The following is a 238887-nucleotide window of genomic DNA, read 5'->3' on the forward strand; positions in this document are numbered from 1 at the left end:
TCCATAAAACCTTACTGCACATCTCAGATTTTGGTCCTTTTCTCAGCAATCGTTTCTTAACAGCAACTTGTACTTCCAAGATGTCATCTTATAGTGGAAGGAGGACAGAAACACTTGTGGATTTTTTTCAGATCTTAAGAAAGAGTGGAGGTTTTCAGGTTAAGTACTGAAAAATTAATAATGTGTACTTAATGGCTGGAAATTAAATAATTAAAAGGGTGATCTCTTCTTTTACCTGACTTTTAAAAAGAAATATCTCCACGTACTGTATTTCAAGCCAGACTTGTCACTCTATCTATGTTTTTCCTTAAATCCTAAGGCGTGAATAGGATATGCCATGCTTACTGATTCCTTTGTGCGTCCTCACTATTGTATTTTAAGTAAGTGCCTATTCTTAAACTATATCATTATGTTTTACTGTCTGTGCTTTTGTTTCTGAATAAAGATTTGGCTTTGATACCTTTATACCCACCTAAGATATTAAAATAGGCTTGTGTCTTGGCATCCCTCATGTCCTGATTTCCCTCTGTTTCCTCAAATGTGCTATCCCCAATTCATCTGCAGAAAGCCTGTAATGAAAATTGAATCACAGACCTCAAGCCGAAAGGGTTAGAGGTTAACCTGAGCATGGGGTCAGTTGTATAACCTGCCCAGCCCGGAATTAAAAGGGAAAGCCCACTTTTTGTCATACTAACCCCATAAGGTCAAGGGGGTCATGAGGTCAGTGTCGCTGGGACAGCCCCAGACCCTTCTGGTGTAATAAATTATGTACCAAACCAAAGGCGGAGAAAAATGACTGCTTCCTCTGGAGCCAGGGCGCCCGAGAGGCCATGGCGACATTATTCCGCGACCTTAATCGAGAGAAAAGGAAGTAGTCGGTTGTCCTTGCGCACCTCCAGGGTCAGGGGGTACAATGGACACCTGTCAGATGTCTATCCAGGTTTAGACATGCCTGACAAGGCTTCAAGGGCAACACGGATTTATTTGTCCATCTCTGCATATTCACAAAGGCACCAGGAGTAAGCAGACGAGGTATAAGTAGATTTGACCGATAACAGACTTAAGTGCTGCTCGCTCACAATGCTAATAGGTTAAATGGCTGATTAAGTGGCCGCTGCAGAGGTTGAGGTCACGCATGTCAGGAAAATGCTTTCTGAGTTTGGAACACGGAAAGCTGAGGGACACTGATGCGATTGCATGTAAAGATGGTTGCTGGGGGCTGCTAGCACTTGTATATTTAATGTTCATTGGACCTTAAGGTCATGCCTGGGTTATTTCCAGGCACATTACTGCACTCCGAAGTAAACATTATCATGAAATCTCATTGAATGAAATGCTTCACTGACGTCTTCAGATCTAAATGTTCTTTCATACTGCGCAGACAAATTATCCTTCAAAATACATAACGGGTTCAATGTTACAAAGCAACAACTTTGTAAAAATAAACAGTAACATGCTTTTTAACTTTATAGTAACAAATAACCAATGAAAAAAATTGGTAAAAATGATCCATATATTTTTTGTGATCAACTTTCTATTGCTTTTCACATCAAGGGGAAAAGACGTAGGGGGGACAAGGCCGTAAAAAGCAATGTTAAGGTGACATGCAGAGCAAAGCTAAAAATAGCAGCATAAACATTAATAATACAAGGTAGAGGCAAAAAGTACACAGGACAAAAACTTACAATTGAAAATCAGTGTTCTCTTTAAAAAAGGCTTGATCTGGATTCTCCCATTTACCAATATTTGACTCAATGGGGAACCCTCAGGGCCTCCTAAGCCTTCATGACTTCCATGAAATAATAATTCTAAAAAAATCTGTAATTTTTAGCTTGTTTTTATTTAGTAGAATCATCACGATTTTTTGTATTTCACTCTGCAAGTATTGTAGTCAGACTTTTATTTTATGGTTACTTGAAATTTGAAATATCCAACAGAAAATGATCCATTTAGGTTTTTTTTCCTGTATATAGGTAGATACAGCCAAGTGAGCTGTAGTTAAGACATCAGGCATTAAATTGAAATTTGTGAGATTAACAACTAACATAACTAGAAACTGACAGTGCAATCAACCAATCGTGCTTTGATTTACAGTGGGTGGGGCCACTTTTGCAAGAAGAAAATGTTACTCTAGGGTTTTTGGAAGTCCTAGATACGTCAGCCTGCAAATACGGGTGGAAGTCTGACCAATGAGCAGTCTGTCAGAATAAAATACATATAATAAAAAAAAAAAGCATCTCTTAAACAGCAATTGTACAGGAGAGGTGAAAGAATTACAAATGTTCTTTACTTTAGATGTAGGTTAATGTTAAGAAATGTTATTCTCAGCAGTTTTGGAGTATTTCTATTGGTCCATTTATCATGAAATATTCATACAATGCAAAGGGCAGCAACTGTGTACAAGTGAAGTGGAAAAAAAATGGAAAACTTTTTTTTGATATGGATGATATCTTATTTTGACAATTACAATCTAATGTACAACAATAACAATTACAATGTCTTTTATGAATTTCAAATGTCTGTGTTTAATCTAGAATGGCAAGAAATGTCCGTATCACCATTAGCTTAGCATTAATCCCATAGGCACGCTAGCAGAAATTAGCTTTACTGTAGAGGTGGTTTTTGACCAACCTTAGACATTGACCACTGAAAGGCTAGCTATAATAGCCATGGTTCACCACTGAGTTGACTGCTTTGCTTTGATAAGCCTGGCTGTGAGATATTTAATGCCATATTTATGTGGCTTATAAATATCTATCTATATTTAAGCTATATTTTGAATGCTAGATATTCAAAACTTTGTAAGCCAAAGTTGTGTAGTACATATAAATAAAAGATATTTTGAAATTTTCAAAGTATCACAACTTGCTTCCTTAATTGTGGCCTGCTGTTTTCAATTGTAAAGTGAGGCTTGCAAGGAAGTCTGTCCAGCAGACTGAAAGAATGGTTGTAGGCCAGGAGAGAACCACCCTGTTTTATCTTCAGCATCACCACTTACCAGCATGGCCTGACATGTTGAACTTGGTTGAAAACAGTTCCGAATAGGTGTCACCATGTCCAGGGAGGTGCTATAAGTCTCTAGCTGTCTTGGAATCAGTGAGAGCCATATTCGGAGTCAAAGCAAAGTTAATGACACCCATAAAGCTTTACGGTTCTTTGCTTCCCAGGAATTGGTGCCTATCAATGGTCATTATCAATCATATTACTGTGGAGCACCGAGAGAAGTCCAGAGAAGTCACTTTTTATGTTAAATCAGCTGGTATAGGGAGTGACAATGTTTGATAAAGCTGTAAAGAATGAAGTGTATTGCTATAAATATCCATCAGTCAGGGAGACTGGAAATCTCTTTTCATATTGTTCAAAATGATTCTGAAACTGGCCTGTAAAGCATTGTAAGCTGTGACAGAACAAAGAGTAGGTGTTCCTGGATTGGTGTTCCTCTGAGACGAACCGTGGTTTGTGTGTGTGTTTGCGCGTTATATGGAACTGCGTGGGGGCTAATTACCTCGTCGACACATTGTTGCTCGGGCGGGGTGTGATAAGGAGCAGACAGTTGACAGGAGGTGTGCGTGGTCGGCTGGAGACAGCCTTATCTCTGGCCGGAGGAGAAGAGCAGACGCCCCACTCTTCCTCACGCAAGCACTCTCTCTCTCTGGTGAGGGAGGGAGGGAGGACGGAGAACGAGTGAGAGGGAGGTGGAGGCTGATCACCTGTGACTCATTCTTTCTGTCCTCCAATGCATGTCCCCACACCACCAGCGTGTCAAAGAGTCCAACAGAGTTGGATGTTGAAAGTACCCTTTTTTTTGCACATTGTGCACTTTGACAGTAGAATTTACAGTAACAGAGCACAAATACTCAATTTTTTCGCTATGCTCAGTATAGTGAATTAGCTAGGAAATGTTCGATATATGAAGTTTGCTTCTTTACTTTTAAATCTCAACAAAAGCAGAGTGGTTTCTTTACAATGGTGGTGATAGAAACCAGGGGCCGTGGTGTCAAGTTACAGACACATGTAATAGACTCACATGTAAATACAGCCATTTTATTGACTGATACAAAAACACCAGTCAACCTACATATCTTCTGAGTTTTTCTATGTAGTGTTGATCATGGTAAATCTGAAGAAATAAAAACAATCTTGCCTTCCAAGTATGTATTCCATGAATACATTTAAAAAATAATGTTTTAGGCCAGGTATCTCAAAACTATGTGTCAAACATTAGGTGGCCTATTTGTAACTATTTCATGTAATTAAATAGCTTGAACACGGTTTAAAACAAATGTGCAATGCTTTAGACATTAAAGGGGAATTCCCCTTTTTTCATAATGTATGAATAATTCAGTCATTAACTATAAATAGATAAAGTCATTCAGAGTGGTTTGATGACAAATGCTTCATTTTAGAGAAATTTACCAACTCACATTTCCTTACAGTGGTGGTGATAGGAAGCAGGAGTCAACATATACAAGCAAATATAGCCATTTTATTTACAAAAAGCACCAGTTTTCTTTGTGTGTAAAGAAATTACTGACATGCATTATCTTGTATCTTATCACACTGCCTGTATTACACTGGCCAAAATGGGGAAATTCTCCTTATCTCAGCATCCTGCTCGTATATTCCTGAGTTACACACCAGAAGAAAGAGAAAGAGACGGAGTGAATCCAGGGGCACTCTATCTGTTTTTATTTCCTCTCAGAGAGGGCGGATGGGCCTCGGGTAAACCGATGACGATCTATTTCTGTTTGTGTACAGGACGTTTATGGGCATATTAGGGGCCTCGGCCAGCGAGACGTTCATAAAAGAGAAAAAATCCATATGCGGCAGAGGAGGCGTGTGTATATCAGCACACTGGGCTCTTCCTGAGGCCTGTCTGTGTGCGTGTGTGTGTGTATGAGAGGACCTCTGGCTCCGGGCTGTCTGCCTCTCTCTCTCTCTCTCTCTCTCTCTCTCTCTCTCTCTCTCTCTCTCTCTCTCTGCTTCTGCAGAGAGCAGTACATTATTTTTAACCCACTGCCTCTGAGAGGAAGGGGGGGGGGGCGCTAGCCTCTGAAGTCCAACACAATGAATACACGTCCCAGCCCACAATGCTAAATTTCATATGTGTTCTTTTCTAATCTATCCATTGTGTGGTGTCTGTGTACCTCTTTGCAGGGGTGACACCACACATTAGATGGCACTATTTACTAATAACAGTGTGACGTCATGCTGGTATTGTTAGGTTAATTCACGGAAAAGGGCGGACCACATCTATTCTGCACTGAAATGCAATCAAGGGGTTTGTTTCTGTTTAGTGTGGTGCTTAATAATAAGACCGAAGTGGTTTATGTTTCATCAGAGGGTTCATATTCATTTTCCTACTTCCTTCAGGAGAAGACCTCAGTGGAACACTTACAGTAATTGCCTCTTATTTGTTTATTCTATGCAATTTGGCCCTCTCGCCAGGGGTCAAGGAAAGAGAGGCCACATAATACTGCCTTTACACGCAAATGCATCACTTACCTGTTCCTTGTATCCTTTGCTTTATGGGTTGTTTGCTTGTGAATGCAGTGTATTGACTGTAATGTTTATTTTCTAGGGGTGTAAAAACACCACTATCTGTACACTATCTGTGGCCATAGCTGCATTCAGCTTTGAAGCCAAAGTGGGTGTGGTGTGAACCAAAAGGGGGTGTGGTCAGTATTAGACATGTTTTCATACATTGTTTGTTACATTACTTTTAATGTAAGTCAATGGAACCAGACTTTTTTCCCCAGTAATTTTGGGACATTTACACACACTGAAAAGAACAATACATACTTTCAAATGTCAAATGTGTGTGTAAATTCTGTGTAATTCAGTAACTCTGCTGCATCCCTTCTTATCTTCTATTACTACTTTATCACAATGTAGTGTCTGGCTGATAAAATACATCAGTCATGGATCCATCCCACAATCACACTCTCTCTTTGCTCCACAGTGTCCAAGTGCCTTGTCTGCATCAGGGGTGTGCAGAAGGGAGGAGTACAGAGGAGGACTGTTGAGGGGTCTTTCACCTGCCCCCCCACAACCCCGCCAAACCTGCCCAGTCCAGGAGACCTAATCACTCTGCGCAAGGGGAGAAAATCAAATTGACTCGACCCCTAAGACGCCGCGATTGAAATCAGATTACCGATGGCGGAGTGCTGGTTTTCCCCGCGCCACAGCTACCACAAACGCATTGGCCTTGAAAGCATACACCTCTTGGGGTGGAGGAAAGGGGAGAGAGAGAGCAAGAGAGAGAGAGAGAGAGAGAAAGAGAGAGAGATGCTCAGCTCAGAGTGAGTGATTGCTGGGGGAGAGAGTTGAGGGTAATTAACTCCAGTCCTGCCTGTCTGAATCGATGAGGTGAGGGCTCACAGGCACTGGCTCTTGTTGCACGGCACCTCTTACTCACGATGCAACGCAACAGTTAGCGGCCAACGAGTGAACGGTGGGGTCGTTACATTAATGATGTGGCCCTCATGAAACAGCATAGTCTGACCAAAGTATTATGAATTGTGCTTTTATGTAATGGAACATTGCTACAAAGAGGAAAAAAATAAACAACACCCAATATGTAGCTGATCATTCAAGACAGGCTTGGTATCTAAAGTTTGCTTCTTTCTTTGCATGAAACTTATGAGGCTAATGTTGCTAACAAGCAAATAAACTTTATACTCTACCAATTTCATGTCTAAATCATTACATGCCTGTCTCAAACCACGTAGAGTTGTTAAGTAATCACAAATAGACTTGTGTAGGAGGTTTATGATATGGTATAACATACTGTCAGTGGCAAACCGTGACTATTAGAGCTAGGCCTTCAAATCAGGCCATAAATGTAAAAACTCAATCAAAACACGACGAAAGAATCCACCTCTAAGGTAATGCTAACTTCTGCTAGTGTCCTGTGGGATTCTGGTCCTGTTAGTGCTGAGGTAACATGATTTGCATGAACATGAACAACAGCTGCTCTAGATTAAACACAGACATTTGAAGCTTCTAAAAGACATTCCACATTGTGACAGACTTATTAGCACCTATTTGATTTTGTAGCAGTTCCAGTGACTTTTTAGTAGAGAAGCCTGATTTAGAGCTGCCAGACAATTTTCCATTTCTAACATCCCAGTGATTGGGCTGCCACTCGTACATACAGTCAGAGATGTATCTGGGCCTTCCAGAAGGCCTAGAGTGATGTTTTTTCTCATTTCAAATTGGTCCTGCCTATTGGAATTTCAAACATGTGTGGTTGATTCCACTTTTGCTTGATAATTATGCTGATGGTTAATCTAATGTGTTAGGGATTCTCTTCATCTCTTGGAGACCTAAAGAATAGCTTGTGTAGCTATGTTTACCTAGACACCACTGAGAAGAACAATCCCTGGTTGGCCAGTTTTCCACTGGGCATTTCAAGAATTTAACCATTTTGTTTCCATCTTATTTCCAAAATGTAACAATGAAAGAAAAATAGTAATGTAATACTTGCAGAGTTTAGAAACAAACTTGATTCTATTGAATAAAAAATAACTAAAGTGTTCTCAGACATCATTAGACCATCTCTGAAGGCCTAGAAGGACCTGTGGGTTCCTCTCTACAAAAGCATGTTGCAAAGAAAAGTAGTTGTTGCAGCCATCCTGAAGCAGGAATTTTGTCTGTACCGTAGAATTTTGCCCACACCACGCCAAGTTGCTCACATTGACATTTTCTCAGTAAAGTGGGCGAGTTGTTCTAACGGGAACCTTGGTCTATTGTGTGCGCTGACAATAGCACTTACTGTGAAGCCAAATGACTTTTTTAGCACTTGAAAGTCAGCAGCACTTTGTCATGCTCAGGGGCCTTATCTTCTTCACACGCTGGGTGAAAAGAAAAGTATTTTTAGTACAGCCACAGTTGTCTGTTCCGGCGATTCTTGTCCGAGCTCTCTATCTGAGGGCCTTTCTATTGTATTATCAGACAAAAGGTGAAAATGAAGTGATCCCATCCGGTGCTAGCGAGGACTCTCCCAGTAGCGAGCACACGAGGCCTCAGGCAGCGACAGCGTGTGTGGCACTGGTTGGGTTCTTTGGGTCGGGTGGTTCCGGCATGGCTGCAGGTCAGGCTCGGTGCGGCTACATGTCTGGCTGCTCTAGGCTGAGATAAACAATGAATTAGCACCATGGAGCAAGGATCCAGCTCTATTTATAGTGACCCAAGGTCCACATCCCGCCACAGTGGGCCATGTCTGTTCAAAAGAGGGAAGAATTCCAGGAAGCAGCCAGAGAGGAGACTCTCTCCTTCACACAGGCGGCAGGGAGTGTGCATATGTGTCTGTGCGTGTACGCATACAAGTGGTAGAGGGTGCAAGCGTGTCCGTGTCTACGTGATCCCTCAATGAGTGCGTGCATGGGGGCGTGTGCACCTGCACAAGTGCGTATGTCTGCACGCAAATGCAAGAAAGAGACACAGAGGGGGACCGATGATGCAGGTTTCACTTGTAAATCAATCCATGATCTAGACATTGTAATGAGTTTTCAGTAAGAGGACATTCACCCAAAAATTAATCTGGGAGGAAGGTAGTGAGAAGTGCAGTTCACATTGAGAGGACCTGAACCAGCATTCATGAATACCTCCTACAGTGGAGAGCGAGGCTGAAAACATGATTATAAATATCCGCAGCTGTGCCATGCGCTGGCCCACGCTAATCAACAATCAGCATATCAAATGTGAAGTGGAAATCATCTGGCTCAGATGGATCTTAATTTATCTGCCAACAATGAGGAGATGATTCAATAGGCTAGCACACCCTTCTCTTTCTCTCTCAAACTGGGCGGCTCGGCTTGCCCCTCATGACCTGCTCCAGGTGGTAAGCCATGCAACCTGTGCCAGGTCTGGAAAGGACACTTCTGTTTAGCCTGCCTCAGACCAGACAGCGCAATCGAGCATTCCAAAGAGCATTCCATTTCCAACTATGACTAGCCTTTTTGTCCCGTCCCGGTTCCAGACAGCTGAGTGAGGGTGGCGCATTGAGGTAGAGTGGCATTTCAGAGGAAAAAAATGCTGTCCAATCCGCTCCTGACTCAGCGTGCTCCTGACTCATGCGTGTTTCATTTCCTGCAGCCTCTAAAGGTTCCCCTTCTTAATAGCATTACCTGTAGAAGGCAGTTAAATAACAAACCACCGGGTTTTTAAAGAGACAAGCGATGCGAGTGGCTAGCTTGAATGCGCCTTTGCCCCAATCTAATTTATCTCTATAAACATATACATCTGCGTTTCATTTGCCACAAATTTCAGACATATCTTTCACTGAGCTGCCTGTCGCTTCGGGTATGATTTCCGGCCTCAAAAGCTTTTACTTTTCAAAATTGCGCCTATCAGGAAATTGACCCATTGCCTTTCAGTTGAATACATATCTGACTTTCAAAGTCGAAATGTGATTTATGATGCATTAGGAATAGAATTACACTGAAAAAGATCAGAACCATTTAACCACATGAAGCGCCCAGCTATTTTCAGAGTTGCTCCTTTTTTAAGATGGCCTATTACTTCTTTCACTTTTAGGCTGAGGAAAAATCAAGCCAAAATGGTCCGCAGCTTCAAACATGGCTTTGGTCAGAAGGGAAAGAATGACAGAAATTAACATTGAAAAAAAGAAAATATAAATGTGAGTTATTCATAGGAGAGAATGGGCAGGGCCCAACCACTCTATGTTCGAAATGAAGAAACCACAGCCATCGATTTCACTCAGTTCTGTCATGCTTACATCAGTTTTAATTTAAGCTAATGGAAGAAATCACTCCAGCATAGAGAGCATGGGCACGGAAGGAAGGAAGTCAACACATCAAGTGTAACCACTGCAGTATTTGGCACTTGCTGAGCTACTTTCCGTAGCACCGCTTTTTGTAGCTCTAGCCCAGGACCCGATGGCTGCCTGGGCAAGAACTTAGAAGCAGATGGGCTTCTGAGGAGATGCTCATCAGCTGTTGCCTAGGCATAGGTCATCACAGTGGACATACACACAAACAACCTACCAACCATACAGGTCATGTCCTTAAATTAGGGGACAGGGTCGTGTGTTTCAGAGCCACTGACAATGTAATGAGGCCTGTGCAGTACAACAAGGCTCCCCAGCCCTTGCCAGACTCCGCTATAATGGGGGCAGACTCCCACTTTGTTGTCGCTTGACCCCTGGGACAATAGAGGGATCATCAGATACAACATACAGAGGAGGAGACATTAGCAGGGGCAGCAAACACGGAAAACATGAGCGAGAACATTTAGATTGGTGGTTTATCTGGCCGATGCCCTTTTCCGGGTGAGAAACCAGAGAAAGAGGACGTGCGATAGCATCAGTTATCACCCAGAGTGCTTGGCCATTAACAATCATGATACATTAGTTTTATCAGCAAGCATGAATATGAGGAGGGGATGTTTGTTAAAAGCATCATTAACCCTTTACACTTGTACAAGCGACTTAATACGCAGAGGCGCAGGATAACCCTTCTGCAGTACTGTCAAATCCAAACTGCTAAATTTACGAGCCAAAGGAAGTCATTATTACTTATGCTTAGTGTGACTTGGATGAAAGGAATCCATCTGTTGTTTTCATGACTCTTAGCCATTCCTCTTTGGCTGTGTTCCATGTCCATCTCCTGTGTGTCATCATCTCTATCCTTCCATCGTTCCAGACGTCTAAAGCCAGCTGCGAACTGTACAGTGGTATAAGAGAGGATGGCAATAAAATCAAGAACAATTTCAAACTGTGCAGTATCATTTATGTTCATTCCAGATGAACATACCAGTTTATACAATCAAGATTTTATACACCTACAGTACAGGAAAATGATGATATTCTGCATTCTGCTTGTGGGCATCACCCCAAGTTCTCCAACTGGAGTTTTTTTAGATGTGCATGCATTGTAGCAGCAGTCGTATTCTGAGATTTTAGTCCATACTTTCTGACACAAAGAACTATTTTTATCATAAAGGCACTAAACTGCCTGTGAGCATTAAGAGTTCTAGGACCACTCACGATCAAAAATTTATTTCACAATTTGCAATTTTTGTCTGTGGAATCTTGGAAAGTATCATAGAGGGTATGCCTGCATTAAGCCATCAACAACTCACTGTGTCTTGGGTCAGGAGTTCTGGCTGGGCACACTGGGTTTCTTTTGAAGCTGGAACAGATTAGGCTACGAGTGGAGGAAGGTGAATCCAGCTGTAATTACTGCCTGAACCTTACTCCCCAAAATGCTTCCCGGGCTGGAGTACAAGTAGGACCAGGGGCCCTAATGAGAGGGGAGGCAGTGGAGGCAGGGTGCGGAGTAGTTGTGCTAGGGGGTTGAGGGGGGGATGGTTGCTTGACAGGGGCAGCAACAATAGGCTCTCTGAGGAGCAGCCCCAGAGTCTCGAGGGCAAGGGGAACTCGCGGCTAAGGAGATCACGATAGGCGCCCGGACACTGGGCCGTATTGTTTCCCCAACCCTCCTCTATGCTCCACCATTATCGTAGCAGTTCTCCAGCTGCATAGTCTACACAACCCCCTACATACACACATACACAAATCCACACGCACAGTTCTCGTCCTGATCGGGTGACATCATTAACAATCATTACTCGGACACCGGGAAGTGGAGAGATCTCCGGCTCAAGGCAGGCGGGATCAGGTTTGCTTGTCGTGGATGAAAGATCTGGAAACCGAAAGCGGGGCCATCGCTTGCATGGCCTCACAGCGCAAACGCTAGCAGAACTAGGCTGAAAATAAACAAGATCAGTTTGTGCGCTGACCATGTCGCAACAAGAGTTTCAATCCAGTGGGGGCACCATGAGGAGAAAAAACAACTCTGTAAAGAAGCACCAAACTTAAGAAGAACAACATTCAATACTCTAAGTCCATTGGCAGCCCAGATTTACATCTAGAAACTCAAGCTGTGCTTGAATTTGCACACTTACTGTAGATAGTGTGCCACAATAGCAATCCATAGAGATTAGTGCTATCACAAACATAGTATTCATTTCATACACAACAAGTACCCAAAAGTAGCCTAACACTAGACACTATTCAGTCCAATATTTCCACTGGCACAGAGTGCTGTGGCTTCTGAAGAGGTTGGTCAACTTTCAGAAGACTCTCAGTGATTGTGATTATCCACTTTCCATTCAAAGCAAACAACAGGTACTAGTTATTCATTTTTCTGCATCTGAAAAAGCAGAAAATATAGATTTAACAATTAGTATTACAGACACATTAACAACTAAATATAATTCAGTATGTAGTGTTTTCACTTTTTCAGGGCAGTGTTTTTCCAAGAAATCAGCAGAAATTCTATATTTTTCCACAGTTCAGTCTTAGAAGTTGGTTACATTTTCTGTTTCTCACAATCTAAGTAATCCCAAACACCTTCAATGTTGTTGAGGTCTGGGCTCTGGGGTGGCCAGTCCATTGACCCATAGCACTGAGTCTTCTCACAGTGGAAAGATTGACAGAAACACCTGTGGATTGCCTAAGATCTGAAGCAAAAGTGAAGCTTGTTTGTTTCCTATCTCTTTATCAGATGGTGACAGTTTTGGTGGTTTACCAGGTGTTACATTGTTGTTAGGAGTCACATTTTCTCTGTAACTTAATTTTGGAAAATGTTATATTTTTCTTATTTTCATTTGACTTTTTCCTTCCTCATGTAACCTCATCTCTTGGAAAAGGACTAACTTATTCCTTATGGTCGTTCTGACTGGTAATGAAATGAATGAAGGGTAGTCTTTGACTTTTTCACAGTACTGTGCGTGACAAAATTCAAAATGCTCACAAGATGTTTGTCATCCAGAAATGGAAGTTTTGGAGTGTGTAGGGGCCAAAAGCTGTGGCTGTTGGAAATGTTCCACACTGAATATCATCTTCTACCAGGTAAACCAGTTGAACAGTGTGATCGAATGCGTAGTATGTGTTGTCCAATAGTAGTAAATCAAGGTGGTACAATCTTGAACATCACTCATTTAAGTGGCATTATCATGAAAAAACTGTGATAAGATTGAGTGCCAAAAGAGCTTTAAATTTATACCACTCACCTAGACCTGGACAATTCAATGGTCTGGACGACTGAAGACCTTTACAGGCAGGTGAAGTCAGTACCCCAATTCGGATGCAAGTTCTGGCTTTTCCTTGTTTTTTCCTGATGCAGTGCTGTATGGATGATAACATAAGCGCTAATCAAATATTTAGGTCCACCTCCTTATATTAAGCCAGGGAGCTGATGGCATGAATATTTGATGAGCGGCGTTATTTACAGTTTTGCAGAGGGCGATCCTTGTTGTTCTGCTGTTCGACTTTGAACTGGATACATGGCCTGTGGCTTTTGCGGCCCAGCGCGCTGAAGCAAGGCCTTGGGGGGGTGAGTGCTGCTGCACTCAAGGTGAAAAGCTTTCACTTTCAGGCCCCAGTAAGCCGACACCATTGGGGTTCTATTGCCAGCTCTGCTCCGGGAGCTGTCACTCTGCTGTGACATGAGCCACAGCCACCGCAACAGCACGTTAGAGAGAGAGTGCTTTTGGTTCTTGCTTTACACCCATACACTGAGAAACCGGTAGTCGTAGCGCTTTTCAAGCTCCATTCGCAAAATGATGGATGTGGTGTACAGGGCATTGTGTATGTTCCTTTACCGCATTTGATAGGATGCTGATTGCACAGACAAACTCAGTTGGGAAGGATATAGTATGTGTGGTGTGAAAGCGTTTCTGAAGCAGCTAGGGAAGAAAAAAAAACAGAAGCCAAGCAATCTTGCTGACGATTAGAGTGTTGCTCTTGAGGGGAAGGAAGAGTGACACCTACTGCTGAAGCTGAGGCACTTCCAGCTCTCCACTTAAATGCTTTTACATTGTGGTTCACATGCATCAGAGGTTTTGGTACACAATTCCATGAGCTATGGTTCCAGTATCATTGTTGGTGATGGCAGATCAGCCTTGCAAGCACTTAGCAAATAAGTACTTACATTTTATGTGTATAAAAATCCTGCCAGAGAATCTGAATTTGCAAATACACTTTGAAAGGTACATTAAATGAGAAAAAACTGACACATTCAGTTCAAATACACAGTCCCTGAACTCATATGCAACCAATATTTGTTGGGCAAAGAAAGCAAATGTAATCTTTGAGTTTCCTTCATCTTTAAGACTTCTTATCCTTTACATGGTTACAATACTATTTATTTTCCCGGGGGAATTAAATGTGTCCACACTGTTTATTAGTGCCAAACATTCAAATGGGATTTATTTCATTTTAACACTTAATAACATTTTATTTCTTAAGATTCGTGTTTATTCAAAGGCATACTACTATACTGGTACTGTACAGGTACATTTTGTTCATCAAAGTACAAACAAAGGACATGTCCACCTATGTACCTTTCAAACGTCTCTTTTGTCCCCAGAGGAAAGGTACATATTTATACACTTTCTTAACCTAATGTTTTAAAACAGAAAGATAAAATATAAAGCCTGGAGTCGAATGGGCTATGGAGTCAATACAAAAAATATAATTACAATGGACAAGAGTGCAGTTATGTTCTTGTGGGTACCGGCAAAATGACACAAGGGGTACCACCCCTGTGACAGTTTAGTACCTTTTTTTCTGAGAGAGCATTTTTTCTAAATGAGCAAAAGTTCATACTGTCCTACACTGTCAGAAAAGACGGTACAGGTAAATATTTGTCTCCCAACGTACAAACGATGTAAATGAATCCTCAAAGGTGCAACACATTCATTAAGGTTTAACTGTGTACCTTAATCTTTGGGGAACGGGGCATGTGCACCTTTTTATAATTTTACTTTTTATGTAGAAAAAATAAAATAAAAACCCTGGAGTCAATACATGATTACAGTGCAACATAAAAAATAAAATAACATCGAAACATGGACTAATTATCTTCTCTAAATAACAATTGTGAACATACAATAATGTGCAAATGTCATAGGCTATCATTAATTTAGTCCATATATATATATATATATATATATATATATATATATATATATATATATATATATATATTTCATAGTGTGTATGTCCCATAATGGCATAATCCACTCCACATAGCATATAACAAAGGACTAGTAAAATTCCAAAATGGCCGGTTAATGATAGAAGAACCTACCAATGTGCTGCAAGGTTCTCAGGAGACTAGTCTGGCCAGAATCCGGAATAAGCACAGGCTCAAATTAGCAGTACTTTTACTCACCTTATTTAGCATCAGTCGTGAAAGCAGTGTCAAGCCACACTCAGGTGTTGGCTGAACTACTGCTCTGCTAGCAAGAATAACATGATTAGCTCACATTTCCTCTTCCTAGGTTATTCTGTGCAAGCATGCTTTGTTTTGCCAGCTCGGGCTGACGTTTCTCTGGCGTCCGCCCTAATTGAGAGAGTGCCTTTGGACGGCGTTCAGCGGTAGTTTCTGTTGCTGGATTTTGGTGTGTCGTGGCTTGCCTTTGAATGGAGGGAGTCGGTCTGTGAGGCTTTACTCCCCCCAGAGCAGTTGAGTGTGTGGAAGGTGTTGAGTCACATGGTTTAGCTAGCAAACCTGTATTTAAATTCAGTGACTTACTGAAATAGATTGATAACAAGAACAAAATGGAAAGTGGTGTGCAAAAGTTTTGGTGCCCCAGTTGAATGATGTTATATTTGTATCTGTTCTCATATGTTCACTGTAGAGGATGTGCTAATTCATTTTCACGTAGAAAATCAATAAAATATGTAATTTTACCGGTACGTTTTCAGACTTTTGCAAACGGCTGTATGCTACAAAGTACATTTTCGTGACATCAGAATTCATTTTGACACTGTAAAGTGATGAAATCCGGTATCATCCAGATATTGAAAGCTGCTCTAATCATTTTGCTCACTCAAGAAATAATGGATACAGGCCTTACCTTCTTAATGCTACAAACTGGCAATCCTCCAGGGGTAAACATTCATTCTTTGAATGACAATAAGTACCTTGCATTTTTGTATTCTTATCACCCTCACTAATCCACTAAGACAAGACTTGTAATCCACTGCATCAAAACCGCAAAATCCCCATTTTTAATATCAGATCTCTTAACACAGGATAAATGCAACTTGCTGTCACTATCCAGGTCGCTCTGCCGCTGTATCTGAGATTTAAGACAATGGAGAAAATCTGTCATACATTTTATGCGAATAGTGTGTTACTAGGTTCTTTCCACTGCCTAGATTTGACCAGACAAGCTTATTTTGTTATTTTAATTTATCTCTTATTTATTTTTTTCCCCAGGGGAAGCGTACATACCTGTACCTTTTCATAATCCAATGCTTTAAAACAAAATAATAAAATAAAAAAAGCTGTTGGCAGGACAGCATGTGTGGAGTCAATACAACTTGAAAAATATATTTGCAAAGCAATGTGATACAAATATGTTCCTTAACTAAAGGTACTAAGAGGACCACCCCAGGGAAAGCTTAGTACCTTTTTTCTGAGAGTGTATTCCTGCCACTGTAAAAAACCCCATTCAGTAAGTTTCTCTGCAATGAACGATTTCGTATCAAACCATTCTGAATGGCTTTGTTTCCATTGTTTATTTCTCGCTGCTAAATTGTTGATAAATCAGGGGAATTCCCCTTTAAATATGTTCCCTGTAGAGGAGGTGTTAACTTATTTTCACCCAAATCAACACATGTCACAATCCAACATGTAATTTGACTGGGAGTATTCAAGCTTTTGCATCCAACGCTGTATGCAGTAAATTGACATACTTTTCAAAGCACCGATAAGCCATCAGCCTCATCGCATGGCCTCCACTATCTTTAGCAAGAACAGGTGTTTGGTGCCATACAGATCAGTGTCAGCTCCGGATTATACATGTGTCTGAAGGATTGTGAACGGGCCCAAGAATCAGCGTGATGCCACCCAGATTATGTTTATGGATTAAGATGCAAACAGACCATGCTAAATTTGTGAGATAATCCCTCCTCTTATTTGATGCCGTGACTCTTCACACTGTAATCATCATACAAGAAAGGAAGAAAGACAGAAATAAAGCAAATCCCATGTATAAGTGTCTAAAACAAAAAGAAAATGTGGTTTCTCTGACAGGGAGTTAGAGGAGCTCATTCCCTTGAACATTGAAGAAGTTTAATTAAAAATACATTATTCAAAAGTTTGCATGCCCCTGGTCAAATGATGTTTTATTGATTTTCTTAGTGAAATTCTGTTAACATGTCCTCTACAGAATACACATACTTCTGCACATTTTAATACACAACTACTGTTTATTGCTGAATACAACATAATAGATAAAACACAACATAAAATGTAGCCTGTGCAAAAGTTATGGCATATTTGACATTTTATGTATTTTTTTTTCCAGTATGTTCCACTGAGCAAGTAAAGAGAAACAGTAGATACAGCTTCTGAAACCACATAAGCAAGTCTGTTTAGATAACTTGATGTGATTTTAGGCAAATGTGAGATGATTAGACAGTTTGAGTAATGCTTTTCTTTAGGTGTTTTTTAGGTTTTTAGGTGTGCTTCCCATATGGAAAAGAAATATATGTAAAATGTATTTATCAAGTAGATTTGAAAATAGCCATTTTTTTGGCTTCATATACTTTGTTTGGAATACATTTTGGAATGGAATAATGTATTCGAAATATATCTTACATGTAAAACAATATGTGCCCATGTATTTCTTCTCTTTATGAGTTGTCAACCTCATAGCTCAGTCTTCGGGCAACAAACATTTCTTGGCTGTAAACTGGAAAACACTGAAAATTGGGCTTGTTTGTGCCAAACTATTGCTTTGACAAAATATAAATAAATAAACAAATAAACAAATAAAGAAAGAAAGAAAAACTGCAAGCCTATTTTGGACCTTTGGGGCTTAAGTGTACACTTCATCAAATAGTCATGGACTTGTCAGTCTCGGATAGCGAGCTGCCATCCCCATTTCCAGTGTCCGGAAACGGCAGGCAGCCAGAGTGGCGGGCGCGCAGACATGCTGCAGTGATTGGAGCCCTAATGAACTTGGACGTTCGCTCGGTGTACAGCTGCTGTCCCTGCATGTCTCTGTGTGTCTGCAAGTCGATGCGAAACCTTCTCCAGCTAATGAGATCAATCCAGGCTGCTGCTGTAGTAGCAGAAGCAGAAGCAGCAGCAGCAGCAGAGGCGGTTCACCCCGGCCGCAGAGGTGAACGGTTGGGAGAGAATTCATTAGTGCTGTAGACCGGTGGCTAGTGTTACAGCTTTCGATGCGAAAAGTCTGCAGCCTTCAGCCATGTTCAGGACCATGGCCTGTAAGCAATACTGTGGTATGACATTTCCTCCGAGCCAAGAGGGAGCTGATTAGAAAATGGGCTGTGATTAAACATCAGGGCCAAGATCCTTATCGAAGTTTAACATCCTCCTCTCTCTCTCTCACTCTTTCTCTCTCATTCTATCTCTCCCTCTTTCTCATTTCTCCCCCCTCCTCATCTAGCTGCCTCTCCTGGGAGCTGCCTATAAGTACTCCATCAAGCCAACTGCATTATTGTAATTTCGTCCCAGGAAATTAGCAGAGCCGAGCGGCGCCAATTAGAAGTCAATAGCTGGCTTTATTAATCGAGCTAGCCATCGCACTTGATTAGATTATGCAAGGGGCCTGCTCGTGTGTGTGTGTGTGTATGTGGGTGGGGGTGCTGCTGACTTGCTGATCCTGTCTCATTGCTACTGTCTGCAGGTCACTCAAAGCTCACTAATATGTTGATATTGACCCCTTTGACTACAGCAGCGCATCAAGATGGCAGATGATGGCGAGAAGGCTCTTGTCTCAGCTGGCAGATTTATTTCAGATACATTTTGTCACTGTCATATCATACTTGGCTTTATGCCAGCTGCCCTTTACATTATGTAGACACTTCACAATGACCACCCTTCATTTATTTTATTTCCAGTAAAAAGGTGATTAGGTTATTTATTTTTATTGTCAGAAAGCCATATATTTAACAGCAAATTACACACAAGCTTCAACAACTAAATTTAATATAATGTTTTTCAGTATTTAGTGTGTCCACACTTTGCCTTTATCACAGTTTCTATTCTTTTCAGAAGTCTTGCTTTCAGTTTTTCAAAGAAATCTGCAGGGATATTTTTCCACACCCCAAAGTTCAATCTTAAAAGTTGGTTGTATTTTCTGCTTCTCACAAGCCACATAATCTCAATCACATTCAGTGATGTTGAGGTCGGGATCTGGGTCAGTCCATTGTTCTGAGAACACCAGCAGCTTCTGTGTCTATTTGCAAATGTTCTTCTTGTTTCTTCTCTAATTCCTTTTCTCAGCAGTGCTTCTTGACAGCTACACATCCTTTCAGACTCATAGTTTTGAGTTGTCTTCTCACAGTGGAAGGATGGACAGAAACGTGTGAGGATTTCTCCATATCTGTAGCAAAAGTAGAGTTTGATTTTCTTCTGTCTCTCAAAGATGAAAGCTTTAAGCATTGTTTATTAGGACAGTTTTGGTGGTCTACTAGATCTTGCATGGTTGTTAGGTGATATAAACAATACATTATGATTTCATTTCTGTCAGTTTGTTTGCATAACCATTTCTAAACCTCTCCTTGCGGACGTCCAGTATTTACAGTTACCATCCAATACCAACTTCAGCTAATCATTACCTTAAATGCTACTGATGGAATTGAAAAAAATCTGGCAGTGACATTCTTGTTATGCTTTACTATATTTGTTTATTTGTATTTATTCTAATGTTTTATTGTGCTTTTGCTAAAAAAACACAATTGCTGCCGAGATAAATAGTTTCCTTGCTACCCAAAAGTTTTGCACAATACTGTATACATACAAAGAGACTTTTTATGTACTTAAACAAAATGAAGTAAAATTAGTTTTTGGCCACTCTGATATAATAATGTTGAACAAGAAGGCCTGGGTCGCAATCAACATTCTAATTCATCACAGAGATGTTCTGACAGACAGAGGACACTGTTTTTGTATCACGGAAGTAACTCTCGTTATTTTCATTACCCTTTTGGTGTCTGTAACATGGCAGAGTTTTGAACAAGACAACAACTTGTAGTGAAAGCAAGTCTGGTTAAAGTACAGCCTCCACATGGTTAGTTTTAACTTTGTTAAATGCCTTTGCTTTTTTTACAATGATTTTCTTCCAAGCTCAAAGTCAACAATGAAAGCAGCTCATAAATCATTATTTTTAATAGTTTTATGGAGCCTACAAGGATAATATATCACTTTACTGCCTAACTAAGCCTAGTCTAGGAGCAGCATAGAATCGCCAGCAGAGCAGTGCCACCTGGGGCAGTGGGGGGTTTAAGTGCCTCGCCCTAAGGGCCAACAAAGTGTACCCAGTCACTCCTGGGATTTGAACCCAGAACCTTACAGTTGCTACTGGTCACTCTGTTTAATTTTTTTATTTATTTATTTATTTATTTATTTATTTCATTTTATCTTTCTGGAACTTTTTCATCAAAAACATACTATAGAGGGGTAAAAAGCCCCCTAGCATTGGGCTGTTGAGCAGTGGAACTGCAAACTCTGGAGTGATGGAGTACCACATTTCAATTTCTTCATTTGCTGTAGTCAAAAATAAAAGTACAATCTCATTTAGTTTAAAATATACAGGCTGGTATTGAATTAATTGTGTTTGCATCATTGTGTTACCAGACTTTTCTAGCCAATATTACAACTGTCCCCTCAGTCTTACCTGTGTAACATTTACACTCACAATGCTTTCAGCTGAATTCTTCACAAACAGTAGGTGTTTGAAAGTTTATGTTGTCATTTGTAGTGGAGATGAGTAGATTGCTTGGAGTAAAAAATATTTATATTTCTTGAAATGTTTAAAGATTTTTTGCAAATAACAAAATGTCTTTGATGGTTTACTGCTCTCCCCTACAAATATATGAATGACTTGCATGGTTTAATTGCATGAGTGCAGATTCTTTACCCCCTGCACTTGATCCTGAGTGTAATCCTGAAGATACTGTGTGATTTCTCTGACCTGTTTATGATCCGCTCTAACACATTTCTAATCCCTACTTGACACTGATCTTCTTTTCACAGCACCTGTTCTTGTTGTACTGCTGCTGTGACAAACCAGACGCTTGTGAATGTAAAAAAATAGAAAGGGCTTTAATACTTGAAGGACAGTTCAGAATCAAACAACCAAAGTCAGGCCAAGTCAAAACCGTCAGAAGATTAAGCCAATACATGGATAAGGCAAAAATCAAACTCAAAATCCTAACTAAGGTCTAAAAACAGGAAAAACAGGCAAAAAGCATAAGTGAGAAATTACAAAAAATAGGTCAAAGCACAAAAAAGACAAATATTTATACAGACAAGCACAGGTCAATCAAATTAGAACCCAAGTGAGGTACTTCTTAGAAACTGTCTGTGATTGAGTGATGTGGGATGCTGGTCTGTGGGATTATGGGAAATGGAGTTCCAAGAGTCATTGGGAATGGAGGACGAATCTGGAAGCGTGACACTTACCAGGCACAGGGACACCAGAGAACAATAAAATGTCAGAAACAAAGAAGCAGCCTTTTGCTTAACTTCTCCACTATGCCTGTCCCTCACTTTAGTTCATGTAAAGTTATAAAAGAGCTCATGTTTATAGTAGAAGTTCAGCAAAAAATCAAACTCTTACCCTCTTATTCCAAATGCAGTGGATCAGCTAAGCCATATTTTCTGTCTGAAGTTTGCATCTTTAGTTTTGCACTATGAGGCTAATGTAGCTGACAAGTAATAGTAGCTTATACACTACCAATTGGCATCATGCCAAATGCATGCCTAAATCTTCACATGCTTTAGTTCTTAAGCAATGAAATGGAAGACAGTTCACACTGGAGTCGTTTTTGTGAGCCGAAGCAAATTTTCGGTTGTTCTCAATGGGAGAGATGTGTTTTGTGCACTGTTTCTGAGAGCCTTTGCGCAGAGCCCCCCGGGTGCCCTGAATTGAAGAAAAATTTAACTTGAAGTGGTCAAATATTGCTTTTTTCTGAGCTGATCAATTAGGTCAAAAGGCAAGGGGGCCTTCAGTGACAGTAGTAGTTGCAGAGTACCCTGAACTGTATTAAGATGAACTCACAAATCAAAATTAGCATAGCATGAATAAAAAGTAGCTAAGTTTGTTTTTACTAGCAGCATCACACTTGCTATTTGATAAGAGCTCACTTTGTAATAACGTAACTAAGCTTTCTGCCTCTACATATGAAAGTGCTAGCACAGCTCATTGACAATCAAAATGTTATTGTCGCTTAGCTACTGGCACACAGCTGTTGTTGCTTAGGGTGGCTGGTAGTCTAGTGGTAGAAGTAGTGAGTCAACAACTGGAACATTGCGGGTTCCGGTCCCAGGACTGATTAAGTATACCGGCTTATGCCATTGGGCAAGGCACTTAATCCCCACTGCCACAGGTGCTGCTCTCATGCTGGCAGCAAAATGACAAAATTCTCTTGCAGGTTCAATAAAGTACATAATATAAAAGGAAGACATGGAGCCAGCAGCAACTTTCATGCAGTGTGAGACTCCCGGTGAAAGAAGGACAGTGGAGTGCACCTGCATTTACTCGAAGGTCTTTAAACTAATGTAAAATTTGCTAAAGTGTGTAAAAGATGAAGAGTCTCAGCATCTAATATTGCTCTCACTAGCTTCAGCATTAGCACTAGTGTTGCCACAACTGAAGAGTTATCTTCCAACATTAGCTTAATTTTCTTCCTCATTAGACATGACAACCAGCCACGTTAACATTGCTGAACAATTTCCTTGGTTCAATTAATGTAAACATGGTTTCCAGAATCCATTTGCTTGCATCACATTGGCCTACATGCATATTTAGTCTTTCTTAAACACTTAACATCTCTGTTACTCTGTTAGTACAAATGTTAAAGATGTTACCTGGTACTCTGAACTGAAAGGTTAAGAGACATGGCAACAATAAATAAGAGATGCAGAGCTTTCTCTGAATTTTGCAAATGGTTAATTGGTGTGGTGCAAGCTTCCATTGTTTGTTAGCTACATTAGCCTCATAGCTCAAGTCTAAAGAAGCAAACTTTGTACACCAAGCTACATGTTAAATTGTGTATATTTTCGCCAAACCACTGCATTAAAACTTTGCAACCTTATTTACCACATAAAACCAAACATAAATGAGCCGTTTTGAGTTTTTGGGAAAACTTGGCTGCTTCCACCATCAAGAGTTACATTTTCATTTGAGCAGCACCAATTTCAACAGCCAAATAGATGAAACCCAAGATCCACCATGTCCCTTACAGCCTTCTACAACTAAAGCAAGGTTACAGGTGGGCAATGACAGCAAGCCGCAGTAAACTCAAAACAATCTCAGAGGGCAAAGTTTTTTCATCCCACTCACCCCCATTCCTTCAGCCATGAGGATCGAAACAGTGGGATTTCACAACTCTTCCGAAAGCAAACTGTTTAAGGACATGCTGCTGCAGCTCTTTTAACACCAAGTCGTGCGACAGGGAGCTTGGAGCGAAGGCCCCAGACGGCACCAGCATCTTTTATTTGGATCCACTGGCCCAGAAAGGACAGCTCCCTGCAGGCCTCGTCTTTGGTCTGCTAGCTAAGTTGCTGTGACAGCTACACAGTTTAACAGTTGCATAGCTCATCTCTGCCGCCCATTCAATGAGAATGACTTGAGAGGGACAAGGGTCTGGAGCCGCCGCCGAGGCTGAGCGTAACACACTGGCTGATGGGCAAACATTGTCATCTGTGATGGCACTCAAACCTGGCATTATAGCATGTTAATGACGAGGGGCTATCGAAAGGATAACATTTAGGGGGGTGGGATACATTTCGGGAACAGTTTCAGATTCTGACGAGCGTCAAATATACAAATGCAGCAAGGCTTAAGCAATCTGCAGTGTTCTGTGCCAAGAGTGAAATTTCCTTAATAGTTTCCAATGTGGTATTACGGGTACATACAGCTGCATAAAAGTCATGCTACTGTAAATTCTTTAATTGATTTTCTACCACTCAGTTGTATGAGACGAAATGGAATGGCTAACCCTATGGCTGTCTATTTTCCCGATTTTAATATTGCGAACAAAGAAACTAATGGAATGAAAAACTACTTTGCTCGCCTGAGTCACTATATTGTTTATCAATTATGTGCATTGTGTCCAAGCGTAATTTTGAGAAGTGTAGGCATACCAGCTCACTCTAATCAAAAGCTGAGTTCACGTTGGCTTTCTTTTCCATCAGCAGTGAGCACTTGACAAAACCACGTACTCGAAAGCACTAAAAAGTTGACCTGCACTATATTTCCCTATGCCCTCACTTTCATCACAGTATTTGAGCCAACTGGCTTGAAACTGTAGCTGTAGATGTGGAAATGTATTTGTAATTCACTGTGCAATTTACCATGTAATAACATAAGTAATTACATAATTACATTACATCTACATACAGTCTTGTTTTGTGGAACATTGTTGTGAAACAATATCTTTTACATTTTAGCCACAATTTTGTGAACATAGAATGTAAATGTAAATGTAACTCAATGCATTACTTCCTATGTAATACGCCTCTACATAATGACATTTTAATAGAATAGCAAATGTTAAGCAGTAACTATTGACTTACTATTGACTGAGTTCACACTGACTTACTTCCATCAACAGTGAGGCTTTGACAAAATCATGTGCTCGAATGCACTAAAAAGTTGACCTGCACTTTATTCCCCTATGTACTCACTTTCATTGCGGTATTTCAGCCAACTGGTTTGAAACTGCAGTGGTTAGTGGTAAGGAAGAGGGAACCATAAAAGCATTCTAGATTCCCAGACTTACACACCTAAATCACATGTTCACAGCATTGATGGATACTTCTCACATTTATTAGCTCTACTGCTGACAACAACCATAACAACATTCCATTTACTCCCTCACCTGAGTGCAAGCATGTGACCTTTAGATGATCTTCTAGCACATAATTCATCTCTTTTTGGCAGCTGTGGCTCAAACAGAGGTCTATATTCAGCACATTTAATGCTGAAGTTACTCTTGGCACAGTATGTCATCACTACACCTCACAACTATAATTAACTCTTAGAAGCTCCAGTTATCGCCAGTGATCACAAAAACAAGGTGTAATTTGATAACAAACTCACTGAAACAAGCAGAGAAATTCTGATTTTCAATCAATACCAATTTTTTTGTTTTCAAAAGTAGAAGATGAAATATTGTGATTTGAATTTGATGAAAACTTATCTGTATCTGGTCTTCTTCTGTAGAAAGAACATCCTTTACATTTCTGCCTCATTTTTGTTATTTTGTGACACCAAAACAAACAAAAAAGGGCACTAAATCAGACTGTAGGTGTAAGTTATTGTACAATTTGCTATGTAATAACATGAAATTTTCTAATTACATTACATCTACTTACAGTCTTGTGAAGGGAAAAAACAGCCTTTATGTTTAGCCACATTTTGGCACCAAATTGTGGAAAAAAGTCACAAGTACAAATGCAAAAAGAAAGAAAACTGAATGTAGATACAAATCATTATGTAATTTATTTTGTAGTACATTGCACCTACATTCACTTTTGTTTTGTGGGAGGAAAAGCATGCTTTATATTTCTGTCACATTGTTAGCATCTAAACAATGGAAGTCACAAATATGAACTCAAACTGAATGGAAATTGAATCATCATTTGGTGTAGCCAAGTCAGTGTGTAACTATGTAAAAATGTAATTTACATTAATGTATTACATCTACACACTGCCTTTTTTGTGAGGGAAAACACCTTTTATATTTTCCCCACATTTTAGTTATTTCTCAACATTAAAAAAAGCCAGAATAATTTATACCTACATTCAATTTCCATTCTGTATGAGTTCAGATTTTGTGGAATTAAAGTTACATTACATCTATTTTCTATTTTTTTCATTTTCCCACATTTTGTTATGTCTTAACATTGAAACAAACAGAAAAAGTCAAAACTGCAGATCCAAATGTAATGTCTGGATATGTATGCAACACATTGTGTAACTTATGTATATATAATTACATAATCACATTATATATGCTAACAGTCTTCTTTTGTGGAAAGAAAAAACATCCTTTATGTTTTCCCCACATTTTTGTCTCAACATTGAAACAACAGAAAAAGTTACAAATATGCTAAATAACTTAAATAGAATGAAACTGACTCGAATTAAATGCTGAAATACAAACATATAAAGATATAAATCATTAGGTCACTGCATAATAACATATAAAAGTACATAATTACATTAAATCTTCATATAATCTTGCTTTGTGGAAAGGACAATTTAGTTGTGTTTTGACATGGAAACAAATGGAAAACTTAAGTCTTAAATGTAAATACAAATCATTGTGTAACTTATTACATACTAACATATGTAATTGCATGGTTATATTACTAGTCTTGTTGGAGGGGACATTTTGGTCACATTTTTGGCATCAAAACAGTCACAAATATAAACCTAAATAGAATGTAAGCTCAAAGTAGATGTAATTCACTGAGTATCTTACCACATAATAACATAAGTAACATAATTACATCATGATTATATGTATATACACTTCTGTTTTGTGGAAAGAAAACATATCTTTATAACTTACTACATAATTAAATATGCCTCTATATATTGATATTTAAATAGTACAACAAAACTTAAGCAGTAACTATTAACTTTTAAGAGGTAAACTAATGAATACTGTCTCTTTATCAGAACTGTGATGATAAATTTGCACCACTATATCCTATGTGTGATCTGCATATTGTGCAGATATGTTTTCAATTGATGTTGTGTCCTTTTTCATTCTGTGCATAAATTCAAATTGTTGCCATAATAAATTCCGCAATACAATATCTTTTCACATCTCTGACACACGTTTGGTTGCATTCCAGTAAGACTTTGGCACCTAGGTTATGAAAGAAAGTGTGTTGCAGCTTGCCAAGACCCTTCCAGTGCCACAGCACTTAATCAGAGTATCCGCTTACTGATATGTCTATTCAAAATTCAATACATGCATTATTTAAGGACATGATTCAGCGAGAACCTTGATTTGCCCGCTTTTGTTCGGTTTAATGGCAATTTGGAATGAAAGTAGAGCACAGGAATATAGATTGAATGTGTCTCATACATTAGCTCGATGAATACTCCCATACAGGCTGAGCCAAGACTGAGCCAAACACCAGCTCTGGAAGAAAAGGAGGCACATTACCCCTTGAACATGATAGCATTAAAATGCATTTATTGCACAAGTTGACTTCCCTGTAACACCTTAAAATCTGAGCTTAAATCAAACCACATGTTGCGGTCCTTGAGTTCAAAATCTATTGTGCCAGTATGCAATCAGTCAGACAAATCCTGAACTCTTCATGAGCATGCTGGGTAATGAATAGAGATGTTAACACTCCAATATGATGTCCTCACTTCTCATGAAACTCATATGTGCTGGGCGCTCTTTCCCCGGCCTATCAGAACAATGACCGCCATTCAGTTCGGCCAGTCATGTGAGAACAACTTGTCCTGCAAGTGAAAACAAGGACGCAACAAGCTCCGAACTGCGCTGCCCTCAAAAAAGCTGCCCGAGGACACGTGAAATGTGAATCGACGGGGTTCAGTGTAAACAAATAAATTCATAACCCTTGCACTTAAGAAAACACTGTGCTAGCTGGTGTTCATGCTGCTTGTGCTGTGTATATATCAGTCTTTTCACAAGCACAGCTAACTCAAACAAGCACACCACGCATGCAGTTCACTGGAGGGATTAAGTCAAAAGGGAACAGCCCTGTGGTTGGCTAAATGCTAGAACTTCAACAAACTTTTGGCTGAAATAAAACCCAGTGACCGCAACCACAGCAAAAGAAAATGCCAGAAAGCCACAGGAAAGTGACTGTTGAGGATCATTTTTCTTCTTGTTTAGCAGGGTCAATATTTGTTGCTGGCATTCTTCGGAACCCATAATGCATGTTTACCAAGCTCATTGTGTGGGTGGTGCTCTGTCAAGTGTTCTTTCAGCCACTGGCCTGCTAATGCTAGGACCTATTTACCTGTCACCCGGTGTCTGCGTGACGTCTGGAGGCTCCAAAATCAACTGAAGCTCAACACACGTCTTCACTGTTAAAGTACCTGAAAAACATGAAGGATCACTGATTAGATGACCCCTGCCATGAAAGTCATAACAAAGACGTGCAGATGGGAACTTTTGCTACTTTATGCAATTATAGTTAGTTACTGATTAGATTGGGGAGAATCAGACAACTCATGTTTATCTTTGTAAGAATTAAAGGTGCTCCATGTCACACGGCTGGGGTATCATTGTCACTGCTTATCATTCATCTCACTGGGATTACACAATAGTAGTTGCTCCTTTGGCACCAGGAATGTCAAAGTCACCCTAGGTAACCATAAATCTTAGCGCCAGGTTAGTACGTGGTTGAATGCAGCCCATGACAGTGATGGAAACGAGCTGTTGGACTGGCGGCAGTTGCTCGACAGGCAGTGCTATGCTTGCTAACATGAAAAGTAGAGAGTCAAACATGTCACAGCAACGAACAAGACAGCACCAAGTTGACATGAACCAGGAGCTGTCTTGAGATACAGAACTCTACAATGATATTTTCTTAGAACACATGGTGGGCTACATATTTAAGAGTGCATTCAAAGTAGCCATATAATGAAAAAACAAGTTTTCCGTCTTGTTTTAAATGAGTTTGTGATGTCAGCAGTTTAGCCCCACCCATTCAGATTGAAGTTATAAATCCATACTGTTTTTTGAATGAGGCACAATACAGCACAAGTCACTTCCTTATATCAGTCTTAGACCTTCAGAAACAAAAAAAGGTTAATTCTAAGTGATAGAGGTTAAATTATGACTGATTTGGTACATGAACTAACATAAATAAGCAGGCATAAGTGGTCCTCAGGGGAAAAAAGAAAAATTGAAGACAACCGTTCATATTTTACATAAAAGAATACCACCAATGAAGGCCCATACCCAAAATGCCATTCTCAATAAAAAATCAATTTTAAGTAGCAAAATACCAAAAGTATTAGTAACAGCTGCTTCATGTTAACAAAAAAATTTTGCAGGTATTTTTTTACTTAACTGAAAAACAACAGTGAATTTTTTTATTTTACAGGGCCCATGTTCTACATTTTTTTCTTCTGTGGTCATCTTATAAAGTTGTTGTGGGTTTATGTACCAAAAACAGTTGTAATTCATTTTGTATGACCATTTTTTCCAACCTCTCTTAATCCCTCAGAAAAAAAAACAGTTAACACGTTTGTCTTTATATGTTGACTGACTGGGCAAATATATGTATAATGTACATAAAATATGTTTTCAAGACATCATAGAAACAATGAATTAAAAAAATAAATGGAACGTATTTGAAGTAAACTGAATGTTTTGAAACTTTAGGCATATTTACATACTACATCAAAATGGTTCATTTCAAAAAAGTGAGGAAAACTCATCATAAAAAAACATCATATGTGCCTTTTAACACTTTAATTTAAGGGACATATATTGGGGTTTTATTAAAGTCTTCGCCTTGGTTCAGTAAAGCCCAAATCAGACACTTTTAAATAGTTTATTAATTCATGTACGATCAGTTTGACCTGTATTAGTATATAACTGGAGGTCTGTTATGTGAAAATAACTAATAATTGTATTATTAGTTGTAGTAGTGCATGATAAACTGTTAAGATTTTGCAAATTATTGAGCACAAATTGTAATCTAACTTGAAGGTCTTTAGTGTATAATTGGCGGTATTTCGTTCCTACAAGTTCTGCGCAGCATCAAGTGTCTTCTGGAGTTCATTTGCTATGAAATCACTAATAATTCAAGATGTGTTGAATATTCTAAAGTGCAGTTTCAGTCATCAGTTATTAGAGGCTAAAAAAGGGCTACACGAGATTCAAAACCTATTTAAGGTATTTTGGTTGCCGCAAAGACTGAATACTTTCCTTATGTACCAGTATGTGTCCCATACAACAGTTCAGTGGCTAAAACTGCATGTTAGAATGAGGAACACATCTTAAGTATTAGTGATGGATTTCATTTCTTAACCCCTTAACAGGCCATAACCTAAGAATAGCTCAACCAGTTTGCACTGAAGTTCCTGTAGTTCCTGATTTATAAGTCTTAGTATGTAATAAGCCTCTGATGTTAAGGGGTTAAGCAATAAAATAATATTTGCTTTTTTTTCGGCAAGATTAGTATTTTTTACACAACATACATATTTCTACTACAAATAAACAGTTTATCATGGGTAAACATTTATGACCAATTCAGCAAAAAAGTGGCACGAATGGTAATGTTACAACTTACCCCATAGCCTATGAGCCATAGACAGGGTCAGCTGTAACATTTACTGGAAAAGTACATTTATTTTTGACTACAAATTAGACCAGCAAATAAAAACCTGATAAAATACTTTTTATTAGGAACTCCATGTTAAAACTTATGTTTTATTTGTAACTCCATGTTTTATTTGTAACTCCATGTTAAAACTAACCCCACTATGTGGAGGCCACACTTTAGCCTGGCTAGCTTTCTCTGTGAGTTGCTTATAAGATTCAGGATAGTGCCATATTACACCCAACAAGAGTTAGATTAAAACATAAAGTCATATACAAAAATGATAACATCTGCCTGCCAAATTACATTTTGTTGATTTTCCAAGTGAAAATAAGTTAGCACACCCTCTACAGGGAACAAGCATGGCATTTTTCTGCAGATTTAAGAGCACTCTTTTGGTTTTCTGGCATCAATTTATGCTCAATACATCAAAGAAACAGTAATCGCACATTGACGTGCAGAAGTGTGTTCTCCATAGAGAATGGTGTACTTATATTTAATTAGGAAATCAACAAAATATGTCATTTGACCAGGAGCGCCAGAACTTTTGTATACAACTGAAGTTCAGTCATTGCTGTAAATCTTCACTTTTTGGGTTAAGGATTAATTTGATAAATTAAAACAAATAGTTCTTTGGTTAATCTTTTCAATCCAGTTGGTAAAAAAGGCTCTGTAGATGATTTCTATGTGCTACAAAATAAGACCAACCTATCTATCTGAAGAGAGCCTAGGCTGAAAGATTTGCTGTCTGTTTCCCTGACAGGACTTGGCCATGCCTGGGGTACTGCAAGACCCTTGATAGATTGATCGGTGGTTCACCATAAACTCGCATTAATTAAGAGATTGTTTCAGTGGCCCAGCAGAACAGGCGAGCGATTGTACATGGTGTGCTCACTTTGCCCTGCAAAAATGTGTTTCTTATAAGAGGTTCTCATGACAGCAGGCAATTGCAAAAGATGCCTTTGTTATGTGTCTTCTCATTTCAAAGAGAGCATTCAAATCCTTTTGTTTAGAAACTCAGAGGGAACTGGCTTACCGAAACTCTGTCATGGTTCAAATCATTTTTTGTCTTTCATTGGACATGACGGGACAACAAATTGTTGTCTTTAACTCTTTTGCCCTGAGATAGCCTCATAGTTTCATAATGTACGGGACATCAGGACCCTTCAGTTTCTCTACTGAGCCAAATGCCTGCAAGTGAGATGCATATATCACTTATCAGCCTGAAATTCATACCTTTCTTCTGACTAGCCAGAGTGCAGGTTGTTGTGTTTTGTCTTGGGGAAGCTGATTATTTAACCGCCTGGGGTCCACAAACTCACACATGCATCAAATTCAGTGTTTCTTTATATGATCCCGTATCTGTGTAATAATATGGTTCAAACATTTCCTGAATCTGTAGACGTCCATGAGATTGAATATGACTCACATTCAGAGTTATGAGGCTATGAAGAGGGGTTGAGAATCAAGTCATCTGCTTCTCACCATGTATAACTGTTCGATTTGTGTGTAAAACTGACCAATGGACACTCCGAAAATCACTAAGAACTCACCCATAATGTTGGAAACACTTCATTCTTTATTCAGTCGACATCCCATTTAGCAAGCGAGTGCCCATACAGGAGAATTTAAGAAGATATGCAAAAATCTTCTTGAGACATTCAAGAACCTACAAAGCTTTATTCCTAATATCTCCCAGGAGCTCCTTTGCTCTGTTTCGATGTAGTGTGGGTGGGGCTATGTCTGCGCTGCATTGCTCCGTCAGTAGGGAGGTAAATTAACAAACGACTTTACTCAACATCTATACGCCAACTGTGCTGTTGTGGAGGAAGTGAAAGATGTAAAAAAGGTTATTGCCTGATATCAATACCCTGAACTTCAAGGGCAATTACTTAAACTGAAAAACATTCACGTGTTCAAAACACTTAAAACCTGAAGATTTGAAAAAAAGGATTTTGGACTTCTTGAACCAGCATCACAGGAAATTGGAACTAAAATATTGGAACTTGTTCTCTCCATGGTCGGCAGCTGGTCAGATGATGTCACTGAGCCAGTTTTAATTAACTTTTTTCTCTGAATTCCTCTGATTTTTCAAAGCATGACGCAGCATCTTAGGGTACTAAAAAATATCCAGATATGACATTCCTCTTTAAGCCATGTGATGATTTTTTGGCCAAAATAAAATTCTTGGCCTAGTTTCAAATGTAAAAAAAAAATACTTGATGCATTGTTTTTGTTGTGCATATTTAGACAAGGGTTAGAGAAGGGTTTAGTTGAGAATGAAGGTGTGCTCAAAATAATTAATTCATCAAGGAACAACAGATCATTTAGAAAAAAAAATATATATATGTATATTAGGTACTTTCCTTCACATCAGCACTGTTTCCCTCAGTCAGAGGTATCAAATTAATCCAGCTATCGACATGATCTCCGTTCTAGATTTTCAGATGATGTCATTAAGTTTAGCACATTTGGCACTTACAAAATAGCCATGGCTCTGCATTGCCTTGACCCGAACAGGACCCAGCACTGGGTTTCTGTCCCCAGCCTGAAAATTAGTCCCAGTCTTGCCCTGGCCATGGTTGAATTGCAATAACAATTAAAAAGTAAAAGAGAAGAGTTAAAACACTTCTGAAGGGCTGCATAGTGGAGGGCAATATGAGAAAAATTTAACATCACAATACTTGAAGAAATTTTCTCAATTCACAATTTGTATCATCATATTTAGCTGTTTGAGATTTGATGAGTTAGTCCAAAAAGCATTTTTCTGTTGTTACAAGCTTGACGTCGTAACAATAGCAGAGTCATATTTGGTGCTGAATAGAACTATTTCCAAAAACAGTTCTATATAGAATCATATACAACATATTGTTCTTCCATCTGAAGAATGATTTCACCACGCAAAGAACCGTTTAAGCATGAAACGGTTCCATATAGAGCTCCATTTTCTAAATAGAACTCACTCATCTTTGGAATAAAGGAGAAGACCTACCCAAAATTTAAGGCAGATATTACCTCAAACAGGGTAGCTTAGGCAATAGTAGAGGCAACACAGCCTGCTACACCTGGAACACAGGTAACTGTTCCAATTTTATTGAGAGAGATACCCTAATCCACAGATGCAATTTTGGTCTGACAAGTGGAGGAATCAACGATAGGAGGCAAAAGTTTACATAGAGAAATTCAATTTCAGTTTGTTCTCTATTATTATAAAAAGATGAGAACTGTCAGTCCGGTCAATCACTGCCAGGCCACCCCAGCAAATTTAGCATGAAAGCAGACCATAAAATGCTAAGCCAAAATTTCATCACAGATGCAGATCGCAGGTTTCTCTTGCGACTGTTGATGTCAAAGTACTTGCATCTACCACTAGAAAAATAAAGCACAAATTTGACCTACATGGGTGGTGCACCAGGCCTTTTCTGTCAGCATTTGATCAGAAGAACCTCATATCAACTGTAAAGCATGATGGTGGAAATGTTATGGTTTGGGCCTGCTTTTTGCATTGATGGCGCTAATGATTTTGAACTCAAGAGAGACAGCTAGCATGTTGAAGAACATCTGTTGGAGCCCCTGCAGGCTCGTGGGCCAACAACAGTTCCCCGATTGATGAGCTCTTGTGCTGAGGCGATCTGAGGCTGAGCATGGCGTGAGTTCACAGAGGCACTGGGTTTTGCCAGCGCTGCCGGTCATGTCCTCCTGCCGCCCTTGTGCTTTTCTCACCACTTTCTCTGAGCAGCATTTATCTATGTCTCCGTCGTGGGTTTTTAAGCACTGTCTTTGTTGGTGACCGAAAAGTTTAATGATAGCCATGGGGCAGGAACATTCGTATTTGTCACTGGAAGACATTTTTCACACAGTGCAGACTGGAGGCTCAAATCACTGCTTGCAAGTATGGGTTGAAGATGCGGTCGGCCTTGTGCTTAGCTGCCACTTGAAAAGACCTGGACCAATTAGGAATGAGCTTCTCTAATAAAGCTCCACCTCAGTTGTACCGCATGATTACAAAGGATTGCAAATGTCTCACTATCATTACATCTAGTACATTTTGGGTAGGAAAGGTATTACATCACTTTCACAAGGAACTACATACTATGATGAATGCCATCCCTGAGAGAAAGAAAATATTCACTACATACACATACATGCATACAGACAGAAGAATAGCAGGGTTAATACCAGAAAAAATCTGTAAGACTAGCAAATTAAAATTCTTTAGGATGCAACGGCTCTTGTTCATCAAAGCTCTTATGGTCAAATCTGACTGTTATTCATCTTTGCAGTATTTGTACAATTAAACTCATGTCTAGTTGGAGTGTACATGAACTTCAGTGTAATGTTGTAAGAACCTAAAAAAGCTTGTCTTATTTTCACTGACTTTTATAATAATAACAATAAAAATAGTTAATTTCAATGATAATAGTATTCACAAACACTGGAATCCTCATGCCAAGTTTTTTGAAAAGTTTGAATAATGGAAACATTTAATTTGTAAATGTGAATTTGCTAAATCAGATCTATCCATCCATCCATACATCCATCATCTAAACCGCTTATCCTTCTGGGTCACGGTGGGGTGCTGGAGCCTATCCCAGCTGTCATTGGGCGGAAGGCAGGATACACCCTGGACAGGTCGCCAGTCCATCGCAGGGATCAAATCAGATCTAGAAGACTTCAATACTGCAATTGCATGGGAAAGAGTTTTCCATGACCATGTGGATTTTTCTTGTGGTGGACAGTTTTTGGCATACAAGCTTCTAAAAGCACATGAAGTAGGTCACATGTCATTCCAGGCACTTGAATCGCCACTCATTTCTATGCAACTTTGATGAATGAGGGTAAATGTCAAAAGAGGGTAAAATATTTACTCAACACACACATAAATGTAGGGCTGTCAGTGTTAAAGACACGTTAATAAGCTAAATTAACACCACCAATTTTTAACGTCTCAAGGCATTTTCCTAGCTTAACCCTTCTAACCATCTGTTTCCCTAGGCTGAAGCCTAGCTGCTTGTGTACTGTTATGTTGTGATGACAGAATCCAGTCTTGTTCAAATAGAGCTATTTAATGGCTTTTGAAGCAATAACTTTGGCAGACTACACTTGACAGTCGTCATGGGAAACCTATGGGTAAATCAACAAGCATCAAACTAACAAAAGTATTAGCAAGGTGGGAAGTTACAGTTCTCCCCAAGAGTTATTGTGACAAGAATTTGTGATTTGTGTGAATGAGAGTGAAAGGGAGAGGGCTTCTATTGCGTTGGCTTTATATATGATATGTATGAAATGTACGATCACTCATTGTTTAAAACATCAAGCTACTATTGCTATCACTGGACGATGGTGATGAAAACTGGAAACTGTGTTCACCCTATAGCAATCACATGACTGCCATGTTTGGGTTTGTGTGAACCCTGCGCGCATATTACTTTGTTCAGTTTAGATTTACAGGGGCAATGCAAACTTATAAACATTTCTGCAAATATAAATTTGAGTAAGTTATCACAGGTTAATAAATTGTGATTTTTTTATACAATAGCAATGATGGTAACCACCTGCTTTCAAGCATTTTAATAGCCAGATGATAAACGGACTGTATATATGTTGTGCTATTAGCTTTGAGCCTAAGTAATCAAACAGTAACTTAAATATGGAATTGTTGTTACTGACACTTAAAATGACCAACAAAAGATTGACTGTTGTTTTTGTGCGACATATAACAGCAGGGGATTGTCAAAATGGTGTTACAACAAAACACACCCACATAAAACAAAGTAGTAAACAACAGCTGATTTTTTTCAATGTTTATTTATAATTATATTTATTTGCACCACATTAATATCAATAGCCAATGGCCAGAATTTTATCTACTTGTATGACAAACTCAATCATTGTGACACTATGACCTAACGGAAAATCTTATAGATATATACCAATGAATCAAACATTATGACCACTTGCCCAATATGCATTTTGTCCTCCAAGTGGGGCCAAAACAGCTCTGACTCACTGAGGCATGGACTATATAAGACCTCAGAAGTTACCTTGTGGTATCTGGCACCAAAGCATTAGCAGTAGATCCTTTAGGTCCTATAAGTTCCTAGCTGGAGCCACCGCAGATCGGACTTATTGTTCCAGCAAACCCCACATATGCACGTTTGCGATTGAGATCTGGGGAATATGGAGGCCAGGGAATCACTTTGAACCACTTTGAATGTTCCTTAAACCATTCCTGAACAATGTATGCTGTGTGGATGGGCACATTATCCAGCTGAAAGAGACCTCTGCCATACTACTAGCAAGAGGTGTATCAGGTCTGCAACAGTGTTTAGGTAAGTGGCATGTGTCAAATTGACAATTACATGATTGCCCAGACCTAGGGTTTCCCAGCAGAACATTGCCTAGAGCATCGCACTCCCACCACTGGCTTGTCTTCTTCCCACAGTGCATCCTGGTGCCATCACTTCACCAGGTAAATGGTACACATATAGTTGGCTGTCCACATGATGTAAAAAAAAATGAGACTGATCTGATCAGGCAACCTCATTTCAGTGCTCCTAGATCCAGTTCTGAGACACACATGCCCATTGTAGGAGTTTTTGACAGTGGACAGGAGTTAGCGTGGGCACTCTGACTGGTCTGCAGCTTTGCAGCCTCATACATAGCAGGGTGTGATGCATTGTGTTGTGACACATTCCTCTTGTAGCTATCATTAAAAATTACTGTACCACAGTAGACCTTCTGATGGTTCAGACCAGATGGAACAGCCTTTGATGCCCTTGTGCATCCATGAGCCTTTGGTGCCCAACACCCTGTCACCAGTCTGTGGTTTGTACCTCCTCTGTCCACCGACAGGTACACACCACTGCTGACTGGGAGCACCCATAAGCCTTGTGTTTATTCAGTTTATTTAGTAAGTGTTTATTTGTTCAGAAAACTTTTAATTTAAAAATTAATTTAAATAATAATCCATGTGATGGCTGGAGGCATTAAGGAGAAATTTGGAACCGAACTGTTTTTCAAACTAGCTCACAAGATGTCAACGGCTTTTTTCAAGATGTGAAATTCTTGTTACTTTTTACTATATTTGCACAAACACAGTTACTGCCAAGATAAATGGCTTTAAACAATGCGCTTAGGTGCCTAAGACTAAAATACCCTGTATAACAATATGTTTTACAATGTCAATATTTACACTATTTATCACCAAAGGCTATGGTGTTCTAGTGGGAACTGAAGCATATTATTTATACTATGCATCTTTTAAAAGGTATTTCTGGGAACAAATGAGCAAAAATAAAAAGTCATACATGCACTCTCAGACCGTCGTAGAGCATATGAGCATAGAGCATAAGAGGTTGCACCATAACAACCTTGAACAGCAAAGAATAAACATTGGTGCGCTGCTGTGTCAGAGACAACTTTTCCATCAGGTAATGCATCTCACAAAGACACATTTTCAAAAGGCCAATGTCAACACACACACACTTGCTCATTCGTGGGGAGAAAGACAAAAGGTAGAGCTTGACAAAGCCAGAAGCAGGAGCTATTGCCTTCACTCGTCCAGCAATTATCTCTTTATAGATCGGAACTCTAAAGTTAAGTGCCCTGCTGAAAGCTTGTGTACATAAACATCTCTGAGTGGGAGGTGGTGCGACGCTTCTCGCCGACGCTTGAATCACTCGCTGAGATTTAAGACTTTGGCAAACTTTCGGCAGGCGCCACAGATGCTCACAAACCTGACCTGTCGATGACAAAAGTCAACAGTTGTAAAATTCATAAGTGTGCTTTATGAATTACTTGCACGAAAGCACCTAAGCAAGCCCTACATTTGGTCTACTGTAGAATGCTTCAAAGTAGAAACTCGCTTCTTACCATTCGGAGTTCATTAGCTACATTTGTTAAATTCTTTTTTTTATTGTTATTGAAAACTACATGTGGTATGGTACAAGTGGGCCGGTCACAATCATGAAAGTTTATCTGACAATGAAATGCCATATAAATGAATGTGATTACCAATTTGTCCTTTTTTGTTGTTCATTGTACAAATTGGCTGATTAGCTATCTTGCTTTACTTTGTAGCTCCCAACTGACAACAGAACCTGCTCCAGATAAATATACAAAGCTCTAATAAACAAACATTACTCATCTAAACATGATATACCAGTTAAAACCTCTACTGTTTTCATGAAACTCATGACGTTTCAATAAATGCTTTTCTGCTTTCTTTTAAATATATTTATTTATTTCAACTCCACTGATGAAAATGTATCCAATTCACATTCTGTTTGTTGTGATACACTAAACACTAAACATGCACTAAATGACCAAAAGTATGTGGACACCTGACTCACACCTGTATGAGTTCGTTGGACATCCTATTTCAAAATTATGGGCATTAATATGGAGTTTGTCCTCCCTTTGCAGCTACACTTTACACAAGATTTACGGAGAGTGTCTGTTGGAATTTGTACCCATTTAATAAAAAGACTTTTGAGGCCAGTCACCGATGTTGGCCTGGTTCACAATCGACGTTCCAATTCATCCCAAGGCATTAAATGTGGTTGAGGTCAGGTCTCTGTGCGGGCCACTGGAGTTCCTCCACATGAAAACCTGTCAAACCATGTCTTCATAGATCTCGCTTTGTGCACAGGGACTGGAAAAGGTAAGGACCTTTCCCAAACTGTTCCCTAAAGATGAGTTAAAAGCATATAATTGTCAAAAATGTCTTTGTATAGTGTGGCTATAGCATTAACATTAACCTTCGCTGGAACTAAGGGCCTTCTCCTGGCATCCACCAAACCTAGCTTCATACATTAGACTGCTGGATTAGCATTATTCATCACTCCAGAGAACACATTTCCACTGCTCCAGAGTTGAACACCACTCACCACTCCAGCAGATGCTTGGCATTGTGCATAGTGATCTTAGGCTTGTGTGCAGCTGCTTGGCCATTAAAACCCATTTAATGAAGCTCCTAGCGCACAGTTCTTAAACTGATGTTGCTTCCAGAGGCAGTTTGAAATTCAGTAGTGAATGATGCAACAGAGGATAGGTGGCTTTTACATTCTGCACACCGCTTCAGCACTCAGCAGTCCCACACTGTGAGTTTGCATTGTCTGCTGCTTGTGGCTGAACTGTTGTTGCTCCTAGATGCTTCAATTTCACAATAATGGCACTTACACTTGACTGGAGCAGATCTAGCAGGGCAGAAATTTTACAAACTGACTTGTGGCAAAGGTGGCCTCCAATGTCAGTGCCACTTTCAAAGTCACAAAGCTCTTCAGTATGACCCATTCTACTGACAATATTTGTCTATGGATATGGCATGGCTATGTGCTTGATTTTATACACTGATTAGCAATGAGTATGACTGAAACACCTGAACTCAATAATTAGGAGGGGTATCTACATATTTTTGCCACATACGGTAAAATGATAAAAGATAAAAACTGAAAAATAATTCATTATTTGATTAGCTGAACTAATTGCGATTAGGCTTTTATGCTATTATTGTTACAAGCCTAGGGTACCAGTAGGATCTTGCCTGATGTTAAAAAAAACTAGCCAGTCTACTCTGTAAATCAAAAAGGTTATAGAATTGTGCACTGTTGCAAACAGCTGATCTATAGTACTTGAATGCCAACACAAGATACATATTTCACACAGCTGTACCAGACTCCAGACGCAAGCCTCTCTGTGTGGATCACTCAGTGGGTGAAAAGAATGGAAAAGAGTAATAGAGAAGTGAGTGAGAGTGAGAGAGCAAGAGAGCAAGAGAAAGAGAGAATGGTAACCTGAGCCAGTGTGAATGGAGTCATTGTTTTGTTGGCTGTAATTAGGCATGACAGCTGAGGCGTGAACAGATTCCCATCATTACAGGCCTAAAAAGCCCATTAGAATCGATGCCACGCTTCGGTCAGACTCCCTGTCTGCCCGAACCCAGGCCAGGCAGGCAGGCCCCTGGATAGCATTACATTAGCGCCACTGCTAACGATAAGGCAACTCTATAGCCGCCGCTAACACCCGGCGTAATGGACTTGACGCCACGTTCAGGAGCTAAGGGGTGAGGGTCGGACTGTGTCGGGGGAGCGCGCTTTGGTGTGTGAGAAGAGCGTTTGTTGAGATCGCTCAGATAAAGTGGCTGGAAATGCTAGGCACTCGAGGAGCCTGCAAGCTTGCGTCATTGCAGGGCTGAGGCAGCCTACCGAGGGCCATTGATTTGCTGTTTATCCGGGAGGGTCTATGAGAACTGGTCCCTGGGAAGAAGTAGATTAAGGGAACTAGTTAATAAACTGGAGTCTGAAGTGTTTGGCAGCAGTTTTACTACAGTTTGAATTAATCTAGTGGCCATACGGCCAGATATTTTGAATTAACATGATCAAATAAAATAATTTTCATCGTGACTCTGTTATCAGTAATGTTATGACTCTGTGCTGAGCAGCTAGTGAGCAATGATGACTGAAAGGGGAGGGGTGAGAACCCCCCACTGTGAAAACTATTCACACAAACACAGCCATGCTGAGATAATACAGACAGCTCTCTTCAAATGAAACAATTGTGTACAACTGCCACACTAAAAAAAGCATAAAAAACACTTCTACAAAAGTTGACGTGCTTGCTTACCTATGAAGATGAAAACCCAGTTTGCATTTGGTTTTGTAAATCATACACATTTCTACACATTTCTATAAAAACATATTCCATTAACATCATTAAAAAATGCATAGCACAAAAACTGAGGAATCTATAAAACAGGTTGCAATTGAATTTTGCAGTTCCTGTTAAAAAGGATTAAACAAATTTGCCCTTATCCCGAATGTAATTGTAAAACTATTTTCTGCAATAAAATTTGATAAAATTTGACAAATTAAATAATCAAAATATTTGAAAACAGAAAAGTAATTCAAATGACTATGCATTTCTCAAGCTTTCCTCACAGCTATAGAGTACAACTCTTGAAAGAAAATATTTTATGGTTGCAAACTTGGCAAGTGTGTGATGCTTTGAGCGGCAGGGAAGGGGGGGGCCTTTACATTATACATGTTTTTTTGAGGACTGAAACATTTTTTTAGCTACTGTTTTCAGTGAGAGGGGCATGTTTTGCGCACTGCTGTTGTTTATCTCCAGGCACCCCAAAATGAAAACAAAAATTAATTCAAAGTAGGTAAGTAGTTAATGTCATGAGTCTGTGCTGACCAATCAGATCAAAAGCAGGTGGCCCTTCATTGATGATTGCAGTCGCTTGAACTGCCTTAAACTGTATGGTTTCATTGAACAAAATTAGCATGTTTAGGTTTAGCTAGCTTTTACTAGCAGCACAACATTACAAGTTAATAGTAGATTACTTTGTACAGCTTATGCATTTTACAATGATAGCTAGCTAGCACAGCTTTTCAACAGTTTCAGTGTTATTCTTGAGATAGGCAGCCATAAACAGCCTTCATAACACACAATGTAAAACAAAAGATAGTGCAGCATGCCCTGCATTTTTCCACTTTCAAAAAAAAATGCAGTGTAAGCCCCCTTTAGGCATGCAGGCATTAGCCTTGTAGCTTCAAAACTAGTTAAAGACACAAACTTTGAACAGCAAATGTTTTGTTTGATCGACTACATTTGGGAAAGGTTGTGTCCATATGATTTTATCTTTAAATATGTACTCTGAACAGTGGCATTAGGGTGTTGATTGGAGTTAGCCCTTCCATTTTTCAAGTGATTGTTAGGGTGAGCTGATCCTAGGTCAGTGCACAATGATGACCTCTACCTGCGATTCCTTTTTGTGACACACCAAGCTTCACAGCAGATAATGTCAAGCACCACTTTGGTTTGACAGCAGATAAGAGCCATTAAGACCAAACAATATGCCCAAAGAACTTACTGGACCATGAATTACAATATATCAAGCTGAAGTCTGTGCAGTCATATAGCACAGACTCCAACCACCTGAAATCTCTGTCTCCACTCAGCAGCAGTAGCAGCTCTGCGGGCCAGGTAAAAGCTCTCTGTTGACACAGCCATAAAGGCTAGAAATCCTATTGTTTAAGGTCTGTGGTGCATACCTCACTCAGGGCTGCCTCTCCTCTGGTGCAAAGATAGGCATCAGAACAGGGCAAGATAAGAGGGATTGCAGAGCACACACTAAAACACATAGTTGGTTTCAGGGCATATACGTAACGTGCAGCACATTCTCTTTAACTCTGCACCTCAGGGCTGTTGTTTGTGTTCAGCAATGATGGTATGTGACATGTCATAAAAATGCACATCACATAGAAAAAACAGTACTAGCAGCTATCCTGAAGCCTGAAGTTTATCTGTACTTATGTCTATTATTATAGCTATTATAGCTGCAACAGTTAGCTGCAGGTTTTCTGTTCAAACATTGCACAAATAGTAAAGAAATGTCTGAAAAGTTGGTAAAAGAAAATACAAATGAATCAGTATTTCTGTCAACTACTGTTAGGACACACATTTGCGCTGTACTGTGCAAGACCAGACTTTCACTTATTGTGTGCGCTGTATACTAGGAATATGTACAGGTACTCAAGTTCTCCAGTAACCATTCAAGGTGCCAGTATTCGAATACCGAAATCACTATTTGGGTACTTTTTATGTTGCATTGTGGGAAAGCAGAGAAAAACTTCAGCCTAGTTCACTGAAACCGGTTTTGAATAATAAAACTTTGTCTGCTTTATTTTTGTGTAACATTAGTGTTTGTCACCTATTTTTGGCCAGTCTTTTTTATGGGGGTTGTTTTTTTTTTTTTACAGATACTTGAATATCTACATTAGTAATTGATGGGATTGGAAACTTTTTATCTCTCAGTACAGCAGTTTTGAAAGCCCTCTGAATGCCCAGATAGACCTCAGGGGGCTGGAGTCTATTCCCCTTTGTCCTCAGACTGTACATGTGTCCTCTTTTTGGTGTGTATCATAAGTATATTTTACATAATATTATTTTATCTTTTTCAGTGCAAGACTCAGCCCAGTCTTGCCTGAAGAATAGAGCTTGTGGATCGGCTTGGGTTCTACAAGCTTCATCACTCTTGAGAGCCCCCTCTGGTGCAGTACAGATGCTGATTTCCCTGCAAAAACTCCAACCTGCATGCATCACCATAGTGTTGGAAATCCCACCAATAAAACACCGAAAATCTCTAGAAAAAATATCACTTTTCTTAGTAATGGTTATTTCAGACAACTAAGCATAATGTCAGCAGTAAGGGGTGTTCATAACTTGACACATTAAGTTTTTCTCACTGTAAATACAGGAGAAATATATCAGACTGTGAAGCTAAATGCTAAACAGTGCTAAACCATTCTCTAAGATCTGTTTCAGTGTTAGACTCAGCCTACTGCACCACAGAAAATGGTGCAGTGATTAAACGCTACCAATTAGGGTTCAAATCCCTGCCTAAGAAGTAATGTTAATGTGTACTTCTAGAAAAGTAGCGAGCAAGGAAGCTATCGGTTCCCAGAGATGCTTCATTGGAGGGCACTACCAGAAATAATGAATAAATGTTTTGAGAGCATCTGAAGAGCATTTACAGCAAAGTTTGTCAATAGAAAGTTTCATTTGGAACGTGTGCAAATTTATAGTGTACCAGCTGATGAGCAGAATTTTTAGATGAAAAGAATATTTTCTTCCAAATCGGATCTGAGTCATCTATGGCTGGGTCACAGGTCCTTATGTTTTGTACTCCAAGCACTTGAGGAGTGTTAGAAATAAGTTTGCTATAAATAGTAGATACCATACCCCAGGTTATGGGTGTGACTTGGAAGAAGCTAAGCAAAGGATGTGTTTCTAGAGAAGTATCCCATAGGACCCTGTGTGCTCGTAGCGATGCCTGAAGCCTAAGATATCTGAAAAGGGAGAAGCCTGGAATGGAATGGGATTCTTTTATATCATCAAAAATATCTCCAAAATTAAATATATTGGCCTTAGACCACGGTGTAAAGGTGAAATGTTTGCCCCCGGTAATAGATAATTATTATGCCATATTGGTGAGTTTTTTGAGTGTAATACTGAATTATTTATTAGCCTGCATCAAGGTATCCAAAGAATTACTGATGATTTGACCCATATTTAGCTTCACCATTTTCTGCTTAATGCCAGCAAATGGTAGATACTGAAGCCATAGTGCTTTGACAATTCTACTTTCCAGTTCACACCATGGTGTTTTAAAAGTAGACATGAACGATGTTCTCAGTGGTGCCAACTCAAAAAAGAGATTATAAATAAAATTAGGAAAGGCAAACCCCCCTTATGTTTTAGGCTATATGTCTACATGCCTTTTCCAGGTCATCAAAAAATCCAGGTGGAGGAGAAAGTGGGATCAGTGAAAATAAAAATGAAATGCGGGGAAGGATATTCTTTTCCCCAAAGAAATTCTACCATGTAGGCAGCAATGTAGCCCTTTCCATCTTTAAAGGTGCTAATTTTTTGACCACCAATCACTTTTAAATGGAACTCATAGAAGGGCAAGTAAGTAAAATGAGCAAAGGAGTTATGTACAAAAGAGAGAGAGGCAGGGAGAGAGAAAGTGAGAAAAGAGCTACAAGGAAGGTAGAAAGACCTGTTCGGCGCCATCACTCTGGCTAGCGCCCCTGGTGAGGGAGATAAGGGCTTTCTGAATATTTCATGCCTTTGACTGACAGCTCCTTAGGGTCCAGAAAGAGCCATGGCGCCCACTTTACCGCCTGAAGGAAGCACTGAGACAGCCTCAATGCAACTCACATGACCACGCCTCCTCCCACACACACCCAAACAAAGCTATTACAACACACACACACACACAAGTGTAATTTAGAGGTAGTATGGCTCCTCCTTATACAGTACTTTCCTCGTCTAGTGCTTTATGATATTGATCTCTAAAAGCCACCACAAGATATACATCTGATCCATAATATTGTTTCGGCGGCGAGTTCTCCCAATTTCCTCTTTGTACCAGACCCACCCGCAAGCCTCGAAACCATGCCAGCCGCTAAGCTGCCCAAGCCACGGGTTGGATAAAATGCTCCGCATAATCTTCTACATTGTAATCAAGTGTAACATAAGCGGTAAAATAACTGATGCTCCTGGTTCATAAGGAGATTCAACTAAATCTGATTCCGAAGTAAAAAAAACCTCCTCTTTCCTGTCAGAGTTAACGCCAAAAATAGTATGTTTTCCTAGACTTCCAATTGCACTTGGCAAGTGAGTTCCATTTTCCAAAAAAGACATTCTCCCAATGGTGCTTGTCAGTAGGAAGCATGTCCTCCTGACATATCCGATCCTTTTCCTCGCCGAATTTAAAAAGCCGATGATTGGTGTGCGGCAGCTGGTCAAGGATGTTCCTGACATGGTTGGCATAGCTTCACCTTTGAAGAACCTGCTACGAATCAGTGCAAAGGCTCTAGCGCCAGCTTCCCTTTTCCCTGTTTGGGGCCAGGGCCAGCAGCATTAAGATTCAGGAAGAACTTCCTTACTGCTGGAAGAAGAGGGGAAAAAAATCTGGCATATCATGTCACTAGTGAATGAGTGGACTCCTTGATGAGCTCACGCTCCTGGCAAACAGGCAGCACAAGGACAGGCCATAATGAAGGCTGACGTGAGGTCCACGGCCCCCTTCAAGCCAAAAGGTCGGCTGCAACCGCTCCCACTTGTGGTGTCACATGTGCCAGAGTCCCCCCAATCATCAGGTATGAGGGAGAAAATGGCTTCCAGAGCACCGCCAGAACAAGAAGAATCCTCCACATCTTGAGCACATCCAAAGGGTCAGGAGCAATTGGAAGGATCGGAAAGGGCTTGAGTCAGTCGCTCCTCCTCCAGCAGGAGCAGTGAGGATGAGGGGAAGCTGAAGTTGGGCCTAAACAAACAGAGGCCCTCTGGGAGGGTGCTTTTTTTCAGACTTTGGACCCAATGGCTTGCATGCAGGCTGCAAGTAGGTTGATGCCATATGGTGTTGGGTCAAAATGAGTCTCATAAAATTAAAAACCATAAACTCCTTTATCATCATCATTTAACACGACCTAGCACATCAGCATGCTTTTGTATTGAATCTCCCAAATCCTGACTGCGCATTTTAGTAACAGAATTAAAACTTCTCAAATTCTTTTTACACATAAGATCTAATCATTATTTCTTATAACATTTACTAAATGTCATGTGGGAAGCTGTTTTAGCTGCTGAAACTGACTTGCACCATGCCTTCTGCTCTGTGTTAGGAAGCTGTCATAATGCAAAGATTGAGTGCTGCCGCTAAAAAGTCACTGAACTTGGTTTTTCAGGTGTAAATCAGCATCTAATTGAATGTCAAGAACCTGGAGGCGTCCAAGGCAGGGCAGCGGGAAGGGACCAATCATGAACCTCCTCAGCCTGGCCCCCCTGCCTTTTGAAAGTCATGTAGATGGAGACATATGTGTTGTTTGTTTTAGTTTGGGGCAAGAGCATATTTCACACTGAGGAGATGACAGGGCCGTGTGAGTTATGCCTTGCAAGGGGAGGAAAGCAAAACCTTCTGAAGTGATTCCCTCTCTGTCCTCCCTCTGAAGCAGGATCAGGCTTGCTCAAACAGACACGGTTCAGGCCAAAGGAGTCTAATGGGCAAGTTGCCGTTTGTAGGGTTGCACACTTTTTCCTTGTATGAGTTTTTAACGCTTGATACGTTTGAGCTATTTTATTGCAACTGCATGATGATTTGTTAATTGAGACTTGAATGTAAGACAATCCATGATGCGATTTTGAGGACACAACCTCAATCATACATTGCGTGAACTCCCTCACACAAAGGCATCGACCCTGATGAGGACAAGAGATCATATGTTCTTCCTCTTTAGGAAGCGGCTATGTCTGAAAGCGAAAGCTCATTGCTCTTACTATAGTATGCATTATACATGTTGGGCAAAAACAAAAGGGCATTTAATGGGGCAAGACTAAAAAGCTTATGTCATTGATGAGAACGGTCCAATTGTCCCACCCCACCCCCCTCCCCAATTCCCCGCCATGGAACTGAGGATTTTTTGTGTACTTGATTTCACAGTTTAACAGCTGGCCTTGTGTCTCGTGGGAGAGGCTTGCGAATCTTGTGCCTATTCTGGCTGGCGTCCATCGAGCTATCAGCTGAGCGAGGGGTGATAAGTGGCTCTGCAGAAAAGCCTGAGTTGTTCCAGCAAAGCCAGAGTGCTCCCCTTTTCCCTAAACCCCATGAACAGGAACTGTACATCACCCATCCGCTCTCTCTCAATCGCCAATTCTGTTGGCCGTGGTCAAGAAGCATAATTAAGAAGGATGGCTTGTCGAGTAGGTGCACGGGGGCCACTGAGCTGATTCGTCTCTTCCTCTGGTCTCTGTCTGGATCACCTCATCACCTTTTCCTGTGCGGTTCCTCCTGGAGAGAGGAGGGCTTGGATATTGAGCCCTGGTTTGTTTAACAGCTCGCGTCCTGGAGTTGAAAGGAGAGCAGAGGTCCGGACTTGGGATATATTGAGGGGCAGTTGGGTAAAGCCACATATCTTTAATAGCACGTTGTGTCTGACATGGATGAGCAGGGGAGCCAGGGTGAGGATGAGATGGAGGAGGTAGTAGGGGCAGCATGCCAGGCCACCCCTTACCCCACCCCCTTTGTTAAAGTGTGCACTCTCTCTTGTCAGTGGGTGAGTGTTGTTGTGCTTTGATCTCCCTGCTTGCAGAGCAGGCATGGAACTGACGAAAAATGTAGACCCCTTTCTCTCTCTCTCTCTTACTCTCTCACTCTCTACCCCCACCGCCCCCACCCAACGGCTGTGTGCCTGGCAGGGCTCAGCCACGGTGGCTTGCTTCAGGGTGTTTGGCTTTTGGAGGGATCCCAATTTCCTCCTCTAATCATGACATCATCCTGCCTGAATAGGTTAAAGATGTAGCCAGGATATTCCCCACTTCCTTAGCCGTCAAGGCCCTCCCAAATTAGACACAATACTCCCAAGCCCCTGCTTAGCTGCAGCCTGCCCGGATCGTCCATGCTGCACATCCGCCCTGCTTTGCTGAGATTGTCTTTAACATCTTCCTTGTTTGTGCTGTATGTGTGATAAAAATAATAATTAAAAAATGAACATGAATTAATATATTCACATTAATCACAGAACTGGCAGTTCAGACATCCATTCCTCACATATAGAACTTAATAGGAGGTTCTGGTTTGAGGGAAATAACCAAATTGTGCTGGATTCCAGCCATCTAAGCCCCTTTAGAAAGCTCTCCATAAATGACCATAAAATATTATTACATAAAAAGATAAAATATTTGTTTATATAGTACTGTGCAAAAGCCAGAGACCACACATTTACCTAATTTCCAGTCATTAAGTTCACGTTATTTATTTTCTGGGATGTTTCTAAAAAAATCCTAAAAATTCTAAAACGGTACAGAGAAAATGGGACTCACAACACAACCAAGCAAGATCTGGTAGACCACAAAATCATCACATAAGCTGTGTAAGCTTTCATCTTTGAGAGACGCTTGCTTACAAAATCCACAGGTGTTTCTGTCCATGCTTTTATTGTAAGAAGACACCTCAACACTATGGGTCTGAAAGGATGTGTAGCTGTCAAGAGGACTTTACTGAGAAAAGAAAATGACAGAAAAGAAAAAACTTGGCAAAGCAAACAAAGAAGCTGCTGGTGTTCTTAGAACAATAAAACCAGACCTCAGCATCACTGAATGTGTTTAGGGTTACTTTGATCCTGAGAAGCAGAAAATGCGACCAACACTGACTGAAATTTAGAGGTGCAGAAAAAAATTGCTGATCTCTTTGAAAACTGAAAGCGAGTATCCTGAAAAGAATGGAAGCTGTAATAGCGTTAGAGTGGACACCCTAAACGCTGAAAAAAGTGTGGTTTAATTTTCTTTTAAATATGTGTTTTCACCTTTTGCTTCCTGATGTTGAAAAATGAGTAATTGATGGCGGTTTTGTCTGGAAATTAGGTAAATCATGGGTGGTCTATGATTTTTGCACTGTATTAAATATTACATGAACAAATATATTTTCCTTTTGTCTGGTACAGAACTTTTCAGCAAAGGTGTTCTGAAACTTTTCAATCATGTTTTGAAGCAATTGGCATTAAATTAGGGAAAGTCATGAACTACCAAGCTCATAAAACAATGTTAAGTGTGGGTTTTTTTGAGCTGTTAAATGAGGCCTGTGGTCTCCAGAACTCAGTCATAATACCAAAATTAATAACAGTGGCAATAATAGTGCTTGCATTTAAACACCAGCCTGCATACCATATTGCACATTCATTTATCAAACGTGCTCCTATGTCTCATATGTAGACACATAGGCAGTTGCATGCAGGTAAGTGTCCACACATTTATTGCCGCTTGGCTCTTCCCCGGTGCCCATATGTTCCGGCTTGGATGTGGAGGTAATTCAATAGTGCAGGGACGGGTTGGCTGGAAAGCCTCTTTCCTTACTGACATGATTAAAGGCTTGTTCTGATTAGAGCTGAAGTCTCAATGTGGTCCCGGGCTCCTGTCAATAGCAGTTAGGTTCATGTACCTCAGGCCCTAACCCCTAATGCTTTACTAAAAACCCCTCCACTGCAAGACAAGGCAAGGCTCAGTGAAATCGTCTCGTTCTGTAGTTGTTAAAACTCCAGCTTAATATTCTACACCGTGCATGACGGCTTGGACTTTTGTTATAGGGCTTTACTGTTCATTTGAGCGGTAAAGAGGGAATTTAAGAGACATTTGTGGAGACAAACACAGCAGAGCCTTTAGACAGGGCCTGCAGCTGATACTGGAAGTTGTTTTAGAGGCAGAATAGTACTTTTTCACAGTGAAGTACCCTTAAGTTAAGGAAATGGTTATACATAGAACCATGACAACTCAAAGAACCTTTGCAATCATGCTAATTATGTAACAGTTACCTCCACAAGGTAATTATGGTAAGGTATTATTTTGTCTATTGCATATTATAATTAGTATTATTACTACTATTCCACAAAAAGTGATAACAATAAGGAGTATTATTATTATTATTATTATTATTATTATTATTATTATTATAGTTTTTCAAAGATGACAACAAATATGATAAAAACATGTAATATCTGATACTTACTAGACAAAGAATCTATCACAATTAATACAAAATGAAATGACACTATTTAAGCACGGGGTTATGAATCATTGGACCATGGAGAACCTACACTGTCCACAACTAAAAGAATCCTGAATAACAGAATAATATCACCCTCTCCTCAGTGCTGAGTGCTCTGTGGTGACAAATGGCACGAGAGAAAGATGAGCATATGCAGGGGAGCTGAGGGATGACCACGGCGAGAGCATTCATAAAACAGGAAAAGCTGAGTTAAGCGTACATGTGTTTCCCATCAGACAATTCTTCCCAGGATTTTATATGTCACTGTGTAAGATCCTCTTACAGCATTCCTATTGCATTCCCATCTATCTATCTATCTATCTATCTATCTATCTATCTATCTATCTATCTATCCATCCATCCATCCATTTATTTATTCACTGATTTGTTTGTTTGTCTGTTTCTTGATGTCCTTATTTGGGGCAACCTCTACATGTGTGTGTTTGTTTGTTTACTTTATGACAGTGTGACTTGCACAGTGTGTACTTACTATAATGCATAATGCACCTTCTAATTAAGCAAAGACTTTGATAATCATTCTTTCACTGGCTTTCTTCGTCTTGTACATTTTTCCAACTTCTCTCTTTTTGCCTTTCAACATTACATAACCACTGCATAAAGCAATACCTAAGGGAAAGCTTCAGGCTCAAAATGACTTCCTTTGAGCTGTCAAAGCCAGCAAATGAACACTTCATACTGTGCCACTTTTAAACAAGGAAGGTAATATAACATAAAGCAAAGCAATTATGAAGCAAGCTCTGCATGTATATATGTCCATTTCAGCATCTCAAGTCATTTCACGCATGTCAATGCATATGCAAAATGTAAAATGTAATGCGCACTGTAGTTCAAAAACAACCCCTCCATCTGTTTGCGCGTTTGTGCAGCGGTGCAGTATCTGGTGCCTGGTTCTCGGTGGAGGGAAAGGTAAACTAGTCAGGCGGAATTTAATTCTTTACAGCCTGCTGTTCACAGTTTGTATGGCGTAGACAGCTGGGCGCCCCGGTACAGTTTAGATCAGAGGCCTTGATAACCTGGCCCTTGATTTATGGACACCGTGGCTCTCTGCAATCACCTAATGAGGTGAACTGGATTGTTTACATGTTTATTAAAAACCCAGAACCAGCTGCGACTGGCTCAGGCATTTGTCATCAGGCCTATCTGTCAAAGTTCACCTAGACCTCTGAAGAATTTCTTTGTGAGCTCCAATATCCGCTTTAATTTTTGGTTCATTTCGTTTATGGCCGTGCGACTGGTGCTGACTCACTGCTTTTGGAGGTTTCTTTAAATAATTCGCAGACAAGAGGGAATGTGTTTCCATGCGAGGGAAGGTTACACTACTTTTTACTTTTAACTGATCCCCTTGTCATTGCCATGAGGTAGCCGTCGCTAATTACTGCATTACTATGGAATTTTTTACTTCACCCAGCTATGCTAGCACGCTATGTTTGTATTTAAGTCATTTCCGCGCCATGATATAAAGTGGTTAAAGGTTTTATGGACAAGCTAGTGGAAGTTTTAATCAGTCTTATTTGTCTATTCTACTTCTAATAACCCTGTCTATGGCATCTAGGGGTGTCTAGACTCTGCGCTTAAAAGGGAAATTTAAAATATCTGCAAAATCTGATGGTTGAGATGTCAGCAAAGGCACTCAGAATGGTTTGATGTGAATTGCTCTGTTCTAGAGAAACTTGCCAACTCAGATTTCTTTACAGTGGTGATGATAGGAAACAGGAGTCATCTACAATAGAAATATAGTCATTTAGTTTGCTATTCAGTTAAATGAATCTACACCATTCTTCTGACTTTTTATATTAATGTTCATAATGATAGTGGTACATCTGGAAAAAAACTGTTTTCTTTGGAGACTGATTTGATTTACAACACCTTGCATGTATGTCTCAGGTTTAAAAAACATATATGTCAGGCCAAAATCTTTTTTAGGCCCAAAACTGCTTTTTTCAGCCCTAAAAACTACCTTAAAACAATGTCCCAAACATTCATAAACATTTCATGTAACAACTTTCTGTAAGGGAGCTTTTGGAGGCATTAAAATCTTCATCTGCCTGGTTCCTATCACCACCACTGTGAACATTTCTGATTCAGTCATTTTCTCTAGAAGGGAGTTTTTCACATCAAACCACTCTAAATGACTTTTTACATCTCAAAATGTTATTATGCAGAAATTGTGTTAAAATTGTTGGAATTCTTATTTAAGGTAAGATGGATGCTAACAGGTCTATATGGATCTGGATCTACCAAATGGGTTCAAAACCAGAATTAAACTTTCAACTAAAAGCCTTTTGCTTTAAGTGACCCTATACTTTAATTATGTTTCTTTTATTAAAACAAACGATTGAACATTCCTATTTGTCACAATCAAAACAATCATAACACCATTGGAACTTCACCAGCTGTTTTAGTGGTGATTGTTTTTGGTGACAATTTTAGCAAATTTTTTGCATAATTCAAAAAACGCTAGCCAGTACTTGATCAGCAAACACAGTTTGAACAGCTATACACACATAAAATCATAACATTTTCATTAAAACACAAAAACGTTTACTTAATTGTAGAAAATATGTAATGATATATATGTAATATATATAACACAGGGAGATTCACATGAAAGAGGCCCCAAATATTTTGTAATAACTCTCGCTAGGACGAAGCAATCTGAACAAAGGCACCGGAGAGCCACCGCAATGTTTAACCTCTCTAATGCTTGCCGATACATTCAGGAACATGGAGCGCCGCATCGAAATGTGTCTGGCAGAAAACAGAGATCACTTTCAGCATTGCATGTAATGCAATCGATTACACATATGTCAAGGTATGTAGCACATTTTTTTGGTTCAGATTGTTTCGTCCTAACGGGAATTACAACAGAATATTCGGGGCCTCTTTTGAGTGAATCTCCCTGTATATGTAAAATATAATGTTACATGCTAATTTTCAGACTTTGGGACACGTGTCCATGAGGGACATGGATTCAGTCTCACTCTTGCTCTAAAATCCAGGGGTGTGGCTAAAATAACGCTCCACCTATGGACTAAAACTCCTTGTGTTTCGGTAGTGACAAAAACATGGGACAGCATTTTTTTTTTTTCATTTAAAAATTAAACGCATGACAAATCTTTTAACTTCACTTTGAAAGAAATTAAAAAGATCTTTAATAAAACGACATTCAAAAAATACAAAAACATTGTATCATTTTCACAAGTTGAAATATAGGGGTTAGGTTTTGGAAAAGCCATCTCTCAATAGAAAGTACCCTACGCTCTTAAAAAAGATGGTTCTTCAAGGGTTCAGTGAAAAAAAAGGTTCTATAAAGAACCAAGAACACTCAAAAAACCCTTCGCATGATTAAAGTTATTTGCATTATGGAAGTGTTCATCAGAGTGTGTTATAGATAGTTGCATATAGAACCATTTTGAAAAGGGTTCTATGTAGCACCCAAATGGGTTCTTCTGTTGTTACAATGTCAAGCTTGTAACAATAAATGAACCCTTTTTGGTGCTATATAGAACCATTCTCAAAAAGGTTCTATATAGAACCATCTACAGCACATTCTCCATCAACATGAAGAACAATTTCATTATGCAAATAACCCTTTAATCATGCAAAGGGTTCTTTAAGTGTTCATGGTTCTTTTTCTTTACAAAAGAACCCTTGAAGAACCATCTATTGTAAGAGTGTATAAATGATGATTTTGCATACAGTTAGTTTATTACCATTTCAACTAGTGCTTCGGATTTAAAAGATCATAATATAATACTTATAAATATGTAAGGTCTGAATACTTCATTGTTTTATTTATTTATTTATTGATTGATTGATTGGGGGTTTTTTTGTCTTACTGTGGGGCTGCAGTTTGAACTAATTCAGTAGAATAGTCCACATATCCTGCCAAACCCATTAAGCATAAGCACGAAGCAACCAGACTGTACTGATAATTGATCAGATGAAAAGAGATGCAGATTCCTCTTTTTTCAGCTTTAGCCTGTATGCTTTAAAATCTCCTGCTGCCTTGTTGTCTGTTTTCTCCCCGTTGAATGAAATCCTTTGCCTTACTCATTACACGAGGTCATGCAAAGTTTCCTCAGTAGGGGCTTGTCTGCCTGCAGGCTTTTTCTCAACCACTGCAGCCTGGATCTCACATGGCACTGTACTTACAGCCAGGCCCTTTGGCTTCAGTTACCGGGACTTAAACATTTAACAGCTCTCAGTCGACCAACATAAACAAGCTACTTGCAAGTTCCCCCCTCCCCATCCCAACCCTCCACTTTTTTTGTGTGTGTGAGTAAAGACACTTTCAGGAGGCAAAAGCACTTGGTGGAAATTAGATCTTGTAATCCCTGCCATTCGTGCTCTCTTAAAAGTGCGAGGAGGGACAAGTGGGGGTAATGCCTTTTACTGCTGTGGCGACAGGGGGGCTTTAACGTGCCTCGCTCCTGACCATCCAAGCTCTTACCTGACCAAAAAAAAGAAACACAGCACACGACTCACTATTCCCAAACCCCTTCCCACTTGACTTTCTGGAACACTCCAGCACCTGGGAAAGATATGGCACAACCTCAAAAAAAGAAAGAAGGAGTTTAATGTGCAGCAGAGCTCAGATCCCCCCCTCTTTTTTTGCAAAGCTTGGCCTTGTAAAACCTTTGCACACCAACTCCTCTTTTCCATCAGAACTGTGTAATTGTCAGTTTGCTTTAAAGGAACAGAAAGCAGCAAACTTCCAGATCTTGTTTTGCAACAAGCCAGAACTGTTGGCCATGCCAGTGCAGGAGTGGTAATGTTGGCACGGCAGCAGCTCTGGGTTCTTTTTTTATCTTAATAAAACACTATTTGTATCCAAATAAGGTCCCATGATAGACATAGTCATAAGGTATTAACCCAATGAAGGGAAATGCGCGTCTGTGCCAGGATTAATTGGTGTATTGTCTGTTTGTGAAAAGTGAAAATGCATCAGTTGGAGCTTTCAGAGTTTTGGAAAGTTTTATGGGGTCAGCTTTTGTTCAACAAATGACTAATAGCGGCACTTTGACAATGCACTCTGTCAACACGTATGTAAAAAGCAAGTTTTTTTATCCGTCTTCCCCAGCAACCAGCAGCAACACTCCATCACCCAAATGCTGTCTATGAAAAAGACCAGAATGTTCTGACCACCATGGAATGTGGAATTAATCTTTTTTTTTTACATGGGTAAAACACATCCACAAGCCTATCATGTTATGTCCATCTATCAGATATAGTACAGTGTAAAAAACGAGACCACCCTTCATTTAATTCATTTATTTAAACATTAATAAAGTAATTCATTCACAAGAAAAAAAAACATATATTTCATAGAAATCCCCTGCAGGGATATTTTTCCATGTTTCTTGTAAACACCCCCCAAGTTCAGTCTTAGAAGTTGGTTGCATTTTCTGCGCCTCACTGTCAACACATTCAGTGATGTTGAGGTCTGGGTGGGTGGTATATTGTTCTGAGAATACCAGCAGCTTCTTTGTTTGTTTTAGTGAATGTTCTATTTTCTTTTCTAGTTTCCTTTTCTCAGAGAGGGCTTTTTGACAGCTGCACATCCTTTCAGACTCATAGCATTGAGTTGTCTTCTCAAAGAGGAAAAATGGACAGAAACACCTGTGGTATTTTATCAGCATGATCTCTCAAAGATGAAAACTTTAATTATTGTTTATCTGATTGTGAAATTTTTTGGTATTTTTTTTCTTTTAAATCCTGTTTTTTCACTTATTTTCTTTAGACTTTCCTGACTTAATGGTTGTTTTGACAGAAAATTCTATAAATAAAGGTGGTCTCTGACTTTTGCACAGTACTTACATGTTGCATATACATACAGATGCTTAAAGCTGCACTATGTTGATTTGTTATTGTTAAAATCGAAAGTAGCATTACTATGTCAGGGGAAAAAACATGATTAAATATCACATACATGCGGTGCAAAGCCTGTAAAGCCTGAAATAATAGTCAGAGCTGTTGAGCCGGTTTTCGTGGGAGATTTTCAGACCATGCCATTTGTCTTTACATATTCAATGTCACACTCACAGCCTCAAAAAGAAGCTTCAATGTAGGTTCAAATGCAAGGTTCGAATGCAAAATCAACATTTTACTGATAAAGACATGACGATAAAAGTTTATTATTATATTATTGTATATTATTATAGCTTAATAGATTAATTATTAATAGATTATTCCCTTACATCCTCAAAGACTTCACCACGTTTTGACTGAGTTCCCTTTCAACATTCTTTCCATGTACTCATCAGTCATCAGAAAATGTTCCTTAGCACATTGCATGCAATTACACATTTCCACCAGAGAGGTCTCCAAACCCCCAAATCTTACATATTGTTGCTTTAATGTAGCATGTTATATTCTGACATTATGCCAAAAAGGGTTTGAATCTTTTGATTGGAAGTTTCTTGAAAGGCACATTTTTGTGTGAGTAATGTAATGTCATGTAAAAGGTTCTAGGTGAAGGCTAAGTAATCCCAATAAAGAACCATGCAGGTCTACCTGCATCACAATTAATGCAACAAAATCTTGACTTTACTTGACCTTTGATTATTTATGATTCAATTCTGTGTTGACTTGAATTGAACTAATCTGGACACTCTCTACTGTGGTAGGATTCTGGGAATTCTGGGAATCCTACCACAGTAAAGAGTGTCCAGATTAGTTCGCTGTGGGTGCTTTGTCATCATGATAGTGTAGGCTAGAGTCAGTGAGTCAGCGATTGGCATGAAACAAAAGAATGAAGCAATGAGAAACGTTAATTGATTCCTTCAAATCAAGGGAAGTTGAGAAGGTGATTGTGACAACACTTATAAAAGTATGTTCATACATTAAAACATACTGACCCACACCCACCATCTCAGTACAGATTCTTAAGCCAGGTCGTCTCTCCACACAATGGGTCCTGTCTAAAAGTGACCTTTGGGACAAGTCTCAGGCCTGGCTCCGTCCAGCATGGCGTGGAAGGCCAGCCGCCGCTTCTGACAAGTCTCTGCGCCGGCAAATCACTCATTTTCATACAATCACCTCCCGCTCCCCTTCCTGCGCAAGGCTGGGCGCGAGGGTCGCCCGTCTGCCCGCTATTGTGTGCTAAATTTAGGCCCCATTATTCGGCTGTAACAAATGTCCGCCGGGGTAGTCACTTTCACATTAATACTTTGCGCCCCGAGGGGAAGTCTTCCCTTTGCAATGGATCAAAGGTCCCCTCTATTGTAAGGCACTTCCTCTTTTTCCTTTTTTAGCTCCTGGGGTTTGTTGTTTTTTCTCGCCCTGAGCGCTCTCCTCCTCCCTCCCTCTGCATGTTGGGTTGTAGCTGACTCTCCTCTGGACAGGGTGACAGGCAGGCGTGAGAAGATGACCTTTCACCTCATCTGAATTAGATGCAGGTATGATTTTATATTTTGATTCTTAAATTTTGAATCTAGAGGATGAAAGGAAATGCCCTTTGGGTTGGGTGTGCACTGTATTAACTGGTGTACTGTCTTTCAGTGAAAAAGTGAAAAAGCATCAGATGGAGCTTTTAGAAGTTATGGAAAGTTGTATGGGGTCCATTGGAGGGTTGGAAATGTTCATGAAAGTCCAGAGTTTCTTTGTCTCCTCATCAAATTCAAGCATCTAAATGTGCCCCTCTCAGGTAGAAATGTGGGGTGCAAATGTGATCTAAGCTTCAGTCTTTAGTTAGTTTTCAGTTAGTAGAATTTAAGTTTAGTCTCATTATTACCTGCAAGCACTGCACAGTACAAAAGTAAATTCCTTCTAAAAACCTGTCAGTTTCAACATGGCTTAAAATAACAAACTACATTATTGAAAAAGCTTTATTAAAATTTAGCTATTATGCTAGCTAGCTAACATGTTTGCTACACGAACCACATGCTAGCTTTTCAAGCTGTCACACCCCAGAAGCTCAAGACTTGACTTGGACTTGTGCTCCAGACACTCACGGCTTGATTCCTACTAAAGACTAAAGACTACTAAAGTCAAGACTGGACTCACATTTTCAACCCAGAAACCTGAGGCTCAACTCAAGACTCTAGAAACTCAGCACTCTAGAAACTCAAGGCATGCCCCAGACTTGCATCCCAGGAATTCGAAGCTTGCCTCGGATTCGCATCCCAGAAACTCGAGGCTCACCTCAGACTTGCACCCCAGAAACTTGAGGCTCAACTCAGGCTTGCACCCCAGAAACTCGAGGCTTAACTCAGACATGCTCCCCAGAAACTCAAGTCTTGACCCAGACTCGCACTCCAGAAATGCAAAGCGTGACTCAAACTCAAACCCCACAGGTTTGACATGGGCTGAGGCTTGACTTGGACTCACACCCCAGAAACCTGAGGCTTAATTTGGACTCGCACCCCTAGACTAACTAAAGACTCATGACTCAATTCACATTTGCAGCCCAGAAACTCACGTGAAGTGACTTGTGAATATTTCTGGTGCTGAGTCATTGGTTTATAATAAAGGAATAATAAAGGAATTTTAAACAACATTTCCATAACGCAAGAGCATACAACACTAATATCGGAACTTGAACTCAGCAACAAAAGACATACAGAATGCCCCTTTACACAGCAGACTATTTCTATGTTATTATTCTGGCACATGTTGGTTAAGTGTTGTCTGTGTGCTTCCTCTGGCTACGCTGCCGAAGGATGTTTAATGCTATCATGGGATGACATGAGTGATGAAGGATTTCCTCGCATGCTGCGAACTTATCACTGGCTTTGTGCTCAGACAGAGCTGTCACAATGACAGGGCCTGCATCCAAGCCCTGACAAGGTGGAGAGATTGCGTGCCGGCAGGTCCTAAATCCTTTACCTAAAACTATTTTTGCAACAAAAATGCATGACAAGGCTGTTTTTTTCATTCATCTTCACTTTTGTCCTAACCTCTTCACTTTTTGTCCCAAACTGTGGGTAACGTTTTATTAATGAACTATGAATGCTAAAACATTAGTATTATGTTAGCATCACTTTCTTTTTTCAAAACCAAAAAAAAGAAAAAACATTTGCCTGCTTCGGGTATTTTAACAGGCCTGCTCAATTTCTTAAACCTTTAATGCTGCCCACATTTGTTCATTCCTTTCTTTCATATAACCATCATTTGTCAATGTCATTTCCTGTCGTGGGCAGGGAATACTAGCTGAGCAGTTCATGGCTTAGCTGTGGCTAGCGAATGTGAATGACCATGCAACCCTAATGAAACACCCTTCATGCCTGCAAATGCCTCGCTCATGGTCAATGACATCAGTCCCCTGAGTCTCTAGACTGTAGCGTGTTTATAGACTCAAGCAGAAAGGGATTAGTTCCTTGAATTTAGACTTGCCTGTTAGGATATGTGCTGTCATGGTAGGCCTACTTCTTGGTATAACTCTGTCTCAGTTTTCTGTGGATGAGCTTTCTTTTTAGAGGGTGCTCATTTTGAACAGGAATACTTGTTTTCTTCCTCTAGAACGGGCTCGTATCTTGTCCCTGAACCTGAGCTTTTCTGCGCATTTAATAAGGCTAAACTAGACTGTTATGCCTCAAATGTATTGGTCTAACGAGCAAAGAAGCTTAATAGCGGGACGAACATCATGATCTGTTTAGGGCAGCCCTTTCAAGTGGTCGCCTCACCCTCATTTAGGCTTTTGTTCTTCAACGACAGAACATAAACATGAGAATATAAACCTGCTTAATGAGTGATGTCACGAAAGGCTAACGCTCCACACTAGTTTTACCAGGCCTATACAAAGTCAGGCCTTCAGTCAACCCTCGCATACAAAAAGCAGCCATGCACACATATTGTATACACATTCACAGACGCCAACACAGGCATACTGTCTCACTTAGCATTTAGATAAGGGGAAGAAAAGGAAAGTGTGTGTGTACAGCCACATTTTCCCATAATCATATGCATCTTTCTATAATTGTAGATTGCTTTCATGTCTGTGGGACATTGTAATATATTTGTTTAATTGTTATTATTGTAATGCATGTTAATGTTTTATCAAATAACAGGATTACATCTTAAATAGCACATGGAGCAGATGGGTAACAGATAATGATTAACATAAAAATAAATAAAATAAAATGGGATGGTAACACTATAATATGGTTCAATAGCAACCCACTATGCAGGAACAAATCATAAATAAATATAGTAATTAACTGCAATTAATGCTGTGTTTTATGTTTTGTTCATAGTGAAGAAACATGAGAAGAAACAGCTTGTTCCTCTAGCAGTTAACACTGGATTAAATACATATACAGAATGAACAGAAACTCAGATTTTTGTCAACGAATGCTTAAATTTTGTATCGTATTACTACTGCTTTTACTTGTATTGTATTAGTACTACTACTAATGATAAAAGAATATTACTATTGTTAGCAGTAGTAGTCATAGTAGTATTATAAATAGATAATAAATGGGTGGAAAGTTTAGTACACATCTGTTTTTAAACAGTACAATTATTCACAGCTTTTACTTTGATAGAACATTAGTAAATTTGCATCTGAATGGCTCATCTCACATGCAGTGCTTTATCAGGATTTGCATTATCATTATTTGTTCATTTGTTATTTATTTATTTATTTATTAGTCATTTGTGCACAGCAGCTGCCCTTTACACTGTGCAAAAATTTCATGATGAACAGACCAAAACAATTGCTCCGGAATAGCTTGGAATGAAATCTCTTTACCTTGACTTGTATTCATAATTAAGGTTTTTGCTTTCTCCTGTAAAGCTACCAATTTGGAGATTTGATTTCTTTGTTTTTGTTTTTGTTTTTTTTTTATAATATTTATTAACAGATTTTCAGCAGTGTTCTTAGTTCTTAGTAGCTAATCTACCATTTTCCTTTTAACTTATTTAATAGTAAATACTGCACAAATGTATTTTCTTTATTCGTTCATAAAGCAGCATAACATTTTGTTTCTAATATTGAATTTTAATTACTATATTAATTTATGACTCATTAATGTTCTTGCTTATTTAACGTTTAATGACCGTAAATAACTATATTATAAAGTGTTACCAATGGGACTTCTGACAACTGTGAAAGACCTGGTAGACCACCGACACTGTCACCATCAGATAAACAGTACTTAAAGCTTACATGTTTGAGAAAGGAGAAAATCAAGCTCCACTCATTTGCATTATCATTATTAATCTACCATTAATAATGATTTGGACAAATTCTGTCCATCCTTCCACTGTGAGAATGCAATGCTTTAAGTCTGAAAGAATGTGCAGCTGTGAAGACATTGTTACTGAGAAAAGAAAATAGACAGTAAAAGGAACATTTTTAAATCAAACAAAGAAGCTGCTGGTGTTTCAGAACAATGGACTCTACACCCCAGAGTCCAGACCTCAACATCACTGAATGTGTTTGGGATTACTTGGATTGTCAGAAGCAGAAAGTGCAACCAACTTCTAAGACTGAACTTTGGAGGAAAAATATCTCTGCAGATTTGTTTGAAAAACTGAAAGCAAATCTTCTAGTAAATACTGAAAAAATGACACTATATTTAGTTGTTGAGGCTTTCTGTTGAATATAGGTTTTTATATATGTTTTCTGTTTTCTTTTATATCTTCATTTTCTGTAAATACAATAAAATACAGAAAGATTTTGTTTTTAAAAAGTTACTAATATCTTTGTAAGAAGAACAGATGTTTCTAAGTATTGTGATGGCCTTTTGGCTAACATCAAGTGTAGTATCTGTTCTTATCAATTGAATATCTGTAAATACCGGGCTTCCTCAAAAAGAAATTTGGAAATGCTTAAGCCAGCACAGTGACAGATATCACAATGTATTGTTTATCTGTTTATATGTATATATTCTAATGGCATGATGAAAATTCATTGAGGATGTATCCCACAGACAAAAAATGCACCTAGAGCTATAGAATGACCCATATGTCTATGCCCTCACATGTGTGTGTGTGTGTGTTAGTGTGTGAAGTGAATAAGACCACAGTTTTAGGGGGAAATAGTGTATCTGCAGGCAGTGATTCAGTAATTAGAGAACACTGAAGGTGAAAGGGACTCCACAGCCCAAGTTCTCATTAGAGTCTGGACATACCCAGCGGTAGAGAGGTTGGTTGAGGAGAGTTTGGGGTGGAGTGATGCAGCAGTGCCATTACACTTGCGTGTCATCCGCCTCCAGGCTGAAGCTACATAAAAATGTGCAACCATTCCTGCGGCCATTTACTTCTCTCAGGACTGATGATATGCAAGTGGCTTGGTTTTCTCAAAGTTCACCATAGTAAACTAATTCCATATTAGCTCACATGAAGAGTAGCAGTCAGCACAGTAGCCTGGGATCTTTAGGATAGATACTTTGAAAAATGAATAGAAAATGAATATAAAGTGATGATGGGAAAAGGAATGGTTCAATTACAATGTGGGATTTTGCTCAGTAGGTCTAGAAACAGGCTTTTAGAATGGATATTAATTATTGAATGGATAGTTTTGATCCTAAAATCTAAAATCACTTTCAAGCCTGTTGTTAAATTCTTGATGTACACTTAATAGGCCACACACATTACTGCGCCAAGTTATTAAAAATCTTGTGCTGTTCATGGAATCTTTGACCATTATGTTGCTTGGCAACCAGCCTACTGATGAACTACACTGGGGAAAGAACTGTTTGTTGTAATTAATAATAATAGGTGAAAAATGAACTAAAATTATTTTTTGTACACTGGTCTATTTTGTCATATTGTACTTGTTGCTGCTTAATCATGGTTAAATGACTGTAATGCTTCTTCTTTCATAGCATAGTATGCGCTCTGGTAAGACAAGCTCTAAACATGTTTAGTGCTATTGTTTTTATTTTGGGAAGAATATGGATTATGTATACATATCATTTTTTGTTAGTGTTCTAATACCTAAAGCTGGAAGAAGTCTCCAGCGTTGTCCAATGTTCCCGCTTCTGTTGTCCAACAGCCTTCAGCTTGCTAACATCCTTCTTCATTACGGATATTTCTGCTTGTCGTGGAACATTCTGTCTGAGGTAAAGCACAAAATTGACTGTATTCTTTTACCGTAAAGTTCGGAGGCCTGACATAGACTGCGGAGACAGTGTCCCTGATCTGGTGCATGCAATGAGAAGGGGGTTGTGGGGCATGGAGGGAGGTGTGTGTGGTATAATGGTAGTGGGGGGCGGTGGTGGTTGTGGGTCACTGTACCCCTGGGCTGTACAGGCCGTCGGGCCAGTACAGGGTCTGCATTGGGGGAAGTGGGACTTGGAGAGTTAATTGCTAGTTTGGGGAGCACTGATGGTAAACCGGACTGACAGGCTGTGTGGAGGGAGCCAGTGAGCTCCTACTGCATATTCACTCTGTCTAAGGATATTGCTGCATCTGTCATCGCTACCTAGCTCCAGAGAGGCAAAGCCCATTGCTGTCGGGATGCAGGGCAGGCGACAGTGGACTTCTGATGTGGACTCAATGAGGAGAAAAGAGGCAAAAATGAGATGTTGCATTTGCAAGCCAATTATGATCACCGCACTCACTGAAACCGACCAGAGGAGCAGGAGATGATGCATCATGTTATGTGGAGTTCTGCAGTTATTACCATCATTTGCTATACTTTTCCAATATAACTGCGTAATTACTTAATTACATAGTTGCTTATTTAGTGAACATGTAATACATTGTTGTTTATGTAGCAACTATGCAATTACATAGCCGCTTACTCACAATTTACATTCGAGAAATCGTCTAGAGGTATTACCATCATTTTGCTAAACTCTTTGAATGTAATTCCATAATAACTTGATTAATTACATAGTTGCTGATGTAGCATCAAGTTCAAATGATAATAAAATATTTCATCTTTTACTTTCAAACAATGCATTGAAAGTTTAAAATTTGCAGGTCTGATAAAATGTCTTCACTTGTTTGAATGAGCAATAATTGAGAAGGAATTTATGTCAAATTACAACATAACTGCATAACTGCAACTTCAATAGGATGAATGTTATGGCTCTTCCACTGGGACTGAAATTTAAGATCACAGTGGTGTTCTTCAGACAGAGAATGCAAATTGCATGCATGGTGCATGTGCCATGTAGTGCTCATCTTGTCCATAGACTTAGTAATATAAGGCACTAGATATTCCTCACCTGCCTATAAGGGATGGCCAAACCTGGACATTCTACAAGCAGACTTGAGGCATGCCATCAGGCCCACTGATGCAGGGGTGACTCACTGTAGGCTTTCCTGCTAATTAAAGCCCAGAGATATTATTCTCCCCTTCTCAAACCAGGTCAGGCCAAGTCACAGCAAGGTTAGAGTTGCCCTCTTAAACCTGTTGTTACTCACATTTCCATAAAAATGACACCTCATAAATATTCCCTCTACTTAGGGGAGGTTGCACTGTAGAGCAGGGGGATTGAACTCTGACCCATTCTCTCTCACCTCTATATGTCGGACAATGGCAAAAAGATGGCATCAGAGAGTTAGGTGTTCGTGCCTTTTCAGTGTGACTTTCCAAACAGAAACAAAACAAAAACTGCTGTATTTTATCTTAACTATGAGATTAGAGGACATAAATTAGAGATTTAGTTAGGGAACATGAATCCTACCTGATGCAACCCACAGTGTTTTGAAAACGAACTTGAACAGTTCAACCATCATGGAGACGCCTACATGTCCAATCCTTTTTCTGCTGCGCAGTCTCACCTGCATGCACCACTGACCTTCCTGATGATGCTGGGACCTGCACAGACTTAAACTAGAACTATTTAATCATAGACACTGTTTCACCAGCCTCACAATGTACTGAGTTCTTCACATATTCATACTAACATAATGTCATGATAGGCTTCTGAGAGTAGTCATGAATTTAACTCTCGTTTTCCCTGTGATACACTTCTAACAGTAGCCAGGAACTGTACCTGTAACACTGTTACACTGTTACTTGGCAGTTGACAGTGATTGTTTTTTTCATAGAGCTATTTCTCATTTGTTACTCGTATAGGCCTCTAACAGTAGTCATCTGCCATTGTTGGTTAATCTAAACAATTTCACTGTCCAATGACAAGCTGATTTCTTTTCTTTTTTTGTATTCAACATTTTGAATTGTAAAATCCTGTACTTTATTTCCATTGCTTTTGGTGTTTTATTGTTTTGCTATCCAGTGTCGACCAGAGATGGATGTGTTCCCATTTTGAGTCTTGGTTCCACTCCAGGTTTTTCCTTTTGCTCTTTTTCTTGATTTTCTTGGCTTGTTCATCTGGCTCTAGGACCCAGATTTTTTGTAAAACTGCTTTCTGACAGCACTCTTTGTAAAAAGTGCTATACAAATAAATCCGGATTTGTCTTTGTAGTTCAAAACAATTCAGTAGTGACTATGTTAAATTACCTAGCAACAGTAACAGCTAGCCATCATCAGATCATCAAAATTAAACTAATTCTTTTCAAAAGTTTTCTGAAATTATTAATAATTTAAAATGTATTTAGCATTCAGTGCCTTTGCACAACATCCCATAACTTTTTCAGTGTGGACAAACTTTACATGTTTATGGTAGGCCTAATAAAAGTAGGAAGGAAGAATAAAGCAGGAAGAAAAACTAAAGTAGGAGTAAATGCAGAAAATCTGGTAAGGCTGAGAGATTGTCTATGAGAAACAGCCAAGAAATTAATTCAGGCCTAATCAACAGGTGAAAAGTAACAGCAAAACAGATCTGGATAGTCACGATACCTCATCAACAATGCAAAAACTGCTTTCTTACAAAGGTCTCAGCATGAAAATCGCAAAATTGCTAAAACCCCACACAGTAGTTGCTAAATTACAAAAATATGATTGTACACAACCTCATAGCTCATTTTCAATAAGTAGTGGTCTGAGACCTAAGCCATTTGCTGGCCTTTGTGTTTCCCCAAACTACCTTCAGAGTACCTCTTCCACTTGCTCCCCAAATTGTTAGCTTGTATTTCCTCAAACTTCCACATTTCCCCTATAACAACCCTGCAGGGTCTTATTTATCATCAAGGTGAGGCCGTAATAAGCCTGGCAGCGTGCGCGAGCCAAGGGGAGGCATCAAAACAGTTCATATTGTTTTAGAGTATATTTACTCAGCTGCAGTGGCCTCATTATGGAGGCCTATTTCCCCCTCTCCCCGCCTCCATTTTCTCCTTCTTTGCTGCTCGGGCGCTACATGGGAACAATAGGTATACAATTAACAGGGAGCGAGGCCAGGACGCTGAGCGTTTGATGTAGCACTTGGAGTGCCTGTAGCACTGCGAGGGCAGGGGAGAGAGCCTGAGCCGAGGAGGGCTCCCACTCTGCTGGTTTTTTTGAAGCGTTATTAGCTCCCCCGGCACAAAAGGCAGGCCATAAATAAGCTGCTGGCGGCCACAATATGCCAGAAATAATGTTTATCTTGCTCGCAGAGACACAGGCGCTCATTATCTCAGGGAGATTGCGGCATTCGTCCGCCATCATGCAACCACTCTGCGTCCCTCTGCCCCCTCTTCCTCTTGTGCTCTCTTCCTCTTCAGGACTTGTCTTCATTGTTCTGCCGTCAAATCAGGTGGGGGCCAAGTGAGGCGTTTGCAGGAATGGACTCCTCCATCTCGGTGTATATTTTGAGAATTATGGTTCTCAGTGAGTCCTGATAATGGTGGTGGGTGTATCATGTCCAGCAATGCTGTGGCAATAGCGGTGGGTGCAGAAGTGTCTCATTGCTGTCTCCATTACTGCTTCAAAGACTCATTTTGAAGAACAGTAAGGTAATACAAAGAAATGGGGCAAATTTCTGGTCATTCTTGTTAAGAGTTCTTTTGCATGTTTTCTGTTGGTATAAAAACATACATTATTAGAAAATGGTCTTTGTGCTTCTTTTTGAATGTCCAAATGTCCTGCATCGCTAAAGATATGTCCTCAGTGAAATCCTTTAGTCCAGTCATACCTATATTAACTGATTTCAAGAGCACACTGCCTTATCTTCCGAGCACATTATGGGAAACAGAGCCTAATTGCTTTCCCTAAATTCATCTTGATGTTAGCTATTGGTGTTCTTACTATGTTCTCCCAGGAACAGACAGTGCTTGGTCCTATATCTCACAATTAAGGGTGCTGTTTTTATGGAGATTGACTTTTTTCTGTGTGTTCAAAAAAATCTGAGATCCTTTCAGTCCCACCAGGATCTTGGTGCCTTTTTGTGGACAAAAATGCTTGGTTTGATGATTGTGAGCCTTATATCTTTCATCTAACGTGTTTCATTATACAATGGTATGCAAACATTTGAACATCAAATGAGTCAAATGACCTCTACAGTGAACAAATTTAAATATAGCATTTTTTCTGCAAAATGTTAGTGCACAATTTCTAATAATGTATGAAAAAACTAAAACATAAAATACAAAAAAGGTGCCATAACGTTTGCGCAGGCCAAACATATAAACATATTCCCTAATAAGTTAAATTCAGCAAATAAATAGTGAATGTGCATTAAAATCTGTAGAATATGTGTTAACTTGTTTTCACTAAGAAAATTAATGAAACATGTCATTTGACCAAATGACCCCAAACTTTTGCATACGACTGTAAGTTCCTGATAAAATCAAGAGAAAAACAAGTTGGAAATTAAGTGTACCTCTGAGAAATGTTACTTGGGACAGCACAGACGTACAGACTTGTGATTTACAAATTTAATACTGCTTGAAATTCTCAAAGTAAAGAGTTTTCTAATGAAATTAGAATTATGAAACTACAATATTGACTAAAAAAAATCAGGACTATAGATTATACCTCTGGCAAATGTGGTCACCTCTGCATTACCCATGGCTTCCTGGAAGGTAGCACAAAAGATGCATGTTTACAGTAATTGTAAGCCCTTGCAAATATTGAAATGATTGGTTGAATTTGCACAATTCTGAAGCCTAGCAGAGTGGTTTCCAGTCTTGATCCTGGAGAACAGCTGCTGTGTAGATTTTACTGCTGTCCTTGTTTTAACACACCCACTTCAACTCAGGAAGCACTTATTAATTGGCAGATTAGTTGGATCAAGGATGTTAGAGCAAGGAATACAACAAAATGAGCAGGGCAGAGCTACTCCAGGATCAAGGCTGAGAACTGGACCAGGACCAGAGCTGAGAACTGGACCAGGACCAAGGCTGAGAAGCAGATGTGGTCGCACTCATGTGCAGGGCATATGATGCTGTGCAAACATCTTAGGCCACCTGAGAAAATTATATTATAAGCTATCATCTACCTTTATTTGACATCAGAATAAATACAAATAAACATTAATACAGTAAATGTATCATTTAATGTCAGAACCTCTTTTCAAGACAACCCAGATTTTGTAGTTAGCACCTGATACCTGCTTTGGCTAATCAATACTTGATTAAGTTGTACTTTATTAAGTTAAATGAGGAGTGCTATTGATGAACAATCAGTGATGAGAGGAACCAAACCTATGTTATTCTAACCTATTCAGAAGATATCAATTAAATAAACAAATACAATAAATAATTTTACTGCATTTATGTTCATTTTTATGTGGACTACTGGATATACAAGTAAAACCACACTTACCCTCATAAATAGTTTTGGAAACACTTTATTTTGAGAGTTTATCTATTTGAGGATTATCTATGGATGTTTTCACTGATTACGTACTATCTGGTAATTATTAATAGTCTTAGGTTTAAGGTAGGGTTAAGTTGAATGTCTATTAAGCTGGATTGCATAAATCAATCATTTAAAGTAATTCAGAGTGGTTTGGATTTCTTGACAGTGGTGGTGATAGGAACTAGGGTTCACAAAGTTTACAACATTTTATTTACTATCCAAAATGACCAGTGAGCCAACTACTGAGTATGTAATGTTGATAACAGTAAAATAGTGATGAATCCAAAAAACAATGTAATGTCTTTGGGAACTATTTTGCCCTGCATGTACTTCACCACCATGGATGAATTTAAAAACTACATGTTTTAGGTCAAGACTGTGTCTCAAAATTATTGTAAAACAATGTCTCAGGCATCAGGCAACATATTCATAACCATTTCATGTAATAACCTACTGTGAGGTAGCCTTAGAAGTGGTAAATGCTCCCAGTGTCTTGTTCCTATCACCACCACTGTGAAAAATTCTGACTAAATTCTGAGTAAATGTGTTTAGAATTGAGCATTTTACATCAAACAACTCTGAATGACTTTCGTTTACATCTTGGCTACTAAATTATACCAAACTTCTTAAAAATGGTGGAATATCCACTTAAAGACAGGGTGCGCTGCAAAAAAGCATACCTTCATTTTAAAAAAAATGCTTAGGTGGCTTATGGCTGTGTCTTGATTCGCTCATAAGTTTCCTATGTAGTGAATCAGTACATAGTAAATATGAATGCGGGCACTGGCTAGGTACCTGGAGGTAAGAACATTGGGACACTGACAACTCAATTATGTATGCAGTACAGCAAACAGTATACAGGAACACGCTACCAAAAACATTGACTAAGAAGCTCATCCACTGTGCTGTACTTAGCCATGCTGTCATTTTTAGGATGGAATATTCATTTTATGAACACTCTCATTTTCTTCACACTGAGACCCTGACACAGCTGTGTGTGTCAGTCACACATAGCAATGCTTAACGCAATTAAGCCTTTCTTCAGCTGTTCAATTCCACTAGCATAAATGTTAATTTCCGTTAGTGACGTTTGCACCAAGCTAACCATGGTTCACCTAAGTGACTGTACTTTAAGCGACTATACTTTAAATCTGATTCTTTCAGTAAAGATTTCAACTTAAAGTCCGTAACTGAATATTTTCAAAGGGGCCCAGTTAGCCTGTTAGCTATAGCCCGTTAGCAGGTCAGGTTAATTTAATGTCATTGTTTGTTGATAAAATGAATAAAGTAAGTGCAATACTTGTGAAATATAGCAGGTGATATTATTTTGTTGGTAGCACAGGTAGTTACCGTGGCAAACACTAACATCAAAGTATATAAGTTAAATCAAGGACAACTGCATCTAGTTAGCTAAGTAGCTATCAAGTCGCTTTGAATATTTCAGTCGGTAAAAACTAATAATGAATGATAAACTATGACAGTGTCTTGCTAGACCAAAACTATTGTCAGTAAGCTTTGTTTATTCACAAGTGTGAAAAATAAAGTTTTTAGTACTTTTTTCCAGGTGAAGAGGCCAATGAGATAACATTCAGCATTCGTCCTCCATTTTAAAACCTTCCGAAAGTCGAGCTGGAGGCATGATGCTATTTCCAGTCAGGGAGTGTAGTTAACAGTCCATGCTCACTGGATTTTACGGTGCATTATAGGAACTTTCAGGGAACAAATGTTCCAGAGCACTGGAAAGATTCTGACAATGAGACACCCTAGAAAAATGGCTGATTCCCTGGGCAGTACCCTGACTTACTGAACTAGGGAGCTCTTTGAGACACACTCTAAGACAGGGGCATCCAATCTTATCTACAAAGACCCAGTATGGCTGCAAGATTTCATTCCAAACAAACTGAAGCACACCTGATTCCACTAGTTTAATCAGTTCCACTCAGGCTTCAAACATTTGATCATGTAAGCTCCTGCTTTGTTGGAATGAAAACCTGCAGCCACACCGGCCTTTTGTGGATAAGATTGGACACCCCTGCCTTAAGACTTTTGTACAGTTCTGTACATCATGTGAGACATAAACAGTTGCCTTTTTAGTTCCATGTGGCTGTTACTTTCCTTATTACTTTTGTTATAAAGATCAGAGATGGATACAGACTCTTTAGGAATGGACCACCTTACAGACTCCACTACCAGTGTATTTAACTTGTCATAGCCTCAAATACCATTCATTGATCCTTCAAAAAAAAAATGGCAACAATTCAGCTTAAAAGGGCAGCTAGAAACCCAGGCATAGAGAGGCTGGAGCGGATTTCACAGATGGAAAAAGCGCGTGGCGGCCAAACTCGTGTATAAATGTAAGCATGACAGGCGGAAATCTAATTGCATGCATGCTTTGTGAGAACACAATGGTGGTCTATAACATTTTAGGAGGCAGCGAGCGGATGTCCAGTTAGGCCACGCGAGCATGCGGCTTGTGAATTGCTCTCTTCGTTTCCTCCATTACGTCTGCGTTTTAATAAAGCCTGCGTTGCATGGCTGAGGTTGTGCTAGGTTGAGTTCTTTTTTTCTTTCCAAGCTTGTTTGTGTGCGCATGGGCCAAGCCATTTATCATTATCAGAAGTACACTGGGCAACGCTAACTGGCAGTTTTATTGTGCAAGAAACCACATTATCATGAAATCATTGGAACACATGCTGCTCACGTCACTTTGGTGGCAAACAGATAGCAAACATTATGATATATTTTGTGTTGACTGAATAAAAGAGAGTTAATGGTTGAGTTGAAGCTGCAATCCTTCTTTGGCCAATGACTCTTGACTTGAATTGACTACAGTTTGCCCTAAGTTATGGTATGATGCTGATGCAGAAAGCGGAGGATGCTACTCCAGAGGGGTTGTAAAGAAGGCCTAATGATTTTTGTGAAAAAAAATCTGTAAGTTTATTTTTATTTAACAAAATTATCAAGTTTGTTGTACTTATGCTCTGTAAGTATTTTAATTCTCATGTTTCATTGTTAAAATTTGGCTGGATTTTTTTTCTTTGTGGTTTCTAGGTAGATACAGTCAAGCTAGTTCTCCCCTTGGTAGCTAGATGAATCAACAACATTAGGAACCAACATTGGAATCAATCGCATTTTGATTTCCAATGGGACCAAATGGGGCCAATATTGTGAGAAGAAACGTCACTCTGTGTCTTCTGGACGTTTAGTCATCTACACTCAATACAACTGGTAGCCTTCTGTTCATTTCAATCAGAAGTGGAAAACGGAAAACAGTGGCAGCTCTATGCCCAGGCTCTTTACTGAAGAGAGGAACCTTAGAGCCTTACAGACCAGACGTTTTTTCAGAAACTAAAAGATGTCTTTAATTTTAGTATATTTTTATTCAATAGATTCATACTTGTTTTTAAACTCTGCATGTGTTATGGTATTACTCTTGTTTTATTGCTAAATTCTAGATGTAAACAAAAGGATTAAATTCTTCAAACGCAGAGTGGAAAACTGGCCAATCCAGAATTCTTCTCCATGGTATCTAGGTAGACATAGCTAGGAGAGCTCTCCTATAGGTTAGGACTCCAAGACCTGACTCTAAGACCTACTTATGAAGTGACAGAGGAATCAACCAATCATGTTTTCATTTCCAACAGACAAGGTCAATTTTGTGTGAAAATCATCACTTTACACCTTCTGGAAGTTCTAGATATATCAATGACTGTGAATAGGAGATGGCAGCCTAATCAATGGGATGTTAGAAATGGAAAACAGCAGCAGCAGTTTTATACCAGGACTCATCAAGGAAGTCACTGTGAAGCTATATAAAATATATCTGTCATAAACATCAAGTAAAAGATGGAAAATGTTCTGGAAGCTTCTAAAGAAGCTTCAAATGTCCGTGCTTAATCTAGAATGGTCAAAGAAATGTTTATGAGAATTGCATTAGCTTACTGCTAACAAACTAGTACAATCCTATTGGGGTGATAGCAGAAATTGGCATTATTGTGAAGGTGAGGTTTTGACATTTTTTGGTCTACCTCTAACAGTCACGGTTCATCATTGCTATATTGACTCACTGTAAAACTGCAACAAGGTATAATTTATGTTATGTCTGTTACAAGCTTCACATAAAACATGGAATGTCTTTTAGCAGCTTTTAATGTCTTTTTTTGATCTACAAAAGGCAAAAATATTTGCTTGGTGCGGTTAGCTTAATGCTAACACACTACTAAAAATTAGCATTTTCATAGAGGTGGTCTTTTACATTTGGTCCAAACTGGAAGCCTAGCTCTAATAGTCACGGTTCGCCACTGGTATATAGTGGTGTTTTGTGTGCGTTCATATAGGCTCAGGTATAAGTGGAGCAGCATTGTTGCATTTATGCCACGACAGAGCTTCTTTCACTGATCCTTTGTCCGCTAATTGATTCCAATCATCTGCCCTGAAAAATGCAGCCGTTCACCTCAGGCTCTCTTTGTGAGCTAGTCTTACCGAGCCCTAGCTTTCCGTGTAGTGGAGTCTTCATTCTTTAGCTGGAATAAAAGCCGTCAGCGGCAGACACACTTTGGCCTTTAGTGGTGCCTGGGTGTTTGTTATAAATTTCCCTGTAACTTCATTCAGCCTTTGATCTCAGCAAAAGCTGAAGGGAGAGAAAGAGAGACATAGAGAGCGAGAGAGAGAGGAAAAGTGTTTGATTTTGCAGAGGGTGAGGGATGATATAGATTATGGCACATAAAAGGTTATTTCAGGTTGTGAAAAGAAGAGGGCATTATTGAAGTGTAGGATGATCTACAAGGTGCTGTGTGTCTTCTACAGGAAGAAGAGCTTCACAAACTGATAGAAAAGCAGCAGCAAGTGGCAGGACTATCTATCTAGCCCCATTCACCCCATGAAGGCTTCAGGGACAATAACATTCCCCACAAAGCTTTGCTCATCCTTCAGCACTGCATTTTAGCTAGCCTGACAAAAAGCAAAGCACAATGTAGATGCCCGTATCTAGCACTATGTCTGAAATCCTGGGCGGCTACGGTGTGAACCAGTAAGTGCAATTTTTCTTTTGTGCACTTTTTCTTTCCTTCAGCCAACATATCTTAAGTGACCATAAGAGCGTGCTCTCTCACTTCTTGTCTCCATCAGTCCTATTTCCATTTTTCTTATCCCATCTTTTCTCTATCTACTTGCAATATGAATGGCACCTTTTGGAGGGCTTTGATGGACTGGATAGAAGTGATTTCTTAAAAGCTGCTGATGCTTTCTTAAGGCATTCGTGTTAAGCACATCGGTGAAGGTTCCCTTTTGCTAACCAAGTTGTATTCGTAACTAGGAAGAGTGTTCATAGAGTGTTCTAAGGTTTCACAACCCCCAAATGCAGCACTGAACCATGAATATTAAGGCTAGGGCTTCAGTTCGGGCCATGAATGTCAAAACGTGGTGAAAAAGAAGAAAAAACATGGCTATGCTCATTTCTGCCAGCACCCCTATGGGACTCTGGTAGTATGTTAGCACTATGCTAACAGCAGTTAACACCATGTTTTACCTTTCTAGAGTAAAAGTAGACATTTGAAGCTTGTAAAATACATTTCTTATGTTTCATTTAAAGCTTGCAACAGATTTCAACACATATTTTACTTTGTAATACTTATTACTTATTGACTTATTAGACTTTCATTCTAACTTTTGAATCCTTAACCAGTGGAAGAGTTAGTTCGGCTTGATACCACAGAGATAAAAATTTCTGATTGGGTAACTTTCTTTCTTGTTTCCAACCAAAACGTAAAACAAAATAAGAATATTACTACAATATTTGCAGAGTTTAAACACAACAAGTGTAACTATTCCACAAACTAAATCAAACTAAAAAATACAGACATGTATTTCTTTTTTATTTCAGAGAAATCATTAGGCCTTTCATTCTCTGAAGGCCAGGAAGGCTCTGAGGGATCCCCCCTCTGAATGGGAGCAAACAATGTTTCTTTTTGCATCCAACTCTAGACTCTTACCACTGTTTTCAGTGTTTGGCATTGATGTACTGCATTACTGGATAAGTCGTGCCATCGTGCATGCAGCACTGATAAATTCAATAATAATGACAGTGCCATGGCAGAGGCTCACTGCTGGGTCAAGACAAAATATGAAACTAGCAAAGACTACAGTGTGCATTCAATGAGCCAGAGGTTGCTGGAAATATTGGTGTTGTGAGACTGTTGTGTGAAGGAGGGATAAATCAATGGCAGAGCCTACTCTCTCTCTCTCTGAAACAGAAACTAAAGAGGAAGTGCTTGAAGATAAAGAATGTGACTCAGCTTCAGTTTAGGCTATGGCAGTTAAATGAGGAATAATTCATCTGCAGACTCAGGCTCACCTTAGCTGTTTATTTTGTTACCCAAAAAAATTCCCAAAAATGAACCACCGTCAAACATTATTTAAGAGCAGTGTGATTGCTAATACACAGCAAATGATGTCATTTTGTAATGTGTAAATACAACAGCTCTCTGGACAAAGCCTATTATTTTGTTGATGTTTGAAGCAGTTCACAAGAAGCAATGAATAGCCCATAGATCCTAGTCCTGTGCACAGCTGAAGCCTGGTCACTGTCACTCAACACTCACACACTACACACACCATGTGATGAGGTTCAGACTCCAGCCAAGCCACTGCATGGATGCGTACAGGTAAGGACAACAGACCTGAACAAGTTCAACAGCACAGCAATGACTGGCTCTCTGTTTATTTCACTATGTAAATAATGAGAGCCTTTGTGATATTCCTTTTTGGTAAAGCAATGTTTGGTAATTTTCCTGCCACAAACCTACAGTAGTCTTCATACTTGGAATAGGCCTATTCTATGAAAACCTTACAACTTCAGATGCACAGACTAGCCTATACATAAATACTATAGTCTGTGTTTGGCAGTAATGGACTACATGTAGCCTAATTTGGATTATGTAATGTGATTATTAAAAATGTGGTACTTTTAATCAGATACTGTAGAAAATAAGTGTGATCAGATTGCAATGACTTTTTGCAAGGTAACACTTTTCATTAGACAATGTCAATAAACCAGTCTGTTGATTCTTAATTTATAAAGCATAGGCATAACTACATAATAGCTGTGTCGCTATGACAAATAAAAATAGTTACATAGGGGGAGTGAGTATTACTGCATCTTTGGATGGTTTGACCTTCATGAAACCAAGTTACCAATTATTAAACCAAATAAAGCCATTTAGAAAGTTTATAAATCCAACAGCAATCAGATTAAATTACACCTTTTAAGTAAAATAAAATATATTACTGAGTATATTTTAGTCCTTTCATTTGTAATCAGTACCAGATTATCTTGATATACATTCTTAGTAAAAAGGGTATATAGTACTAAAAAGGTTCTGTAACTTCTAATGACAGCAACACCTTTTTCTAAAGGTTCTTTAAAGGGGTGAAGAGTGGGAAAATGCTTATGTTTCTCATTTCAAATGGAAAAAAGAGAAAATCAACAGGTTTTTCATCATAGAAAAGCATTTTAAGAAAAGAATTTTAAGCAGTGTAGTTTGTTTAAAACTATATAGCCTACTACCTTAAAAAATAGTTCATCAGAGGTTGACCATAACACTCAAAGAACCATGCTTGGCTCTTCGCATGGTTAAATGGTTCTCTATGATGGTAAATCTGCTGTATATGGATCTTCTGTTATCGCTACATGTCAAAGGGCCAATATTTGATAGTGTATTGAACCATATTGCTAAGAGTGTATTTAAAATCTAACAGGCCAAATCAAATGTCATGTGCTGTTTTTCACACTTACCATTATCAGCACTGTATTGATTAGCCTCAGCTCCAAAACCATTTACTTTTAGTTTTTGACCTGCTAGTTGCAAGAGAGATCTATAGCGAGTAAATATAGTAAGTACTTTTACTTTCTTTTATTGTTTTGCCAAGCGACAGGGTTTTTGTAGCAGAAGTCTAATCTCAGGAGTAATTTAACTGTGGTACAAAGTTAGCATATTTACCCGTTTTTAGCAGCCCAGCGTAGCAACAGCAGAACAACACAAGGCTAAGAAGACGGAGGAATGTGTGCGTTATTGACAACAGGGAGCATTTATGTTTAAGCTGGTTCTCCAGAGAAGACAGTGCTGTTTTCAGTGTGAGGTACTGTAAATCGATCTTCACGAGAGAGAGAGAGAGAGAGAGAGAGAGAGAGAGAGAGAGAGAGAGAGAGAGAGAGTCAGTTCATTTGACGGCAGGTTGAGAATATTCAAACGAGCTTTCAGAATGATTCCAAAACTGCACCTAAAACAGGTTTTTTTTGTTTGTTTATTTTTAAATTTTCATCAAAAATGACAAATGGTTCTGTATTTTCCATAATTATCAGTGTATCATAAGTTGGCGACAAAATCTACTATACTGCTATTCATGTGTGTTTACATGACGCCGGGCTAAATCTTTGGGTCCTGAGACTTTATTCTGTAAAGGCGAAATGGCTACCACACACAGCATTTGAACACTTGAACATATTTTTGTAACGAATTTCTTTTTGCTTGATGTATTTTAGCGTTTTATAAATTCTGTGGTTTTTTTTTCATTTCTCCAAGAAAACTTAAAAAGTACTTTTATTTATAAGGCTTGTGCGCACATTTTGACCGTCATAGGGAAATGCTACTGAGCTACGAGAACCGTTATACTGTAATGAAACTGATACACATACTACATTAGAGCTGTAGAAAGCACCACTGTACATTTCTATCATATTATTTTAACATTAGCCAGAAATCCCTTACAGAAAAGTCACGTGCATTTTATATGTCATCATATGTGAGGCGTATAAAAACGCACGTTCACAAACAAACACGTGTGAGTAAAATGTGATCACATTTGACGTGTTACCGCATATATTTTAATGTGAAAAGTATAAATGAGTGAAATCATGTTGTAAGAAAGTAACAAAAGAAAAATAACGAGTATCACATGTGAAGTCCACATGTGGAAAAACCATTGAAAACTAAAAAACTGTCTAAAAACAAGAGATTATTCTGTGCATTTTATGTGATTTTTCTATAAGCTACTTATCATCGTAATGATATATAAGAATAAAAAACAACAACAAAATTTATAATAATAATAATAATAATAATAATAATAATAATAATAATAATATAGCGATTGCTTTTTGCCCTTATCGGTGAACTCGACGCCTGTCAAATTCATAAAAAAAATCATACGAATATGGATATTTAGCGCCATGCAGCGGCTGAAAAAGTGTATCGCGCGAATTTGCCTTTATGAAATATTTGCAGGCTGAATGTGTCTGAGACAGTTTGGTCTCAGTTGTACACCGAGGCTGAGATGTTACGCTTGTAAATTTGTGTCTTTGTGTGTGAAAGAACACTTCAGTGCGCGTTAATGAACAGGAGTAAAGAGGAACAGTTCACTGTCACCAATACTCCTCAAGTTCAAAGCCTTTTTCCATCAGTCTGGTCCAGTCATTTCTGGCTAAAATGAGCGAGAGCAGAAGTGCATGGTGGGAAAGCGGTCCAATACGTGCCCGTTAAAGCAAAGTGCAGCTTCTCCTGTATGACCCGAGCCGTTCTGGAGCAGCTGAACCGCTCCGAGTGTCATTCTCCGGCAGAGAGAGGAAATGTCTAAGCGGAGAGATTGAGGGAGATGAAGAATAAAACCTCAGAATATCCTGCCTGTCGAGATCGTTATTCGTTAGAAAAGTTGTCATTTACAATTATCCAAGACACAGCCGTCTGTTCTGTCCCTCTGTAACTCCGTGGATGACATTCTCATTTGCAATTCACACAGTAGCCTAATGTTTTAATGAGGAGACTTATATGCTCCTGGTGTGTATTATATATATATATATATATATATATATATATATATATATATATATATATATATATATATATATATATATATATTAAGCGAGATATGAGGCTATATATGATATACATGTAAATATTTCCATGCATGACTTCATTTATACATGTATAATTTATGTTGACACATTCATGTTGGATACCATCATGCTGGATAGACCTAAGTACAGTACAGACAGTTATTTAATTGAGCAGTAAGCACTCATTTGCTCAGAAGAACAATTGAGGAACACATACTACCATGTGTATTTAACATCCAACAAATATATATACATACACTCACACACATACATACATACATATATAGTTGTTAGTTCTGTTAGTTCAAAGTTCTTGAAACTGAAAGGAAATATAGAAATAAATAACATCTAATATACATATAGTGTTGCACAACGTTTCACAAAATAATCTTTTTCTAATGAGCTGACAAATAATTACAAATAATATAATGACTAAAAGGTTTTGTCGATTAATGACAGTGGAAAATACTACATCTCACTCAGCACACAGTTTGTCTCATCACACGCACACACACACACATGCACACACACACACAAATAGAGAAAGAGAGAGAGAGAGAGAGAGAGAGAGAGAGAGAGAGAGAATGAAATATAAATGAGAATATATCTTTAAAAAAAAAGAAGATTAAGATCATTAAGATGGGAAAGTTAGCTGACAGAAATTGGATTACAGCTCCTTTGGGAAAGCAAAAGCTCCCATGGCCCTTCTAAAGAGAAAATAACACTTACTACAGCTGTAGTTGTACAAAACAAAGTGCTCAGTGAAGACCCAAAATAAATGAACAGCCTAAACACTCAGTGCTGAGGAGCTTACTGTGCTAGAAAATCAATTACATCTTTGAATGTACAAACCACGATCAGCAGACGTCTGCACTGAATCCAGCAAGTCAGCCTTTACCTGCATCTCCACAAATCTGGCCTTCACTCAGAGCCTACGTGAGTGTGAATGCTGCCATCTTGGATTTGAGAGAGGCTCCAGCGTCCCTCCAGTGAGCTGTTGAGCTCAGCATGCTGTATATTTCCACTGTAATAAATGCAGTAAGGACGAGAGACTTCCATATGCGACTGTTTAAGGGCTCTGAGTCCATCTTTTTTTTCTTTCTTTTTTTTTAAGCAGACTACTGACAGTGGGAAACATCTGTTGGTCGAAAAATGGTGACTGATGACCGAAATTATAGGCACTGTTGAAGGGGGTGGCGGCCTTTGAAGACCACGATAATGTGCGGGTAAAAACGCTCAGCGTCTGCACTCGGCTGCTTGAGAGGTCGGGGGGCAAGCTGCGTCCAAATCCACCAAGCCAGAGAGCCTCTTTCTTTTTCTTTCTTTCTTTCTTTCTTTTTTTTTTTTACTTTCTTTCTTTTGCTACGTCCACTGGAGTATGCTGCCCAGTGACAGCTGAGGCCACTACAATTTGTGTGTGTGTGTGTGTGTGTGTGTGTGTATGTGTCTGTGTGTGTGTGTGTGTGTGTGTGTGAGCATATGTGTAGTCTGAGGGTGTGTGTGTGTGTGTGTGTGTGTGTGTGTGTTGTTTGATATACATTTCAGGAAAAAATTGTCCTGAATTTGAAGGAAAATAGGGCTATTGTACAATATCAGGATCAACTGAATGTTCCTGACACCAATATAACAATAAATACAAATAACATTAATACAGTAAGTAGTGATTTTATGTATGTTAATGTGTTTGTTTAAACCTTTCCAAACCTCTTCTTGAGGAAGCCAGGTATTATTTGGGTGATTTGCTTGTCATTGACTTAAACAAATAAATGTGATGGCTGGAGACTTCCAGGAAAAAGTAGGAACTATGTACTCAAAATTAGCTCACAAAATATCTTTAGATAACTGCTTTTCTGAAAATAAGAATTTCATGTTACTTTTTACTGTATTTATGTTTATTTGCATCTATTCTTATGTTGTATGGAGTTTTAACAAGCAAAAACAAGTATAAATAGTTGTAAACAATGTATATATATATATATATATATATACGGTAATACAGTACTATTGTTTAATACAATGTATATTGGCAATAGGTGTGTTTATGCCAGTAAAAAAAACCATACATTATTAGAATAGATGCAAATAAACATAAATATGGTAACAAGCAAACAACAAATAACCAGTAACAAAAAAGTAATTACAATTTCATAAGCAGAATATCTCCTTGATCCATCACTTAGATTTGTTCCATCACTTAGTTGATCCATCACTTAGATTTGTTAAATTTCATCAGCAGCATACCAAATTTCACATAATAAAGAGGTGATTAGCCAAACCAGGTATTGGGTGATGAGGACAATAACAATGAGGCTGCCATGAGAAGAGGTTTGGAAATAAGTAAACAAATACATTGACATATGTAAAATGATAACTTATTGCATTAATGTTATTTGTGTTTATTGTAAGATTAATGTTTGAGCAAATAAATGCTTACAGCCCAGATTAATGGCCTTTTAATTCTAATGTTCTCACAGTATTGTATATGGGACATTATTAATAACATCACGTCCTTTGTGTGTTATTAATATCATCACTGTCATGACAAAGCCTCATATATCCGAAAAGGTAACTTTACACGACAGTATAAAACCTTCATTTTGAATGGAAATTAAAGGGGTCTTTACCCAAGTAATTTTGTTCTCACAGGCAGTAATGAAAAATAAATGAATAAGCAAAATAGATAGTAAGACAAAAATAGAGATACAGGGTTTTGCTCCAAAAGTAATATGTAAGTATGTATATGTAATACAAAAGGGACATGTTATTACATAGGTTCTTACACACACACCCACACACACACACATATATATATATATATATATATATATATATATATATATATATATATATATATATATATATACATACTATTACATATCATCACTTACATATGTGTACATGTGTAATGCATGTGCGGATACATGTATGTATATATGTATGTATGTATGGCCTCATGTCATGACATCGTATAAAATCAGACGTGTATGTGTCTGCGTGTGGGAGTCTTATCTCTAGCGTTGATATGGCAGGTCTGTCAGGCTGTCCTGAGGATTCGTTTGACTAGTACGTGTCCTCCCCACTGTGATCCACATTTTCTGTTAGTCCCGGAGGAAGGAGCATGAATATGACTTTTCCTTGCTGTTTGTTTTGTGTGGAACTCCTGTCCCGTCCATCTAGAACAGTGAGTTTTTGTATGTGTTCACTTTTTTCGTCCGTGCCATAGCCAGGAACATTTTTTGGAGGAAATCATTGGTGAAGCTTTTACAATGAGATTAAATTGGAACCAGAGCCGTTGTTTAAAAAAGCAGTGTTAAAAATGCCTAATGATTATTGTAGCTGGTATGTGGGTTCATGTCGAGTTAGTGTGGTGCTCAGAGGCCCAGTTGTTTCCAATAATGAAACATACAAAATGTTTACTTTGGAAAGCTGCAGAAAGCCAGAGGAAACCCATTACTGGGAATGATGGTACCTAATTCATACCTAGCTCTGTGTAATCATCAGGCAGCAATCATTGTCTAAATACATGTGTTTAGTTTGAGGAAATATGAAATGATAGTATGAAATGCTTTATGAGGGCAATTGTAACTGGGGAGAGTTACGCAAATGTCAGTTGTATTACTATAAGGTGACAATACTTGTAATGAACATAACACACAGTATTCAATATCAGACATTTTTACACAGATGAAATATATTTTTGGCTAACTGCTTTGGCAGTTAGAAATGTATATGGAGACACTGGAATGTAAAGAAAAGGCTTCATTCTAATGTTTCTGTGTTTCTATGCTGACTGCAGGGGCTAAACTGGCTTTGATTTAAAGGTGACGGCAAGGCTGACTTGAATGTTGATTTCTGTGTGTGTGTGTGTGTGTGTGTGTGTGTGTGTGTGTGTGTTGCATGACAAGTGCCTACAGCATGCATATGTAACCGTGTGCATAACTTTGCAATGGTTTAACTCTTACAGCGTGAAGAGTACTGTGCAGAAGTCAGAGACCACCCTTGATTTATTTTATATTAATCTTTCCCACCAAACAGCCATTGAATACATTTTTTTTCATATATTTAACAGAAAATCACACAGAAGTCTAATATCACATTTTTCAGTATTTAGTGTTCCTACTCTCTGCCTTTACAGCTTACTTATTCAAAGAAATCTACAGGGACATTATTACACACATATAAAGTTCAGTCTTAGAAGTTGGTTGCATTTTCTGCTTCTAAATCCCATTTAATCCTAATTCTAAATTCAGACTAATCAGTAGGTTAATCCTTACTCCACGTCTAAGATGTGCAGTGCGGGTGTTCTATTGCAAATCTTCTTTTTTGTCTATTCCCTTTTCTCAGTAACACCTTCTTGGCAGCTACACATCCTGTCAGCCTTGTAGCTTTGTCTTCGTACAGAAGCATCTGTGGATTTGTCAAGATCTGAAACAAGAATGGAGCTTGATTTTCTCTTATTTTTCAACGATGAAAACTTAAAGTACTGTTTGTCTGATAGTGACAGTGTCGGTGGTCTACCAGATCTTGCACCCCTGTTTTTTCAGTGATTTTCCTTTGACTTTTGACTTTCTCCTTCTCTATGCAAGTAGATTATCTTATATCTGAGATAATCCTCAGAAATATTTCCTTTAGCGATTTTAGATGCACATGAGAAAGAAATTTGCGAGGTAGCTGAAGTGTGTTTGGGTAGTTGCTTATCTGAATGTTGATAGGAGGGATGGAAGTGCCAGTAGAGGGCACATAAATAAAGAGTGGACAAATTAAATACTGACAGATTTGATAATATAGTGAATATAGAGTGGTTCTTTTATGCTATAATTCTAAAAAGCTTTTTACACCATTGTTTTTAAGAATATATTTGTTAGTTCCAGTGTTTAACCCGGAGTGAAGCTTCTCTCCACATTCTGATATTTGGAACAATGACTCACCCTTGTGGAGAGCTGCAGGAATACCTGGCAGAAAAAACAGCAACAGCCATCCAGCTCAGCCTGATTTATGGACTAATTTCAAGGTAAACAAACACTTGTGCCATCCAGATCCATCATCTTCAGTCTATCAATCATCTGAAAAACAGTAGAGTATAGGTTACTTCATCAAATAATAAAAGAATGTTTTTTACTCTTCTTTAGCATTGACCAAGCAACCAGAAATACACCCAACTTTAATTTAACTTTATCAGGCTTGTGAGAGTTTATCAAGTTTGTGGATCCACCACATGCTCATGGAATCAGCACATTGGAAAAGAGATGCATTGAATTGGCCTCATTCAAACAAAATATTTTACATCAAAATAGTTAATGCCAAAAATTAGTAGACAAATTTGGATTGATGTGATATATTTCATGATGTACACATTTGAATCAAATAAGTTCAATATCATACGCATTTTAATGTTTCTAAATTATGAACATATACTGCTTGTAAAGATGTTAAGGTGGGGTTGTATATGGAAGCCTACATCTGCCTTTCTCCAAGTAGAGAAGAAAAAATATATATATTTATTTTTTTCCCTTTCTTTGTTTCTGGCAGCAACATGTAGACATTTTGAATTTATTTAAATCAAAATAAAGACTTTTTTGACATAGTATCTTGAAATAATGACGTGTTATGTTGAAATGATGACAATAAATTTCAATAAAATGTTATTATTTCAGAATAATATGATATTAATTTTGACAGTCAAATATTTGAGAAAATAAGTAATTATTTTGACTTGTTTTGATTATACTGAGTTGTAATTTAGAGAAAATAAGTTATTTTCACATAGTATGCCATTATTTTGAGATATTACATGACAATTTTGAGAACAATATATATATGTGTGTGTGTGTGTGTGTGTGTGTGTGTGTGTGTGTGTGTGTGTGTGTGTATTTTCTCTGTTTCTGGTAGCTATAAGTAAAAAAATGAGTATCTTAAAATAATGACTTGTTTTCAAAATTGTCATGTAATATCTCAAAATATTTATATGTAATATATATATATATATATATATATATATATATATATATATATATATATATATATATATATATATGAATATATGATTTTTCCCTTGTACCCAGCAGAAATGGGCTATGTAAATATAAGTACCCTACCTTACGTTGACTAAAAATAAGCTCTTATTATTAAGCCTAGCAGTTATTTTTAAAACATTTGTTTATGCTTTCAACAACTTTTCTTTATACCATCAACAACACAAGTCATTCAGCAATTAATTCATTGCACCAGAATCTTGCTGGCATATTTGTCAATAGGAGTTCTATATATGTGTTGATGTCATTCCTATTTCTCCACACAAGCCATTCTCACACTATAAGCAGCAATATTTTGATTTTTTACATTTTGTTCCTAATGTCACATGGTGTGATAAAGCACTGGAGTGGCCAGCATGGCTGTCTTTGAAGTCCGCTTTCATCTCAGTGTATTTACCTTGGCTCAAGTGTTAGGTGGAGTTTTCATTTGGCCTGAAGGATGTTCTCCCTCTTAGACGCAAGCACCACAGGAAGTGAAGCCTTGGCTTTTCGTGCTCTATTCAAGCCCCGCAACGAAAACTATTTATGCAAATGGCAGCAGAAACAGAATCACTTGTCATGTTTTGAACCTGACCTGCCAACTACTGGGTAAACACAGGCTGACCACTTTGTTCTGTTCTATGTTTGACCTTTGCTAGCAACCAGGTGTGATTAAAAAACAAGGTGGGTTTGTCTTCACCGGTAAAAAAAACAAAAAAAACAAAACAAAGCTATACATTTTACAGTATGTTACTGACAGCTTAGTTGCTAGTAAAGTACTGTAAATATACAGTATTATACAAAATACAGCCATAGTAAAATAGAATTAATTATTTAATGTCTTAGGCTACATCCAAGGTCCCATACTACCTTAAAAAATAATATATCAAAATAGTAAACCACCTGTAGTAGCACATACAGCAATGTAGTGTGTATTGTACTATGCAGTTTTGCACTATAAAAATAAATTTGTGTTTGAACGACCTTAAAATCTTAAGGTCATCAGTTAACAGAATGCAAGGTAGGTTTTGCTGAAATAACTTACAGTTCAGTTAGCTCAAAATTTTAGGGCAGCCAGGGTACTTTCTATTTTAAGTTAAAACACCAAGTTTAAGTTACTGCAGTCTTACAAACCTGATATAGCTCATTTCCACTAATTAACATCACAAGTCACTAATTGGCTGGATCAGATACTCTAGTATCAGGTAAAGGGGAGGTGCCTCCTGCAGGAAGGCAGGGCTGCGTCAAATACTGCATACTACCATACTAAATAGTACGTCAAAACATAGTACGCCACCAATATAAGTCCATTCAATAGTGTAGTATGTGTAGTGTAGTAGTAAGTGGTTTTGGACACTGCTTAGATCTCCAGGAGAAGGGTTGCTGATCACTGGTCTACAGAATTTCTCCACTTGAGCAATGAGTCAGAAATAATTAACATTGTATTTGACCACGCTTTTGCTATTGTCGACACCAGCTGAGTGTTGATGCTTGGGGGGGTCAACTAAAATGATTCTTGAAAACAGGCAAAATTCTCTTGTGTTGACTCAGATCCTCTTGCTTGTGTCTGTAGATCTATAAAGTTTTACTGAGTGCCCAAATAAAGTATTCAAGCTTATTGAGGAGCCCATGGTGAGCACCCAGCACCTTATAAACGTGCTTCTAAATTGGCCCTTATCTATCTTCCAGGCCACAAAACTTATACTGTACTTTTTTTTTTTTACTTTTTGTACTGTGTTTTGCCTCTAGTGCGTGACAGAGCCACCAGAATTGCTTTCTGTAGTGTTTGCATGTGTGTATGTGTGCAAAGCCTGTGAGCCTGTGTTTGCACTTCTCACCTAATAAACCCACAACAGGCCGGCTAGAAATAAGGCTGACCTACCGCACAGCCTGACCCCTGTATGACTGTAGGGTCTCCCTCCCTCTCATTTTCTTCTCTCACTCTAATACACGCACACCACCCACCATGCTGTTTGTCTGGCGTAGAGGCTGAAGGCAGCCGTGACAGATGCCACACAGACATCCAGCCCAGAGGAGACCGAATGGACAGGCCAGGGCCTGCAGTCCAGTTCAACCAGTGTTCATCATATAGTCCTAAAATTAAAGCTGCCAAAAAAGGGTTGTTTGGAATGGTGCTGTACTAAACACTTTTGGTTCCCTAAAGAACCTTTCATTTGAGTAGTTTGGACTGTTTTGTTTGAAGAACCATCTCATAAAATATTCTTTAAGGATCCAAAAGTTGTTCTTCTATTGCTCCAAGAACATTTTTGACACCCAGTTTGGGTATCTTTCCACAAGCTCTGGAATATCAACATCCATTCAAAGACTGTTCATTAGGTTCCTGGCTACTGTGTGGCTATCTGTAATTAGCTACGAGTCACATGTATTATGCTGCTGCTACTATAGTTTACACATCATTTTCATGAAAGTGAAAAAACGTTTAACTTGTTCTGAAAAGGAAAGAACATGGGAATGCGGAAAAGGAATTCGCTTCCTGTAGATCCAAGAGATCACAGTGTTGTGTATGTACTCTCCAAATGCACACTGGAGGCCTTTTTGACTATTCCCTTCTAAAAAGGATGTGGACTAGACGGTATTGATTAAAATATCACTGAAAATCCACAGGTTAAATCTGTCATAGTTGCCGAGGCACATTTGATAGCTTGTCAGATACAGCAACAGTAACCAAGGGGGTGGGGTGTGTCACTCGAAATGAGACTCCAGTTCATCTTGGAGGTAGAGGAAGGAGCGATTTCAATCATTCCATAGACTGCTTTGCACTGTTCCACCAGCCAGTGCTGGGGGGCTTTATATACCTCTAGCCAGCGCTTGGAATTGGTCATGGTATCCTTTCGTTTCATGTGGAGTTACTCCAAAATGTCCTATTCTACTGAAATTGCTTTTCTATGGAGATTCTACAAGCTGTGCAAGTGCAATTCATCAATTAGAAGCGGTATCTGGACACCTTTGGACATATAGTGTATCTTTAGCCATATCTTTGTGTATGTTGCAGTGAGGCCAAGCAGGAACATTGTTTCATCCCATTGTATACTTGTATTAGCTGGGAAGTTCTTCTTGATCTTCTTTATCTTGAAATACCCTTCATTAGTTTATTCATGTGTCATAAATTAATGAAAAATCATAAGCTAGAGGGCATGAATGCTAATGTCTGTCACATGTTTGGTGGATGGGAATTTATTTTCTGATTTTGGAAATCTTCATGATGGAAAAAGAAAAGTAATGTAAAAGTGTAAACAGACACTATAGCATCTACTTACCTCGCATCATCACTGCAAGCAGTATTTTCATTATTATATTTAATGGATGACTAGTATCCAGTGAAAAGAGCCAGCATAAAAAACATAAAATGAGTTTTCAGCTGAAACTTCGCAGCAAATATTAATGTTGCTGTAAAAACTGGACTTTACCTACAAGCTCATATGCATTTGAAATGGCATTTGAAGGGCTGTATAGATTCATTGGTAAGATGCACTTTGAATTCCTTTGTCCAATTTAGAGGCCATTTGGTGGCTAAAGAGGAATACTGAGGTAGGTAACAAGTGAATGGCCATGGCTTAATAGGCCATCTGTGTGTAATGTGCAACACAATTAGCCCTGACAACCCCTCCATGGGTTGCCATTAGACTGGTGCCCAAGCCTGAGAGTGACTCTTCAGAGTCCTCCGTACAATGACCACTGCAGCCAGCACTCTGTGAGCCTTTCTCATTGTTATGTTTGTTTGGCTGATTTCTTCTTCTTCTTCTTTTTTTTTCAGCGCTAGCACCAAGGCCCCATGTTATTGAATTGCCAGGGTTGAGTGGGCCCCCTTTTCACTCGACCCTGGTCTTCGAAATGGACATTCTCTGCCCATTTTGGCCCTCAATATGAGTCATCTGGTTAGGCTCCCTGCAGTTTAAATAAAAACAGCACTTGTCAGCCAGGCCGACAAAATCAAGCCGTTGTTTTTAAAAGAGCTGCAGGGTTGATGAGGACACGCTTCGTGAAAGGTTGATCTGATGAGTCTGAGACACGTGCTGCCATTTTCCCATGTGTCTAATGGTCCAACAACAAGCAAACACATTAGCCATGTTGCATGCTGGTAGTGTTAAAAAATATATAAAATGCTAAGGCTTCTAATAATGACTGAAAACTAGTAAAAATCATGCTAACAGTAATATCATGTCCATGTTGACTTTAAAGAGATAGCACACATTCAAATGCTAAGGCTTCTCCTAATGAATGTTAGCCAGCCTAAGATCATGCTAACTCTTCACCTCCAGCAATAAGTTACTGTTAGCCACACTGACATTTTTAGATGAGCTAATCCTTTATACATGCAACTGCTGATCATGCTGTTGTTGTTCTTTCAGGCATGAAATTTACAGTTGTGTGCAAAAGTTTGGGTGCCCCAGTCAAATAACATATTTTGTTGACTGTCAAAGTGAAAGTTAACACATCCTATGCAGAGAACATGTCTCTGTACATTTTAATACACAATTGTTGTTTATTTGTTTATTTATTTAGGGGAAATAAAACATGAAATTATAACATAAAACAAAAACAAAAAGTATTGGGAACACCTCCTGTGTCTACACTCATTATCCATTTTATCAACTCCACTTACCATAGAAGTGCACTTTATATTTCTACAGACTGTAGTCCATCTGTTTCTCTGCATATTTTTTTACCTGCATTCTCTTTTACCTTGTTTTTTAATGGTTAGGACGCCCACAGAGCAGGTATTATTTGGGTGGTGTATCATTCTCAGCACTGCAGTGACACTGATGTGGTGGTGGTGTGTCAGTGTGTGTTGTGCTGGTACAAGTGGATCAGATACAGCAGGCCTGCTGGAGTTTTTGAATGGTGTCCACTCACTGTCCACTTTATTAGACACTCCTACCTTGTTGGTGCACTTTGTAGATGTGAAGTCAGAGACGGTAGCTCATCTGTTGCTACACAGTTTGTGTTAATCATCTTTTAGTCCTTCATCAGTGGCCACAGGATGCTGTTCATAGGACACTGTTGGCTGGATATATATATATATATTATACTGTTCTCATTCCAGCAGTGATGCTGTGGTGTTTAAATTTAATTAGGATCAGACAGATGAAAAAATCTAGCAAGAGTCATGGAGATATTTAGAGGGTTAGATTAATAAGGATGATATCTATCTATCTATCTATCTATCTATATATATATATATATATATATATATATATATATATATATATGGGATGGTATATATACCTGCTGTTGAAAAGGAAAACTGATTAACAATCAGATATTGTAATTAGTGCCGCTAATTATAACCGATAATGTAGTGCACTGACTTTACCAAGTGTTTTCACTACTGCTGGGCATTTCTATTCATTTCAACTTATTCAAATCCATGATCTTTTGTACAATGCACTTGGATTATGGTACCGCAGTGATTGGGCCCCTGATCCATGGTACTTGTTTTCGAACAGATCCTTCATAACCTGCCACACGAATTCCAGAGTCTTTACAGAAGTTGGTTTTTAATGCAGTGCACGGGCATTCAATATTGTTTTTTTTTCCCTTGCCCTTTCCAAACACAGATTTCTTGTTCTTGATAGACTATTCGCTCAAGAGTTTACGACCAAACTAACTCTTTGTCACTAGAATCCAATCACTGGCATTTTTACATAAGCTAGTCCTTTAAATGTCAGTATGACTGCATAATTGGGAACTTATCCTTAAGCTGTATTTACAAGCAGTATTAACACTTTAATACATCATCCTCTGCTTTGCATAGAGCGTTCTTCACTTCAGTAAAGGTCTTCACACAGCCTGTGGCACATGGAGAGCTGCCAGACTACTGATAACAAAACTGCATCGGTCAAAGGAAGTGGCTGGGTTTGGTTTCCCTGGATTGATTGATTGATAGCAGCATATACTCAAGGCAGCTGTTGCAACAAAAAAGTAAACATCAAAGAAAGCAATGGAGCAAACTCCCCCATTCAGCTCAGTCAACTGTTGAGGATAAGTTGAATAACAGCACCATACTGTCTGAATTCACCTAAAGACTTGTTTACCTTCAAGGAAGATATGATGGATTGGCCGTAAATGTAGATAGACCTGAATGTGTTGACTGATTTAAGATGAAAGAGCAGTATTACACAGAAACGTGGCCATGTTCATAGAAAAAAACAGGACTTGAGCCATTCAGTTTTCAGATTTGAATAATTTACTTAAAAAAAGTGTAAAAGACACAGATCTCTTCCCAGAGACAGATCTGTTTGATATTCAAAATGATGGTAGGTGTAACAAACCTGCCCCAAAGTATTTGTCCTTAGTATACATATGTCTTGGCAATTCACCCTTGGCTGTATTTGAATGAGGTGGGTATACTGTATATTAATATTTCCAAAAAAAAAGGAAAGAAAAAAAACATCATAGGAGTCATGTTGAATAGAAGAAATCAAACTGGCATGAAATGTACAGCTTTCAGAAATCTGAAAAAACACTGCTGAAAAGTGTATATACAAACATGCAAGGGAGTATACAAATTACAGGGCAAATTTTAGTGACCATGAATGAGCAACAGGCCTTTCAGATGGTTTAAACTTTTGACATCTTTTAAAAAAACTGGCTTGCAAATAATGCATATTAGTTAAATATACAATATGCTTTACGCTCAAATACACTGAATTAAATCTATTGCCTATTTCAAGTTTATTTTGCAGTAAAAGAGAACACTTCATAAATATATCTTTTCTGCATTGTTTAGTTATTAACTTAGCTCATTAAATTAAAAGGCAAGAAGACCAAAATGTAAATTAAAAAAAGGAAATATGCAACTTAATGCATTCATAAACTTTTATACTGTACTCTTAAAAGATTTTTTTGTTTGTTTGTGTAAACCCCTACCACAATATTCCCCATCTGTGGTGGCTAGAAAGAGATATGATATATATGTAATTATACAATGGGATATATATAATATATAAATATGGCATTTCAACATTTTCTGTTACAATTATTATCTTTAAAATTAGAGTTAACATTTCTGATCTCAAGGCTTTCAATTTGAATTTGGAAAAAAAGGCCTTGATGCATATTTTTGCAATTTTTTGCTTTCATTAATAAAAATAGCTCTCTGCAAAGTCAGCTTTACACTATGAACAAATACACTTTTCATTGTTTCGATTTCATTGTCAAATATTAGTTGGCAAGTTTATCTACAACCATAAAATTGACCCCTCAAAAAAAACAAAACAAAAAAAAGAAAGCTGAGGGAGTTGAAAGTGCCATTATTGACTGAGTCGCCGTCAGTGGAAGAAGTTCTTCGCCTTCTTTCTTCTACAAGCTGAGAGCGACACTCAGAGGAGTTCTGTACAATACATTACAAACATGTAAAAAAATGACGTTGTGGAGTAAAATCAGCCCACGCATGTGTTGTTTACACTTTCGGGGCTCAAATGCATCGTGGGCAGTTTGGAGTCTCTGAACTGCTCGGCTTCAGGCTTTGCATATCGGATTAGGCCATAGTGTAAGTGACTGTGTGACGTTTGGCGAGTCTTCAGAACAACTGCTGTGGCCGTATTAGAAGCATCTCAACTGACTCAATGGTACACCAGTTTATCAATGAATCAATGTACGCCACACTTGTGTAGGGACGTGCACAGAACAGCAAGACTGCTGATAGCAACCAGAGGCGTTCTGAGGTCATGGCTAAAGTTCTTTCATCATAGTGTTATTACATGTTGCACAGCTGTTACCCTCCTTTGAGGGGAATCCATTCAAATCTTGGAGCAGGTCAGCTAAAAAGAGAATTCAAAACTATGGCTGCCATTTGAAATGCAAATGTTGATCCAAAAGTGCAGGACTCCACGTTTCCATCCATTTCTCCAGGTTGGACCACATGGCATATGAACCTACCATATGGCTGAGAGTTAAAGGGTAGTGATTGTACTAGGCTTGTTTCAGAGATGGTCGAATGCAAACACAAGTTCCAACAAAACGATCACCGTCTTCCATGGAGAGTACAAGCTGTTTTTGTTTAACCATCACTTGAGCCAAAAGCCATGGATGGACATCCAAAAGGTCAGTCCAAAAAGGCAGTGCTGGAGACATTTCCCCCTTCGACCCTAGTGGCTGTGGCTGACGGAAAGCTACATTTGAGAAGGCGAGAGTACAGAGCACCTGTTTCAGCTGACAGGCCTCTCTCCACTAGTCCTATAAGATATTCAGGATGGCGTTGTACATCTGGATGAGGATGACCAAGTGCACAGGAAGGCAGGAGCGGCGGTCTTGGGTGGCAGGGTTGCATGTTAGCCAGGAGAGTGCATTGTATTGCTCCAGCACAAACCTGCACAGAAAAACCCCACTGTTAGTGTTAAACAGCCAAACACTTCCACAAAGAGATCCTCTTAGAAACTGTATTTCACTTTTGCCTGCCAATTCTGTATATATATATATATATATATATATATATATATATATATATATATATGTTCTATTGAGCTCTGATTATATACTGGTATACATAGATTATAGATTGGTTTGGCTCAGATAAATAAAAGTAATGACAACAGCACAGAAATGTAAAGCGTCTCCAGCTATAGGGATCAGTAATAGACCGATTTGTATCGTGGAGGCTGGAGCACATGGCGGATGCTGCTAACCTGAGCACATCTGAAGTGGTTTTGGAGTCCAGTGGATGTGGGCTCCTCTGAGAAGTCTTGCTGGAGACCAACTCATCTGTCTGAGCAATGGAGATATGGTGGTGTAGAGAGGCCTGGAAGAACAAAACACACAGAAAATCTTCAGTCACATTCTACAGCAATAAAACACCACACTGCAGTTCACTCACAAAAGCGGTTCTTTAAAGCTCCATCGATTGGAAGGTTCTCTGGGGAAACAAAAGCAGTTTTTCTACATTATCTCTCCAAAGAACCCTTTGTAGCACCTTCATTTTTAACAGTACATATATTTCACAACACACCACAGGCGAAATACATAGTAAACGCAGATTTATACCTCTGTATCTGTAAAACATGCACAGGTGAGCATACATGGGGAAGTGTCGAATGTACACAAAACAAAGACGAAACCTAGAAACAGCAATCTGTCTTGCATTGCAATTGAGAAACAACAGACAGAAGATGTAAAATACTGAATATGTGCTTAAAGAAGAGTTTTTTTATCACATTGTACTTTTATCGCATTGTACATTGTACTTGTAACCATTGTTTGATTCTATTTTCACATCCCAAGCCCAATGCTCCTGTATACAGCCCTACCTCCCCCAACAAACAAGTGCTGTATGTACACTGCCTCCTCTTTGAGCCTACAAAAGTACTTCTTTACTGAAAATGTCAGCCTTTAATTATAGAAAAAAATCTTCAGTTTGAAGGACAGAACTGAAATGGGTGCAGTGTTTAAAGGAAAACAACTTGAAATGGTTGTTTACCCTGCTGAAAAAAAACAGCTTAGACCAGCATAGAATTCATAAACTGGTTTACGCTGGTTTGGTGCTGGTTTGCTGGTCACCCTGCATGATTTGCTGCAGACCAGCATCCAAAACACAATGTATGCTATTTGCGCTGGTGATCAGTGTAACAGCTTCCATTGCTGCTGATCAGCACATCAGCATTTAAAACACAACATATGCTGGCTGGTCTTTCAAGCATTGTAGTGTTTAGTTTAAAGAGCATGTAAGCTAGCTAGCAAAATAACGAACCCAGCAAAACTTTGGTTAGTTTTGAAACTTCAACCAGATTAGCTGACAACTTCAGCTACCACTAGCATAGCATACTTGCTATCCAAACTATATCCTGACTAACAGTTTTAAGTTGTTTTGCCTCATTTGCTGCAGGTGGAACTTTGTTCTGTCCATCAGACTAAAGAGTTTTCTGTAATAAAAGCAATTGAAGCAATACCAACCATGACAATGCTAAAAGCTGCAAAAGAGTGGAACTGCAGTAAGGTTTTATAAAGGTTGGCTGTCCTAATTTAATTAGTTTTGTTGATTTTGTTGACGCGAGTCAATTGAGTCATTTAAGGGTTGAGTCACGAGTCAGCCAGCATACACAAGAGTGTGACTTAAGTCTGAACAAGCAACTTGAGTCCCCATCTCTGGTCATGACCATCAAGTTAAAGACGGTGCCATCTTTTCAACCATGTTATCTTAAAAACAAACAAAAACGCCAAAGGGTTCTTTGAGTGATACCATAGAAGAACCAATTTTTTGTTCCCCAAAACAGGAATGTCCAATCTTACCCACAAAAGGGCTGGTGTGGCTGCAGGCTTTCATTCCCAACAAGCAGGAGAACACCTGATTCTCTTGGTGTTGGTGTTAGTCTCCAAACAACTGATCATGTGTGATCCTGATTGGTTGGAATGAAAACCTTTAGCCACGCCAGCCTTTTGCGGGTAAAATTGGAAACCCCTGCCCTATAGAGAATTATGTAAACTTTTAAAGGTTTAAAGAAAACTTCACACATTGTAAAGTTTCTAGAGCAATTTAAGGGTTCTTCCAAGAACCTGGAGTTTCTTTGAACTTTTAAATTTCTTTGAAGGTTTTGTTTGAAAAAATGTTCAGTCTTCACACATCTCTCATTTACAAAAATGGTTATCCAAATAGCCATCCACAGAAAGTTTCCTTAAAGATCCAAAGTGGTTCTTCTTTGACATCACACAAAGAACCCTGGTTAGTCACATGAAATTTATGACTTATCATTGGCAATTTTTTCTCATGAACCAAAGATCCAGGGGCCAGGAAACAGGACTTCTGCGTCAACAAACCCAAAGTAAATCCCACTGAAATGAATAGGTGCTAATGTTAATGTTAACGCTAACTCTCTACAGATCCTGTAATACTTCCATGGTCTCTATGCAAACATGTCCATATGCATTTTTAAAGAAATATGGCATCTTCAAAGCTTTAAGGAGGGAAAAGGCCGTATTCGCAGAAGGTAAAGTTCAGTATAGTTTCTGATTCCTACTTTGTGGAACAGTGGGAACTGATTCAGTGCAAACCCCATCTCTGCATGTAAAAACAAATGTTTGTGTGGATGTTTGCGTAAGTATACATCAGCTTTAAGGAGTGGGAAAAAGTGCAGAGCAGTTGAAGATGGTTCTCAGTTCCTACCTTGAGGAACAGTGGGCACTGATTCTGCGCTTGAGGACAGGAGGCCCAAAACCAGTGAGGAAGCCCTTCAGCCTGGGCAGTGGAGACGTAGTAGCCTAGAGCTAGAGGCTGCTGCTTCAGCTCCTCAGGAGCCTCACGGGATAGCAACCGCTCTCCTTGACTCTGCAAACAGGGCATTACACACACCCACAGTTTACCCACATGACCACAGTATAGTAGCCACTAGGGACATAAAACTGTTTTGGTAACACTTCAGTTGAAGGTCCCTGCTTCTTTTAAGAGCTTCATAAAACATTTATAGCATACACATAGCTCAATTAAAAGTCACAGCTAGACAAAGAAAGTTTATCATCGCTGTCACATCAAAAACCTTGTAATTCATTTTTGTTTCAGTTGTGTTTTTGCGTCACCTGAAAAAGGCAGTTGCTCTTTACATCGTGTGAACATTCCACAAATAGAAGGCCAATAGAAATAGTCCAAAATTACTGGGAATAAAATCTTTATACATGAACATACACTGAATTTGAAAGGCCCATATCATGGAAAACCAAGCTTTTTTCTTAAAGACAGAGTTTGTAACATGTAAACATTGTTGAAGCAGCTGCTTTGAATTAATAGTTTTTGTGATGCCACATTTACATTTCTTGAATTACATTCACAGTCCACTCCATAATGTTTAGGACAAAGGCATAATTCTGTTTTTATTTATAAAGGATATGGAACAAATTACTAAACATGACTAATTACCATACATACCACTGCTACATCCCAAACATTATGGTGCCTTAAAATGGGGGAGGCAGAGTACTGAAGTACTGTAATTTCTACATGGTAAAAATAGAATGTATAAAAATACCACCTTCATTAAAATCTGAGAATGTGCCGTTTAACCACATGTTAATTGTTGGCATACAAATTTAAAACTGTGGTGATGCAAACAAAAACTATGCCTTTGTCCCAGACATCATGAAGGGAACTGTACATATTCAGCCTACATCTGTTTAGCTCCACCCTTTCACAATGAAACTGTGGGGAGTTTCAGCCTGGACTACTTTTTGAATGAGGCACAATACAGGGCAGCTAATCAGTGCAAATTTACATATCTCAGCCTTAAAGGTGCAACCTGTTTAATTATAAGGGGTAAATAGAGATTGGGAAATGGTCATGTAAAAATGAATTACAATGTTTTTTTGCTACATAAAACTACACAAATGTCATTACTGTTTTTTACAGAAATAATAAAAAAAAACACACTAGAAAAAAAATGTGCGATATGAGCCCTTTAAGAAGGTTAACATTCTCGAAACCCAAGGTTTCGTTACAACAGCGATGTTATGCAGACAACTATAAGCAATCATAAACGCCTATGCAGTACTTAGGAGTAAGTTATGAATGTTTTATAAAGTCCCTTAATGCTAACCCGTGTGTGCTGGAAGTGGGAGCCCACCCCCATCACAGAGGGGGACCCAGGGGACGGCACAGGCGAAGTGTTGGGGGAAGGGTGCAGTGTCCCCGTAAAAAACATCATATCATGCCCAATGTCATTCTCCAACTCATCCGGGAACGGCAGGCCAAACATGTCATCTGGAGGGGTGAGGAGAAGAGAGTGAGGCTTCCTAACAGCCAACGAGTCGATCTTGTTGAGGGTGCATAGCAACCTCTAGTGGTAGCATTATAGCATGTAAGTTGAACAGTAAGCAAAACAAAACATGTAGGCAGACCAGTGTACACTGAGCGATTTATAATATGGCTAATTAGACATGACTGTAGTAAGATTAGCATGATAATTAGATAATGTTAACATGGGCTATTAGAAAGCAAATGAACTTCTCCTCTAAAGGCCTAATCAGAATCATGTAGCTACAGGAATTCCAATACATCAACAGTATTCATCAATACTAACCAAAGAAATAAAATGTTATAGTGCTGCAGTCATATCAAAACTTCGGAACTCCAAAATCTCATTTGTAGTCATTTTTATACACTATTGAAAGCCTGTGAGATACACTATATGAGCATCTCATGACAAACAGACCAATAAAAATGATCCAAAATTGCTCAAAATAAAATTGTGTTAAATTAACACAAAAGCATTTGAGCTATGAAAAGCTTTTTCTTCTCCTGTTTCAAAAATACAAGCTTTTGTTATGAGAGCAACAATATACAGTACTGAGTAAAAGTCAGAGACCACTGTTTCATTTCATTTGAATTTCAGACAAAATGGCTATTAACTACAAGCTATACATTTTTTAGCTCAGAAAAAAAGCAGAAAACATATGTAACAGAAAATTACACAGATGCCTCAATGGTAAAAAATATCCATCTGTTTAGTATTTATCATGTTCACTCTTTGCCTTTACTACAACTTTCATTCTTTTCAGGAGACTTGATTCCAGTTTTTCAAAGAAATCTACAGGGATATTTTTCCAATGTTCAGTCTTAGAAGTTGGTTGTACTTTCTGCTTTTTATGATTCAAGTAATCCCAAACACACTCAGTGATGTTGAGGTCTGGACTCTGGGGTGGTCAGCCCATTGTTCTGAGACTTTGCTTGATTTGCAAATATTCTACTTTTGTGTCTATTCCCTTTTCTCAGTAACCCAAACCTATAGTGCTGAGATGTCATCTTACAATGGAAGGTTGGATAGAATAGTCTGTGGATTTTTTCACATCTTAAAGAATTGAGCTTGTTTTTCTGATTTTCTGATTATCTGATGGTGAAAAGTTTTGGTGGTCTTGCACAGTTGTTAGGGGTCCCATTTCCTCCGTCCCTAGTTTCGGAAACTCCTGTTTTTCACTTATTTTTTTACTTTGACTTCCCCTTTTCTCTATGCCAGGGGACTATCTTACATACCTGGAAAAATATCAAGAAATCCTGAAAAAATAAATAACTTGTACTTAATGTCTGTTTTGACTGGAAATGAAATAAATGGTCTCTGACATTTGTACAGTGCTGCATATGCTTCTGTTCGACTCTGTTTGTAAATCCAAAGTTAGAACTTTGAATTATCACACATTCAAATTTAATGTTCCGATGTTTTTCAGCCTAATCTCTATCTGCTACATCTGTTTTGTATGGCCGATTACCGAGGACGATAATTTTGACGCGTTTCCTTGACTCAAAACAAGCCTACAATAGAAGCCAATGAGAAACACTCAATTGGTGTCTATTATAAGTGTGTTTTGAGTAAATGGGTTTTCTGTTCTTTTCCAAGTAAAGGGAAATTATTGTCTGTGCTAATGGACCATGGCGAAAATACAGATTAGGCTGAAAAACACCAGAATATTCCTTAAAGGTCAGCAGTATTTAAAATTATAGGAAACTGCATGAGGGTCTTTCAGTACCAGGGTTGTCCTCGGTGGGGTAGGAACTGGGGGCCACCTGGGTGGTGGAAGAAGTGGGGAAGACGAGGATGTGGGTGCAGGAGGCGTCCTGTGGAGTGTTTAGCTGAGACGTCTGCAGGTTGAGCGCTGTGCTGCGGCCGAACACTGAGCCCATAGTCACAGCATCTGCAAACATACACACACAGAGTGTCATTCTCTGTGATTTCATAGTGAGAGATGACGAAAGACCTCATCCTTATCATTCACTCAACTGCTGCAGCTCTTACCTGGCATGACCACAAAGGACCCCTGTGGCTCCATGGAGACGAGGCAGGCACTGAGGATGGACGGCGAGTCAGCAGCTGAGATGCCGCACATGCGACACGCCTCGCGCAGCTGCCTACTGATCGAGTGCAGAGAGTGTTCACCCAGCAGGAGACTCCAGTCTGAGTCAGAGAGAGACAGTCAACTGTTATTTATATGCTTTCAATATATGGGGTTTGCCTGCTTTTTAGAAGGAAGAGCAAAAACAACTAATTTTCACAAATTTCCCTACATTTTTTTGCATAGATTTCATGGAATACAGTGTCAGAAACTTAATACAGGCATACACCAATTTTTCTTTACGTGTTATTTTGATATTTTAAATGAAATTAACACTTAAATCAGTCATTTCTCTGCAAATTTTAGTGCAGGATTTCTATTTATTTCCCAAGTTTAACATGTTGGGAAAATAGGCAAGATAAAATATAATATATGCTATATTTTTTGCACAGGCTATGGTTCAGGTTTTATTTTTTTTTTCACAATATGTCAAATTCAGCAAATAAACAGTAATTGTACATTAGAATGTGCAAAATTGAAAAGTTCAGATCAATGACATTCAGGCTAAGAGGAAAATTAACATTAGATTTTTCACCAAACTGTTCCTTAAAGTAGCCTGCATCTGTTGAACAGTAATGTGGTTAGACAGAAAGCACAAATAGCACAAATGACTCGCACCTTTCAGCTCCCCGTGACCTAATCGACCCAGACGGCCAATTACAATCCTCCAGGGCACTGCTGTCATTTGGATGATGCCAATGCACCACTCCCACAGCTTCTGCAGGCCTATTTTGCGTGGGGAGAACTTGGGACGCCGAGACCTGCAAAAAATAAATAAATAAAAAAAATAAAGATATAGTGTGTAACTCACTGACTATAATATAGTATAATATAATATAATATAATACAATACAATATAATATAATGAATATTAATAGAATAATTAATTTGAAATATTAAACTTTATATTTTTTTTTACACTTAAAACAGGGGCATTACCAGGCTTTCACATTTTTTTTTAACTCAAATGTTTTCGTTTTAAAAAGAAATCAAACGCACAAGTTTGGCTGCCCCTGGTCAAATGATGTGTTTTGTTGATTTTCTAAGTGAAAATAAGTTAAGAGGAAACTTTCCCAGTAATGTATCTGCTTCTGTTCACACAATAATTTCTTGGAAAAAACTGTATTATGTGTTGTGCTATCAATCGTCCCAGGATTTTGTTTCCAGCTCTTGTTCAAATGTAGCCACTTCTCAATTAATTACACCCTTAAAAAGGTTCATTAGTAGAGACAATGGTAATATATAGAACTCAAAGAACCATTTGAATGCATAAACGGATCTTTGCATGTTTAAATGATGGAAAACATATTGTTTAAAGAACCGTGTTTTAAAAATGGGTCTGTATAGCATCAAAAAAGATTCTGCTATTGTTACAAGTCTTTTTTTGGTACTATAGAACCCACAGTTGAATTCTTGTGTAAAGCAAGTAATCTCTGACCAGACGTGGTCAGTGCTAGCTCCCACCTGTTGGGGACGTCTATGTTGATAATGCAGGTCTCCAGGAGCTCCCCCTGCTGGTCAGTGCAGGACACCAGGATCCAGCGCTGGTCGTGGGACAGGCAGTAGCCAACAAAGAGTATGTTGTACCGGGCAGGAGCCTCCGAGCACACTTCTCCTGCCTCCTGCAGCTTACTACGCGTAGGGCCCAGGATGAAGGGGGGAGAATACACTTGCATAGAGCTGGGGTTCTGCCAAAGACACAGACAATAAAGTTCAGTCACACTGACAGTGATGTGAACAGAATACACTCAGTGCTCACACTTCTTTAATATTGCATGTAACAGCACAGTGCACACTTTAAATACATTAAAGGAATGCCCTTGCATTTTCCGAATCCCAGGGGGCACAACCATCTAAACTGCAACACAAAATAACTTAGCCAGTGAAATCATCTTAAATTTAGTCAGTATACCTAAGTATTACTCATTTTAAGATAAGAATATTCTAAGACTATTTAACTTATTTCTAGACATTTATTTACTTAATTACATTTTATTATGTGACATTATCTCACTATACTGGCAGACAATTTTGTTTGCTTCAAGAAATAACATAGAAGTAATGAGTAATGAATAAACTTGGAATGCATTAATTTTTATTCATTATTCCAACACTGAATCTATGGCGTAAACAGAGCACAATGGGGTAAAATAGACAAATTCTTAACAAAGAATCACAGCTTAACTGGGCTTACCACAGGATATACTGATCGGGTAAGATGCGCTTTAAATGGCATTTGTTATGAGGCAATTTTTTTTTCATAGAAATGCATTTTTTTCCTCAAATGGCAATTTAAAGCACATCTTTAAAGGCAAACTGGACCTGTGAGAAAATCGCTACTTTTAAACGGAACACATTAGCCTGACGAAGTCCTTAGTTAATGTAAGAAACTGGACCGAACCAAGACGTTTACACGTGATATATATAAAGGACTAATCCTTTTATGGTCTCTTTTGCATGACCACCAGCAAAGTCTTAACTACTATGTGAAACATTTCCTTCATTACGTATTTAACTGAACCATGTTCATTACACAGTTATATCTTAGACTAGTAGTCTTTGTCAGACTAATATCGAACCATATGTGTGCACGCAAATGTAGTTGTTGACAGCATATTGCCAACGTAAGGGTGATCATCTTTGCTCACCTCTGGGCTCTTGAGCAGAAAGTCGATGGTGGCAGCCGGGCCGAAACCAGTAAGAGATTTGATCTGCGTCTGCGTGGGCAGCCGTCGTCTGCACTGCGAGTGGGCGGAGAAAGCCAGAGAGCGCAAGTGCTGCAGGTAGAGAGGACTCTCTCCACTGGCCGGCTGCAACAGGTACTGACACGGCACCACCTGACCCAAAACAATTCATGGATGTATAAAGAATACCTAAATACTACATCATATACATTAACATTTGTTGCTGTCATAAGAAACCTCCTCATTATTTTATATTTTTTTTTATGTTCTTAACATACTTTGAAAATGCTAGCAACTGTTCACATAAAAACTGTAAAAATTTAATGACAAATGAGCCAATAGTTAAGAATGTCACTGGAAAAATCTGTACCTTGGTAAATGAAATCATCTTAAATCTAAATCTAGTAGGTATATCTAATTCTCATTTTTGAGATTGTTGTAAGAATGTACTAAGATTAATTTAATTATTTCTAAACATTTTTACTTGTTAAGGGAAAAAGACCATTATTCTTGTTTCCAGCATATTTTTTTAAAAAAAAGGAAAATGATCTGCCAATTTGGTGGTTTAAAATGACTTAAAACACATAAAAAATGTCTAGATATAAGTGAATTTGGCTTATAATAATGAGAAATATTAGATGTATTCACTAGATTTCACTTACGAAGATACATTTTTTGTAAAGTTTGTTCTAAAAATGTTCTCTTTCGGGGAAAAGAGGTCCACTTTCAACAGTGATCACGTGGATAATTTTGTGTAGGCTGACCTGCAGCACCACTGCTGGCTGTATGCTCTCTGGCAGCATGCTCAGCATGTCCGTGAAGCAGCGCAAAAGCGACAGCAGCCAGACGCTGCTCGACTCCACCTCCTCTGCTTCCTCATCCTCCCCTGACCCAGCACCCATTCCCGAACACAGGAAGGGATCCACCATGTACAGTACAATGGCCGGAGGGTGGACATGGCTGTCCGCTGATTCCGCCACTGTTGGAATGCCAATTCGCTCTCGCTCTGCTGAGTTACTGTGAGAAGAGTTATACTGATGAGCTCCATCTATCAAATTTTACAATTTGTTTACAATTAATTTAATCCCAACTCAAAATTACTCATCACGCACATACCAAAGGTCTATGATAGTGTTGGGATATTTGGATTTATACTTCAATGAAACTGCATATAAGATCTAGTTGATCAGACAAGATTTAAAGTTTGTTTCTATAGTTTCATACAGGAGCCACAAGGCTGATGTAGCTAACCAGTAATGCAAGCTTATACCCACTAATTAGCACCTTGTTTACAGCATGAATCATCACAGACACGCCTCAAACTGAGTCAAGTTGTTAAGTGATCTCAGACTTGCTTATGTCAATATAATTAAATGATTTACTTCTGTGCATCTTAACCCTGCAGACAGCACATATGACAGTTAACCGTGCATGTAGTTTGTTAAGGTTTGAACTTGGACAAAAGTATTTTGCATAACTCAAAACAGATGTTGAATGGTGTCCATATTCTCAATCTTCCCCACTTTTGACACATTTGATAACTGCGCTACAACAGGCAGACATAAATCATGTCTTGGCTGAGCACCAGCAAAAAGGGAGAAACTGTGGAAACTTGATCTTTTACAAATGACTGCATATGCTTACTTCTCACTACCCTCTGCTGCTTGGTTTGGGTTCAGTGCGGAGTTGGGGACACTTTTGGTCTCGCTCTGTCCCTGCTCAGTGGAGCCGGTCTGCCCCGTGCTGGTTCCCGTGGGTGTGGATATGGGTGTGTTTCCTGAAGTGGGGGCTACTGCTGCTGTATCTGCGTCAGGGGTGGGCTGGCTGGAAGAAGCAGACTGGGCAGTTTGGCTGGGAGCTGGACTGGGCTGAGGCTTTGGGGGCAGAAGGAGACTGCTGTCCAATGACAGGGCTGAGAGCTGTGGCACTGGAAAGAGAACATTAATATGTCAATGTGCTATATTAGCTTCAGGTGGTTTATACTTCCATTATGAGCCATGCATTGAAATATGCTTGAAACATTTGTCCAGACTTGACGTTTCTGGACTGCATTTTCCTCTCATGTAAACACTGTTTATACATACCATTCACTCCGCAGTCCACACAGTCCATATATAGAAACTAGGCTGCAAAAACAGCCTGTTCTTAATTCATCGTTTGTGTGATGTCACCAACTCGTTTACATATATCCACCTATTCACCCTACTGCAGATTAGCGCCACCCATGAGTATTTCAGCTCAGAGTGCTTTTTGAATAATGTGCAATACAGAACAGAGCTCCACATATATAGTATATAGGAGATGTATCAGCACCTGCCCAGTGGCTTTGATTATAAGTGCATTTCAAGTCAACAGGTTTTCTGTTCCTTTATTATTTTATTACCTACAGGGAAATTAATGTCTGTGGTATGCTAGAACCCAAAGGCTGGATCAGTTGTGACTCAGGAACCTATACTTTTGGACAAATATCAGTGTTCTCTGCTTCATCTTGTATGGGATTAGCATGATCTTCAGATGCAAATCAAACTGTGTCCCAGATATCTGATAAATATTTCGCATTTACATGTCAATTACCCTCACTGAATTTGAGGTACAACAGTATCACCGTCAAACTCAATCAAAATACAAAATTCATGCTTTTCTGTAATTTCCTTCAGAATTAAAAGACTTTTCCCTGCCTCTTCTGATTTCTGACTGTCACCATCCACCAGCAAGCATGGAAAAATAATGAATAGCATCAAAGGTGAAGCAATGAACTGTAAATCACAGTAATTTTTTAAAGCCACCAAAGAATTTTCCTACTTCGAATTTACGATTTTTTCTCTTTTATTTAAAGATAACTCCACAAAGCTAAAATTAGCTTCCTATTCGCCAGCTTCTTAGATGACTTTGCCGCTCCACCTTAAGTGGAAAGCAACAAACACATCTTGATGACACTTATTTTGTCTACTCATATACTATAAAAAATGCACTGCTTTTCCAGTAGAAAAACAATCTTTCTTTAGGGACAAATTTGAGGAAATAAGAGAAACACGATTAATTTTAAATAACTATACAAAATAATGCGATTAATCACAACTAATTGTTTTAATCGTTTGACAGCCTTCAAAGTAATATTAATTATTAACATCATGTTTCACGCTTCCCTCCCACAATTCCCACCTATCATCAAGCGATAATGTTTAGAGACCCTATATAAAGTAGTGTTCCACTCAGAAACATGTCACGGTACTGAAGGAAAACGTCATGATTTCTAGTTACACTGATTTTAAAGTTGGGCACAAGTTGATAGCTACCTAGCTTCTGTTTGCAGGTTTGGGCATAGAGCTTAAGTTTGCTGAGATGGTCTTCCTGGTGTTGTCCAGCCCAGGGTCCAGTGAGCCACTCGTCCACCATGTCCTCTTCCAGCTTCTCCAGTTCCTCTGACCCCACATGCACTATGCCATCTCTAGACACTCGACCCAGCGGACGGTGCTTCCCTAGCCGACATGACTGAGATACACAGAGGAAAAGTTAGAATGAGAAGAGAAAATTGTTCAGCTTTAATTGTGAAAAGTACTAAAAAGTCTCAGCTGTTCACTCAGAACCTCCATCAGAAGCCATCAGACAAGCTGTCAGTGGTGTACAAAACAAAATGAATGAGAAGTAATGGGAACCAGTAACTGAACCCTTAAGTTTTTCTTCAGTACTACCAAAGTTAATACCTTCTACCATACTACCATCTTCATTTGTGAAAAGTACTCATAGATAAATAACTGTGCAAAGTTTAAAATTATATTTATAAGCTATCAATTGGTCAGAAAGTGCTTACAATCTCAGAAAAACACTAATATTAAAACAAATAAAAATAACAGTAATATAACAAGTGTTAGCAACCATTTTCAGCTCTCCTCTCTCTAATATGGCAGCCCAGAATTAATTGTAGTTATCATCCAATTCTAGTTTGGCTTACCAGTGCTTCTTAATGTTAAATCAGGTGTTCTGCTGAGGAAACTTAATAGATGCCACCATATATTACACCATATATTTAGCTATGGTGCACCAGTGAACTGGAACACAGTACTAGATCTATTAAGGCATTTAGCGATGTATAAAATGTATAAGATCAAAAAATGCTAATAAAATTCTTAAGAAACATGTTGTAAGCTGTACTGTAGGTCCCTGAGAAATATTAATTGGTAAAATATTCTAACTCTTTGGTGCTGCTTCACCAGTCTTTTCTTCATCCTTAAAATGTTCAATAAGTTAGCAATTAAACCTTAAAAGCTGATTTAGAAGTTGAAAAGCTAATCAGGGATGTAAAACTAAACCATAATAAATCTACCGTGTCTATTGTGTATCTTCTCCAATAGGGCTGTGCAATATATCATTTGATAATTGTTATCACCAAATATTATTATTTGCAATAGTGATGTTCCGATATCATCATATTGCCCATCACCAGCCTATGTGGTGCAGCCCTACTCTCCACCTTGAGCATTAGCCTGGTTCATGAATGTAAATTCCAGTACCTCATAAACAGCGCTGAGTTCCTGAAAGAAGGCTCTTGCTCCGTTGAGTATGGGGTCATTATCAGGACAAAGAACCAAATATGCCACGTCCCTCTGACCCCCATAAGGCTCCAGGAGCAATTTCTCCCAGAAGGGCAGAGCCAGAGGGGACAGTGCCATGAAGTCTCGGTCATAGCCCACCAACAGTGTGGGGATGGGGAGAGGCTCAGGAGACTCCTCCGAACCTGATGGTCAACACATCAAAAGAATCCAGTGAGAAATTATATTACCTTGGTAACCATGGAGCTTCAAAATCAGCTCTAAATTTGTAAATTATGAGGGTCCGGAACAATGAGTAGTAATGGATTCAGTGGGTAGATGGGGCACGGAGAGGTCTCAGAACGCAACATGTGCATTAAAAAGCTGCATTAGACATGCTGCAACATCATTGTTAGATAATATGGGATTTAGATATGAAATTATACCATTTTTTCTTTCCAGATACCGAGACTTAAACTTTGCATATCACTCAATACCGATACCAATCCAACATTTTTTTCTATAAAAACTACTAAGCTTTAAAACGAGCTATTCTTTAAACTGAAGCACTTCACTTAAGACCAACATCTAAAGTAGGCTATTGTATTGGAACTACTCACACGACAACAGGGAGTTACACACAACAGGGGACAAAAGGGTTACACACATTGCACATACAAATGATCCACTGTCAATCAAAACACTATGGGCTAACAAGAATAAACAAAAGAGATTTAACCCGAAAGTGCTGTGTACTGACCATAGGAGCCACGCCCAGCCATCTTGTGGAACTGCTGCCACGTGAGTGGTCCCTGAACGTGCTGGATGTTCTCCCAAGTCCGACCAGTGCGCTTCTTCTGAATGGCATCTTGCAGGAAGGGCTGCAGGGACAACAGCATCCGCACCACATCCTGAGAGGAGAGCATGCTGATGTCCAACACTGTGGAAGCACAAAAATTCACACATTACATCTTACTGAATTAACAGTAAATTAAGTTTAATGATTTACTGCATTAACTGTAAAACCGCAACATTCAAAGTAAAAACAAAATATGTTACCTGTATGTATCTGGAAGCTTCAAAAGTCCTCAATTAGGATAGAGTAGTTGAATTCATGTAATTTAATTAGTAGGGGATTTAAGCCTAATCATGGACTACATTGCAATGCTAATAGTGTTTTACCACTAAAAATCCCATTTAGTCTAGGCTCAGGCTTAATCTGACTTTGTGAAACCAGCCCATAGTGTATGTTCCGGTGGAAGCTAAAGTAATCTGCTTGACTGAAACTGTTCAGAAGGCCTGACTTAGAAAATCAGCTGTCACACGGGACTTTTACCTCAACATTTTCTTTGAGGGAAGCAAAAATTATACAGTTCTGGGCAGGCCTGTGATCAATTTTGGAGAAGTCAAGACTGCTAACTTTAGCTAGCGAGTTTGTTGTATTGCAACTGTGAGCGACGATGACTGAGGAGACAAGAGATAGAGATAAGACCACAGCTCACCCTTTTTTTTTCTATTAGCTCATTCTTCCAAGATTTGCAGTGTAATGGTGAATTGTTTTTTCCATGTGTTCATGTTTTTTCAGGTGAATTGGCTTTTTCACCAGGAAAACTATATTAATGTTTGGGCCTGACTGTGGCTTTATGCTTACCATTCGTCTGAGGCCAGGAGTGTAGGGCGGTGCTCCTCACCAAAGCCTGCTCCACCTTTCCCCCTGCCGCATTGTCCACATACTGAAGACCTTGCACCAGCGCGTTATAGCACTCCACGCACGCATCACTGCTGTCCGCCCACAGCCGGTCAGCCGCCCAGCTCTGCAAGAGCGCCCCCTGTCTGCTACGGCAAGAGCAAGCAGCGGGCTTATGTAGCGAGGCCAATGAGGAGATGGGCTGGGAGCACTGTTCTTGAATCAGGCCCAAAACTGCTATGGGTGGCTCCTGCGTCCCTCGCCTTGTGCCGGCTGACGGCTCCCTCCTACATAGCGCCAGCCTCCTCTCGGCAGCACGTCCGGCCTCCGAGCCGCGGCCAAAGATGTCCAGCTCGTCCTCCAGGAAGAGGCCAGCACCATGCGCTAGTCTGCGGTTGACAATGGCACTGAAACCACACATGCAGCGGTACTGGTCCTCAAGTGTGGAGTCCGGGATGTAGACACCCACGTCTGCACCCTTCACGTTGGTGTTGCATGCACAGATGCAGCAGCTGTCAAAGTTGCGGTCCTTGAAGATGTCCAGGACGGAGTCAGACAGCAGCAGGATGGCATAGAGGCTGTGGGCCTCTGGCAAGGCCGGCCCACATGGCACTGGCTCCACGGAGCTGAGTGGCAGGCTGGCTGAAGGTGTGGAAGCAGGAGAGCTCAGCTCAGTGCCATCCTGCTTGACCGAACCTTGCCCACTAGCTGTGCCCACGCCACGGGGAGTGCGAGGGGTCCGAGGCGTGGGGACAGAGAAGCGTGGCGTGGCTGGAGAAGGGAGGACTCCACCCACTGTGCCAACAGAGGCGGCGCCAGCACTCATTTGGCTGTAGTCCTGGTCCTGTAGGGTGCTGATGCTGGGGACGTTGCTGTAGAAAAAAGAAGAAAGAATGACATCAAGTACTCAGCCACAATGACGAGAGGTTATAACAATGGGATATAGAGCTGGGGTACCCTTTTCTGCTATTGGAGGGTTGCAGTCCGGCCGTATGGTGATTTCCTTGCTTGTGATGCACCTAACTATTAACTGTATTTGTTTTTCTGTTTTACGACCTAATTGCACGGTTTAGTAGGTGCGTTGGAGATGGAAAGTCACCAAACAATACAGCCATCCAGGATCAGGTTGGAGAACCCTTCATACAGAGCAAGCTGCTGTTGCAAGGATACCCCCTATGTCCATTGCTGCTTGTTTAAATTTTTTTTATTTCTTGAAAGCTCACAGGTCAGTTTATTAGGCATATGGGTCAACTCTGTGAACTCTATAAAGTTCTCCCTGCCTTAAACATATTAGTGTTTCCTATGCTCTAAAACTTCGGCTCAGAAAACGCTTGTTATTTAGCTGATTAGTTGAATCAGGTGTGAGATGCTGTAGCAGGAGAAAACCAAAATAAGCAGATGAGGGCTGCTCCAGGATCAGGGCTGGTAGCCACTGCAATAGTTTAAGTTGTAAGTCTCAATAAAGCTTGTGAGAAAGTATTGCCAACCTTATATGCACTCAGATTAACACATGCAGTTAGACACTCCAACGTAAAAAGGCAAGAATCTCCATCCACACTTACACATATCCGTCTCTTATGAACGGGGCTTGGTTCGGAAGGCAGTAGTGCTCCATCTTGGGCAGCAGGGCCCAGGAAGGTCTGTAGTAGCACGGCTCAGGAATCTTCAGCGGGGGCAGGCACTGGCTGGGCAGGGTCCGCAGAGGGGCAAACATTGAAGAGCCCAACTGTGGCTGGACGGAGGGGACACGGTACACAAATGAGAAGTCCTGCAGAGGAGGGGGAAACTTGAATACAACATGGGCTCTATACTGAGAGTGGCTTCAGCTCAAAAAGTTCAGAATGCCAGTTTCCTATTTTTAAAGCAAATATTTACTCTAATATAAAGTGCAACATAGAGAAATGCTCGCAGGGAACACCCTCACCTTCACATATTATAATATAAATTAGTAAATCATCATTTAAATTAAACAATTTTAACTAAGGTTACATCTCAGAGTACAATATCAAATAGGTGAAGAAGAGTGATGCAACAAAAGATCCACTTTTGTTACCTTAAGGAACAGGAAACTCAAAATGGTAAACTGATTAATTGTTTACATCCCTAATTAATACACAGTCATTTGTAGTCAGGCAGCATTCTGTATGTAATCATGTGTAATAGTCTTATTGTTTCTAAGTTTCTAGCTAAGCCTAGGAAGGGTCCATATCATGGATCATAAATCTTCCTCAATTCATGGAATTAAAATGTATAATGTAGTATGCAAACCTTATTCAAATTTCATAACACACTGTTCACCAGTCTATACAGTCTATACATGGACATTAAGCTTATTGGCCTGCTTTGAATTCATTGTTGTAATGTCATGAAATGTTTTTACACACAGCTTTGCTCCAGACTACTTTTTGAAGAAGGCACAATACAGGACTGCCAATCGGGCATTTACATACATCAGTTTTAAAGTTACAGTAATAAAAACACCCTTTATAATTCTAAGATGAAGTTAGAAAATGCTCATCTAAAACATTTTTACTACATAAACCCGCACAAAGTGTACCTAGGGGAAGAAAAGCAAGACATGGGCTCTTAAAAAGGCAAAAAGAGCAGTCAACTAAATTGAACTAAAATGACCTTAATTAACGTATCATACAGTATCAGCCATTATCATTGTTGTTTCCATAGTATGACAGTTTTGCAGCACAGCATTATGCATTTGATTACAATAATTTTATATTTACTTCATCAGTTGCAGAAAAAAAAGTTTTGATTGGTAACTACGATATGTTTTACAGATTGTTATATTACTTTAAATCAACTCTCATTGCAATATTAAGAACTGGTTTGGGAGCAGCACCAAACACCAAATGTTACATTCTATTAAATAACAAACATTAAAAGTGCAAGTTGGGCACAATTTTCCCCTACTTGACCAGCCAACATGTCGGTGTCTGAAATTTTCATTGTTAGTTTTGTACTATGAAGCTATGAGGCTAAATGTAACGAAGAGTTATATATACAATTAGCTTTGTGCTACCTGCATGCCTACATTATCACACACTTGCCTCAAACCACACTGAGTGGTTAAGAAATCTCAAGTAGACTTTGCTTAGGTTATTTTGGATTGTTCTTTATACTAATGTGTATAAATGGATGAATGTATGTTGTACAGAAGTATGTTGCATATCAATTTTTTTCAAGCTCCTGTACTCACCCGTGTGTCTTCTGCTTTGGGGCTGGTCATGCCGTCCTCCACCTCCATCTTAAAGTCGATGAGCTGACTGTTGGCGTGGGCACTGAGGGGGTGTTCCAGGCCGGCAGAGGGGGCAGGGGGCTCTTGGCTGGGGGTGTCACGGTACGTCATGATGGGGGAGAATGCTGGGTGCTGCTCCAAAGAAGGCGGAGTGGGGAACATTCGCTGAAGCTCTGCTACTGCTGAGAGCGGGGAGGGAGAGAGAGAGAGAGAGAGTGAGAGAGAAAGTGGAGCGGGGGAGAGACCAAATGAAAGAGAAAACAACTGTTATCGTTCACTTGTCTAAATTTACTTTCTACTGGTGTTGAAATACTCAAGATTGCAAATTATTGGTTTCGAACTCTACATTATTTTGTCTTGTCTTGGTCTCAGGGTAAAGGGGACTCATCCAAGTCCAAGGCCTCCTTACCTGCTGACACTGGTAACTGATAACTTTTTCCATCATTACTGATCAACAAGTCATTCAAACTTAATAAAACAGTCTTTCTCAGTCTGCACTCATATTGGTTAATGGTGGAAAAAAACAGCAGAACTGCTCTCCTCATTTAGTATTCAATCTATGAATACATTTTATTATTCTATTATTTAATATAATGCAGCTTTTTTAAATTATAATACAAAGGTTATAATAAAATACAGCCTATTTATCATAAAGATTAAACATTATAAGTGTGCAATTTCAAAAACCTTATGAAACACTATAACAGACCCTAAAAACAGCAAGTTAATAATTATCTGAAAGTTTGTTAATGATTGCTAATAATTATCTAATGGCTACATATGCATTAATAAATGGTACCATTAGAATTATTAACAGTTTCTTAGTGACACAAGAATAATCAATCATTATATTGAATTGCAGAACTTAATCATTAATTATAGTTGTATATATGGTATTTGATTTGATTCTTACTACTTTGTGATGCAATTATTGAATGCATTTTTTAAAACAAATAATCAATAACTGGGTCTCTGTTATACTTTAACTTGTGATTGTATTTATGAGAAGTATTTAGTTTTAATTATGCGTATGTCACTAAGCATGTGGCTAATAATTCAAATGATAGCACTTCTTATACAACAGTTCCGGCCACGCAAGCTGATTGGTTGAGAAGCGTTCTAACCATGCTGTTATTTCGTCATAACATCATAGGTTTTTCACAAACACTGTATCACTCCACTGAGACGCCGTTGCTAAGCAACGACTTTGATAAGAGATGCTCAAGCTATTTGAAAGTTTTTACTTCTTACTTTGCGCACAAACAGAAAATGGATACTTTTAAGATTACATTTGACCTACAGCCGATTTGGTCAGACTCCGAAGATGAGTCTACACTAAATTCCGAAACTGTCAGTTGGTCTGTGTAAGGAGCTGGAGAATGAACTGCCAGCTGTGCAGTGAGCGGAACTCGTTACTTTGACGTAGCAACAAGCCTCTTGTTAAGGAACTATAATTTGGCGGAAGGAATCGCTAACATTAAAATATATTAAATGCCGTGTTCATGGCCCGTGATGTTGTTTTGCGATGACACACTCCCTCTCGTGTTCTGTTGCTTAGTTAATGCACAAGTAACAATTACATAACTATTAACAGCCATTAGCAAAGTATTAGATAATGTTTAAGTTATTAAAAGGGGCCTGTTACTATAAAGCGTTAACAAATGTTACAATGCAATGCGTTGGTTGTCATAATAATTGTAAAATGATCTATAAACAAAGTTACATTTCGTTTTTAATTAGTATTATTCTCAAAACTCTTAACTGTCTCGTCTTCTTCTAGTCTCAGTTACTAAAACGTCTGAGTCTTGAATCATTTGTCCATGACTTCATCTTGTCTCTACAAAACTACTTTCTACACCACTGTCTGACAAGGTAAGGCTAACTTACTTGAGGGATATGGCACTGCTACTCTTCCATCAATCCCCATAGGGCGCTCTTCTGCTCCTGGGACCACAGTCTTGGTTGACTGCTGATGATTCGGAAAAGTGGTCTGGAAAAGAAGTGAAATGGATGAGTTTAAGGAAAGTTCAGCAGTTGTTTGACGCACATTTGGGAAAATATGAAACTGATGTCTTTGTCTATTTTAAACTATTACAACACCACGAGTTACTCTCCACTGGCCATTAGTAGAAGAAGCTCCAAAGACACTACAGTGAGGATCGCATATATTATTTTAAAACATAGTTAACTACAATGAACCTAATTTAAAAGAAACATTAATTGTTTGGTAGGATCTCCTAAATTATTCTTAGCTATATGATTCTAGGAAAGGGTATGGAATATTTACACCATGTGGAGGTCCTTTAACACCTATCATTCATAAAAATTACAAGGTCCTTCAGGGAACCAAAGGTGGTTCTTCTATGGCACCACTCCAAAGAATCTGAAAAACATACACTCTAAGAAGTCACTTACCCCGAGTTCATCTTCCTCCTCCCCAAAGATATTTTCGAGGTCAGAGATTAGCACTATCAGATCCTTCTCCCTTGTTAGAGGGGGGTTGGCCTTGGCTCCAGACTCATCTTGAGCCAGTTCTTCTGAAAAAACATGCAAGCCTTCAGTGAGAACAGCTCTAACTCTTCATTTCCCTTTAAAGATATGCGTGCATGCTCTTCAGACTGCAGACTCACCAGATTTAGGAGCGGAGCTAAAAATGGACATGGCATCTTTTCCTTCAGGCACTGCATTGTTGCTGTTCATCTCCTCTCCCTATGAGATGTACACACATTGCAAACTGTCCAAACATTGACTATATTGGAAAAAAGCACTGCAAACCTGAGTTGGAATGGCTTATAATTCACTTCTACAGTGACATGTATATTATTTCTTAATAAGGCGTGGCCACAAATTTATGTATATGAGTAGTGACTTAACTTATGGCCTTAAAATATTAATTTATGGCCACGCCTTATTAAAAGTAAATCACATGTAACCTTAGGGGCTCCGTATATGTCACAAAATACTGCATGTTTTTAATAATATATGCTGTTAAAATGCACTCAGTACCCTACATACCCTATGTATGTGATAGATTAGGCTGAAAAACACTGCCAAAATTAATAATGCCCTAGTAAACAAAACCATATCATTTGAAAGCAAGCTTAGATATGTGGTATAAATGTGTTTGTGTATTATCAGTCTTTTGCTTTGTATTATAATATCTTTATTAATTAACTTGGAAGACCATAAATAAGGTGGAACTTAATTCTTAATAACCACTGCCTTAGTAAGTGCTAACAAATAATATTTTCATGTTATAAATTGTTACAAATGGACATCAGCTCCCAGACTTTACAGCAAAAAACAATAAAATAGTGTAATTTAGGAAAACATTGTTATTGTATTGTACCTTACTGTAAAATTGCAGTGATCAGCCATTCACATATTATGAAATGCAACCATTTACTTTCATTTACAACCATGTTTGAACATTGTGAATTCAGATCATTATTTCCTGCTCATACTTCTTCAATAACATTATGTCAAGTATGCTTGCAACTGAAATATTACAATTAATATTTAAATCACTAGTCAACAAATATTTAATAACTAATTTAGAGAGGATCTTAGTAACACATCATATAGATATATTTATACCACATTTCTAGGCTGGCTTACAATTACAATTATATGATTCCATTTACTTTGTAGTTCATAAACTGCTTGCTAATAGTTTATAAAATGTTAAGAATTGGACCTTAAAATAAAGTGTTGCCAAACGATTTACGGATTCATTTGAAAGGTTCTTCAGATTCAATGAAGTGTATTTAAGCAGATAAATCACCCCACTGTGCTGGATGTGGCCCTGCAGGACCAGAGCTAGACACACTGCCACAGAGGGTAAAATCTGGATTTCAAAGGCAATAAACCTTATTTTATGTTCAGTTTGATGTGATGCACAGTGTCCACCCACTAGCCTGCAATGATCTTCTCCTACCTTTGATTTACGGTTCGGATCCCGGCCCTGGCCCTTCAGTCTTTTGGATGTAGGGAAGCTGTACTCAATGTCCCCCTCCTTGAAGTCATACGGGTCATCTCCAGGGTCTGCGAGCCCCTCGACTCCCGGTTGCTGCAGGAAGCCCAAGGTGCTGATGTGCTCCCGCAGCCGCTCCTCTGAGATCTTAAACCGCTTGTGTGTCTGTGCAAAAAGCCTGTTAAAAACAGATGAGCGAATTTATTCCACCTGTGGATTTATTATGGCTCCATCTGCCTCACTACAGAGCACTAAGTGAGGAGTATATCGCTGTTGTTGGAAGAAAACCTCATATCTCCAAAATGGTAACTTTACAGTAGAAGGAAAAAACCTACTTTACTTTTAATGTAAGTCAATGGAACCAGACTTTTTTCCAAGTTGTTTTGGGCTGTTTCCTTTGGTCCATTCATCATGAAATTTTCACACAATGTAAATGGCAACAGGCATTTTCAAACTGTGTCAAAAACTGAAAAAGGACAAAAATGGAGATACGAGGTTTTCTTCCAACAGCAATGATATGAGGCCTGAGTGAAACATTAATATTAACTTTTTTTTTTTATACCAATAAAGCACACCATAAATGATCATTATTCCACTTTGTTCTGCTATTAGCAGCAAAGGCTTAAACTTTGAACAACTGCTATTTGGGTACACTAGGTGGCAGTGTGCACCTTTTTACTCTCTAAACACAGAACGAAAAGATGTCTAAAGCAGGAGTTCTCAACCTTTTCCATCCCAAGGCCCATCTATTTACTATAGATAGCATGAAGGCCCACAGAATATTGGGTGCCATATCAAATGTTGAAACTGAGAATTGTTATTATTTCTTAGTTTCAACATTTGCTATATTGTCTTTGTGCTGTACTTGTATTATCTTTGTTGGTTTTAAATGATTTGCACATCATTGCATTCTGTGTATATTTACATTTTGCACAGCATCACAACTTTTTTGGAAATGGGGTTGTATTTAAAACCTGTGAAGTTGCAAATTACTAATACTTTAGAATTGTTTAATACTTTTATCTGCAACCAAATTGGTCAATAATTGGTCAATTTTCAATAATATTGATTTCAAACTTCTGAACAGTTTGAATTCCAAGATGTGAAACTAGCGCAAACCTCTTCAATGCAGTTCCTTCAGTGGTGTTCTCTACTTTGTTCTCTTCACAACATTATTCACATGAAAAACTGAATTTTCCTCACTATTTGAAATAAAAGGTATTGATATAGTGTGTACATATTGTTACCCTTTCAAAATTTACCATTCAATCACAGGTCCATACAGTCTATATATGGAAACTAAGTTGCAAAAACAGCCACTTTTACATTAATTTTTTTAGTGATGTCACAAAAACCAAGACATTTACACATTACCTATTCACTGCCTACAGCAGTTTAGCCCTGCCCATTCATGCTTAAGTTAGAATGAGTGTTTCAGCCCTCACTGCTTTTTTAATGACAGCACAATACAGGGCAGCCAATCAGAACAGGGCTCATATATCAGTCTTAAAGACTCAGTAACAAGAACAGTCAGTTATTATTAGTGAGCTAAGTAAACTAATCTGACTCACTAAAAAGAGCTGCCTCTACAACATTCTTAACATTAATGTATTTTAACATAAGATTTTATTTTTAGACATTTTGGCTCATTTCTAATGGTCCATTTGTCCATAGACTGTACAAGGCAGGTTGTCGTAAGGAATTATTATGGCATTATTTCAAAAGCCCTAGCGTGTGTGCACATATACCTCTTCAACGTGGTGCCTTCACTGCTGCTTTCCGATTTGTTCTCCACTACATCACAGGTCAGTTCCAGAGGCTTGAACTCAGCCTTGTCTACCCTGGGAATCCTGTAGCTCTTCCACCAGCCCCCGCCAGCATCCCGAGGCACCAGAGAGGCAGTATACAGCGCTGTCTCACTCATCTCCGGAGGTGGGGGCACCGAAGGGCCCTCCAAGCAGAGGGGCAAGCCCACCGGGGCCTCCATGGCCTCAGGGTCCTGCACCCTGGGGTGCGGACTTAGCGTAGGTGGCAGTGGCGATACTGGGGAATGGAGGAGGGATTCAGGGCCTTTCCTGATTCCCGGCAGGGGTTTGGGGTACTTGCAGCTGGGCAAGGAATCCAGTGGAGGGTCCAAGGGCACAAGGGCCAGCTGGGAGCTGGCTGGGGCGTCCTGCTCTGAACACTGCTGCTGGTCCACGGAGAGGCGGTGATGGAAAGGGGTTACGGTCACCCGTTTAGGAGCCTTGTCAGATTTGTCGGGTTTGTCGGCTGGCTTGTATTTGGGTGCGGAGGCTGGGGGTAAGGAGGGGGCGGAGGAGGTGGGGCAGGAGGATGGGTTGGCACCAGGCTGTGCATTGGCACAGGAGCTGCTCGCCTGCTGCTGCTTTGCCTGCTGCCTCAACCTTCAAGGACAAAAACACAGGAGCTGATCCAGATAGCCGTCACGCTATGAGGTCAACAAAAGAGCTCAGAGTAGAGGTCAATGGACACTACTGTACTAAATCTTAAAACCCCACAATTACTACACCTACAAATCTAAATCTTTAAAAGCAATAACAGCTTCTGCTGCATTAACCCTCACGGTGACCTCACTAATGCTCTTGCGGCCGAATGCAATCAAATCCTCACAGCAATGTTCTAACATCTAGTGTAAAGTCTTTTCAGAAGAGTAGACGCTGTTCCTGCAGCAAAGGGCGACAAACTCTGTTTTCGTACCCTTCATTTCAGCAGAAACGCTGGATGAGCAGGTGTCAACAAACATTTGGGCATTTAATGTATCTTTACACAAACAAAATGTAATTCACACAATCTGCAATATGAGCTGGTGACCATATATACAATGGTTTCTGATCTACGGTGCAGAAGGCAGTGAGTAAAAGGCCCACCTGGAGCAGCTGCAGGGGGCTCTCTCCCCAGGGTCAGTGAAGTCCCAAGTGGGCAGCCCGTTTGACACCTCCTTCTTCGGCGTCATGCTGTTGGACAGATTGCATCTGCGTGGGCAAGAGGGAGAAGCGCTGATGACTCCTTAGTCTGGTATTTTTGCATCAAAAGATTGAAAGCACTGACTACTCTGTATTTACTGAACTGATTTTTACACACAAGACAATTTTAAACCAATAGTTCACCAAAAAATGCTCATGTGGCTAACAGTGAATGAAACCTTATGAAAAGCTTACTTTTTCTGATCTTACTCTATGTGTATTATTTCATCTTCATTACATTTATTTTAATTCATTTGAATATGATTTGTGATTCCACAATCCACAAAACAGTTATCTGATTTATATTCCCAAACTTCTGACAGGCAGCACATATGGGACAAGAAGATGGTGCAGGTGAGCACAAACAAGTCTGAATTTGTGCTAGAGAAGGAAGACATACTTGCGCTGTAATTGGTTAACATAGCATTCTTTCCAGGCCTGATGGACCATCTGATTGGTCAGCTTCTTCTCTGAGTGCTTTGGGCTGTGGACAGGGCCGCTCTCATGGCTAGTGACGCTGGAGACTGCGGTCTGAAAGCCACTATCACCTAGTAATACACAAAAACACACACCATCACTTCCGGTCATCAACATCTGTTTATTTGATTTTAGGCTTGACTACTGTTTGTTGTGGCATGTTATAAAGGAGACATTGCAAACTACTTCAAAAAAAACACCAGAGTACTCTCTAAGGCACTTCAACTCAACAACACAATCAGCTGTATCTTAATTTGCGATTCATTCACCGACCCTTAATTAAATGCTAATGACAAACGGATGAAACAAGAGATGATAACGGGGATGAAAAAGCATGCGAGGATTTGCTATCTTACACTACTTAAGCACATAATCTCAGCTTTCAACCCACAAAGGGTGACATGGGAGAGATGCTTATCAAATAAACAGCAGTGAAAAGTCAGATTAGGATTAGAAGCACTGCATTTGTAGAAAATAGAAGGAATGCACTGATCCCATGTTTCCTCTCGCGATACTGATTCCAATATCAGAACTCTGAGTACAAGCAAAACACTGATCCAACACTGATTGGTGCTTCGTTAAGGCATTTGTATTTCACAGTATCCATGTACATAAACATAAATATATACTGCCATTCAAAGGTATGGAACCACTTGAATAATTTGTGTTATTTTATATACAGTGATAACGTACAATGTGGATTTAAATCATATAGACACCAAATTATATTCTTTATATTGTTTGTTCAATATTTCAAGGATTTTGAGCTAACTCAAAATATTGTTAATATATTAACTATATTTTTACAATATTTTTGCCACAGTATCTCAAATACAACAATAATAATAATAATAATAATAATAATAATAATAATAATAATAATAATAAATCATCATCATCATCTTTATTTATGTAAAAAAAAAATAATTTTAGTAATAAAATCTCCAGGTGCTTTACACAGAAATATAAGTAAATAATTGGAAAGATAAAAACACTAAATGAAAACAGTGCAATTATAAACCACAGGCAAAAATGAGAAACAATACACTGATTGGTCATTTTATTAAAAAAAACTCCTTGTATCTACATTCTTTGTCCATTTTATCAGCTCACTTAACTTAAAGAAGCACTGTGTAGTTCTACGATTACAGACTGTAGTTCATCTGTTTCTCTGCATGCTTTGTTAGCCTCCTTTTACCCTGTTATTCAATGGAAGAGAAGGTATTTGGGTGGTGGATCATTCTCAGTACTGCAGTGACACTGACATGGTGGTGGTGTGTTAGTGTATGTTGTGATGGTACGAGTGGATCACACACAGCAGTGCTGCTGGAGTTCTTAAACACCTTGGTGCCGCTGCTGGACTGAGAATAGTCCACCAACCAAAAATATCCAGCCAACAGCGTCCTGTGGGCAGTGTCCTGTAACCACTGATGAAGGACTAGACGATAACTAACACAAACCATGCAGCAACAGATGATCTGCTGTCTCTGACTTTACATCTACAAGGTGGCACATGTTAGCCTAAACAAACATGTTTTAAATCTGGATTAAAATACACATTACCAAGGTTGTGTTCCAAATATTCTCTGAAATTATGATCTAGAATGAGTTCAGGAGCTACATAAGAAAATAAACGTCCTCAAAGGGAGCTCTAATAGCCGATGAGAGGACATGGTGGATTTTTTTTTTGAGTGATTACTTTAAAAAATATTAAACTTTGTTTTCTTAGCTAAATCTGAAAAAAAATAAATAATTGGCTTAATAATTCCAAGATCATTTATCTGAGATAGCTGAAATAATTATCTTCATTGTCATTTTCACAGGATAATTTTTCTAGATATATAGAGTATTCCCTACTCCGCCTTGTAGATGGTACCAATATGCTATTCAGGCAACATTTCATTCACCATTACCTCCCGAAGCCCACTGCCTGTTTCTCAGAGGTGCTGGAAGTTGTGCATCTGTGATTGAAACTATTGTAATTAATGGAAACTGATTGATATCCAATCTGTTTAATTAGGTCAATAAGGGTCCAATACTGATCCAGTATTGGATTGGTGCATCACTAGAAAATGGCATGAGTACTGACTCATGGGAAAGACACTGCAGGGTTAATAATCTCTTCTGGTAGGTAGTAATGTAGGCTCATGGGTCGTTAGTGGAGCCATTAAGAGGAAATGCACCGTAAGCGTGAATACATTCTGACTGTAGAGGTGCTTGGTAATGAGGTTGGGATAAGAGGAAATGAGGTCGTTGAGGAGGAATCTGTGGGGGAATGTAAAGAGCTGATCAGTGTATTCAGTTCTAATGATTACTCCATCTAAATGGGGAAAGCTTAAGCACACACAGTAACTCAATGATTCTTCATGGCTGTGTAATAGAAGACAGTATCTATTCAGGCGTTACAGAATATTTACCTTGAAAAAACATGAGATTTTTAACCTTATGGATTTTATGCCTAATTAACCTTTATCTAACATAATTCAGTGGCTTTAGCTGTATCTTAAAAGAAGAATATAACCCTTAAAAGATGAATTCAATTACAATTCACAACAAAGTCATTCAGAGTGGTTTGATAAGAAATGCTCTGTTCTAGAGAAACTTATTGACTCAGATTTCTTTACAGTGGTGATGACAGAAATGAGGGATCCATATTTTTACAACACAATCACCCTACACTATACCAAAAGGAATCCTTGGGCAAGTCTCCTAACACTACCTTCGCGTACCTCTATAAAATGATCAAATTTTAAGTCGCTCTGGATAAGAGTGTCTGCCAAATGCCGTAAATGTCCTAAATATTTACCACATATTATTAGCCCAAGTAAACGCACATGTATGGCCTGACTGGGACTAGACTATATATATTACTAAAGTGATTAACTAAAAATGTAGTATTTAGTTATTAGTATTATATATACACGTTCTGATTTTATATGTGGGTGACATTGATCATCGTTTATTATAGGAGGCTTAGTTGTAACTAATTGATAATGTAACCATTAAAAGAGTGATTAAAATGTTTATAGAGTGAATCTCATCACTCGTTCTACAGCAACTTTTAAAACTACACACAAAATATGTAACTTGTGCTATATTGGTCCTGTAGTTCCCTAGTTGGGTCCAAGTTTCGTTTCTAAGCGAGTGTGCACACACATTTAGAACACAATTCAGATCACTAAAGGTTAATTACTGGTGTGTTTCATCAGAGGAACAATAAAAGGTAAGTGAAGTGTGAAACAGATTCCTATGCACAAGTTTTTTTGCTTCAAATAAAAACTATGCTTCAAAATATCAAAACACACAACGACAGCATTGAGAAATGATGTTATTAAAGGACGAGTAGATTAAAAGGCAGAAAAGCCACTTTTGTGTGTGCGCGTGTTGTTACCTGAGCAGGGCTGCTCTGGTGAGGTGGGGGGTGTGAGGGGGATGCCGCAGTTGGAGGAGTCTCTGGTGCCACTCTGAGCGCCCTGAGCAGGAGGAGGCTGCTCCACTGGCAGATCAGCCTGAGCGATGAGTACAAAGGCTGCTGGGTAAATCATTCTCACTCCACCTACAGCCGAACAAGAGAGAAATGAACACATAAATAGAAGAATGAGAAAAACGAGAGAGAGAGAAAGAAAGAGAGAAAAGGAGAACATTAAAGGAACACTTGTGTGAAAAGTAAAAACAACTATTGCTACATCTGTTGTAAACTTGCTTACAGCAGTGCTGCAATAGTCTCTAGGTGAGATTTTCAAGTTTAAAGACAAGGAAAACTCCCTTCTGATGATGCATCCTGAAGGTGGTAGGAACTTTTTACAACTACAACTGCTTTGCAGTGGAGTTTTGGGGACAGGCTCTTTCAAATTGATTCATTCATTCATTTATTTGTTTAATTTTGCTGGCTGGTGAAGGAAAGCAGACAAGTGATGTTACTGCTAGTAAGCCACATTTCTTACTGCTGCCTAACTGTGGTACCTGTCTTTAAAACATCAATTTAAAGGAGGATTAATGACAGAAATTAAAAGAAAGGATTAAAAGAAAGGATTAATGACAGAAATGACTCAATAGATGAGGACAACAACAGTCCATCTGGTTTCTATTTTGTGCTGAATAAAGACAGAATAGATGTCTGCTTTGCAATGTGGTGGTGTCAACCGAATCATGAGTTCCTCTAATCTTAGTTTGGTTGTGTTTATTAGATTATAGATCAGTGGCAACAGTCAGGATTTATCGACACCACAGGGATTCCCAGTGTTTGTATAATGTATTTGCATAATGCACACTGGGTATTGTAGTGAGAAAACACTGATATATGAAAACATAAAAACGATACAAAATCATGATTTCTGCCAAACTGATGAGGCTAATGGGATTTAACGCTGTGCTACATTATACTGCATAACACGACAAATAACACATTACCTAGTGAGTTAATTTCAAAGACGTGTAATGAGTAAATTAGTTTGTAGCTGCTGTGGTTAGCGCTTGGCCGTTGGTTAGCATTTTGGTTATGTGTTTGCAGAGCTGCTTTGTTTTGCATAATGTCACTTTGGATGTTGTCACTGTGCTGTGGCACACATTAGTGAATATTGTGTTGTTCTCTGATAATTTTACAAGCACGGTCTCTCTCACACGCATATGTGCCCAAATACTGACTACTGCCTCCAGGCTTCTGCTGCCTGAGATCAAAAGTGCAGAAAGTTCACTCCTCTACAATATAGTTCTTAGAAGCTCCCTCAGTGTTATTTATTTATTATTACATACCATTTTACCATAAGTTTCCTTCTTTACATCCCCTTTTGGCTGAAAGTGATACGAGTTAAATATGTCTACTATTGATATGTTCATTCAATTCAGTGTGTGAGATTTATACACTACAGGAGTTCTTCATGTGAAACAAGTTATGATCAGGGCAGTGCATGTGCACACCTACTCAAGAAGTGGTTACATAGAGTTGTGTGCTTTCACATGGGAATGCTAAAAATACAGCAAGATCTGTGGGCTTCCTTTGAAAAGAAAAAGAGGTATAATAACCTACATTAACCAGTGAGAGATGTTTGAAGTTATTAAAACCGAAGCTTCTCTTATTCAGGGATTATCTTATTATATAATTAAATAAAGGGTAAAAATAATATAAAAAGGCGGCACTGGCAGGTGCATCTACAGAATAAGAATTGCTTAGCTAATTTAGTGAAATATTACTGCCAGCAGTGTTGCTAATGCGACAGGTGGGTGGTAACATCATGCCTGATATGCTAACTGTTGTTGGTGTTTACAGTGGAGAGTTTTGTTACAAGGAACAAAATGCTAATTAAAGAACTAACAGGTCGAGGGGGGCCAGTAAATGCTTTCCATACAGTGAGCAGTACTGAGCAGCTCATGTCTTACAGGTTTCTTGAAGATGGAAGGCGGCATTTTGCCAGAATTAGAGCTGCGTATTTTGCAAGAAACCACAAAATAGCTCAGGGCCTGAAGAGGACTAACCCTAATGCTAAGTGAAAACAGCATATCCTGAAGTACAAATAAGACAGATTCAATAAAACATACATATCGATCAGGCATAACATTATGACCTAACAACAACAATATAACAACAACAACATCATAACATTATGACCACCTCCTGGATCAGACATAGCAGCGCTGCTGGAGATTTTAAACACCTCAATGTCACTGCTGGACTGAGAATAGTCCACCAACCAAAAATTTCCAGCCAACAGTGTCCTGTGGGCTGCGTCTCGTGACCACTGGTGAAGGACTAGAGGATGACCAACACAAACTGTGAAGCAGCAGATGAGCTAACATCTCTGACTTTACATCTACAAGGTGGACTGACAAGGTAGGAGTGTCTAATAGAGTGGACAGTGAGTGGACACAGTGTTTAAAAAACTCCAGCAGAACTGCTGTGTCTGATCCACTCAGACCAGCGCAACACACACTAACACACCACCACCATGTCAGTGTTACTGCAGTGCTGAGAATGATCCACCACCCAAATAATACCTGCTCTGTGAGGGTCCATGGGGGTCCTGACCACTGAAGAACAGGGTAAAAGGGGGCTAACAAAGTATGCAGAGAAACAGATGGACTACAGTCTGTAATTGTAAAAGTACAAAGTGCACCTATATAGTAAGTGGAGCTGATAAAATGGGCAATGTCGCCCTGTGTATGTTAACTGAAAATACCATCCAGTTTACATTCTGGTGCACTTATTGGTCATGTAATAGTGCCTGGCAACTTCACCATCTTCTGGAAAATTCACAAAATCGTTGTTAGCTTCAGCTGTAAGCGTTCCTAAAGACAGAGGATCCCTCACTGAGATTGAACTGCTTCCATGCTGACAGTGTGCTCACCATGCTGAAGTTATCCACTCGAATGCATAACTATTAAGTTTACAAATATTCTGATTTGGTCTATACAGGACATAGTTACATAAACATACTTAAAAACAGAACTATTAAAAACTATAAAAGAAACACCCGAGTGCAGTCTAATCATAACATACGATGACGCATCCCCCTTTCTGGGAATTATTTACAACTCCACCACTGATTACTACTGTAGTTTTAAAACAAAGTTTGAGGTAATTAGTGATCAAAAACATCTGTTGTGCATTTGGTGTTTTTCGTCTTTGTATTGTATCATGAATCAAGATGTTTATGTTATGATATGTGTTATAACAAAGTTGCTGACTGGGACACAGGTAGGCTTGACTGATAACAGGCCCACTTAATCAAATGAGAAAAGAATATTTATTAAGCTGAATTTTTTAAGATAATGAAATAATGTGTTTTGTCTGAGTGCTCTCATCGTATTATGTCCAGTCAAATTATTACGCTTTCCGCCAAGCTCCAACTTTTCTCAGCCCCCCTTAGTCACTGCTTAGCTCCTGCTGCTATGTGGCACTGCCTCAAGCTTTCAGTTTGTTATCTGAGCACCAGTGTTTGAATTTGAAGCTCCAGGTGCTTTTAAAAGATGTAGCAGGAGTCATTTAAAAGTGAAATTCACTCATTTTCTACCCATCTGAATCAAAAACAAATTTAAAAAAATGTTGTTGTTGTCAGTTTTCTGCAAATTTGGTACTTACTATGCTCTTTTATTACACAGGCTGAAATAGGTTTTGTGAAAATGAAACATTACTATAATGTATCAAGCCATCCAAAATAAGACATACAACCATTTTTTCATGTCCACCATGGCAATTTTCTTTTGCCTACGATGACTGGTTTTAGCTTTTCAAGTTTGCTGTGTTGTTTTTCTTTGTCTTTACACATCTTAGCAGTCTAATTTTAATCTGTCATGTTGTCTTGTTTGGGTCCACCTGCTATGCCAGTATGCTTTAGCCTATGCTGATTAGGTTTAGGCTTTTAAGTTTGCTGTGTTTTTTTTTTTTCCTTGTCTTTGTAAATGTAACCTGTCTTCATTGGCCAAATGTGCCTGGTGCAAGCAGATGCATGCTTTATAGTGAAGGGTATTGCAGTGTTGGTTGGATTCATGAGGATCTTGTTTTCTGATCGTTTGCTATTGTTTTGTATCACCATACAGCAGAAGTGTTGGAATAGGCAGGGTGATGTGCGGCTGTTAATGACATTGCAAAATATCAGTGCGTTTGGAAATTGTATCGAACAAACTTTTCCAACAGACCTATACAGAAATGTATTTCTGCCTACACCACTGTTGCTGACAATACCCAGTCCTAGTCATAAGTGGACCTCAGGGAAATAAATAAAATACAAGACAAAAATGTCTATGATCCAGTTAACTGACTGATACATTTGCATTAACTGATCTATTTGTATATAAATATACTGATATATTTGTAGACATTTTCATTTCTGCAGAAGTGTTTGAGAATCACAACATGGCCATGTGACCTTGAAAATCATTCAAAGTTAATTAAAAAAAAATCTCCAATCAAATTTGTCAGCTTGTCAGGCTTATGTTGCACTCTACTTTTTTCCTCAGGTTTGTGTGCAGGCTACTTACCAACAATGACCTCCAGGGCGACATGGCTGTGGGGATCGTAGGTGGGGTCACCCTCTTCCCGCTCGCCCTCCTTGCGCTTGAGCACCATGGGGTAGAAGTGGCTCCACTCCTCCATCAGCTTCCGCACCGCTGGGTCGCTCATCTTGAAGGCCTGTCCCGTCAGAGTGCCACCAAGTCCATATGGACTCAAGATCACTGAGAACACAGGTAACAATGCAACACATTAGCATGCTGGTACAGTTTAAATCAGACAGTAAATGCTGTTTTTTGACTGGCAAAACTTTGCAAGTCTGACAAAATATCATCAATGATGAGTACCGTTCAATCTGATCATAAAATGAGTTTTGTTATTCATCAGTTTCATCTTTGGCGCATCTGTACGATCATACTTGCGTCTGGTGAGAGTGCGTGTAATAACATAACAACTTGAAAAAAATGCCTACAAATTTCTACCAAACATGAGTTTGATCGTACAGATACGCCAAAGATTAAACTGAAAAATAACAAAACTGTAGGTGCTTGTTTTATGATCGGATTTGACTGTATGCTACTTTGATTAATAAGAGCAATAGTGTATTCGGATTATATTCTGAACTTTATATAGTTTGCACTTTAAAATGCAATAAAAAATAAATTACTATTTATTGTTATCAGTACCGGTAGCATAAAAGTATCAGTTATTATTATTAGCTGAGGAATTCAGTTTTTGTGCACATTTTTTATATGTTCTACAACAGTGGCTCCCAAGTCTGGTCCTGGTGTACCACTGCCCTGTGTAATTTAGTATTTCACCTGCTTCACTTGCAATACCCACTTCAACTCAGGAAGGGCTTGTTAATACCTGGAACAAGTAGCAGGTTATGGATTCTCCAGACTGCAAACTACTCTTCTACAGATGTTAAGTGAGGGGTGTTCACCTCATCGTAACTTCAAGGAAAATTCCAATTTTTTTTTTTTATTTCTGCATAATTGAACGGTTAAGATGTAAAGTAAGTCATTCAGAGTGCTTTGATGTGAATACTCCATTCTAGTGAAACTTACGTAGCCTGAATTGACATCTGAAGCATTAAATCACTCTAAAAGCTCTCTCACAGAAGGTTATTGCATCAAATGGTTACAAATATACTGCCTGAGACGTTGTTTTACGATAGTGGTTATATAAGATTTGGCCTATAATTTTTTTTTTAATTCCTTCATGGTGGAGAGGCACATGCAAAGGCGAAACAGTCCCCAAAGACAACTTACTTTTACAGATTTAACACTATATTACCATTATTGACATTACATATAAAAACTCAGAAAACACATAGATTTAATAGTAAATAAAATGGCTACATTTGAGTGTTTCTGTAATCATGGGCAGTTTTAGCTGTCCAGATTTTTAGAAAAATAGTGAAAAAGTACTTAACGTGACATATTCTTACTGTCATAGAGTGCTATGATAAGGATATTTCCTAAGGGTAAGGATAATGTGGTAAAGACCTTTATTTTACGGTGTTTAAATACAAATGATAAATAGTATGTCATGTTACATTAGCTTTGGCAGACACAGTCTCATATATTTGAATTTAACATGAATATGATTTTTAAAAAAATCTAATTTAAAATCTAATTTAAAACACAATGTTTACAAATGCTATGATATAACATTTATACAAAAATAAAAAGATATAACTGTGTTATTCAGTAATCTCTTTCTATGCTTTTAAGGATTGGCAAGATAAACGACAAAAAACTAGTATTTTGATCCAAAATATACATTACATTATAATTACACTAACTCAGTACATTTAGCAGCTCTTATTTGTGAAAATGTGTTATGACACTACTTTTCTGTTTATTTTCCTAAAATGTTAAAGGGCCCATAACCTACTTTTTTTCATTTTATTTTTCCCCTTGAGGTCCACGTAGATGTTTCTGTGGGTTTATGTACCAAAAACAGTTGTTATGCATTTGCACTGAGCATTTTCCAGCCGGTCTTTATCCCTTAATTAAAAAGCTCTTTTTGTTTCTGTGGCTTTAAGACTGACATATCTGAATTAACATATCTGATCTCTGTTGTGATTGGCTGCCCTCTGTTGTGCTTCACTCAAAAACCAGTCCAGGCTGAAATACTCTTTATAACTTCAGCATGAGTGGGCACGGCAAAACTACTGTAGGCTGAAAAGGAGGATAAATGAACATGTGTCGGTTTTGTGACATCACAAAAACCCTCAATTCAAAATTTTTGCAGCTCAGTTTCCTTATATGTACTTTATGGCATTATGGTGCTGTATGTTTACAACCTACATGAACCCCTTAAATGGCCAGGGCCCACCGCCAGCCCCAAAGCTTTATTACACATTCTATAACCTCAGAATAGCTCAGCCAGTTTGCATTGAAGTCCCTGTAGTTACTGAATATTAAGGCTTAGTATGTAATAAGCCTGGGATTTTAACTGGTTAAACTATTTCAATTTCAGAAAAGTGAAGAATATTTGGTTCTCCAATGACATGGGTCCTTTAAAATACATCCGAATGTCCACTGCCAGGACCTAAAAGTGCCTGTAAACACAGAAGCACTCATTTACGTCCAGTCACTATGAGTGTAAAGAGTCTACGTTTCTCTAAAAGGCAACATTTCACATCAAAACACTGTAAATGACTTTGTTTACATCAACTGAATTATGCTGAAATTTTGGAAAATGGGTGGAATTGGTTTTGGAAGGAAGGTTGAAAGGTTGACTCACCCTGTATGGGGCTGCTGGAGGTTTGGGCCAGGCGCACATGCTCCTCAGTGATGTGATAGGTGGGCTGGTGCTGAGCGATCTCCACGCTGGTGCACACGTTACTCTCACCGTGCAGGAAGAAGGAGAAGGAGCAGGAGAGGTGCTCACTGCTGCTACGGGAAATCAGAGAGAGAGGGAAAAATCTCTAATTTTAGACAGGACATATCATAGATACATGGCTGACACTATAACTTTATTGCTATGGAACAAATCAGAGAGAGATGTACTGACCATTACTTGCTTAAAGGAATACTCCACAACATTTTGACCTAAACAATAAGCTACCATAGACAACTATTTTCTTGTGCTTAGTAAAAAAGAACAGAAAACCTGAATAGACAACCAATGATATTAGAAGTTAATGGGCAGATCCTAAAAATCAAATTCATCACTCATGATAACCAATCACACACCACAGATGTAGCAGTTAGAGATTATGTTCTAGATTTTTTTTTTTTTTTGATCATGAAAATGCTCCATCACTCCAAAGAATAGAGTTCCACTGCTCCACAGCCCAATGCTGAATGTTATACATACAGGTCTCTAAGAAACATATGCTGCCATCCAGATGACGTCTTTTTCAGGGAAGGCCTTATTTATTTCAGCAAGACAATGCCAAACCACATTCTGCATGTATTACAACAGCATGGCTTCGTAGTAAAAGAGTTCAGGTGCTAAACTGACCTGCCTGCAGTCCAGACCTGTCACCCATTGCAAACATCTCTCACATTATAAAATGAAAAACACAACAAAAGGCCCCTGAACTGTTGAGTAGCTGGAATTCCATAATAAGCAGGAATGGGAAAATATTTCACTTTCAAAACTACAGCAGTTGGTCTCCTCAGTTCCCAAAACCTTAGAGTGTTGTTAAAAGAAGAAGTGATGCAGCACAGTGGTAAACATGCCCCTGTCCCAACTTTTTTGAAACATATTGCTGGCATCAAATTCAAGATGTGAATATATTTTCCAAAAAACAGTAAAATTCCTCAATTCTCAGTTAAATACACGGTTTAAATGATCTGCACATCATTGCATTCTGTTTTATGTACATTTTGCACAGCATCCCAACTTTTATGGAAATGAGGTTGCACGATTCCTTACTCATTATTATTATTGTATTTTCTTGCTATTTCTTAGTACGTTACCTTACTTGTTCAATACCTTTATTTTTATTATATTCTGTTGTTTCATTTTTATTTTCGTTGTTTCATATCTGGCTTTTATGTAAAAAATATTATTATTGTTATTATTATGTTGTATATATTATATTTCATATAAATATATACATATATATATATATTCATTATATTTTATACATATATTGTCATATATATATATATATATATATATATATATATATATACACACAAACACATTTTATATACATTTTTTATATATATATTATACTTTGTATTTATTACACTGTAAATTAGCCGTTCTTCACTGATACATCCAGAAGAGGGCGCTAAGCTCTCAATGGACTGAGGCAATCTGTGTGGCACATGAGCATTCCTCAAGCTCACCAAGAACAACAGAACATTGGAGTCATAACAGCAGGCTGTTTCAGCACACACCCGTACACACACACGCATGCTCGCGCACACACACAAGCACACGCACCACACACACACACACACACACTTCTACATGTACTGGCTGCATTAGCTTTCCTCCACTACTCCTCACATTTAAATTATTCAGATTCCTGCTGTGCATGAATCTAACAGAAAAAAAAACACTACATCAATACATTTCCCTCCTCCCCCCTCACCCAGCCAACTCTATCCTAACACAATATGAAGATACTATTAATAGGTGTATAGGGTGCCGACGAGAAAAGTGCTGTTAGAGCGCTGGAACAGGCCACAGATATGTACACACACACTTGTAACCCCATTCAGGCTGGTCTGTTGTCTATGAAAAGCATGTTGCTCATCATTCCCTGCTCGCTTCTTTGTGCACAGAAACACACTGGCATCCTTTTGACACAGGTAGCTACAAGTCACATTAGCTACTGACGCTACAGTGTAGGAGCCAGGACGCTGCATGACTTCCTAATGAGCGTGAGCATTTCTTACAGACTCCAAAGACCAGCCAAAAGAAGTGTTCATTAGGCTGCTGCTATAACCTGTTATTTTGTTGCTCTCTATAATGGGCTACCCATCACTTGCCCTACACTATGCCGCTATTATAGTTCACATATCATTTGCAAAGCTAGTCTGCTCAGGACTGAAACCCACATAATTATCTAAGGTGTCCGAGATCATCAAATCCAGGATTAACTTTCCATCCCATGAACAAAAATAAAACCGAAAAATAAGTGGTGAGGCAGCTTCAAGTGTTTACTCTCAAAAACTCACCCCCACAAGACACACGGGAAGTGTCCTCTATCACTTTAACAAAGCAATAAAGCAGCTTAAAACAATTTTGTGATCTTTTTTTCAGTCCTACATATATATGTAAATACATATATACAGTAATATGTATATATATATACACACACACACACACACACACACACACACACATACTCTATATGTTACAATTTTGTATTGTTTTGCTGAGTTTAATATACTGTAAAAATAAATAAATAAATAAAACTATATATGAGTGATGTATATAGATGTATGAGTGGGTCAGACACAGCAGTGTTGCTAGAGTTTTTAAACACTGTGTCCACTCATTGTCTGCTCCATTAGACACACCTATCTTGTTGGTCAGGGGGGACGGTAGCTCATGTTGCTGCACAGATTGTTAGTGGACTATTCTCAGTCCAGCGGTGACATTGAGGTGTTGAAGAACTCCAGCAGCACTGCTGTGTCTGATCCACAGCAACCACCACCACAGTGTCACTGCAATGCTGAGAATGATACACCACTCAAATAATCCCTGCTCTGTGGTGGTCCTGAGGGGGTTCTGACCACTGAAGAACACAGTAAAAAAGGGCTAACAAAGGAAGGTTTTTTCCTTAAAATTTGAATGCATAATTTCTTTTAATAAAAATAAAAATTATAAATAAAATGTACCATAACTTTTGCACAGGCCACATTCTGTTTTTCCCAATATTTTAAATTCAGCAAATAAACAGTATTTGTGCATTAATCTGTGCAGAAATGGGTTGTCCATAGAAGATAAGTTTACTTATTTTCACTTAGAAAATCAAAAAAACATGCCACATGACATTTGAAAGCTGACTATGCATAGTTATTGTTTAGTATAAGTTCATTTGTATTATTTGGTCATTTTTAAAACTGATCACTCGGTTAATCACCATAACAATCTGAAGAGCACTGAAACACTGATAATCAACAGTGACAGCTCAAACTATAATGACAAAATACAGGGTCAAAATATGTCATTCACAAATCAATAATCAATGGTAAATGAGGGGGCTCTCCAGAGCACAGCAGCGTAAAAGAAAGACACTGGGTAGGAGAGAAGTGGGTGGGGCGTTTTGGCGTGTGCGCTGTGTTGACATGGGAGCCAATCATGCACGTGTATCCTCCTGCTTCAATCCTAGATCTTATCAAGGGCTTAGACAAGCCATCAGAGGCGGCGGCGATAACACCCCCCTCTGATAGCATCTCGGAGTGGAACGGGGAGGGGAGCACAATAAAGCTCTTGTGAATGGTCTCTTAATGTGTTTTTACAGAACAAGACTGGCTTACAAACAATATCACTATACACAGTGCACTCGGATTATTATAATACACATAATTCCTGGAAACGCTGAATGAAAACACTTGAGAAGTTTGGAGAAACGTTGTTTGTACTTGCTCTGAATAGACAAATCATTATTACACACATCAGCAGTAAAGCAATTATCTGGCAGTACTACAATTCTTCAGGAAACTATTCAGTGCATCATGAAATCTCTCATTCAAACTTGGTTCTTTTGGTAGAATTTTGACTTAAAATAGATAATACACAAATGTGACTAGAGGAACTATTTACACATTAGTGCAGGTGGAATGTAGACAATAAAAACAACACACTGCTCCTTTAAACTAAATTTCCTTTGCTTTTGTTTTATTTCAAGTGTTTATCTGAGTTGAATAAAACCAGTAAAATGTTTTTAACATTAAGTATTTTTAGGTTGACCTGCTGAAATTTGCATTAAGAAAACTTTGAAACTGTAACGTTTCAGAAAATATGCCCACTATGTAATTGAATGTGATAGTACCTTATTTGAATATCTAAATAGGTTATTGTGATGATGTGGACAGCAAAAAAGGACAAAGAGAAATGAGTATTGTTTGCTATATATTTTGTGATGAATTTATATTTGTACTAAATCTGAGCTTGGCACAGGTTTAATGTTAATACAACTTAATTTGTGCAATTTGACAAGGAGCGGCCAAACTTTTGCATGAGACTGATTTAAAAATGCTCTTTACAATGGCCCTCGTTCACCAAAGTATGAAATAGAGCGTATTATTGTTATTTCTATTTGTATTCTTATCTTTGGTATTATAGATAATATTAATAATAGTTTTGGTTAGTTAATTGCAAATCAAGCATTGTTTATCAGGTTGTTAAACTATTAGGCTCAAATTCACTTGAGTTTGATCGTACAGGTATGCCAAAGATGAAACTGATGAATTATGGATTTGACTGAACCCTACTTTGATGAATAAAGGCCAACTCATGCACATTTTATGATGAACCGACCAACAGAAATTCAAGAATGTTTTTGGCCTTCTTGTGTAAAGTTGGAATATTACAAGTTATTCCGACAGCAATGTTATGTTAATTTCTATTGGTGCGTTTGAAATGTTCACACAATGCAAATGAATTTGGCAATTTCATAGTGTTAAAAAAAACCTACAGAAAAGGAGTTACGAGGTTTGCATCTGACAGCGAGAAAACACTTTTTATCAATTTAAGATTGGATTTCAGATATATTATGATACCATGATGTGCAAAATGTTTGCTGGCCCCACAGAAGGTGCACCCAGGTGCTCCGCCTAGCAGTGAACTCTACAGCTGGATCCCAGTTCAAACTGTGAGTGTTGTTTGTGGCCACGAGTCCCAGAGGATGTGAGTGGCCGCATTCTGAACAGGAAAAAAAAACACTGGGGCCTGTTTTCCCTGTAGCTTTGTGGCTTACTGTACCAGCCAGCTGGGCATCTGTACAGTTACACAGTGAACAGCACTCCCCTCTGAGAGCGCCATGTTGCCCAACCGTGCAGTGTGACCAAGATAGCAAAACCCTCAGTGGTGAAATCTACAGAAATCGCCCATATCAAAGCAGCGAATGACCAAAGCTGATCAAAGTACTCAACGTCAGTTATTCATCAATCCCATCTGTGGTGTACTGGTACAAACGTTTGGTCAGAGTGTGAATAAATTTAATAACCTGAAAAACGATAGATTTGTGAATCAATTATCAAAGCCATTATCAGTAAGATAATTAATATCAGTAAAAACAAAAATTTAATATGTTAACTGCACTATTAGAGTACTGTCAACAAGTAATTTGAAAATGCGAATGCAAAATTGCAGGCTCACTATGCCTTTTAATCAAGCTTTAAGTAGAAATAGATGAACAATTGAGGTTCAATGGTCACTTGCGTAAAACATACTGAATGACCTTAGGTTTTCCCTTTTAGGTTTTCCCTTTACCTTAACCCCTTGAATGGCCAAAGTTTCATTACACACTTCTATAACCTACGAATAGTTCCACCAGTTTGTATTGATGTCCCTGTTGTTACTGAGTAATAAGCCTTTGTATGTAATAAGCCTGGGATTTTAAGGGGTTAAGTAAGCTACATAAATTCTCATCAGGGAAATGTTTAAATGGAAAGGTTAAACAGGTATTATTAGAATATTTTTTGATTAATAAAAAAACACTCAATACAGAATGTAAAGTAATTGTAATTGTGTAACTATGTAATTAATTATGTTGTAATACTGTAGTTATGTATAAACAGTAACGCTAAGTAAGCACAGTGACTCTAGACATCTAAGGGTCTACAGCAGGCTTCAGAAAAGTTCCAACAAAGTTAAGAGATGCGGTTGCCATAAAACATATGAAATTATCTTCCATCTTTTGAAATTACTTTAAAATTAAGGTCAGGACATGTGTACAGGAAGAAGCGGGTTGAAGCTTCAGTTGTACCGCTAGCAGACGTACATGTCCCGTTACATGCACAGCAACAAGGACATGAATTAAAGATCTTGTTAACATGTTTTCAATTACAAGTGGAGCAGGAGAAAAAGTCAGCAGGGCATATAGCACACATGATGTATAGAGTTAAATCTACACACAGTGACTGTCGATGCAGAAGAGCACAACGCTGGGTTAACGCTCTGTGTAGAGTGTCACACACCGGCAAATTACACACATGACCGGCATGTGTTCTTCATCCTTGTGCATACGATGCTCGGCATACGCCTGCAATGCTGCTGTACTCACAAAGTATTAATAAATGAAAAGAAGAGATACTGCCACATGGCCTGAGAGAGAGAGAGAGAGAGAGAGAGAGAGAGAGAGAGAGAGAGAGAGAGATTTAAACAAATTTTCTTCCTCTATCCAATCACTGGCTTGGAAACAAAAAGGAGAGGACACAAATCAGTGGTTTCTTAAACCTTAGAAGTATTGTCCTTTCCTATTCTATTTAAATGTAATTACACAATTATATTGTTACACAGTGAATTACATTGACATTTAATTTACATTCTATATCGTCAGGCTCCAACTTTTTCTGTATGCACAAGTTCAATTCCAAAAGCACTACGTGTTCAAAAGTTTAGACATCTGCTTATCCAACAGTTTTTTTTTTTCTGAAATCAAGGGAATTATCAGAGACTTTGTCCCCCATTTGCTGCAGTAACAGTCTCTATTCTTCTAGAAACGCTTTATATTAGATGTTGAAACACTTGTGAGGATTTCACTGCATTCAGCCACAAGAAGCATTAATAAGGTCAGGTACTGATGTTGGTTGATTAGCTCTGGATCACAACGCCACTCCAACGCAACCCAAAGGTTTTGGATGGAGTTCAATCACTCCAGAGAAAACAGTTCTACAGCTCCACAGCCCAATGCTTGGGGGCTTTACACCCTTCTAGCTGACACGTGGCACTGGACATGGTGACCTTGGGCTCATGTGCGGCTGCTTCAGAGCATCCCATTCTATTGGCAATGCTTCCCTATGGAGATTATACAAGCTCTGTGTGCAACTGATCGCCTGTGTCAGCAATCAGAGCACCTTAAAGTAGCTGAATTCACTACTTCATCAATCAATGAACAAACAAAATACTTTCTCTAGCTGTTCAAGTAAAATCTGCTCTGCTGGTTGAGGACCTAATTGATGATTTCCATGATGGATTAACAAGGTATTATTTGTTTACTGATGTTCATTGGTTCGAAAATTCAAGCATACCTTGAGAGCAGATCGGAATGTTATTATTACAAAGTTTTGTATTTAATAACAAAAATGGATGTATGTTGTTTGGTTTATATCATCTTCTAAGTCGCTTATCCTTCTGGGTCACTGGGGGGTGCCCATCCCAGCACTTATTTGACCAAAGGCAGGAAATACCCTGGACAGGTCACCAGTCCATCACAGGGCAGACACACAAGCATATACCTTCCCACACACACACACACTTAAGGCCAATTTAATATCCCCAGTTGGCCTGACTGCATGTCTTCGGACTGTGGGAGGAAACCAGAGCACCCGGAGGAAACCCACACAGACACAGGGAGAAGAACTCCACACAGAGAGGACCGTGGTCGCCCGGCCAGGGAATTGAACCCAGGCCCTTCTTGCTGTGAGGCGACATCGCTATTAATGGTAATAGCAGACTACACATTATGAAAAAAAATCCTAATCTGTTATTGTTCTTGACTCAGACTCAACTACTACAAAGTCTCTGACTCACAGTGACATGTCCGGGTCTTGGACTTGACTCAGACTCGTCTGTAGTTGTCTTGACTATGACACTAACAGTAAAGTTACAGGCTTCGTTGAGGCTTTAACCTCATCCTGAACAACAGTTTATTCAAACACTCTTTGGTACTGTGTTTAGCTGCTTGTGAATGGCTCATACTGAATGTGTTAACTGTAAGTAGGTGCATAATGTGTGTGTGAGAGAGAGAAAGCGAAAGGCTCAGTGTGAGCAGAAGCGAGTGAATTATTTAGCGCTGTACACACTCGATGGCTACACGGTTAACACACGGATCCCAGCATGCTTTAATAGGCCGACACTGCGCACAATTAATACTTTTACACTGAAATCAATCAGAAACTACAGCGCTACAGAAAGCAGCGCATGGCCGCACCATTTACCATCCCCGGGGGTGGCTGTGTGTGTGTGTGTGTGTGTGTGTGTGTGTGTGTGTGTGGTGTGTGTGTGTGTGGTGTGTGCATGTGTGTTTCATGCCATGTACCACTCATGTACATTTGTCTAGTGTCATGTTTCAGCCTGACTGCATGAGTGTGCACAAGTACAGCCCAGTTGTTCCCAACCACTTCAGAAGACACCCAGCATTTCTCTGTTTCCTCAGTACAAAACAAGTATATACAAATCTTCTTCAAGTATACACAAATCTTCTCAAATCTTCACCAACTTTGCAAATTTTCTGCATTATTCAGTCATTGAGATGTAAACAAAGTCCTTCAGAGTGGTTCGATGTGAAATATTTAATTTTAAAGAAACATACCAGCTCAACCTTCTTTACAGTGGCTGTGATAGGGACCAGGCGTTGCCACCAGTGAGTCTACACGTCTTCTGAGTTTTTATATGCAATGTTGATGATAATAAAATGGTGGTAAATCTGACAAAATAATTTTCTTTGGGCACTATTTTGCATTACAACACCCTGCATGTACCTCTCCACCATGAATGGATTTTAGAAAACCTTCATAAGGTTTAAAGAGCCTATCACAAAACAAAGTCTCAGGCATCAGGCAAATTATTCATAACCATTTCATGTAATAACTGTCTTTTTACCTTTTAGAGGTCAGATGTCTTGTTCCTATCGTCACCACTGTGAACACTTCTGACTCTGCAAGTTTCTCTTGAATGGAGTGTGTCACGATTGCATATCAAAGCACACAGAACGACTTTGTTTACATCTTACCCATTTAATTATGTGGATTTTTCATGAGGAAAATTTGGAATTCCCCTTTAAAGTCAGTTAAAAGAACAGACCATTGTTTTTCATCTGCTGTATCTGTATCATGCAGTTGATTACCATCAACAATAACTTTCCTGTACACAACAAAAATATTAATAAAAACATGTAAAATATAAGCTAATGGAAAGTGTTTCAGTATCTTTCAACTGGCCTAAAGTTTATGTTTTTTCTGCTCTTTCAAAAATGTCAAAAATGAATGGATATTAGGTGTACTGTAGAGAGCGATAAGCAAAGAAAAAAAAACAGGCCAAAATTAAGGGTTATGCTTACTTTTTAGGTGATGCAGAGAAATACATTTGAATATGATTCATTATTGACAAACATTGGTAGGTTTTCATATGAGTAAAGGAAGCTGATTAGATCAACACACAGCTAACAAATACAACATTGGATGCTGATGCGGACTTTCTTCTTCTTAGTGGACGATGTGCCAATATGTTAATTTCTCAGAGAAATACAGCATCCTTTCATTGTTTCTTCACCTAGCTAACATTAGTTAGAGTAGTTAGCTTAGTAAGCAAGCCGGCCACATGACATAAAACAAATAAGATGCTCAGCGTTGCTTTTCTATCAAGTCATTAACAACATGTCCTTGACAACATGCTCATGTCAATGCACTCATGTTTCACAGCAGGAAGGTATAATATAATACACACACTCATGAACATGAGATAAACTCTCATTTTTTATAGTCCTGTTAACATATTATAAACATTGGTGTTCCGTTGTTAGCCTCTGAGAAACATAAGGAATAACTGGATAGTAGAGATATCTCTGCACCTCACCATTCAATTCAATTTCGATTCAGGGTGCCACAATGCATCTCCATTTCAGATTTCTATATCCTGAACTGTGAGTTTTTAAGTATCTTATATTTGTATCTTCAAAGGAAATCATATATTTTATAATTAAGTTCTAAGTAACACAGGGTTTTGAAAAACTCTCTTATTTTGAAAGTTGTGTACTAACAGCACCCCTTGCTGGAGAAACTTCAGAATCCCACACATGCTTTTGCAAACAAGTGAGTTCCAAAGCCTCATCCAGTCAACGTGCTTTACGTACAAAAAAGTTTTTTGCCGCTGTTATAGTGAAATTTAGCTAAAGATGCCCGTGGGAAACCATAATGTTTTATATTTTCATATTTTTATTATGAAATAATTACATTACTGAATTAGCCTGTTAGCATCTCCTAAGATGGTTATTAAACTTGGTCTAGCTCTGATTATTACTGGATTAGCCAGTTGGCATCTCCTGAGCTGGTTATTAAACTTGGCCTAGCTCTGATTATTACTGGATTAGCCTATTAGCATCTCCTAAATTGTCTGTTAAACTTAGACTAGCTCTGAATATTACTGGAATAGATTTGCTTGTCTGCCAGTTAGTATCTCCTGAGCTGGTTGTTAAACAAAGCCCTATTTATACATATGATATGTTCATAGAGTTTTCTGGTCTTTTACTTCATATAAAGAAAATTTGTGACTGTAAATATGCATTCAATAGTTTCTTTCTTTCCTCCTCCAAGCCAGGCAGCGCCAAAAAAGTGCCATAGAAAGATTATTTCACTTCATTACTAACCATACATGCTATCTTCAGTATAATCTTACAGGGCTTTTTATGTCCATGACACTTATGATGACTCTTATAAACACACTCCAACTTTAAATGACCTAAGCAGCATACTCGGGATTGTAACTGTGTACAGCACAGTCTACGACTTGCACTTATAATACGCTATCTATATAATCTGATCTATGATTTTATAGTTAAGGCAGTAAAGAGAGGGGAAAGGGATTGTGTTAGATGCAGAGCAGCTATACGATGCTGCTATAATCTTTATGAGTCTCTTCTCTCCTCTGTGAGAAAACTGCCTGGGAGGTGTAGGGCTGTAACTATTGGTTATATTAGTAACTGAGTAATTTCCTGATAACTGTAATGCTCAAAGGGGAATTCCACTGATTTCTCTACATTTCTGCATATGTTTCAGCCTGGACTGCTTTTTGAATTAATTTATTTTTATTGTGCCTTTTTGAGGCAAAATACAGGGCAGCCAATCAGAAGAGAGCTCATTTACACATAGGCACAGCAACAAAAACATCCTATTTAATTATAAGGGACAAAGAGATGGTGGAAAATGGTCATGTAAAAAATGAATAATGACTGTTTTTGATAGATAAAACCCACACAAGCATCTTAAGCGTACCTTTGGGAAAGGAAATTAAACTAGAAAATGTAGTAAGGAAATTCGTTTGGGTCTTTCAGGTTTGCCAGACATGTATTTTTCACAACTCTGGAAGCAGACTGGATAAATAAGCAGCAGACCAGATTGTCTTGGAAGGATGAAAAAGTAAAAAAGTTTTCTTTAAGTGTTTTAAATGTTAGCTTTTGCTATATTGAATAACTTCCGTCAAGAGGGGTGAAATGAACAGGAAACGTAGTGTTAGTGACGCCTCTACATTGTATGTTTTAAGTTCATTGTTTTTACAATTTTTATTTTATGACTTCTCTTTATAATGTAAATTACGCAGCATAGCATTAGTTACAGGTAGTTACAAGTTAGCATGCAATTTTATCCCTCAAAAACAGCAGGTGAACATTTAATTAAACAAGCATGTTATTATGGTGTCACTGGTGGGTAACTGGCAGTGATCAAATTACAAACAAATCACCCCCCCCAACAGTTTCACAGAGGTGATTATTGTTGCTGTCATTTTATTTCCATTGTATATCCAACCGATCAATGCTGCATAAAGAGATAATACTTACGTGTGGAGCCGATCAATAAAGCAATAGCGGAAACCAACCTCATCGGCTACCGCTACACTACCACCAAAACAATTAGCAGCCTGTTTAGATGAAGCTGGGAGGCATTTCTGTGTTGTGTTTCACTGGCAGAAAACAGAACAGCAATGTGGTTGTGGTACAAAGTCTGATCCAGGATCAGTTCATCCTGCAGCTCTGAACTTTAAAAGGGTCCATCCAATATTCTGTTTGAATTCTATTGCTTTATCTGGTCCACTTACGGTTGTTTGGGCAGTCCTGGTTAAATAATATGTTTTGTTGATCTTCTAAATGAAAATAAGTTAGCACAACCTCCACAGAGAACACACTTCTGCACAATTTAATGCACAATTACTATTTATATGCTGAATTTCAAAAGCTATATTTGATGTATTACTTTTTTCAATGCATTAAACTGAGCAAATAATTTGAAACTGTGCAATAACATTTGCAGAAATATGCCATATTTTACTTTGTTCCAGGAGAGGATGTGTTAACTTATTTTCAATTCGAAAAACAACTAAACATGTCATTTGACAGGGGGTGTCAGTTACACTGAATTCTTTCATGATCATTTTCTAACATCTGTTTAGCCATTTACACAAGCTGTTTTTCATATACTGCCTTTAGGAGTGATGAATGTAGGTAAATCCCCTCTGTTCTGATTGGCACTGGCTTACCCCCTAAAATCTGATTGGCCACCTTGGGCACCACCCCAAAACTTTCTTTCATATAACTGGTTGAGCAGAATGCTTCACCCACTAAACTGGAAGAAAGTACACTCCCAGAAAAAAAGGTAGTAAACGGTCACTGGGGCAGCACCAGTCTTGTCACTGGGCTGGTACCCTCAAGGGTACTTCTTCAGTACCTTTAGTTAGGGAACATAATCGTACCATAATTCATTACAGTTATTTATTTTTTGAGTTGTATTTACTCCACACATGCTGTCATGTCTCCAGGTTTTAGTTGATTGTATAACAGTTTATAATTGCTCCTTTATTGTTATTACTGTACATGCAGCAGAATGTAACCTCTGCAACATTTAAGGTGGAACAACAAAATTCGGGAAAGAAGCAAGTGAATAAGAAGCTAACTGCAGGTTCATTACAGATTGTGCGCTCTATGCACTTTATGTGTATAGGCTGTGTATTAATGATGCGTTGAGATGTCAAAGATGAAGTAATGTCCTCTAGTGTACTCAATACTGTGCAAAAAAACACTCTTCTGTTGAGTAGTCCATTCATCTGATATCAACATTATAATTTTTGTTTACATAAAAAAGGAAGAAATGGAATAGGCCTCGTTTTTGGGTCATGTTTTTAAATGTTAGGTTATTTTCAATTATTGCACATATTTTCAAGCTTCATGAACTTGGGAGTCTCTAAAATTGCCATTAATACCTTCTCAGAAATAAAGGTATGAAACCGTCATGGGGCAGTACCCCTCTTGTCTCTGGGGTGGTACCCTCAAGGGTACACCTAATATTATGTTTTTTTAAGTTGTACTGACTCCACACACTCCGTCTCGTCTCCAGCCTTTTTACTTTAATAGTTCTGCTTTAAAACATTAGGTTATGAAAAGGTACAAATATGTACTTTTCACCTGGGAAAACCTATTTAAGGTATACAATTGGACCTTAAAACCACTGTTGTACCTTTGAGGTACATTTACATTGTACTTTGATGTGAGAAATGTATCTGCACAGTACTAACAGTGTACAGTCCTAGAACTGCTACCAACCGTACCTCATTCAAAAAGTAGTCTGAGCTGAAACACTCCTCATTACTTCAGAGCGAATGGGAGTGGATAAACTTCTGTCGGCTGAATAGGTGGATGTACGCAAATATCTTTTCTTTTTCTGAAATGGCCATTTTTGCAGCTCACTTTCCATTTATTCACTATACTGACTGGACATTGATTGCTATGCTTTAAAACTTTCGCCAGATATACATCTTACATTGAATTCCAAAAAAGTGAGAACATTTTGTTTACATTTAAATGTAATTACACAATTAATAATGAATTCACATGTGATTTATGATGTGTATCGACAGGTTTCAGTTTGCAATTCTGTTTTGATCTTAACAAATGATTACAAAGACTGCATGCTCAACAATAATCAACAAAAATCTAATTCAGATCATAAAATATCTCCTCTTCTTCCTACAAACACAAATATAGTCTTGTTTGAAAGCTTAGAACACACACTGTCAATGAAAGTCTCTGCTTGTTTCTATGCACTACGAGTGAGACAAAAGACCTTACACCAGGAGTCTGTTAGAAGGGTTAATTATGGGGGCGCAGAGTGAAAAACTGCTCTCAGATCAGTCCGCGGCTATCAGCTGCTTTATTCTTCTTCTCCTTTTTTTTTTGCCTGCTTTCCTGAGCTGGCTAAGCAGCGTGGAGTGACCCCGTGATGTAGCCCGACACCCAACGTCCGTTGCCAAGGAGATGGCTAATGTCTCAATGTCATTCCTTTCCCCCCTGGCCAAAGTGGGCTGGGGGAAAGCGACCAAACACACACACACACACACACACTGACACAGACACATCAAAAAGAGACCCTGTATGTATGATCACATGTGCATAAGGTATGCGGCGCTTAACGGCATGTAAGACGTTCAAGTTCACGTTAGAAAATCCAAATGTTTCAATGCACATACCGACTCATATTGACAATTTACGTGACGTTCAAATAAATGCTTTTGCAGGCAGTTTATATAAAAGGCAGCCTAATCCCGATCATCACAATCCAATCCTTCAACTGCCACACTAATGCTTAATTTATAAGCCCCACTCTCTCTCGCTCTCTCCCCCCTTTTTCCCTCTCTCTCTCTCTCTCCCTCCCCCCCCTTCTCTATCTCTCTCTGTGGGAGTCTGATGCAATCCGTTACCAATGTACAGTGCGCACTCTCCCAGACACAAAGAAAGGAGGGGAAAAAGAGAGAGAGCCAGAGGAGAGATGGTCTAGAGGGAGAGAGAGAGGGACGAAGGAACGAAGGAGGAGAGAAAAAGAGAGAGAGAGAGGAGGGAGGGGTGCAGCATCTCTTCAGAGATGTGATGGTACTCCCCATGCCCTGGGCAATACAAGGGAATGAGACTTAACTAGGCTTTACATGGGTTACAGCGCCCCCTGCAGGTCAGCGAGGCTACTGCTGTAAACTTTCAACACAAAGAAACGTAAGCTGTGAAAGTGTGTACGGGGGTAACGTGGTATTACACAGTCACGCGGGGGGCGGGGGGGTATTATGATGGAATGTTTGTTGTGTACACGTGTGTGTGTCATCAGCTGGATTAATGCATGCAAGTGCATGATAGCTTGTGTGTTGCCTGAGTGAAAATCTGTGGTTTACTTATTATTTAATGTCCACAAATTCCAAATACAGTGAGAGAGAGAGTGTATGTGCGTGAAAGAGAGACTCAGACCAACAGAGAGAGAGTGAGAGAGAGAAAGTGAGAAAGAGAGCGTGTGAGCAAAAGAGACTGAGATGGAAAGAGAGAGGGAGAAAGAGACAGATAGACAAGGTGAGATGAAGAGTGAGAGAGTGAGAGAGAGTGAGAGTGAGAGAGAGAGAGAGAGAGAGAGACAGATAGAGACAGAGAGAGAGAGAGAGAGAAATACGGAGACAGAGAAATCTATATTGCTTTTCTTGGTAAAATAGCTTGATTTAGTTATTATTTAATGACCATGTAGTCCTACTAGAGAAAGAACGAGAGACAGGTAGAATGAGAGGAAGAGGGAGCAAGGGGAGGGAGACAGAGTAAATGAGTGTGCTGTGTGTGCATGTGTCTTGGCACATATGGATTTCTGCGTGTTAAGGAATGGCATGTTGTGTTTGTGTGTGTGTGGGTGCCCACCCTCTCTGTCCCTCTCTCTCTGTATGTGTGTCTCTCTCTCTGTGTGTCTCTCAATGTCTCTCTCTCTCCAGAGCAGGCTGTTCAATAATTCACTGCTTGGCTGTGTGTTGGACCCTGCGGGCGGCGCAGCAGCTGACAGTGTGGCACAGACAAAGCTGTCAAACTAGAGAAGAATCAGGTGGGCTTAACGGGGTCTAACCCACCCCCCAACACACACAAATACTTGTTTTAATACAATGCAAGGACATGGGATAATACACACATACCTGTATGTATTATATATTAGAGGGAGCATTATATATCGGAGGTCTGATTTCCTGTGCAGGGAGAAATGTCACTGCTGTATTAATAAATCATGTACAATAACTGATTACTGTTAAATAATGACATGTATGTAAATAAAAGAAAGCAGAAAACACATTTACTAAAACTCGTCAAGACTTATGAAAAAACAACAAACATGCTAACTTCTAACTGGTGTTATAACATTTAGAAAGTGTGTAATGTTTGTTTATTTGAGTATCAGCAGCTAGGACGTAAGACAATCTGACCACATTAGGCTTGTATGCACTGCATACAATGAAAATAAAAGGACAATTAAACTGTTCATTGCAATGGCAGTTAACTGTAAGCTAAAATTTCTGAATGGAAAATTCTTTATTAGCGGAACCTATAATATGTATAGTGCTATGCAGAAGTCTGAGACCACCCTTCATTTAATTAACTTCCAGTCAAAATAATCTTTAAGTATAAGTCATTCATTTATCTGGAGATATTTCTGATAAGGAGTTTAAAAATGATAAAAGATATAAAGAGAATAGGACTCCGAACTTTCCAAAAGAAACACAGAAGCTGCTGGTGTTCTCAGAAGAATCCACTCACCACCCCAGAGCCCAGACCTCAACATCACTGAATGTGTTTTGGATTACTTGGATTATGAGAGGAAAATGGACTGGACATTAAAAAAGTGAATGATTAGGGCTGACCAATTGAATGTTTTTATATCAAAATTGCAATTTGATTTAAAAGCTGTAATTTTAATTATGTCTTACATCATTCAAAGTTCAGAAATTTAACCTAATAACGCAGAGCTTGTGAACCGGCAGTCTAGCACACTACATTAAGTGTTTATGCCTTCAGTCCGAAAAAATGGATGTGCTTGTCTTCTTGTCCAAAATAGGCCTTACGCTGTATTTATTTAAAAAAGAAATTGCAGAAAAATTTGATATTTTCCCGTAGTCATTCAGCCCTATGAAGGATGGTCTCTGCCTTTCACACAGTGTTATGTACACACGTTGTATGCAAAAGTTTGGTCACTGACACTGGTCACTGGTCAAATAACATGGTTTGCAGATTTTCTAAGAGAAAATAAGTTAACACATCCTCTACATGGAACAAGCTTAAATGCGGCATTTTTCAGCAAATTTTAGTGCACAACATATTTATTTGCTGAGTTTAGCAAACACAAAATCTAAAATGTGCCAACACTTTTGCATAAGCTACATTTTACGTTGTTTTTGTCCCCCCAATCTGCTAAATTCAGCAAATGAACAGTAACTGTACGTTAAAATGTGCAGATATGTGTAACCTATAGACAACATGTCGACAAAACATGCTAGCGGTCAAACTTTTGCATATAGGTCAGCCCCCTCTTTCTCTGGTTTTCTTGTAAAGTGGAGACATTTTTGTCCTGGAAGTGAACAAAAACAAGCCTGCACAAACACATGCACACACAGCAGCCCCATCCTAATGACACACTCACTCCCCCACTCTAAGAGCTCAGCAGGGGAGCCCTCCAAATCTCAGCTCCTCACCACTGCTCTGACACACACACACACACACACAGACACATGTAAACATCCTGCAAGTGTGAACCCACGCACATATATCCTCACACATATGCATCGTCCTACATATGCACATAAACATTCCGTCACACTCTGTGTGTCCCGAGAGGTTCTCCGTCTACATCTCTCCCTTTAGAACACATTCACACACACACACACACACACACACACACACACACACACACACACAACCTGCTAAGCCCCTCTCTCTTGAGGGAGAAGACGCCTCCTTAATGTTCTAAAGGGAGTCAAGGGGGGTCAAACTCAAACAGACAAGAGAGACAGAGTGAGAGAGAGAGAGTGAGCGAGCTGTGGACGAATCCTCCAGACAAATTTGAGGATCTCCCAGTGTGTAGTCATGACTCTTATTCTTCCTCTTCTTTCCCTCCCTTTATCGGCTGCTCCATTCACTCTGAACACAGTCATATGCCAAAGTTTGAACACCCGCTACAGGTAACAAACTAAAATATCGCATTTTTCTGCAAAATTGAGTGAACAATTTCTATTTATCTAGTTTAATGTGTATAACTTTTGTTCAGGTCACATTTTACGTTTATTTTCTCCCCGTATGTTAAATTCAGCAAATGAACAGTAACTGTGCATTACAATGTGCAGAAGTGTTTTCTGTAGATGATGTGTACATCTCACTTAGGCAATCAAAAAAAAAAAACAGGTGATTTGACCAGGGCCGCCCAAACTGTTTAGATAGATAGAAAGATAAATAAATAAATACATAAATAAATAAATCCATTAGTCCACAGTCTCGTGTCTTCATTTTACTCACTGACAGAGGCAGGCATGATAGCCTAAACCCATACATCAGTAAACGTATGCTTATGTTAGCTGTTGTTGACATAAATACCATTCCTCTTAAAGAGAAACTGCAGCACACTTGATTAGAGTCAATACATACTGTTCTGTGCAGAAGTCAGAGACCACCCTTCATTTATTTCATTACCAGTCAAAGTAGTCATTAAGTACTAGTCAGTCTGTCTGCTCTTTGCTTTCCATTTTTCAGTTTTTCAAAAGGACCTATAGGTTAATTTTCCACACCTCTAAGTTCAGTCTTTGAAGTTGGTTGTATTGTCTTCTTATTACTATCCAGGTAACCCCAAATACATTCAGTGATTTTGAAGCCTGGACTCTGGGGTGGTCAGTCCATTGCTCTGAGAACAATGCATCTTCTTTGTTTGATTTGCAAATTTGATTATTCCTTTTCTCAGTAACAGCATCTTGAGAGATACACATCCTTTTAGACCCATAGTGCTGAGTTGTCTTCTCACAGTGGAAGGATGAACAGAAACAGCTGTGGATCTTTTTCAGATCTGAGTGGAGCTTGATTTTCTACAATTCTCAAAGATGAAAGCTGTAAGCACTGTTTATCTGATAGTGACCGTTTTGATGGTCTGCCAGGCCTTGGTACAGGGCATGGTTGTTAGGAGATATGTTTGCTACACCTAACGTTTTGGAAACTCCTGAACTCCTGTTTATTTTCGTATATTTCCTTTCATTTCCCCCTTCTTTATGTAAGCACTCAAACCTGCTATCTTTATTAGTCCTTTCACTTTGAGAGGACAGCTCAACACTTTGGGTCTGAAAGAATATGTAACCAGAATATTGAAATTGGTCCCCAGAGATGAGGATTAAGGTTTTATGGACTTATGAGTCTACATTTAAGTGGCATTACTCAGATCGTGAGAAGCAGAAAGTGCAACCAACTTCTAAGACTGAGCTTTGGAGGTGTGGAAAAATATTCCTGCTGCTTTCTTTGAAGAACTGAAAGCAAGTCTAATTGAAAAGAAAGGAAGCTCTAATAAAGGTAAAAAGTGGACACACAAAATGCTGAAGAAAATAATATTATAATTAGTTGCTGAGGCTACTTCTGCTATTTCTGTTAAATATATTTTCTGCTTTTTTCCTAAGGCTGATAAGTGAATAACTTGTATTTAATGGCCATTTTAAAAGGAAATTAAATAAATGAAGGGTGGTCTCTGATTTTTGCACAGTTCTGTAACTGCTCATTGCAAGAGCTTGGCGCATTTCAGTAAAACAAAAACATATGTTTGCTTTCTTGTTTTTTTTCTCTTTAATTCATCCACAATTCTGTTTAATTAATATGAAAGTGTTCCGATGGAGGAACCAAGCTCGTTGGCTTGTGGAGTGAAAATCGAGAAACATGAGCACAACAGTGAGCTGCGGATAAAGAAGGGCTCTTATAGCAGGCTTTATAAATCAAAGGCAGCTTGAAACTCACACAAATCAAACATTTGCAATTGAAATGGACTGACAGCCCACTAATTTGACTCCATTAGCTCTTTCCCAGCATCAATCTGCTCTCTTACACAAACACACACACAGTCCTCTCACACCCTTATGCACTTGGACCGTCTGGCACCCTCTTTCTCTCGCACGCTGTCACCCTTGTCACGCGTCCGTGGCACAAGTGCTGCTCCCACCTGCAAACTTGCTGCCACCGGGCCGACGCGTTCGCAGGTGGCATCGACACCTCTGGGGGCGCCTAAACGCTCCTAAAAACATTCCCGCGTGGTGGGAACTGCTCTAACACCACACCACTGGAACGTTCTCCAAAGAGCCAGTGGTTCCCACACCGCTTTTACCTCTCCCACCAGATAAGATCATGTACTCTTAACATTCTCCGGATTGTGCAAAAGGCAAAGGAGGGCGGTGGGGAGTGAAGCAAAGGTTGAATGAAAGGTCCTGGACTCACCTGGTGCTGAGAAGCTTCTCTTCGAGCTCGTAAGGCTTGACGAACCACTTGCCAATTCGCACAAAGTCCTTATCCATTAGGCATCTGGAAACAGACCATAGCCATGATACAGTGAAGCAATAGTTTGGCAAAAATTTGATTTATATAATTTCCCCCAAAAAAATTAGACGTTTGCGTCTTTAAGCTTGCTTTGAATGGTGAAACTTGAAACTTACATGAAACTAAGCACCTGAGTTTGCATAAGGTAAAGTGTCCGACAACTCATTTGAAACTCAGCCGCAACAGCTGCAAGTGTCGCAACATTCGTTTGTCTATTTTTATAGAATACATTATGTTATACAGGGTCAGAAACCACAAAAGAAAGTCGAGCAGAGATTACTCGCCATGATCTGAGGCAAGCGCATGATGTTTCAGAGTTAAAGGTGAGTCAAGACGCTGACAGGAAATTAAGTATTTTTTTGATACTGTACCTTTCCAGTAAGTTGTGAATGGCCTTGAAGAGGAGTGTCCTGCACTCGTAGGAGAGCCCACATTCCCACAGACCCTCTTCCACCACTGCAAACACAAACACAGACATATTAGAAGCATTACAATATGTATGGAAAAAAAGAAAAACACATTCCTTGATGGCAAATTAGAATCGCTTTTATCTGTACTGCATAAACACACACTCCCGAGAATGAACAGACATATCAGGGCTGGACTGGGAACTAAATTCAGCCCTGGACTTGCCTAGGCCAGTCCACTCCAACCACAGTGACCCTCCCACCCCCATCATGCTACACATCATGTAGCTTGCCTAAGAACTGGAGTGACTGCTAGTTAGCTGGCTAGGTAATTAGCCAGTGTGTGACAGTGCATTAACATTAAGCTAGCCATCTGGAGCCTTACTGTACAAACAGGCTGAATGAACAGGCTAACTCAAAACGGGTACTTTAATTCTTTGCATCTTGTTTAAGTAACTTTGTGTTTTTTATCACTCACCTCCACCCCCCACGCTTTTTTAAGGTTTTCAGGTTAGGTCAGGGGTCACAACCCAAATGTTTAGAAAAGCCATTTTGTCCTTTCAACAAAAATCAAACCACCTTGGGAGCCACAACATTTAATGTCCAGCATGTCTCAGTATGTCCTAGTATAGGCTAGATGATATAAACGAGAGCGCAGGTTTACTTTGCTCTGCTTTAAGCTTTAATAGCCGTTTTGCTCCCATCTCCGCCAGAAAACTTTTCCTCAAAACTAGAGCAGTTTATCATAAAACGTCTCTCAATGTTTGACTGTTTTACGAGACTGAAGTCACTTCTTATTCTCCAGCTTCTTGTTCGAATTTTCCCGTTACATCTTAAATTCTGACCGAGGCGCCGGATGTAAAAGCAGCACCATTTAAGGTGGAACGGAAAAATTAGAAAGAGAAGCGACTTCATCTTCACAACCATTTAGTGTTTGACAGTCTCTCGTTGCAGATTTAACTTGCCAGGAAACCAACTGCGCTGCTTATAAATGCGAATAACGCATCGCTGCTATATGACCTGCAGTCTGCACGCCAATTCTCAGTCGTTGCGAAACAGGGCTTTTGCGTTGTGTTGCACACGTCCCGTCTCAGGTATATTTTATTGACACAGCGACAACAACCCCTACAACGAGACCAAAACCGAAGTTATAAAATCGCTAAAGAAAGCGGGAAGGACGGCTGTAACGCGCTGCGTGGAGATCCATTACCACTGGATCCTATTTCACCGTAACTGTGCATTTTATCGCAGATGAGTGGCAGCAGCGTCTCGTGCTCCAAAGGCAGTGAATGAGAGCCTTCTAGTTCAGAAGAATAAAAGATATTGAAAGCAAATTCATTATGGATCATTGCAAATACTTTGCTTTAAAACTACCAGGTCCTCACACAGTGAGAAAATAGAAATGATGTATAGAAAAAAGATGCATCGAGATGCATCGATAATCGTTTTATAATCGCATCGCAGCCCTCTGAATCGGAACTGAATCGAATCGTGAGGTGCCTAGAGATTCCCACCCCTAACAAACATTATGTCTCAGTATTTAGCTGATATTTAATTAGAGATTAGTATGTGCGCAAGTAACTCAAGTGGCCAATGAAAGATTTCTATATTGTATTATTTTACTGTACTAGTTAACAGTACTGCAAAACAAGAGTGTCTTGACGCGCCACACACAATTGAGAAGTCTGAAGGAGTTTGGCTAACCATGATAGTTTCTCTGTTCTCAATGTTACTTCGACAAGCCAACATGTTCTAACATCATCCAATGAGAAGAAAGTAATTTGCACTGTGTGGTAGATGACGACTACTTTTAATCAAGCATTAAACTGACTGGGTTCGCTTTTGAATGACTGAGGCAGTTTCCTTAACAAAAATGAATGTTTATAAATGTACTTCTTTTTTTGCTTCCTTTGCGCTACTGAAATCAACGTACAGTGCTGTTGTGTAGAGGGCTGACAAAGTTACAGCAATTCAGAGACTAAAATAATTCTCAGTGGTCGCTGTTCAGAGTGTAAACAGTATCCAAAGAAGTTAATCAAATGATCTTCTTTGTTTCATGTCAGCTAGCTTAATTGCTTCCAAAGAACAACTTCATCTCCTGCCACAGCTGGTTTAGTTTTACAACTCCACAGGCAAGCGTTTAGTCTTACGTGCACTGTGCGCGTACAAACTTCTGCATATGCGACTTTAAGCTTAACACGTCAACTTTTACATTGCATCAAATAGTTTTGTGACACTGGTTGTTATCATTATGCTTTCTGGGGGGTGGCGGCATTTGCATGATTGGCCAATGGCCACACACTGAGAATACAGTGGCCACTAACATGCCTAGATATGTGCACGCCAGTAATCGCCCGACACGGGCCATTTGCCTTGGGCCTTTCTCTCTCTTAGCAGCTCATGGCCCAGTTGTCCCAAACTGATTTTAGGAAGGAAAATGAAAACCGGAATATTGCTAGAAACAAAAGCAAATATATTCATTCTTACAGTGTTGTTGCATAGTTTTAAAAATTAAATTCAAAGTTGTTTAATACCATTTTAAGACCTCAACAGAGGAAAAATAATACCATTTCCCTGCACAACAATTCAAACTCAAATATGGCATATGCAGTCATGTGCAAAAGCCTGAACATCCCAGTCTGAAATTACAGGCTTTGTTAATTAAGAAAAAAAGTTAACACATCCTCAATGAGGAATAAACTTAAATGTGGCATTTTAAAAATAAAATTTGACATAACTTTTGCACAGGCCTTATTATATGTTTTATTATTTTCCCCCCATTCAAAATCCATTTTTGCAGATCCAATCATCATGAATAGCTCTAACTCTGCCTTCAGGCATCATCTTAGAATTCAATACTTCTAGTAGTAGTAACTAATATTTGTCCTAGACATTTCATGACCTTAACTTTTTACATCTATTTCCAGACTTCATAACTCTTTTTATGGTTCTGCGGGAACCCTGTCCTTAACATTCTAGAACAGAACTGTTCATTTGAAATCTCTGTTACTGGTTAATAACACATTTTTTTTTCATTCAGCATAAGCCACATCTTAACAAGAATCTGAACTAGATTATTAATTATATCGTACCTCCAACTGCCCAACATCAACTTTCATAAGCAGCAGTGTAGCCTAGTTCTGAACCCCAGAGCAGCCTAATATTTTTTTAACTATAAAATATCAAATAACTTAATAATGTCCCATCTTTTGGAGTCATCTTTTCAAACTATTTCATATCTTGTTTGGTTTGTGTCTGAGTATTGAATCTTTAGCGCGTAGCTTAACTATGAGTGTGATGCGGTTTCTGGTATTGGTCACTGCTCAGCTTATTTGTATAAAGTTCATCCAGAAGGATGGAGACAGAGCAGAGATTAGCAATTGGAAGTTATATGTGTATTACTGTCTCATCTTTTAACAGCACATAATGACATTATAGCAACTCCAGCTTTTCTTGACTGCCATCATTCTAACCGATGAACCAATATTTTCACAATACATATGACGATATTTTGACACCCAGACACAATGCACTAGTAGCCCTACATTAAAAAATTCTGGACACACAAAAATTTATTCAACTTTTCATATACTGCAATGCCTTAAATCTCCATAAGCTCAGAAAAACCTTGTAAGTTGTTTTTCACTATATCGTTTATTATGATAACAAAAAAGCACTATACTAATAAAATACTATCATATCTACTTAAACATTTTCTCAATATAGACCATCATTATGTTAAAGTATGTGTTAGACATATAACCCTGTTTTTGCTCATAGCTACCTTTGGTAAATAATAATGAGCTACCTGATAGCTAGATGCCTATTTTGAATTCACCATTTTCGTGATGTCTGCCTATTTAGCCTTCAGCAGTTTAGCTCTGCCCATTCACACTGAAGATATAAAAAGTGTTTCAGTCTAGACTGCTTATTGAATGAGGCACAATACAGGGCAGCCATTCAGAACAGACATCATTTACATATATCTGTGTTAATGGCATAGTAACAAAGTCAGCTTGTTTAATTTTATAGGGATAAAGACAGGTTGGAATATGGACGTGTAAAAATGAATTACACATGTTTGTTACATAAACCCACACAAACATTATAAATGGACCTACATAGAGGAACAGAATGAAGTGTTTTTAAATTTTGTTCTAACTGGTTAAGGAACATTGTGTTCCTATGACTGGAATGCAAGAATGGAAATGTTAAAATGTTGGTTCAGCTCAGAGAGAACCAATTTGCTTTTTTTTGCTTTGTTTTTTTATTATTCCCTTTTATGCTGTGTACCCACACACACCTTGACTATTAGAGAAAGGACCTGACAGTCCTAATCAAACAATCTCTCCATCTCTCTCTACTGCTTTCTCTTTTTTTTTTTTCACACACATTCAGAGAGATGATTTTCGCAGGCGCTTAAAAACACTCGTCGCTTAACTTCACCACAAACACATATTTGAGGTACGAGCTAGAGAACACCATGCGTACAGTTTGTGAACTGGGTCGTTCTCGAACTTCTGTCGTAACACTAAACATATGCACGCTAACCTGCATACACTCTGACTCATCCACTAGACATAGTTACAGAGGATCACAAGAAACATAAATACGGGCACTAGTGATAGAAACGGGTGAGGTGGCTAATCTCTTCTGCAATCAGAGCTAAACACGCTGGTTCTGAGTGAAAGATCGGCATAAGAGCCAGTCAAGGCATACTTTAACATTAGCTAACTTAGTGTAGCATTAGGGATGCGCCGATTATTTTTTAAGGCCGATTCAGATTTCTTACTAGTCTTTGTTTAATTCGAAACTCACACTATGTGGGTTAAATAAACACACGTAACACACTAGCACATAGGGTTAGGCAGTATGACGATATTCTTCATTATCTTGATAAATTACATCACAACATGATCTTCTGAGTATATCGCCGATATCATCAGTACTTTAAGAAGCCTGACAAACTCTGTGTTTCATTCCAGAAGTATCCAAACACCCCTTCTATTTGGTTAATTCAGCTACTTTAAGGTGCACCCATTGCTGGTATACATAATGTCAATTGCTGACACCTGCAGCTTGTATAATCCCCTTAGAAAAGCACTGCTAATAGAATGGTATGTGCCAGAGCAGCCGCGTGAGCCTAAAGTCATGCCTAATGCCAAGTGTTGGTGAGAGGGGTATAAAGCCACCTAGCACTGGGTTGTAAAGCAGTGGAACAGTGTTCTCTTGAGTGACTGAACTCCATCCAGTACCTTTGGGATGAGCTGGAGTGGCATTTGTGATCCAGAATCATCAAACATCAGTATCTGAGATCACTAATGCTTTTGTGGCAAAAATCAAATCCTCAGAGCAGTGTTCCTACATCTAATGTAAAGCCTTCAAAAAAAGTAGAGAGGGACAAACTCCCTATTAATTGATTTCAGTAGACACGCCGGAAATTTTGGACGTGTATCAGTATTAAACACACACTAATAAAAATATACAAAAACTGGAAAAAGGAAGGCCCCTCTTAAGTAGCTTAATTAGCAGCCTACTTAAACTGAATTGGTTTTATTAGCTTGTGCTCACAAAGAATGTACTTGAAACATATACTAGGGACATCCCCGGTTGTCACCTGCATACTTCTGCCTGCACCGTGGACGCTGTGTGCTCTGCCGCGCAGCTGTCAGCTCCACTTAGCCGCGGCTGCGGGAGGCTGTAGCGTGGCCTGAGCGCACACACTGCCTGTCAGGTGGCCGTGCAGTTGTCAGCCTGATGGCGCTCACTGCCTTGTCAGCAGCAGCACTAAAAGGGGACGTGGACACCGGGGCCCTGTGGGTCCCTTGGACGAGGCAAAAGCGAGCAGGCCACTGCACGCTGGGGCTCTTTGTTCTCTGGCCTGTACCTGGAGGGCGTTTTGAGGGATGGCCTACGGCTCGCCGCCACTCAGGGAGGAGGTGTAGGTGGTCTGTTTGTTTAACCTTCCTATGTTCCCTGCGGCGTATACCTCTTAAGACATTTCTTCCCGCATTTTGTTTAATTATTTCTCACTCATAGGTCACTGAAACAATCAGGAGTTCTGTCAAAAGTGTGAATTCTCAACTTTTAATCAGGCACGTTTGTGTTTGTAAGTAGAGTTGTTTGTTAAAGGGGAATACAATGATTTTTTAAAATGTCTGCATAATTCAGTGGTTGAGATGTAAGCAAATTTTATAAGAGCGATTTGATGTGAAATGCTCTGTTCTAAAGACACTTAACAATTCAGATTTTTTTTTACAGTGATGGTGATAGGAACCAGGGGACACAATGTCTACAACACAAATATGGCTTCTGAGTTTTTATATGTAATGTTGATGTTGATAAAATTGAGGTAAATCTGAAAATATGTTTTCTTTGGCAACTATGTTGACTTATAACATCTTGCATGTATCTCTCCAACATGAAAGGATTAAAAATAAATATTTAGTGCAAAACCTTCTCAAAATTATCATACAACAATGTCTCAGACATCAGACAGTGTGTCCATAACCATTTCATGTAATAAGTTCCTGGGAGGGAGCTTTACAGACATTAACTTACCGAGTATCAATACCACTGTGAACTACTCTGTAAGGTTCTCTAGAACAGAGCATTTTACACCAAACCACTCTGGATGATGTTGTTTACATCTTAATCATTTAATACTGAAGAAATCTTGAAAATTGGTGGATATCCCCTTCAACGCCACGCTAACGATGTTGTTTTACAGAATGAAATAAAAACAGCCTTTACATTTTGCCACATTTGTCACTGTTTGAAACCAAAATAAATTTTAAAAAAGCTGGAAGTGGAGAACTCGAACAGTGCCCTAATATCAAAATCATTATTTGAATTACGCCGCATAATTATCGCATAACGCTGTATTTTTTTCCTCTTCTTCTTTATTTGGATCCCCTTTAGCTTGACCATATGGGCCGCTAGTCTTCCTGGGGACCACACAAGATCACTTACAATCAAAATGAAACAAACATCATTAAAATAATTCTGTATCATAGACAAAAGCAGAAACAAACAAAAATCAAAGATGAGTCAAATACTCAACTAAAGAAACAATAAACAGTAATAACCACCACTGAAAACAAACAAAAACTAAAATGTAAAACCAACAGTGAAACCAACATTTGAGCTGATTACAATTATTTAACCTGACCACAGTTACCTTCCACAGTTGTTAGTGGACACAGTCATACATTTACGGTGCAAAAAACAGAATCATGGGTCTTAAAACTAAAAACAACAAAAGTAGCAGCGTGTAGTGTTCGTTTATTTGAGCTGGAGCTGTGTCTGTCATCAGTTGTGAACTACTGAGTACGTACAGCTAGGAAGCAATCAGCCAATCTGGTCACTTTAGGCTGCACTTCTTTCGCAGTATTTTACAGCGAACATAAAAAGATAATTAAACTGTTAATTGCAATTATTCATATTGCTCTACTCATTATTCTTGTTTAAATCTTAGGCTGCATATGGCTACTGTTATCCCATGACCTTCTTTGCTTCACTCTGAAGCATTTTGTTTTTTCCCCACCAACATGCAATCCAGGATTTTGGATTTTGCCACATACCGATACTGGGTATTGCGTCAGTGCCCTCTCTAACGTTAAACCAAAGAGACCACAACACACCTTCAAAAAACGCCTTGCATTCAGGTGCAAATACACAAATACAAAACCAACCAATACACACACACACAAGCACAAAGTGGGGAGGAAGGGGGAGGGAGGGGTGCGGCATGTGCACCTCTCTGAAGGTGGCTCGGGGGCTGTCATGTTCCTCTGCTTTGTTGATATTTCCCTCCCTTTTTTCCAATGGCGGAGTGAATGAAATTTCCTTACTCGCCAGAATTCCCCCGTAACCATGGCAACATGGCCGGTGAGAACACACAGATCCTCAACATTCTATTTCCCCCACCCTTCCTCCACCGTTCTACTGCTTCCAGCACTCACGCCACCTCCCTCTACCTCGCTCTCTCTCTCTCACTTACACATTCACTCACTGCTTCTCTCTCCCTTCACAGTATATTTTCATTATGATCTTCACTTCCTCTCTTCTTTTTCTGTCTCTCTCTCTCTCCTTTTCTCTCTCCATTTCCCTCTCTCTTTAGCTTAAGGCCGCAGAGAGGAAGCACTGCTGATATTTTTAAGAGCAAGAGTGTGCACATGTTCAGAATATCAAGGCTCTCTCTCTCTCTGTCTTCACACTCCCTCTTCGTTGCCCTCAATGCCAGCATCTTGCAAGTCTTCATCTCACTTCATCCTGTTTAGCACAATCTCTCTCTCTCCCTCTCTCTATTTCACACGCTCAATCTCATGTCACATCTAACAAGTGCTCAGTCTCAAGGCTGTTGTTTGGGTACTGAAACCACAACTCAAGACGTTTTTACCCATTTTCACTCATAATAATGCATTTTTATTCTAATACCAGTAATTCAGCTCAACATGTTATGTCAGGACTCACAAGCAGGCTAGCAAGCTGGCTAACCAGCTAAGCAAGCATATGGGACAAAACTTTACTAAACTGCCTAGCAACAAGAGTGTCTTGCGCTCATAGTGCTGCAACTACTGGATATTTTTATTTTGAATATTATGCTGAATATTATATTGAATATTCAAATATTCAATAAGTATTATTATTATTAGTAGTAGTAGTAGTATTTATGTAACTATATACTTACACACGCACACACATATATATATATATATATACACATATATATGTGTGTGTGTATATATATATATATACACACATTAAATTGTTCTTACAAATATTGTAATAACTAGTATTCTACACTAATGCATATATTCAACTTATTTGTCCCCTTTTTACAAAAAAAAAAAACAAAAAACTAAAAAATACTACAAGATAATGAAAAAACAAAAGGCCATCTTTTGTCGGTAAATGGGAGAATGATGAAGGTTTCTAAGCCACTCAAAGCTGCTTAAACCAGAGGTTGCACTAAACTCATCCACGTTGGCTTGAACACTCAGAGCAGTCTGGGTGATTTTCCTACAGCTTGCAGCTAGCTAGCCTGCACACTCATTTATTCTCAGTTACACTGTACAACTACAGTGTAACTGCATGCAACCTAGTATTTAGCTTGATAAACAAATGTTTGTTTCCCCACTGAAGTGTGTGGAACGTCATCCAAGTCATAATAATTCATATTATTTAGCACAACCATGTTTTTTTTTGAAAAAAGGGTTCAAACATTTAATGTAATTCATTGAAAATGTATGCAAACTGTTGATGCTTAGTGAATCATAATTTATTGGCAATTACGTTAAACACAGGACATCAACTTGGCCATTCTAAAATACTCCTCTGTTCCAGTCACTCTGTTGTTGATTTTTGTTGTGAAACACTGTCATGTTGCATGACCCCTCTTTCTGAAGCACTTTTGAATTTAAGCAGGAATCCAGACACTTTCATAACTGCAACAAAACAGACATCCCAAAATAAAAATTAAGCATGTATTAATTTAAATATTGCAATTGTATTGAATGTAATGTAAAATATTGTATTTGTATACAAGAACACACACACATAAGACTATACAAGAAGAAAAGTTTTATTTCCTAAAGTCAGCAAAAAGTTGAGGAAATAATTTTAAAGAGTAATAAACTATTATTAAAACTTACAGTTCGTAATGTACATAAATGGAATTTGTGGGCTGATAACATCATCTGTTAAGAATAAGCATAAGGTTTAAAATCAGTTATTAATTTAATGATGTGGCCAGATCAATAAATAAGAAAATTTACATTCTCTTATGCAAGTATTTTGTATTTTTTTAGCAGATACTCTCAATGCAAATTCCAATCAGGCCTGGATCATTTTTTGGGTTTTATGGGCACATGCCCAGGGGCCAAGTCACTATGGAGCCCCTACAGGCAATTATGAGAAAATCTAAGCAGCTGCTTTGAAATGCAGTAAGAACTTTACTAGACGCACAGCACAAAAAAATGAACTAATTTCAGCCTTGCCATTGTGTTTCGCCCAACCATAATCCAGATGCTCTCCACGTCCGTCCTCAACGTCCACTTCATTTTCTCAATTGTTCCACTGCTTAGTTCCACTATCAGCCGTTATTTCGGTCAAGCTCTCAGGGTTTTTAAGCAGTGAGCTTGTTCCTTTACTTGTACTTTAAATTTGAAGTGCCAGATTTTCAAAAGATGTGGCTGGGGGGATCTGTAAAAGTGAGACCTGACACTTCGACAGAGCAGAGGACGACCATTTCCAAAGCCAATAAAAAAAAAAGCTAACTGCCCAAGTTCAAGAAAAAAAGTTGCATCAGGCTTATCGGCAGTGATCTGCTAACTGTTTACCTTTGCGCACTAAGTCATCAGGGTAGATATAAGTGATAAAAAAAAAACATTTACCATGCCACCTGCGGCAGTGTGCTTTCGCTTAGGACACTTGAAGGTTCAGGCATTTAAGTTTGTTGTTGCTTCTATCTGTATTACGCACATTTCAGCTGTCCATGTTTAATTTCTCGTCCTCTTTGGGGTAAATGTTTTGCTTGTTAAGAATGGATGGATGCTTTATGAGAAAATGTTGCGCTGGCTGTTGGGTTTAATATTAACCTGAGCTCTCGTTAACGTGTGTGTGATCTTATTATTGTTTTGTCTCAACTGGGGGGAAAAAAAACGTTCTGCCGATGGTCCCAGCACTAGCCGTTATTATACTGCCATTGTGGTGTTGTATAGCCCTCATATAACTAGTTGTGATATCATATCCCTGATCACCCAAAAGAGGTAGTCAGGCAGGAGCCCACCAAATATTTGTGCCCAGGGGCCTTTACAGTGGTAAGTGAATGTAACATTTGCACACAAATTGTCATTAGTAGCAATTAAATCTGCAAATAGGCGATACCCTGCGACTTTGACTCCGATTATACATTTTTCACTAATTGCACAAGCTTGCCGTTCAACTCTTGAATTCGCTCTTTTTAAAAATGATATAAAATATGACATTTTACTTTCAGTTTAGGTTTTTCTTGTTAGTTATGCATTTTAAACTGGCACCGTGATCTCCTTATGAACCCATCTGTTGACCATAATTGCAGAAACATTACCTGATGCCCTAATGTTTAAAGGCTCACCAGTGCCTCTTTTCTTTTTTTAACCTGTTCTAGATGATTTCATTGTTAATCAAGACTTGTAAAAATGCAGGGAAAATCAATTTCGCACAAACCTACATGCAATCTTTTATTTGTTTGCTGGTGGTGTAATCCACTATGCTATCTATTTTAGTTGAAAAGAATGTGAAAGCCCAGCACTACTGACTACACACAGCCCATGTAAGTTCATAAATTATCAGATATGTTTTCTATTTCTCTGCGATTGCAAATACATCACGTATCCTTTCTGAAAGTGTCAAAGTTTTCAGCAGCGATTAGCAGAGGTCAAGCAGGTAGCATTTTATCAGCCTGAGAGCATCTCGATAATAAAGTAAACAAGCTGGATGGATAAAACTTGCATGCCAGGAGTCATTGCAGCTGCTGAGAATGAGGTTGCAACACAGTTTCACTTCTTTATCAAACTGCAGCGCCAGCACTACTGAGTGTAGTGTGTGTGTGTGTGTGTTCATATCGGAGTCCTGTGTCTGCTTAAAAGAAATAGACCTCGAGCTGGTGTTGGTGCAAAAGCACTATTTTTAGTGCTCATTTAGCAGGTATAAAGTTACTTCCATTTATATTATATTGCCACATATTAAATGACTTAAATTGAAATGAATTAAATAATGCAATTACATGTACATTAGGCCTGGGTGATATCTAAAATATTGACAATTTTCTTTTTTAAAAAAAGTGGGTTACTGACCATGTCATACCCCTCTCCACACCTTCTGCAATCACAAGTACATGGTATGAGGCAGCAAAGATCTACCTTTTATTCTAAAAAACCTAAATCCGGAAAAGTTGGGACAGTAGGTAAAATGCAAATAAAAACAGAAAGCATACTGACCTGTATTTAAATACAAACAGTACAAAGAGAAGATATTCCAACACATTCCAAAAAAAGCTGGGAAAAGCTGTCAAAAAGCATTTTCAACAGGTGGTGCCACCAGGCTTGGGTAGGGAAAATATCCAGCAAAGGCTTAGTCCTTTATGACTCACCACTTTGCAAAAATGCATCAGAAAATAGTTTAGTGGTTTAAGAACAATTTTCCTCAATGAGCGATTGCAAGGATTTTAGATATTTCACCCTCTATGGTGCAATTTTTCTTCAGGTTTCTTCAAGGTTTGAGGGAATGTTGAGAAATATCTGTATATATGTGTAAAGGGCAAGGGCAAAAACTACAACTGAATGCCAATGACCTTCAATCCCTCAGATGGCACTGCATTGAAAACCAGCATGCTTCTGTGATGGATGTCACTGCATGGGCCCATGAATACTTGAATACTGACAAACCATTGTCAAACCCTGTTTGACGCTACATCCACAAATTCAAGTTAAGACTGTACTATGTACAGTGAAAGCCGTACATCAGCAATGTCCAGAAACACTGCCAACTTCTCTGAGCTCAAGCTCTGAAATAGATTGTTGCACAGATTAGATTGTTACTAGCGTAAAGTTCAAAAGCCAGCATTTGTCATGATATGAGGGTGTATAAGTGGATAATTTGCACCATTAATGCTGAAAGATACATACACATTTTGGAGTAACATATGCTGCCTATCAGACAGTGTCTTTTTCAGGGACGTCAAGGATTATTTCATCTTGACAACACCAAGGCACAATGTTACAACAGCATGGCTGCATAATCAGAGAGTGTGGGAGAGTGTGCAAAATACAACAATGAAGACCATGTACAGTTGCACAGCTATAAGATAACTATAGATAACTTAAAAGACTTCATATATTTCCATCTTACATGCTTTTCAGTATTATCTGATTTAAAGAAAATTTAAATAATTTGTGAGCTCCTACTTGTGTGTGTTCATTGCTGTTTCTTTTCCTTACAAGACTGAGTAAAGGCAAATCAACTTGCTAATAGCTCCCTCATGTGAAGAAACTTCAGACTGCTAAACATGCTCGAGAATTTAAGTTCCAAAGCCACATTCTTGTGCTTTCCATATAAACAGAGACATTTTCCATCGTTATAATAGCAGAGGCAGTTTGGAATTTACCTACAGATTTCTGTGGGAAAACATTTTATTTTTTTAATTTTGTGCATACAGGAAAGGCCTAGTCGTTTATCAGCAAACATGGGTCAAGACTTTGCTAAAACATGTCTCAGCAAGTAATCCAACTGTTTAAAAACAACAGACCTTAACCAGTGACTGAAAGGACTTCACCCTCTACAGGGTATATCATCAAAAGTTTCAAAGAATCTAGAGAAATCTCTGTGCATAAAGGGAAAGGTTGAAAACCTTTTTTTGACCTTCACTCTCTCAGACAGCACTGCATTAAAAACCGGAATGCTTCTGTGTTGGATATCACTACATGGACTGGGCACCACTTTAATAAACTGTTGTTAATAAACAGTGTTTGTTGTTGCATTCACAAATACAAGTTAAGGCTGTTCAAACTGGCCTCTACCGGTGATCAATCATTTAGTACAGAATCTCCCAAATTACAGAAGTTATTGTGGATTGTCTCCTGTCTCTCCTCATTTAAATCTCTGTTAAAATATATCTCTTAATGTAACATGTACATGTCTAAGAATCATGTCTTTTGCTGTTAAGTGTGTACCTTCTATTTAATGTGTTCTTGTTCTATAATTTCAAAGTGTCCTTTAAGCATGAGAAAGATGCTATCTAAATAAGTGGTGAGTAATGAAGACTGTACTTTGCACAGCTAAAGCCATACAACATCCAGAAACACTGCTGACTTCTCTGGGCTGAAGCTCATCTAAAATGGACTAATGCACAGTGGAAACGTGTTTTATTGTCTGACAAATCTATCAATCTTTCAGATTGTTTATGGAAATAATTGAAATCATGCTCTCTAGGCCAAAAACAAAGAAAAAAGAGAACATCCAGTTACCAGCATAAGTTTTAAAAGCCAGGGACCATCATGGTTTGACGGTGTAAAAGTGCCCACAATATGGGTAACTTGCACATCTGTGAAGGCACCATCAATGCTGAAAGATACATATTTTGGAGCAACACATTCTGCCTTCTAGCTGCCCTCTTCATCAGGGACATCCATGCTTAATTTAACAAAATGGAATACTGACAAAAAAAAATCTGCTTTCAAAAGTGAATTGGTTGGTGTCTTTAGACCTCAAACGATCATTAAGTGTTGTTAAAAGGAAAGGTGATGAACACAATGATGAACACACTTCTGTCCCAACTTTTTTGGACATATGGAATGAGCGTAAATTAAAAAAATAAAAACAGTTTAGAAGGTAAAATATCTAATATTATGTTTTTGCAATTTTCTATTTAAAAATTAATATTTAAAATTTACTATCAACTGCCTTCTGTAATTATCAGAATTTCACATACTGTCCCAGTTTCTTTGGAACGGAGGTTTATACTTTCCATTTACATTCTATACCGACAGGTTTGAGTCTGCATTTCCAAGTTTTTTTTTATGTAAAATACGATGATAAATTTATTATATCAAAGTCAAATCATAATAAAATATTGCCCCTTTTACTGATGACTACAAATGTAGTATAAATGTGATATCTTCAAAATGGTTACTTTACAGGAGAAGGCAAAAACATTCATTGCTTTCAATGTAAGTTAAAGTACAGAGTTTTTATTCCAAGCAACTATGGAGCATTTCTATATTCAGTGCAAAGGGCAGCTGCCATACTCAAATGATGTAGAAACAAAAAAAATAAAAAAAGGAGATTATTTTTTTCTTTAGACAATGACAAAACTTGCTAAAGACTGTAAAAAAGTATGTTTATGCATATGTGAACAATGCATGTCTTCCACGTGCATAACACATTGGCTTCTCCCTTGGCTGAAAACACATGTTTATTTCATATTGTCCCTCCTCTTCCTCCCTCCCCTCCCTCCTCTCCCTCCCTCTCTCCTTCACCCTCTCCCTCTCCCTCCCACCACAATACAAATCGGCTGCCGCTCGGCCCCCGACACAAACAAGTACTGATGGAACTGGGTCGTAGCATACAGTTCCCACCCTCTGCCTGACCACACTGCAGCTCCTCAGTCTGGCCACTAGTTGGAGTCATGAAGGGAGGGGGCTGTCTGCCACCACACACAAAGCTGCCATTGACAGCAGAGATCCTGCAGCCGACGCCAGCGTGCTTCCTGAAGCCTATTTGAGCTCTGGAGGTGGGGGCATGCCTCGGCTCGAGACGCTTGTGTGAATGGCTTTTGCATTTAAAGGGCCCATATCATTAAAAACACAAATATCACTTGCTTATTTTTTATTCTGTATATGTTTTTGTTTGTTTATGTTTAATTCTTCTTATATGTAAACATTAGCAAAGTTTTGAAATGTACCATTCACTTCGCATTCCATATATGGAAACTAGACTTATTTCATCATGGTCTCAAATACAAACAGTAAAAACCACAAAAACCAAAGCAGTTTTATCTACTGATTTTTTTTTACATTTGAAAATGCCAGCTGCCCTTTTGTGGTGATGAATGCACCAATTAGAATGGTCCAAAATGACTAAAAATAAAATCTTGTTACATAAACTTCTATCCACAGTTAAGAACATTTTCTCTTCTCCTGTAGTTTCTTTTTTGGAGAAACAAGCTTTTGTTCTAACAGCAGCGATATACCTGAACATAGTATACAGCATCACCTATTAATGTTAAAATTATATGGAGTGTTTCAGCGAGGACAAGGTATAATACAGGGCCAATCAGAACAGAGGTCATTTACATACTGTTTTGTTGTGATGTCAGCACTCATCACCTTCAGGTGTTTAACACTTTTAAGGCTGATGCAAAAAAGTGGACATTTTGACCTTTTCATCTGCTGATCTCCTTTATAAGGTGATTAAGATATTAAATTTATTTGATCTAACAAAGTCAAAAATGTGTAGATTTTTATTTTGTTTGTGTCACAAGCAACCTTTCAGAATAAGCAAACAAACAAAGAGGAATATAAATCACACATGACAGGTTTTATCCAAGGTGTGAAATTTAGGAGCTCTTAGGATGTCCGAGACCCCCTAATTAATTTGCTGGACCTGAACTTCTTAATTAACTGGAGATGCAGCACTGGTCTGCCTCAAGGTGGCACTGTAGAAAACTGTTTCACACAGTTGGTTCTTCAAAGCCTAGCAACTGTAACTATGCCCAGAACACCTCTGAAAAACTTTGCAGCATGCCACAGCATATATGTTAATCTGAAAACACCCCATTTCCCAAGAGATTGGAAGAAAGATTGAATTATTACTGATTTCTTAAATCAAATGTACATATTTGAGACGGTATTTATGAAAATAAAAAAAGGAAGGCTTGTGCATCCTGTATATAGTAATAGGAAACAGAGTAGCACACAAAAATCTCTGATTCCATCCACCTATACAATTTATTATGCCAAAAATGGACATGCACACATCATAACTCCTCTGGGGGCAGATTTAAATTAGTTACAGAGGCTTTCACCAAAATGTTTGGATATTTGTGAGACCAAGGTTTTCAATTTGTACAACAAGAAAGAGTCAAATTATTATATATCATAAAGAACATGAAGCCAAGTGTTGTGAAATATGTCTAAAGGATTAGCAAATGTATGTTTTATGATAACTAAACCTCTGCAGATTTCTGAATGTAACAGCGAGAAAATTCAAATTTTAAAAGGAATGACAGGCGGTGTATTTTAGAGCAACTGAGACTGAATTAACTGATCAAGGCTTGATAGCACTTTACTGTGCATGGCGTGACTGCAGATTTATTAATGATCAAGGAGCGTGCAAGCAGATGTATAGATAGAGAGAGAGAGAGATAGAGGGAGACCACTTACACACTAATGACACAAGACCGCTATTAGAGGGATTAAGAGGGGGGTAATGGAGCAGTGCTCACAGTAGGGGCCGATGAGAGGGTAGGGAGGGCACAACTGGTGTTTCTGAAGAAGCTGGCTGATCTGGTCACATCAAAACCTCGCAATTTCAATGCTTGTGCACTAAACCAGTTTGTGGTAAAAGTGAACAACTTTGCTAACTAAAACCATGTGGTGTGGTACATAGGTATGATATTAGGCTTCTCTGCAGCCTATTTTAAAACGCAATTTTTTAAAAAATCTACGTATTAACAACCTCGCAATTCTATTCAAACAGAGTACCGTTGGCCTACACTTTGGTTTGGACTTTTTTGGCTCCGTTTTGTTGGCCTATGTGTGTTCACCTATGTAGGGGAAGCAGTTGTGATTGTGTTTGTGTGCTTAAAAATGGGCTTAAACTTTGGTCTGAGTGCCATGACGTCAGCAATGCTTCACTGTGCAAGCGCACTTTAATTCACAGCAGACTTGAGATGTCTTTTCATTAGGACGGCTGTGTACGTTAGGCTTTTGTCAAATGGTATTAGGCGCTATGTTAGAATCAGTGCACTTTTTGTGAGTAAAGGTAAATAAGCACACATTGGATGGATTTAAATACTTAAAATGCTATATTGTATACAATTTTTCCTTTTCCAAAATAGTTTTTTTTGCGAACACTGAGTGACTGCTTTGGCCTCACTGTAATCATCTAGCTAGCTGACACTAAAAGTGTGGGTGGATAACAATGCACAGTGATTCTAAGTTTCTAAGTCATTTGTCTGTAGCCTCTCAGAAGTAAGCAAATGGCAGGAAATTGACTTCCTCAATAACTCCTACCCCCCCCCACATACACACATACCTCTTTCAGATTGAAATTTCGCCTCTAGTGATGCAGATCATGTGTCTTGAAAATTTCCACAAATCAGGATGTTTTATGTCTCCTGTAACGCCCACTAGGCAAGGTTGAAGATTTTTGCATAACGTATTCCTGAGCAACTGATACTGAAACACTTGCACAACCAAACAGCTGCAAGTTCCAGGTCCTTAACTCAACCTTGCTCGATCAAGAGCCAATCTGTGGTCTGTGATATAAGACAATTGGTTTAATTACTTTAAGTGCAGGCTTTGTACATGATATGACAGCCACTCAATAAGCCTCACAGTTGTGCTGTATGCCTAAAACAGAGTGTATTTGTCTGCAGAAGATTGGTAAGCAGGTGCAAAAAACGGTAACTCCAAAAGCAAGAAGAATACAGCAAACATCCAAAAGCCAAAAAAAAACCAAACAACCTTTTCGCCAAAAGCACACCGTAGGACTTAAAAAGAGGCTGTGTGCTCGGCAGGAAACAGGTACAGTAACTTCTGTTGAAAACTGACATGAGGGAGAGAAAAAAAGAGAAGCATGTTTCCTGTTATGGTCAGATACTTGGTTACAGATGTAGGTTAGAAATCCCTCCGAAAGTGCGTCTGACACGGCATGCGCTTATGTGGTAAACAAAACATTTTCGAAATACTCAGCAGAGTCAGAAGCATGACTTAGCCTACTTTATAAATGCAAAATGGCTAAAAAGCAATATCAACATTTAGTTTATGCGTATTTGACTTCCTTTCATCTTTTTTTTGCATTTTATTGCAAGAAAAAGCATTATAAATGTATGAAAAGTCCTTCACAAATAAAATGACACAATAACAACAATAAGCACAATAATAATAATGATTGCTACTCTTCTTCTTATCATTATTGTTATTATAACGTTAATCATAAAGCACTGATGTCTGGTAACGAGGCACTTATTTATAATAAGCTTAATAAATCTACAGTATATGACACATCGTTGCTACATTTCCAGATCAGTTTTTGTAGTCTGTGAAACAAACAGTATATCACATGTGCTGCCAAAACAGTGACAGGGTCCACAATTGGCTCCTGTACAGCCGTGCAAGGCTGCGAAAAGCTAACAAGCACATTGCGCTAGCTCGCATCACTCCCTCTACCTATGATTCATTAGCCATCGTATATATAGCTAACCAGCAGCAGGGTCTAAACCAGCAAAACAATCATGCTGCCGAGCACACAGCTTTACTCCCCCAGAGCAGGATGGAAGAGGGATTGGAGCGTTGGCACACGCCCAGACTAGCCAATCCTGCACTGCTTTTCTATTACTAGTGGGAATTAACAGAAGAACTCAGCTCCATAGGAACTTCCCATGCCTCTAACTGCAAGAAAAAGAGGATTCCACTGCATCTTTTTCCGTCGCTTTCACAGAAACCCATTACCCTTTGAACACCTGGTCATTTCATGTGCGCTGAATATAAGGACAGGGATTATCTCCATAAAAATACAGGTGGTACAAAAAACGCATTTCAAATAGATGTAAATTCGATCACTCAAACCAGGAGGTTTTCTGAGATGTATTTGAGCCAGATCTTAGATACCACTGTAAATACATCCATCTCTCCAAGCCACATTTGACCACCAAAACCCTCCCCAATACATTACAGCATAACGCACGTGGCACATGACCATGATGACTAATGCAGGGGGATACTCATGGAGGGAACGTAGGGTCAGTATCACTAGCTATTCCAGCAGCAGAATGTGAATCAACTCTGTAACTTTAACACATATCTATTTTTTTATTCAATATAATTAAACTAAATATTTTCCCTGGAATTATTGTAACTATTACACTGTTGGTTCTCATTGTTGAGCTGCTAGCGAGCAATGAGGAGCGAAAGGGGAGGGTTAAGAACCCTCTGCTGTAAAAACATTCAAACCTCTCCACAAAGACAGCTGTGCAGAGATAAAATGGAACTGTGGCATTCTGTATTGTTTTTAATGTGCACAATGACCACAATTAAAACAGCATTTAAACAGATGTATAGTGCATAGTTGAAACTGATGGACCTTGTCCAAAACAGGTAGAAATTGTATTTTAAGGCTCCTGTGAAACGTCATTTTTTTGAGACAGCAACCATCTTTTGCATAGACCACAGAACACCACAACTAATCATGAGCTGAATTGGAAAATTAGGCATCATATAGCCATCAGACCTCATCAATTCTACTACCCGAAGAAATAGTAATATCTAAATATCTAACTACCAAGTGCAAATGCATATTGTTAAAATATTATTAGGACACAATTGAGATACAAGTCACATGATATCCACTGGGGATTTCATGCTTGACAAGCAAAATATTTACCTCAATCAAGACAACAAATTAAAATCGGATAGCTTATATATGCATAATAAAGATGGAAGAAAGCTTAACACTTAAAAACCTATGCTAAAAGCTTGACCAAGGTAATGGTGGAGAGTGGAACAGTTGCTAAGCAGTGATCAGAAGAGAAAATGAAGCAGGCGTTTAGGTAAGACATGATGAGCGTCAGGATTATGATCAGTTGTAACAAAATGACAAGGTTGAAATTAGTACATTTTTTCTGCTGCGCCATCACTAAACTTCCCTCCGCGAGTCAAAACAGCTGCTTAGATTTTCTCATAATTACCCACAGGACCGCCTAGCGGCTCGGGCCACTAGGCATGCGCCCATAAAACCCATGGGATGATCCAGGCCTGGAAATTGTCCCCAGGTGTATATGGGATCTGTGTTGTTTTGTTTAGTGATGATTTTCTGATCAGGTCAATTTTAAAGAGCTAAAAACTCCAACAACAGAAACTCACAGTGGTCACTTATATAAACAGACAAAAATGTCACTGCCTTTCCATGTGTCTCTATTAGGACCCAGTTTATCGCTGATACCAACATTGATTTTGAATAACTACGAATTCCCATAATTAATAATAACGGCCCATGTCATTTCATACGGTGTAAGCCAGGGGTGCTCAATCCTCGTCCTGGAGATCTACCACCCTGGAGAGTTCAGATCCTATACACTTCATTGGCCTTCACTGCCTGGATGAGGTGTGTTAAATGAGGGCTGAAGCCAAACTCTGCAGGAGGGTAGATCTCCAGGACCAGGATTAGGCACCCCTAGTCTAAGCTGTTTTGTTGGTTTCCATATTTTTTCTGTTATTTAGTTCTCGTCATATAAGCGTGTTTGTATTGTAACGTCATTTTCATTTGCATCATTTCAGGTTAATGCATTTGACATGTTTTTGTTATTTTACTCATGGTGGTGCTCTGTGTCCAAGTTTAACAGTTCAACCTGTATTGTTGCAATAAAGGCTTAGCAGCTTAACAGTCTTTGTAAAGACCAGCTTAAGAGCATTAAACCATTTAAACCCTCACAAATTAGTGGTTCGCTTCATATTAGAGCTGACTGTTCATTGTAATATAAAACAAGCCACATAAATCTAGGTGATTTATCAGCAGCATTTCTCACCAATACCGATAAATCTTCATAACCTAAACATCGACCATCAGCCAAACGATACATCGGTCGAGCCAGCTGCTACCTGCTGCTGTCTCTCCCAGCATTCTTCTATATAAGAATCTGCACACTTAAAGAACGAAGGACGCTGTGCCATGGACCGATTCCAGATGGGACGATCGTCCCGAGCGTCGCCTGTGGCCCTCATATGCTTCAGGAGGAAAGGGGTGGGGGGCCTAGAGGTCAAAGGTCATCTGAGAGTGGCCCTACACTTCTCATCTTGCACCCCTTCAGACAAGCAGTTCCCTCTCCCTCCCTCTCTTTCTATGTCTCACTCCTACTCCCTCCCTTGCAATCTATTTATCCCCACTTTCCCTCCCTCCCTTCCTCTGCGCAGAAACAGGCGAGCGGCCACTCCCGCAAGCATCTGTTCTTTCTGGCCCCGTCCCCAGGACCGGCTGCGCTGCCGTGCCTTTGCTGCCGCTGCCTCTGCTGCAGCACTGGGCTTGGGAAGCGTTGCGCAATCAAAGCAGCCCTCCCTCCGGCCACCGCCTGCTCTGCTGCCTCTCTTCACCCTCTTCATGCCGCTCACCCCCTCCTAGATTTTGGGGAATTAAAATAGGACCCGACCATTATGAAACATTGCTACCTATACCAAAAACTCCAACAACAGAAACTCACAGTGGTTGCTTATATAAATATAAAACAAGCCACTTTTAATTTTATAAATTCACTTTGAAACCGATAAATAATTTGAACCCTCACTATGGCCTATTCAGATGGGATCAGGTTTACATAAGGAAGTAAAAATGTCATTTTTACCAGCAGTTTTTCAGTGATTCTAGTCCCAAGTGAATGCACCATGTCATGCACAGACTTGTATAACTAAAGAATGGCAAAAAATTACCTAGTGGTGCTAGTGGTGGGAGAGGTGAGCCATCAACCAGAAGGCTGAGGGTTCGAATCCCATGACTGACCAAACTGTGCCCTTGGGCAAGGCACTTAACCCCCCACTGCCCTAGGCGGTGCTGCTGTGCTGGCAACAAGTACATGTTTTTGAGGTTTTCTACTCTTTTCTGGAGTGCAAGCAATGTGTAAATCAAGCAGCCACTCCCATCTCTAGCATTTATAGTGAGATTTTAATCCTGTGTGAATTAGTCATAACACTATAGATGTCTGGTAAAATGGCATTACCCCACCTCCTCATGTAAAACTACTCCCATCCGAATGGTGCTTATGTAGGCCTTTAGGAAATTAACATAAATTACTTTAAATACTTTTAAGATATTATCAATGTTTTATCAGTGGGATCTCTAGCAATGAGATTTACAAATTTCTTCTTGTCCTAAAGAGCAGCGAATGAGAAATAACATCAACTTTAAACATTATATATCCACTACTAATCCAACACCAGATTGTCAATGTGGCCTCAGATTTTTAGAGCCCTCTGTATATCCAGCCTTTTGAAAACACTGTAACAGCAGATGAAGTGCATGCCCACTAGTGGTTTCAGTGGTCACTTGTGGTCGACAGAGGACAGTGGGTCTTCAAAGGCACTTCTCAAACCACCAGAAGTTGATATATACACACAGTAATACCATACACCATCAGAAAAAAACTGTGCAGGTACAAACAATGTAAATGTCATCATCAAAGGTACAACAGTGGTTTTAAAGGGGAATTCCACATTTTTTTCTGTGTAATTCAGCTGCTGACATGTAAAACAACAAAGTCATTCAAAGTAGTTTGATGTGAAATGCTTACTGAAACTTACTGACTCAGATTTCTTGACGGTGGTGTACCAGGAGTCATGATGTCAGCAACACAAATATAGTCATTTTATTTACTAACCAAAAGCACCACATGTCTTCTGAGGTTTTTTTGTAAAGTCAATGAATGTAAAATAGTGGAAAATCTGAAAAAAATATGTTTTCTTTGGAGACTATTGTGCCTCCCAACACCTTGCCTGTACCCCTCCATCATAAATACATTCTAAAAAATACATTTTCTCAAAATTAACGTAATGTTTCACATATGAGGCAGCACATCCTTTAACATTTCATAACTGTGAAGCAGCTATCAGAGGCATTAAACTCTTCAGACGTCTGCGTCCTATCGCCACCGCTGTGAACAACACAGAGTTGGTCATTTTCTCTAGTACAGAGCATTTCACATCACATCTGAATGACTTTGTTTAAATAGTAACCATTTAATTGTACAGAACTTTATTTTTAACCTGTGGAATTCCTCTTTAAGGTCCAACTGTGTATCTTAAATAAGTTTTTTTTTTCCCAGGGGAAATGTATATTTGTGCCCTCTCATAACCTAAAGTTTTAAAATAAAACAATAAAATAAAAAGCCTGGAGACGAGACAGGATACATGGAGTCAATACAACTCAGAAAATATAACTACAATGGATTGTGGTACAATCATGTTCTCTATCTACAGGTACAGAAGACGTATCATCGATAGATTGGTACTTTTTCCTGAGAGTGCAGAATACCACAGAAGTTATTAAAATTGTTAACTGCTGAAGAGTCAGAATAACTTCTCTTTTCCAGTCGAGTAGTGGGGAAGCAGCGTTATAGTAAAATTCAATAAATGCTAATCATTTTTAAAGGATTGCAGAAATACTGAGAGAAGCTTCCTTTTCAAACATTTTCATTCATTCTTTCCTTTGCAGAAAAATCTGACTGTGTGAGATTCACTTTTCAAGATATTAAAAATGTTAACTGTTATTGATGCCAAGGAATTTGGCGATCTTAGCGAGAGGAAAGAGAAATGTTAGAATCAGTCGAGCTACATAGCTGCTTTGAGCTAAACAGCACACAAGGCTAACCTGCGTAATATGAGAAGCACTTTGGTTGCGGAGCCGAGCTGGAGAATCCATAATCACATTGAGCGTAAGATAAAAGATTACATTCTGCTGTGCATTAGAGGGGTGGCCTATTTTGTTGGCACTCCTGGTTAAAGCTTTTGTTTGTGAGAAAATTACCTACCTATATCATGAACACCCTTTCAGACCTACATTAAGGGCTTTCTGCGTTTACATGCCTTTTGTTTTGTGGGATCTTGTTGTCTTTTTTGACAGCAACGTCAAGCCCTATGTACCTCCAGATTCAGCACAACCTCAGCAAATATTCAAATGTCACTCAATAAACAGTCCTGTATGTTACAACAGAAGAAAGAAGATTCATAAAGATAAAAGAGCCATAAGATTCAAACTGTGTTCTGTATAGTCATGTATTCTTAACAAAAAAATGGTAAGCTTAGGGTAGTAAACTTCAATGACGTTTCATCATTTTTTGTATCATTTACATCAAAATCAACAGCGCTTGCCGCCTATCATGCATGTTAAGCCAGAATAACAATCAGGCAGGATGCACATCACTGAAATGCGCTCCCACTTGGAAGAAACACTCTGCAACCAACAATATGGTTAAGATGGCAATAAAGGCAAGAATGTGGGCTATACAACAATAATGATACACATAAAACTTACTGTTTGAGGTATTTTGATAAAATGATTAAGCCGTCCTTTTTCTCAGTTTAGTATTAGCAGCAAAGGCTTCCACAAAGTCTAGACATTTACTTGCAACAGCACAGACCAGCAGCACAGTTAGCAGAGTAAGCTAACCAGCTAGTTTCAGTGTTAATTATGGAACATAAAAATGCTGTGAGTTTGAGGAAAACAATAGGAGAAAAAATCTTTTATTCCTAATTTTGGTGATTAATAAGTCACAAACACTTTACAGGTTGAGTGGTGAATGTGGAGGCTAAGTAAAACATGAAATGTCCAAAATGGAGGTTTTCCTTTTTTATTTATGCTGACTGATTTTATATTTGATCTTAATAAATTACTTTGTATATTACACCAGAATGAGCCTTTTGTGTTCTTTTTAGTAACAAAATTAAGCACTTAAAATGCATATAATTATTAAAAAGACAAATATAGTACCACAGAACGATTCTATGACTTGTGACAAATCCTTTTTGATTGACACATCCAGGATGAAGAACCTGGTGTACACAGTACTTTAAAGAACCTGGTGTGCATGCATCACTCTATCAAACTGGTTCAAAGTTAGAGTTGAAAACAGATTTGGGACTTTTATCTGACTTGGACTTTTGACTGAAATCCTTTAGCTCTGAGTGGCCTGATACCTTAAATATGTTTATTTTATTAAAATAAATTATTGAAACATTTCATTTAGTCACCAACAAAAATCGCGACACTCCCGAAACCTTAGCAAATGTTTCAGTAGTGACAACTTCAGATAATTTTGAGCATGACCCAAAAACACTAGCCAGTGCATGACTAGAAAACACAACTTTGAACAGCTAAACACACACTGTTCACCATGTGGCAATGAGGGACAGGGATGCAGTTTCACTTCCTGCTCAAAATGCAGAGGTGTGGCTTAAATAAGATCCCACCTATAGAATAAAACTGTGTTTCGGTAGTGACATGAAACATAGGACAGCAAATTTTTGTGCTATTGTTATTTAAAATTTCAATTCGTAATAATTCTATATCTTTAAATTTCACTTTAAAAGAAATCAAAAAGACATTTAAAAGAACAACACTGGAAAAAAGGGTTAATTTCACAAGTTGAAATATAGAGGTTAGGGTTTGGGACAGCCACATCCCAATTCGCTTACTAGTGTCTCAATTATTATTATTATTATTATTATTATTATTATTATTATTACCTTTTTGCTGTAGGGCCACAGTTTGAATAAATCTGGTAGAATAGTCCATGTAGTACTTTGAATAACTTTAGGTTTTTTTTTTAAAGAAGTACATACAAAAGGGTTCTCAATCACCAAAAATAATTTAACCAGAAAAAGAACCCATTAAGCATTCAAATGGTTAGCAGTTGTTGGGTGGGAAAGTGGGAATGCCTTTTCAAATGCTGTACAGTTCTGCTGTTGTGAAGAGGTTTCTTTTCAAGAATCACACAAAAACTAATTTTGCTCTACAGCACAATGACGTACGGGGTGCAGAACGTAGAGAACAGGAGAAAAAGAGAAAGAAGGAAAAGGGAGGGGGGAGAGAGAGAGAGAGAGAGAGAGAGAGGGAGAGAGAGAGAGAGAGAGAAAATCTGGAGTCAATTACAGAGCGAGTCAGGGCTGTTACATAGTGTTTTTGGAGTGGCTCAGATGAGGCTCCTGAGATTCTCTCTCTCTCTCTCTCTCTCTCTCTCTCTCGCTCTCGCTCTCGCTCTCTCTCTCTCTCTCTGGTGTCATGTTACAGCAGCCGGTTACCCTCTCAGACAGAAGTGCAGCCTGAGTATCAGAGTAAATATGTCCTTAAACACTGACCCTAGATCCGTTCAGCCTGTTAGCTTATGAGATCAGATTTGTGGAGATTTGCTCTGAGATCAGCCTTTTATGCTATGAAGCATTTAAATCTAAGGCGCATTTGTGCCTCTGTGTGTGTGTGTGTGTCGGGGAGGCAGGGGGTGGTTAGGTACCCGCACCAATATATCCAATCCACATAATGTGTCTGCAAGTAAATAAAATTGACGGCGCTGTTTATTCCCGCATTGCATAATCAGTCCCAGAAGCAAAAACAAATGTTTGTATTCTGCCGCCTCTCTCTCCTCACATTACTCAAACTGCAAAGCCCCGCAGGTCAGCCCGGCAGCACTGCGGGCGGCCTGCTGGGCGAGGTGGGCGCACTCGCTGGAGCAACTTCCCTAAACACAGATCTTAAATATAAACGGCTGGAGTTCACTAAGCTTTGATATAGTTTGAAATATTTCTCTGAACCTGACACAACCTGGCTATCTGTGATAGATGCAGACATAATTTCTCAAATATTTTTAAGGCTCAGGTCAGGTTCATATTTCACATTCAGGGAGTCACTTGTGCTGCTGGTAACGAGGACCACTGAGATCCATGTGGCTAGCATTAAAAACATTTAACAGTAATGAAAAAAAAATAAAGAAAAAAAAACAAATAAGGACTTAGACCTTATGATTATGTTAATAATGTGTATTTTTTTCACTGTTGTTTTTGAAAAGATCTTTTTGATTTCTTTTGAATTGAAAGATTTGGATTTATCACGAGTCTAATATTTAAATAAAAAAAAACCTTCAAAAGAAGAGTCCCACATTTTTACATCACTACCAAGAGAGAACTGTATGCCATAGGCAGAGCCTTATTTTAGCCACACCCCTGCATTTTAGAGCAGGAAGTGAGACTGCATCCCTGTCCCTCATGGCCACATGGTGAGCAGGTAGATCACACTGTTTTGAAGTAAATGTGCACCAAAGTCTGAAAATCTGAAAAATTAAATCTCCAATTAAATATCTACTTTAATTTTAATTTGATTGTACAATCAGATGAAACACAAATGGGGCTTTTTACACAAGAGGTGGATTTGGCATTAAAAAGAATCAAGGTCATACAGAAAAGAATATCACTGTGTGGTATGGTGTATGGTGATGGATTTATGATACCATGTGGTTGTTTTTTCTCCATAGCCTCTGAGAATCTTGTTGAGGCATTACAGCCCTACACTGTATTTTAAAAGTTTGGGGACATATATATATATATATATATATATATATATATATATATATATATATATATGCATACATATGCATTCATGTGGCCTACATAGTCTAATTTCGTCATTGTGCAGTGCAGCCTCTTGGTCTGTGTGTATGACAATGAAGACCTAAAGCATTTACAGGTATTTACCTTATTTAACTGAAAAGTAGGCAGTGTAGATAAGCCTTGTTTCTGGTCCTAGGCTCGTGTATGCAGGCGGTACCCCATCCCAAGTGGGAGCCACATGAGGAGCCCCCCCAGAGTCCCCTGACGCAGCAGCCACACTCAGTTGTTTGAAGAACTAATGCAGTCTTAAATGCATGCTGCCCCAGGAAAGCAGCATGGGGAACAGGGCGAATGCAACAGTGGAGGGGGCTGTTTAAGCTAGTGGCAAAATTCCAAACAAGGGGGAGGTATGTCAGAGGCAAGGTGTACTGAAAGAACTATTATAACCAGTATATTATAAGGAATAAAAATTCTTTAATCCTCAGAACAAGGAGGCATAGTGCACAGCCCCCAAAGGGAAATCTGACAGATGGTCATATACGCACATATCATCAAAGGGTCAGGCATATGTTTCAAAAGTTTTAAACACCTCAGTGTCACTGCTGAACTGAGAATAGTCCACCAACCAACAACATCCTGTGACCACTGATGAAGGACTAGAGGATGACTGAAACAAACTGTGCAGTAACAGGTGAGCTACAGTCTCTGACTTTACATCTACAAGATGGACCAACAAGGTAGGTGTGTATGAGACAGTGTATGAGTGGACAGTGAGTGCTTGAAAACTCCAGCAGCACGGCTGTGTCTGATCCACTTATACCAGCACAACACACATTAACATGCCACCACCACACCAGTGTCACTGCAGGGCTGAGAATGATACACCACCCAAATAATACCTGCTCTGTGGTGGTCCTGTGGGGTTCCTGACCATTGAAGAACAGGGTGAAAGGGGGCTGACAAAGTACGCAGAGGAACAGCTGGACTACAGCCTGTAACTGTAACCTAGAAGTGCACCTATATGGTGAGTGGAGCCGATAAAATGGACAATGAGTGTAGAAAAAAAGTTATGGCTGATCGGTGTATGTAAGTATCAAACATTGGACATACATGTATAATATATGGATCATACGTATGTATGTCTTTACATCCCTGCACATTTATAATTGTTACTAAGGCATTTGTTTTTTTGTTTAAATATTAAATTATTTAAAATGTGTCAGGGAACATTTTTTCATTTTTTATTCATGTTTTAATGATTGTACTGCATCGCTTACAAAGTGCACGCTTTTATAGTTTAGTTCTTTAGCTATAATTACACAAATTTCCACTTCGTTAGGAAGTACATAAAAGAAACAGGGTGCATGTGTTAATATTCACAATTTAAAAAGCAAACAAGAATTAGGGTTTTCACATATGCTGAGCTATTTATGTTCATATCCATATGTTTGCCGTCTTATGCAAAAGTTTGGGCACCTCAGACCAATGTGATGATTTTCTATGAGAAAATAAGTTAACACATCCTCTACACAGAACACACTCCTGCACATTTTAATGCACAAACATGGTTTGTATAGTAAATTTAACATAATGGGAAAAAATAAAACTAAATAAAAATAAAAATGTGGCATGTGCAAAACATATTAAATGTTTTGTTTTATGTCTTACAAAGTGTCAAATATTGTGTTAAAGTGTGTTAAATTCAGCAAATAAATGCTGAATAAATATGTCACATGAAGCTAGCATATATAAGTAAGATATGCAATCCATATATAAATGTTTTCCTTTAAATGTTGTTAAAAATACAGTACTGTGCAAAAGTTACATAAACCTGATTAAAAGTTTTCTTTTTTTTTTTTTAACTGAGCCGTAAGCATGTACTGCTCAGTAAAACTGCTCAGTAAAACACAAATATCAGAATAAATACAAACAATATTTATATTGTCAGGAGTGATTTAACATGTTGTCCATGTTTCATTTAACCCTTTCAAAGCCTTTTGGCAGCCCCATACAATTTGTAGTTATCATCCTCAGGATTTCGGGAATTAGGAATTCTTTTTAATGCATGTATGTATGCAGTTACTGTCAAGATAACTGTTAAAACAATGTGCTTAAGATTTTGCAGATTACTGTATGTGTTACAAATTTATATATGTGTATATGTTGATATATGGCCAAAATACATGTCCCTTGAAGATGGCCAAACTTAAGTAAACAGGCATTTACATCACATATATACGGTGGTGTGAAAAAGTGTTTGCCCCCTTCCTGATTTCTTATTCTTTTGCATGTTTGTCACACTTAAATGTTTCAGATCACCAAACAAATTTAAATATTAGACAAAGATAACCCAAGTAAACACAAAATGCAGTTTATAAAAGAAAATCTTTATTATTAAAGGGAAAAAGAAATTCAAACCTACAGGGCCCTGTAGTGATTGCCCCCCCCCCTTCTTCAAAGAAACAAATTAATTGAGATCTATCAGTCTGGAAAAGGTTATAAAGCCTTTTCTAAAGCTTTGGGACTCCAGCGAACCACAGTGAGAGCCATTATCCACAAATGGCGAAAACATGGAACAGTGGTGAACCTTCTCAGGAGTGGCCGTCCGACCAAAATGACCCCAAAAGTGCAGCGACGACTCATCCAAGAGGTCACAAAAGACCCCACAACAACATCCAAAGAACTGCAGGCCTCACTTGGCTCAGTTAAGGTCAGTGTTCATGATTCCACCATAAGAAAGAGACTGGGCAAAAATGACCTGCATGGAAGAGTTCCAAGACAAAAACCACTGCTGAGAAAAAAAAGAACATAAAGGCTCGTCTCATTTTTGCCAGAAAACATCTTGATGATCCCCAAGACTTTTGGGAGAATACTCTGTGGACTGACGAGACAAAAGTTGAACTTTTTGGAAGGTGTATGTCTCATTACATCTGGCGTAGAAGTAACACAGTATTTCAGAATAGGAACATCATACCAACAGTAAAATATGGTGGTGGTAGTGTGATGGTCTGGGGCTGTTTTGCTGCTTCAGGACCTGGAAGATTTGCTGTGGTAAATGGAACCACGAATTCTGCTGTCTACCAAAAAATCCTGAAGGAGAATGTCCGGCCATCTGTTCATGATCTCAAGCTGAAGCGCACTTGGGTTCTGCAGTAGGACAATGATCCAAACACACCAGCAAGTCCACCTCTGAATGGCTTAAGAAAAACAAAATTAAGACTTTGGAGTGGCCTAGTCAAAGTCCTGACCAGAATCCGAATGAGATGCTGTGGTATGACCTTAAAAAGGCGGTTCATGCTCGGAAACCCTCCAATGTGGCTGAATTACAACAATTCTGCAAAGATGAGTGGGCTAAAATTCCTCCACAGCGCTGTAAAAGACTCATTGCCAGTTATCGCAAACACTTGATTACAGTTGTTGCTGCTAAGGGTGGCCCAACCAGTTATTAGGTTTAGGGGGCAATCACTTTTTCACACAGGGCCCTGTAGGTTTGGATTTCTTTTTCCCTTAATAATAAAGATTTTCTTTTATAAACTGCATTTTGTGTTTACTTGGGTTATCTTTGTCTAATATTTAAATTTGTTTGGTGATCTGAAACATTTAAGTGTGACAAACATGCAAAAGAATAAGAAATCAGGAAGGGGGCAAACACTTTTTCACACCACTGTCCTTATATACATATATAAGTTCAATATAAGGGAATTCCATATATATTCCATATAATATGTTTCATAAATTTAAAACCCATATATTGCCATATGTCATGTTTCCATGTGGGCCTATTTGTCATTTACTAGCCTATATTCTAAACTAGTTGTGGACCAGATCTTAAGATGTCTCTCTCTGCAGAGAATTCATCAGTCTGGATCTACATGGGGTAGGCTAATAAACTAGGTCAGCATATAGGCTGTACATTACTTTTACAAAACACAGCTTGACCCTACACTTCAGGACAAAGTCTTTTCACTGGCAACATCTCATGATCTTAGCTGTAGTTAGATAATATGATCTTAACAACCACATTCCAGTCCTTTCTGAAATATTGGAAAGTGTTTACACTGTTTAAAAACACCAGCCACCCTTTCGATTTACATGATGAATGGGCCAACAGAAACAGTCCATAATAACATTTTGGTGCAACGTAGATTAAAATTACAAGGTTTTCTTCTAACAGCATAAGAGGCTGGAGACATAACAAGTTCCATCACATAAGCAGGACTAGGTTTTTGAAATGTTTATGCTAATGTTACATCCTCCAACACTGCTAACATGCCTAATTAAAGCAGTAAAGACTGCTGCACCAGTAAGTGTGTGAAAGTGCAGATTTATTTACTCTTTTTATATTATTATTTTTTATAAAGTGGTACTTTAACCAATACGGCTGCTGCTTTATAGCACTGTAAATAATCCATAGTGTTTGTGGATTATTCATATACCCCATTATATATTAATATCCATATCATGCCCATGACATATTTCAGAGCAAGACAGATGCCATCACAAGTTCACAGTTGAATGTGTTTTGTAGTCAAATATGTATTCAGTGCTTGTTGTTACTCTTTATGTACTTCAGTCAACGTGATACTCATTTACTTAATGTGCTGCATGTTGTGACTGAATTATATTTCAGTGTGTGTATGTTTCTTGTAGAATGATGGTGCAGAGGTGAGTGCTGACCAAAACGAGAGTGAGAGAGAGAGAGAGAGAAACACTGGATCGCTGCCAGTCGTGACAATCCAGAGAGGGTAGAAAAGAGAGAGAAAAGCCAGCAGAGTTATCCAACACTGTTACATCATTTGACAGTCACTTATCTTCTCTGCCCCAGCTCAGCACAGATCAGCCTGCATGTATACACACACATACACACACACACCGCAGTATGACCCAATTCTATGGCTGCTTTGTGTTCATGAAAGCCATAAGCATCCAATTTGAAATCCTTTGATATGCTTTCTACAGAAGGATGGCAACAAAACCAATTTAATCATTAAAGTGTTTTAGGATTTATATATATATATATCCTAAGACACTTTAATAATTAAATTGGTTTTGTTATCATCCTAAATAAATTATATTATTTCATATATATATAAATTTATATTTATATATATTATAATATATATATATATATATATGTAACACTGTATATAGCATCACGCACAAGTATTAGAAATTATGTTTTATAAGCTATTTATCTGTGCATTAAGTGTTTATTTCCTCAGAAAAAATCATTAACACTACAATAAGTACAAATAACACTCATATAATAAGAAGAGGCGTTATGTATGTCAATGTTTTGATTTTACCATTTCCAAATGTTCCCTCAAGGAAGCTCAGTAATATTAATAGTACCTGGTTTTGCTCAATTAATACATCTTTCTCTTAAATTAGGTGTGCTGATAAAATACAACAAATTCATGCGATGGCTGGGGGCTTTAAGGAGAAATGTGGAACCAAACTTCTAACTAGCTCTACTAGTTGTTGTTCATTTTTACTGCATTTATTCTAAAAAGTGTATATATCAGTATTCTATATGCATCAGCCTCATTAATTTGCCTAAATGCCCAACTCCTGATTCGATATATAAGATTTTATATTGAAAACTAAGAAAATCCTCCTCTGATTTCTGATAATGCATCTCAGAGGTGGAGGGAATGCTGGAAAAAAAAGTCCCCAATGCCTGTATGATGTATTTGTATACTGCATGCTGGGTATTGTAGTAAGAGAACACTGGAGAAGGAGTTGTGCATCCTGTCAAACCAATGAGACTGAGGCATATGATGCTATGAAACACTGCATAACACAACAAATCATACATTAACATACATTAACTATAGTTTTAACGCAGAATGCTCTTTTATGCTCACTGCACTCCATCTAAGGGTTACAGAGTGAAAAAACGTTAAATATCTGTAGTATCGATAACAGTCGAACTCAGAAGTTCATTATCAGTTATTATTATTGGCCCAATAATTCTTTATTCATGCATCTCTTCACAAAACTCTTTCCTTCACCATGCACTCAATAACTGAGGCCCAGATTATCTTAAAAGGAGTGCAACACAAGATTAATTAGTCAAATTAAATGGTTCCTGCAGCCAATGATGGCTATAAAATGAACATTGGAATGAGTTTCTTCTAGTCTAGGGAAACATACACTAGGAGAACATACACTAACTGCTATGCTGCTGTTTGAGTGTGTAATGCACATGTGAGTGTGTCTGTGTATGTGTGTGTTGGTGTGCCAATACTGTTCCAGCGGTGCCTGTGGACAGAAGTCTAGACTGGCTGTTCTCTTTATTGCTCTTAGTGAGAAAGTGCAGGTCTGTTTTTCAACCTCCCCGATTTCTGATATTACACAGGAGTTTATAGCTAACCGTTTACAAAGCCTCAGAGACAAGTACGAACCTGACTGAGCAGTCTACAATTACAACTGATACACTCCAAAACGGCCCCAATCCTGCGGTTAACGACAGCCTGTAACTGCTTGTATATGCAGTTATATAAAAGCTGAAATCTAGAGCAGCCTTCAAACTGAGGAATCAAGATAAAAACAGTGATACGACATTTGACTACAGTTAAAGTCTGTTTATTGATCATTTAAAAGACCAAAAATAAACAGTCAGTTGTAAATAGTCAAAATTTTTACTTAAAAAAAATGACAGCCATCAACTTATTACTTTTTTACTACTACGTTATTATTTATTACTTTTATTACTAAACCTTCTTAATTTTTCAGTGCCAGGAAAAAAGCAGAAGGCATATATTTAACAGAAAATCATAAAGAAGCCTAACCATCTAAATATAATCCAAGTAATGACACCCCAAAATCATTCAGTGATGTTGAGGCTTGGACTCTGAGGTGGCCAGATCATTCTTCTGAAAACATCAGCAGCTCCTTTGTTTGATTTGCAAATTTTATTTATTTTTTGTAGATTGTCTTTTGTCAGTAAAGGCTTCTTGACAGTTACATCAACAGCATTGACGTGTCTTCTTACAGTGGAGGGATAGACAGAAACACCTGTGAATTTTTTCAGATCTAAAGCAAGAGTGGAGCTTGACTCTCTCCAACTTCTCATAGATGAAAGTGTGAAGTGCTGTTTATCCGATGGTTTTGGGTTTGAACTTATTCTTCTTTGACTTTCCCCTTCCTTATGCACATGGATTATCTTTTATATATGCATATATATTTTCAACACATTCATTTTCAGCAACATATGTGTATTTTCTTCAGTCCTGTTGGAGAAGCATCTCAGGTGGCTCCACACATCACAGCTTAAGAGAATGCTAAGAAAGTACAATTCTGTAAAAATGCAAAGAGGGCTAATTACTAAAAGAATTTAAATTAGAAAGAAGCTGTAATTGCTTTTTGTCTCTGCATAATTACAAATGTGTTACTTCATAGTTATGATGCCTTAACAGTTATCCTAAAATATGAAAAGAAGTAGGAAAACACTTCTCTGAGTATGTGTGTCTACACGTTTGACTGTTAGTCTATGTGTTACAGTAAAGCAGTCACCAAAAAAAAGGCTCTTGTTAATGTAAGAGTGGTTTTGGGACTGGCTTCAGGAAAAGAGGTAATAAGTAGTTTGGGGATTCCTGACTGCTCCAGAGAGAGACGGAGAGAAAGAATGAAAGAAAGAGTGAGAGAGACAGAGAGAGAGACTCTCAGATGCTGCACACACATACCCACCTAATACCATCCTAACTCCACAGCCTACACACGCCAGCTAACTACAACTGCTCAATGAGCCTGCATTAACAAATGACATTTTGTCATTACACAGGTGTATGCTCTCCTGGTCAAATTACATGCTTTATTGTTAAAGTGAAAGTAAGTTAACAGCTCCTCTATAGAGAATAGACTTAAATATGGCATTTTTCAAATTTCACAGCCTTTTTTCTCAATATATTACATTAAGCAAACAAACTGTAGTTGTGCATGTGTGAACTTATTTTCACTTAGAAACTCAACAAAACATTTGTTGGTTTGACCAGGGGTGCTCAAACTTTTGCACCGTAAGCATTTTCACCAGGTTAGAGACAGCAGGAGTTCAGTTATTATAGTGCGAGTTATGAAACTTAGCAAAACAGCTAAATGTGACTGTCAAAGGGCCAAATCTACAATCTACATAGCCCTTTAGGATTAAATGATTAGGCTATAAAATTAATGTTTTGTTTCTCATTTTTGGATTAGTTTTTTTGTCGCAACCAAAAACAGGCAAATTTTGATTGCATCTTTAGTATACTTTCCAATACCAATAAAACCACAGGTCATTGATACCGTCGGTTATGACCTGCCAACATGATCTTTCATTTGGGCTCTAATTTAAACCCTGCTAGGTGATGGAAACAGTTATAGTTATATGTACGCAGTTACATGTACTGTTTGATGGGTTTCACAATTTTTTTATGTGACATTACCTCTACTCAATTTTTTTCTCTACTCGTTATTTCTACAGTTGGTTTTATAGAAGCGAAAGCCACGGAAATATTTACTTATGTGGGAGCACGCAGTCATGACTGATGTGGGGATTCAGACAAAACAAAAAATATTGAGAAGCACTGGTAACAAATGACATTACCCCACCTCCCCATGTTCAACTAATTCAGTCCAGATATTACTTAAAGCTGCACTTTATGAGATTGTTTTTTATTAAAATTGAAAGCAATTAATAAAGATATATGATGACAACAGTAGATCATTCACTTATATCCCTGAAAGACACGTCCTGTACCACATTTTGACTGAGTTCTCTTTGAATACGCATCAGACTTATCCACTGAGAGAGAAGGGGTCTTATGCAAAACCAACGTTACAAATTGTTTTTCTGCAAGTTGTGTGCAATTACACATTTCCACCAGAGAGGTCCCTAAATCTTACACAATGAAACTAAGTTTTTTTTTTTCTTTTCAGAAAGGCACTTTTACTTGAGACACTTTTTCACTGAAGTCAAAATATTTTTACTTTAGTGGTCTATATGTCTTAACCCTATAAATAAAATGACTTTTGTAACACTTATATTATTCTCATTTGTTATTTAATCTTAAATTTCTTTGAAAATCATGGTGATAGTGTGAAGGGGTGATGTCCTTAAACACCAAAAGAATAGAAAGAGAGCAATTTCTTTTTTTCTCTCATGAAACCAAGACACAGATCCAACAACAAAAATACATACTGTAAACACAGAGCAACCATAGGCACACTTTCTCTCTCTTACCCCAGTTGATCTGATCCTTCTGCAACATACCCTTCACTCTCTTTCTCACTCTCTCTCTCTCTCTCTCTCTCTCTCAGATATTAATGCACAAAGCCTTTATTCTTTCAGTTTGGTGGCTTTTCTTTATAAAGTGAAACCATGCTGAGGGAGACAGACAAACTGCCCTCTCTGCACAGAATAATCATTAAGGCGTATATATAACCACCTACACAGGTTCAAGAGGTTACAGGCTGCGTCTGTACTGCAACAAGTAGAAAAAGACTTTTTAAATGTATTTATTTTTAACTAATCGTCTTCCAAGCTGCTTTAAATGAATGCAGTATGTCATTAGCATTGGCATTCTTTAAAGCCTCACTATGTAAGTTCTGGGGAATTTGGAGACCTCTGTAATGTGTAATTGCACAAACATGTGGAAGAACATTCTGTAATGTGAGATATGCTTCAGACCCCAACAAGCGAATGAACCTGACATTTACGAAAACGTTAAAAGAGTATTCAAAGAGAACTTTTTGAGGCAGTGCACGCACACCATGTTGTGGTATGTTTGCTTTTGACTCAGTAAAAATCTTGTATAGTGCTGCTTTAACCTGGGAATATACAAACGACAGACAATATGGCTACATCAAATCAAACCTTTTCGTGTTAATTTACATGTTTTAAAGTTCAGAGTCATACACCTGAGGTAGGACAATATATGTGGGTTTGATCTTAACCACAGAGAATACAAATAAATACTTCTTTGAGTGCCCCTAAAAACGAAATCAATAACTACAATGTAAAAAATAAAAACAAATTAAAAGTTCAGAACTATAGCAACCCTGACTTCACGGTAAGCTTTAGCTGTTTTATTTTTTTTAACAAGAAGCAATTTATTTAACCTATACCAAGAACAACCAAACAATAGCAAGACCAACCGAACCATAGCAGGAACCAAGTAATGCGATTTAAGCATTCTGGTACCCCATAACCTGCCGTGCTGAAATGGGCTGTTTGCGCCTGTTTTTATAGAAACCGTGCTCAGACACTGTGCTGGTGCTGGTCTTTTATTTATTAATATGTCTTTTTGTTTTTTGTAAACCGGCTCTCACTTTCTCTGACAATCACTCACATAGAAAATCAATAAAACATGTCTTTTGACCAGGAGTGCCAAAACTTTGCTTACAGTATGTGTCTGAATCGGCCTCGGTCCTGATCCTTTTGATCAAATTAAGACATCCCTATCAATTTCTACATCTTAAGATGGGCGTACACTACACGACATTTAAATTCCTAATAGATAAAAAAAAAAATGGAGAGCATCACAGAATTAACAGCAATCTTGAACAGAATTCCATGTTATTTTGCTGTGTTATTTTGTTGCACACTAGACGACATGAAAAAAAGAGGGAACAACCAAAGACGTTATAAAGGAGCAGACAGGTCACTGGTTGGAAAATGAAGGGGAAAGCTGGTAACACTCAACATAGCGTCTGTTTAAGAGGGAAATTCCACCCTTCAATAAAAAGAGCCAATCAGCTCACTGGTAAAGTGACTGCGCCACACTACAGGACTCCTGAACATTTTGAGTTGTAAAAATTATTATGATGTTTGAAAATATCAGAGGGCCTTCACTCACTCCACAGCTAGATCTAAAGATGGACTTGTTTCTCCTGTCACACTACCAGATCATCCACTCTGATAGAGCTTCTGACCTGGAAATTGCCTTCAATTGTGAAAATTTGTCTGGAGGGGCAAATCGGGCTAAAAATCATGTAATGTAGACACAGCTTTAAACAAAAACAACTTAAAAAGAAATTCTCATTTGATTGGGTAGGGCTGTGATCAGTCTGGCTAGGCCTGCTCAAGTCCACCCATGACTACACGCCTGACACACACACACACAGTCTTTCCTCCTCACTCGACTCCATTTTCTCCTTGTGACTCATTTTTTCAAAGACACAGGCCAAACTGTACAAAAACTCAGCAAACTTTCCAAGAACATTCCTCCACACACACACATACGCTCTCTCTGTTCTCCACACAGGTTGTTTGTCGTGTCAGAGAAAGACAATAATGGCTTGTAGAATGCTTTTTTATCCTCTCTGCTGCTCTCTCTGTCTCTTACATCGCGTGCCACCAAATGACCTATTTCATATTAATACAGATCTCCCTGCTGTACATTACAAGGCCAGTTCCAGACTGCAAGACTAAACCTGGCACTCATGCACTCAATCCACCTCCAACTTAGAAATAATACAAGCAAACCAATAAACAAACCAAATCAGGTCAGTATTAATAGGGGAATTCCGCAGAATTTTCTGCATTTCTGCATAATTAAAATCATCAAAATGTAAACAAAATAATTCAGGGTGGTTTGATGTGAATTGCTCCTTTCTAAAGGAATCTGCCGAATCAGATTTGTTTACACCTCAGCGATTGAATTATGCAGAACTTTGGAAAATTGGAATTCCCTTTAAAGGAGCCTTAAATGGCCCTCACTTTTTTTGAAATAAAGGAGTTTGAAGTAATATTTAAACAATGTCAACGTGTCAAAACATATCACTGAGCACACAATCCATACAGTCTATATATGGAAACCACACTGTAAAAACAGCCAATGCACGGTTTCTGTGATGTCACAAGAACCAACTATTTTACATATATTCACTTATTCAGCCTACAGCAGCTTAGCACCGCCAATTCAGTTTGCAGTCCTAGGGAGTGTTTTAGCTCTGAGTAGTTTTTGAATGAGACAAAATACAGGACAGTCAATCAGAACAGAGGTTCTTTATCTTAAAGGAACAGTAAAAAAAACAACCTTTTTTATTTTTCTAAGGGATAAAGAAAGGTTGGAATATGGCAATGTGAAACGTTTTTGATACACAAAGCCTCACAAATGTTATAAGTGGACCTCAAGGGGAAAAATAAAATACAAGTAAACTAGGTTATGGGCCCTTTAATGTGAAACTTCAGCCAATCCAAAAAGGAAAAAAAAAACTGTGCATCTTGAAGTGTCAAAAGCAGCTAGACTACAGCAGTTAGCCCCTTCCCACAGGTAACCAGAGTGTGGTGTCGAGAACACTCGGCCACTCGTTGAGTTCGCAGAAAAAAAGGCATAGCCTTCTTCAGCACAGGAGCCCTTTATTAAAGACTGATTAGAGAAGGGCCACTTCTCTTCTTTGCCTGTGAAGGCCATGAAAACAAACCGCTAGCATGCTAGTGACCTTGAGGGATCGTCTCATGCTAATGGGCAGATCACCTGCACTCCCAAAGCAACAAATCACAACCAATTAAGCATTTTTCCAGCATGGAGGACACAGCAAATGCGCCTTGTGGCAGTTGGAGTCTAAAGATCTGTGGAAACCTCCGATGTCCAATGCACAAATAACTTCTACAGGCCAAGATGTTATCACTGACACTTATCCCTATTGTGCATCAAGTTGTCTTTGCAGCCGATTGGATCCTTGACTGATGTCCGGTTAATGCGTTTTGTAGCACCCTTCGTCTTGCCGCTTTGTGGACGTATCGATTCGCAGGGGCTTTTGGAGCCGCCACGTTCACAGGTAGCTGTACTGTGTCAAACAGGCGTGAAAAGAAGAGCCTGGTAAAAAAAAAAAGTTTTTATTTGCAAGATTGCGGAGGAGGAATTTCCATCAGTGTGCTATTCAGCTTCCTGAAGCCAAACAGGTGAAATTACCATGGGATCAATACTACTACTCCAGAGAGTGGCTAAGTACCCAGAAGAACAACATCTGAGGAAAGATATGCTCTTGTAATACAATCAAGGCTAATTCAATTCTGTGCTATATTTACTATTCTTGTATTGTAATAATACAGGTTAAAGTAGAGGAAGGCAATTATGCTTCTGTCAAAGCGTGAGAAGAACATGATTAGCTCCAAGAAAGCTTCTGCTTATTCAGATTCCAAGGGCCTAGAACTTCTCTAATAACGCTTTCACACTATAATGCTCTGCGCTAACAGATAAAACACAGAGACTGGAGACTTCAAATAGAGATTATCACTCCTTGAGCACGACTCATTTTAAAACAATGTCTGAGGCAAGCTGCATTGCTGGAGTCCTGCCAGACAGTGGGCTGTTTGAGGAAGTGTATTCTGTGTCCTGATTTCCTGTGCAAAGAAACTGCGGTCAAGCTACTTTGTTCTGAACTGCAAGAAACAAATATAAAATGACCTAAGATCAGTTTGTAAAGCCCCTTTCTTTAGCTTTAGCATGTTGTGAAAGTCTGCCAAGACTGATTCCAGCTGCTACAAGGGTGTAACTGTGTCGCTAGCATAGCTGTCACTAGCATAGCTGTTAGTCTGACAGCTAACCTCGATTAACCCTGTTTGGCTCACTTGACTCTGACCCTGGCTGACTCTGCCATTAATAAAAATACACTCACTGTCCCCATTTTTAAACGTATGCAATCTGCCAATCTCTAACTGTGATGGTCAAGTTGTGATAACAGAGCAAATGTATTAGTCGTGCTGTAAAGGCTGCCTGACCATGAAACACAGGGCTAAATGGCTAAATGGTTAGGAGTTCCTGTGTGACTGAGGTGCTGAGAGACATAAACAGGAAATGTTTGTGGTTGTACCCAGGAATATTAGGAAGCGCCTGAAAGGCAACTAGCCTTGGTCATTTTTTCCCCCTTCCAACACGAGCATCATTTGAATGTTTCATGAGCAAATGCATAAGTGAAGATCCAGTTAGTGAGCACATATGGGTCCACTGGCTTGACAGGGTCAGCACCCCACCGACTGTTTGCCATTGCTTGGACCTTCCAAATTACTGTCCTGCATACAAGATCTGACTAGTTTTAATCTCCTCAAACACTTTTTATATGCACACAGCCTTTTCTCTGGAAAATAAACTAAAATTACAAACAACAGAGAAAAAGTATTTATGACTACACCTTATATAAAAACAAATTGTTAAAAATGTTGTTAGACACTGTGATATATTAAAACTATTCACTAAATTAATTTAGAAAGAATTAAAACAGAATTCTTATATAAGTAACAGGATTGAATATAATAATATAACAGTATAATATAACAGTATTGCTTTTTTTTGTCAGAGAATTAGCAAATAGTTTTTGTAGAGTTTTTTGGTAGAACTCATACATCTTTACATATCAATGTCATATGCACAGGCTCAAAAAGAAGGTCAGGTTTGATGTTTAGGTCTAAAATATAAAATCAACATTATACTGATTGAGATTTGATGACAACAGTTGATAATTCACTGGCATCCTCGGAAAGTCGCGTCGTTCACCAAGTTTTGACTTGGCTGTCTTTGTATACACTCGCAATTATCAGACTCAGCCGCTTGGGGGAGGGGTCCAAAACACAGCCAACATTACAAAATGCTCTTCCACATGTTGTGTGCAATTACACATTTACACCAGATCTCTTCAGTCAATATAACAATATTACTGAAGATAAAGAAAAAAGCATGAACATTTTTCTTCAAACCATGACCTTCAGGAAATGTGAATGACTCCACTCAAATTCCATATATATTTCCCTATAAATTTCATATCCAACATATAACTTGCAGATTATTCCAATATTTCATAGGGCTGGATATGCTCAGCAAACAAGTGTGAGTGAATGTTGAGGGACAAAACTAAAATGTACAATGTTCACAATCTATAACGGACGACTTGTGAAAAATTATGTTTCAAGCATGAGATGTTAAATGGATTCACAAATGAATGCAAAAATATTTTAATGACTGTATTTCAGAGTAAAGTGTTGTTATAGTGGGCTGGGACAGGCAAAAATGCTGTATATATATATGTAATATCATATCAGCTGAGATCTGTACCATAATAAGTCTATTTGTAAATTAAGTTGTAATCACCAGCTAAACTATGATAAACAAACTAAGCAGCTCCTCATGTAAACGGAAACATATTGTTGCTATCAGCTATTTTTCTTTTTTTTATTTTTACACCATTTTTGTAGCATGTCAGCTGCCTTGTGTGAACAGCATTGTGTGAACATTTTATGACTAGTAGAACAAATCCTGTTGTATTAATGTACATCAATTTTAAATATTAAATTCCACATATTTCTCTAAGCTTCTGCATAATTAAATGGTTAAGATGTAAACAAAGTCATTCAGAGTGGTTGAAAAACTTAGAGAGTCAGAATTGATCAATGATAGGAACCAGGTGTCCAAATAGTTTATTGCCTGTAAAAGCTCCCTCACAGGACTTTATTAACGTCTGAGAAATTGCTTTATGATAGTTTTGATGTGAAGCTTTTGGCCTAAAAACTTTTCAATCAATCTTTGGCATAAAGCTACACGCAGGGCACTATTACACTAAATAGCCTCAAAGAAAAGTTTTTTTTTTTTTTAGCTTTACCACTATTTTACATTATTAATGTTACATATTTGTTTATGTTCAGTGGTGGTTCTGGACAGCAAATAATATCGTTACATTTGTGTTGCAGACATTGCGACTCCTGGTTTCTATCACCACCACTGTAAAGAAATCAGAGTCAGTAATTTCAATAAACCACTTCACATCAAAACACTCTGAATGACTTTGTTTACATCTCAAACAATGAATTAAGCAGTAATTTTGAAATTTTCTACTGTAAAGCTACCACTTTGGAGATTTGAGGTGTTTCTTACAACAGCAACAATATATATTGTCACTGTCCAAAATAGTAACTTTACAAGAAAAGACAAAAACATTCTTAATATTTAAATTTAATATGTAAAGGCATTTTATTCCAAGTCATTTTGGGGAATTTCAGTTAGTCCAATCATCATTAAATTTTCACACATAGGAAAGGAAAGCTGCTGTGTTTGAATGATGTGAAAAAATAAATAAAATAAATAAACAAATAAATAAATGTTCTTTTTTTGGACAACAACGATGTGTGGACATTAAACAGGTCATTTTCCATTGTCGAAATGATGCACAGGGCCACATCTATGCTAAGTGGGCTAGAAAGTAGCGTGTCCTCTATTGTTTAACTTTGGCCAGAATAAGGTCGTTCCACGTGCCAAACAACTTGTGGCTCGTTAGACCAAAGGCGGCAGACGGCGTAGGCAAAGCGGAGAGGGAGTGATAAACGGAGGAAGAGTCCTGTGTTTTTCCTCCAGCGCTCTCTCTCTCTCGCTCATCGATTCGCTGAAGATCTATATTTAGCCCATGATGTATGGCAGGGAGCTCGCTGAAACAATGGTTGTGTCCCCAACAGCGGAGAGAGAGAGAGAGAAAGCGAGAGAGAGAGAGCGAGAGAGAGAGACAGAGAGAGAGAGAGAGAGAAAGGGGGGTAGCAGAGACAAATTTGAAAATGAGCACACAGGGAGAAATCTGAGAACAGTCGGCTAAGGCAGAAAAAAGAGGGGGGAGTGTGAGAGAGAGGGAGACTGAAAAAAGAGGCCTTTGCCAGAGAGAGAAGGCAAAGGAACAAGAAAGCCACATTTATTGGAAAAAAGGGGGGGGGAAACGAGTTGCGTCTCTTGTTCTGTTCTCCACAACACACGAATGCCACCATGCACTAAAACGGCTGGCTGATGCAAGCCGTGCAGTAAAGCATATACTTCATTAAATGGTGGCTAATTGGCGACATCCACAAGCGCGGTTTCTGCCAAGGGCTGCCTATTAATTGCAATCCGTCATTGCGCATTCTCTGTGTGATAATGAGTTTCCTCTAACCTGACAGGAATAAAGCAGTGCCTCTGGTTGGAGGCGGTACAGTACACACTGTTTGTGAATGAATGTGTTAAAAGAAAAATAAGTCAACCACGCAGCTGGGAACTGTTTGTCATTGTTACAAATACTGATTCTTGATCAGCACTCCTATTCCTGAGGTGGTTTGTGAATACAGACCTTGTTGTCTAAAGTGGCTGCCCACAGCTCTGTTCATTTTTAGAGTTTACTGTAAGTCATACTGTGTCAAAACCACATCAACAAGTCTGTGCAACCATAATGAAGACCTGGATGCAGTTTGAGTGGGTTGAAAGAAGTTCTGAGGATGTATTATTTTTACAGAAACAATCTGAGCTATTTGGGCGACTACTGAATTCTTGTACTTGTTAGCAATGTTAGCTGATGCCGCTCCAGTTTTAATGTAAAGGAGCAAAATCTGGACAGATATGTCTTAATCAATCAACTACATCTGGGGTAAGTGAAAAACCGTGTGAATTTGATTTTCCACTGAACCATTCCTTTAAAATGAGCATCTAAAAGTAGACTACTGTCTACCTGATCCAGTAAATTCTGCTCATATTGGGCCATCAATTCAGATATGCCATCTCTAAAACATGGAAAAATTGGACTTGTCAATACAGATTATTCCATAAATTTACTCCAGAAATAACTACATAGCTAATCGTGCAATTGTAAAATTACTGTAAAGTCGCACAGAAACATGGCAGTACTAGCAACAGCTTTTAAGGGTTAAAATGACATAAGTGACCATAGTGTCTTTCTTTATTGATATCTCTGTCATTTATGAACCCCACGCTTTCTGGGCCAACGACACCGCTCCGATGACACTTCAGCGACTTTGAGATGAGACTGTCAGAGCGAATTTACGAGCGAGCCCAAAAGACCATGACAAAGGAGCAGCAGGTGGTGTTTATAAAAAAAAAGAAAAAAAAAGAAACAAAAAAAGGAGGAGGCAGCCACCAAAAAAAAAAAAACTGAGACTGTGTTAGTGAGACAGCCAGGCCAAACTGGCACTCAGAGAAGGAAACAGATAAAGAGAGCAGATCAGTGATATGGGTCAAACAGCTTTTCTGCACTGAACTCTCTCTTACGCTGTCTCCTACACACACACACATACGCTCCCAATGACAGAGAAAGACAAACCTCTCTAATAACTGGCATATTGCCAATCACTCTGTCCAATAGCTCAACTCCTTCTCCATCAGAATCCAATGTGGAGGTCGTTCCCTTAAAGGGCCCATTTTATTGAAAACTGAATAGTCCTTGCTTTTTTAGACATACAGAGTTCGATATAGCTCATAAACACTGTTATAGTTTCAAAACACACCATTCTCTCCTGAATTCACTGTTTTTGTGATGTCACAAAACAACAACACATTTGCAAATATCCAGTGGCAGACCCTGATTATTACTGCTAGCCCTTCAGTTCAGGCCATAAATATCAAAACATGACCAAACATAAGGAAAAAATCTATGATAATGCTAATTTCTGCTAGCGTCCCTATGGGATTCTAGCAGTATGATAGCGCTAAGCTAACACCGATTTGTATGGACTTTTTTTTGACTGTTTTAGATTAAACACGGACATCTGAAGCTGCTAAAAGACATTCTAAGTTATCTGAAGCTTGTAACGGTCATTAACATATTTTACCTTGTGGTAGTTTTACAGTGCCTGTTTCGGTACAGAGCCCAGGCAGAGAGCTGCTGTTGCTGTTTTCCATTTCTAACATCTTACTGAAATGCTACCACTTGTACTTTCAGTCAGTGGTGCATCAAGGAGTTTTAGAAGGCCTAGAGTAAGATTTTCTTAACAAAACTAGTCTAATTCATTGAAAATTAAAATGTGATCCACTGATTTCAGTGTCAGCTCTAAATTATGTTAGCAGTTAGTCTGACAACTTATGCCTTGAATTCATCTTCTAAAATCCTAACCAATGGGAGAGCTAGCTTGGCTGCATCTGAGTAGATACACCAAAGGAAAAAATCCTGATTGCATTCATTTTCTATTGGGCGGTTCAAGAATTTATCTCGTTTACAGCCAAAACTTAACAATGAAATAAGAATAGTTCTACTATATTTGCAGAGTTTAAAAACAACAAACATGATAATTATATACAGTATATAGTATTACATATAGTATTATTTTTTGTTCCCCATTTTGTATACCTACGTATGCAGCCTATAGCAGTTTAGCCTCGCCCATTCTACTTAGAATTATAATAACTGTTTCAGCCCAGCTTTTAGAATGAGTTATAATATATATATATATATATATATATATATATATATATATATATATATATATATATAAATATATAATATATTATATATATAAATATATACAAAATATATTATATATATATATATATATATATATATATATAAAGGGCAGCAAATTAGAGCTGATATCATTTACAAATATCAGTGTAAAAGGCACAGTAACAAAAACAGCCTGTTTAAATCTAAGGGATAAAGAGAGGTTGGAAAATGGTCATGTAAAAATGAATTATGGCTGTTTTGGTCCATGAACCCATAAACACAAATATCATAAATGGACTACTTAGGAGAGAGAAAAAAAAAGAAAAATGTAAGTTATTGTTCTTTTAAAGGTTTTTTGCTCTACAAGCCTTGATCAGATACAGCTTTGGTGCCTGAAGACACAGAATTATTTAAGCGTCTTCTTTGACAACTTGATTTCACACTCCACTTGCCATACTGACCCTGGGTATAAATGTACTGAATGGACAGTAAATTGAGTGGGTGTCATGAAGAGGCTAATATAGCCATATTGCGCTGCCTCCTCTCAGCCAGGTATATGAGACCCGAGGTCGTAGATGAAAAGGAGTCTTTTATGAGTGGAATGATGACTCTACAATGCTGACTAAATGTGCACTTGACCGAGGTCCTTGGCACAGTGTGCTGATTTTTTATGTGCATTGTTTGCATTTGCTATTCATGAGCTGCAGTGCTATTCAGGCAAAGTTTCACGAAACCAAAAGGCCCAACTAGGGCAGACGCTGACATATGGCCTGAGAGCCAGAGCCACTCGCAAACGTTTCACTGGCCTACTCGAGCAAGGCTAATAAAACCAGTGCACCACTGCCGTAGCATTACATGGCTGCTCCCTGCTGGCATTCAAAACACCCACTGAGTCATAGAACTCCCACTAAACATGCACTAGCAGGCATATTCCAGCTTTCTGGTGCGTCAGAGGCAACCTTGAGAGAGCTCCTGATTGCAGATGCGTGTTGTGGCCTTGTAACACAATTACATGAGTCAAATAACTCTTGTCTCTTCAATAAAAACACTCGCTCCTTCTGTTCAGTTACTAGCTAACCACCTAATCACCTGTTCAAGTGAACTCTTTATGGTGATTACAGAGGTTGTCTATTTGATTTCACATACTAAAACGTCTAAGTGATACTACAGATAAACAGTACAGTGAAACAGTCAGAGACTACCATTCATTTATTTAATTTCCAGTTAAATCAGCCATTAAATACAAGTTATTCATTTTTCAGGAGATATAAGATTAGATATAAAAGAATGTACTTACACAAGGAACGGGAAACTCTTTCACTTAAAAAATTAAGTGAAAAAGGTTCAAAAAGGACATAAAAGAAGAGATAGAGAAAATGGGACTCTTAGCCCCCTTGAAAGACCTAGTAGACCATCTAAACTGTCACTATCAGATTAACAGTACCTAAAGCTTTCATCTCTGAGAGATAAGAGATAAACAAGCTCCAGTCTCACTTCAGATCTGAAAAAAATCCTCAGGTGTTTCTGTCCATCATTCCAGAGAAAACATCTCAGCACTATGGGTCTGAAACGATGTGTAGCTGTCAAAAAGCCTTTACTGTGAAAAGGAAATAGCCATAAAAGAAAGAAAATCTAACAAAGAAGCTTCTGGTGTTCTAAGAACAATAGAACGGCTACCCCAGAGTCCTGACTTCAACATTACTGAATGTGTTTGGGATTACTTGGACTGTGAGAAGCAGAAAATACAACCAACTTCTAAGACTGAACTTTGGGGGTGTGGAAGAATATCCCTATAGATTTCTTTGACTGAGACCTGAGACTGAAAAGAATGGAAGGTGCGATAAAGAAAAAAAGCTGGACATACGCAATAGTTTGAGGTTTTTATTTTTTTTTCCTGAAGCTGAAAATGAAAAATCTTGGCTGGAAACTAAATAAAAGACAGATGGTCTCAGACTTTCCTCACAGTAATGTGCAACTTGGTTGTTCACTAAAGTTTAATTTAAAGAAAAAATACACTACTAATGACAATAAACTTAGAGTTAAAAGCTAGACCGCTAAAAGCTAGCTGAATTGTATAGATGTTTCAGACAGCATGGTGATTGGCTAGGCTAGGCACAGCAACTTAAACGACCCCACGACATTTAACACACAAAAACTGCTGTTGTATTTCCTAGATTATAGATTATGGTACTAAGGCTAGGTTGGGATCATACGTGACAAGTCATTCAACTAACATCAGCATTTGTTGAACTAGCACAACTTAGCCTCAGCTGTTGGGCTAGCAAAAATTAGCTTCGATTGTGGCATTAGCATATGTTAGGCTAGAATACCTAGAATGTTAGCATCGGTTTGAGCGTTAGATGTAGATTCCAATGAAGAACAAACAGAAAGAACAAATAATAAAACTATACTGGAAATGGTATAGTGTATAAATGCTCAAAATGCTAGCTAGCTAGCTCACTCTCTGACAGGCATTCAGTTGCCACTAAAGAGTCTTTTGTTTTTTGGGCTGGTGTTGTAGCAATATGTAGTGGACAAAAAAGTCTACTCTAATTCTGAAAGGTGTACAAAACAGAGGATACTCAAGAACACAAGTGCTACAATATCTCAATTTAAATTATTGGAGTGGAGGTGGATAGACAGAGCTGGTCCGGCCAGCGCTAGGACCCGTGGGATGGACTGGACTGTAGTACATTTAATGTGATGTTGAGGTGCTCTGCTGCTTTGACACTGAGCCAATGACAATGGCCCAGAGAGCCAATAACAGATACGCCTAGCCACAGTGGAGCGCTGAAAGTAATGTTAACAGCTGACCCAGGAAGACTTCCAAAGATCTTGTGACAGCTTAACACTCACAAGTTGTTTCACCAGTGCTAAAAATAGCATGTTGTAACTTTATATGACATATTCTCTTTTTTTGGTCACTAGAACAAATTAAGCTGGGATTCTAAACTTTCAGACAATACCACATCTGTGTTAGTCAGTAAAGAGAGGATCAGAATACTGGAAAACCAAATTATTATATCTGTTATAAATGGATGCTACTGTGCTCAAATTTGCTTTCATGCTTATGCACTTTACGAGCAGCAGTCTATGTGATTAGCTATGTTCAAATCTTGTGGAGGTGTGGGAGGGTCTCCAGCCAAAATTCAAGCTACTTATTTATGTCCAAGATATATATGGACCATTCTACAAAATTAGTTCAACCTGCAGAAAAAAATATTTAAAAACAATTAAGCATTAAGAGCTTAAGTATTTACAAGGATTATGTTATGAACGATTGCTAACTGAAACAGTAATAAGATAAATATATTTTTAAAAAATCATCATTTATAGGGTAAGTTCTATTTGGAAGTGGCTGTCCCAAGCCCCAACCCCTAAATGTATAATGTATAATTTTACAATTTCTTGCATTTATATTTTTCAATGTTGTTTTCAAAAAGATTATTTTGATTCCTTTTAAAGTGAAGTTGAAACATTTAGAGTTATCATGAGTTTAATTCAGTATCATGAGTTCTTAATTCAGAAAATGCTGTCCCACAAAAAATATGAAGTGTGGCATGTTATATGCTGTTACAGTTAAACTCACTATGCACTAAAATTTGCATAACAAATTGAGTGTGTTCTCTGTAGAGGATTTATTTTCACTTGGAAAATCAACCAAACATCATCTGACAGACTCTGTTGAAGTTTTTGCGTACAATTATATTATATATATATATATATATATATATATATATATTAATTTTGGAATTGCTTACGAATAATGATGTAATGTAAATTAAAGCAAAACAATAAAAACCCTAAACTTACAAGGGTTAAGATAATTTCTATGTTTTAATCCTTTTGGGAATAACCATGAAAATATTATGAAAGTATTACTAATTAATGGTCAGCCCCCTGCCCCATACTGATACCAGTACCAATTCTGAAACCTTGAAAGACATCCAATACAGATCCGATACTTAGTCTTTAAAAAGTACTGAGTTTTAAAATGAGCTACTTTCAACTGCAGAAACCTCACTTAAGATGCGTATTTAAAAGTAGGCTATAACACTCAAGCTACCCAAACACCACAGATCAGATCTGATTAATTCTTATTTTCTTTTTCACCATGACATCAGATAAAGTATTTCTTACTAATTCTATATATAGATTTTTATACAGTTTTTACTAATTCTTATTTATTTATGTGCTAATGTTGAACAGGAAAATAACTTGCAGTGACAACATTTAACATGGAATGTCATTAATAATCAAGTTAGTTTATCCACAAAAATTATAGGGCGAACATGATATTTTGGAATGCTACATTTTTAAAATAGCACTTCAGAGAATGGATGAATGACTTTCGCTGTGGTGCACATTAAGAAAGTATTATACATAACTCCTTTGTTGAGATCATACTGGAGCTGGAAAAATGCATCTGAAAAACTGAAAACCCACACAAAAAACTAAATTTAAAAAAGGTTAAACAATTACATGCACAGCCATGACATCATCTATGGCACCGTGTTATTTTTCCAGGCCAAATAAAAGTGAATTATTAATATGACTAAATTATTCCATGGCCTGTATCTACAAACCCACCAAAAACACGATCTCTCATGTCTGAGCTCTATCACACTCTCTCTCTTCACACACACACAGTTTTTCCTGCCAACCCAGGGCTCCCCTCCTTAAGCCTCTCTATGGCTGGTAAGCGCTCCTTAGTATAAGACCATAGCAGGGTTCAAAAAGCCCATTAGGTGGTGGTCAGGGCTTGCTGCCCAGTTCCATTCATGGCACTGCCCTTCACCTGACCCCTGCACACCCAGCTGGGGAAAGGTCAGCGGAGGGAGGCGGAGTGCGGGAAAGCAGAGAGAAGGGGGAGATGAGGCAAGAGAGTGAGAGAGAGAGAGAGAGAGAGAGAGAGAGAGAGAGAGAGAGAGCACGAGATTGAGAGAGACACAGCAGGGAGAAGGGAGGAAGAAGAGAGGATGAGACTGCAATAGAGAAGAGAGAGAAAGAGAGGAGAAAAGAGAGAGAGAATGAGAGAATGAAAGAGATGCTGAGATACAGACAGAGCGAGAGAGAGGGAGTGAAAGAAAGAGACAGAGACAGGCAGACAGACAGAGAACGAGAGAGAGTGGGGGTAGAGAAAGCGCGCAAGAGAGACAGACAGAAAAAAGGAATGAGAGAGGTAGAGAGAGACAGAGACAAAGACATTGAGAGAGAGGGTTAGGTTATAGGCAGAAAAGCCTGACATTGAAGGAGTGTTTTTCAACTAAAGCAGCGAAATACACATGCGGCTCATCCTACACTGCAGCAGAAATACCTTGTGTGTCTAGGAGCAGCGCTGTTTGGACTGCTATAATAAGCAGACACAAAGACTAAGATGTGAGGAATGTGATACTGAAATGCCATTTAAAAAAAAAAAAAAAAACTGCTTAAAAATGTACCCTGGGAATTTATTGACGCGTACATTGAACTCTAAATCCAATTCCCTCAAATCTCTTCTGTGGGTTCTTTAGAAATATTTTGACAAGCAGGACACGGCTGGCACCGCAGCACGCCGGGATAATAAGCGACGGCCAGCGTGTACACGCTGACGGCGTGACTTGAGGCTTTCATCATCTCCAATGCATTTTGCTCCAATAGGGATCATTAAACAGGCACATTATCGGCCTTTCATTCTGACACTGTCAACACTCCACAGCGCTGGCAGTACAGAGTCTGACCGGTACGAACTTCCTTTTTCACTGACAGTGATTTTAAAGGAATGGTTCAGGGGAAAAAAATCAAGCATATACAATTTTCCACTTACCCCAGATGTAGTCAATCAGCCAAGACAGGTTTGCCTTTTCAGTTTAGCCCTGGAGCTATGACACTAAAGTTGCTAACAAACACTTGAAGTCGACAGTCTAAATCCTTTCTGTAAAAATGCATGCCAAGAAAACTTATCTCAATCCACTCAAACCACATCCAGGCTTTCATCAAGGTGACAGAGGGTTCTAAGTCATTAGCCTTCTAAGCTAGCGCTAGCATAATCACATCTACTTTGCTTTCCTTAGCACTGTTCAACATGTAGCAAATATAATGACTAGGCCTAATTTTACATTACATTATTTTTTTACTCAGTTGTTTGTAATATTAGTAATATTAGTAATATTAATAATAGTTCATTTTCTAAAATTAAAGGCTCTGTGCATTTAAAATCTGATTGAGGAGAACACACATCACCATGTATATTTAGAAATGTTAAATTTTTAATAAGCGTTAAATTTTGGGGATGCTTCTGTGCCATTTACAAAATAAAAATTAAAATATGTTATTCAACACATATTTTTCAGCTTTTCAATTATGACTTTACGGGTAACTTTAAATGATTTAAAGGAGTGATTCCAAATTTTAGAATGGTAGTGTAAATATCGGCACTATATTCGCTGATTCTCTATAATCATGAGAGCAGACGATTTTATCGGGCAATTGCTGTATCAGATGGGCTCCATCAGCCATGAAGAAAAAAGTACAGCACAGATTGTTGACCTTAACCTTGCCCTGTCATTCAGTGCAGTCAGTGAGGCAGGGAGATGCAGTTGTTTTATGAAAGGGGGGGGGTCAGTGATGAAGCCTCCCAGGGGAACAGAAAGAAAGAGAGGCAGAAAGAGAGGCAGAGAGACAGACAGAGAGAGGGAGGGAGAGAGAGAGAGGGGGGCGGGGTTAGGCTGTGGTGAGTGACATGTGAACACACTTTAACACAGACACACACACTCTTCCACATACAGAGCGGGGCGCACAGAGTGGCATGAGTCATGCCGCTGGAGGTCTTTGCTGTTGCGCGTGTATTTACGCGTGTGTCTAAACTAGGATGCGCACAAATATCTGAGACCAATTTTCTGTCTGTCTGAATGAAATGCACACTGCTCTCAATCATGAACAAGAGCATTTATATTACAACCTCTTGTTTTGCACAGGCTGAACAGAATAATTAAAGGAGGTCAGTGCTTAAACAACCACACTGAAAAACACATTTAATTATTGTCATGAACAAACAGTTTAGCAAAATATTCAAATGCACATTTTCCCTTTACCCCAAATTTTGTCAGTCAGTCAGGACAGAGTTTGTTTAGTCAGTTTTGCACTGGAGCTATTAGGGGTGGGTCAGAATTCTCAAAAATTCTCAAACCATCAAAAAGTTAAAAAAAAATCTAACAACAAATTAAGGTTTTTGCTATGCGAATTAGCTTCTCCCAACTTTATATGTTCTCATTTTGAATAACCACGAGATATCTGAATTCTACACTCTAACAGAGGGCAGTAAATAACCTGCGTCTTATGTCCTGGTCAGAGAATAATGGAATAAAACATTCTATATAATATATATTTAGTGAGCTAGCTAAAGGTGTGTTCAGACGACACCTTTTTAACCACCAAGCAAGCTATATCTTGTGCTGAAAAAAGCAGAATGTGCCTCTTAAGAGGGCAGGTTAACATATTTCATTGTCAAAAAGATAAACCCAAGAAAACAACTTGAGAGAATGTAAAAGACTGAGACAAGCACTAAATATTTTCAAATGCTAATAATGCCAATGCTACCTTTTCCTCCACTAGTGGCTAGAGAGAAGGCGACTTTGACACTGACTTGTCAGCTGTGACGCACGGCATGTTTCATGGCACACAGCGGAAAAGTTTTCCAGTTAAAAAATACGAGGTAGAATACATTATGATCAGGCTAGGCCAACGTTAGCTGAGGTAAAACGGATGATTAGCATCTGCTTATCTAAAAGACTTTAGAGACAACTTTCTCAATGCAAACTCCAAGCCATGGCACTTATTATGGTTTTATGGTTTGGGTCTGATATTCAAATTTGAGTAGTACTACTCAAATTCAAACTATATATAAAAATATAAAATATAAGCCTATACTCCAGCAATTAGCATAATGCAAACTGAATGCCTAAATCATCACAAACCAGCCTCAAACCATGTTGATTTGTTAAATAATTTCCAGTAGGCTTGCTTGTTTACTTTCTGACATTGCATAACATAGATTATAGAAAACACATTGTCTGAGAAAACAGACAAAAGTACTTAGCATAGCTAAAACAGTAAAAGAAGCAGTCCTGAGGCCTGAATTTTGGCACAGTGTTAATTAGTGATGTTTTAGATTGCAATGCCGATTAGCCATGTTAGCCTCACAGCTCCACTTCAGAACTAAAAAAAAGCAACGTTGTTAGGTCATGTTCTTTACATTTTTATATAAATGCCACAACAGCTTTAAGAAAGCACATTTATAAAACAGAAGAGTCAATTAAAAAAAACAGAAATAGCTGCTTTTTTTTTTTTTTACCTTAACACCGAAGGGTTAAACACCATGGGGCAGATTTACTAAAAGAGGCGCTAATTGTCTACTGACACTTTGCGCTTATGGGGGTGGCTAATAATGGCTTATCTACCAAGAACCTCCATGCAAATGAACACTGCGCAACTTTGTGATTAACACACGGGCAGCGCAATGTAACAACAAGTTTGACTCACTTGCTTTTTTGTATGGAAGCCCATTTCTGTCAAGTAATAGCAAAAGGCTGCATCCCAAACTGCATACTACAGCACTAAATAGTACGCAAAAAAACAGTGCACCAGCATTAGAAAAGCATTCCGTAGTGCAGTGTGTGAAGTATATAAGTGTTTGGTTTGGGAGTCAGAAAAATAATGACTTATTTTCTCAAGATTTTATTGTAGTAGGTCAAAATAATGGCAAATAACTAAACAACAAGTTATTACTCTCTGTGAACGTGCATATGTACTTTGGCATAATAAGCCATTATTTTGAGAAAATATTATTTCAACATGACAAATGAAACATGAGACAGTAAGTAATGATTGACTTCCTCTTTCAGAACAGGTTCTTTTGTTGGTTTGAGCTGAAGTTGCGTTCTCTGCTGAGTGCATTTAAAATTGTGTGATATTGTAAAATCTCTGTTTAATTTCATGTAAATTCTGCATCCTCTGAGCTCTGTGTAGTGCATCAAACCAAAGTGTGCATGATAAACGTTCTCGTTTCTCTCTCAGCGACAACAATGACACAATGGCACATTAGCACCAATAACAAGAAAAGCTTTTCTCAAACATTAAGTAACAGTCACTTTTTACTATCAGTATTTCATCTTACTATAGGTGCTAAAAAGCCATTGCCCTTCTTAGTAAATTGAAACACCCCCTTTTTAACGCCAAAACAGGGTTACACTGGCCCAAAACATTAGTAACTCTGGCCTCATGTTTAAAAGGAATGTTTTGGCCAAAAATTTAATTTGCATTTCCATTAACCCCAGATGTAATCTATCAGCCAAGACATGCATGGTGTCCAAATTTTACTTCTTTTATATTTGTGCTTGAGCTATGATGCTAACAAATACTAGTCAAAAGTCAATAGTCACCCAAATCATTTCTGTAAATAGTCACTCAAATCTTTCATGAAGGTCACTCAGATTTGTTGATGTAGTTTAGGGTACAGTACGACTTAATGTGAATCACAAAAATGAACAAAACCTCATCACATAGCTGTTTTGTCAGAATCCACCTCCCCTGCACAATCCAACTCCCCTTCGTGTCACCCAGGCATCTGAATACTAGATTACATTTGAGATTCCTGTTATTTCTATTTTTAAACATATGTCTTCAGTAACAAAATTGAAGAGTAACAGTTATTTATAAAGAGGCAGAAATCATGAATGGAACCCGTAGTGTTTCTATGTGTACGTGACGCCGTACATGTGAAGAGAAGTCTAAATTCGGCACACCACCCTGTTGTCTAAAATAGCTGCCCACTACAAAGTGAGGTTATGTTCATTTTCATACCTCACATTAAGACATATTGTGTCCTAAACCACATCGACAAGTCTGAGCGACCTTAATGAAGACCTAGATGTGGTTTGAGCGGGTTGAGAGATGTTGTGGGGATGGTTTTGTAGAAGAGATTTGGGTGACTATTGACTTGTGGTGTTTGTTAGCAGCGTTAGCCACACAGATCCACTTTAAAACTAAAAAAAAGACACCAAACATGTCTTGGATTACTACATCTGGAGTGAGTGGACCATTTCGTTAAATAAGTGACAAGCAGTGGCTACTTTCACAAGGAGCACAATAAACCTCATTGGGTTTTGTAGGCCTGCACAGGAAACAGTGTAGACTCGGCTCCTAACAGCCTTACGACACATTGAAAATGTGCTAGAAGTTGTAATGTAAGGAGCTATAATTACTTTTCATTACTTTTATTATGCACTGTGCACAAACGTGGAGAGCGATTTTTGTGATGTGTTGTTCTTGGTAATCAAGGAACAGTAGAATGATGCATATTAATGGATATGCAGAATACTGTCATTACTGTTGAATTCTGGGTTTAATTACACTTAAATTTGCTGCATATCCAATCAGACACAGACTGAATTTGTATATCTGAATCACAATTTATTGCTAGAGAAAGGGCTGTCACGATCATGACAGTTTAGCTGACAATCAATAGTCATAAAAAATAATTGCAATTAACGATTTAACTGTCTTTTCTTGTTCACTGCTTGCAACTACTAAAGTACAAGCCTATCATGGCCAAATTAGCTGATTAGCCATGTTGCTTCCAAGATATGCTTACTTAACAGATAACACTGTTCATACTTTCCACATGACACACTTCACTCTCAAATGACTACAGTTACACAGAATCATGTGTAGAGCTAAGCAAAGCTAATGTTTTATTAGCATGAAAATACAAGCAGAAACACTCATTCGGAAAGCATACACGCTAAAACACATGTAGCACGTAAACATTTCTTGCTCTGCCTTGTAAATTGTTAGAGCACAGAGTTAAAGTAAAGACTATTCATGAGTCCCATGATGTGTCTCAATGAATGTATGTACTGCTTTTTTATATTTACATTTTTTTACGGAACGTAAAAAAATTATTGCCATCATCTCAAATAACTGCAATCCCCTCAAATAACTGCAATTAGGTGAATATGTAATAACTGCAATAGGCCTAGCTAGAGATGACACCGATCCCATACCAAGGATCAGTATGAGCTCAATATCAACAGAAAATGATGGATCAGATATTGGCAGGGCAAAAAAGAATGAATCTGATCCAACTCCTATTAGCTGTACGTTTTAGTAATCTGAGCATGACAGCCTACTTTAAGATGCTCATCTTAGGTAAAGTGCTTCAATTAAAAGCAGCTCATTTTAACGCTTAGTAGTTTTTAAAATAATATCGGATCAGATTGGGCCAATACTCAAGATTTCAATATCGGTATCAGGAAAGCCACTTCTATTCAGTGCATCTCACACTGTCATCGCAATATCCAGCAACTTTACCACACATCACATTTTATGCACATATTGTGTTGCCTTACTCTCCATTTCTTTCTCCGACCTCATTCCCTCTGCTCTCTCAGCCCTGCTCCGCAGCTGTGGTCAATAGTCGCGAGATTCCCTGTGTGCGGTGAGATAATGCAAATGGCCCTATAAATAGTTTGTGTAGATTCAGCTGATCGTGCTCTCTCGACGCAGCACACTCGAGGAGCCACACACCACACAGAATCAACGCCCGTCTAGCAGGCGACAGCAAGGCAAGAGCCTGCGCTCAGCATTCTCTCCCTCTCTCTCTCTCTCTCGCATCTGTGTGCCTCCCCAAGGTCCTGTAAACCATGTGAAAGAGCGTCTGGGAAATTATACGGCTACATTTTATTTCAAGAGTCCATTTCTAAGGCTATCAGGGCTCGCTGTAAACACCAAATGCATTATTAGTATCATCACAGCCGTAATAAGCACAACATCAAAAATTAGGCCACTCCTGCAATATCCTCCATTTTCAGCCATGCGTTTTAGGGACCTTAATAAAAGGAAAGAGTAAATAAAAAAAAGCACAGTCAACAGCAGTATTTGTTTAATTTCCAGTCAAAACGGCCATTAAGTACAAGTTACTAATTTTCAGGAAAAATAGGCAGAAAACAACACAGATGCCTCAACAACTAAATATATTTTTTTCAATGTTTAGTGTATCCCCCCTTTGCCTTTATTACAGCTCTCATTCTTTTCAGGAGACTTGCTTTCAGCTTTTCAAAGAAATCTGCAGCAATTTTCCACCCCTCCAAAGTTCAGTCTAAGAAGTTGGTTGCACTCTCTGCTTCTCACTATCCAAGTAATCTCTACTTCTTTTCTCAGACAGCTACATATTCTTTCAGACTCTGTTGATACCGTTGTCCTTTTACAGTGAAAGGATGCACAGAAACACTGGTTTATTTGCTTGTTTTTTGCCAAACAAACAAAAGAAAAATATACTGATGGGGTACGACAAGCTGGCGCTCAGCATCAATAACATTGTGTTCTGATTCGGAGAATCAGTCAATTCATTAGGTTTCATTGGTTTATTCTGATCTGCGCTGCAATTTTCAGACGTAAATAATGTAAGGCAGGTAAGTGCATTTGCACTTTAGCTAAATGCTGCTGCTACACCTGTACACCTGTGCTACACCTAAATGCTGTAGCATAATTATGCATGACTCATTGTGCTAAATAGCTAGTTGCCTCTTACATTCACACTTTGTAGCACTGTATTTGATTTATGTTATTTAAATTTGTAACTATTTTAAAAGAATTTAAAATACCAGTTTGGCCCATTAAAGAGCAAATAATTTTATTTAGGTTGCAACTTTGACTAATAGAAAGCGCTAGCAATGTGCTAGTGTGTTAATTTAGCCCACAAAGTGTGAACTTTGGTTTAAAGAAAAACTAATAAAAAAAAATAGCTACAAAGAAATCAGAACCAGCCATAAATATTCATGGAAAATATCTCTAAAATAAACAGGAGCAATGGAGATGGAGTGCATCTACAAAGCACCAAGGTTTAGAATATAGGCACTTTTGCCCTACTACTTAAATGTGATTATAAAATTACATACGTTGCCAAGTTCAACTTTGTTCCGTCTTCCAAATTTTTTTCTAGGTTGCTTCTAAGTCAATGACTAAATTACACCAAAATGAAAAGTTTCCACAAAAACACAAAAGCGTGCACAACTATAAGTTTTCATGAAATTCAAATCATAAAATCTCCTTTCCTACTTATGAATGTGGGCGTTTCTGTTATATGGATTGAAAGGAGAGCTAAACGATGAATTGTTTTCATATAGAAATCACAATTTAAAAGACAGTTTAAATCACAAGAGGTGCAATTTTAATTACAGCTAATGTTATCAACAACATTGTTTCATCAAGTTTTAAGTGGGGAAATTTGAGTAAATACAGCACTTTTGAACTGCCTGTGGTTTAGTCAGACCAATCAGAAGCAAACACTCGTGCTGTGTACATGACAAGACAACCACAATAACTGTAAGCGTCCACTTATACTTTTTCTTGCTACATTCTGCCTCGCCAGATCTCTCTGTTCACCGCTGGTGGGTTTTTCTGTATCATTTTTGTTATGGAAATAAATCAACAAGGAACGCATCTGGGCCAGCTACTTATTGGTTAAAGAAGCCTGCAATGAGAATAAAAATGCAGCCTTATGATTTTTATGCTTTTATACATTTCAGAATGTATCAGTCATTCGCACAAGTTAGAAAGCTCGTTCAGTCTCACTACCAAGCTAGCTAGAAAACCCTAGAGCTGTGTATCGTTTTTATTTTGCCTTTCAAATCTTCACTGACATCATGAAGAGGTATGTATGAAACCATTTTCATAAATATTTTATACTGCCATGGATTTGAAAAAAAAAAAAAGAGGCATTTATTTCTCCTCTTGACCCTCGGTGAAATTTCTATGCTTTGGCATTCGTGACAAAGACCCCTCTATTCTTGCCCTACTCTTGCATACGCACTTTCAGCTTTTTACCACATAACGAGGTAGATTTCAGCAAATCACAAACCATCAGGCATCACATGATGTGGCAGAGCTCTCCATTGAAATAAATATGATCAGGCGAAGCGAAGTTGCAAATGGACACATACTGTAACTGGCAGTCTGGCACGCTATCTCCAGTTGTCACGTCTGGAGCTAGAAAAATGGATATGCTGGTTATCTTGGTCAAACAGGCCTGGAGTTTGTTTTATAGAATCGCAATTATAAATCGCAATTATAAATATTGGACCAAAAAAAAAAATCACAGTTAGTTAGTTCTTCCAAAATTATTGAGCCCTATCTGACAGTTGGGGAAAAAAAAAATTCACACTTTTGGCAGAATTCTTTGCTTGTTTGAGCGAGCTAAAAGTGAGAAACTAAGGGGAAGGCTTAGTGGTTGCTAAAGCGTTGCTTGGACATTGCTATGGTATCCCAGGTGGTTGCTAAGGTGTTGCTAGGCTATCACTATGGTATTCTCTAGGTGTTTGCTAAGATGTTGCTGGGCCAAGGCTATGGTATTCAAGGTGGATGTGTGTTAGTATGTAGTATGTAAGTCTGTATGTAATGTCTATTGTTATTGTTGGCTCTAAGGCTGAACTTCAGCACTAAGAACAAGCAGCACTGCTAAAAATATCAGAGGAGAGTTTCCTTCTCAACTAACCAGCAGCCAAAGTGGAATCTGGCTGTCCACCTGTCCTCATACACCATCAAGGTAAAGACCCCAAGAGCACACGTACACAACACAAACACACAGAATCCCAAGGCAATGTTCAGCAGGCTCACCTTCCAGCTCATGGTGTATGATGTCACTCAGGTTGGGCTCATCGCCCCACCAGAAGATCCACAACTCTTTGGCGTCGGGCTTGACACGACGGCGCCACACACACAGCAGGTTGGCCTGCACGCAGCGCGTGAAGCTGCGCAGCACCGGGTCGTCCTGCGCAGGCGCTGAAATCACCGGCCCATATTCGCCGCCACCACGGAAGTTGTAACACCGCCATTTAATGCCGGTCAATTCCGCCTGTCAGAGAGAGAGAGAGAGTAGTTTACAGTGTGAAACTATAGTGAAGGGGAACTGAAATCTCAATTACACAACATTTTTCTTGAATTAGGTCCACTCATGTTGTCTGTGTGTGTTTACCTATTAAAAACTAAATACATTTTTCCAAGTAAACAGGTTGTTTTTGTTATTGTGCCTTTAAGAATAATGGATATCAATGCCCTCTGCTCCCACTGGATGCCCTACAACTTCAGCATGAATGAGTGAACTGCTGTACGTTGAATAGGTGGTAAAAGCCCTGGATTTTGTGACATTTCAATGTCTTGTCACAAAAAACAATGATTTGAAAACAGGTTGTTTTTGCATCTTAATTACGACATACATTCACATTATATGAAACTCGTTTTTTTTAAAATGAGGACACTGATTATCAAAACCTGGAAAATACCTAGATATCAAAAATGTTCCTTTATTCTTTGAAATTATAGATTTTTATAATTTTTCATAGCATGTGACAACCAACCCCACAGCATCAATTTAGTCATACATTATTCCAAGATACATTTGCAATACGATACAATGGATGCTTTAAAAATTAGTCTTGCCTACACGGCTTCTCAAAAGTTTTAGAACACCTAGATTTCCAAAAACTTTAACCCCTTCAACCGCAAGGACGTGTATGTACCTTCAAGTCATCACTCTCACAGCATATCAGTTTCACAGTAGTTACCAAATAATTTATAGTAGTCTTAAGATGAATAACTGAATAAGCTCACAGTTTTAGAGGTTAATAATTGAACATGTTTCCTTTGTTGGTTTGCTATCATTTAACATAATAACATAAATAGAAAGCTCTTTAGATAGGAATGGGAATCATTGCCATTATGTCTTACACATTTTATTCCCTCAGGGAAGAATAGGATTAGTTGGCACTGTGTCAAGTTCTAGATCTTTAGTGGGAACACTCTCAAAAATGTAACTCATCAGTGGAACAAGATATTCAATATTAAAGCAATGCTGATTAAAAAGTCAACACTCTGAATAAATCATAAGCTATGATAATGTTTTGCTAGTAAAGCCATGGAGCCTTCATCCGTCACGTCAATAAACCAGATTGTCATCTCATGTTTTCTTCACAGTCACTTCTGAAAGGCTTGTGTTTGCATCATCTCACACTCTGAGCACTATTTAACGTCCTCTATTACTGCAATTTGCAGCAGCAGATAAGAGAGAGTGGCACAATGTGGAGCTCCTTCTGCAAAGATTGTACAGATAGTTCAGGATTATCTATTAAACTGCATGTTTCATGAACCTAGTTCTTGGTTTATACAAGCCCTCGCTGCACTTGACAAATCGCAAGTGCCGTCGTCTTGAGCTTTATGTCGCAGTTGAGTTAGTCATTGCCTGAAAATTGAAATTGCTGTGGGGGAATAAAAATTAAACATAGTGGACTGGCAGATTGATAGAGTGACATGCGGGGTAGAAACGACAGTTGCTCTCAGCTGTGGATAAAGAGAAAAGCAAGAACGAAAGACAAAAGAGGGAAAAGTGAGAAGGGGAGACAGATAAAGAGACAGGAGGAATGAGAGTGTGAAAGGGCACAGCAGAAAAGCTCAGATAAGAAAGCCTGTAACAGACAAGCCGAGAGAGAGAGAGAGAGAGAGAGAGAGAGGCAGGCTAATGCAAAGGGAGGCGGATCCATGGCTAGAGAGAAAGAGAGAAAAAGCCTGTCACTGGCACGGCGCCCACTGTTTGACGTCTCCTCTATCCTGCTTGATTGAAAGGAGTCCGGCGGCCGGCCGAGCAAGGAGGCAGCCGGCCACTGTCAAACACGAGCCCCTGCCCAGGCTATTGATGAGCAGTCAAAAGGGCAGCACCGGGTGGTTCTCCCTGCTGCGTGCCAAGGACGTCTGGATGGAGATATCAGTCCGTTTTACGTAAGGGGAGTAAAGACGCGAGGGGAACAGACTCTTAAAAAAGAATGTGCCAAATAGAAGCACTTGAACGCACAATAGGTCCCATAGAAGGTTCTGTGAAGAACCTTTCAGTGGATTGAAACCACTCAACCACCCATTCGAAAGGTTCTTTAGGAAGCCAAAAGTGGTTCTTTCATGGCATCGCTCCAAAGAATCTTTCTTGGCACCTTTTTGAGAGCGCAGATGTCCCGGGAGCAGTTTGGACCAGCCTCTGTGGAGAAGGTGAATCGAAGGAACCTGCAAGCCCATTATAAGAGCTTCCAGTAAACACTAGATCTTAAAAAATGTGTCTGAACCTAACAGGACAAGACTATAAAGGTTTGGGATTGGACCTTCTCAAATATTTGACACAGGTCAGGTTCCAATATCTTCGTTGACATACAAGTATGTGCAGACAAAAACAACTTGAGTTCCGAATGTGTGGGATTTGATGGAGCTGCTACGGAGGTCGTCACACAGCAAAAGTAATACAGAAATGCATCAGCACACATGAATAAAAAGGTCGTGCATCAGAGCTGAGGCTAGTCAATGTTAAGCTACTGCACACTCTGCCACTCTGTGCAATTTGCTGCTCCATTGACTGAACAGCCAAGTGTACCAGGTAAGCAAACACAAAAGTCCCCATTCATAACAAACCAACACCTGCTCTGACTGCGACTCGACAAGCCTGCACTCTTAAAAATAAAGGGGCCAATACCACACCATAGCAATGCTATAGAAGAACCTCTGCTTTTGACTGGTGCCTTTCAATGCACAGACAATCGTTTGACTCGACATATTGGCTCAACTCGGCTCTGACTGTTTGTGCAATGTTTGTCTGCTTCCTGTAACCGTCGTTTCAAATTAAAAGCCCTCTGTAGAGTTTTGTAATTGCAACTTCATGACACTTCGTAAAATTCTGAAGCAGCAGTGACTTTATTCATACTACTCATACTGCAGGAGAGTTCACAGTTAGGAGTCTGCCCAAGGACTCTTATTGGTGTAGTGTGGTGGGCTTCTGCAGGTGGAGAATCAAACCACAGTCTGCTGAGGGAAGTGCTATTACCCACTATGTTATACTAACCTCTCTTCACTCCAAATATTAATTTTTTTAATGTGTATACTGGGTGCCTACTGGGGTTTAGGCATCATTTGTCATCATTTTATATTGAGGTTTCTCACAGAACATCTCCTACCTTTATTGTTTTCTTGTCTACTTTATACTTCCTCACTACGTTCACTACCTTAAAAAAGGTAATCATTTTAATCTGGCATGCTTTGTAAGAAATAAACTAGTAGGATGAAGGCTAATATCTTAATTAACCTAATTAAACATGCTAAATCTGATTTTTCGGACAACATATTATCTGAAGTATATCAAGACTTAAATGTTTGTTCGACTGCACTAATTGATGAATTTGGATAACTCAATCAATTTAAATAAATATGATTTTATATATATATATATATATATATATATATATATATATATATATATATATATATATATATATAAAACTAATAATTGTATTTTGGCATTTTACAAGTTCGCTCTATGATTCATATAGTATGCGTAGTAAGTATAAGGTTGGCTGTCTGACTGCTAAATCAGACATGATAAATATCATAAACATCTACATTATTATATGTGCATACAGTATTTTGTTTCCAGTGTTTGCAGTGATTTCCAGTGCTGTTTACGATGTAGGTAAACATAAACTGAAAGATTTTTATACTGAAATCACAATTTGAAAGAGTGCAATTTTCAAATAGCAAAAGCTGCTATTTTAATTATATAGTTTTAAGTGGGGAAACGTAACCAACTAATAATGCTGAGCTCATTAACTGGCAGTGTGTCACACTACATTCCGCATTCAAGCCAGAAGTCAAAATTCAATGTCCTCCTGGTAAAACAAACACCTGGAGCTGAATTTGTAGAAAATAATCACATTTAAATTGCAATCGCAAACAGATATCTCCCCCAAATCGTTCAGCCCTAGTTAGAAGCACAGAAATACCAATCACTAGCGACATGCATCAAAACCTGCATTATTGGTTGCAATTATCAGCTCTAATTTCAGTCAGATTGATAATAATGATTAAGTTTCCCTTATTTATCAGTACATGTTATATATACCGTGCATACACATGGGGATCCTAATAACATTTTCATCTGAAATTAGTTCAGGGCGATTTGGTTTATTTATCTGTAATTAAGTAGCACATCAGCGATAAAAACATAGCAGCTGCGCTGATACGAAGCTGTCAGGTGCCAAATTGTGGCTGCTTTTTCATGCATAGGTTGGGTCCAAATTTCATAGCCCATTGTCCACCTTTAGCATCTCGTTGCCTACTTTACGCATCCCTCCTAATTTCATTAAAGGTAACAGAGAAACGTACCAGCACACATGAATAAAAAGGTCGTGTATCAGAGTCGAGGCTCATCAGCACTACTGCGCACTTTGGCAATCTAACTGAGCATTTCGCTGCTCCACTGACTGAACAGTCAAGCGTACGAGGTAAGCAAACACAAAAGGTGCCAAATCTCGGCCTGCAGCTACATTGTCGTGTATAGATTTGGCCCAAATTTCACACTGGGGTCTCTCATAACCCATTTTCCACCTTTAACATCTCTATGTGCACTGTTTACGCTTCCTCCCTGCTCTCATTAAAAGGTGATCACTTTAATCTTTCATGCTACATCATAAAAAATAAACTGGAAGGATTAAAGTTAACATCTTAATTAAACATATAAAAACCTGATCTCTTGAGCAAAGCATTATTCAAAGATTATCCAGATGAAAAATTTTGGGATATTTTTCAAAGCCATTGACTGATGAATAGCACATAATTTGTCTATTAATTTTATTTATTTTTTATTTTTTTTTATTGTTGCTCTCATGATGGCTGTCACTGTCAATTATTAGGTGAAATTCCAATATCGGATTTATCGGATAATAATTAAAATCCCTCATTCACAATCCCAATATATCGGTCACTGCTATATTGTGCATCCCTTTGCAGATCCTAAGAATATTTTCTTCTGAAATGATACCTAATAATCAGAGTTCAGGGCGACTCAGATTATTCCTCTTTAAGAAAGCAGTACGCAACTGATAGAAACATAGCAACTGGGCTGGCAAATAACCACACACACACAAAAAAAATAAAAAGCTGTCAGGTGCAAAAGCTCAGCCTGCCTCTCCACAGTTTGAACTGAGCTTCAATGTCCTTTGTAATCAATATGAGACAGGATGAAAGACACAAGTTATTCAAAGTGAAAGGAGAAGAAGACAGCAGAGGAAATTCAAGGGAAAGCAAGGTACTGCACACACTTTACAGGACGGCATGCAGGGTATGCCCCCGCCAGAGAAGCTCAACTTGGCACCAGGTCCTGGCACTATGCCATGCTGGCCAGCATTTAAACACCACTGTTAAACTAGCAAGCGGTGGTGCTTGGATCGCTACCTGGCCACACGTGCATTACAGAGGGTGCTGTAAAATGGATTAGTGTTTGTGTGAGTGGGAGTGGGTGTGCTTTTGTGCACTGCAGGGCAAAAGTGGGCACTGCTTTGAAAGTGAGAGGGCTTCCCATATCAAGGTCTTGAACTCTGCCAACATGTAAGCAAAAGCTCCAGGCCTGGGACATAACGTCTTCCAGCTGCTTGGTTTCAGTGAGGAAATGTGTGTGTGTTTGTGCACACAAGAGGGAGAGAGAGGCATCGAGAGAGCAAGAGAGTGAAGACTCACATACAAATACAAATGAATAAAAATACATTGTACTGTGCAAAAGTCAGAGACCATTCTAAAAAAGATATCTATGAGGAGATTAGACATAAAATAAACCATAGATAACAAGAGTTTCTGAAACTGGAGCTCCAAAAAAGCAAATAGAAAAAAAGGGATGCTTAATAACCATGCAAGACCACCAAACCTGCCACCATTAGCTTTGAGAGAGCCAAGAGAATCAAGCCTCTCTCATTTTAAATCGAAAAAAGTCCACAAGTGTTTCTGTCCAAAGACAAAGGAACAACGCACTGGCCAGCCCAGAGTCCAGACATCAATATCAGTGAATGTGTTTGGGATTATTTTGATTGTGAGAAGCAGAAAATGCAACCAACTCCTAAGACTGAACTTTGAGTTGTATACATGTACACACACACACACACACACACACACACACACACACACACACAGGTCTCTGACTTTGCACAGTACTTGTGTTTGCATGCATATATACATACGCACATGCACGATCTCTCTTATCTATAATCACAGGGAGCGTGTAGAGGAGATATAAACACTGGCATGCCGGTAGGTACACCAGAATAGCCCCGAGGTCAAGGATGAGATTGTGTGGAACAGAGCAGTCTAATAATGTAGACCAAACACTTCATATCAAGCAATGACATTTTAAAACAGTTTTTGCCTTTAAAAACAGCCTGACACGTGCTCTATTCAGGACATGAACTTAATAACAAAAACAGAGCTCTGCTTCCTTTTTCTTTGTTATATGGCAAATTCTGCATCTGCTTAAGAAAAAAATCTAAACTTTTGTCTACAGACTAATTGCTAGAAACCTGTAGTAAGCAGCTGCACTGCTCTGTACACTATGACAACAATGAGCCTTTCGGAGCAAGACACCGTTGCTGGATTGAAAAGCGTTATCACTAAAAGTTTTGCTCCTAGAACTGTACATCTAAGCCAACAACCATTTAGAAATCTATATTTTTAGAGTGTAGTAGCTGAGTAAGCAAGATATCCAACATTTGACATTCGCCTGCCCCTACACATCACACAAAAACAATGGCTTGTGGTTAGTCATTCTGCCTGTCAGTCAAAAGGCTCCTTCCTGTGAAAGTAGGCAGTTCTTGCCCATGCAGAGTGACAAAACTGTCAGACTCAATAGCAAGTGGAACAGAGAGCTCAGCACCACTGCCACACCATAGATTCAGATGTAACTAGGCCTGGGCAATAGGGCATTGTAATCAGATATTACTGATGACTGACAAGTAACCTGATGAAGATGCTTAAAAGGCAATAAACTGTGTGTTGGGAAAAATAATTGATAGAGAACTATATGCCAAATAATATTAAATAGTATGTACACAATGTTTTATTTACTTTCACTGTTAAAACACTGAATTATTATGGGGCCATAAAAAGCTGTTACACAACTGTAAACTTATGCAAATCCCAGAGTGTCACTTTCTGAGAAAAATTTGCAGCATTTTCTGTGCAGCCTGTGTCCATGTGTTTAGGTAAATTTAGAAAATTCTGAAAATATAGTACTACATATTTTTCCTAGAGCATGTATAGCTGAATTTGCCAGTGACTTTGCCATAATGACAGAAAACATATCATTTTTTTGTATGTAAAGCACATGGCGTGGTTTTGGAAATTACCTCCAGTCCAAAGTTTCCTGAACCCACACCAGGAGGAGCTCACGGACGTGCATGTCTACTAAAACAACAGGCAAAGTAGTTTTCAAAAGATGCTGGGTTACCTGGTATTATATTATCTAATAAGTGATTTTTATTAAATTAGAAAAAAAAGCATATTGGCTGAAAATAGAATGGAAAGTTGGTCTAAACTGCAGTGGATAGCAGGTATTTGCTGGGCAGGGGGCATGATGTAATCAGTAATCACGATTCTTTTTTAAAACTAGACAATATAGAGCTACTTATTTTTAGATACCGTCTAGACTAGATTTTTTTCTGTTTAGGATCAGGCAATGCCAAATCAATTTGTGAAAGTATTTTACTCATCTAGTAGATAGCTACATAATAAGCAGGTAGCCAACTACTCATGCCCATCTCTATTTTCTGGCACAATCAAGTCTAATATACTTACTGGAGTAACTGTAAAAACAAACAAGCCAAATAAATATCTGCACAAAAGTAAAGTTCTCCACATTTGTTTTTTGTGAAGTGTTCAAGGACAACCTGAGTCAGCCCGTTGGACTTTGTGGTTAAGGGTGTGAGGCTGCTCCTTGTTCAAAGGCTGCAAAGGACTTAGAAAATCAAGACCAAAAAAGTTTCAGTAAGTCTTGAAAAGGGTTTCAAGTAACGGTTGTGTCCCGAAGACCACAGTAAGGCCCTATTCTGAATCCTTATGTTAAGGCTTCCCACACAAAAACAGGTCTCTTCAGACTCTTTCTACTCTTCAATACTGTCGGTATTGTCTGGTAGTCTAGAAGACTCAGCGATCACAACAGAACAGAAGACTTTGCAACAGAAACTTACGAACACTTATGAACACTCTCACAATGAGATGTGGTTGATAATGTAGAAGCTTCAGAACAAAGCCCTGCAGGCTTCTTCTCTATCATAACAGACAGTACTTGGGGACTCACCCCGCCTACACAGCTACAACCGCCACACCAGAAACACTCTGGCCAAAGGCCAACGGCTCAGCTCTATCAAAGGAGCGAATCTGAGAAAAAACCTGCAAGGCAGCATTCAGAGTCATCGCCAGTGTAAACTCATTTGACATTACCTGTCAAATAAACAGAGGGTTAAAATGGTGAGACAGCATTTGGAGAACTAATCACTACAAAATGTAAAGCACATAGTGCATACAAGGTATATAACAGAATTAACAAGCAGTCAAACCTGCCCAGATAAGTAGTTATGCAATAAACTTATGAAGGCTTGTATGAAGTCACAAGACAAATGTGCCCTTTCAAATGTTTGTGTTTTTCATTTAGCCAGAGATTCACTATATGAAAAGGCCACGATTTCAAAGGGGAAAAAACAAACATGCTTCTTGCAAAACTTACAATTAAAAAAAAAAACAGCACAGAAGAAAAGCAGACTGTTTCAACACTGAGCGTTCATTTGCAAATGTTGTAATACTGACGATGCATTAAGAAGGGGCAGCAACTTTCCGCAGCACACATGGGAAAAACTGATGCAGCACATCTGTCCGAGACCTCGTTAACCAGAACGAAACTGAAAGAAGTTATTAAAAAACAGAAAAGAAAGCTGATTATATATTTTAATATTATAATCCATGCTGCAATCCACAATAATGCTGAAATGATTCCTACAGAGATTTTATCACAGCCGGATCTGCAAGAGAAAAACTCACTACAAGTGTGGATTTTAGTGAGCACTGCGTCTCAAGTTTTACCGACAACACAAGTTTATGTAGGAGCACGTTCCTTGATGATTTCTGGACCTCTGAGATTTGACGGTGCTGCTACAGGGGTCTTCACACAGCAAAGGCGGTACAGAAAAGCACCGGCACACATAAACGAAAAGGTCATGTATCAGGAGCCGAGGCCCGTCAGTGTAAATCTAGCACTCTCTAACTGAGCGCCTGGCTGCTCCATTGACTGAACACCCGAGCGCCCCTTTTGTTATCGTACCAGGTAAGTAAACACAAAAGTCCCCATTCATAAAAATCCAACAACTGCTCTGGCAAAGAGCTGGGTTCGGAGGGAGTCTGTAAACCGTCACAGCAGCACGTTTATGATTAGATACACGAGTCACTTCGCTGCTGAGGGGATCCGTTTATCACACTAGGGTTATACAGAATGGTACAATCCGAGAGAAATCTTACAGCCAGCTTATAATAGCGCCACGGGTCTCTAGTTCTGTAAGAGTGTGGGGGATTAAACAAGCCAACATGACTGTGAACAAGTCCTGGGCAGTCCTGAAAATTCATTCAAAAGATGTATCCTGGTGCGATTTAAAAGGGACCGAATCCTACAAGTTTTCTTTTTTCCCTGAGGTTCATTTATGATGTTTGCATAGCAAAAATGGTCATAATTAATTTCTCTTTTTTATTCGTTTGAATTAAATAGGCTATTTTAGTTACTGTGCCTTTAAGACTCATCTGTATGTAAGGGCTGATCTTTGAAATTCTGATTGGCTGCTCTGTATTGCGCCTCATTCAAAAAGCAATCCGGACTACAACACTCCTTATAAAGTCAAAAAGTAAAAGACTGGGCTTAACTGCTGTATGCTAAATAAACAGATATGTAAACATTAGGGATGTGAATTCAGACCAACTTTGATATACGAGTATATAAGAGTTTATGTATAGATATCTGTTTAACCGCAGAGAAAGACAAATGATGGCAGAAAAAAATAAATAATGTGGGGCCGAAGGACAACAGTTGGATGAGCTAATAGAGCAAACCAGCGTCACGTTGGATGCTGATGAGGGCTCGTCTTCTACACAAGGTATTTTCTCATCAGTGGACGATGTTCTAACGTGTTATTTGCCAGAGAAATACATTTTCATTGGGCCTCATTTCTTCTTAAAACCTACTGAGGCAGTTTTCAGAAAGATTCTGCGAACAATTCTGCAAACCATTCTTCAGTTTAAGAACACCCCATAAATCTAACGTAGACTATTTCTTAGGACTTTTCTCAAAAATACATTTAAGAAACTTAAGAAGATATTGGTGAATGAGGCCCAATGTTTCTGGACTTAGCCAACATCAGCTAGAGTAGCTAGGCTAGGTAGCGATACTGACACGTTATCAAATAAATGTAACAACAGCATAAAGAAATCATGTTATCAACAGGGAGGAGCTCTGCACTAAATCACTGCACTAGGTACTGGATAGTTTCATGGGCTACCTTCCAAAGAGTTTTGTAAATAGTAAAACTAACCACTGACAGATGTAAAATCCGATGTGTTTGTTTGTATTCATTACAATTAGGGATGCACTGATATGGGAACAGTGGGTCGATGCCAATATCCAGTATTTTTATGTACATATCTGCCAGAGCAGATGCAAAAACATATATAAAATAGCAGAAATTGGGACTAGCATTACAGAGAAATATTTCTGTAGGGTTGCAAATGCAGTAAAACTGTAGGCATTTCAGTACAGTAGCCCAGTGTCGGCTCAATCCTCTCTTCTTCTATAGTACAATATGTACATCATCAAATATCGTTTTGATGTATTGGTCAAATTTAAACACCTTTCTGATGACGACAATATTTTTTACAATGACTTTTTACAGTACTGTATATTACAGTACACTTGCCTAACATTACACTGCATTCAATAACTATGTCGTGTGTCATATAAAGTTACATATGAAGTCATATAACAGTTGTTGTACACTATTGTATAAAGCCGCTGATTTCACTTGCTGGGAATGTAAAGGGAGTTATAAAAATTCACACCCAAACGGTGGTTACAAAGTCAGAGCATTCTTAATGTGATAAATAAGCAGACAATAGAGTCAACCAATTAAAAACAGGATTAAAGTGAATGAAAAATGAAAATGAAAGTGGAAAAAACCTAACAGGCCCTTGATCTCAGCGTAAAAATGCTCAAATGCAGGAAAAAAGGGTGTGTATTTATCTGTCAACACTTTCCACGTCTTGCAAAGAAAGGCTAGCACACATTTGTAAAAGGAAACGAGAGTAAAAAAAATAACATCACTGTAGGTAGATTCTGGTGCCTAGGCAGCACTTCACCAAAGGTCAATTACTAGGGAACTTTCAGAGGCTGATGAGTGATCGTTCATGGGGCTTGGTCGGTTTTTCACACTGAAGCTGGATAGCTTCAGTGCTAAATAGCTTCAGGCATTCAGGAAAGCTGCTGAAGTCGCTGAGGTTACAACAGAGGACCCAGAGGTGGAGGACAGTCCCTACCTAAGAAAACACTCTGAGATCAAACAACAGATTACTGAATATCTCTGCAAGGATCTTGTTGATCCTTGTTGTTCTTGTATTACAGAACCAAAAGAAAGCAGAAGAGGAACTACACTGGTCCATCCTTGCTCCACACAGGAAGTTAGCAGCATGGTTCCCGCACCAAAGTCTCTGAGTAGAGGCCAATGTCTTTCTCGAGAAGGAGGAAGACATCCTGCTGCTCAGATAACCTGACTTAAAGGGGAATTCCACCAATCTGTAAAATTTTAATTATTTAACCACTGAGATGGAAAGAGTGGCTTGATGTGAAATGTGTGAAATGTTCATCATAGAGAAATTTACTGTGGTGGTGACAGGAACCTGAGGTCACAATGTCTACATTGCAAAAATAGTCATTTTATTTTTTATTTTATCTGAAATAACCAGTGACTTTACATGTCTTCTAAGTTTTCATATGTAATGATATTGGTAAAATACAGATAAATCTGAAAACAGTGTTCTTTGGGGACTATTTTGCCTTCCCCCTGGACATACCTCTCTCTCAAGAATGAATTTAAATAAAAATGCGTTTTAGGCAAAACTTTTCAAAGTTGTCATAAAACAATGTCTCAGGCATTAGGCAGTATATTTATAAACATTTCATAACTTTCTGTGAGTGAGATTTTACAGTCCTTGAACTTTTAGGATGTCTGGTTCCTATCACCACTACTGTGAACAATTCTAATTTGGTAAGTTTCTCCAGAAGGAAGCATTTCACATCAAACCACTCTAAATGAGTTGGTTTACATCTTAACAAGTTAATTATGCAGAAATAATAATAATAATAGTAATAATAATAATACTAAAAACATTTGGTGGAATTCACCTTTAAGATCAAAATGGATGTTGTAAATGACAGTCCACAGAGTTTTTGTTAGGGTTGCCGAGTAGAAGATGAGCTAGCACTGCAACACCAGGAATGAACAGGCCACAAAGAAACATGTCAGACAGGTGCGGAGAATAGCCCCTGGGCTTCGTGCCTCCATACAGGTGCTTTCAATTCGGCCTTCTGCCACCACCTTTACAAGACAACACAATGGGAGGAGGCACCATTTGATCCTGTTCCGTAGCAGGGATCTGGCCCCAGGAGGCGAGAGGAAGCAAGCGACCTAATTAGAGCAGTTGGCGTCCCTCGGGCAGAGTGACGGATGGACCTGCCAATCAGGGGAGAGCCTCAGAAGGTGGAGCACCGCCATCAGCCCCCCGACTCCTACCTGTCAGGGCGAGGGGAGGGGCAGGACGGGATTGGGGGGAACAACCCAAAGTGTGATGAACAAGGCCGACCAGAGCCCTCACACTGGCAAACAAAGGTACGAGACAAGACCCTCAAGGCAGCTTCCTCCAAAGATGGGCCAGCAACCTAAAACACTGTCCCTGCTTAGCCTGAATTATTAACAGGCAAATAAATAAACCAAGGCCTTCTTTACCAGCTTGTCTCCCGTGCAACTTAATTAACTCTGACAGGCATGGAAAAGAAGGAGGGAGAAAGAAAGAAAGAAAGAAAGAAAGAAAGAGAGAGAAAGAGAGAGAGAGAGAGAGAGAGGGAGGGGTGGGGGGGAGTGGGAAGTCAAAACAGTTGCTAGGCAACATACAACATCTGTAAGACTTCAGCAACTTATTCAATTTTCAGGATTCAGTCTCCAGGGTTACAGCAGACAGATAACATTGCAGGCAGTTTAGGGATCTTTTTCTATTGACTGTAAATTACAAAGGGATGTAATTCTCGATCTTTCGTGCTCACGTGCTCTCGCAGCCCTCGTGCTATGAGAGCCCAGTTTCCGACACCTGGTTCTCATTTGCGCACTTGATTTGAAAAACATAAGCGTCTCATGACTACCCACCTACATAATCAGGCCCGAAAATTCAAACTTGTTAACACTCATCCAACTGAAGCCCTGGTCAGGACAAGTGACGAAGCTCTGGTGGATTTGCTGGGTCTTAATCCTAAAGGTGCTGTGGGAAAATAAGGCCGGTGGATAAAAATGTAGGAAATTACAGGCTTGTTAGGCCTTGGTAGTATAATATTCCACAACCGAATGCATGCATGTAATCAAGTAATTGCTTAATAGCAGCTACTTTAAGGGTAATTGGACACTAATATAAACCACCTAGAGTGCCGCCTAACTGGGCCAGTAAGCAAGCTATATTAGCCACACAGCTCCTTTAATAAGAAAGACATTCCTGTGTTTACTGAAAATGGAAATACAGCATCTGTTCACTTGCTATACTAATAACTGTATTTTCAGGTATCAGGCCTCTGAAATGCAGGTCAAAAAAGAACTTAAAGCAGTTAGGGTTGGGTTTGACATGAGTGAAACAAAATATTATCAGCTTAGGAAAAAGCAGCTCACTACTGCAGTTTGCATATGCACTTAAAACTAAGTTCTCAAACCACAACACTGACAGCAGCTGATGCACCAAAGTTGAAAGCTTAAGAGGCAGCTTTTGCTTTTTCACACCTCTTGTTGAGGCATTGCTAAACCTGATCCCAGGTTGTGGCATACAACTGTGCGAGGGCACGTGTATCTGAGGCAGGTGAAACAGGACTCTTCACCGATCGGGCATGGAGATTGCACCAAACTCCCCTGCGAGCAGGTCCCAACCTGCTGTCTTTCTTCCCCAACCTGCAATCTGTCATTTGCTTACTAAGTGGGTGTGGCCTTCGATTCAGCCACTAAAACCACGACTGAATGCGGCCTCAGCAGTAAAGCCCGAGACCTTAACGAGTCCTTTAATTCACCCATATTTATTCTGCTAGGCTGCTGATCAAGTGCGACGCGCTGATTCACTCCATGCAGCATCTGTGTACTGGGCCCTTGGGGCACTCTATGAACTGCCTGATTAGGTATGGCACACAATATTGATATCAACCCGACCGTGCTACTGAGCTTCATGGGAATCCCGTAAGTCTGGTGAAGGTACGGGTTTCAGAGAAGGAGCTTAAGAGCTTCAAAGACATGGTGCATGGTTGCAGAATGATTCAATGGCCTAAAATAAGCAATACAGGCGTGAGTGAGTGTGTCTTCAAAATAAAGCAGTAATACTACTGCTCAATAGCAATTTAAACTCAACCATAAAACAATGCCACTTTAGCTGAGTAATTACACAATTTAGTTTTTCCTGTTCTTTGACAAACACAAAGAGAAGCGGCTTTTATTTTGGGCATCCATGAATTTGAGCCAAAAAAAAGAAAGCATTTGCAGGAATTCCTTGACTTGTCTTGGTGCTGTTAATCAAGACAATCCTCAGTACTAAGCATGGCCACCTTGAATCAAAGCCTTCCTATTGTTGTGCAACAACATCTCAGAATAGCATACTGCAAACAGAATCCTGTCAAAGGATTATAGAGTAAGCAGTATAAAGTCTTCATTTTAATCCTGCACTAGGCGTCACGGTAAAATGCCCTGGAAAACGTTCAACGAGGCCTGTGTCAGATCGGGGGGCTGGAGATCTAGATGGGCACATGCTGTGATGCAATTTGGTTGGTTCGACTCCGCTGGATGAAGTCATTGCAGTCAAAGCCTGGCAGTATCAGACGCTCAAATTTAGAAGCTCTGCCAGGCCCATCAAAACAACCTTGAAGGAGAGCAGACGCTGGCAATGCCGAGGACGATCACCATCTTTTATCCTGATGACGCGGCGGTGGCTGCAAGTCTGCCCCCCTTTCTGCCAATTCCTCTTCTTCTACTCCCTTGTGTCACGCTGCACGCAGAAACACCAGAAGGCTAAGAATAGCACACAGCTGGCACTGCAGGGCTTACATATTTCACACTCAAACCACCGCCACTCCCAAATATCAGCCTCCTGCAGTGTCGTGGCACACACATACAGGCACCCAAAGACGAATACCACCACCGTTCTTTAACCGTACTTCACTCTCATGGCAGGAACGCCTCCCCTCCACCCCCCACCACCCACACATACTCCGGAGATCCATCTTTTACCAAGAAGGATTTATTCTGCCTTTACCGACAAGCTTCCACGCCCCTCAATCATTGTGCCCTGTGCAGTAGAAGCGACAAGGCTCGTTAATAGATCGATTTGTAGTGAAGTAATCTGTTGGGTGCAGGGGAGGGAGGAGTAGGGATCTGTGATGCACTGTGAATATTATTCCCAACGGGCGAACATCCTGGGTGAAGGGCTTTTAGGTCAATGACAAGAGTTGTTAAAGGTGCAGATGTGCCTACACTCTGAAAATCAAGGCATCGCAGCCTGGTTGGTAGCCTCAGAGGATGACTGCCTTTTAAGCCAGATGGCCCCTTTTTTCATATTTTCTTTTTGCACTCCATCTGGTGCACTTAGACAACCAGTAGTCCTAGAATGTGACTTCTGCTGAGCGCAGCGCAAGCAGGTTACTAAACCTTAACTCATAGCCCTAGATAATAATCAGATTGCTCGCCTCCAGCGACTCCCTCTACTGAGCAGAATCTAGCCTTACCTTGCACAGCCATTATAAAGAGATTATGCTGAGTGATTCATCCACCTCTAGGTCGTTCTTCCTTTTTTTGCCTAAGAACTATTCTCCTTAAAAAATACTGCTACCACTTGCATAATGGAGCTTGCTCTTTGCCAAACATAAAAGACACCCTTAGAGTGGCTATTAGCAAAGCTATTGGGGATGGCATTTGCTGGCTCCTGCTGTACCCCTCTAATGGGATGGCAGGGAAGTCCTACCAGCCAGTGGGGCACTGGAGACCTGGCCGAGACCTCTGGGTTGCCTGGCTGAGGGTTGGATAATCCCAGAAAAGACTGTTTTAACAGTGCAGTGAAACTTTTACACATTTCAACATGGGCTATTTGCCTCTTCTCTGTGCTAACTTAGATGAAAAGGACTCACTTTCAGTTACATTTCTTTTCCTCTGTACTCTTTACACTCTGGCTCCTTTTTTTCCCCGCTGGCCGCATCGCAGCATTGTTGCCAACCTACTCAGAGCTCTCTGTCTGAATACAGTTTGGTTAATGAGCACCTCTTAGCTGATCACATTATACTGCCACTCGACGACACTTAATTACCAACGTTTCAGTCAAAGAAACCCTGTCGAAGAGGACCAGAGAAACTCCTTTAATTAAGGCAAGACAACATGTGTTTGCTTCAGCATAAGTGTAAGTATATGTCTAGCATATGTCTAAGTAGAACATGGATTTCAGCATGTGTGTGTGTTTTTAGTACTTTTTTCCCTTTACCCCATATTTCAGTGGTGACTACAACATGAGTCAGGGCAGAGCTACAGAGGGCGACAGCTCCTTTCAAACTGGGCCGGAGCTTGAACTCAGGAAATGCACATCACACATAATACTTTCCTAAAACGAAAACAGATTCTCCAGCTCCAGCTCCCACTCACACTCTCTCTCTCTCTCTCTCTCTCTTTTCTTCCTGCCGGCACAAAAAATAGCTCTGCAGCCGGACACATTCTTCAAGCTCAAACCGAGCTGACTCTTTTTTAGACTGCGCTGTCTTGTTTTCCTATCGATGGCCAGACCAAGTTTTCCATGTGCTCTAATTCATGTTAGACTGAATTTCTTCACATCCAACTCGCAGCTGAGGTTCCTCTAAATAACGCCTCTTTATAGTTGGTCTATTTCTGGGATTTCTGGGAAAGTGGGTACTGTTTTAAACACTCTGTTCTGTGGTATTCAAAAGGCTGGGGTGATGGTTGGAGGGGGGAGTTAATCTCAGTAACCTCTACTGAAATCTGTGCATTCACCACCATCACTACATATCTATCGACATGGGAGATCAGCTATGAGATTACAATGGAAGTAACATCAGGGCATATGTTTTGCATTCCTTTCCAATTCTGAAACTTTTCACTTTGTTAAAGCAATTTTAGTGCATTGCTCTTTCAAAATCTAAACATTTTAATACACATAGTCAAAATTTTAAGCACTCCTAATCAAATGATATGTTTTGTTAACTTTCTAAGTGAACATAAGTTAACATGTTCTACAAGGAACAAACTTAAATGTGGCATTTTTCTGCCAATTTTCATGCACAATTTCTATTTTTTTGCCAAAATAAACACATTCGGAAAAAACACATTGTTTTCTTTCCAATATGTTAAACTTTGCAAATAGTAAATGTGCATTAAAATGTGCAAAAGTGTGTTCTCCATAAAAGGTGTGTAGTTCTTAGAAAATCCACAAAATGTCATTTGACCAGGGGAGCCTGAACTTTTGCATATGACTGTATAGAAAATATCCCTGATTCATTCAATATAAAAGAAACACAGGTTTCATTATTGTTAATCAAAAAGCCCAGGCCATCTATAGGACATGTTTCTGAAGGCACACAGCATATTCTGCTTCAAAGAAAACATAAAAAAACAAACTACACAGGTGCTCCATGCCTTTCCCTAACACTCAAATCCGCTTTCACTGATATTATTTTATTTAATTCAAATGAAAACAAGCTTCTAAAAAGAGCCTGACCTTAATACTCGGAGATCGGCCCTCCCATTTTGACAACATGTGAGCAAGCTGTTACGCCTTCTGAAGGGGCGGGTGTGTTGATCTTCCAGTAATGACCAGGAATGCCAGTGGCTAGCCAGAGGCATGAGATTCAGAATATTTACGAATCCACCACTGATGCAAAAATTACTGCCTGAGTTACTTTTGATGTCTCTTAAATGTCTTTAAGCCAGAACAGCTCTTAATCACTTAACAGCAAACCAACACACCACGCAGCACAACACCTTTCCATGCATGTAGGAAAATGATGCAATTTTACTACCTAATTATGAACATAAACTAACAGTAGCCCAAGCAGCAGGAATATGAGATGTGCTCAAAGTTTCTCTTCAGAAAGGTGGCTGCACCATGCCCTGCAGCTGTGGGGAAATTTTGCTCAGACTAAGAAATCACCCATTCAAATCTGAAATGTTTTGAGTAAAGAGATTTTTCAACCAAGCAAAAACACAAGCGCAGCTGTCACGCTGTAACAGTTGGGGATTATAAACAGATTCATTACAAACTGACTCCCCAGCTAATGCTTTAGTTCCACCTACTTCTTTAGGGCATGAGGTGGTTGTGGTCACTGGTGACCATTCCAAACAGTAGCCCCAAGCAGAATGCGAGGAGGCAGAGAGCTAATAAAATGTTCTCCCGACCCTCCAAGTCCAGCTCTGGAGCTCTTGGCTTGTTAATGATTGGCTAATAACAGTAGGCTACCAGAAATCTCTTCACCTTTGTACCTTGAGAACAGCGAACAGCAGGCTCGTCCCTGCCCTCAGTCAGAACCCCAGCACCCACCCGCCCACCTCTGTGCTGCCTTTCACCCTCTAACCCAATTGCTGCTAGCTTTCTGTGCTGGACACAATTGGCTTTCACCGTACCAGAGAGAAAAGGTTGGAATGGCAGTCTTCAAGGCTCGCCCCGTTAGCCACCCAGTTCGCTGCTGTAGTCATAATCGTCCGCCGATGGGCTCGTCAGCGTAGGGCATGTCGAGATCCTCGATCGGTATCAGAACCGAACAGAGGGGGTGGGTGGTCGGAGGGGTTGGCAAACCCTCAGTTCCCTCAGTTGTAAAAAAACCCGCCGTTCAATCACTGAGAAAGCCGACAGTAACAACGCAGCCCACCGTGAGCGACGATCTGAGTGTAAAACAGCGGAGGCGTGATTTTACAGTGTGGCAAATCCGCAGGAATGTCTTTATCGATTCTCACGCGAAACTACCACTTTGTTTCCATCCACACAGACTCGAGGATGCTCGGACGTTTCTCGCGCTCCAGGTCAGGCGGTTGAAATCGAATCATTGTTGGTGGCGATGCGGTGGGTATCCGTGTTTTTAATCCTCGCCGCGAGATATGACAATCCCTGTCCATGCCAGTTTTTCTGTGTAATGATCAAATAATCATATAATCCACAGGATGAAACAAGGACAGGACAGCTGATTTTTTTCGCTCCCCCTCTTTCACACACAAAATCCACGAAATCGTCTCAATATCGACGCTAATGTGGCGCCCCAGAAGTTTCAGCTTATAATCCACTCACACGTTTATTGAGGCGTCTCTGTTAGGAACAATAAAAACAGCGCGAGCGGGCGCGTGCGACTCCTCCACAGCCCTCCATGTGAGAAGCTGGCAAAAAAGAGAAAATAATAATGTCGATGGAGCAGTTTGGAGCTATTTATAGACTCGCTTTCTTACCGTCCTAGTCCCCCGACACACAACAACATACACGAACGGAGAGGAAGAACGGTCAAAATCCTCGTTTCACTTTGGAAGTAAGAACAAGACCGCGGTGCTAAAAATAAAGCCTGACCCTCCTCTTGTTCAGTCAGTCAGGGGAGATGTAATGTAAAGGCAGGCGAAGATAACAAGCACGTTTAAGATACGTTCAGCGATTAAACAAAACGCTGTTCGTTTCTTCCTCACGCGAAAAAAAAAGTCTTGTCAGCCACCAGCAGGAAAACAGAACAGCCGAGCGAGGTTTTCAGAAAAAAAATATCTTCCTTCCTTTCTGTATTAGACCATTACGAAACGTCCTCTCCCAGATATCGCCGCCAGATTTTCTTCAGCTCGTTTCAAGTAGGCTAACAAAAGCGTCAGTCAGATCCGATGACAGCCTCAGATACGAAGGAGATCCAGTAGCGATGTAGTCACCGAATAAACACAGCCATCTGACGAGACTCGCTATCTCCCCTCGAGTCCACCGAAATCAGAGAGAAATCTATCCGAACGGATATAAAAAGCGTCCACAGCGTGCCATCCGTGACCGCTTTTAGTGTGTTTGTGTTCCCAAGAGCGACCGAGGCTTCTGGATCCTTTAAAAATTCATTCGGTAACGCTGCTAAGTGAGCGTATGTTTGGATGGAGGCTATGCAAATAGACGGCTCTTACTTTGTGTGAGTGTGTGTGTGTATGAGTGAGCGAGAGAGAGAGAGAGAGCGCGCGCGTGTGAGAGAGAGAGAGAGTCTGTGTGTGTGTGTGTGTGTGTGTGTGTTAGCGTGCTGCCGCTTACGCTAACAGTCGCTGGCAGCTTTTCGCGCTATTCGACAGCCCACCACGCATAGCTATGTAATGGCGGCCGCCAGGCTTCGACAGAGACTCGCTTTCCCATTTGGCAAAGTAGAGCACAAAAAAACACGTGATCAAAGCAAAGGGATTACAGCAGCGTTTTGAGCCTCTTTTGATAGAAACCTCATCTCGACGCTAGAGGCGCTGATTCTCAATGAAAGGATGACAGAAAGGCGCCTCGTCCTGCTCGAATGTTCCGTAATATTTGATCAAGATGAAGTTTGTCAGACTTTCTGGAACTCCTCCGCGAGACGATGGACTCAGACAGACGCGAAACGATCTCATTTCAAGGTTAGTTCAGGTAAAGTGAGCCACTTTGGGAAAAACGCTGGAAAGGCACTCGAGAAGGAAACATGTCTTTCTCAAGAACAACTTTTCTGCGGCTCAGGAGAAATAAAGCTGAACCCAGTGGAGTCACTCTCACTGTGTCTCAACTGCCTCCATGAATATTTGAGTGTCATAATCGTCATGTACATAAACAATATATTCATATATCCTACTTTAGTAGGTCAAACAGCAAAATGATTTTCGTATTTTAAAGTTTTTTTAAAGAATTTATGTAGCATTTTTAGCCTGTTTCTAATTACCACAATGTGTCACATGTTTCTCATGACCATTTTTTTGTTTGCTTTTTTTTAGAAAAAAAAAAAAAGTTTGCATTTTATCTGTTTAGACTCTAATGTTTTCCTTGTTAACTCTAAGGAACAATAAAATGTAGTTATGTGGCATTAAAAACTGGTTGTGAATGTGATGCAGTGATGAGCTAAAATTGCAAAATACAATAATTTGCATATGTTTTAATAATTAAAATGTTTAATAACAGCATACAGAATAGAAAAAGAAAAGTATGAGAAAAAAATCATACATATATTCTGCATATATTACTGTGTTGCAGTAATGAGTTATTGATTACTTAAATTGGAAAATGTTACCAAAAATCTGTTTAAAATCTGTTCCCATTTTCATATTTATGGGAATAAGCAAGTTTTGTTTTAATGAAGGATCACAGATTTCTGAATTCTTTCTCCTAAAGCCCTGTTAGGAGATGAGGAGATTAACAGGAGGAGATTAAGCCTTTCATTGTAAGAAGTTCTAGAGACAAATGAGAAAAGCGTGAGGTCTCCGTCTGCACTGATAGACTGCTGAAAGTTTACTGAGATGTAAAAAAGAGCTGTAGAAGGAAATGATCTCACACTTTTCTTATGTGAATATTATTCAGCCAAGACTGGGGTAAGATAATAATAACAGTAATAATAATAATAATCATAATCATCATCATCATTATTTATATAGCACTTTTCATGCCAGTGGCAACTCAAAGTGCTTTACAGACAGGTGATAAAGTCTAACAGTAATACAATAAATTATGAGTAATTGAAAATCATATAAGAAAACAACACAGATCGAACTAAAAGATAAATATCAAGAGACGTAGAGTTTTAATTGAACGCCAAGTTAAAGAGATACATTTTCAAATGTTTCTTAAAAGAGAGCAATGAGCTTCAATGTCTAATAAAGGTGAACTGAGCTCCACAGTTTAGAAGCATAATAACTGAAAGATGCCTCTCCATGTTTTCTGTATTTTGCGAAAGGCATTGCAGAAGGCCAGTATCTGCAGATCTAAGATAATATGCTGGAACACAAACAGACACACATTATGTGATGTAAGGGGTGCTCTAAGGTCATTTAGAGCCTTAAAAACCAGTAGCAGAACTTTAAAATCTATCCTGAATGATACAGGGAGCCAGTGTAGTTCAAAATAGCAGTGATTTGTTTTTTTTTTTTAGGATCTGTGCAGCCACATTTTGTACGAGTTGTAAAGGATGTATTGTTTTCTTAGGAAGTCCAGTAAGAAGAGCATTACAGTAATCAATTCAGCTTGTAATGAAGGCATGAACAAGTTTCTCTGTGTCGCTCTGAGATAGAAATGCTACTTTAATGAATTTGTTAACATGTGTGATGAAACAGAGCTCAGAGTCTAAGATCACACCCAGGTTTCCTACTTCAGGTTTGGTATATGAAGCTAAAGAAACAAGCTTCTCATAAAGGAGCTTTCTCTGAGTCTTAGGTGCAATGATCAGTATTTCAGTTTTTCCATAATTTAGTGATAGAGAAATATCTGACACACAGCTGGTAAGCCTGTCAACAGAAACATGATTATCAGAAGGAATGGGAATGTATAATTGTGTCATCAGCATAGCTATGAAAATTGATATTATGTTTCCTAATGAATAACCTAGAGGTAGCATGTACAAAGAGAAAAGCAAAGGCCCTAAAACTGAACCTTGTGGGACTCCACAGGACATGTTACATTTTTTTCATGAATGATTTCCCATTGAAACCATTAACTGTCTATTAACTGCCTCAATACTATGGTTAAAATGGAAACCTGACAAAGTTCTCATATAACGTGTTTGATATTAGATATGGACTTAATTGTTTGAAAACTTTTCTAAGACTTTAGTATGTCTAAGAGAATGAAACGAGATTAAGGCTCACATTTCAAGTGATTTTTTTTATTTTAATTCATGCTTAAATATATGTTGTGTTTAATTTTTTTCAATCTGTTAAATTCAGCAAAGCACTTTAGACTAAAATTATTTTCGCTTTGCTTGACCTTATGCCTTGCTTCTATTTATTTTATTAAAATAAATGATTGAAAATTGGTCACCACCAAAACAATCATAACGCTACCAAAATTTTACAAAATGTAGTGACAATTTTAGCTTATTTTGAGCAGAACTCAAAAACCTTAACCAGTACATAATGAGCAAACACAGCTTTCAACAGCTGTACACACATAAATATTTTTTTATTAAAAAGGGATGCATTCTCACTTCCTGCTCTGAAATGCAGGGGTGTGGCCAAAATAAGACTCTGCCCACATACTAAAACTCGTTTTGTTTAGTCTGTGACATAAAAACATGGGGCAGCATTTTTTGAATAGTTTTTTAATTAAAAATTTAAATTTCAAGTTTTAAAAATTTAAATCTTTTAACTTCATAGAAATCAAAAAGATCTTTAAAAAAAGACATAGAAGAAAAAGCAAAAAAAAGACATTATTTTTACAAGTTTATTGTGGGGGTTATGCTTTGGGATCCCTACCTTACAATAGACAGCCTATAAATGATGATTATGTATATATGTAGCTTATTATTATCTCATTGCCTTTGGTTTAAATAGATCATAACATAATCTTTATAAATATCTAAGGTCTGAATACGTATTTATTTTTTTTTTTTACATTTTTTTTGTTGTTACTGTGGGACCACAGTTTGAACTAATACAATGTAATGGTCCATATAAGCGTGTTCTCTGTAGAGGATATCACGTTTTGATCATTTATGGTTGCATTTAGGATGAGTGTATGCATATTTTTGTATCCCTGAATTTGAATCTGAAAGGAAAGGGTTAAAGAGGATTTTGCCCTACTCATGTCTTACAGGAGACTTGAGTGGTGCTGTTGGAGAGATAAAGTGGACCGCTGCTTTCCCTTTCATCAACAACCCTTTATCAAAAGCTGATAAGAGTGCACATTGGTAATATTATACATTGGTATAGTCAGTACCTCTTTTTGAAACCAAAGAATGGGGAATTACAAAATGTTTGACCAAACTACACACTTAACTTTTAAGAATAGCAATTCAACAAGAGCTTTCTTGAATTAAGTCTATTGGATTTATTACAGGGTAATTTCTGCATAATTAAATAATTAATTAAGTCATTCAGAGCGGTTTGACATGAAATGCTCTGTACTAGAGAAACTCGTCAGAACTGTTCAGAATGGTCTGTGTCCAAATGTCTGAAGTGTTTATTGCCATTAAAAGCTACCTAATTGGAAGTTAGGCACTGTTTAATGATAGTTATAAAACAAGGTTGCTGAGCTAAACCTTATTTTTTTATGGCAGAGAGGTACATAAGAGTGATAAATGGCACCATTTCACATCAAACCACTCTGAAGGTATCTGTTTACATCTCAATGACAATTACACAAACATTTTGAAAAATTGCTGGAATTCCCATTAAAAATGCAAACAAACCCACAATGATGTGATGTAAATATGAACATTTTGGCATATTTAATATGCATACAGCAACATCTAAATAACATTTCTTGTCATTGGCAAAAACAACAAAGTAAAATTCTGCCCAAAATCACCCTATACATGCATTAGGAAATGGTTTGACACAGCTTTGTTGGACAGTAAAAATAAACAGAGGTGTTACAAGGTTCTCTCTCATTATTAACCCCCTGTAATAAGGTTGTTGAGTAATAGGCCTATATTGTAATGTGTATGTAAAATACAGTACTGTGCAAAGGTCAGAGACCACCCTTCATTTGTTTAATTTCATTTCATTTTTTAGCATTAGGAAAAAAGTAGACAGCACATATTTAACAGAAAATTACAATATAGTTATTTATAATATATTATCAAAATATAATATCAAATGTTCAGTATAGTTGTTCACTTTTTTTTTTGCCTTTATTTCAGCTTCCATTCTTTACAGGAGACTTGCTTTCAGTTTTTCAAAGAAATTTGCAGGCATATTTTCTGCCAAAGTTCAGTCTCAGAAGTTAGTTTCTCTTTCTGTTTATCACAATCCAAGTAATCCCAAACACATTCAGTGATGTTGAGGTCTGTACTCTGGGGTGGTCAGTCCATTGTTCCAAGAATATCAGCAGCTTCTTTGTTTGATTTCTTACATTTTTTGTCTGTTTCCTTCTTCTTTGACAGCTACACATCTTTTTCAGATGTGAAATAAGAGTGGAGCTTAATTTCCTCCTCTCTTTCGAAGATGAAAGCCTTAAGTACTGTTTATCTGAGGTTCCACAGATTCCACAAGCACCAACAAAATGCAAGTGAAATAAATAAATAATGAACTGCAATACAGTCACAGCCTTGAAATGGAGAATAAAAATAGGAAAAAGAGTCAGGATATGTGATGTAATATGTTTGATTTGTTTGTTTATGTTACTATTTACAGTTTTAGTCAGTAATTGGTGGAATACCTTTTAAAACTAGGCTGCCTCTCCTTACTGTGTCTCCAGTTATACCCTTAAAGGCTTAGGCTTATTTTGATTTATTTATGAGCATTTGACTCATTACCAGTAATAGCAATTAATAAATGTCATTAGAGAATGCCAGTCACAGTGAGTACTAAAGTTAATATTTAGGTATCACAAATCCATACATAATTGAGCTGTATTAATGCAATCAGGGCTGTTTGACTTAACTTGTGCAAAGTAAAACAAGGCGAAATCCAATAGAGCCAGCCAGATCCAAAGGAAAACACTAAACATCGGCTGTGGAATCAATGCTGTGATAAGTGAGGGAGCACTATCCCATTTGCCAAATTATGGTTATTTCCGCGTACATTGTAAAACCCAGCTGTATCTGATAACCTCTC

The 238887-nt window shown here is 38.8% G+C and overlaps 1 protein-coding gene and 1 non-coding gene across 6 annotated transcripts; one reads left to right on the plus strand and one right to left on the minus strand.

Moving 5' to 3' along the window:
- The first annotated feature begins 62158 nt into the window (after positions 1-62158).
- LOC118815149 lies at positions 62159-62358 on the plus strand. The gene has a single exon (XR_005007793.1). It is a non-coding gene; the product is annotated as a U2 spliceosomal RNA (small nuclear RNA).
- A 28796-nt stretch (positions 62359-91154) lies between these two features.
- On the minus strand, positions 91155-233481 carry LOC118814539 (mediator of RNA polymerase II transcription subunit 13-like). 5 transcript variants are annotated; one of them, XM_036580181.1, is made up of 31 exons: positions 231796-233481; positions 212630-212867; positions 150939-151023; positions 150469-150552; positions 130074-130225; positions 127346-127540; positions 122763-122927; positions 119295-119442; positions 118799-118903; positions 117659-118315; positions 115875-116088; positions 114568-114646; positions 114353-114471; positions 113825-113927; positions 111899-112119; positions 110250-110455; positions 108652-109559; positions 107761-107940; positions 106983-107206; positions 105768-105963; positions 104116-104398; positions 103236-103488; positions 102436-102624; positions 101252-101475; positions 100406-100548; positions 99691-99849; positions 99425-99589; positions 97501-97664; positions 96081-96242; positions 93613-93725; positions 91155-93296 (listed from the first exon to the last, which is right to left on the minus strand). In XM_036580181.1, exons 1-31 carry the CDS (start codon positions 231865-231867, stop codon positions 93164-93166), a joined length of 6339 nt encoding a protein of 2112 aa, XP_036436074.1. In that variant the 5' UTR covers positions 231868-233481; the 3' UTR covers positions 91155-93163. The 5 variants fall into 5 exon arrangements, with proteins under 5 accessions (XP_036436074.1, XP_036436073.1, XP_036436071.1 ...); XM_036580180.1 differs by having other exon boundaries at positions 111899-112116; positions 114353-114474; XM_036580178.1 differs by having other exon boundaries at positions 114353-114474; positions 130074-130222; positions 231796-233480.
- Between the last annotated feature and the right edge of the window lie 5406 nt (positions 233482-238887).

Source organism: Colossoma macropomum, unplaced genomic scaffold (genome assembly GCF_904425465.1).
Source record: "Colossoma macropomum unplaced genomic scaffold, Colossoma_macropomum, whole genome shotgun sequence".
Taxonomy (NCBI): Eukaryota; Metazoa; Chordata; class Actinopteri; order Characiformes; family Serrasalmidae; genus Colossoma; species Colossoma macropomum.

What these genes read in the sequence shown, in the direction of transcription:
- LOC118814539 (XM_036580177.1), bottom strand. Translation starts at nt 231,867, where the DNA reads ATGACTACAGCAGCGAACTGGGTGGCTAACGGGGCGAGCCTTGAAGAC. An exon ending in CCAAAGCAGAAGACACACGG is followed by an intron (nt 110,456 to 111,898) that starts GTGAGTACAGGA and finishes CCTCCTCTGCAG; the next exon opens with GACTTCTCATTTGTGTACCG. An exon ending in AACATAGACGTCCCCAACAG is followed by an intron (nt 100,549 to 101,251) that starts GTGGGAGCTAGC and finishes TATTTTTTGCAG; the next exon opens with GTCTCGGCGTCCCAAGTTCT.